The sequence below is a fragment of the Myotis daubentonii genome, chromosome 4, assembly GCF_963259705.1.
Source record: "Myotis daubentonii chromosome 4, mMyoDau2.1, whole genome shotgun sequence".
NCBI classification, from domain to species: Eukaryota; Metazoa; Chordata; class Mammalia; order Chiroptera; family Vespertilionidae; genus Myotis; species Myotis daubentonii.
Genome location: NC_081843.1, coordinates 78,708,052 through 78,996,409, shown reverse-complemented (window position 1 = coordinate 78,996,409; position 288,358 = coordinate 78,708,052). Strand labels below are relative to the sequence as shown.

The 288,358-nt window shown below is 43.0% G+C and overlaps 3 protein-coding genes across 10 annotated transcripts; 2 read left to right on the top strand and 1 right to left on the bottom strand.

Annotated features, from left to right (window-relative positions):
* The first annotated feature begins 55,804 nt into the window (after window positions 1–55,804).
* Window positions 55,805–148,859, top strand: MAP1B (microtubule associated protein 1B). Of its 4 annotated transcripts, XM_059694370.1 has the most exons (8): window positions 55,944–56,083; window positions 62,065–62,163; window positions 64,750–64,851; window positions 123,746–123,828; window positions 126,448–126,588; window positions 134,158–140,656; window positions 142,994–143,232; window positions 144,469–148,859. In XM_059694370.1, exons 5-8 carry the CDS (start codon window positions 126,457–126,459, stop codon window positions 144,622–144,624), a joined length of 7,026 nt encoding a protein of 2,341 aa, XP_059550353.1. In that variant the 5' UTR covers window positions 55,944–56,083; window positions 62,065–62,163; window positions 64,750–64,851; window positions 123,746–123,828; window positions 126,448–126,456; the 3' UTR covers window positions 144,625–148,859. The 4 variants fall into 4 exon arrangements, with proteins under 4 accessions (XP_059550352.1, XP_059550353.1, XP_059550355.1 ...); XM_059694369.1 differs by lacking the exon at window positions 62,065–62,163 and having other exon boundaries at window positions 55,805–56,083; XM_059694372.1 differs by lacking the exons at window positions 55,944–56,083; window positions 62,065–62,163; window positions 64,750–64,851 and adding an exon at window positions 66,807–66,838.
* Window positions 148,860–151,838: 2,979 nt separating this feature from the next.
* Window positions 151,839–238,879, bottom strand: MRPS27 (mitochondrial ribosomal protein S27). 2 transcript variants are annotated; one of them, XM_059694362.1, is made up of 11 exons: window positions 238,790–238,879; window positions 234,270–234,347; window positions 219,342–219,412; window positions 217,219–217,277; window positions 171,822–171,936; window positions 168,039–168,117; window positions 163,714–163,829; window positions 159,835–159,937; window positions 157,618–157,760; window positions 155,568–155,738; window positions 151,839–152,977 (listed from the first exon to the last, which is right to left on the bottom strand). In XM_059694362.1, exons 1-11 carry the CDS (start codon window positions 238,860–238,862, stop codon window positions 152,738–152,740), a joined length of 1,248 nt encoding a protein of 415 aa, XP_059550345.1. In that variant the 5' UTR covers window positions 238,863–238,879; the 3' UTR covers window positions 151,839–152,737. The 2 variants fall into 2 exon arrangements, with proteins under 2 accessions (XP_059550345.1, XP_059550347.1); XM_059694364.1 differs by lacking the exon at window positions 238,790–238,879 and adding an exon at window positions 237,923–238,044.
* Window positions 238,880–238,963: 84 nt separating this feature from the next.
* PTCD2 (pentatricopeptide repeat domain 2) lies at window positions 238,964–265,409 on the top strand. Of its 4 annotated transcripts, XM_059694368.1 has the most exons (10): window positions 238,986–239,041; window positions 240,389–240,481; window positions 244,969–245,098; window positions 249,232–249,349; window positions 252,326–252,404; window positions 252,818–252,909; window positions 255,091–255,204; window positions 256,552–256,626; window positions 262,213–262,326; window positions 264,575–265,409. In XM_059694368.1, exons 4-10 carry the CDS (start codon window positions 249,290–249,292, stop codon window positions 264,797–264,799), a joined length of 759 nt encoding a protein of 252 aa, XP_059550351.1. In that variant the 5' UTR covers window positions 238,986–239,041; window positions 240,389–240,481; window positions 244,969–245,098; window positions 249,232–249,289; the 3' UTR covers window positions 264,800–265,409. The 4 variants fall into 4 exon arrangements, with proteins under 4 accessions (XP_059550348.1, XP_059550351.1, XP_059550349.1 ...); XM_059694365.1 differs by lacking the exon at window positions 255,091–255,204 and having other exon boundaries at window positions 238,964–239,096; XM_059694366.1 differs by lacking the exons at window positions 238,986–239,041; window positions 240,389–240,481; window positions 249,232–249,349.
* Window positions 265,410–288,358: the final 22,949 nt, after the last annotated feature.

Below are 288,358 nucleotides of genomic sequence, written 5' to 3'. Positions count from 1 at the left end.
CTAAACGAAGTCAACCTGTGGGCCCAGGTAGTCTTCGTCTGTTGACGCATCCTTAGAGATAACCTCGCTGTGATCCGTGATGAGGTTTCTGCCTTGAAGCACGTGGGACACATAGACTGAATTCTTGCCGCCTGTAAGAATTCCAAACTCAGGGACATATTGGATTTCAAAAACTACATTCAGATGTTTGTAGCTTAAAATATAATGTCCCATTAGAAAAAGCTATAGTAATGACATCTCACTCTTTAATCACTTTATAGCTTTTCGATGGCGTTCAGTTGTTCGTTATAAATGGATATGTGATTTCATTTGATCCTCACAACAATTCTGGGTAGGAAGTATTATTAGTCCACATTACAAATGGTGGGGAAAGAGACACAGAGAGACTAAGTCGAATTTTCCAAGTTCATGGAGCTGAGAGCAGCAACGCCAGTCCTCTAACCCATGTCCTCCGATGCTCAGCCCAGTCTCTTTCCACATCAGCACGCTTGGCCAAGTGCCTGGTTCAACACACAAAAGGCTGTTTTACCCACAATTACTACTACTGCAATTTAGGAAAACTTTTTGCCTCCTAATTTCAGGATTTCAGGCAGACCCAAATGTGGTGTGAAATGATCTGTAACCTAACAATGTGAAATGCACTTTGCTAAGCTTGTCCCCTGAGCCCCAGGCTCTTTCCCTCTACCCCTGACCCTCTTTGCACTGGCCCAGCTCCAAATATACTAAATCAGATTGTTCAGTTGTGGCCCAAAAATTTGTATTAAAAGAAAACAAACACCTAACACAAAAGAAAACAAACAAAATGGAAAGGTAAACCAAGACTTAGCAACATAAAGATGTCATTTCCCCTAAGCTAACCTTTATGCTAATGCCCAAAGCAATCCTTCAATAAAAAAAATTGGAAGCAATTAGTTGATGCTAAAGTTTGCTTTGAAAAACTAACAAGCACAAATGGACCATGCGCAGAAGTCGGTTTTCGGCCTGGGCGAGTCTATTTTGAAGAAGTGGCGTTAGAAGAAGTGGGGCTGTCAGTCTGGCGATGGGAGACGCGGTGGAGGTGGTCCGCAGGATACACAGCGCGGGGGAGGTACATTGTTTTGAGGTACGTTCGCTGAGGTCGACCCCTTCCAACTCTCCCATCCACACTCATCTTTCTGAAACAAGTATACAAGACCAGTGTGGATGGGAGAGTTGGAAGGGATCGACCTCAGCGAACGTACCTCAATCAGATTGAGGATGTTTTTAGCAAAGGCCAGCTTAGGAGTACCCTAATTAAGTTAATAACAATGTACCTACCTATATAGTTTAAGTTTAAAAAATTTGGCTCTCAAAAGAAATTTCAGTCGTTATACTGTTGATATTTGGCTCTGTTGACTAATGAGTTTGCCGACCACTGGCCTAGACGACCTTGTGTTCCTCTCTAAGACAAGAAAGAGAGTTCCCCCACCACCCAGACTCCCCCCACATGAACTTACTGACCTTACGCTGACTCAGGGGTTTTTTGGAAAGTGGGCCTGAGTTAGCCTTGAGTCCTCAAGGGAGATGGGGTCCCTGAGTGTCCCAACAAATGCAACCCCTCTACGCTGCCACTTATCTAACTCGAACACACACGTACACACCAGTAAGAACCTAAGAAGTAAAGTGCAAATGCAGAGAGAAATGTTGTTTATTAGTGTAATTGCCTCCTCCATCTGTTTGCAATTAAAAAAGGATGAAAAGGGAGAGAGAAAGAGAGAGATTGAGAGATTGAGTTAAAGCCACGGATGACTTCAGGCCCTTCCCCAGCCCCAGGCATGTACTTAGTGAGACCGGTTCTGATAGGAAGCCTGTCCTGGAAGAGGCAGCCCCGCAGGGCGGGTGTCGGAGCCCCTGTGACGTGGCAGTTTCTATGGAGACAAGTCTCTTTCCTCAGGAAGCTAGGTAAGCAGGACACACAAAACCCTAGCAACCGGTTGAAGGCTTTTTTAAATTGAGGGTTTTCTGTACTTGATTTCAAAAGGCCTCTCCCTGGGAAAGCAGCTTGTGGCAGGCAGGGAGCGGTGGGCTTGTCTGCCCAGGGGCTGCGAGTCTGGAAATAAGATTGGAAGGCTGTTGGTGGCCTAGGATAGGAAGAGGGAGGAAGAGTGGTTGCTGCTCGCTGTGTGTGTGTGTGGGGGGGGGGGGGGGCGGGGGAGGGGGGGGGCTGGTTGCAGCCAGAATTCATTTTCCAGCCTCTGGCATGGGAGCCCACCACTACCACCAACTAATCCATGAAATGAGACGGCTAGGGACAAGAAAGCTGTGGTTGCCATGGTCTTCCCTCTCACCTGACAAATTGCAGGTGCTTTGGGCAAGGAGAGGTCAAGAGCACAGGGGTGCAAATCTGAGAGCTGCAACCCAGCAAACTGCTTACTCGGCACAAAGTCAATGCTCCATTTACATTTAGTTCCTGCCTCTTCCGGTCAAGTGAGCACAAACGTTACTTTTTCAGGAAAGTCTTCTTTCATAGTAAAAGGTTGTATTTGGCTGCATGTAAAGAGACCTAACTGAGAAGTTTAGATAAATAGGGATTATTTTTCCCCTAAGAGGAAGCGCAGAAGTGGGCAGTTCAGGGGCTCCAGCTCCAGCCATCATTCCAGGCAAAACAAAGAAGCAGCCGAAATTAAGGACAAAGGGGTGGTGCCCACATCATGAAGCAAGACCTTTCCCAGCAGATTTCTAGTTCTGTCTCATTGGCCAGAATCAGTCATGTGACTCCAACCCCAGGGGAGGCTGGGATATGGGGTTTTTAATCTGAGCAAATTGCCACCCTGAACAAAGCAGTGGCTGTGTTTTAATGGCAAAGCTAAGAATAAGTATGAACAATGGGGGACAATAGGGGCGGGGTAAGGACACATATGTAATACCTTAATCAATAAAGAAAAAAATAAACAGTAGCTACAAAAAAAAGAGTAAGTATGAACAGATAGCTAGTGCATCTGCTACACCTTTCCTGATTATCTCTCAGACCTACCACCCCCAGGTTAGCTTACCCCTCCCTGTTATATGACCTCCTGCAGTGCAGTGCTGAGAAGTATTTAACAACCAGCAGAACACAGAACTAATTAGTAGCATTTGCTGATGTCTGTGGTGTAAACACCTCCATTGTGGCCAGTGTCAAGCTGTCATCATGATGTCATTGAATACGGAATTGGGAAGAAATATACAGCAATACATCATTCTGGCTTTGTGAAACCAAGAGCAAGATGGAACCCATAGCCTCGTTTTCAGGCTGTGAGAGAATTTAATTTATCAAAATGACATCAGGCAGAGCTCATGACTTGATTTATTAAAAACATTTACTCTTGGGCTCCTTTACCACTTTCAGGGACTAGAAGGCTCTAAAAAGTACAGACTTAGTTCCAGGCCTTAATGTAGAGCAAATAAAGTTCACAACTGATTCGAAGGGGCCATTACCCAAGCCTGGGGTCCCAGCATGCATGGAATCCTCAAGGGAACTGCGTTTGGACTTCAGCTTAAAGTGCCTAAGGAAGTGCACAATGCTTGGTTTTCATAGGTTAGTAGACAACACTGTCCCTCTAGAGGCAGGAACCTGAATTGCAGGCCCAGTCACCTTGAAGGGACCAATCTAAGGAGTTGAGTCTCACACAGTCAAATATTACAAAAACTTACATTTTTATAGGACTCGCAATTTTAAAAGTTCTTTCACATATACTCTTTCTTTTGAGTCTCACAACCATCCTCTGAAAAACAGCTGGCAGTTCATTTTGCAGATGAGGATATAAGAGATAGGCAATTTATTCAAAACAATATAGTTATTAGTAGACTCAGGTCTGATGGCTTTACATTCAAGTCTCTTTCTAGTGTGGTGAAGGCCTGGAAGGAGCAGGTATGGGATGGAGAGGGTCAATTGGGGGGTGGGGGGGGATAAGTGGGGTGGAGACATCAGTAATACTTTCAACAATAAAGGTACATTTTTTAAAAATTTTGTTTCTTTCTACCACATTATATTTCTTTCCTCTTCTGGACATAAAATGAACTTGTTCTGTGTCCTGCCAGGTCTGAGAGGTACCTACAATGTGAAAATAAATATGACTGTCCCTTGTCCAGTCACTATAATGCCCCATCCTTTGTAACAGGTCAGGACTAAAACTTCCAATAGTATTGAAGAAAAAGGGGAAAGGCTTCCAACTAGAGCACACACCTTAGGAAGCAGCCTCCTATTTCTCTCCTGAGCGGGACGGGAGTTGGAAGGAAACTCAAGTTCCAAAGTCCAGAAAATGCCCCTACCCTGAAATTTCTCTCCTCTTTGTGAGCCCCTGGGTGTTAGTCCTTTATAAGGTGAAATGGCTTTTATTTTGCAATTGGAGCTAAAGCTTACAGTGCAAATGACCCTGGGAGGGTCATTGTCTTAAATTTGTAGTTGAGTTCCTGACTGCTGGCTGAGTGGGGAGGGGAGATTCAGAATGCCCTGTGGAAGCCAGGAGTGGACAAAGCCCTGCCTGAGGACTTTCTTCTGAGAAGCTGACCAGCCACTGCTGTCCCTGCCCCAGGCGCCCTCTCACCTTGACCCTCTCACCTTGGCCCTCACCTGTAGACTCAGCCTCTCCTTCCAGGCAGAGTTCCTGCCATGTAGCTTGTCTGGCCCGACCCCAGGATGAACTCTGCATCCAGCTCTCCGCCTCCCTGACAGCCTCATCTTTTTCTCGTTCATGGCTCCTTGGAGGCCATGGGGGGGGGGGGGGGCAGACCTGGGAGAGGAGGAAGCTGCTGCAAGCCCTTGGCGTCCTCTCATGCTCCCTGGGGTTTATCGGAAACTCTCCTCTTGGATCTTAAGGAAAGTAAGATATTGAAGGAGAGACACTGGAAGGCCCCACTGGCACAGAGCTGGAAGAACAGTCCCAGGCCGAAGATGAGAGACTTGGGAACCGCACACTGGCTGATGTTAAAGATAATATTCTGCTTGGGAGGAATCACTGTCTGCTGGGAGCTGCAAAAGAAGATACGCGTGTCTCTGAGGCTCCCGCTGGCCCACGGATGGCTCCTGGGGAGGCCTAGTGAGGAGGGAGGGAAGGGGAACAACCACACAGGTGGAGGCAAGAGACCTCCAGGCCTGGATGCCAACACCACATTCCCCAGCTCAGCTGATGGCTAAAGCTCCTCCCCGGAAGATAATGACCTTCTGGGTGAGAGGCCAGCTTGTGGGAGGCGCAGAGGAGAGTCTATCCCCCAATCAGCAGCCCCAATACCCTCTCTGAGGAGGGCCCAGAGCACAGAGCCCGCAGATAAGGACAAAGGCTTGGCTGGATCATGGCGATACCTCTGGGCCAGGCCAAACAGACCAGAGGGAGCCCTGAGGGTCTCCACTGAGAAAACGGGCTCCCTTTCTGGAGCCTAGTTATCCCTTTATGCCAAGACACAGTGTTTCTTTCAAGAAGAAAACCTGGGAAAATGTGTTTAATAAAGACCATAACATCAGAATGCAGCTGCGGTCCCTCGAGCCCGTCCTCCTCCTCTCACAGCAGAGGAAACGGAGGTCAGGCCCCACAGCCAGCGGCAGAGTGAGGAACAGAGCCCAGGCTTTCTGGACCCAGTCTAAGCCTCATCTGCTACCTCGGCTTCGTGCCCCTGCAGGGAGCCCAGCCAATCCACCAGGCACCATCAACTGAGGATTTATTTTTAAGAGACTTTATTCTTTAGAGAAATTTTAGGTTCACAGAAAAATTGGGCAGAAAGTGCAGAGATTTCCCTTATGCTCCCTCTCCCCACCAGAGGGGCACTTCTGGGACAATTGATGATCCTACACTGACACAGCACAGTCGCCCCAAGTCCATAGTTGGCATCCGGGCTCACTTTGTCTGCGTATATCCAGTGGGTTTGGACAAGTGGATACAGACATGCACCCACCGTTACGGTGTCACACAGAGGAGTTTCACGGCCTAAAACTTTTTCACACGGAGACTCTTCCCAACAGCTCCCATAATAAAGACCCAGTTGCTGTTGCCATTCGTCCGGGCTTCATCTCTGCTGCACAGCTGGCTGGGTGCTCACTGGCTTGAAGACACATTCTTCGTTGCTGGCACCTGGGTGCAAGTGGTCCAGACACGCTGGGCCTGGGTTAGGAGGCAGGCACCTCAGGCTGCCAGGCAGGGCCATGCAGGACCGAGCTGTGACGGCGAGTTGCCATTATAGACAAAGTTTGCCCTCGGAAGCTCTTACTTCCACCCCCACCACACACACACACACACACACACACACACCTTCTATTCTTTCCTTCCAGTGCAGTGAGCTTGTGCACCATCTTCCGTTCTATCCAAAACTGCTTCCAGGAAGGGATTCAACGTCAGTTATTTGCTGTTCAGGGTCAACTGAAGCCATCACATGTTCCCTCCCCAGGGCACTGGCACCACAGTCCTCAGCTCCCCTTGTGTAACAGAAAGTGTTCATCTTTTAGAAAGTGTAGGTCCCTAAGGCAGGTGGGAAGAAGGCCTTTCCCTGGGCCCTTGGAACCACCCCGACCTGGACCTGTTTCTTCTGCTCTGCAGAGCTTAGGTTCTGGCCTCCCCTCAGGCAGAGACCATGATGAGGAGACAACACAGGATGTACACAGACAAGGGGATTGGACCTAGAAATAGTCGTTTGGAGCAAAAACAAAAGTTTTCTTTTTCAGAACATGAAGCAGGCAGGAGTAGATGGCTGGCCCTCGGTGCCAGGTGCAGGTGTGCTGGTGTTCAAGGAAAGAGCGCTGGAAAGACCTGGGCTCCGGGCCTGGGTCTCCGTAAAGGAGCTGAGCGACTGGCAGTCACTCTACTTCTCTGGCCTTGATTCTCCTTCTCTAAAATGTGTGGGTTGGATTCAATGTTTTCTGCAATCCCTTCCTGCCCACTGCTCTACGATTCTGTAGTTCAGAGCGGGGACTAAAAGCAAACCAGATGCATCCAGACTGCCAGGCTTCCCACATCCTTTGCTTTTGACAAAGGTGATTGAAGTGGTTGGAAGAAGCTATTTTCACCAAACCTTGGCCTGCCCTGTCCCAGGAAGATGTGCTAATTAATGCCCAACAGATTGCAAATGCCACTGTGACGAAGAACCTAGCTTCTTTTTTAAAGGAAAGCATATTGATTTTTGGAATAGTCATCTCCTAGTGTATGTAACTTTGAGCCAAACCAAGGAAATTTGTGGGAGTTCAGCTTAATCTTAGAAAAAATGTTAAATCAATAAGTGCTTCCTGGAAGAATCTGGCCATTTTGGTGGCTTAAAAAGGCAGATACAAGGATAGTTATGCTGATATCAGATGAAACAGACAAAGCAGGTCTTATACCAGAGGGGAAGTCTGGGCTGTTGTGTCTGGTGGAAAGCTCACTAGGCTTGGAACTGGAGTAAGACACTTAGATAAACTTTCATCACTAAAGCAGGGACCATAGCTGTCTTGCTGACCATTGCAAACAGTGCCTGGCATATAGTAGATGCTCAAAAAATATTTTTGGAATCAATGTTTTGTATTGTCATATAATTACCGGCCCTCAGTTTTTCTTCCTTACTCACTCTTTCATTTGATCCCTTCTTCAGTCTCCCTACCACCACTTCCTAATCTGGGTCATCATCATCTTTGCTTAGATTGTTGCTGTAGGCTCCTAACATCCTCATTGCCTCTGGTCTTGCCCCCATCTAATCCATTCTCCACACTGCAGCCAGAGTAAGCTTTCTGAAATGAAAGTCTGACCATGTTAATCCATATTTAAAAATCAGTCTTCTAGCCCTAGCCAGTTTGGCTCAGTGGATAGAGCGTTGGCCTGTGGCCTGCGGGAACGATTCTGGTCAAGAGCACATGCCCAGATTGCAGGCTCGATCCCCAGTAGAGGGTGTGCAGGAGACAGCCAATCAATGATTCTCTCTCATCATTGATGTTTCTATCTCTTTCTTCCTCTCCCTTCCTCTCTGAAATCAATAAAATTATATATTTTTAAAAAAATCAGTCTTCTAAATTGTCAAACTTATTGGCATAAAGTTGTTAATAATATAATCTTATTTTCTTTTAATGTCAGTTCTGTGAACTAGTTAGAGCCTTCAGCAGCTGGGGCTGATAGGTGCTGGGAAGCGGCAGAAGGGAGTGCCACACCCAACCATGCCCACTACAAGTACATTTGCATTAATCCTCACAATGCTCCTGGGAAGTAAATGCTATTTTATAACCCACGTTCACAGATGGGGAAATGAGGCGATGTGTGGTTACGTGGTCTACCAAGGTTACTTGGCTGGTAAGTGCCGTGCCCTCCACAACTTTATTGCACTGCCTTTCAATACCTTATGGTGCATGCTTAATCAGAACTCATTAGTCAACATGGTCCTCCTGCCACTAAAACCCTGAGGCGATGGTCAGTAGATGGCCACCTCCAGGCCTCTGCGGTCCCTTCCTTCAGGTCCCGACTCCTCTTTTCACCTCACTGATGCCATCTTTTCTGCAAGCGTGGCTGTGAGTGATAGATGAATTCATCACCTCCTTGATCCCCTGTCATCTTTGGGACATTGGCTTGTGCAGTGTTTTTACTGCTATTAGTCTTTTTTAAAAAATGATAGGAGTAAACAGAGACTAAGGACAATAACAACAAGCTTGGGAAATTTACAAAGGCTCCAGAATCTAACAAACCTCCTAGTCATTGAGCTGGATCTCTTCCCAGTAAGTAGGCCTGGGACCTGTACCAGAGGGAGTGCAGAGCCTTCCTGAAGCTTGTGTCTCCCAGTCTTGGGGGTACATCCCAGGGCTCCTCCCCAGGTCACCTCCCCAAAGCATTTCTCTGATGGCTTTGTCATCTTTCAAGGTGTCCTCCTTGGAATCACAGTGGACGTCCAGTTTTCCTGGATGGGGTCACCGGTTTCCTGAGACTCTGGCGCCAACGTTCTGGGGCCAAGTCAGGCACACAACTCGGAGTCGGCCAGTGCTCTTTATGAGCCACACAGGAAGTGAGGCTGTTCAGACGAGTGTGCAGACAAAAACGGCTGCTCAATGGATCTTGTTAGAACACAGATACTGATTCAGGAGGTCTGGGTGGGGACTCCAGATTCTTCATTTCTAATAAACTCCGCGACGTTTGTGGTGCATGGTCCACACTGGGAAGGGCGGGGACATAGATGATGCTAACGCTGGCCGTAGGCCATTGTAGACAATAGATTGGGGGCTTAGAGCTAAGGAATCAGCATGTCCTCCCGGGAGCTGTATAGGTGAAAAGGTCATCCATTCTGGCCTGATTTGATGGTTAGTCGTCACAGTCTGCCAGAGATGTCTAATCCCTGAGCTCCTCAGAGTGCTGAGAGGAGGTGGGAGTGGGGCGACCATAGATTTCCTCTCCATGTGAAGGCTAACTCTAGAGCTTCTGAGGCCTGGGCATGGCCAAGCAGGGCAGGGAGGCGGCTTGCTGTGGGTGGAAGGGCAGGTGAAGACGGGCAGAGAGAAGGCACTGGGAGCTCTTCAGCTTCCCCTTCAGCCCTGAGATTCTATAAATCACAATTCAGGACAGAGAGCAGTGATGAGTCACAGGTTTCTTGCCCTCTCGCTGACCTCCCATTCAGCTAGCTTTCTCAAAGTGATGTGTGTGAGACCCGGCCTGTCATTCCAGCCCTGTGTGTTTTGCATCTGTATTACTCTCCCCAAATAAAGCATTGCCGCCTCCTCTCAAGGGTCGCATGGGTTAATGTCATCCCTATCGTCTTAGAGGAGAGAGGAGGCCAATATCGACAGGTTTGTATCGGAGCCATAATTCAGTCCATGCTCTGGTTATCTGCCAACGCATCTTTCTCTCCTTCCAACCTTCTAGCTCTTCAAGCCTTAAAAACCCTGCCTTAGCCTTTAAAGGCAGAAGCTGGTTTGGCTCTAAAGAATATTCTAACCTTAGGCCATTTACATTTGGTACCGTCTTGAAAAGATAACCCAATGCAGATGCTGTGGGTAAGCAAGCACGCTGCTGACGCCAGCCCCACGCCATCCGTCCTCTCCTCTGACAGCCCAGCGCTCCCCAGTGCGTTCTGCCTCCGCAAAGGTCAGCCATGCCAGGCAGGGAGCTCACACACACACACACACACACACACACACACACACACACACACACCACCGAAGCCGCAGGCAGCAGAGGCAGGGCGGGCACCCTGCGGAAAACAACCCGAACACCACACGTTGCAAGGAAAAGCGTGAGAGAAATGGCGTGGTTGTAGTCAGGAGCAAGCTCTGCGGCCGGTCTGTGCCTTCTGGATGCTTCGCACTATTTATAACCCATCAGTGACAGAAGAGCGTGGTAAGGAGGGACATCTTTCCTCTCTGATCCTCTCCCCGACAACGAAAATAGGGTGAGCACATTTGCATAACAGAAGAAAGGGACAGATTGCCACTCCAGAAGGACCCACAGGACACCTGTCAGAAACATTCAAGAGCAGGGTAATCTCACAAAATTGAAATGCTTCCTGTCCTGGTCTTGAGAGAGTGGACAGAAAGGCTGTAATGGAGACAAATGACAGGTGGGCCGTGCCGCATCTACAGACCCTCACCTGCGAATGACTTCAGGGTCCCGGAAAAGCCCCCCCCCCCCGTCTTTTGTGCCCCATTGACACCACCTCCAGGCAGGGAGCCCCTCTCATGCAGGACAGAGGATTATGGAGCTGCTGGGGCTCAGGCACAGTTTTCTTGGCTCCCCTCCCATCAGAGCCAGAGCGCTCCCCACACCCGCTTCCCATCCACTCCTGACCCTCACTGACCCGCCCACCCCACCGCCTGGCCATCACTCAGACCACATGATCCCATCTGCATGTTCAGAAAAGAGAACCAAAGCCATGCAGTTAGGACCATACTGCACTTCGGTCCTCCTGGGAGTTAAGAATACCTTTACAGCTGCCTGCTCATGACATTATTTCTTGAAAAATGCAATTCAGGCCAACAAACCAACTTGGGGAACGAGGCTCCGGGGTCCCTTTCACCACAGAAAGGTGGGGCTGCGTCTATGGTCTGGAGGAGAGGGAGCAGGGAGGCGCGGGGCCACGGGGAGCTGCTTGGACGCGGCCCAGGGAACACGTGCCACAGGCTTTGTGTGTTGTACTGGCCGTGGCCCATGGCCCTGGCTGCTGAGCTGCACAATGGGTTTGGCATTAAATTTCCTGTGCCCACACTCAGAGAGGGCACAGTTTGCTGTCCCCCAAAGATGTTTTCGGCTACAGAGACAAAGAATTGGAAAGATATGGGCAGAACTCGGGGAGGGTAGGATTGTAGAAGGCAACAAGGGCTTTAAAAGGGAGACTTGAAGTGAGGGCCGGTCAGGCCCTCCCCGTTCCCTGGGGGAGCTCTAGGTGGGCAGCCAGGAGGAGGAGAAGCCTGGGGAGCCCGGCTTGCCAGCTGGGAGCCGCCTGGCACTGCCTGCCTATGACTCAGGGTGGAATTTTCCTCCCAGGCAATAGAAATGGGTTGAGGTTTTTATTGTTATGGTCACTAATATCGATCTTCTATTGATGCTCTCTCTCTCTCTCTCTCTCTCTCTCTCTCTCTCTCTCTCTACACACACACACACACACACACACACACACACACACACACACTCATTTAAGGCATGTTAGACTAAGCCTAAAAGAAATAAAGTGCCAAGCACAGACTACACTCTTGATTGGAAGAAGGGAACTGCTAACCACAACCCTGGTCCCGTATCTCTGGCCGTTCTCTCACTTCAGGGAGCATAAAAATCAGCTGTGAAGCTGATAAAAACGTGGAACCCCCAGACCTGCTCCTCAGAGATTCTCACTCAATGGATCTAAAACCTTTTTACTAATCACAATATTCATCCATGATATTCAGCATTTTTCTCTCTCAAAAATAGAGAAGAGCCCTAGCTGGTTCTTCTCAGTGGATAGAGCTTCAGCCTGGGAACTGAAGGGTCCCGGGTTTGATTCTGGTCAAGGGCACATGCCTGGGTTGTGGGCTCGGTCCCCAATGGGAGGCATGCAGTAGGCAGCCAATCAATGATTCTCTCTCATCATTGATGTTTCTATCTCTCTCTTCTTCTCCCTTCCTCTCTGAAATCAATAAAATATATTTTAAAAAAGAAAAAGAAAAAAAGTATTCCCAGATATGCTAGCAAAGTGCTAGTTTGTTAAAAAAAAAAAAATAGAGAAGAGTAAATGCAAGGTCTCTTTAAGGAATAAGACCGGTGGGGAAAAGAACTCAGAAATGCACAGCCCCAGCGTGCACCCATCAAGACGCTGGGGTGCCATCCAGCCACCTGGGGATTGGACAGTTGCATTGAGTCACTAAGTCAGTGTGAAGTGATATTTCAAGTTGGAGGTCACAGTGTGGGCCTGAGGCATCCCCACTGCGGCCCCCTCGTGTATTGCTGCTGGTGGAGGGGGGGGGTCTGCCTCTGGCTGGCTGGCCCCTCAGCCCTCCAACAGTGAAGGGCTCTGTCCCACCCTCCCAAGCCATGGTCCTCATCTCCCCTCCACAGTGCCAAGGTTCTTGAAGGAACAGCCATGATCAGCGTTAAAGATCCTTCCTCGCTGAGCAAATGCTTCTTTTGGAGCAACTATCATTTACTGGTTTTCCTTTTGTTTTTGAACCCTGCACTCTCTTGCGAAGTTGATGGGGACTATGACTGTTCTCCCCCCTAAATCCACAGACACACAATTTCACATACTGACAATTTCAGGGAGTTCATAGGCTTCTGGAGCTCATCCGTTAGAGACCAGAGACCTCGCTTTAAAAATTCCGGCCCCAGATGCTCACCCACACTCCATTTTCCTACCTGTATTTGAAATAAAATATTTCTGCTGCTCCCAAAACAGAAACAATATCCAGAAAGAAATTATAGAGCTCTACAGCCAGAAGCAAATTTGAGCGGTGATATAGTTCATCTTCCCACCTCCAGACAACACTGAACTGCCTGTTCTCCTAGGAAATCTCCACTTGGCGGGGGAGGAAGTGCAATACCTTGCATCTGAAAGTTCTTCCTAACACTTCATCTAAGTCACTCCTGTTTGAAGATTAACCCACCCTCTCTCCTGGGGAAACAAGAACACAAATGCTCATTTTGAAAGTGGATTAGGGTGTCCTCCTCCATCCCATCGTGCAAAATAAATAGACTTTTGGCCCATTATCCAAACCAACATTCACTGAAAATGCCCGCCCAGGGACTCAGCAGGCCTGCAGGAAAAAGGGAGGCCCACAGGGGAGAAGGTCACATTTTTCAGGCACCTCTTCTCCTTTGCCTAAAAAGTGACACATGAGGACTGAGAAATACACAAAGCAGGGCTTCTACACACTCTTCCCAGGAGCTGCAGCCCCATCTACAAGGCCCTCCCAATCTCCGTTTGGGGACAATGAGTGTGTTTTTATCTGTCAATCAATGGTAATCTTCAAAAAGGCCTTTGGTCAGTGCAATGAGATATAAGTTAAGTCTTCATTATTTTGAATTTCAGCTAGTCATTGACTATAACCTGATAGCTTTAAAAATTTGTTGCAAAATGAATCCTCAGAGCTCCTTCTGAAGCATGATTAAGTCAGAGAACAGTAAAGCTCCCTGGTCCAGAACTGAAACTGCCTCCGAATTCTTGAAGTCAAACCAAAGCATGAAAGCCTGTTTCTTCCCAAAGCAAACTCTATTCATCGGGCAATAAAAAACAGGCTAGAATACAATATAGAGTTTATCTCAGAGCCTGGTCAGAGGGTTTGGACAGAAATTGTTCCATCAATAGTTATAGTTGCAATTGCAGTGTATTTATAAGAAATTGCCAACAAGGTCTGAGAAATTGTGAGACCTCCTAAAGGAACCAGAATTGCACAATCAATGAAACTGAAGAAAAAGACAATAAATTCCCAAAGAACTCAGAGAGTGAATGGAAAGTGGAATCAACATATTGATTGTTCATATCTGTCTTCTTTTTGCCACTGGAGACTAACTAGAAGTTATGGAAGCGTGAGGTTTCAGAAAACCTTGGACCCTGGTGGGCCCCACAATTCCCAGTGCTGTGCCCACGGAGTCTGCTTGAGGTCCATTCATTCCCTCCATTCACAATGCACTGATGGGAAATTCACTGGTTCCCAAAGAATCAATTTCACTTAAAAGGCACCGCTGGTTGGTGTCCGATTAGACTTTGTTTCCCCCCTTGGCAGTACTCACAAAAATGTCTACCCCAGAAATGTTGGAAAGGAGCAACTAAGTGTTAAGAACCAACCTCATTGCCTGGCTGGTGTGTCTTAGTGGCTGATCGCTGACCCATGAACCAGGAGGCCACGGTTCGATTCCCAGTCATGGCACATGCCCGGTTGCAGGCTCGATTCCCAGTAGGGGGCATGCAGGAGGCAGCTGATGATGATTCTCTCTCATTATTTATATTCTATCTCTCCCTCTCCCTTTCTCTCTCTGAAATCAATAAAAACATATTTAAAAAATAAATAAAAAGAACCAACTTCATCTCTTGAATGAGCTAATTAAAGAAATAAGGGCTTTGGGGACACCACACCTTTTTCATGGGAGGGACTGGGCCCTGGAGAGTTGCTGGAAAGCTCACCTTCTGGAACATCCCCACTGACTCGTGGAAACGGAAATCCGAAGTGGACAAATATGACTCGAGGGGAAACGTCCTGGCTTGGGGCCCACGCACAGGCTTTTCCTCAGCATCTGAAGGACGCCTATAAATGTGTCCAACCCCTTCCTTTCACAGCCAGAGTTGTGCTGTTACTGCTCACGAGAGTGAACAAATGGCCACCTGGTTATCTCAAGACAACCGAGACCAGGAAGAGGGCCCACCTCCCCATCACCATAAGTGGGTTTCCTCTTCCTCTCTCGTTGAGAGCCCACTGCCATGTCTCTGAGCCCAGAGGGGCATTGGTGGCATGACGGATGTTGGGGATTTTGGAGTTTCAAGGATGAACCCCTAGCAGAGACGCAGCAGAAAGACTGCCTTTTTCTAGGAGAGAAAAATAGGCAGGAGGTTGGAAAATAGCATCAATAATCACGCAGGCCTGGTATTAACGACAAGGAGGGATAATAACTCAGCTGGAGGAAGACTTTCATATCCCTCTACTGTCATTATTCCATCAAGGCGGTTGGGTTTGAATTGCTATGAATAACCTCATATTTACATAATGGCTTGCCTAGTTTGCTTTTCTATTATTCCCAACAAATTGCTTTCGAATAACATTATTATTTCCAGCAGACCCCTACCCCTAGGAACCAATCAAACATATGTACTAGTAATATTTGGGGTTTTGCTTCTTTCAAGTATAATGCTGAGCTGTGTGCTAGTGTTACAAATCTTTCGCTGTCAAGGGCTGAGACAGGGTCCCAGACAAGCTATGGTTAGAGACATCTCCTGTCTCTTCTATTCAGGCCATGGTGAGGAAGGGGGCTACACTGTGAGCAGGACTCAATTTTGTAGCTTATAAGATCTTCGTGAAATTTTCATGGTCTGATTTGGGCTAGAACAAGAGTATGCATGGTCTCCTGAATTTTCAAACAGACAGTGTCAGTATTGTCTCAAGTTAGCCCAGGATTCCTGAGAACCAGCCTACGAAAGCAGGTAGGCATAAAGAATAATTGCTGCCATGCTTGCACTCATTCATCCTATGTCGGTCCTCTGGGGCCTGGACAGAATAAAAATCCTCTTCAACACGACAGCCCATCATACAGCTGAAGACATTTATCAAACGTTTCTTCTAAAACTTTAGTCCAGGCCAAGCATGTCAAACTTGTGGCCCACAGGCCACAGGCCTCGTTTATTTGGACCATGTTAACCTTTGAGTTTGACATGCTTGGTTCAGGCTAAATATCCCCAATACATCAAGTATTCCTCATGAAACAGAAATTTTGGGGGGTGAAAAAGACAGGTTTTCAGAAATTTTAGAAATTAAGGGGACCATGGAGGAAGCACAGGGTTGCAGAGCAGCAGAAGGTATAGTTCCATAGAATAGGGAAGCTGAAAAGCTGCAACAGGTACATTTCCATAGAATGAGGGAGCTGGGAGCAGCAAAAGGTCTATATTTACAAAATAAAGAGAAGGAAGCCCTTCATCCAGTAGAAGAAGAAGAAAGCCCAAAGGGAACAGAAAAACAATAAGGAAGGGGGTGGGGAGAACCTCACATGTCTCATGTGAGGTTCACCTTTGAGCTCAGGAGATACTATAGTAACCAGTCTAAGGGAATAGTGACCAATCAGAGGGGATATCAAGGCACAAAGATCTGCAGCCTTTATAAGCCATAGGGAAAAGGAACTCAGTGGGACCCTTTCCCCATCCCTAGGTGGGAGTTCATTCTGTGGGACTCTTTCCCTCTCCCCACGTGGAAGTCTGTACTTTTTCTTCAATAAATATCTACCTTTGCTATACTACCCTCTGTCCGTGGATTCATTCTTCAACTTCGGAGGACAGAGAGTCCGGGTTCCAGTCCAGGGGAACGCCGCATGTTCTAGTCCAAAAATTCTGTTTCACTCCGTCTCAATGATGCCCCAATTAATTAATTATCTGCCTAGGTTTAGTGGGACATACACAGGTGACCAGGGGTCAGCAATAACGGCCTATCCCCTGGTACTTCAATGTCTAGACAGTTGAGCCAAACCGGAACACATGAACACACAAGACAGAATTAGTATGCAATCACACAAGGTTTATTTACTATTCCTAGTGGGTATTGGGCTCCAGCAAAGGCCACCCGGCAATGCACACCGAAAGACGGACGACGAAGACAGAGACAGACAGGCGGCGAGGTTGGTTCAGGCTCTCACAGCAGAGCAGTCAGTCAGGGGCTCGTCTCATCTCACGGAGCAACGTGGAGTCCTCCTCTAATCAGGCAGGAGATGTCGACTGAAGAAGGTCCAATGCTATATAGCCGGTAGTAAACAACTTGTGTCTTATCAGTGTGGGCCAGAGATGTGCCTTATGCTAGGGGCAGGGCGTTTAAGGGCTTAGGGCATTCACATCAAGAAAGTGGGGCGTTCACCACATTTTGGAAGTTACAGAATATTGGGGTCTCCACGCAGCAAACATTTCACACAATAATCATTTCACACATGAGAGGGGTTTCCTTATGCATAACATTATTATAACACACTCAGAAGACCTGACTTGTCATCTTGGCTGGGAGAATTTTGTTAGTGTCTCTCTTTAAGGTATGATCTGACTGGAGATGAACACGGTGTGACTGCCACCCTCCTTGTTAATGATGGTGATTGTTATTCATGGGGAATATAGGCAGTGCTGAGAAAGAAGTCTGTCTGGGCAGAGAGAGAGCCATTATCTGTGGTGTTTACCATGAGCTGGGGCTGTGAGGTACTTTATAGACATGAGCCTATGAGGCAGGATGGGGGGATGAGGGGAGGGTGGGAGGAGAAGGGGCTGCTTCTGCCCACTATTAGGGCTCAGTCTAGGAACAAAAATTTTGACCAAAATCACCATTTGGGCCCACCCATTCCAGATGTCACCCACAAGTCTCTTTTGCGTGAAAGCTAACAAAACCTAAAGGATGATTAACTGAAAATTACAACTCTCATACCATGGAAAAGGGAGTGAATGTAGTTTTGCTCAAACGTTGACTAAGCATAATTACTAGTGTGTCTAATAGCAAATAAGAAGTCATTCAGCTCAGAGGTTAACTTCCAATCCTTCTTCACTGGGGAATCCCTGCACGCCCTCCCCAGGGTGAGCAGGAAGCAGCCTGTGCCCAGGCCTGTCATCATCCTGGTCTGCACCCCCCACCCTGTGGGCCAAGCAGTTCCAGGTCTGTAGCATCCGTCTGAGCCTTCACCACGGCTTTAATTAAACAAGTGCTAGGCACTCACAAGCATCATGTCTGTGATTGCTTCACGTTTAGTCCTTAAGTACAACCTTCAGGAAGCTTACTTCTGAACATGTTTGGGTTGTGTTAATGAGCACTCCGGCACAGCGGCACCCTCGGTGACAGGCAGGCCCGCCCAGCTGCTGAGCTGTAGCCATGGGGACGGTGCAAGTGGGGAGAGCGGAGGAGCTTGCTAGGTCAGCCTTCCCCACTCAGCCTTTGGATGTCCACAGGGGGAACAATCAAAGCCCACAATAGGTTTTCTTCTGAAATGTATTTCCATACTGAATACATATGAGAAATATCAACTGTATTTACATAGTTGCTCTTATTACAATGTGAACACCAGCCTTTTGGAAGTGGTTTTCATAGCCAAGAATGTGAAGAACTCGCCAGTGCAAGAGCATGTGACCTTTCATCTCAACAGCACTGAGCAAGTAAACATTGCTTTGAGGTGTGTCATTGGGGCACCTTGTCTAAGTTTCACATACATTTGTAATGTGTAATAGGAAGACGTTTAATACCAAGAAGTACAAAGCGTGGCTAACAGTGGCTCTGGAGCCAGGCACACCTGGATTCCTATTCTGACTTAGCACTCGCTAGCCTTGGTCAACACACAGTGTCTTCCTGGCAAAATGCAGATGACAGCACTGGCCTTGTAGACTGCTGTGAGTCTTAAAGGAGCCCATGCTTATTAAACAAAAGGTACATAATAAGCCCTCAATATGACCCAACTCAGTATTTTTCTTGTTTTTGGTTCTGAGTAAAATAAAGGCATTTGGACCTAATTTTAATTATATCAAATAATTTATTTGTGAGATTTTGATTGCTGTTGTTTACATGATATTGTGCGCTCTCTCTCTCTTGGTATTCTGCCAAGAAAGTATAATTTAAAAAATATTCAGTAATGTGTTTTGATAACAACCCTCCAATTAGACTGTGACTTAAAATGTCCATGGTAGTGATCAGACCACACCTCATGGGGTTGCTGGTATTTCCTAGGTGGCACTAGGATCCCCTGCACCACGGTGTCCTTGGCTGCAGCAAATTTGAGCAATTTCTTAACCCTTCATGCCCTGTACTGTAGGCTCTGGATGCAGCAGCTTTGGGTCGTTACAGAGAAGTGCTAAGTTATGCTGGCTTTTCTTTCCCAGACCTTCCAAGTTTCTTCCAGTAAATCTTGTCTGGGCCCACATATCCTCACCTCTGTTCTTGAACAGTTCATTTTTGGACCCAAGTATAAAATAAGACTATGCTAGGAACTGGCCCACATTATGCCATTTTGACCTCAAGAACATCGTAAGATACTCTGCATACATGGCATATCTACCTAAACTAGAGGTCTGGAAAAGGCACCGAGGTTAGCTCCGAATGCTTGTTAGTGCTATTGTCTCTCTCCCCTGTTAGAGAGTAAGAGCCCATGTGATAGAAACCATGTCTGTTTTGATCACAATACTAGAGACAAAATAAATAATTTTCAGTAACTTACAGGCTGATAAACTGAACCCATCTGACTCTGAGCAATGACTAATTGTTTTTTTCTATGTGCTCCCATGCTTGTCCCTCAGTAATTATATTCTAGAAAAGTGTCCATGATCAATGTGAAAGTCACCACCATGCTGTGGAGCCCATCTCTGACTTCTGGAACCTGACTCCTCCCTGCTAATGTCGCACTTGGAGAGGATCCAGACAGTTGTAGCATCTGTGACCACAACCGGGGCTAATGCAGGACAGCATTCTTTCGGTAAGGCAATCTAAGCAAAGCTAAAACCAGATACAAAGTTACCTTGGAACTAAGAGGCTGAGCAACCCATTCATATAAGCTCTTCTAAAAAACAATGCATTGTTCCAGCTTTTTAAATCCCAGGCTCCAGCAGCTCTGATACGGTTGAGATGGGATCAAATAAACGCTGTATTTGTTCCTGGGGAGAGTGTTATTTTTTAAAAAATTCTTTACCAAACATGAGGCAGAGCGAGGAGAGGGTAAATTCTGGGAACCAATGCCACTTGACTAAATGCTGTTCTTTGGGTCATGAGATCACTCAGAGGTCTTTGTCACAGCATTGACTTTATTTTACATTATTTTTTACTTTCTAAATGTATTTTTATTGTTGATAGTATTAGAGATATCTCCCATTCCCCCCTCTTTTTCCCCTTTCTCCCAGCCCCTACCTGCCCCCCTCCTCCCAGCACTGACTTTAATTAGTGATTGGAAAAGATAAGGGTAGCCATTCATTGCAGTTGCATTTCCACCCACTCAGAATATCAGAAAGTGTGGTTAGAAACAAAGAATAAAAATGTTCTGGTTGGCTAAACTTAGTCTATAGAAGAAAGGGGAATTTGTGCTTCTTCTGAGAAGCATCAGATGTGACCCGGGCTGCTGCTCAAATGTGCAGTAGAGATCTCTTCCCAGAAACAGCAACTAGCCCAGGACAGAGCTTGAAACAGGAAATGGAAGTGTAAGCTTGGAGCAGGCAAGAGACTTCCTCAGGGTCAACAGAGTGACATATTTTGGTGGCTATGAAATGTAGCACTCAAATATCCTGCTATGGGAGATTGCCATCTCCAGCTGCTGCCCCTCTGGACCCAGTACCACACTCATGCCCAGGCCATGCTTACCCCCAGCTGTTCCAAGTGTGCTGAGGCGGGCTCATCCCGTGAGATGCAGGACTCCTCCAAGGAGCACTTTGCTTCAAGGACTCCCCATAGGTTTGAATCTTTCTTGAAACTTGACTGTAGTCTGAGACTCTTCTTACCCTCTGTCCTTCCACAGGGGCATACCACTACTGCAGTCTAAAAGCTCTCCTTGCCTTTCTTGCTCCATCCTCCAAGAAATAGCTTGCACATCTAACCCTATTTTGGTGTCTGTTCCTAGGCAAGCCCAAACCAATGTATGTGGCAATTCCTTGTCTAGTCAACTGAGCATTGTTACTCTCTAAAAACAAAACAGACCATACGTAAGGATTGATTGTCTTGATCATGGTGAGAAGAAAGACCAAATATATTTCTAATTCCCTAGAAAATCCCTTGGAGCTTCTCTTTTTTTTCTTCTCATTGGACAATCATAAAATACTTGTGTCTTTTATAACATTTTTGTAAGATAAGTCCATGGATGACATGGACTCAGTGGTTCCCAGAGCCCTCAAAGGCAGCAGTATGGAATGTAGGCAAACCAGAGAAAGGAGCAATGGACGATTCCTGATAAACTCCACTCTCTGTGAGGATTCCCATGTCCTCACAGGCTATGCAGGTGAGTTATCCCAGGACATGATGGTCCTGTCATCGTGGAGGTCAGCACTACTGGAGTGCAGGTATAAGGCAAAGAAGAACAAGAGGTCAAAGATGAGGAGAACTGTGGTCCCCTGGACAAAAGCAGAAAAATCAGCAAATACTGGTCTGGGAGGGTAGTCAATGGTTTGACTTTTAACATATGGCATTCAAGGAGTGGACAGACATGTGGGTGTAGCATCTGGGAAGAGAGATGTAAAGCTGAATGCTACCTGTTACAATAACAAAATTCCCTCCCCATAAGGTTTTCCTTCCTTTGGAGTTTTCCTGAATCACACCATGGCCACCACTGCACTAAGCCCCAGGAGAATGCTCCATCCTCCTCCCCTCCTTTACCTGTAGTAGCGTGCTGAGCTGCATGCACCAGGTGATGGGAGCTGTTAGCCTTTCCCAACTTTGCCCTCAGTGACTTCACATTGCTAGCTTGAAGTTGGCCATAGTGGGGGTATTTATATCATAGAAACCAGCAAGTGCTACAAATCAGGACCCTGCCCCCAAAGGGTTGTTAAATATTTACTAGCACTTACCAATCACTAAGTAAGAGTGCAATAAGGATAGGGCATGTGTGGGGCCTTAAATAGGATAGTCGGGGAAGACCTTGATATTAAGGTGGCATTTGGGCAAAGACTAGAAAGAGATGAGAAAACGAGCCATGCTTTTATCTGAGGGAAGAGCATTCTTATTGCAGGAAACAGCAAATGCAAAACACCTGATGCAGGACTGTGCTTGGTGCCCAAGAGATGGCAAAAAAGACCAGTGTGGCTGGAGCAGAGTGAGTGCAGGACAGAGTGGTAGGGCATGAAGTCAGAGATGGATGATGGGGGGAGAGGCAAATAATGAAATAGCTTTTAGGTGATAATAAGGAATTTGACTTTTACTTTGAGAAAAATTGCAAGCCGTTGGAGGATATAAAACAGTAAAATGACATGAGTAGAACTTAGTTTTCTAAAGAATTACTTCTGTTAAAAGGGATCCTTTGTGCAAGGGGCCAATGCAGCTGCAGTAAAACCAATTACTAGTAAGAGGCTATTGTAACAATCAAGGGGAAACATGATGGTGACTAGGACCAGAGGGCTAGTGGTGGAGGGGTCAGAAGTGGTAATATTCTGGATATAAATGAAGTAGGATTGTTATTAGCAAGCAATTTCAGCTCAATAACAGAAAGACCTTTTTAATAGAGTATTTATAATCCCCAATAAAGTATCAAGCTTTCTGTACCTGAAAATAATCAGGAAGAAGCCTGATAGGCATCCATCAGAGATACTATACAAAGGTTTTCTATGTTGGGAGGAAATTGGTTGGCTACACAAGAAAATGTTATGTGATAACTGAGTTAAGGCTAAAGAGAACAAATAGAGTTGGATATAGTTATTAAAATGGCTTAATTTCTGTTCATTCTTTTTCTTGAATATATAACATAATGTAATATAATATATTTCCAAGGAAAATTATTAATTACTAGAGGCCCGATGCACAAAATTCATGCCAGGAGCTCGGCCCTCCCAGCAGCTCCAGCTGCCTCTCGCCCCCTGCCCCCTGCCCACCTGTAATTCCAGAAGGTCGTCCTGGAAGGTTGTCCTGCCATCTGGTCTAATTAGCATGTTAGCTCTTTATTATATAGGATATAATACTTATAATTAGACATAACATATATAATAATCAGTATTATATATAACATATAATTACATCTAACAAAGTATATAATATATTAATACTTGAGGGGGCCTAATATAATTGTGTATATATAACATATATGAATGTGATTTCTGACATAGACATATCTCCTCAAAGGGTTTGATAGTAAAGTGGGGTGGGGGTGGTTTAGCATTGTGTCGCTCTCCGTGGTGCTGAAATGCCGATGGTTAAGGGATAATGTTCTCTCAACTGGGTGACTGACTCATCCTTCATGGAGGTGAGGCTAATGGGCTTGTGAAAGTACATGAGGTGGAGATGGGGCGGTTTGTGGAGGGGAGAGAAAAAATAAAGACAGGATGTTTTAGAATTGAGGATATTAAAGCTGGAAAGGATTTCATGGAGTATCTAGTCCAACCTCTCAATTTTGCAACCGAGGAAACGGAAACAGGGAGCAAACCCATTTGTCCTAAGTAGCAAAGATCCAGGACCCCCTGTAGTCTGAGGTGGAATAAAATGAGAGAGGGGTAGTAATGTGGGGTTGTTTTTAACATTTTGGACAAAGCTTCCCACCAGCTGCATTCTATCTCATCATGTGACCCCATTTATCATGCGAGTGAAAAAGCTTCCTGAGAAGTATGTTTGGGTTTCTGCATGAATTTCCCTGTGCAATGCGTTTACGGCTAGTACCCCCCAATCTGGGCTTTATATGTGTCATGGAGCTCTTGGTGTTACCCCGACTTCCCAGATCTGCAAATGACCACTACCTTTTATTAATTTTGCCAAGCTTCTAATTGGTCTGTCATAACTTCTGAAAGGTTAGGACTTGAAAGAACTTGGTATGCACTTATATGTATTTTTGTCCATGTGTGGCTGGTTTTATGCTCAGTGAGGCTGTAGATCTGCCATTTGGTAGAAAATAATAATGAGACAGCAGGATAGGGGAAGGAACAGAGGGGTAAAGCACCCAGTGAAGTAAGAGATCATGCTATAATCTGGTTAATTTTTACAAAAGAAAAGAAAGAACAAGTGCTGAGACAGATAATCACACTGATTAAGCTAGTGGGTGTTTTCCTTGTCTGGATTATCTAAATACAGACATGCCTAAGAGATAAGAATTATATATATGAGAAAGTTACATTAAATATTCATTTTAAAACTCTGTTAAATTCTAATTAAGTGTGTGTTTTTTAACTGGGCTGACAGACATTAATAACTACTGAACTAGTGAATTGCAAAATGCCACTGACTCCTGATCTGTAAATAGAACAAAGCCATCTGTGCGGTGGAGAGCATGGAAGTTCCTGCCTCGCCCTCCCAGAGGCTCATTGTAACCTTGGGTCTCAGATGGAGGCGGCTCAGCTGCCCTGAGCACCAACTTCATCTGGCCTCCGGGCCCCAGAGCCAAGAGCAGGTGTGGGCCACATGCGCAGTCTCCCCGGGGGCTAGGAAGAGCAGCCACGAGGCCCAGGCAGCAAAGGAAAGCAGGGAAAGAGGCCTCTCCTCGCTGTTTCTGCCTGAGTCAGAGGCAGAGCTCTAAGGGGACGGGAAAACCGGCTTCCTTTCTCCAAGCACCCCCTACCTGCCTGTGTCTGAGAGCACTTCAGATCCAGAAGGTGCTTTTACCAAAGTCTGCCTCCAAGCCTGAGGCTCGAGGTCCTCATCAATATGCTATCTAAGGTCTGAACAGGTGAGACCAGGATGTGCCTGGAGAACTGTCTGGATGACTCACCTTCCCCTACATTCCCCACCCCCCAAAACGGCCTCACTCAGCATCTATGGAGAGGGTCTTTCTCTAAAGAAATACACTCGCCATTATTGCTACTCTGCCTTTCTCTCATACGAGATCTCTAATTTTTCTTTTCCCAATTTTCTTTTCCACTTGAGTGAATGTATTAGCTCGTTCCTGATTGTAAGAAAATTCCCTCTTACAAACGTATTTTAGCAAATGAAGAAAATGTACTGGGAAAAGACAGGGACTTCCATCTTTCATTGTGCAATCCAAAGAGAATCTTGAGAGCTGTGGTTTGCCCTTGAGAACTGCTGTCTGGATGCGGAGGTGTAGAATGCGGCTAAGGGAGGATCCCTGCCCAGTCTTTCAGATTTCCCTGGCTCGGGGTGTTTCCGATGGCAGGGAGGTTTGGGTGGGGGAGGGGGAAGTGCAGGGGCTAAACAAATGGTTGGGGTGGAGGAGGCTCCAGAAGGGCTGTGCCTTGTTCCTGTTAAGGGCCTCAGGAGGCCACCGTTCGGGACCTGATCCTGTATTGCAGGCTGAAGCCAGCTTAATTGCTGGTAATTAAGGCAGGATCTATAGTTTCTGGGCATGCCTGGTGGGGGAGGGCTGGGTTTCTAGCCTTGAATGAGCTGCAGGAAAGCCAGTGGCTGCTCCTCTGAGCTTGCAGTGTTCACCACTCCCAGCAGGGCCTGTTGCTGGGCAGTTTTCAGCAGTGGGAGTCTTTGCAAACCTGCTCTTCAAGGATGGAGAATTGTCTTTTCAAAGGAAATCAAGGTAGAATAGAAATAGTCTTTGTTGAGAGTTTACTATAAGGTAGGCATTGTGCTAAGCACATTTAATTTCTCAAAACATCTCAATGAGTGAATTCTTAATTGATGATGGTGATAAAAGATGAGATAATTAGTCAAGGTCTCCTGTTAGTTCACAATGCAAATTTAGCTCATTGGATCCGGAGTGTGTGCTCTCAAGGCTCACACTCTTCTGCAGAGGTTGCAAGCAGGTAGCCTGTGAGGCTGGATCTGCCCTTCAATGTGCCTGGTTCCCACGCTACTTTAGATAGAATGCAGAAATGTCCAGTAAGACCAGGATTTCTGATTGTCCTGAAAAATAAATAAATAAATAAATACAAGGTAAGATCTGCCAACAGGGACCCAAATTTTGCATGGCAACAATGAATTGGGGCTGAGGAGCTGCTGCCCCTTCTAGAGAGGGAGTTGCTAGTTTCTCTGGAGGGTTTATTGTTGTTTTGTTTTATTTCCTTTCCTTTTCTTTTCATTTTATATTGCTCCCTCTTGCCTAACTCCGAGCCCATTTCGGTCACTTATGGGACTTGCCTGGCCTCTGTGGATGTTTTGAGATGGTGACACTGCCCCTGGCAATGCAAGATGGAATAAAGCATAAAATAAGAGCTAGAATAAAGGAATGAGGTAGTGAGGGCCAGTTCCAGGAGCAGCAAGTGTCCTTGCTCTCAGCCACACACTCAAAGAGTGAAAGCTCATCGCTGCAGCCAGTTTATCCCTAGTCTCATTTCCAAGCTCACAGATAAGCAGAGGAAGCTGGGAGAGGTGCACAGAAACCTCAAGAAGCATTGTCGTCTGAGACAAGCAACCTTCCTGTCTGCTTTTAGCAGACTGCTTTACATAAAGCTTTGCTGTAGCTCTGCTTTATCGTCCCTGCCCGGGCTTCCAGCTGGACAGAATCCGAGAGCTAAAAGCCTGCAACTTGCAGAGAAGTCGGGTACTTGGCTGCCCTAACGGCTGGCTGTACAGCTGCGCCAGCCTGCTTGCTTCTGGGTAATCAGGTGGGAAATTTCATCTGAGTCTAGAGTTTCCTGCTGTATCTGTCTTCTCCAGGCTCCTCCAGAGTTCAGACTCATTGTATCCACATGGGCAATCCTGCCCTTTAACAATTTATTGTGCTGGATGTTTGTTGTTGTGTTTTTTTTTTGTTTTTTTTTTTTACCAGAAGAATCAGTGTTGCAGGTCAGATTTTGAATTCCTTGGAGGAACAGAGAATGATCTCACATCAACAGCTCCAGAGAAGCACTGTGACCACCAGGCTGAGGCCCTGGGACTCCCAGGGCTTTGTCTGAGAATACTTCCATGCATAGGAGTGACAAATGAGTTTGGGTTACTGACAATGAGGGAGAGGCTTTTCCCTAATGACCTGCAGGGCAGCTGTCACGTTCGCACTTCATAGCCAAGAGACTCCGGCTCTATTTGTTTGCACTCTAGTCTCTTTCTCCCAGACTAGTTCTTCAGGATTCTTTACTAAAATATCTCAATGAAGGTTGCTCTTCCTAAATCTAAACCTCAGAGGTCCCTGTCCCAGTTCTGAGCAGAGGCAATGTAGTGGACCCATAAGAGCAGGGCGTGGGTATGTGTCCCGACTCTGCCACGTGCTAGCTGGATAGGCCTAATAGTCACATAACCTCTCTGAGCCATGTTTCCTCATTCAAGAAATGCATAATGACCTCATCTCTTGTGGTTGAAATGAAAACTTTAAAAAAAAAATGCAGCTTATAAAAGAGTTTACAACACTTGGCCGATAGGCAATGTTTAATAAATAATCTTGCTTATTCTGTCCCTTGCCTACATCTCTAATTTTGTCTCTTCCCTTCCCCCTCTCTCACACTCAGTGCTGCTTCTTTTGATGAGAACATTCTTTCCAACCTTCACCGGACACTTGCCTATCTCCCTTTTGTTCCCCCTCAGATCACTGTCTTCCCTCCCTTCCCGACTATATCGGATCCCCAGGCTGAAACCTTTTAAAACTACCTTTACTTTCTCATTGTAGCACTTGCTGCTGCTTGTGAGATAATGCTGCTATCGGTTTCTCCCATACACTTAGAGTAGAGGAAGAGCAAGGTTCAACCGTTCTGCCCACTCTTGTGTCTCAACTACCTGGCACATAGTAGACCCTTAATAAATACTTGTTGAATAATTACTAGATGACAAAATTCAGCTTGAACTTTCTTTTGATTTTATAATAAATAGACAGTTAACAGTCATGTGTTAAGAGATCATTATAACCATATACAAAGATTAACTCAAAATGGATCAAAGATCTAAATGTAAGAGCTAAAACTATAAAACTCTTAGGAGAAAACATAAAGGTAAATTTTATGACCTTGAATTTGGCAGTGGAGTTTTACAATATGACATCAAAAGCACATGGAACAAAAAAGAAAAAATAGACAAATTGAATGTCATCAAAATTAAAAACTTCTGTGCTTCAAAGGATACTATTAAAAAGGTAAAAAAGACAACTGAGAATATTTGCAAATCATATATCTGATAAGGAACTTATAAAAAATATAAAGAACTCTTACAACTCAATAATAAAAATATAAATAGAGCAAAGGATTTGAACAGACATTTCTCCAAGGGAGATATACAAATGGCCATTAAACACATGAAAAGATGCCCAATATCATTAGCCATCAGGGAACTGTAAATCAAAACCATCATGAGATGCTAGTTCATACTCACTAGAGTGACTAGAATACAAAAGTCAGATAATAACAACTGTGGCAAGGACGTGGAGAAGTCAGAACTCTCCTACACAGCTGATGGGAGCACAAAATGGCACAGCCACTTTGAAAAACAGGCTGGCAGTTCCTCAAAAAGTTAAACACAGAGCTACCATTTGACCAGCAATTCTACTCCTAGCTATGTTAGCTAGGGGAAGGGTCTCAAGGTCGGGGCCATTCCTACTAAATGCTATTCTTGCTAAAAGTTAAAATGTTGCACAGTATATTGCAGACCAGCTGTAAACAGGATGAGTCTGACAGGAACTCAACCCAATAAGTGTATCCAACTGAAATCAACATATGATTGACCAAATAGTAAATATGAGCAATGGCTAAGCGTCCCTTTGGGGAAACAGAGCTTTGTATATGGATCCTGTGTCCTTTACTTTCTGCAGGTAAATAAAACTACCTTGTGACAACCATGTCTCATTTTTTGATAGAGCACCCCAAGTGGCCAATCCCTTGAGTTGGATAACAGCTAGATACCCAAGAGAAATGAAAATATGTATCTACACAAACACTTGAATGCAAATATTCATAGCAGCATTATCCATAATAGCAAAGAAGTAAAACCAATGCAAATGCCCATTATCTGATGAATGAATAAATAAAATGTTGCATATCCAAGCAATGAAATAGTATTCAGCCATGAAAAGGAATGAAGGTTGATACATGCTACAACATGAATGAACCTTGATAACGTTATGCTACACGAAAGAAGCCAGACACAAAGAACTGCAAATTGTGTGGTTCCATTTATATGAGATGTCCAGAATAGGCAAATCCATAGAGACAGAAAGAAGATTAGTGGTTGCCTATGGCTGGAAGGATTGGAGGTTAAAATCAGTGGATAGAGCATCGGCCTGCAGACTGAAGGGTCCCATGCTCGATTCTGGTCACATGCCTGGGTTGCGGGCTTGATCCCCAGTAGGGGGCGTGCAAGAGGCAGCCGATCAATGATTCTCTCTCATCAGTGATGTTTCTATCTCTCTCTCCCTCTCCCTTCCTCTCCGAAATCAATAAAAATTATATCTTAAAAAAAAAATCTAAAGGATACAGTGTTTCTTCTGGGAGTGATGAAAATGTTCTAAAATTGATTGTGGTAATGGTTTCACAACTCTGTGAATACACTAAAAACCATTGAGTTGTTTACTTTAAGAGGGTGAATTGTATGGTTGGTATACGCATTACATTTCAAAGGAGAGAGAGGAGAGAGAGAGAGAGAGAGAGAGAGAGAGAGAGAGACATGTCCATGAATTGTTAGACGTTAGCATACCTGTGACTCTCTCTCACAAGTGGGAGACAAGCACATATGATGACAAGCACATATGAGACAATAGCAGTACAAGTGGACTGGAATAAAATGCTACCTATGTTCAAGCATTGTACAGGGAAGGCACAGGGCCTGGGGAGGTGGGAAATCTTGCAGAGGAGAAATTTTAAACTCCAAGTACGGAAATTAAATCCTGTGACACTTGGTGGTGACACTAGTCATTCCCTGGTCCTGTTGTCTGGTTTTTCACGTGGTTTAGTCAGGTCTGCCCGGCTAGATGGACTGTTTCAGCTCCGTTTTCCCCCCAACTGCAAGCACAGAGCCTGAAACCCAGCTTGGGGTGACTAGGTTCTGTGACTGGGGATGGAGCCAGAGTCAGGATTTAGAGCTTCCTGTCTGAGCTGACCTGTCTCTTTCAATCATGCCTGCATCACCAAGGACTTCCTTTTTGCAAACAGCTTTCCCATGTTTTCATTTGTTAGTCTACCTGGTGGCAGCAGGGAGGACAGAAGAGCACGCTAATGTTACTGTCTCAAAGTAACCAAAGAAGAGCAGGGAGGCTGGTCTTACTGGAAGGTCACCCAGGGGGCAAGCACATGGCTGATCGGGGATTAGCATAGATGTGACTGTCTTGCTCAGTCCACAGAGCCAGGTTGTTTATATCTGAGATAGGTTTATCGCCATTTAAGGAAAAAACAACATCTGTCTGAACCAAGCTTTACTTTAGGACTGAAATAAGTGTGTGCTGGGGGAAGGGGCAGATCATGTCCTTAGGAGGAAAAACAAAACTATGCAAATAATAAAGTTACCTAAAAGTGTTCATGATCCCCAATACCTCTGAGCCCCTTTAACATCTACATCCTGAGATGCGGAAGATTACTTAAGCCAGCCTCAATGTTCCTTTGGCGAGTTTGTTTTATTTAATATATTATTTAATGTATTTGTTCATTGAGGCCATGACTCATTGCTTCTCTGAGTTCTATTTTTAGCTGCTGCTCTCAGTTGGATTTTTCCACATATCAGATGTTCAACTATGTATCTAAGGGGACAATGTCTGCCTTGGGGATGAAAAACTGACCATATCGTTTTATGATTTGTAAGTTGTAAAAGGTTGTGGTAAAAATGTATTTCATTTCCCCTGAAACTTGTTAGGATTGAGGCACCACGCTGCAGAGAGTATATGATGAAATACAAATTGTTTTAAGTATTTCATAAGGTATAATTCTGAGACACCCAGAGGAAGATGGGCTAACTACCTATATGTTACTGTCTAATTCTAGAACATCTGACTTCTGGCTTCCTCCTTAGAAAGGAATCTGGTAGTGACACGAGCAGGGAAAGATCAATCAGATGTGCTAGCATACAGAGAAGCAGTGGCTAGGATGGAGGGTGGCCAGGAGGACAGGTCCAGAATAGGACAATCAGGCCCTAAGAAGACAGAGTAGGAACTTGAACTGAGAGAGAAAGAACCTCAGGATAGATAGTTGATAATAGAGGTTAACCAAGATAGTGAGCCACACAATTGTCAAGAAATAACCATTTGTTAATCTTCATTCCCTCCCCGCCCCCAAGTTTATAACTGATGTATGCATATATTTATAGGTAAATGCATAGAAAAGTTATGGAATGATATGCACCACTTGAAAAATTCTGGAGAGGATAAATTGAATGGGGGTTGGGGATATGTGGGATGATTGTCTTTTACTCTAAATACTTCTGTGTTGTTTTTTTAAATAACAAAAATGTATTCATATATACCTTATGTAATTAAAGAAAAAATAAATAAAGACAAAGGGGAGAGGGTACAACACTATGTGTGCCTATTGTTAGAAAAATAAAATTAGAATCATGTAACTAGGAGAAAACAAAAACCATCTGTAACTCTTCCACTCAGAGGTAACCAGGGCAGTATTTCTCACCCAAACTCAGAATGGTAAACTTGGAGTCTAGGCAGAGAAAGTCTCCACTGGTAGAGAAAAGGGTGTCACACCAATAGGACTGGGGTCAAGAGGCCAGAAGTGGGAATCATGCTAAGGTCTGAGCGGATGTAACCATCAGCTGTGTCGGAAATAAGCGAGCAGCTGGTCAGGCAGTGGGTTGAGGTCAGAGATCAGGGGTTAGAGGGCACAGCACCAGCAAGAGAGGCTTAGGGACTCAGACACTAGAGTCAGATGTCCCTCCTCAGTGCTGTTTTCATTCTGTGCCCATAAATGATAATGTCTTCAGCAAGAGGTCCAGTTATAGTTGGATCTTGCCCAAATTGGATGCTGAAATTACAGAGTTAACACTACCACACCGGGAGCTCACCTTAGGCCTCTGGTGGAAATGGAGCTGGGAGGGGCTTCTAACATGAGGGGTCAGTGGCCTTACTTAGAGGTCAGTCTTAGATAAAGGAAGAGAGGCCTTTGACTGAAAGAAGAGTGACAGGAAAAGTCTGTAAGCGTCTAGAAGCAATGGGGATGCTGTTGGCGTTGGGCAGCCCTTCACTGTGTGACTGTCCATGCACTGAGGAGGTTGGCCACCCGTGGCCTCTTTCACTAAAGGTGCCCTATTCAGAAGATGACCCAGAACACCACCACACACCCAAACACGCTATGGCCGCAGTGCACATCCTCGTTTGGAAAGCGCTGGATTCTAAGCCCAGGTAAAGGCACATCAGGAGGCTATAGCACCACCCCTCCCTTCCTCACCCCCACCCCCAATTCTCTTCTGCTGCAGGGATGCTGAACTGTGGCTTCCAGATGATGTCTGGGTTGCAGAGATAGGGTAGACTGGAAGGGTTCTAAGTGGGAGCAGAAGTAGGAAAAGACATGAAACCAAGAAGCACAGTTGGTAGGAGAAACAGCCCCACCCTAACCTCTGAGGGAGAGAGCTAGCAGTTCCTTACCCCAAGAGCAGAGGCAGGAACCACCAGCTAGGAAACAAGGCGTCCGTGTCAGTCCTTCGGACTTTAGGACGTTAGCTTTGGATTTCACACATTTTTTTAAGGAGGATGAAGACAGCCAGTTGTTGGATCTGCTGCGAACACTTAAAGAAAGGTGCTCTTCATCTACCACAGCAGTAAACACCTCTTGAGATAGAGCCTGTCACATCAATAAGATGTGAGACTCCTGAGGCTCAGCATCTCTCCAGATCCAACCACTTGGAGGGAAAGAAAAGGTTCGTATTTACAAAGGCTGCGGATAGTGATCATTCAACAAACCGTGGTTCTAGTTTTAGATGTATGTCTCTAGGCTTCCCAATAACAGGGCAATAATGCAGTGTGTGCCCTCTTAAATCAATAAGCAGGCACATTTTAAGCGGAAAATGTATTACCTTTCTGGGTTTGTATCCATTTTCACAAGCCAGTTAATTGCTTGGGAATATGTATGTATTCATTTCCCCGTTAATGCTGTCCTATACAAAACAAAGAACAAATACTCAGCTCAAAACTTTTCTTTAAATGTTTTGAGGTATGAAACAGTGAAGCCTAACATAGTAGATTGCAGGTGCTGGCCTTAGAAAGAAAGCACAGTAGATACTTCAGCCCTCGGAGGCTTCCAGTCAAATTGAAAGGGGTCCCCACATTCTCCCACCCCTTTGTAGAGAAACCGAGGCAAATCAGCAAGGGTGTCTGAGAAGCTCCTATTGCTTCCATCCCTTGGGATCCCGTTGGCTCTGGATGTAGCCCTGCATCATCCGCTCAGAGACCAAGGATCAAAGCTCAACAGCAGAGAGCGCTTGTGAATGGCAACCCTGTGCCAGGCATTAGACTAAACACTCGCAGGCGCCAATTCATTTGACCATCACAACAACTCTGTGAGCTGAGTCCTGTCCGTGCACAGATGGGGACACTGAGATGCCAGTGTGGTAGAACAGCAGCACATGGAGGTCTCCAGAATGCCCACCGTCCAAAGATTTCTGACTGAAATAACAAAGGCAAAAACACTTCCCCTGGGAAGTTCACTATATAACGATCTCTAAGTTGTTTTCCTACCTTCTCCCATGTCTCTACATTTACCTTTCCTTCCTCGGGAAACCATGGGCAGCTTTTACTTACAAAAACCAACAAATCGGAAAGCTGTTGATGCCCTACAGAACAGCCCCGTACTTAAGCATGGATACGTATACATTCTTTTCCTGCAATCCTGAATTGCCCATGTTTTACATCTAGTTATTACTAAACTTCACTCCTTACCTTCCTTTTGGTTTTCTGCATGTGCTTCACTGGAGCGTCCTTTCACCTGACAACTGAAGTTCCCCCGAACTCAGGCCCCGAGTTGGGCGCCACATGGGCTGAGCCAGCTCAGCCAAGGGTTCCTCAAGCCTGAGGGTGGGCAGTGAAGGATGAAGAAAAGACAGACAAAGAGAATAAGCTGGGTCTAGGTGGATCTTCCTGTGCCTGGCTGAGGCCACAGAGAGAGATCCAGAGGCAAGCTGAGCCTTTATTTTATAGCCAGAGGTAAACAAGGTAGTGGTCACCATAGTTACAATGTTCTTATGAGTTTCACTTGTTTTGGTAGCCCTTGCTGCACCTCCCTCAGCCCATTAGCTACCCAGATAAGATCTAGGGAGGTCATAAGGTCAAGCCTAATTATGCTAAGAGGACTGTGCCCTCTAAGCTGGGACTTGTTTGTGGCTTTGCCAACAGGTCAGTCTGAGGCTTACCCCTATAGCTGCTCCCTACAGGTCTGCAGTAAGAGGGACCAGAGGTAAATGCAGGCCTGGGTCAGGTGCTGATACTGTGGCCTTCGGTGTGATCCCCACAGTGCTATCCAGCATTCATTCTTTTTATTTTTCTTTTTTTTTAAATTCAGCATTCATTCTTCCACTGCTCTCCACAGGCAGGTTGGCTGTGTAGTTTTTGTTGCTGTTGTTGAGGGTCACCTAAGCCATCCTGAGTGAACAGGCAAAGACTGGTCCCCTTCGCCTGTTCCTTCTTTGCTTAATCAGCATCTTCCCCTGGATGCTGGGAGCAGCTGGGGTTACTGAGCTGGAACCCAAGCAGATCAATGCCATGTGCTCTTGAGGACATTGTTAGCAGAGCACTAATGCTCATTGCGGATCCATCCGGTAAGTCAATCCTGGTGTAGAGGTTAAGTAGACTTTGTCTAATGTGGGGAGATTCATTTTACTAGAACATGGGGCGTTTTTCTGCATTGCTCATGAAATACAACCTTATAGATGGTCAATTATGTTACTTAAAATTTGGAATAATGCTTTGTATGCAGTGTTTGCATAAATAATAAAAATGTCACCTATCAATATGTATATAAAACATATAAATAGCAAATACACACACACACACACACACACACACACACACACACACACACACACACACTAAAGGCCCAGTGCACAAAATTTGTGCACTGGGGAGGGGGGGTGTCCCTCAGTCCAGCCTGCACCCTCTCCAATCTGGGACCCCTCGGGGGATGTCCGACTGCCCGTTTAGGCCTGATCCCTGGCCTAAACAGGCAGTCAGACATCCCTCTCACAATCCAGGACTGCTGGCTCCCAACTGTTCACCTGCCTGCCTACCTGATTGCCCCTAACCACTTCTGCCTGTCAGCCTGATCACCCCCTAACCACTCACCTGCCAGCCTGATCGACGCCTAACTGCTCCCCTGCCAGCCTGATTGCCCCCAACTGCCCTCCCCTGCCAGCCCGGTCACCCCAACTGCCCTCCGCTGCAGGCCTGGTCTCCCGCAACTGCCCTCCCTCCCCTGCTGGCCTGGTCGCCCCTAACTGCCCTTCCCTGCCAGCCATCTTGTAGCGGCCATCTTTTGACCACATGGGAGTGGCCGTCTTGTGCAAGGGCATGACAGTCAATTTGAATATTACCTCTTTATTATATAGGATTTATTATGTAGGATATATTTTAAACTTTAGACAATATGTCCTCCAATAACATTGTGTGTGAAACATTTTATAAGAATTTTAAATGTAGTTTTGCCTGACTGGTGTGGTTCAGTGGTTGAGCATGGACCCATGCACCAAGAGATCATAGGTTCGATTCCCAGTCAGGGGACATGCCTGGGTTTCGGGCTCTATCCCCAACAGAGGCATGCAGGAGGCAGACAATTGATATTTCTTGCTCATCAATGTTTCTATCTCTCTCTCTCTCTCCCTTCCTGTCTCTCACTGAAATCAATAAAAACGTATTTTTTTTAAAAAAAGGAATTGAATGCAGTTTTCATTGTGCTAGGACAGTGGTTGGCAAACTGCGGCTCGCGAGCCACATGCAGCTCTTTGGCCCCTTGAGTGTGGCTCTTCCACAAAATACCACATGCGGGTGCGCATGTACAGTGCGATTGAAACTTCGTGGCCCATGCGCAGAAGTTGGTATTTTGTGACATGTGGCTCGCGAGCTGCAGTTTGCCTACCGCGGTGCTAGAAAAACATACTATAAGATATCCAGATGCCAAATTCTTTTGCAAAATGAAAAATACAGTGGTAACATAATGTGCACTTATATGTTTTGCAACATCAGTTTTTATGATTAGGTTTTTAATTTTTTGTTATCTTTTTCTTAAATGAAGGCACAGCACTATTGGCAAACTTGAATTCCTCTTCCGGATGTTGCTGCCAGCTCCCCATGCAGGAGAGCTGTGAGCAGAGGTGGAGGTCTATACCACTTATGCCATCTTCCCTCTAGATCAGCGGTTCTCAACCTGTGGGTCACAACCCCTTTGGGGGTCAAACGACCCTTTCACAGGGGTCGCCTAAATACATCCTGCGTATCAGATATTTACATTACGATTCATACCAGTAGCAAAATTACAGTTATGAAGTAGCAATGAAAATAATTTTATGGTTGGGGGGGTCACCACAACATGAGGAACTGTATTAAAGGGTCGAGGCATTAGGAAGGTTGAGAACCACTGCTGTAGGTGGTGCCTCCTTTTTCTAAATTGTGTTGGGAGGCATATTTTTTTGCTCGAGGTTAAAATTTTTTGTGGCCCTTTAAGAGCCATGAATAAAACAGGGACACATGCTCACTAAAAATGGAAAACTAATACTTTTTTTTTCCTGCTAGAATATTTCCAGGAATACCTCTCCTCAAAACTAGAGATATTTCACCAAATTTTGCTAGCTGAGGTCACTTAGGCAAAAATAATAGCAATATTAAACGCCTTAGATTCTGTCCCCACGTAAGGATATTACATTGTTAAGAAACCGCCTGCACGAATGCAAATGCACAAAGAGAGACATTTTGTCAGATGTCTAGTCACACAGATAAAACTGTCCTCCTTGTCATTTTTCTCACCTACATTCCTCATGGGAAAAGAGGAATCTTAAGTTCCTGTTGCCAAAGGCACCCGAGATCCTGGAGCACAAGGCCACAAAGAAATGAAAAATCCTTTCAAAGCCAAAAGATAATGATGAATCCCAACTATTTGGAAAGATAACCCTATCTGGCTACCCCAGGACTAGAGGCCTTATCCGAAGTCCCCCATTAGCCAGAAGGCTGCAGCCAGGGGATTACAGAAGATACTGGCCCTTAAAAGGAGCCCCGAGCCGAACTCCTTGCAGAGCTATTCAACAGAAAGTGCTGTGGGAAGCCAAAACCCGAAGCCGCCCTGAGCAGTGCCGGAAGAAGCGAGTAGAACTAACGCTGGTGTGAAATATTTATTTATGTAACTGTTATCTTTCTGGGGCATGGCTGATCAGAGGTGGACTACGGTCTGTTTATCTTGTTATATGGGCCTTCTGCTGCGTTAATTTAAAACAGCTTTTCAAACAAACTACAAGACCCTTGAGACACCCTTAAACTGTGGCTAAGCACATAAATATTTAGGGGCCATAACAACACAGATAATGCTATGTTTCTAAAGTCTTTCACAAACACATGTGAAAGTGCTTAGTATACAATGGAAGTCTAATAATATGTAATATGATTATATAAAGTTATATATAATATATAATAAATAGATAGATTTAAATATCTCTATAGATATATAATGCATATTATACCTTTAATAAGATATGGGATAGAATAAGAAAGAATAATAAGATATTATTCTCTATATTGCTGCTATTTACAAATGAAAGGGACTGTTACATTCAGGAGGTCATTAGGCTCAACCTTGTTAGAGAGATTGGGGTTGAAAGGAATTCTAGAACAGGTAGGCTTTTCCTAGGCAACAGAAGGGCAAAGCAAGATTAACTGGATGATACCAAGTTTGGATTGTTCTAGGTAATTCAGACAATCTAGGTATCTCACAAACCAGTTAACCCTATGTGAGCTGGCTCGCCTGTCTTCACAGCCCAGAGGAGCCAGAACTCTGCAACATTTACCTGTGCACGATGTTTCTGGGTCTGTGGACCTGGGCTTGGTGTTGTCTGCAGGATATCAATCCCATCAGCTCAAAGTACACAGTAGTTGTGGAAGAGCTGGTGATCTTAACATTACTGCCAGTTGTCTTAGAGGGCCTTTAAAAGGTCCAAACCGCCTGGCTGCCATGGCTCAGCGACCCAGGAACCAAGGACCCAAGAAGCTGCTGGTTCAGTTCCTGGTCAGGGCACAGGCCCAGGTGGCTTGCAGACTTGATCCCCAGTGGGAGGCCATGCAGGAGGAAGCCAAATGATGACTTCCTCTCTCATCGATGTCTGTATCGAGCTATCCCTCTGCCTTCCTCTCTCTCTAAAAAATCAATAAAAATATATTTAAAAATATAAAATATAAAAAATAAATAAAAAGTCCAAACAGAACCTTTTCCCTTTCTGATAGGTGCCTGTTAGCACATGAGCAAGGACAAGAGTCCCATTCTCTACCACTCACTGTGCTCAGTCTTCCCTTTTCTCAGGGGAAAGAAACTTGCAGCCCATGAACCTAATAGCAGCAGCCTCCTGCCTTGAAGTGCCTTTTAAGAAATGAATGGATTGTAATCCATCCTGTTCTCATTATAGGTGTGATACGGGTCCCTAAATATTTTCCAGGCAGAGCGCTCCCCATTGTTGTCATGGGAGACAAAAGAGGACTCCTGCCTCAGGCATGGAAGGCCAGGGTGCCTCAAGGAAGGGAAGCAAGTCACCAAATCACATGGAAGGACTGAGGCGAGGCTAGAATTTATGTGTTTTCCTATAACTGTTTTTTTTATCAAGATGATTTACTCATATTATTTTCATTGAATGGAATAGATTCCTTAGCTCATCCTCACCTTCATGTGACCTTGGGTTTTATGGTGTGATAACGGTGTCGATTACAGTTGTGTTGGATACAAATCAACTCTGGGATAACCTAGATGAGAGCGGGTCAGGGAGCTGCGGGTAAACAAGGCAGGCTCCGTTATTAAATGGGGAGGAGGGGCTCGCTCAGGAGTTACGGCTGCGAGTGGGGACCATTTTCCCGAGAACCGATGGGACCATCAGAGCAGCACAATCACCCTCTTGCCAGCTTCTCCATTTAGTTTTCAGGTGAGCCCTTGGATAAATAAAATGTGATCTCATCCCTGATCTAATTGTCTTCTCCCAAGGCAAGGCTACTAGGAACTTTACACTTTGTTTCATCCTCAATTTCTCCATATTAAGTTTTGAGCATTTTCTCTGTGTCGTAAATAACTATGCATTTTATAGGCATTGATTATCCCATTTAATCCTCACAACTGCCCTGCAAAGAGGATTATTTTTACCTCCTTTTCCCAGTGAGGACTCTGAAGTGTGAAAGTGGAACGATTTGCTCAAGAAGTGCCTGGGCTACAAATAGAAGCGTGTTGCTCATGTTATGCAGAATATTGGAGCTTTTTAAAAGATTCTTTCTTCTTCAACTTTCATATTTTCCCCACAAGGCCTTGCCTTGATCTGCAGCCTCTCAACTTCAACTGTGTAGGAATGGTGCCTACATTCTCACTGAAAGAAATGACAAGCAACGAATCACCATGAATATCAGTTTCTGCATTCATATCAACATCTGGTGATCAGATGTCTTACTCGGCAGCTGATACTGGGGTGTTGGGAAGAGGGAGCAGGGATTTTCTTTCCTTTTTCTTTTCTTTTTTTTTTGTACAGTGCTAACAAAGGCATCATGTTAGCCTCTGAGCAATCCCGAGAAGCCATGAAATAAGGGGACGTTTAGAAGAGCCTCAGGCCTGAGGGGGCTCTCGAGAGAACCAGTGCCTCCGAAGAGTTTTCACATATCAGCCACAGCATCCATTTCCTCCCACAAGCACAGGCGTTCGAGCGCACATTTTAGCTGTGGCTTCTAAGTGCCTATTTTTACCACGGTCCAGTTATTAATGAACTGAAATGTCTTTTATTTTCCATTGACACTGTCACTTCTGCTATTTATTTTAGATAGTTAGGATGTCACGGGAACAGAACTTCACCACCACATCCACGAAACAGAACGGGAGCAATTACAAAGCTCTTCGATTTATCCTCAAAGAGACCCTCCCCTTAACTAATGAAGATGTTTGCAGTCCTGATTTCCTATTTTTCATGGGACTTTTCGATATCAAAGGTCAGATTTTAAAAAAAAAGTTTGTTGTTTGCATGTGCCGTGTGGAGATTCATGTTTGCAACCATTCTCTCAGCATCAGGGCTCTGTGAGCTGCTGCAACTAAGTGCCCCCCTGCCCTGTGTCCTCAGAGGACAGTGATATCTGCCCAGAAGGGCTGAGCAGCCACCTTCACAGGTTCAGACTCCACTCCTCCTCAGCCCCTGCTGAGCCACATGGGCCAGGACCAGGGCTAACAGTTGCTTTCAAAGTGCTATAGTTAATGTGCAAAAACAGAAAACACATCTGACATCTGCTCTGTTTGCCGCTGCACTTGACTGGGATAACGCTCCTGTTGCCTAGTGGTGGGCATTTCCAATGCAGTAGAGAAGGATTCATTGCCTTCTAATCCGGATTCATTGCCTTCTAAAGATTCAAACTGAAACCCTAGTGACTCACTTTAAACAGTATCTGAACTGTAATTATAGTCTTCAAACCCATTTGCCCCCTTTTTGGAGCAACACTATGTCACTGACACGGCAGCGTCTCTTTTTGACAGACCTCAGGGCCCTGCTCCAGCAGCCGAATCATGACTCCTGGCGCCTGTGCTACTGGGGAAAAGGTCAGCGTGGCGGTGGGAAGTGGCCGCAGGTGGACACCGTCTCTTCCCGAGATGCAGTGTGGAGTTTCACTTGAAATACACGGCCAGGACGAGCTGTTAGGTTGGGTTCTAAGTGAGAACATGCTGTGTGGTGCTCCTCACACGACTCACTTTTCGGAGTCTGTGAAGTAACTGGATTGTGCACAGGCCATTGGGAGACACCAGCCAAGGGGCCACATTGCCTGTCTGCCATGATTCCTTTATGAATAAGAGCTGAGGCCAGGCACCCAGCTCCCCTGTGGGGTCGTCCCAGTGCCAGGCACACATGGGGTGTTCAATGTGTGCTTACTGAATGGAGCTATGCTCGGTGCCTCGTGTGGACATGAGAAAGTAATTAGGGATGTTTGCCATGTTTTGTCAAGGGTTTGTGTGTGTGGGGAAACCAAGGCGTAGAGAGGGACATTTACTGCAATGATAATGAAGCTTAAACTTCAGGACGGCCCCTTCCAAGGCCCTGTACACATGTTTATATTCATAATTGTGAAACATTTTATTAAAGAAGACACCCAAATTTTACAAGCTTCAGATCCACAGAATCTATATCCACTATGGCATAAAATAGCATACACACATGATTCTATTTTCAAAATGGAAAATTCTATCCGAAAATAGAATAACAAATATATATGCAACACACTCTAACACACACTCAAGTTAGGGAGAATATATATCAAGAATATTGAAACTGGTTTTCTCTGAAAGTGACTATTTACTATTTTCTATTTTATTAAAGTGAACAAGTGAATTAGTGCCATGTTAAAACTGACATTTTCCTGTGTAAGAATATTCCTTTGAATTCAATAACCTTTTCCCAACTTCTTACTTCCAATCAATCACTGCTATATTTTTCCCCATCCAGCACTGGAAAGGAAATTATCTTTTCAGTTTCATTGTAATCATAACTCTAACTTGGGTATGTAAACTAAAAATATATGAGCAACACTGGCTCCTTCTGAGTTAAAATTCTCAAATGCACGGAAGGATGCGTGCCCGCTGTTTGGTGGGTTTCTGCAGGAAGTTGATAATGGACGGAGTTGAGAACTTCTCTTTCTCACATGCCTTGGCCCCATCTCTAAGCCCCTGCTCCCTTTACCTACTCGGTCATGCTCTGTCTTCAACTTCAAGTGTCTGTAGCCATGGTGGCTCACAACTCTCACCATCACCTGGTAAAACACTTGAAACCTGAAACTCTGGGCTCATAAAGTAGACTGTTGGCCTATAGGGTTCTGTCCACAAAACCCAGGATCGCAGAGGCTGTGTCCCCTAAGTTCAAATCTCCATTAGAGTGCCTTAGAATTAGAATCGGTAATTACCTTCACCAGCCAAAGCTGGCCACAAGGCATGTGAAGCACTGCTCTTCCTCGCGCTCAGAGCCCATTCTGCAGAGCATGTCACCTGTCCCCCCACATCCTGGGCAAGGGAGGACCAGGCACGGGGAGGAGGCAGGGACATTGGTGTTGTCCTGAGGTCATTACTCTTGTCCTTCCGTATTCTCTGTGACCCTCAAAGAAGACCCAGGAGAAAAGACCACATTATGAGTGGGCAGCTGTCGTCTTGATGGGTTTGACTAGGGAAGAAAAAGAGACAGAGTTAAGGGTTAGGAGCTGACTTCCATATCTCTATGGAAATGTCTTTAATTTATCAACTCACTCACTCATTCAGCTTTTCAAGCATTCAACAGATATATCAGACCCTTACTATATGCCAGAAACCTTTTTATATGCTGTGGATACAGACAAAGGTGAACAAAACAGATGACAACATGGCATTTAGGTACCACAATGTGGTGAAATCATTTCCTGGTCGTTTTTAGTATTGTTGTAATTGTTCTAAAAATAGGCAGACACGGAAACATACACCCCAAAACACAGACTAGCAGTCTTTTAACTTTCTAATAAAATTCAATTATGATTAGGTGTTCACCTCAAAAATATTAGCATGGCTGGAAGCCCCATGCTTGCAATCTCAATTTTGGCACCAGCCCCCAATGGAAGGTACGGGAAAGCACACCACCATCTAAAACATGAGGGTTTCTCTGGAAAAGAAACCACATACAACAGTGACAGAGCTTAGTAAGCACTATACAATTGCCAGCTATCATTATCATCGTCATCTTCTTCATTATTTTAGGGAAAGGGGACAGAAAATGCAAAAGCTTGGAGCTGAGAGAGAGCCTAACACATTCCAGGGTTTAAAGAAACTTCTGAGAGGCACAAGGATGGTGAGATATTGGGCTGAAGAGATTGGTAGCAGACAACCCATGGCAAGCCTGGGCCCTAAGGAGCCCCTGATGGGTTATTAATGCCCTCTGCATAGGGTCGCATTACCATTCCTCTTGACTTCTAGTCAAATAGAATATTACTTAGCATCCTTTCTTCCCCTTTGTCTCCTCTGACATATCCTCATCATAGCTCTCTTAGCTTCCCACCATTCCTACAGCAGGGCTCCCATTAAGTCACTCTCCTACTGCAAAACCTTCAATGGCTGCTCATTATCCACAGAATTCAACCAACTGTCTCAATCCGGCATGTAAGCTTCCCTGTGTTAGGGCTGCCATTTACCTGTCCATGGTCCTCTTTCACTGTCCCCTGCATGACCTCTACATCCAGCCACGTGTGCCTACTTGCTTCCAAATGTCCCTGTGCCTTCAACACCCTCCCTAAATGCCTATCTCAGGCTTTTGAAGATGTGCACCGTTCAAAGCTCTTCTCTACACTGCCTCATCTGTGAAGCCTTTTCTGAACTGCCAATATTTGGGGCCTTCTCCCATTTCTGAACCCCCATTTTGCGTTTCCTCCAAGGTTCTTTTATCACCCTGTGCACTTGTCTGATTCTCAGCACAGGACCACAAGCTCTCTGAAGTCCTCCTTTCACGGAAAACCTTTTGGGATGCGCGTCCTGTAGAATACACTTTATGAAATGCAAAAGGAAGGAATAGAATCAGACTCCAGGGCGGGTTCTCCCATATCCCCACCACTCTGGTCTGTTTTGTTTTCTGGTGGAGGGAGCCTGGGGGTTCTCTATGGAGAGTGAAACAGAAAATGAATGGCTAGAGCAAGCAGGTGGCCATAGCCACACTCCAGTCCATCCAATCAATCACAGCCCAAGGAAATGGCCTTCCAGGATGTCTTTCCATGTAATTAAAACTAAGCCAGTCATTAAGGCTGTGGGTTGTAGACAAGATGGGGTGAAAAGAGATAACTCCATGGCTGGAAGCAAATCAAATTATTCCCCTTCCTTCCATTCCATTTCTTTCCTTCCTTCCTTCCTTCCTTCCTTCCTTCCTTCCTTCCTTCCTTCCTTCCTTCCTTCCTTCCTTCCTTCCTTCCTTCCTTCCTCCCTCCCTCCCTCCCTCCTTCCCTCCCTCCCTCCCTCCCTCCCTCCCTCTCTTTCTTCCTTCCACTGAAAAATATTTCTGCCAGGTGGTTAAAATCACTTAGCCCAATGCCTCCCAGCTTACTTAGACACTCTGATTTGTCACATTTCCCTGCTTAATTACTGTTATAAGCTTTCTAGATTTTTGTAAACTTAACATACTGAATAATGAGGTTAATAAAACTGGTGAACTCCTTTGCCATGTACACAGACTATTTCTATAAAAATGTCAAACGTATTATTAGCACAGATTTAATCATCTTTCTTGTATCTTATAAATTTTTCCTAATCAACCCATTGACTTTCCAGTGGGGGCTTTACTGACGTAGTGTTAGATTTTTAATTCCTCTGGACTTGATTAGACTCTGTATATTTATAGCTTCTAACATTTCTGCACTGAGTAATTTCTCCAGTGACTATGCATCTGCAATTCAGCAAATTGGACAAGCATGAAGCTGCCGCCAGAAGTATTAACTATCTCTGGACACTCCTGGACCCTGGGACAGCCCAATTCATCTAAAAAAGCTTCCTGTTTACTCTTAGTTCACAAGGTTGTCAGAGGAATAAGTAATGCAAAATATTCAAGTATAAAATTTTTTTAAAAAAATAGAAGGATCAGTCTTTAATCTTGCACATATCCATTCAACAAGCACATATTGAGAGACTCCTCTGAGGCAGACTGGACATAGTACCATGAATATGCACTGAATTAGCCAGACATGGCTCTCAGACCCTCCCCTCCATCTGCCCTGGCCTTCTGAAGCTTTTACACTAACAAGGCTTCTGATAAAACTAAAGCACGTGCTCAACAGGCTTGTAAATAGCTTTTTATATTGTTTTCAGGAGCCTATAAAAATCAGCAATACTAAGGTTATTTTAGACAGAATACATAGGTTCAGTAAGAAGCATTTCCTAAAAATGGAGTTCTATTTAGAGTGTAAATAAACCCTAGAGGCAAAGGATACTTTCTGCTTTTCTTTGAGATGAAAACTATTCCTGAAAAATAGCAAGTCCTTTGGGCCGAATTCCTGTACTATTTAACAGCATGGCAAGGAAGTGAAAACAGCAACACTGAAGGTCAAACACAGGGATGTAGAAAAACGGGACACAGAAAGTCACGGTTATTTCAGGGAGAAAATCAGTGATGACCACAGTGTGCTGAATTTAATGAAAGATCCAAATACAGAACCCATAAGAAATCTAAGGTGGCTTGAAACTTATCAAATAGGTCAGGCTCTACTGAACCGTGATCAACACAGAAGCTTGGAAAATATCGTTTGCTCACTCTCTCTGTGGCTGGATGGAATATGCAATCTAGAAATAGCTTCCAAGTATGGGCTGGGTGACAGGGAAACTCTAAAGCTATACTCACACAGTGGGGACTTAGTCACATCAGGGGACTGGATCCAGTCCAGTGCTAAATGAGTTTAAGGCTTGCCAGAAGGTGCTGAGTTAACAGAAGAGATGCTCTCAGTATCCCCTCTAACTATAGTTGATGTACATAGAGTGCCTACTATGTGCTTGGCACTGCGCTAAGCACTTTAGTTATTTTTCAATGTCATTCAATGCACATTTGAAATAAGTACTATTATCACCCCACTTTAAAGATAAGAAAAATAAGGCACAGAGAGGTTTAGCAACTTGCCCGTGGCCATTTCAGCTGTTGAATCCAAGAACCAGAATGAACTCAGAGCCCCTGTTTGTAACCAGTCAGCTGCAGGGGTTGGTTACTCCCTTCCAAAGACTACATTTTCCATCTCCGGATGAGAGGGACACTTCTTGCAACATTTACTTTGCTGTTCACTCTACTAATGTGAACTTTTCTGTGATTAGATTGTAAGCGTGTTTGAAAGACATTGTGAAATAAAATTAATCAATTCTCCTTCCCAAAGTGGAGGGAGTGCTGGTTAAGGGCAGGGTCAGGGGAAGTTTTATCAGAAGCCAAATAAAATAAGGATAAAAACATGGACAGAGGCAAAAGCCTTCAGAAAGGGGGTGATCCGGAACCAGCAGTGCAGTCTGAGCACCAGCATGGCCAGTTGGCTTAACTCCCAGTGCACTAGGGCCAAAGGGAAATTCGGAGGGGAGGGGACACAGGCTAACTTCAGAACCACAGGGGAATGTGAGAAAAGAAGTCATTCGGAAAATGTGCTTAGGGGTCAAGGTTGGGAAGAAAGAGATTCAAAAGGACATCAGGGACTGCGCCTGGACACAAGAGGCCACAGAAGGGGAAAGGATGGGCATGACCAGTGCCCAGGAGAAACGCACCAGCCGGGACTCAGACAGCCTCCGGATGGGACTGGCATCTCTGCTGATTCCACCCCGATTCAGGGAGAGTGGGGCCATGAGTGGCGTCCCTGGGAAGAGCGGGGATTTGGGTTAAAGGGCAGAAAATTCTGACCGCAGGAGCCAAATCTCTTCTGAAGCACGTGCTCAGCAGTTGCCAAGTGTCTCACAGTGAGGAGAGAGGGAAAAGAGCAAGAAACAGGAAACCGAAACCCTATTTCGAGAAAACTTTTATTTATTTGTTTACTCAGTCTCCATAAAAAGCCATGTTCCTTGGGAAACTCAGAGTACACGGAGTGGCATAGAGGAAGGTAGGGATACAAAATTAATAGACCAAAGGTAGTTCCTCCTGCTGTCCTTGAGCTCATTCTCCTATCTGCTGTATTTTGGCAGCGTAGCATTTTTTCTATCAAATACGTTGATTGAATATTTAATAGTTATTACTTAGGATGAGAAGTCAGATACACAAATATCGGTCCAACTTCCTCACTGTCAATCACCACTTCCTGGGAGCATCTCCCTGAGGGCAGTGAGGCCGGCAGTGGCTCTCGGTCTCAGCTCAGAGACTGTCCAGTGGCCTTCATGTTAACATGACCTGGGTGGCATCCTCTCCCCCATTTCCACACTGTGTGCCTTTGTGATTGAAGTCAGTCCCTTTCCACATCTGATCCGAACCTTCTTGTACAACTTCCCCTTGCTTTGCTTTGGTTTGTTTTTATTCCTGATGATGAGTGTATTTTGAAGTTTCAAATGTGTGCAAGGCAGTTGATTTTTATATTTATCACAGGAGAGCATATGGTTTAGAACAGGGGTCCTCAAACTACGGCCCGCAGGCCACATGCAAGTACAAATATTGTATTTGTTGCCGTTTTGTTTTTTTACTTCAAAATAAGATATGTGCATAGGAATTTGTTCATAGTTTTTTTTTAAAACTATAGTCCGGCCCTCCAACAGTCTGAGGGACAGTGAACTGGCTCCCTGTTTAAAAAGTTTGAGGACCCCTGGTTTAGAAGGTGGAGAAATGGCCATCTAGGCATGTTTCCTCAAGGTTGCAATAATGTCTGTCAGGGATGGTGGTAATAACCGTCCCCTGCTGGGTTTGTATTCTGGGAGATGGAAGCATGAGAATTCAGATGCAATGTTCCTGAAGCCTGCCACACACTGTGAGGATGGTACACACACCCGGAGACACGGGGACGGTTCTGGTCATCACTCCACGCTCCTTTAGTTCTGACACGTGCTGCCCACACTTTATTGCCAGTTCAATCTTTCTTATGTCATGTTCACCAGTGGCCGGCTTCCCACTCCCTGGTGTGGAAGGAGGAACGGTGGTTCAAGGGCATTCAAGATGGTGCCTCATCCCACTTCACAACCCTCTCAGCTGCATTTTGTCCAGTGAACCTTCCTTTATTCTCCTCTAAAGAGTGTTTTCAAATGCCATTCTCCATTTTCCTTGGTTTTCCATACCTGTACTGCTCCTCTCTGGAAAGTATGCTCGATAAGGGTAGGGACCAAGTCTGCTTTTCTCATCATTGTCGGTTCCTTGTAGGAACTACTACAGCATCTGGTACATGGTAGGTGCTCGTTAGGACGCACTGACTGACTGAATGAACGAGTGACCAAGTGAATGCATGATTATCTCTTTGTGTGCTGATACCAACTTGGAAGCCTTTATTTTCATCTGGTCATCTGCACATGATTTCCCTTTTTCCTATTACTTTTTTTTAAGGTGCTCACATGTACACACAAAAAGAATCCATCTCTGAAGTAACTAACCCATAAGCAACTATAGAATTCTAAAGAGAACCAAGCTCCTTTCAGAAATGGCAAATCTTGAAATACCATCTAAAGAGAAATCAGATACTTACTGAGCATGGGATTCAAGAGAAATTGCCCACAGTTTTCTAAAAGGCAACTTTAATGGTATAGGTACTTTAAATGCCAGGGGTTTTCGGATGTTCTTGCCCAGCCCCGGCCTATTACAGGGTGAATACCATGTACCCTGACTGTGCTCCCTGAGCACAAATATGAGAAGTGTAGAGTCAGGCAGCTCCACAAGCACTCCCAATCCTTCGTCTGTTTCTGCCCAATTCTGCCGGTAACCCAGCCCAGGATGTGGGATGGGATTGGGCACAGCCATCCAGAATGCCAGGCTACATGGCAACTTCCCAGAAAGAATTACCAAGGAGTTATGTCTTCCAAAGTGTCTTACCCACCTGTGTTAATAAATTACCACAAATTTAGTAGCTGAAAACAACATAAATTTATTATTTTACAGTTCTAGGGGTCAGAAGTCCTAGGTGTTGGCAGAGTTTCCTTCCTTGCCTTTACAAGCTTCTAGGGGCGCCCACATTCCTTGGCTGATGGCCTCTCCCTCCATCTTCAGAGCCAGCAGTGAACCTTCACATTTCAGTATCTCCCTGTCTCTCTTCTTCTCACCTCATCACAGCTCTCTTGCATCATCACATCTCCTCTAACCCAAACATTCCTATCTCCCTCTTATTAAGGACCCTATGATTATACTGCGTCTACCGAGGTAAACTCCCCATCTCAAAATCTGTGACTTAATCACATCTGCAAAGCCCCCTTTGCCAGGAAAAGTAGTGTACTCACAGATTCCAGGGAGTAGGCCATGGCTGTTTTCGGGGGCCGTTGTGTCTACCACACCGCTCCACCCACGTTCTTCCTCTCAGCCTCGTGAAGCGGCCTCCAGGTCCTCCCCTCCCCCAAAGCTGAGCACTCTCAGGGCTGCTGGAGGCTTCTTTCTCACCTCCTCCTTCCCAGTGTTCCTGGTCCCCCAGGCTGGGTGCACCTGCTTCTCCCGCCACACTCCTCCGAGCAGCACGGACCCTCTGGGGCTTTCCTTTCTGCTGTCTTACACCATATTTGTATGTGCGCATGTTACTTTCCTGACTAATCGGAGCCAGGAGCCAACTCTCAGTGCCCTCCTGGGGCCTAGAACTGTGTGGCAGATTGCCAGGGCTCAGCTGGCGCAGCTAGTGCTCAACAGAGGACCCGTGAGCCACTTCTCCCGGGCCTGGTGCCCTCCAGATGCTTTCTCCAGAGTCCTGGGACAGGACCCCCTGCCTCCAACCCAGAGCACCTCCACTATGGAGCAATGGATTCCCTTCCTGCGAGCTGGCTGGACTCCACAATGGCTTCCTGTTTAGAAAATGTTGTCGCTGGGGGCTATCCGTGGCCCGGGAAAGCAGCCTACATTCGCGTCTGCAGCTTCCCACCTTGCACAAGCCTGGCTTGTCATTGCTTTGCTGTGCGCTGGGGTAGTGGCTGCCTGTTTGCAGTGCCAGCTGAGAAGCTCCGGCTCCAGCGGCTTGGCCATTTCCACTATAATCCTCTTCCCCTCAGGATGCCATCCTCTGCATGTGTCGGTATGACTCACTTGGCATTTGTACTTCATAAGAGCCTGAGCCTAATAAAAAGGCACTGGTTGAAAACCTCCCAGGCTCATTTTCAGGCACTCCCTAGGTAGGCCTCGCCTCAGCGCAGGCAGAAAGAATCCTACCTGCCCGGCTGTCAGGAAGTGCAGAAGTAAGAAGTGTTTCTTTGCCGGACACTAGATGAAGCTTGAGGCTGACATTGAAGTGGATTTAAGGGCAGAGTGGGTGAGGGGATGAAGACATGAAATCAAAGTTTCTGCTCTGACACATTTCAAAATCTACTGGGTAGAAAGATAAGTTAGCAAGTCATTAAAAAATTCGGCAAAATCTTCTAGCAGCAAAGTGCTGTGGAACTGGAAAAACAATAAGTGGATCCATATCTCACAGCCTTCATTTGGATAAATCCGAAATATGAAACATGAAATCTTAAAAGTACTAGATAAACTCTGGGAGAATTTTTCTTACATAACCTCAGAATGACAAAGATCTTTCTAATTATAACACAAATCCATAAACCGCAAATGAAACAATAGCTAAAATTAACTACATAAAAAAATATCTCCCACAGCAAAATCTGCAATTTACAAAATGAAAAAACAAATGCCAAACTGAGAAAAAAAATATTTGTAAGTCATATTAACGAAGAAGGCTAAGTTCCCTAATGTATAAAGAATACATTCAAATCATGAAAGAAAAATACTAGCAGTCCAAGGGGAAAATGGGCAAAAAATATAAAAAGTTCACAGAAAAGAAAATATAGATGGAGTCAGACAGCCTCACTTATAATAAGAGAAATGCAACTGAAATTAAACTTGCAAAAATCAAAAAGTTTGAAAATATTTATTTTGTAAGAAATCAGAAGCCTAATCCTATATTACTGGTCAAAGTCCCTACTGTTACAACACCTACAAGGGGTAAATTTCAACCTCTACCAAAATTACAAACATGGATATCCTTTGACTCAGTAATTTTGCAAGGAATTTATCCTATGGTTTCTTTTTTTAAAAATGCTTTTTCTTTCTTTTTTAAAACAATATATATTTTATTGATTTTTTAACAGAGAGGAAGGGAGAGGGATAGAGAGAAACATTGATCAGCTGCCTCCTGCACACCCCCTACCGGGGATGTGCCTGCAACCAAGTTACATGCCCTTGACCAGAATCGAACCTGGGACCCTTCAGTCCACAGGCCGACGCTCTATCCACTGAGGCAAACCGATTAGGGCCTATGGTTATTTCCTAACCTATGGGAAATGACATATATAGAACCTTATTTACTGTACATTGTTTATATTGTCAAAAGATTGGAAGAAATCACCAATAGAGGAGTGATAAAAATAGAAGACTGACAAATTATTATATTTGCACACAATGGGATTTGGTGCATAGGTCAAAAGGAATGGGAATGCTTTTTATGACAATTATGGAAATATTTCAAAGATATCTTTTTCTGTTGTTGTTAATCCTCACCTGAGGAAATTTTTCCATTGATCTTTTAGAAAGAGTGGAAGAGAGAGTGAAACATTGATGTGAGAGAAACACATTGATTGATTGCCTCCTGTACATGCCCTGACCAGGGCCTGGGCTGGGGAGGGGCCTGCAACCAAGGTACATGTCCTTGACCACAATCGAACTCAGGACCCTTTGGTCTGCAAGCCGATGCTCTATCCACTGAGCCAAACCAGCTAGGGCTCAGAGATATCTTAAGTGACAAAAGCAGGGCACAGTGTGTTCAGTGAGCTGCATCTGTGCATTAAAGAAGGGAGGAGTTGCCGAAACCGGTTTGGCTCAGTGGATAGAGCGTCAGCCTGCGGACTCAAGGGTCCCAGGCTCGATTCCGGTCAAGGGCATGTACCTGGGTTGCAGACACATCCCCAGTAGGAGATGTGCAGGAGGCAGCAGATTGATGTTTCTCTCTCATCGATATTTCTAACTCTCTATCTCTCTCCCTTCCTCTCTGTAAAAAATCAATAAAATATATTTAAAAAAAAAAAAAAGGGAGGAGTAAGCTGTTTTCAAGAATAGATTCAGTATAGTTCGTCTGGTTGTTTTGCTTATGCCATTTTCTTGTAGATTGCTCTTTCTCTATTTCTTGCTTATTGATAAAAAAATTCTTCCAAGAAAATTTCAAATATTTCTTTCTCTATGAATGAACCTTTATTGATCGTCTGAATTAGGTACTCTCTCACTTGAACAAAACTGTAAAATTATTAGAATAGTTTTAAGGTTTTGGGTAAAAGATCATTCCTAAGCAGGACAACTCCCAATAATTTATAAATGAAGAATATTGGTTTAACCTTATAATATACTTATTTAATATTTTATATGGTCAAAGACATCATAAATGGATACAAACTTAACAGACAGAGCACCATATACTGGTAAAAAAGGCTATATAAATAGATTCTACAGCAGTTTCTCAAAAAAGTTAAACATAGAGTTATTATATGATCCATCAATTCCACTCCTGGGAATATAACCAAAAGAGATGGGAACATATGTTCACCATAAACTTGTACACAGAGTTTCTAAAAAAAGAGAGAGAGACAGAGAAGCTCCTACAAATCAACAAACATAAAACCAACAGCCCAATAAAAAAAAAGGGCATATTTTAAGGAAAAAATGCAGTTAGTTAAAAAATAAATAAAAGCAAATAAAAATGCTTGCTCTGGCCAATGTGGTTAAGTGGTTAGGGCATCGGTCCAAGCACTGAAGGATCTCAGGTTTGATACCCAAGTCAAGGGCATGTACCTGGGTTGCAGGTTCGATCCCTGCCCTGTAGGGGCGAGTGTGGGAGGCAACCAATCAATGTGTATTCTGGGCACTTGGAATTCTCAGATGAGCTGGTGAGTATATATGAGTGTGGATAGATAGATATGGTTCTGGTCTTCTAGAGCAGAGCATTCAGCAGTGAAGATAGACAAATTTTAATCTCTATATATAAAAGCCTAAGTGACTGGCCAACCTAATGGTAGCTATGATGCACACTGACCACCCAGGGGCAGACACTCAACGCAGGAGCTGCTGAGCTGCAGTGACTTGGCAGCTGCGGTTCTCGGGTGACATATTCGGAACCAGAGAGGAGGGAGCCCTATTCCAGGATGTCACCCGAGAACCACCCTCTCACAATCCAGGACCCCTCAGGGGATGTCAGAGAGCCGGTTTGGCCCAACCCCTGCAGGCCATGCACCAGGCCTCTAGTAATTACATATAAGAATATAAAATTGCAATAATGCTAAGTGCTACAAATAAGAAGTGGAGCATGGGGCTAAAAGTGCATATAAAAAGGTTAACTGATCTGGTGAGGCTTCCCTAGGGAAGGATGGCTGAGGTGTTATCTGCAGGACAAGTAGACATTAACAGGCGAAGTTAACTAGTCAGTGCTCTTGTGGGGAGGGGGGCGGGGGCGGGGGGAGAGTATGGAGAAAGGTCTTGCGTTGGTAGGATGCATGGCCTGATATAAGTTCAGTGCGGCTGAAGCTGAAAACTAAAAATGAATGGAGTGCTAGATAAAGTTGAGGAGATAAACAGGGGCCAGACTTTGTGGACTTGCAGGTTACACTCAGAGTTTAATTTTTATTGAGGTGAGGTGACATAACCAGGTCAGAAAAGATCACCTTCCATGTGGTGTGAAGCATGGATGGAATGTGGATATGCTGATTCCAGTCAGGTGACTATTGGTGCTGCACAGGAACAAAACAATAGTTATAACCACTTCTAGTTTATAATAGATATTGAACTATATATAACTCAATAATGCCAATCAATAATAGACCGATTAAGTAAATTACAGTAAATAAAGACAACGGGTTAATATGCAGCTATAAAAAGGAATGGGAAATATTAATATTAACTTCATGTAATTAAGAAATTATTTCCAGGATATTTGTTAAAGCAAAATGGAAACAGTGTGTATACTGGATGTGCTGCTGTTTACCTAAAAAATAAACATTTTAAAAATGGAAGACCAAATAAGCCAAGGAAAAAGTTATTTATAGGAAGTCAGGGAACAGGGTGGAAGAGAAAGGGATAGAGACTGAAGTTCTCTGAATACAATTGTTTTGTAGATTTGACCTTGAAAACACATATTTTACATAACAGTAAAGCAAAATTAAATACAAAAAATCAATTCAGCCCTAGCTGGTTTGGCTCAGTGGATAAAGAGTCGGCCGTGGACTGAAGGGTCCCAGGTTTGATTCTGACCAAGGGCACACATGCCTGGATTGCAGGCTTGATCCCCAGTAGGGGGCATGCAGGAGGCAGCCGATCAATGATTCTCTCTCATATTTGATGTTTCTATCTCTCTATCCCTCTCCCTTCCTCTCTAAAATCAATAAATATATATTTTTTAAAAATCAATTCATAAAAACTGAAAATGTAACAAAACAAATAAACCTAATTATGTATTAAATTAGGGGCATACTCATATATAAAAGAATTAATTCAAGTGACTTTAAAACTGCATTTCCCTGCCGGGCAGGTATAGCTCAGTGGTAGAGCGTTGACCTATGAACCAGAAGGTCGCAGTTTGATTCCGGTCAGGCACATGCTCAGGTTTCAGGCTCAGTCCCCAGTGGAGGGTGTTCAGGAGGCAGCCAATCAATGATTCTCTCTCATCATTGATGTTTCTATCTCTCTTTCCCTCTCCCTTCCTCTCTGAAATCAATAAAAATATATTAAAAACAACAAAAATAAAATTAAGTAAAAGAAATAGAGCTAAAGAAAACCAATACATAAATAAAAGTGATAGTGGTTTAGAGAAATGGAACATAAGCACTAGATGACATTGACCTCCAATGGCTGACTTGGAAAACAGTGTTCCTCACCATAACTCCTCCCCGTTATGGTCTCTGGTGCTGGCTTCACTTCTCTAACAGCAACCAAATGCCTTCTTGTGACCAAGACAGAATCTGTTACCACTTAACTTGGAAACTCTTTGTCACTGTTCACTGGTGAATGCACCTCACCAGCAAACCTGTCACAGGTCCCAGGTGCTGTGGGCCAGACAGTTATCTTAGATATTCCCCACTGACAGGCTGGCCTGTATGCAGGATGGGGCCATAGCCTTTGGCTGTCCACATGTCTCCTATGCCAGGGTTTCAGCAAAGAGCTCAGAGCAAAAAGTTTATCACCAATAAGTCATGGTTGTTAATACCTAAGGCAACAAACTATTCTGGAAATCTTAGCATATCCAGTCGATTTTTTTAAACTAACATGCATTCTAGTATTAAATCTGTATTGGCTGCTCTAATTTCCACCCACTCCTCTTTCTTAAGCCTCTAATCCCTCAGCTTTTTATGATGGTACCATGTTTGACATTTTGTTCCTTCCTTATCACCACCATCCCTTTCCTGGGACAGAAGCTATATTCAATATGTTTGTGAGAAATGGCTGTAGATAGGCTGCCTTTAGAAAACATTTTTTATGAGTTCTTCTAAACATAGACAAAGGCAATCAAAATTCCCAATGCTTCATATATTTTATAAGACATCATTGTCACATGAAATAATTTTGCTTGTGTGTTCCCTAAGGAACTGAAAAGTACATTATAGTTACTGCAATCCTGCTGGATAGAGACAGTATCTTCTCTTTATTCTCTGTTATGCCCGATACTATCTGTTCAGCACATTTTTAAGAAAAGAAATCTGTATGTAGGCTAATGCATCTGTATTCCTCTCATTTCCTATGAATACCACAAAGCCAGGGTATTTTCATCACAGGGCCTTGCAGAGTAAGGTCCAAACCCTGAACAATAGGTTTAGTTTTTGCATTTTGTGATGTATTCTTTAAGTGATGTATTCTTGAATACTGGTAAGTCCTGTATGTCTTCCTAATTCCACAAGGCCAAAGAAAAGATAGGTTCTGTCTTGCTGGGCGGGGTACCTTGAACACCATGCCCGCTATGCTATCATAGCTCCTGAGAACCTGGCTTCATCACAGGCCACCAGGCAGAGGCCTGACTTGTGCAGCTTGGACAAGATCAACATCCCCATTCTGCATACGGAAAACCATCCCGTTCTCCAGCACGAACGGGGTGGGGTGGGGGGCAGTCTGGGGGATGTAGGTTGGAGCGTTTTCACAACCGCAACCCGGGTCCTTCGGTTTCCCCAACCCTTTGACTGTCGGCCCGGCCCTGACCATTGTCCGCACACCTCGTCCCTCCAGCTTCCGGGCCGCGAGTGAGATGATTTGCTGCAGATGACATCAGCCCCGGGGCCAACGGCTGCTGGAGAGGAGGCAGCCACCGCGTGAGGATGTGCCGGGTGGTCCTTTCCTCCTGCTCTTCCTCCTCCGCTCCTAGCCTGGTCTCCATATAAAAGCGGCGCCGCCCCTCCCGCTCTCAGTCCCAACTCCGCTCCGCCTCCCGCTCCAGGAGAGGGCGGAGGCGGAGGCGGTGCACCGCGCCAGGAGGAGGGAGGACGCAGGGGGCGGAGCGGAGACGGCACCTTCCAAGATAATCCTTTCTCCTGCGGCAGAGGAGAGGAGCAGCCGGAGCGGGGCACCTCGCCGAGGCTTAGCGGGCCGGCAGGATGGCGACCGTGGTGGTGGAAGCCGCGGAGCCTGAGCTGTCCGGCAGCACCGCCAACCCGGCGGCGTCCACTTCGCCCAGCCTGTCGCATCGCTTCCTCGACAGCAAGTTCTACCTGCTGGTGGTTGTCGGCGAGATAGTGACCGAGGAACACCTGCGACGCGCCATAGGCAACATTGAGCTCGGTAAGAGGCCCCGCGCCCCCTCGGGATGCGCTCGGGGAGACGCACAAACGCGACCCCACCCAGGGCGCAGCGGCCACCCTCTTCTGCAGGCGCGCCCCGCACCCACCTCTCCCCGCCACTTCCCCGCACACGGTCCGGACTGTTTTGTGAGCTAATTTCAGAGAATCATGTGAATTTGATTTGAGACCCAGTGGGAGTCTCCTAACCTTGAGGGATCTGCCCCCAGGCTGGGTCTGCAGATCCGAGCTAGCCACCGCCTCTCCCGCTAAATGAAATGCAGGTGTCAGAGGAGCAGAGGCCACAATCCAGCCGCTGTAACAGGAAGCAAGGGGTGGGTGGGTGGGGGGCGTATGCAGCCACTCCTTTCGACCCCTCTCTCACCCCACAAAATAATGGATACCCCCATCCCCGCCCGACCCGAGGTTGAAGCACCATGTGCCAGGGCCCGCGTGGGAATCATCCTCAGCACTGCTACCTCGGCCCCTGAGAAATGCCTTTCTCTGGCTTACAACCTTCGGATCTTTTCTTTCCTTGGAATGACTAGGCTAGTCCTATAGCCACGCCCGTACACCCCCCCCCGCCCCCCCGCCTCCCCCAGGACGCAGATGGAGAGCCGCTTGCACTTCATTCCCTGACGGCGCCTGCCTAGTTACCGCCCCTGGGACCTTGGTTACAGCTTTGAGAAAGGACAATGGGACCCCAAGTTGTGGGGTGGGGCTTCTTATTTTAAAAGTCTCAACCTCCAGAGTGATGGCTTGGGGGGCAAGTGTGTGTGGGGGGGTGGCGAGCAGGGCCAGCGCCTCTCCCGGTGCGCGCTCTGCAGAGGCCGAATAGCGGTTCGCCGGGGACCCCAGGCGTGGCCGTGAGGGTCCCACGGGCGCCGCCTCGGGCACGCGGACCGCCCCGCCCCTCAGCCCCACCAGGGCTGCCGCAGTGCTTCCACCTGCCTCCGCACTGCGGCGCCCCCTTCGGGCTCAGCCCGCCTGGGCCTCGGGCTCGGGGGTGCTGCGTGCCCCCACCTCTCCCTGAGCCCAGCTTTGTTGTGCTCCAAGTCCCCGGTTGGCAGCCCTGGTCTCAGCGTTTCCCTTCATCCCCGGCGTCCCAGACGTCCCCTCGCCCCCGACGGAGGTCGCCGGGTCCCCCCGCAGCCCTAGCCCACGCTCTTTTCTCTGGGGGTTCGGCTGGCGCTTTTCTGCCAGGAGACACCGGCGGGTGGGCGTGGTGCAGTCCGCAGTGCGGTCTCTACGGCAGCCCGGGGCGGACAAAGGGCGTTCTCGCAGCCCCAGTTCCCCGCCCCCGCCCCCCCCCGCCCCCCCCCCAAAGCCAAAAGAAAAACCTTATTTTAGATGAGAAAATAAACGCTTGTCAGTCATTTGCCTCTGCATTTGGCTGTCCCCAGAACAAAAGGCTGCAGGGTGGGGACTGGAGTTGTAGACCTGGTTCTTTTGTTTAACTTTAAGGCACAGATTTTCCCTTTCAGCTAAAAAAGGAAAAAAGAAAAAGAAAAAGTGAGAGGAATTAAGACTATTTTAATCGGGGGAAAAATCAAGAATAAAAGATTTCAATAGTGATATGCCTTATTCGAACATCTCAATAACCCTTATTTTCAAACTCTAAGCTTTTAATCTGATCTGTTCTAATTTAGTGTATTTGCACATTATCTCCTTGGAAAATTTCACATGTACTGACTTTGGGTGTGGCTCTTTATGAATCAATGACTATGGCTTTTAAAAAAATGCTTTGTTTTGTGTGTGTATGTGTCAGCACCATTGCCAGGGGATAATGATACATTAAGAGGTGCTTTTCTGTCTATAAAATTTTCATAACCATCCGATGTGGTGCCAGGAGAGGGGCCATCAGCCCCATTTTAGAGATGAGGGCCCAGAAAGGCAGGAAGGATGAGGGCACCGGCTCAAGGTCACACCACTGGTGACAGAAGTGCTACCCCTGCAGCAGCACTGGTTTTCTGGCCCTGTCATTATGTTAGTGCAGGGCAGGCTGACCTCAGAGGGAGATCAAACAGCAGTGTCCAGAGCTTGCCTTTGTATAGTCATCCACTTGTGGGCTGCGCCCATGCAGGGAGGTGGTTCAGAAATCACCTTCCCACCATAATTATCTCCCTGCTTTGTTACTCAGCTGATCATCCTTTCAGTATCTCATTCCTCCCGGGTTCATTCAAGCTGCTTCCGTTTGAGGATAAAATAGACACATTTAAGGACACATGTCCTCTTTTTTACACTACTAGCACTTAGTGATAAAGTTCAGGTTTGTCTTCCTGACATTTTCTTTACATTTTTAAACATTTTTAATGACGTGGTATATAGAGAGGAAAAGGCAAGTATCATAGATGAGGAACTCGGTGAATTTTCACAGGAAACACCTGTGTTTTCCAGAGCAAGAACCCGACATTTCTGGAATCCCAGAAGACCCCTCACGTTCCCTTTCCAATCACCGTGCCTTCCTGAATTTTCATTCCCTAATTTGGTCAGGTTTTGCATGAAACTCCGAAATGGCTGTATTGATCCCATTAAGAATCAACCAAGTGAGTCGCAGAGCCATTTCCTTACGCAGTAACAGATGCCGCTTCCCTCTGGAGATTGCTCTCCTGAGCCCTGGGGTCTCGGGTGCAGCTCAGGCTTCAGGCCTTTCAGGGCTAAGTGGTCCCATAGCTTTTCCGACAGTGTGAGATGACTTAGCAACAGGACAGGCCAGCTCTGTTTCCCCAGGCCTGACACGCCGCTGCCTCGGCCTTCGGGCCCCAGCTGGGCCTCCTCCAGAGGCACTCTGATACCGCCGCTGTGGCCGCTGGTGCCTGTGGGCCCCGCCGTGTGAAGCAAGATGGAGATGCTCCAGGGGCTGTGGCTCTGATTGTGTGCTGCAGGCCGGGAAAGCAGTTCAGCATCTGTCACTCTGGCTTCCTGTTCGCCCTCCCACCTCAATGGTGCTCTGTGGGTGTGGAGACCCTGGTGACTTGGATTTTTGCCATCCGATTATTTATTTATTTAATTAAATGAATTAATTTGTTATTCCCCCCCCCCATCCGATTATTGAGGAAGCCTAGAAAATCAATCTGTAGAGAGATGGTGGTAATGCGGTAAATCAACAGGCCTGAAACATCCCGATGTGGATGCTGAGTAAATGCTTCTTGAAACCAAGGAAGAGAGATGGTCACTCAGTTGTATTCAAGAAGGAAAATGTAAGGTTTGGTCATTTCCTCTCAAGTTTGAAACAATAGTCTTTCCTCCGATGGGTCTAGATTTATTTCATTTGCCATGCGGGACTTTATGCCAAATCATTGTCGTTACCACCACCTACAGCTTCTTGGAACCTTTTTTGCACCCCTCTCTAATCGGTCCCCAACATGAACTTAACAACCACCCCGTTTTAGCAGGGCCCCCACTCCTCCAGTTTATTTTAGGACATAGACTGCCTGCATCCATGCCTTGCAAACTGAAGCCTTGTGAGAGGAATCGTCACGGCTTCATTTTATTGTTTCAAAGGAATGCTGTCAGTTTAATGCTTTCAATTACTATTAAAGAGTGTAACCTTCCTCTGGGTAGCATTGGGAATCAGCAAGATTTGTTCATAAAAAGATACGTCTGCTGTGTAATGTCTATTGCCCTGGGTTTTTATTTATTTTTTAAATTTTCTTTTGTTAATCCTCACCACTGGATATTTTCCCATTGATTTTGTGGAGAGAGTGGAAGGGAAGGGGAGAGACAGAGGGAGAGAGAAAAACATCCATGTGAGAGAGACACATTAATTGGTTGCCTCCCACATGGGCCCGACCAGGGCCAAGGATCAAGCCTACAATCAAGGTACATGCCCGGAATTGAACCCAGGGCTCTTCAGTCTGTGGGTCAACACTCTGTCCACTGAGCCAAACCGGCAAGGGCAGCCTTGAATTTTTAGATGCAACTTTAGCTAATACATTGGTTATCTTAATTGAATATTTTCAGCCTAAGATGGCTAATAGAATTAAGAACCCAGGAAAATTGGGGTTTGGTTTTCATTTTATTTCAACAGGAAAAAAAATCAACACATGGTGGGAATTAAAAGAAATGTTAGAGAGTGTTAAATTTATTATATTCGTATTTATACTTTTCAAAGTCAGAAGGCAGATGGATTTCTGCTTGCACTGCTTAATGGTATCTAAAGGTTCTATGATCCATGCTGAAATGTAAGCCATTTCCCAAATTTAAGGTCATTCAATTGATGATTCATTGTTAATCTTGTCCGAAAGCTTACTTTTTAAATAAGTTATAACTTTTAGACCAATAAAATAAATTATTATAAATCACTTCTTTTGTTTGTGATATTTACTAATATTATTTATCATCAATGTTTGAAAAAGATGAGCTCCGAATGTAAGATGTTGTTAGCATGATACATAAAATATATATTATTATATAACCCACGTTGTGGGTTAAAGAAAAGGAAGAAAGTAAATCAAAGGTTAGGTCAAGGAAAAAAATAGGACAACTTTTATCTGAGAAATAAAACATTGAATTTAGCCTTTCCTTTAATTTTGTTTCTTTAGTTTATGATACCAACCTGACTTGATCACTTTTTAGCATTGTTTTACAAGCAGAATCTTAGGGGTACAGATTAATCCCTTAGATACTTGTAGAAAATATTGAAAAGCCAGTTTCTCAGAGGGAGTAACTGAAGCTCATGGAGGAAAATCAACTTGTCAAAGGCCCAAGTAACTGTCAGATAGAACGCACGGGCCATTTCAACATGGAATGCATGGTCATGAGCTTCTGCTTTCTTCAGTCTGCTGCCTCTTTTAGGAATATAGCTTTTAGCCTTTAAATGGAAGGTGTTTTTTTAAAATTGTTGGTTTCATGAAAGAATCCTGCAGAATGCTTGCATGACTGATAAACTTGGCCGGATCTAACCAGTATAAAGTTAGGGAACCTGGCTCCTCATTGTTCACTTTGACTTCTCCTATGACGACAGTGACACCCCCCCCCCATACACACACATACATACACATACGTACAGCCTTTTCTTCTTTTTCCACCTAAAACTTCATGTGCACTCTAGCCTGCCCTTTGTGCACTACTACCCCCTGAGGTAGGAGAGCTGAGAGAGAAAGATCCTTTGTTACCCCCTGATCTCTGTGACTGGAGAACTGGTGACAGAGTGATGGCACTCCTTCCAGATCAGGTGGGAGAGTTCTCAGGATGCCTGGCCATAGTTTAAAAAGTGGAGGTTTGTCTCCTCCAAAGGATGGAGTTGCTGTTTTGCCCCAACTTGGGTAAGCCAGTAAGGAGCACAGTCTCCATGGAGTGTTGGAGTAGCAGAGCCTCAGGGAAGAGCTTGACCTGTTGTTTCCTGGCGGGGCGGGGGTGTGGAGGGGGTGTGGGGGGGATGTGGGGGGGGGAGTCATCAGAAAAGGGCCAGGAATTTATCTTGGCTTCTCTACAACCCATCAGAGACCAGGATGACCTGCTTTTGAAAGCCAGCACTCTACCATTCCCTCTCTGAATTCAGGGGAGAATGTGGGAAGGGCCAAAGAAGATACATATTTTTTTGTCCTACAAGCTTTAGAGGGCCCACTAGTGGCTTCCTCTTAGACACAAAGGGAAGATATGTAATCTACTAAATGCAGCATGAACCTTCATTGAGAAATACTATTTCTCTTTACTGATATTATTCATTAAAAGGTACAAAATAATTCCAAAGTATTTTATTTCTAAAATTGGTATAGAAAGTGGTATAACTCCAAAAATTTCCTAACTAAAATAACCAATAAATCCATTATAACCTTTATTTTATAAGTGGTAGTAGTGATTATGCATTGCTAAGAAATAATTTGGCTAGAAATTGCTCCCTTGAAAAGAGAACCTTAATTTTTTAGTTTCATTGGGTGAATTAAAATGGGAAATTTTTTTAGCAGCTGTTTACTAGTATAATTTAAAAATTGCTAAATGGTTTTTCTATTATTTCATACTTTTTCTATTGCTAAATTACAGATCATATAACCAGGAACTTTATGAAATATAACACAAGGATTTCATTGCACATGTCATGACAAGTTAATTGAGGCCAACGGAAAAATGGCAAGCAACAATGTAAGAACAAGTTTACGTCTAACCCTAGATGAAGTCATTCAAATGGTGTAGCACGTTGGACATTACTAAGAACAAAGGCAGAAAAATTGTATGAATTTAATTTCAATACATATGTCTCATTATTAACTTATTGACCCAACTTGACAAGCCAGAAGACAAAGTAGAGCTCAGACCTGAGCACAAAGAATCCAATCAACTATTACTAATTAAGCAGCTCAGACAGGACTCCTCAATTTTTCACACTAGATGAGTAAATAGTGTATGTTTAGATTGAAGTAAAATATTCTAATGAATTCAGACCCCTCAACCTGTCAAGCTCTCTGTGAAACAAAAAGAACCCATTTATCATTTCTGCACTAAAAAGATCCTCGATATCTCAACATGCCTTTCTTGTTAAAATTTAAATACTCCATTAGCACAAATGCAAACTGAGACTGATAATGTTTCCAGGGAGACTCATAAAATTCTCCCTTATAATTTAGCCTCTCTTTACGAATGTTAACTCTTTCATACCTGAATTATTCCCACGGATTACTGTGGAGAAATTTCTCCCTCCCTATAGTGGACATACATCTATTGGGAAATATTCTTCATAGTTGAAAAAGTGTTTGGTGTATAATCTGAATACATATACATATTTTTTTGGGCGCCCTTGACTGGGACTTAAACCCGAGACCCGTTAGTGTGCAGGCCAATGTTCTAACCACTTAGCAACACTGGCTAGGGCTCAAGATATTTTTGATGTATAGTCACCTGAGTGCCCAGAATATTTTGTAATGTGTGTGTATTCTTTCTGATATTTTTATATGTTTTTATATTTCCCCAAATAACTAGATGGCTCATGGTAGAGCCAGTATATAGTATCCATAATTATATCTTTTGCCTGGGTGTCCTTCCTTCCTTCCTTCCTTCCTTCCTTCCTTCCTTCCTTCCTTCCTTCCTTCCTTCCTTCCTTCTTTCCTTCCTTCCTTCCTTCTTCCTTCCTTCCTTTCCATCTATCTAATCTAATCTACCTTGATTCTTTGCAAGATAGGAAGAATGAACAAGAGATAAATGGGAATAAATGCAGATATGCATTTAGGATTTAGAGGTGTATTTAACGCACTCCTGTATGTACTTCCAAGTCTGTGCACCCGACTAATGACCAGCAAAAATGATAATTCACTAGCTGTGATATACCTACTTTCAAGCCCTGCCCTTAGTAGGTATGTAGTAAATGACTGTAGTTCCAGAGATTTGTTCCTGGCAGTTAAGTATGCCCGTGCAAAGGTACAATTATGGATACTATACACTGGCTCTCCCATGAGCCATCTAGTTATTTGGGGAAATATAAAAATATATAAAACACATACCGACTCCGGAGTTTTGTGGTTCCTCAGTTGACACTGGCTTGCTCCTCAAATTTCCCTTCTCTGATGTCCTCTGGGCTCCTCTCTGCATCTCCTTTGGGGGGGCAGGAGAGAGGAGGGCAGAGGGGCAAGAAGGAGGAGACAGGGAGGGAGGGCAGCAGCAGTCCTTGCCCGGGTATCCTCTCACCCCAGCTTCCAGCCTAGTGACAAAGGACCAGGACTGAGGCAGGTCTGCCCCGGCACAGTCTGGAATGTGTGGGTTCTTGACTTCATGCAGGAAATATTTCACAATACTAGCCCAGTGATTTTGAGGTAGGTTTATTAAAGCTGGGGACAGTGAAACAAAGGAAAGGCTTAAGACAGAAGAGGTAAGATCAGAGCAACAGGAGTGAGCCTAGGCAGAGCTGCCTTTGTCCTTTAGAAAGAGGCAGTAGTGAGCTTCTGTGGGAATAGACAGTGCATGGCCCCCAGCTCTGTAGGAAGTTTATGAAGTATAAAAAGTGGCCGCATTTCTTTGTCTCTGGATGAGAAAATGCAACACAACTAACAATTGTGAATGAAAGAGCTGCTTGCCAAGCTGAGCAGGTAAAATAAATGCCTGGGAGGACAGACAGGCTAAGTCTTGAAGATTGAGACCCAGCCTTTTCATCAAAGATCACACAAACTTTTCACTGATATCCAGGGGTTAACAAACTAAGGTCAGAAGTGGGATGGATAAAGAAAAGAAACTATACATGCACACAAAATGCATAGGCACACTGCAGGAACATTTAAAAAGCAAAGGCCTGGACTCGAATGCCAGCCCCTGTGCCGCTGGCTTTCCCACCCTCATCCTACATTTTCTTGCCACTTACAAGTAGACCACGGGGAAGCCAGATTGTCTGGTGGCCTCTTAACTGCTTCAGAACTCCCCATCTTTCTGTCCTTTCTATTCCCTCACTGGAGGAAAGCCTGTCATTTTCCTAATAACTGTTTTCTTTTACTCTTGCAGAAAAGCTGCATTTACACTTTACAAGGGACAGAAGTTCAGTCCACATTGCTAGTTATCCCTCCTTTGCGGCCTGGTGGAGAGAACTCCCTGGCCCTCCCATCTTGTGGGCATCCCATCACCAAGCTCTTCAGAAAAGGAGTTTCCACATCCTTCCTGAAAGCCTGAGACTTGTCACAGTGATGCTTTCCTAACCATTCTGAAATGACCAACTGGAAGTCTGTCAACTGTTCTCCTTTTCCTCCTTAGGAATCCGATCATGGGACACAAACCTGATTGAATGCAACTTAGACCAAGAACTGAAACTTTTTGTATCTCGACACTCTGCAAGATTCTCTCCTGAGGTCCCAGGTGAGACTTGGGTTTAGTGTTAGTCAACTTAGAATTTGAAAGGATGGGGAAATAGGCCATTGACTGGAAAACTCTGCCTGGGTTATCAAAAAAGACTTTCTCTTATTGCTGAAGGATTCTTTGTATTTGTTATTATCTACTAGAGGCCCGGTGCACGAATTCGTGCACAAGTGGGGTCCGGCCGGTCTGCTCCGATGGGGGCCCATTGGGCCAGGCCAGTGGGGGTGGGAGGCTGCAGACTGTTGGAGGCCGGCCCCGCCCCTGATCGGGGTGTTGGGGGCCGATCAGGCCCGGATCAGGCTGGTTGGCTGCCGCAATGCGCGTCAGAGTCACCAGTTGTTCTGGTCGTTCTGGTCATTCCGCCGTTCCGGTCACTGGGCTTTTATATATATACTAGAGGCCCGGTGCACAAAAATTTGTGCACTCGGGGGGGGAGGGGGGTCCCTCAGCCTGGCCTGTGCCCTCTCGCAGTCTGGGACCCCTTGGGAGATAACGACCTGCTGGCTTAGGCCTGCTCCCGGGTGGCAGAGGGCAGGCCCAATCCCTAGGTGCAGCCCCTGGTCGGGCTCAGAGCAGGGCCGATTGGGGAGTTGGGGCGCCGCCCCGTCATGCACAGAGCAGGGAGATTGGGAGGTTGCGATGCCACCCTCAGTCACGCTCAGGGTAGGGCCAATTGGGGGGTTGGGGCACCGTCCCCTGTCACACTCAAGGCAGGGTTGATGGGGAGGTTGTGGTGCCACCCCCTGTCATGCACAGAGCAGGGCCAATCAGGGGGTTGGGACTCCTTACCCTGTCACACATAGAGCAGGGCCCATCAGGGGGTTGGGGCACCGCCACTCTCACACTCAGGGCAGGGCTGATGGGGAGGTTATGGCTCTACCCCGTCACACACAGAGCAGGGCCTGTGTGTGGGGGGGTGTTGGGGAGCTCCCCCCTATCAGGCACAGAGCAGGGGTGCTCAGGGGGTTGGGGCCCCGCCCCCTGTCACACACAGAGCCGCAGGGCGATCATGGGGTTTGGGCGCTGCCCCCTGTCACGCTGATCCCGGTGCCGGGAGGCATATTACCCTTTTACTATATAGGGTAGAGGCCTGGTGCATGGGTGGGGCCGGCTGGTTTGCCCTGAAGGGTGTCCTGGATCAGGGTGGGGGTCCCCACTGGGGTGCCTGGCCAGTCTGGGTGAGGGGCTGAGGGCTGTTTTCAGGCTGGGAGTGAGTGAAGTTCCCAACCGCTCCTTTTTTTCTTTTTTTTTTTTTTATTCTGGGCCAGCTTTACCTTGAGGCTTGGCTCCAGCTCTTAGGCCTCCGGCTGAAAGTAGGTTTCTGGCCTTTGCTTACAATGTTGCGAATCTGCTGGCTTAAGTCCGGCGGTATTTGTTACAATGTTTCTTAAACTGCCCGCTCAGAGGCCTGCAGCCGCAGGCGGGGAACATTGGTTTCCTCCGTCACTGAGGCAAGCAAGCCTCATGTTAGTTTCAAGCTGCCTGGCTGCCGGCCGCCATCTTGGCTGACAGTTAATTTGCATATCTCGCTGATTAGCCAATGAAAAGGGTAGTGGTCGTACGCCAACTACCATGTTTCTCTTTTATTAGTGTAGATAGATTAGGTTAGTCAGAAGCCATATTTTAAGAAAGTCAGCTTAAGTTGTCATTGTGTGGGTTATATATTTTGTGTATTCTTACAGGTTTTTGAAGTTCTGGGGTATTTTTTAATTATTATTATTATTTTTTGCTACTTCACTGTACTCTGACCTTAAATGTTACTCAAATGAAGCTATGAATATAAATTAGATGCTTCCAGAATCTCACAACCCAACACCCTCCCAAGAAAAAGGAAACATCTGCATTTCAAAATAAAATATACATCATAATTTCATCCTTGAAATATCATACACTTTTCTTAATAGAGGTAAAAGAGTCTGAGGTTGCAATTGCTGTTAAAATAGCCTTTCTTTCAGAAATGAAAAAAGAGTGCTACAGGAAATTAAAGGTAAGGACACAAAAATTTTTCATATGTGAAGATGCTTCCAATAACCAGTCACTGAAAAGGGACCAGGACTGAGGCAGGTCTGCCCTGGCACAGTCTGGAATGTGTGGGTTCTTGACTTCATGCAGGAAATATTTCACGATGCGAGTCCCAGTGATTTTGAGGTATGTTTATTCAAGCTGGGGACAGTGAAACAAAGGAAAGGCTTAAGATAGAAGAGGCAAGATCAGAGCAACAGGAGTGAGCCTAGGCAGAGCTGCCTTGGTCCTTTAGAAAGAGGCAGCAGTGAGTCAGCTGGGTGGTGTGGACTCAGGAAACAAGTTATAGAGGCAAACAGAGGGCCCTTGCAGAAAGATTCCGGGTGTTGCTCAGGATGAGCTGCCGTTGCCTGCTGCTCCCCTGATTGTAAGTGTCCTGGGAACTTTTAGAGCTTAGAAATAAAGCAAAGATACACACCTGAGGAAAGATTGCGGTGGGGGGGTGGTGGTGCAGGAAGGCATGTGCATGCCCAAGGGCGAGCACACACTGGGTCCTTTGCCTTAAGGTTTTTATCTGTTTTCTAAAGATGGGAATTTTAGGGGAGGATCTCAATAGAATATTCATCAGCTTTCCAGGTGTGTCCTTTGACATGTCGATGCATCAAAATAAGCATATAGAGTAGTGGTTCTCAACCTTCTGGCCCTTTAAATGCAGTTCCTCATGTTGTGACCCAACAATAAAATTATTTTCATTGCTATTTCATAACTGTAATGTTGCTACTGTTATGAATCATAATGTAAATATCTGATATACAGGATGGTCTTAGGTGACCCCTGTGAAAGGGTCGTTCGACCGCCAAAGTGGTCACGACCCACAGGTTGAGAACCGCTGATATAGAGGGACCAGGGTCATTCTCTGGACAGTTTCACCTTCAAAGAATGTCACTGGAAAGGGACTGGGACTGAGGCCAGCCTATCCCAGCTTGGTCTCGAATGTGTAAATTATTTGATCCTAAGTGTCCTTGGTTAGGAAAGATGAGATCTTGGGATTTGTTAGCTTGCTCTAAATTGCTCAGCCATCTGTTTCGCTGTCTGTCTCAGTTTCCTCATGCCACTTGCCAAAGGATTTTCCTAGCTTCTTACTCTCTTGCCTCACTCTGACCTCTAGGCCTGAGAATGTAGTTGGACTCACTCATCTTATCTTCCTCTTGAGAACAGTGACCCATATTTCTCTCAGTTGGTTACATTTAGGATTATGAGCAGAATTGCTGGCCCATAAGGACTCCAAACCTGGGATGATTTTCTCCAAAGCTCTGCCATTGATCATTCATAGCTACTATATTCCATTTTATTTCTTGACTATCACTTAAATTTTATGTAAAATAGAATAGAGCATATTCTTTTCTGTCTACATGATTTTGTTGTATGATTGCTAATTTTATTGGCATTGATATAAAATCAGGAATGGGTTCAGCCTCTTTTTGACTGACCACATCATGTTCAATTAGCCTTGGCCAGACTGAGATTTGAAACCACTTACAGAATGTCAGTGCCTTTATGAATCACATTTGACTGCAGCAGTATGCCCATGAGACAGACCCAGTTCTTCTCTTTGAGTTTGATATTAGAATAAAATTCTATGTATTCTAGTTAGCAAATGAATTGTGGACCCAAAACATGGAATCGTGTAAATGTGCTAAGAAAAACATAGCAAGAATTGGCTCATTAAAAGTTAAATCTGCTGCAAAGCCACTTGCAAAATCAGCTCTTTGTATTGAGAAAAGCGAGAATGATCCTGGAATTATCAGATGGCACATGGTTTGCTGAAGTAAAGGTACAGTATGTGTTTCTCTCATTGTTACTGTGTTGTATTTTTGTGTCTTGCACATCTCCATAGCTTTTAAAATCATCTCACAAAAAGGAAAATAAGGGAAGTACCCTTTTCCAACAAGTATGTTTCAAAATGTAAATTCAAGCTTTTATTATCCTTTCTCTGTAGGTTGTTCTGGCTTTCTTACTATGACTGTTTGTAAGACTACTTCTTTTGTTTTGTTTGGGAGGGAGGGTATAAACAAAGCCTGTGATTCCCATTGTGTTCATTCATACTTGGATTGACTTTATAGAATGACAGCTGTGTATTGCAAAATGCAAGGCTGCAAGAATTACTAAAGAATTAACTGTTTTTAGACCAAAGACCTAGCATTACTCTAGTGGACTAGGAAGATCAAGTCTCCCCCAAACCACCACGTTAGCCTAATGTACCATTCTCCTTTCTTTTCCTGTCACCTACAGTAAGGGCTGGTTACCTACCTACTTGTATCAGTGCTGTGCTGGGTGCTGTGTCTAGAGATGGCTTATAAAAGACTGGTGATTGCCTCAAATGCACCTAACAGCTCATGTAGGGAAATTAATTTTAATACTCTCTTTTCCATCATTGTGTCTTCTGCCTATTAAAATAATTAAAACATTTTGAGAATCCAAATCCTCACCAGCAACATAGCCTAATGTACTAGTTTTTAAACGTGGTTTTGAAGTTCATTTTGCCTATTTCTTCAGGATTGCAGGTCTCATTCAAGACCACCCTGAAAGGTTTAGTCATCTTGAACAAATATCCTTTAAGCAGGAACCCGGACTATGATGCTTTCTCTGCATACATGGGGGTCGCATGGTATGGATGGTGAGGTTGTAGGTACCCCTCCCCCCGTTCTCTAGGATGTGTGCCCTTGGATCTGACCAGCTCTGGCATACTTTGATTCTTGGGATGGTCAGTCATCGAAGGCAAGCTTATTTTCCAAATCCTGTTGCAACATTGCCTTCCCTAAAAATTCTTCAACAAACATCTGCTGTGTGCCCAAAGTACATCAGGGCAAAGCAGGTCTCTGCTGAGTTGCCCTGTAAAACCATTCCTGGCCACATCTAGGCTGGGCTCCAGCAAGACCAGTCATTGTGAGAGGAAACGTGAGGCCTTCCTTCACCAACACTCCTCAGGCTTCCACTCCAGTGAATGTTGAATACTTGAATCTTTTCAAAACAGAGCGACAGTCTTATGTTTGCTTATATTTATGAATTCAAATACTGTCCTAAAAGTTTTATTTACACATATAGCATGTTTTTTGTATCTTAGTTATGTTGGATGAAAATCATTTTTATAAGTCTTACCATGAGAGTAGAGTTAGGTACCATGCTTCATTCTCCATTCCTATTTGATTCTTCCCCTAATTTAACCTTTATTGTCATCTACATATAACAATAGAGCAGGATGTCTCCTAGGGATTATAAGAAGTGCCCCATGATTATTGGTGTTAGACGAACATCATTTCAAAACAACAAACAAACACAAACCATTCCCAGGACAAGGGATACCAGAAGGAAAATTAATTTTAATATTCTCTTTTCCATCATTGTGTCTTCTGCCTATTAAAATAATTAAAAACATTTTGAGAATTCAAATCCTCACCAGCAACATAGTGTAGTGATTGAGAGTGCAGATTCTGGATCCTCGCTCTGACAATCATTTGCTAGAGGATCTCGGACAAGTCACTTAATCATTTTATGCCTCAGCTTATAAAGCAGGGATTTATAATACCTCAGAATTTTCATGAGGATCAAATGAATTAATGCATGTAAAGATCTTGAAACAGTGCTTGTCACATAGTAAAACAATAAATGTGAGCTAGTGTTAAAGTTGTCTCCCTTACTGAATATCTATTTGACTTGTATATTTGGTGATTATTATTATCTATGGGAAATGCTGGATTTAGATATTGGCTAACTTCCTTTTTGTAATGATATTAAAGTTTGAATTAAAGAGGTTTCTCAGAGAAACAATTGCCTTCAGCATGATCAGAAGGAACGTGGCTGCTGATTATGTGTAGGGGGCAGCAACATTCCATGACTGAGTTTAGGAAGATCCTTTGGATGTGAGAGCAAAAAGCAGGCATAACGCTAAGGTGCTGGCATAGTAAACCATAGAGCAGGGCCAAAAATCATTTCAAAATGGTCCTGTTGGTGCCCATGGGAGGGTGCTGGTGTGGGTGAGGGTGCTAGTCTGCTTTCTCACTGTGATGATCTATTCATGTGTAGGGGAGGAAAATATGTTCATCTGCCTTTATAGGTTCGGTTAGCTGTTCTGTTAGCTAAATTGACAAAGACAGATTAACAGGAGAAAAACAAATTTAACCTCACAAAGACCCAAGGAAGGGCAAGTTGGGTTGGTGAGGGTTTTATGCCCCCCCCCCTTACCCCCCAACTAATGCAATAAAGGCCTGGAGCTTCAAAGAGGAGGAGGGTAATTTATAGGACAATAAGAGCAGACGTTTGGTAATTAGATGTTTGCCCTGCCATAGAGGTAGGTCATTCAAGTAAAAGTTATCTTTGTTAATAGCTCTTTCTATGAGCCAGGCCCCCTAATTAAATTCTCCCAGGTAGTTAAGGGAAAAGTAAAAGTTTGTCTTGAATCCGTGGGATCTTGCCTTCCGCTCAAGAAATTCCACGTGCCAAAGTGGCGTATTTGGGGTCACATACTCTGTTCCCTTGCAACTTCTTCCACTCCATTCTACCACACGATTCTTTCTTCTGTTCTCTCCAATCAGCAAGTGACTGTAGACTTTGCCAGTTTTAAGAAACCAAGATTTCTGGCGGTTTATTTTTTTAGGCAACTGAATAAATAGTAAGACCTTGGCATGTTTACATTTTGTCACTGGCTTTATAAAACTCCTAGATCCCGTTCACACAAACCTTCCTACAATGTGATTGATTTTGTAATGTGTACATGGGTGGTTCTGTTTAAGAACCCAGGCCTTTTCTCTAGAAGATAAACAAACCACAGCTGAGCACAGTCAGATTTGTGCTGAGTGACTGCTAAAACTATCTTGGCCTGGCCAAGACCCTTGAATTTAAGTCATGCGAATCCTCTACTCCCTTTGACATTAATGAGGCCAGGTTTTATGCTATTTGCCAGTAGAATGATAAGGAAATGCTAAAACGCCTGTAAGCAGAGATCTAAGACTGTTTTCAGTCGTCTCCTTTCTCTGTCTAGACTTGTATGTTTAGTCTGTCGTGGTACAGAGTTATAGCCTAATAGTATGTGCCTAGAATGCATTAGCTGCTCTAATGGAGATCAGGGAGTAATGAACGTGTTTTCAGCCCAGCTCCCATCCTTTAACAATAAAGCACACAAATGCATGTTCAGTTGCATCCTAGAGGCTGACTTAACCCTCAAGGAACCTGCGATTTCAGAGGGAACTTGATCCTCATGTTTTCTCTCTCAGGTGCGCACACACGGGGACAGGCACCTGCCCACATGCCAACACCGCTCAGCTCACTGTTTCTCATGGCATCGTCATCTAAGGTTATGGAAGGAATCCCAGTATTAGAAGAAAATGACAAATCGAGAGCATTATCTGTGTTGAAGTAACCAGACCTCTGTTTCGCATCCCTTGAGGTCAATGCCGCCCGCCTGGGAAGGAGACTCCCATTTTCATGCAAATCACTGGCCTTTCTTACACTTGCCCTCTGCCCTCAGCTTCCCCAGCCTGTGGGCTGCAGTTGGGGGGGGGGGGGGGGAGCAATCAGCAGCCGCTCCTGCCCCAGTGCTCCCATTCATTCCTCTGTAAACTGCCTGGTCGCCCCCAACTGAATGCCTTTGGAAGGATGAAAGGGCTAAACTTTCCAAAGAGAAGAAGGAGAATTTATAGTGTGTGCTACACAAGGCGTAATTCCTGCGAGGTTTACATTTTGCACAACTTTGAAACGTTGGGGATTCTTTATATCCAGAGATCCTCACACACCGATGTATTTTTTTCTGATGCAGGTTTGGCCAACAAAAAGGAATAACACGGTGTTTCATTGCCACTCAGGTGCCTTCATTCCTTGGGGTTGTTGATGGCTTGTTCAGACCACCCTAGAAATACCTACTCATCTCACTTTTTTTTTTTTTTGGAGTAAAAAGGATGTTTTACCCTACCGACTGTAATGGCTCTCAAGCTGTTCCTAATGGGCACTGTGGAGCCACTCAGCATAGACACGCACAGGCAGGAAGGTGGCAGAAAATTGGCTGCCTGGGCCCAGTAACCATTTGGGGGGGATGTCAGTAATTTGCCATTAAATCCAACTAAGTGCATTACAGAACAGCTTCTAACACTGCCAACCCAGGGCAGCTTTTGTCTTCATTGCAGAAACCAAAGAGAGCCCATGGTTTTTGCTAGTACAGGGTTTTGGTTTGTTTGTGTGTGTGTGTGTGTGTGTGTGTGTGTGTGTGTGTGTGTGTGTGTTTTATAGCACTCAATACCAGCAAACCACCTAGCAAGTACAGTCCCGTTACTCTTTGCTGTCCGGTTTTGCATGCTTCTCTCTGGGGCAGTTTGTTCAGCATTTATGAAGGCATGCTAGAAATAATGGTGGGAGAAGAATATAGTGTAAACTCAGAGATTTCCTTTTTAAAATGTCAAGTACTATTTTTGAGTGCTTATTAATAAGCAAGTAATTGTAAAAGGATAGGTTAAAGAATAAGGTGTCCCACTGTTTATAATTCAGCTGGAAAAATTTCACAGCTTTAAAAAACACTGAGTGTTTTGTTTTTTTATTGCTTAAAGTATTACAAAGGGTATTACATATGTCTCTCCCTCCACTCCCCACCCCCTTGCCCTTGACAATCCCCTGACCTCCCCTGAGTGTTTTCTTAATTTACAAATTGGTGTGTGTGTGTGTGTGTGTGTGTGTGTGTGTGTGTGTGAGAGAGAGAGAGAGAGAGAGAGAGAGAGAGAGCGAGAGGAGAGAAGAGATTTATATTTACTAAAATTCCTAAAGAAAAGGATGAGTGGGAATAGAAATCATAACAAGCATTACAGTTTGATTGTTCAACCACAGATTTAGTGGTAGTGACAAAGGTTACCCAGGTACCAGCACCCCCACCCTCAGCCACAACCCAGGACTAATTAAATGCTACCCAGGCAACCATCAAGTTTCCCCAAACATCATACTCCAGGGCTTATGCCTTTGTTTTCTTTGTTGTGACCTTAGGGTAATTTCTATTGCTGGGAAGTCAGATTTCTTTGGTCATAGAAAAATGTGAGAAAGAAAGAAGTGCCCCTGGGGAAGTACACTTAGAAATGACCACGGGGACTGGAGAAACTCACATAAACACAAGACAAAAATAATGTTATTTTAATAAACTATTCCAACTTATGTTAAAGAGCTGCAATTACTCAGGACTGATGAGATAATTGATTACAGAAAACGCAACAAGAGAGTCTACACATGATTTAAAAGTAAAAGTATTTAATTAAAAATGAACAAAAAAGACCTGGGGAAGGTGGTGCTTTATTGGTTATGACCCCTGTCCGCAGTTGTATCACCCATCATTTTAGAGACTCCAACTGAGTTTGCCTCTAAACAGTGCCTTGTGGGTTTAATTGTCTGAGGGGTTAAGATAAAAATGAACATTCCGAGGACTGCCTTGGTATAGAAAGTCCTCTAACCTGCACTTTGCCAGCCCTTTCTTAATGAAACAGGTTTCACTGGAGGCTGTGTGTAAAGGAGCCCCAGTTGAGCATTTTGGACCAAGTTCACAGATTTCCTTGTTTGCATCACACAGGAATGGTCTGGGGAAGGGACAGCTGGTGCCCTGAGGGAACACACACATCCCTAGTGCACCTGCCCCAAGGACGCTGCTCCATACACAGTTTGCTTTTGTGTTCCCGAAATGTCAGTCCATGGAAATGTCACATTTGGGGAAGTTCACTTGATAGCACTAAGACTAAAGATGGAGCAAATTCTGCAACCCAAGCCAGCAGCACTCTTGGTGCATGCGGAGCTCCTGAGTCATTTGGAGTAGCTGCTCTCTGCCTTCTGAACGGTCACCTAGAGGTTCTGATGTTTGTGAAAGACCTGCAAAACAAATGGGGGGGGGGGGGGAGAGGAGAAGAGGAAGAGAAGGAGGAGGAGGAGAAAGAGAAAGAGAAAAGGAAGGCATACCTTATCTTCTAATTCATTTGGTAGGAGGTAATCTTTTCACAGTATATGGTATATCTTTTTAGAAGGTGCTCTATTATCAGCCCCAATCTGCCATTAAGTATTTATGTAGTAGTTCCTGTAGCAAGACACAGTCTAGTTCCTAGCTCGGCAGGCCATTAGATGTCTAAGTAGTCCTGGCCTGAGAGTTGTTTACAACTGAGCATGGAAATAAGATAACAGAAAAAAATTAGTGTATAGTATGTGTCAAATGAGAATTTTGTAGGAGGAGACTTCTGTAAATTCTGTTTGCTTGGGCTATTTTAAAAATGCGCATACATAAAAATAGTCACTAGCGTCATATTATCGGCACACATTAAGCACTGGGTTCTCTTCGTGACCAAGGAACTTTGGATCCAAACAGAATTAATGATCTCGTAGTTTGGAGCTACATTTTGTGGTAAGCGCTTTAATTTAATTATGAAGAGACTGGCTTGCTATTTTAAGGATTCATGCTCTCTGAAAGCATGTGAGCACAAAACTGCTGAAACGAATGTATAGGCTTGATTTCAAGATTGTCTTCATCTCTGAGTGCTGGAACAGTGTCCACTGGCAGACTCAAAAGACACGTGGGAGAGATTGTGAAAGTGAAAGGTTTTATGGAAATAAACCTGAAGTGATTGTTTCACTGCCCTGAGGCTGGAATGGACACATTGGAGAGCTCTGATTCAGCTGTTCCCACAGCTTGGGAAGCAGGGAGGGCACTTGTGTTGTGAGCTGCTTCCCAGGCTCCTCCCCTCTCCAGAGTCCTGGAGGCCTGATCTAATGCAACAGCTCTGGGCCCACCAGAGACTCTTGTTGCCCAGGTAGCCCCCTGAAAAGTTGCTAAGAGGCCTTTTCTCTTCTGCAAAATGAAGGGCTTAGACTAGATCAGGGTACCGGAAACGTTGTTCTGCTAGCCACTAGTTCTGTAAAACATTAATAGATAGTCAGTGGGAAAGAATTCCATTGTGAAATAAGTCTGGAACTGCGCACACAAGGTCATATTCTTTGAGGAGTCATAAAGTAGGTAACTGCATATAAATACACTTGTTTAATTTTATGTAACCATACATTTTCTTAACCTATTTGACTAGTCACTTCCACCGCCACTTTCTTTAGAACACAGGCTGGACTAAATCAGTGGTTCTCAACCTTCCTAATGCCGCGACCCTTTAATACAGTTCCTCATGTTGTGGTGACCCCCAATTTCATTGTTACAAATTGAACATAATTAAAGCATAGTGATTAATCACAAAAACAATATGTAATTATATATGTGTTTTTTTGTTTTTAATATATTTTATTGATTTTTTACAGAGAGGAAGGGAGAGAGGTAGAGAGTTAGAAACATCGATGAGAGAGAAACATCGATCAGCTGCCTCCTGCACATCTCCCACTGGGGATATGCCTGCAACCCAGGCACACGCCCTTGACCAGAATCGAACCCAGGACCCCTCAGTCCGCAGGCCGACACTCTATCCACTGAGCCAAACCGGTTTCGGCTATATATGTGTTTTCCGATGGTCTTAGGTGACCCTGTGAAAGGGTCGTTCGACCCCCAGGTTGAGAACCACTGGACTAAATGCTCTCTGAGTCTCCTCCAGTTTATACAGGATGGGGCAAAAGTAGGTTTACAGTTGTCTGTATGGAAAATAATACAATAATTAATAAATAATAACACAATAAACTGTCTTGCATACTCCCAACTGTAAACTTACTTAGGCTACACTCTGTGTTCTATGAGTCCATGAATTTTTACTAACTTGCCTCATCACTGACATGAGAAGGGAACTTGTCCTATTCTCTGTTTAGCTTGAAATGGGTTTTCAACTAGGTTTTACAGTACCAATGAGAGAATTTAGTTTAGAAGATCTGCCTGTTCCGTTTGATAGGATTATACATTTTGGGGGAACACGCACAGCTTTATGACCCTCAGTCTGATTTCCTGGTTTGGGAGTTCTTGGTCTTTAGCCTTTTCCTTCTGTCTCTACCTTGCAGACAAACCAAACCAGACGAAACTTAACGGTGTTTGTACAATGACAAACACTTGCATGGAAAGTATTTCAAAAGTCAAATTCATGAGTGTTTTATCTACCTAATGCCAAACAGGAAATAGCTGCATTTTCCCCATTATAATTAGAATTTCCACATGGGCATTTGGTGCTGCATGGAGCCTCAGATTAGCTACTTAGTCACAGATCCTTAGAAAGAGACTGAAAGTGAAATTTCATGGGTTCTGGGGATCGTCTACAGGCTGACTATGTTACAAGTGCCAGGTACAGCATTTGTATGGCCCATTGAGAATGGCCTACATTTTAATAAGCATGAGCAGCTGTGCATATCTTGTCATGTGAACACCCAATTACTACAATGTAGTTTAACAAGTGAGAACAGGCAGATCTGAATGCCCTTGGGGAGCAATGCTCACATCACATTATTATTGACAGTGTACAACTTGCACTGATTATCTGGAAGGAAAAGTGATTTTTATGGTAATACATCATATGATTGTTGGGATCTAATACCTTTAAGGTAACAATTTCAATTTGTCCTATCCCCAATTTGCAAAAAAATGTTTAATTCAATCACTAAAACATATATGTAACGTTATTTTTACAGCAAACTTAACAGAGTTTTCTAAAAACCAAAATGAAATAATCTATGTACAATAACATTAATGATAGTAGGTAGTATATCTATGGATGAGAAATATGGTGGCCTTGTTAATCAAATAGGGAGTTGCCAATAATTTCCTTGTGGGATTATTATTTTTTTGAAGTTTTAGAATTCAGTGACATAGTCCTTTCTTTTATACAAACACCTTGATTTTATCTAGAATTGACTTAGAATTGCTAAACCAAATTTATGTTAGCCCATGTTATATTTAAACTATTGATAGAACACATGCACTTAGAAATGTGTTATTCCTTCTTTCTCCAAAATAGAAGAATATTTTCAAAGGGAGTTTTTACAAAAGAGATATTGCACTCCTTGGGCAAATATTAGCATTTTATTGAAGCACGGGCCAAGACAGATGCACTCACACAAGAGAACACTTTACCACCTACTTGAACCCAAACTGAGAACAATCTAATTTAGTCTTCCGTGGCTGATTGAGGAGGAGAGTCCCCTGTGTCTCAGGTCCTCTTTATGAAGGCCAGTGGTAACGAGACTGTCAGAAAGGGGGCATGCTGATTAGAGATGAGTTCTTACTGCTGAAACAATATGGGCAAACCCTTAATATTGTGTTGGCCAATAGCCATCTCAATTTTATTAATGTGATTGTATTTCTATCTAGGACAATGGATGTCTCTCACTATTATATTGCTCCCGAAAATGAGTCATTCATTCTATATACTGCAAAAGAACTCAAGACTGCTAAAAAGAAAGAAGGGAAGTGTGGAGAGAATAATGATGACAATCGTCTGGATCAGGGGTCCTCAAACTACGGCCCGCGGGCCACATGCAAATACAAATATTATATTTGTTCCCATTTTGTTTTTTTACTTCAAAATAAGATATGTGCAGTGTGCATAGGAATTTGTTCATAGTTTTTTTTAAAACTATAGTCCGGCCCTCCAACGGTCTGAGGGACAGTGAACTGGCCCCCTGTTTAAAAAGTTTGAGGACTCCTGGTCTGGATAGTTAAAAAAAAAAATCTGAAGAGTTTGCAAAATATGCATTAGCCCACTTTATTCTTCTGTTGCATATACTACCAGTGCACTCTACTTCTAAGTCCCAATCATTTTTCCATTCTACTTTCTATTATCTCTTGCATGTGAAGATATATTTTAAAAAATAGATAATTGTTTTCTCCATGCATTGTCTAGCTTCCTAATGAGCTAATAAACACAGAAAACCAACCAAGTGATAAAAGAAATGAGAATTCAGGTTATCTTGAAAAGCGTATTGCCTGTACTCTAAAATTGTGCAGAATAGCTTTAGATCCTAAGAATAGGTTGTATGGCTAAAATTGTGTAGACATTTACATGCACATATATAATTATATGTGTATAAGTGACTTAGCTTTTGTATTATTTCAAATACACCTTCCTTATTAAAGAAGCATTAGAAATCCAAGTAAATGTCTGTTGGTGAAAAAGGTAATTTTATGTGAGTGTACCTCCTTTCCATTGTTTTCTTACCTGTATCACTCATACCTTTTCCCCAGCTAATGTCATCCATTTCCCTTCTGTTTCTTTTTCCTTCTTTTCCCCCCTTTTTCTAATATGTCCTCTCTATTCTCCAATCACAGCCTTCTTTTCTGCAAATAATGCTGGTTTGGGTTATTTTAAAACATCTAATGATATTGGTGTCTTCTTTTTAAAGAAGTATTATATTATGTATTAGTTATACATACTATACTCTGTCTTATTTTTGTTTTATACATAGAACAGAGACTATTCGTAGTCTCTGGAATAACATTTTAGCATATAAATATAAATTAAATAATTTGACAAGTTGACTCACTCCAAGCTTGTCCAGAAATATGATTTCATCATCAGATAGAAATTTCTGTTGCTGGAATCCTTTAGCCAACAAATGGATTTTCTATGCATGGTAGGCAGACTCATCAAAAATATTAAACTAGCCCTAACCGGTTTGGCTCAGTGGATAGAATGTCGCCTGCGGACTCAAGAGTCCCAGGTACGATTCCGGTCAAGGGCATGTACCTTGGTTGCGGGCACATCCCCAGTAGGGAGTGTGCAGGAGGCAGCTGATTGATGTTTCTCTCTCATCAATGTTTCTAACTCTCTATCCTTCTCCCTTCCTCTCTGTAAAAAAATCAATAAACGATATTAAAAAAATATTAAACTAGTTGTGGTCCCCACCCCCCAAAAAGTTCCTACTTACATCTTAAAAAGAAGGAAAAGAAAAAACAACCAACCAAACAAAAACCTACTTCAAGTGAGAAAAATGAAGACCAAAGGAAGAGCTTGAATCATAGGGCTCGATTTTTAAAATTTTCAGGATTCTAACTTTTCAAAAATGGCTTTTTCCCAATTGCAACTGCATGATAAGAACAAAATAATGCAATTATCTATTAACCATAGAACTAAGGAAGTCTTGGGCTACTGTCTCTTGGGAAAGAGTCTTAGAACAGCGCCTGGCACATGGTACTAGTACACGTATGACAATGAATGATGAGGTGTTACAGGTTTGAGAAAGTATTATTGGGTTTAAAAATAATATGCATAAGAAATCTGAAAATTTGCAGTGGTTGTATTTCAAACCATTTTTTAAATTACAAATTTCCTTTAAACTTTGAGGTGTGGTAAAATGTTTCTTTACAAACTACCAATCACTTTCAGAGACTTGGCAACCTAGAAGTTCTGTGAAGAGCCAGTGTGTTGAGAAGCAGTGCCCAGAACCCTTGGAGGGTGAGGGTCGGGTTGAAAATCTATGCTCGAATCCCGCTTCTACTGCTCAGTAGATTTGTGCTATTGTGGACAATTACTTACCATTTATGAACTTCAGTTTTATTATCTCTAAGGTTCCTTTTGTCTTTAATATTCTGTGATATACTATCAACACATAGTGAAAGAGTCATTTTAGTATTTTTAAAAAAAGGTTTTCATGCCAAGTTGATAAGCATCGCTAATGTGCAGAGCCATGATGTGGTATCTGTATGAAGATTTTTGGAATTCATAGGCTAAAATTACTTGCTTGGCTGAATAATGAATTAAAACATATACACGCAATCTATTCATTAAACAAATATGTATTGCTTGTCTTAGGGGATCTGGTACTGTGTCAAATACTGAGGTTAACAATAATGAGTAAAATCAATAATCTACAGTCCCTACATGGTCTCCCATGGAGCGCTCAGTCAAGGTAAGGGGGCAGACATTAATTAGATTGTCATACGAATACGTTTCACAATCTTTGCTAGGTACCGGGAAAGAGAATATGGAGCTAAATAAGGATATAAAAGAGGAAAGTGACCTAGTAAGGGGAAAAGTGAGAGAACTGTAGAGCTCAGATTTGTGACAAACACTTATTTTATTTTTAAGACATCGGACACTGTATGTTTCCCTTTTAATGCAATAGTAGCAATTTTGCTTAGTTTCATAGGTTCTAGGGTATACAGATATTTCTTGAATTTCACAGGGATCAATGTGGGGTTATAGTAGCATATTTCTTAGGAAATAGGAACAATGAAACAGACATGGTTTAAAAATATTTCTATGAAGATATCATCATTCTTATAAGGATTCCACTACTTTGCTCTGAGTTAAGAATGAATATACAAGGGAACTATCTGAATTTTCATTGGCCTCTTACAGGCATAGGATTAATTATAAATTTGCTGGTCTACAAAAATCCCAGCGATAGAGGAATGAAGCAACCAATTCTGGATTAGAATTCGAAGGTTTGTGCTGCAACCTAACTGGTTCCCGAGTCCCTCTGGAACATCTCCTATGTACATGGTGCTTAGAGATTCAGTTTCTTCTTCCCAGCATCTTCCTTGGGTCTGCTTCACAGATATTCTCTGGTGATTGTTAAGGCTCTGGTAGGCCAGTCATCTCTTTCTGATGCTGTCTTTTTTCAAGACAATTTATAAGCAGCTTTCTTGCATCACATCTCTGATCAATTGTCATTTGTCAATTACCTCCTGGTTTAAATGTCCACTCTCTCTCTTCCATGGCATTGATATCTCTTGGCCCAACTTGGAGATGTATCTAAAATCTCGACTTTTGCGCAGAAAAATACTTCATTTTTGGAGGATGTGACTGAAGCAGATACCCTATTATATTATTTGAAACCTGTGCTTTTTACTGGAAAAACTAAAATCTGGCTTCACTATTAATCTAACACAGGACTGACTTTCTTGTTCCATTTAGGATTTTATGTGAAGATGTTAAAAATTTAATTGCATGTAGATGAACTTTCTCAGTCATTTGCTCACTCCCAAATCTTGGCTACTCTCCTCTTATCTGAAATTAAAATATGTTGTAAAGAAATGTGGAGATTTAAATATTTCTCATTACTTTTCCCCCCTGAAATGCTCTGAACCATTTCAGTCTGCATACCTTGATCGTTTTTTCAGGTAGCAAAGTTCTTTTCTATGTATATCCTTTTCATTGTTTCTGTTCCTGTGGTACTGATTTCAATCTTAAAAATATGATTAACCAAAGAACATATATGCATTGCCCATGGACACGGACAATAGGGTGGTGAAGGCCTGACGTGGGGTGGGACCGGGTAGGGGTGGGCAATGGGGGACAAAAGGGGAGACATCTGTAATACTTTCAACAATAAATTTTAAAACATGTATAAATCTTATACTAAACTCGTTTTTATGCTCATCCTCTGTCTCATCATTTTCCCTTTGATTTTTTCCCATGTTCTGGGGGAGAGCGCCTCACATCTGGCCTGCACGTCGCTGTCAGTGTTCTGCAGTGTTGGTTCTGCTCTTTAATGCCTCGGGTGCAGATTTAAATACTGCTGTTGCATTTTGTCTTTCCTGCAATTTATTTTTTAATTTTTATTGCATTTATTGGGGTGACCTTGGTTAATAAAATTGTATAGGTTTCAGGTGTACAGCTCTATAATACATCATCTGTATATTGTATTGTGTGCTCACCACCCCAAGTTGAGTCTCTTTCCGGCACCATTTATCTTCCCTTTACCCTTTGTTACCTCCCCGCTCACCCATTCCCCTCTGGTAATCACAAGGCTGTTGTCTGTGTCTATGAGTTTTTTGGCCACTCTAGCTCTCCCCCTGCCGAACTCCTCTACCCTCCACTTTTCAGCATATGACCATCTCTTTACTCTTAATCACCATAGTCAGTTTTTCTGGTTTTGTGCATTTTTATAAATATTTCAGAAATCCATAAAGTTGGTTAAGGATATATTAGGTTCTTCTATTCTGCTACCATATTTAACCCACCAGGCTTCCTAATTCCAACTCAAAATAATAATGAAATGTCATCTTTATTTGTGAAAATCTGTGATCCTTATGGAATGTAGTGCCATTTTGGCATCGTGGATACACTTCAAAATGTCTTTAAGAGAGAATCACACATGTCATTTGAGTAACACAGATTCTCCCATAAAATCGATTGGTTCCATGGTAAATAGCATACCATTCTTATTGTAAATGTGCAGATATTTTGTACTATAAACCAATAGTTTCCTTTACCAAATATGTTATCTTTTTGAAAAAAGATTTTTAAGTAAAAGTGCTTTTTTAAAAAAATAAAAAAGAAGAAGGGAATCTTTGTTAATGATTAATGCTTTTAACCTCCTGTTCAAGGAAATGAATAAGAAACATTAGCCAAGCAGGAAAAGCTGATTCATCTTGTTGTAATCTTCAAATGACCTGCAACAGTTGCTGCTCTATAAAATCTGCGGTATTATTCAACCCTACTTTGTTCAGACTCAGGGTTTATAGCAGGGGTCCTCAAACTTTTTAAACAGGGGGCCAGTTCACTGTCCCTCAGACCGTTGGAGGGCCGGACTATAGTTTAAAAAAAACTATGAACAAATTCCTATGCACACTGCACATGTCTTATTTTGAAGTGAAAAAACAAAACGGGAACAAATATAACATTTGTATTTGCATGTGGCCCGCGGGCCATAGTTTGAGGACCCCTGGTTTATAGCATTATTGTTTTGTTTTTTTTGTACTTGAAGTTCCCTAAAGCCAAATATTTCCATTTATCTAATCAGGACTTTACAGATTTCAAAAGTTTACATAAATAAATGCCTCTTTAGGGTATTGTAGATATTCCCTTCCCCCACCTTCTAGCTTCTGCTAAAGGAAGTGCCACGTTCATTCTTATTGCCACTGGATGAAGCCTTATGAATTACAGCTTTCTTTCCAAACCTTTAGTTTCTGCATGTTTGTGAGTGAGAGTTTTATGTGTGCACATGTCTCTTGTGACACTATTTGATTGAAAAAGAAAATGCAATGTTATTTAAATGGTCACTTAGGGATATAAAGTTTGCATCAGAAAATCAAACCTGAATTCATGGCGAAGGTAGTGCTTTGATTTCTGCTTCCTTTAGGGTTGTCACAGCAAGACTCCACCACCGCTTGGTGGGTCCGATTGTATTCCCAGGGAGGGCCCATTGGGAAGCGCGGGCCTGCACCTCACAGCCACCTCCCTTTCCCTGCATATGAAGCCCGTAACTACAGTGGATGTTACATTTGTCCCCAGCTTCTGTGGAATGATGTCATTGCATGTCAAGTAGGGGATTAGCATGAAGAAAGATATCCTATTGACATTTTTATTTTCATTAAGAAGAATTTGCTTTTTACTTCATTTTGTTAGCAGGAACTGTTGTCTTCATAGGAGAAATTTTAAAAAAAAAGAAAAGAGAAAAACATGAGAAGGCAGAAGCAGACGTGTGCTGGCTGTGTGAGTGGACATGTGCTCTGCCGTGCCACTCTCTCAATGAGTGAGAGGCTGGGACACAAAGCAGGCCTGGGGAGTCTGCTCCTGTTCCTACAAAAGCAGAATATCGTTATTCTCACAGCCCACAGTGCCCGGGCCCTGCTGCAGCAAACGTCTCTGAGAAAGGAAAGCAAAGGCCGTGGCCACTGCAGGCGGCTGGTCCATCGGCCTCTGAAACCTTTCCCTTTTCATAATGGCATTGACAGAGTCTCTTACAGTCTCATCCTTGCCTCTCAGGGTAAAGCTCTTTGTTCCCTTCCCATATAAAAATAACAACAGCAATAGTACATCAGGGAGGCCTCAGCGCTGAGTCCATAGAAAAACATAATTTTTATCAATCAATTCCAACTCTTCCAATAAAAATAAATATAGGGAGAGTACCTTGATCAGAGTACCTTGGGGAAAACGAGTCCTTGTCCTCCTTTGGAGCAATATACCAGTCACTCTGCCTCAGAAAAGCTGGGTTTAAATACCAGCTCGAACGTTTAGTTAGCTTTGTGAGCGCAGTTTGAATGGCTCTGAACCTCAGTTTGTTCATCTGTACAGTGGAGTTAAAGCAATAGTGACCACATCCCATAGGGTTGTGCCTGGTCCCTATTGGTTGCTGTTTTTCATATCCAAAAACACTAGCAGAAAGCAGGCTAGTGTTCGGAGGTGACCTTATAATTACTCCAGTGAGGGAAGGTGGCAACCTCGTCTCTTTCCTTTTTCTCTCCCGTTTCTGTCATTCTTACAGACACAGATAAGGGAAGCTGCTCTTTCGGCCTAGATTCCTTCCCTGGGGAGTGGACCAGAAGCCACAAGATGGAGGGTCCCTGGGTGCCGGGGTCCAACCCCAGCAGGTCCAGGGGTCCCCAAAGGTGTGGACGGAGTCGGCGAAGAAGGAATGACACGGAGGCAGCCTTCGGGTGATCATCATAGCCAGGTTCCTCTAGCCAGGTTCAGTAGCCAGGTTCTAGTCAGGCTCTCTTGCCAACCTCTGCAGTCAGGTTCAGTCCAGGATCCCTTGCCATGTTCTCCCGCTAGGCTCTGTCTCTAGGCTCCCAGGCCAGTCCCTCTCCAGGATCCTCCGGCATGCTCTCTCCAGCGAAGTTCTTCTGTCTCTAGGCTCCGTGTAGGTTCTGTCTTCTTGATTCTGTTCTAAGTTCTGAGTTCTGAATTCTGTCTCATGATTTCTGTGTTCTGAGTTCTGAGTGTTTCTGTCTTGTTACAACTGTATTTATACCAGTTGATTTAATCCTATCAATCTCTATTACAAAGGTTAGGGCGTTTCTTATCTCCATTCCAGGGAGAAAAGATTATGTAGTTTAAGCATGATTGTTCGTAGTTAAAGGGATTAATTACCCGCCTGGCACTTAGTTGAGGGGTTTTATTCCCTCCCTAACTTCAGGGGAAAATCCCTACCTGGGGAAAACAACCTTTCTCAGAGACCTTGGTTAAAACACATAGTGCCAAGAAGGTGAGCAAACATATTAAGAACAGTATGCCATATATGCCAGGTCCCTTGAAACAGCAAGCATGGACCGGCTCCCGGCACCTGGGTTAGATGGGCTCTGGAATTTCAGTCTTCTATGATTTTGCCAGAGCATTGGACGGATTTTTTTTTTTTTTAAGTCCCCCAGATTTTTCCTGGGAGATTTTCAAACCTTTACGTTTCACAGTTCTCTATATTTGGACACCAAGCTTTTCTTGGCACCCAGTTTCTTTGGAACAGAGTTATCCTGTGAAGAAGGAGGAATCCAAACCGAATCAGGTCCTCTTGCCGGGTGATCATTTTCCATCCAGGTTGCCCTGGAGCCTTTCCATTTCATCTTTGTTTTGCCTTGAAAGGTACCTAGTGAGTTATTTCTCTTTCCTCGCCTGAATTTTCAGGTCCAAGTACCTAGCTGATAGTTGCTTATTAGAATGATATTTAGAAGTAAGATACTGAATCACACTTGGTATTGAGGTATATATAGCACATCTAAATTTGACCAAAAGGCTTCAGTTGTAATTCTTGAAGGTCAGTGTGTCCCATTGCCTGGTTGGAAGGAGACCTGGGTGTGCCGAGCTCCGTGTGAGTGTTCTAGAAAGGACTCGACCATCTGAACCGCCTGCCCTGGTGCCTTCAAGTGGAACGAGGAGGGGAGCACTAACTTGCGCTGAGCACCTACCTGCTGCGTAAAGTGCCAGGCACTGCATTAGGTGTGCCTGTGCAAACGTGCTCTCTTTGAGCTTCCCAAGTTCTCTCCCGACTTCATGAATCATTGCCATTGTTTCATCCACACCCATCTCCAGCGCTTCTCAGTTTTTCTGAATTACAGGACAGGTTTCTTACAAGTTACCTGAATGTGAATGCAATTCATAGGAAACGCATTACCAATAGGACATTGCAGTTGCTTTTGGAGCTGAAATTTCTGTCTTTAGATGGCCAGGTGCTCTTTTCCCAGGCGGCTGATGGGGCAGTTGGGTCATGGTCCCAGTGGCTCAATTGTATTCTCTCCCAGCTCTCAGCTTAGTACTACAATCCAAGGCTTGTCCTCATCTGTAGGTTTGTTTCTCTGGGATCATTTAATATCTGTTCTCCACCAACCCCACCAAGACCTCATAGACAAGACGGTAGGAAAAGGGAGACGTTCTCATTTGCTTTCATGGGGGGTGGGGGGTGGGGACATAATTGTTTTACTTGAACCCCTGTCAGATCCTGTCTCAAATCAGATCTGGCCTTATCTTTTGTTTTCTCGACTTGATTGTTGGCCAACCCCTTTTTCCCCCTGCAGTTAGAGTATTTGTTGTGTGTGTTTTTGGTACTCTCCCTGATTATAAACTACAAATTTAAACATTTTTGTCTACTGGGTCCAAGTCAGTCTATAAGGAAAATCTTGTCCAGAGGTTAAGATGAGTGAACAATATGTGAATCTTCTTTTTTGGGGCTAGGACAACATAAACATTTATTTTATTAAAAATGTGTGAGGTCAGTTTTGAGTGTTTTGTATTTGGCCATTACAAGCTGTAGAGAGATGCCAATTTCTGCATCTTCTCCACCCAGTGGACACCGTGCTTTCACTGTCACTGCAGGCTGTGTCTGTGGCACATAAATCAGCATGGTTATTGGTGTGATTGACATTTTTGTTTACATCAGAACTCTCAAGAGCTGTGTAATAATTCACAGTGCCATAAGCCAGTTCAGTTCATTCATTAGGATAGCTTTTTACAAAGCAGCTATTCCATTTATCTTCCTGGGGTTGTCGGACCAATCAGTGATAGATGCTGTAGCTCGGCTGTTGACCTCCATGAATATAAGTGAAATCAATGACCTATTGACCCTGTCGCTCTACCTAGTTGATCATCTTGACAGCCTGTTTGTGTAGAACCTTTGAGTGGATTGTATTTCCTGGATCAGTTTACTAGGGACATACAGGCAGCATACGTGTTCCACAACTGTCGCTTTATGTAAGCCACACGTTAAGCCACATTTCCCAGTTGAATTATGAACACTCTGGTCTGTAACTGGCAGCATCTTCCCTTAATTTACCTGGTCTGTATGGATTTTAAATGATCTACAACTTAGTGCATATTAGTGTCTAGGAGAGACTCTGGTTTGAAGATGTCTCTTTCTTTCTTTTTTCCTTTTTTAAAGCTTGTTGTAAAAGTAAATTCATCTGATTGTTAAGTTTGGGTTTTCAATTCTTACGATTCTTTATAACAAGGTACACACACCCGTGTACAAAATTGGCACCAGAAATGGCTCTGAGATTCAGCACTAAACTTTGCTTTATCTTAATAATGTCTAATATTAGTCAAAGATTATTTTGTCCATTTAAGTAAAGATATTTAAATGAGAACAAAATTCTTAGTCATAGGATCCATGTGTATGAAATATCATAAATAACTCCAATCAATCATTCTTCTTTATTTCCAAACCCTTAATAAAATCAGCATGGAAAAAGAACTAACTTTGCATCCTATCTTGGAAATATGAAGATTTTATCATCTGTTTTGTTTTATTTTACCAGCAGGTGGCATGAATTATTGCTATGCTGGTGACAATGTAAAAACCAATGCATCTTGTCACTTTGCATTGTTATATAATTAAAAGTGATTCCCAAAGTATTTGCCCAGTCAAAAGTTTATATCCTTATTATATAAAAAAGTCTTACAAATAAGTTAACCTTAACATTTCAGTAGAGAAATGGGTATAGATGTGAACATTCAGTTTACACATACATACATAGATACACAGTCTCACAAACACACACACACACACACACACACACACACACACACACACACACACAGCTGGGCAGGAAGCAGGTCAGGGAGAGAGTGAGAGATTAAAAAATGGTCAATAGCCCAGCCTGGCCAGTGTGTCTCAGTGGTTGAACATGCCCTGGTTGTGGGCTAGATCCCCAGTAGGGAGAGTGCAGGCAGCTAATCAATGATTCTCTCTCATCATTGATGTTTCTATCTCTCTGTCCCTCTCCCTTCCTCTCTGAAATCAATAAAAATATTTTTAAGGCCAATAAACTAAAACATATAAAAATGTTTAATCTATCATTTATGAAATGTAAATGAACACAAGATACAAGTTTTTACATATAAATAAGGCTTTAAAAATGATAGTACTCATGATTGGTAGAGGACAAGATAGGCATTCTACTATTTGGATATAAACAACCTTTCTAGAATGGAATTTTTCAATATATATCAAGAATCTTAATAATGTTTACACACTTTGACCCAGTAATTACCTACTGGGAATTTATTCTATGGAAATAAGCAGAAATATGCACAAACAACTATGTAAAAAGATGCTTACTGCTATGTTACTTATATGTGTGAAAATGGTAAAAACAAAGTTCTCAAAAATAGTGAATAGTGTAATAAATAATGATTTATCAATAGGATGTAATATTTAAACCACATTATAAAGCACATACTTAAAAATTCTTTGCTGATGTGTTCAGTGAAAAGGGCAGGGTACATGAAAGTATTTTTTCAGTTTGATCACAATTTTGTACCAAAATATTTTTTATATATTAATAGACAAAATACACCCACAGCTTAATCTGAGTTATTGCTAAGTAATAAGTAATAAGTAATAAGTCAACAGCTATTTTAATTTTTTTTCTATTTTTTTTACATTTTATACAGTGAGCACACATTTTTTACAGTCAGATAAAAGTATGAGCGTTTTCAAAATGGTAAGCATAGCATCAGAGACATGAATCACTATTGCTTTTGTATTTCTCATGGAAATGAGTTCCAAAGTAAGTTATATGTCTGGGGAAAATAGAGCTCATTTGAGTCCGAGGTTGAAAAGCTCTCATAAATACTAACCACAGAAACCTCAAACTAGCATGTAGTGGGATAATGACATGGCATGAAAAGCCACAGATGTCAGTTTGAGTTAAGGAGGTTAGAGGAGATACATAACACAGCCAGTGGAGATGAAAATTCGGTGATCTCTTATCTCCAGCTCTGGGAACCTCTAGGGTCGGTCTGTGCCTCCATGTTCAATCTGTATCAAAGTGCATGGCATTGGAGCTAGCCCTGGAAGCCTGGTTGTCATTCCGGTCGCTCTGCTAATACATTTTGTACTTCACCTTGGGCAAGTCACCAAACTTCCTGAAGTGTGAGTTTTCTTCCAGGGCTGGATGTTTATTCTTTCGTGCAGTCTGACATTCTGGTACAGTTTCAAGCCCCTCAGGGTGAGGGGTATCCAGCTAACGCTGAGGCTCCTGGGTCACACCCTTGGATCTCATGCATCTGATGTCATCCTGGTCCTGTCACTTTTGGAGTAATAAGTTACCATGACCTAAGAAAGGCAGTTTAATTCTCTTGGAGATCCCAAAATGAAAGCAGAGATATGCCATGGAATATGAACAAAGCTGGTGTATACTAGTACTTTAACAATGTATATTTTTCCTACATAAAAATTCAAGTTCATAATTATCAAGATAATTTTCCCTCCATCAGTGGTTGAGACTTTAGGGGCACTGATACATAAGAAGCACCCAGTTCAGGGGGTTTTATTGTTTAACCTCCAAGCTAACTTTTATTCCGAGATGTATTGTATAGGAATGTTTTATAAACTTACCTTAACCACAGTATAAAAAATATATGGTGGCCCATGCACACAAATAAAATTGAAACAAAGGTCTCACGAAACAACTACCTGTCCTTACTGTCTGCAATGTGCGGTCATCCTTTCGATGTTATGACATTTCCTCTTCAATGTCATTCTATTCTATTAAAAAAATACTTGTTGTGACTCACTGATTGGATTTCATGCCACACTAAAGGACCGCACACCTCATTTTGAAGAACACTGGTATAGAGTTTTTGAAGAGGTAACCAGAATGAAGAGAAAAATCATCAAATATCCTTGAGATCTATTAAATATCACTGACAAATTTCTTTGCAGAGAAACAAGAAAGAAAAATAGATCCTTTCTATATTAAGGTCCTTGTGACCGGAGCAAAGATATAAATAATAGGAAGAACATGTTAAAGAGAAGACTTACACATCTCCAATAATTTTCAAGTAAGAAGAATGCATCTGAAAAGAGGTGAAATTGTGCTTATGAAAGTGATCACATGACACTGCGCAGATGAATGAAATTGCTATCGACGTTAGACAACCTGGAAATAGAAGTCCCAGACCTAAGAGGGCCTGGGTTTGGTTCTCATGTCCATCTTGTTCTTTCCCTTTTTGTCTCAGTCCCAATCTGTGTATGGGTGTTTGTGATCGAAAGGATGACCGCACAATAAAACACTCTAGGCAGCAGCCGTGGGGGTGGGGACAGTGCACTGCCCAATTCCCGCCCGCCTGCTGGGCCACTCCATACTGGAGATGCCCACAGTCTCATAATTGAGCAAGACTGGCGCTTCTTCTGGTGTCTGTTTGTGTCTTCTGGAGCATCCCCCGGGCCAGGGGAGATTGTAGCACCCTGCACCCCAGGGCTTCATCCCCACCATGTACCTCCCACACTTGTTGCAACTTGCTCTTCTCCTGCTTCTTTCCTCTCTCTGCCTTTGATCTGCCATTGGTGCTGGTAACCATGACGTTGTTGTTGGTGACCATGACGTGCCTCAGAGCAGGACCCACAGGGCTGAACACTTGTCACCCAGTGCTCCAGGACTTGAGTGCTTGGAGGTACTTGAACAGGACTCGGTAGCCACAAGCCTTTAATTTCTAAAACAGGCTTTTGATGCCCTGTGATAAATATATGAAAAGATCTGAATTCAGAGCCTTTGTGCAGGCATTTTACGTGCAGACCAGTCCTGCCTTTGGGTTGGATGGTTCTCTTGAAATCATTAACACATGGAGCAGGGACCAGCAGCCAGAGTGACCGCTCTCACTCATGGCCAGCCTGGGCTTGGAAAGGGTAGGCCCTGCTGTGTGTGAGCTGTCCCCTCATTGCATGACTCAGAAAGCTTGGAAGTGCCCTAGAATGATTTTCTCCATCGAGCCCAAGAAACAAGGGGTGGAATCAGCCTGTCTGGAGACTCCTTATATGGAGAGGTTCTGAGGCTCTATTTTATGTTTGGTTTGTAAGAGGATTATGGTTTAAAAAAAGAGAGAGAGAGAAAAGAAAGAAAAGCCTACGGCAATCATATCATGTTACTAAGAAGCTTGGTTAAAAGAGAAAAAGAAAATGCCCCTTCCAATCGTTTCCACCTTCATTCTGGGTTACCTTGAGGGTGACAGCGGATCCATCACTTGCTCTGGTTCTGGCTGACTCCCCCCTGCGTCTTGACTGCCACAGAGGAGGAAGCCCTCTGTGATGAGACACTGTCTGCCTGTGTCTCCCAGCTGAGGCTGCGGGCCAGAAAGCCTGCCACGTGTTTCTGCAAATGGGTAGTTTTTATTACTTCTGGAACATAGCCCCAGCGCTAAATCCTAAAATGCTGACAGTGCAAAAGCCAAGGGGACCTGGGGGACCCACCAGCGACTGTTTGCTTCCCCCTCCGCCTTGGCTCCATGACCAGGAGAGTTAGTGACAGCAGTGGGGGCTGGCTTAGAGGCGGGGCCACCTTCCCTAGGCTCACGTGTCTCCCCTTCCTCCCCCCACCCCCCAGCCTATCCCTCCCACCTCCTAGGTGGGCAGTGGGAAGGGCAAATTGGACCTCTTAAAGCCAAGGTGAAGGGCAGTGATTTAAGTGCCTCTTAAATCAGGACTGGGATGGGGGGTGAGGGGGAGTGGGCGCTGCTGAGGGTGCAGATGGGATTGTGAAGGGAAGGTCTGCCTCTCTCCACAGCCGCCTCCTCTCCTTAGGCCGGGAGGAGGGGTTTAACCTGAAACCTATTGGCCAGGCTAGAGGGGAAGCTGCCTGGCCTTTCTAAACAGGGATATTGGAGCGAACTGAGAAATAACCACATGGAAACAGCTATAATATCGAACCGTAAGAAGAGCATTCTAAAAGTAGTAACATAAAGTGCACCTCTCATTTTCAAAGATGATTTGAGAAGACGTAGGGCTTTTTCATCTAAAGAGACTTGAAATAAGAAGAAAATGATTTCTCAGGGGGAAAAGCAGTGCTCCCCAAGTGGAACAAGAAAAATTTCCCAGCATAAGTTCCAATGAAAAAAACAAAAACAAACCAAACCCCAGTAAACTGATTTCAGCACATGGTGTTCAGGCAGAGAACCAAACACTAAATTAGAGTTGTTAGGGGCCATTTTAATAAGGGCTACCGCCTATATTTATACATTTTTAATTTATGATTTTTGTTTTCTTTTTCTTACTTAATAGGTGGGTGGGAGTATGGAGTGAGGCCTAGAGTTTTTAAGTGATTTGAAGACATAATATAATAATTCTAAGCCCAACTTCATAGTTCATCCTTCAGAAATAAGATGTTCTGGTTCTTGTGTTAATCCATAGTGAAAAGTTGTACTGCTTTGGTGTCAGTGTGGTGGAGTTCTAGAGCAGTGGTTCTCAACATCCCTAATGCCGCGACCCTTTAATACAGTTCCTCATGTTGTGGGGACCCCCAATTTCATTGTTACAAATTGAACATAATTAAAGCATAGTGATTAATCACAAAACAATATGTAATTATATATGTGTTTTCCGATGGTCTTAGGCGACCCCTGTGAAAGGGTCGTTCGACCCCCAAAGGGGTCGTGACCCACAGTTTGAGAACCACTGTTCTAGAGGATTCTTGTGTTCTTCAAGTGTATGTAGGGGTGTATGTGCAGTTGGTATAGAAAGAAATACTAAGTGTAGAAAAATCTTTACACAAACCAGAGATCAGCTGTGTCGTTTGACCAGGATTCCCGAAACATAAAATGTAAAATATTAGATCTGAGAATTTAGTAACAATAGAATACATGGCCATGTTGAGACGCTAAATATAAAAGAGAATGTTTAGTGCAAACCAAGGAGCAAACAATACATTTCCCTTTTAGGGCTATGGGGTGAGGCTGTGCAGTGAGGCCTTGTTTGAACACCCGAACAGAGTCCAGTCCTTTAAAAACTAATGCAAAGAGACCATTAGAAACGTCCACAGTTGGATGATGTTACTCTGCCTTTAGTGTCCTATTGGTCCCAGGTACGGTGTTTCAATTCATGTGACTTTTAGAAAACGTGTCCGTTTGGTTTCCTCTCTTGGTATGGTTCTGTAGGATGTTTATTTCTAAATTACTTAATACACGTTCATATTAATTTCCTAGAGTTGCTGCTGGAGTGAAAAGAATTACAAACCGGTGGCTTATAACAACAGAAACTATCCTTTCACGCTTCTGGAAGCTAGAAGCCTGAAATCAATATGTCAGTAGGCTGATTGCTTCTGGGGGCTCTGAGGAAGGATCTGGTCCCTGTTCTCTCCCCGCTCGCCTGGTGTTGCTGGCACTCCTTGGCATTCCTTGGCTTGTAGACGCCAATATCTGGTTTATCTTGGTTTATCACTCCAAAATCTGTCTCCGTCGTCACATGGTCTGCTCTCCCTCTGTCTCTGTTTTCTGTTCTTATAAGGACACCAGTCTTTGGAGTAGGGCCCACCCTCATCTGATATGACTTCATTGTAACTATGTCTGCAAAGACCCTATTTCCAAATAAGGTCACATTCTGAGGTTCTGTGCAGACATGAACTTGAGGGGAGCACTGTTCAAACCCCTTCTATTTCTTTTGAATTTGTAATAGATTCAAAACTCTGCAGCTAAGCCTATTAGACCTGCTATCTATTGGAGAAAAAAGAGGTCCTGTGTCATAAACTTGGAAGGATCTTCCTGAAATACGGTCCTTCAGCTTTAGCGTTTGACTTAGTGCTATCTATTTTGGGGCCTTCTCCCCCCCCCCCCCCCGCCCTTTTTTTTTTTACTGGATTCTGGGCTGAATGTCTTAGTTGAGACTGCTGGATAAAGAACTTCTGAACACATGATGTGTTATGCTTGGATCTTTCAGATAGTGTTTTTTTGGATGCTAGAGGAAAAAACGAGCCAAGTAATGTTTCTGTGCCATAGCCTAGGCCATGACTAGAAATGTGTGAGAAGAGGCTGTGTGGGAGAGGCCCTAGAATACATTCCTTCTTACAGCTGGAACACAAATCCCTCTTTTTTGTTAGCCATCTGAGCTGCTGGAGACTGTTGCCACTTGTGCGTGATTTGAGTGGCCGGTCCATCTCTGCCTATCTCTCATCTGCCTGTGAATTACTTTTTGTGTCGGTGCAGGTCACGTTTGTTACAGCTGTGGGGGGGTACTGTCTAGGACAAATTCCCTTCTCAGCTCAGTTTATTAACCTTTTTTGAGAACTACCCTTGTGCAGATTTACCCACTGGACTGTTGAAGGGGGAGGGCAAGGCCACAAAAGAAAATGATGGAAACCCCAGTTGCAAATGTTCACCAACACACTATGAAATTAAAGCAAGATCCTCCTGGGAATTTGAGATCTCTTGCATCAACCTTTTTATTTCTCTGCCGAAAGGAAATACTAAACCTCAGAGGAACACAAAGAAAGAGAATGATATTGAACATAAGATGACTTTAATTTTTGGCAGCGGCCCACATACTCTTAAAAAATCCCATTTCCATTGTGGCGCACCTGTCATTACTGTGAATGAGTGCCTTTTGTCTCCTGATGGATGGTTGGTCTGAACTGCTTGCTGCTTTTCATTAGCAGAGTGAAAGGGGGTGCTTTGTCATTCTGATGGAATATAGTGCACGGATCAGTGTAATTATCCAGTGTTTGTACAATCAGCAAGATTTTGAAGGGGAATGTTGCACAACTCAGAAGTGGCCTAATTTCACCTGACAGTATTTCATTCAGACTTCAAGCATCTCCTCCAAGAGGCAGAGGGTGTTGGTGGGTTTCCCTGAATCATAAGGCAATGCTGATGGGAGATTGAGTTGTTCTAAATCACTGGCTAATTATGATGCTGCCCAGTGGAGTACTTAGAAGGTCTTGCTCTAGATGGAAGATATATTCATCCCTATTGTTTTAGAAATGTCATTTATTTATTATGCATGAAGCATGATTCTACATTGTTCCACATGGACCCAGTAATGAACCAGCCAAATCCATTAAATTCCATTCAGCAGTAAAGTCAGACCCAGAAATATGGGCAGTTTGCCAGGAATCCTGAGAAAGGCTAAGCTGGGTAAAGACAGAGGTGAAATCAGGGACTCACTGGGAAAAGCTACATAAACTAAATGTACACTCTTCTTTCTGAAGGAGACAGTCTCTCTGACAAGAAAGGAGCTGGTTCAGTTGAGCTGTTTCCGAAACCCTTGCAATACCAGTTGCAAAGAGGAAGGTTGTATTTTGCATTAACTGATTTAAATCAATTCGTTTCAGCTCAGCATGACACCAGAGCCAAAATCTGAACAGTGCCCCAGGGCTGCATCTCACAGTCACCCCGCTCGCCTAATTTGGACTCGATTGCTTTTTTCATTAAATCGAAAAATAATTTCAGGCAGGCCCCCTTTCCAGGGATTTCTGTGATGAATCATATCCTAGGGAAGAATCTCTGCCTTTCTCAGGCAGAGCTGGTGACTCTGAGTCCAGGTTTGTTCCCCTTCCCTCCATGGAGCTTGCCTGCCTTGGTCTGCATTCTCGATGAGAGCTAACAAAAACAATAATAGCTAACACTTGCTGAGCGTTCACCGTGTGCCTGGCACTGTTCTAAGGACTTCACTAATTCAATCCTCACGGCCTCCCAAGATGGAGGTTCTGTTATCATCACCATTTAACCATGAGGAAACGGCGGCCCAGAGAGGTGAAGTAGCCTGCCGTAGGTCACACAGCCAGTGAGTGGTGGAGGTTGGGTTCAGACACCAGCAGCCAGGCTCCAGAGCCCACTACTCAGTTCTGAAGACCCGCGATCACCAGTGGAAAGCATTCTTCAGTTAAAGAGCACCTGTATCCCCGGACAGAGCTTCTGAGGACCTTGTAGGTCCGGGGCCCCCAAGCACAGGAACTCCAAGCTTTTCACGTGCAGCATCGGCCCCTTGCTTGGGCACCTAAACCTTTTTTTGAAAGCAGAGCCTAATTGGCAATGGGATGTGCTAAAGGAGACTCTCTTACTTAGCTGCTGGAAGAATATATTTTATTTTAAAAAGGAGTAAAGTAGAGCACAGAGAATATAGTTTCTATATTAACTGTGCATGGTGCCGGGTGGGTACTGGAAATATCAGGGGAACACTTTGTAAAGTATATCATTGTCGAACAACTATGTTGTACATACACCTGAAACTCATACAAAACGGTATAATGTAAATGGTAAAAAAAAAATAAAAACAAACAAAAAATGTCTTTAACAATAGAAAAAGAGTAAAGTCTAAAATCCATACTGATTGCACCTTTCCCAAGAAAGCTGTAGCCGAAAGGCATGTCCTTGTCATGGGGCCAACATCTTGAAGACAACCTGTGCCCCGTCACTTGCTCTTAGCTCTTTAGTTGCAAGCAATCGGAATTACTGGAAGAATTATTTTTAGTGATAAAAAAGGAAAAGGTGGGAGATGTCTGAGAGGCAAAGGCAGGCCCCTGACACAGCTGCTCAGTCCTCGGAAGCCAAGAGTGAGGGCCACAGAGGACACTGGCTGGGGATTAATAGGCTAGTATTCACGTGTCCTCCCCAGGGCTGCCCATCCTTTCCTCCCACTGCGGGCGGGAGATTAGTGGTGTGGTGCAGATGGCCAGCTGGGAGGGGAGGGCTCGGGAGAGGTTTCAAGGGAGAAAATTGGTGACTATGTGATGGACTGGGGTTGGTGGCTGTTGCCTGGGAAACCCTGCCGACTGCAAAGTGAACCAGAGGAGGATCCAGTTTGCTGTTTTCGCTGCAGGTTTATAGACTGAAAACAAAGCCATCTTACTGGACCCAAATGGAAAGTTAACGTGAGACTTAAAAGGAGTCTATGCAAAGTGGACGGCAGGACAGTGGTTTCAAAACTTGTCTTGGCTACAGAGGAGGGAAAATCACCTAAGTTAGGGAATTGGAAAATTTCCTTAAATTTAAGAACAATTGGTTATAAAGATGTTACCCAGTTTTTAGCAAATGATCCATGTTAATTATAATTTTTATGGTAGTCATGAGGGGTATGAAGGTTTTTAAAATACAAATTACAGTATTTCATAAAACACTTCTTTTACAATGCTGCTATGGAACCAAAGAACACATCCTGCTTAGTTAAGCCATTTCTGAAACTTTATTTCTTGGAATTTTCTATTTCATCCTGAGGCTGCACGGGGCTCCTTAAAGTTCTCCTTCCTGTCCCCTGGGGATTCAGAGGGCGCCCCAAACCCTCCAGGCACAGAGACCAGTGGAGACCTGCAGAAGAAGAGCACACAAAGGGAGGAATTTGCTAGTACCTTCTTGAAAAGACAGGATCCAGCCACCTATCCTCAATGTCACCCTGATAGTTTCTGCTCTTTCTGAACTTCAGAAAGCTACACGGTCAAGAAGCAGTAAATGACCCCTGAGGTCTTAAGCATCACTCTTCCTTCAAATTAGCTCAAAAGAAATGTCCTGTTTCTCACCAAATGGGTTATCCCTATTGGAAAAGTGTACTACGAACACATGTTGAGCTATAGGAGAGGTGGTAAGTAAAATCTAATTCCCTTATTTCAAAATCTGATGAACACTACCCTGCACAAGGAGTGTTGGTGGTTTGTTGCCCTTGTTGAAGGTTGTTAGCTTGTTAGTGAGACCATGGTCCAGCCTCCCAAGATTGGAGACCCGATTTTCCCAACAGGTAGTTGAAAGTCTCCCAGGGCACCCTCTGGACAGAGTCTGTTTGCTCAGTGGGGATGCTTCTGTCCTCTCCAGGTACTCCTCTGTACTTTTATTCAGATCCATGGAGACGAGAGGCTTGGGACTGAAAATGGGATGATCTGCATTTCTTTGCTTGGCAGGAGGCCAAGCAAAAGAAAAGTCTTCTCTCTTTTTTTTTTTATTGGGTAACATTGGTTAAATAAGATGATATAGATTTCAAGTGTAGATTTCTATAATACATGATCTGTTTTATAGTTCTAGATACACCCAATAGCCAGAAGGGATGAAATGAGGAAAATGAAATTCAAATAAGAATTTAAAAATACTAGTATTCTAAAAAGCTGGTTTTTCTGTGTGTGTTTGCCCCCCCCCCCCCGCCCCCCAGAATATTATAGCCACTTGAGTGCACCACGCGGAGGAAAATCTTAGCAGAATTAAGTTCATTTTAGGATTTGGTTGTGTGTGTGTGTGTGTGTGTGTGTGTGTGTGTGTGTATCTGAGTAAGTACATCATGTAGGATCCCATCTTCCTGAATAGAGAAGCTAGGCCTAAGCCATTCCTGCATCATTTACATCCCAGGTTTTCACCCAGTCTTAATATTGGGCTGATATTTATTCCCACTTAGTTTTTACGAAAATGAATGTGTTGACTTAGTGTGCAGCACAAGCAGGCTGGCTTGTTAAAACAGCACCATAGTTTTCTAGGTTTTGGTTTCTGCTATATTTATTTTATTGCACACCAGTGATTTTCAACTGGTGTGCCACAAGAATTTTTAAAACATACGATACCTGACTATTTAGTTGTGGGCACTGACCTCTTTCCCCTTAGATTGTCAAATACAAAAATGACAACAGCCAACATGACAATAGCCGTCCTGTGTGAATTAATCAAAATTATACCTACTTTTTTTTGTCAGATTGGCAAAAAATAATATATTTTTTTTGGCGTGCTACAGAATTTTAGTAATTAGTTTATGATGTGTGCCATTAGATGAAAAGGGTTGAAAGTGCTGTTAAAAACTAATTACTGAGTTAGAATCCATTTAAGATTTTATTCCCATATTATCCAGGGCACTTAATTTGCATTCTCTTCTCTTATGGTTGAATATTTCCTTTGGTGGTGACTGGCATTTTATTCTAAACATTATTAACTGGCCATAAGCCAAAATGGACCCAAATGTTCTGGAACAACCTCCTCTGCCTAATTTACCAGTGAGGAGGACCTTAAAGCCAGAGAGACCTGGGTACAGAACTGATTTTGTCCCCTTAGACCATCTTGTGGCATTAACCGAACATCGGTGACCTTGTTGCACCCTCCTGTCAGTGGTTGGTGTCTGGTTGGGTGAACTGCGGAACTGGTGCACTGTGGACTCAGGCCGTCATTAAACCTTGTGTTGGCAAAGTTTTGGGTTAACGTGGGGAAGTCATTTATGAGAGAACATTAAGTGAAGAAAGCAGGACCACAAAATTGTGTTTCTAGTCTGCCCTCAACTATGTGAAAAATGTATGTGTAGAAATGAAAGGGAAGATGAAAGATGAATAATAATGACTGTTTTGGAGGGAAGGTGATTATAGATGAATGCTAGCTGCTGCTTCATCGGTGTCGTCCAAACGGCCTTCAGTAGGCATGCATTTAATCTCATCATTTGTTAGAAGTTGAGAAGAACTGTCTTTGTGAGACTGACACGAGTGTGGTCTTGCTGCTCATGTGGGTGGGCTCCCAAGCTGCGGCATGTGGCTGGCTTAAACCCAGGGTCCCTTGTTTTTCAGGTAGGAAAAAGCCATTCGGTCAAGATTGAGTTGCTTTTTTAATAATAAAAAAAAAAGAAATGTAGACTTACAGAAAAAATTTAGATTTCTATGATATCTTTTATGACATTATAAATCAACTAGGTGTGTGTGTTTTTAAATAGCTTTTGTTGAAAAATATCATTTTGAGTGAGAACACTCTCCAGCTGGGCTTTTGAAAGTACGGTGGGGCCTTGACTTATGAGTGTCCCAACTAAAGAGTTTTTTGAGATACCAGCTGGCCGATTTTTTGCATTGAGTTGATAGAGTAATTTGAGTTAACGAGCTCGGACTCGGAACGAATTAAACTCGTAAGTCAAGGCCCCACTGCAGTGTGGCTGCAGTGTGGACGCTGGGCCGCCGGCCGGCCTTGCTGTAGGAGGAAGTAGCCACGTGGTTCCACGAGAGGAACCACAAGGAAACCAAGGCCGTCTGAAGTCTGAGCAGAAGGCTGCCCAGGGTCCCAAGAGTAAGTATAAGAAAACAAAATTTAGTCAGGAAATTGCACGCTGGCTAGGTCTGGCGTCTGGCTTTATGAATTCTGACCAGACGATATTCAAGTATTTGCCGAATTACTTTGTATTGGCCTCAGATACATGTTTGCTGAGTCTTTTTGCACAGATTTGCCTTTCTTTCCTTCCCATGTGCACACATGAGGCCACATGTTAGCTTTGCTCTGTTACACAGCAGCTGGCTATGCCTCTTACCGTGGCCGAGTTCTCACACCAGGGAGCCGGGAAGGGGCGTGGATGTGCCAACCCCGTGTCATCTGCCCAGCTGGAAACTATTTCTCAGACTTGCAGGATACATTTGACTTGACAAGAATCACTCCCTGAAGTTTAGTCATGTGAAGGTCTTTTAATTGGCTCAAATTTGGAAATATTTGTTAGAAGCAATAGTATTTTGCCATTTCTGTGGGTACCAATCTTCCATTATACTCTTACTCAAAAGTAAAGTGAAGACAAGCAGAATTGAGGCCTAGAGTCAGTGTGGTGGGAATTTGTAACGATAGGTTGGAATTGGATCCTGGCGGGACCACACGCAGTGGGGGTGTGTGGCTTTGGGTGGTGGTGGGGGGCAGATAAATAAGATAGGCACTTAGGAATACAAACCCGTGAAGACGTCAGATTCAATCTACTTTCCCCTTTTTATTCTCTGGGTTTCCTTCTGCAGGCCATCAAACCAGGAGAGAGACGGGTCCCTGTCCCTTTGTTTAGACACCTCAGGTCAGCTTGGCTCAGTGATGGAACCTATGGACAGCATGCTGCACAGAATCCCTCCCCAAACCTTGTGCTATTGCACTTTAAAAAAACCCTCTTTTCTTTAGGTTGACAAGATGATCTTCAAAACACAATTCTGACCAAAATTTGCAGGTTGGAACTGTAGTTAGGAAGCAGTTCTTGATTAAAATGCCATGCAATCTCTCCTGTATTGAACAGCAGCAAAACAAAACAGTGTACTGGAATTATTATTACGTTTATTGTTTTGCTTTTGCTTCCACTGGGGGATTCATTTCCTTTATTACTTGCCTCCTATTCCTAGCTCGTGCTTGTGTGTCTGTCTCAGTGGATGTGACACCATCAGGTTCTTCAGGAATCGCGTGGACATGAGACGTTCTCAGGAGCAGAGGGGACAGGATTTAGGACAAGGAATCTGGATGGCCCCATTGCGGGCCCGTGTTTTGCCACACAGACTTAGTGACTTTCCTGCAAGTGTATGTTAGGCTGACGGATTTTTGGACCAATTGAATGTTTCTGGTCCCATTCCAGTTTGCTGTTAACAACTTGATCTATTTGTAAACAGACACAGAGGTAGTGTCTATACAACAGGAAGGGAGGTTTGACAACTTGTAGCTAACTTGGCCAATACAGATGGCCAGGGGCCGGCGAGAGTCAGGGGGAAATGTTGGAGCAGTGAGGCTTATCCATTCAGCTGTGCTCAGCATCCTGCCCAGCTGAGCTCATGAACTTTGCCAACCAGGGTTTTCCTGAATAAGTAAACACCCTACCAGATGGAGAGGTGCTTATAGAACAAGGCTTCCGGGCCTAGCAAGCGTACCATTCTGTGTGACCAGATTTGGGGAATTGGAAGCTGCTTAGATCCACTTGTGATCCTGCGGGTTCCAGTAGGTACTGAGCTTTCTCACTCCTTCCCTTTGGCGTATTCCTCTTGCACGGTGAACAGGCACCCTAATCGTTCCTGTCAATCTCTGCCCATCTTGAGAGCGGCTTCTAAATTGGGAATCTTTTATCTGGGGAATTTTGCCCTGACAAATTCAGCTGCACTGCAAATTTTTGAATGCTATCAGAGTGCTCCAAAGCCTCTATTATTCTAGACTCCGGGTTGGTTAGCAGATGAGGTATTTTTCTAAAGAGAGTAGAAATGGAAGGCGGGACATTCTGTTGAATTAGAAGTGAATCCATGTCCTTACACACTGTCCCTTCACTGTCTTAGCATTTGATTATATATTAGCATATATTATTTCCTAAATATTTTATATACAAAAACCTGTCCTCACTGACTAGAATGTTAAACTGCTAGAGAGTGGTAATCCCATGTTATGTATAGTAAAGAGCCAATTTATGAAAAGGCTTAAATTGCCTCCCCATCTATGCCTTTACAGATGAGGAGACTGGGACCCAGGGAGAGCTTATGAGTCAGAGCTGAGAAGCTATGTGTATCATGGACCAGACCTGCAGCCTTCCCAGCTCCTAACCACTTGTAGGGTTACTCGAATAGAACAATGCATTGTCAGCTCCCGACATCCACCCTGATGGCCCGGGGCCCAGTGACCAGTGCTTAGTGAGTGCTTAGTAAATGTGTGTTAAATAGATGTATGAGTGAATCACTGACTTTAATTATAACCATATGCAAATCAGTACTTTTAAAAAAAATATCTGTCATGACTTAGTTTTCCTACCCAAAGATGTTATTTTTCACTCTGCATTGAGAGGGCAATATTTATACTAGTAAAAATACTGAGACAATCAGCTGAGAAGCCCTGTATGTATATACAGTATCATGAGTTGCTTTTCTGTGGTACTGTGGGTTCATCAAGGGCCTTTGTTATCCAATTTATTATTTGGTCCATTGCTTTTATTAACGTATTTGAAATGCAAATAGCAGCAAAACAGGTCAGCAGCTGCAGCTGTGGGTCACAGACAGTGGGAGCCAAGGGACAGATGGAGATGGGATTCCTGGGGACAGACAGCTTTGGGCTCCCACGTGCCCCCTAGGGACTGATTAGGGAAGACATCATTGATTATAGGGATGAAGGGAGGGTCTGGGGGCAGCAGAGCCTAAAGGGAATTATTTATCTTGGTCCCTGAAAGTGGAAAAAATGACTAGACAGCCCGTACCTGCCTGATAAAATTCATGGCCATCCCCTAATGGATTGCTGCTGGAGAAGCAAAAACCCAACCTTCCAGTAATTGCTTCTGGACTGTGGGAAGTGACAGTGGCAAAGGAAATAATATATGCAAAGCATTTTCAACAATGTCTTGCACATAGAAGGCAGCTACTAAATGCTAGCTATTAGTATTCTTTTCCCTCTGATTTCTATTATAGTATAGATGTGTTAGTAAGGGATAGTGGGAAATTCTAAACTGATGCAAAACTAAATGAACCTAAGTGTCTTAATGTCACACAACTATTTAGATAATTAAAGCAACTGGAAAAAAGAAAGAGGTTTTTAGAAAATGTGACCAAATGCCCTTACAGGCATCAGCAGTGGAGACACCAGGGAAATGTCATGTGGCTGAATGGAGGAAGTTATCAGTGGTGGGTTAGTTATGTGGTTTTGGGATGACTAATTTGGAGAGGATCACCAGTATGTTGATTGGTAAAGCAATGACAACTTAGAATTTTGGTGATTTCCTAATGAGATCCCAAACTGGTGCACATAGAAATGAAAGAGGAAGAGAACAGGTACGATTGAGGTGGGACAGAGCACCTGTGCTGGTTTTGCTCTGGGACTCTCATGGCCATGCAGTTTGCTGATGGGTGGGGACATTGAACGGAGATAATCATGGCATCTTCAAGAGGAGGAGAGGGCTTTGGTTCAGGGATGTTTTATATAAGTGTCTACACTTTGATTTTGAAAGGGTTCATTTATGCAGGAAGTTTGGGATTTGGGCACTATATCCAGTTTAATTATTATAGTAATTAAAGCTACACCCATTTATTGAGCACCCACATGCCAGGCCCTTTATGAACCAGACCTCATTTAATCTTCACTGCAGCCCTACCAGGTGTAGGTCCTGTCCAACCCATTCACTGATGAGGAACCTGAGGATCAGAGAAATTAAATAATCTGCCCAAGGTCATAGCTAGCAATTTGCAGTGTCAGGATTTGAACTCAGGTCTGTCTGTCTCCATAGCTTCCTTCACTGCCTCTAGGAGAGAAGGGGCCGTATGCAGTTAAGACTGGAAAAAATGTACTCAGCATCTGGAAGCTCCTGAAAAGGCAGCTAGGCTATGTTAACACAATAAAGAGTATTGCTAAGTGCTCACTTCCTAAGGGCTGGCAAGTAATTAACGATAGGCCATCTCCTAGCTTGGCTGTATATCCGAAATTATTTGTTTAAGTTGACATATTGTGTTATATTGTTGATAAACAGCAATATCCCAGTGATTTAGCTTATGGCCTGCAGGAAGAAGTGCCTCCCAGACTCTTAATGTTTATTAAAGTTTGACATTGATGGATCTAGTCATTGAATGATGGAGATAAAGAAAGGGACATTAGTGAAGCTTCAGTAGGGATTTCAGGGGCCCTACAGTTTCAGACCAAATTCACAAACAGTTTTCCACAGTGTGAGATCCAGGCCTTACTTGTGGTTGTTTAAACTTGAGAAGTGGGGCACATGCAACCTCTGTCCACATGAAAGAACACTTTCCCCTGGTAGAGGATGGGGCACCATCAGGATTATACCCGAGTTGCTCCTTCTCTATTGCCTTGTGTTTCTGTGGTGTCTTCTAGAGTCAACATGGGATGACTTGTAGAATTGGTGGAGAAGGGCAAACATGTTTTTGGACTAAGCAAGGGAAGGTTTTATCCATTCATTTATCTTCTTTGTATTTTGCTTTTCATTTTGAGCTATAAATGGGACTTTGGAAGCAGGAGGAAAGAAGATGTTATTGTGGATTAGGGACAGGGGAAAAGGGGGTGATCAGTTGTGTGTTCAGAACTACCCCCCCCCCAACCCACGACAAAAACTTCCTGTAGCCACTTCTCAGCTATTTTTGAAAAGACTCTGAAGAGAACATAACATCTTTAATCAAGAGCAATAGTATTAGTCTTCTACTACGTTATACTTTTCTTGGAGCCTATATTTATTTTGGTAGGCTAGAAATAGCTGAAGTTATTTTAGCAACCATGACTATTGTCTAGGAATTGAGTGTAGGCTGGGAATAGCCTGACTGATTACACTGTTTAGAAATAATCTCTCTCTCCCCCCCGCCAAATCCCCCCCAAACCCCAACCCCCGCTTTTTGTGTAATCTCTTCATGGAAGAGGGTTCATAAATGTTCGTGTGGCTGGATTGTTTTGTGGTGCCTTCTTTTATATCAATTCAGTGGCCTCACAATGCAACCATTTTATTCTAGACTGTACTCTTTTACGTTTGTTGTGAAGTGAACAGGGCTAGTTCTATTCCTGAGACAAGTCTATAGGAAACCTCAAGGTTTTTAAGAAATCTCATGATTCTCAGAAAGTGGAAAATTGGCAAACAGGAGGACTTCTGCCCTGTCCACCTCAGGGGCCAGAATCCTCTGGTGACTTGCTAGAGGTTGTTGTAGAACCTTTGTCCCTGGAGATCTTCAAGAGCAAGCCAGACTGACCACAGAATTAAGTTAGTGCTCATGGGTCCTGGGCCTTGCAGTGGTACCTGGATGGACGAGTGAGTCTAGCCTTAGGCCCAGAGAGAGTTGGGGATTTTATAGGCCAGAGAGACTGTGGAGCACATACCTGGGTGTCTTCACTCCAGAGCACACCATTTACATCCCGTGGATAGTGAATGGTGCTCCTGGGTCTTGGGGAGAATATATTGCTTCTCTCTCAGATGTTGGTATCTCCACCTTCAAGAATTTCAGTCTGGGTCTGAGGACAGAGAAGAGCCTAGCCCTGATCTGGCCAGAGTGTTTGACATGGTGGTACCAAAGCGGCTGAGGAGAGAAGATGAACTTCATTGTCAGGTGCACTTGGTTTGAATCCCAGCTTTTTCACTCAGCCATGGCTTTGGACCAATCACTTAATTTCTGTATACCCAGTTTCTCCATGTAGTTCTGAACATACAATGAAGTCAGTCATAGAGCTCTTGTTGAGGATTAGATTTAATGTAATCCACAAAATACACATAGCGAACAGTCAGTAACTGGTGGCTGTGTGGTTCCTGCTAGTACTAGTATTGGTGTTACAGTGAAGGGACCAGTGAACTAAAAATGCTTCTCTCTCTGAGACTCTTCTCAACTGATCGGGCCTCTTGCTGCCACAGCCAGGAGTCTGGCAGATGGACGGACGGACAGGGTAAGTTGCAGTTAGTGAAGAGGAATGGCGATGCTCCTGGCATCCTCTGCCCTTCTTTTCTACCCCTAGTGATTTCTGCACTCAGTTCCCACGTAGGCTCTGCTGATGGTGTGATGAAAAATAGGTGTTGGAAAAACCAGAATTGACAGCTAGGTCAGGGGCCTTGTGATGAACTAGTACTAACTTATCATCACCGGGAGTGAAAGGGCCTTCGAGTCTGGGACAGCACTGTAGGCAGTGTCACGCCATGCGATATGCCAAGGCATTGGACTGATTCTATGGAACTTGATACCTGATATTCTGTGATCAAGGATACAGTGTGTCTCTTGGCAAAACTAATATGATTGACACAATGAGTGTCTGAATTGGGGAGAAAGGGAAGAACCATAAGTAGAGGTAGAAGTATTTTTCCCCTATGAAGTCATTGTCAACATGACAATTTAAAGATCTTTTCATGTCCTCTGAGATCTTTTTGTGGTGTCTAACTTGGAAAATCTTTGATGGGAGGCCATGACATGATGGGCAGGGCATCTTCTACCCGACCCCCACACCCCTCATCTCTAACTTCTTGAGGAAAGATGAAAATAAAATGGTTCTAAAGAAAAGGAAAATGTCATTAAAAATAGAAAGTTAACAACACAAAACAAAAAACCAAAAGGCAAAAGCTCTCTGACTTCCTGAAGTTACATGTATTATATTGTGGCCATGCTTCTGAAGTATTTCTAAAGAAATACAAGGCTGTTCACAGCATTCTTGTTTCCTTCCTTAGATTCTATCACCTCAGCAGAGCCCACAGGCTTTGCTATTTATATGTATTGTGAGGGAACCAACACAGTAAGGACTTAGGAAATATTAAATCATGGTCATTAAAAAATACTTCCCACTGCACTTGGAGACCTTTTATGAGTGCACAGGGGTGGGATGTTAGCTGCAGCACAGTGAGTGCTGCTCGGGGTGATTATGCTGCCGTGGCGAAGGCTTCCAGTGCAATGTATGAGGATTTTCATTAACTCCATCCTTCAGAGTTTGCCACGAGGAGTTCCTGCAAAAGCAAAACCTAGGAGAGCTGAAAGAGAGGCAATTTCCCAGACATTCTGTGTTAGATTAGAATTCCCTGCTTCTAATCCTTTTTTTAAAAGAAGGGAGAATGTGTGACCATCTCTATGCCAACAGTTTTAGCCTAAGTGGATGGTATTCCAGATTTCTGCCATCACTGACTCAAAAAGGAAAGTTAGGAATTAAATTACACTACTTCTCTGGTAGCCCATCTTTGGCTTCTAACAAGGAATCTAAGAAATATCTAGGTGAACATTCAAAGACACCTCTTATGTCACTAGAGATGATATCACTTCATGGGTGAAGGCAGCTGGGTCATGGAGCTGTGAGGTCACAAGGGCCTCTAGGAGCCACCTCGGAATCTGCAGTCCTTTCGGGGAGGAAAAGGCTTGTGTGTCGGGCTAGCCACGCCTTATTCCTGCTTCTGCCATTATCTTGCTTTGTGACTTTGGTCAAGTCACTTAGCCTTTCTTTTCCTATTTTCTAACTTGTGAATGTCCCTTATGATGATCTCACATTTCAAATCTTAGAGATCACTATGTTGACATATTGGTAAGAGGAGTCTTGTCGGAGGAGTTGCTTATTGCAATGTCAAATGTAGTTATAAATCACTGAAATTTAGGTTTAAAAGGGGTTGCTAGAACAGAGGTTCCCAAATCTGCCTGGTGATCGGAATCGTCACTGGAGATTTTAAATCACAGGCTTCAACTCTGACTCTAGAGATTCAGATTCAGTAGGTCCAGGTCGGGCTCGGCCATATATAGTTTTAACGAACACCCAATGCTTTTGATGCTCAGCCAGGACCAGAAACCACCATTCTAGAACTGCTGACAGGTGCCACCAGCTCCTGGTTTCCTGTCCACCTCCACAGCTGGGGGGCTCACTACCTCATGAGATAACCAACCCTGCGTAGCAGTCTTTGGAAATGTGCCGTGGCTCTCAAGTGCCTTAAATTATCGGTTGATTGGATATAAAACCCATGTGTTTAGGTAAAATACAGTCATTTATTTAATGACTAGATTGAATCAGGTACCGGTGTTTATGAATAGGTAGAATCATAGCTTGTGTGGGATACACTTATGCTGCTATTTTAAAATATCTGACTATAGCTTTTAGTCTAAATCAGTTCTTATTCCTGTCTGCCGCATTTGCAAAGCCTCCTTTCAACCATTCTGCATCCATTATCCAATCAATATGACTGTGCGCTTCTCAAACCTGGAACTACAGTTTCAACTAGGGAGACTTTGTTAGCCATCTCCACTGATGAATAATAAATAAATGCCAGACATCCATCTGTAAGGAAGCAACAGCTTCCCTCTCAAAACCTGATTTCTGACATCAGAGGCCTAAGTGCTGGCCATGTGCAGCAGCTCAGTGTGGTGTTTGCGACCGTAGCAGTGAGTGCCAGCTGCTCGGGGCACGAGGCATTCTGGGAAGACTCCCCAGAGGTGATATGTCACACCAAGACCTGAAGTATCAATAGGCAGCCAAGTAAATAATGGGGACAGGTGTTCCAGGCAGAGGGAACAGCATGCGCAAATACCCAGAAAGACTGTGTAGATAGATGGAAACATCCTGGCTATGGTTTGGGTAATGTAGGGAACAGTGCGTAATTTATGAGCTATGTCCCAGCACTTTAAGTCTCGGAGAGTTTTCCTAACATCTTCTCCCAGAGTAATAGCTTCTGTGGCTTCTACAGAGCCTCCTTACCAGGAGCACTACCGTTTCATGATCCACACGAGAGTCCCGGGAGGTGAGGACAGCATGTGGACCCCTCTCCAGTGCCTGAGAGGAGACAGTCGGCCATTGGAATTGTGGTGGAGAGCATGCCAGGGTCTTGTTATATGAAGGGCACCTGGCTGTAAACATGCATGCAAGTGTGGTCTGGTTCTCTCTCTCCTGCTGGACTGAGGCCCAGCAGTTACAGAGCGGTGTTCACTCCCTAGAAATTGCTTCCGAGCACCCAGAGGTGCCTCCCCCATTGTCCCTGCAGCTCTGCGGGGACTGCCTTCAGCTCCTCCACTGTCTGCAGTCAGCAAGACCTTGTGATAACCTGAGGCCAAGCGAATCCTCCCGGGAAAAGTCCAATAGTGACAGCACTTGTCTTTACGCTGTCCTCTGATAATGTGTAAAGGGAAATGCGAGCCCCAGGCAGCAGTAGCTGGCTGGGTTCCAGAGCCAAAACTGAATTAAAAACTCATTAAATACTTCGAGCCAGTAAAGCTGGCAGGGGCTGGGAAAGCAGGAGCAGAGGAAGGGAAGGGGCGGCATCGCTAGTTGGCAATTGAAGGCTGTGAGCAGGGCGAGGCCCGCCAGGAAACAAGACAAACCAGGGCCGCCTTGCCTGTCACAAAGACTTGTTTGCGAGGACACTAGTTTGGTGCAGCTACATAATGTATGCTAATTGCTATATTCCCCCCCCCCCCTTTTTTTTTTCAAGGGGAAATGCTCGGTTGTAAAGCTCTGAAACCAAAGAGGCTGTGCAGAAATGCCAAAATGTAGACGTTACAAAAAAGAAAAGGAAAAAAAAAAGAGGAGGAACAAAGGGCAACACAGGATCTGAATTTACAAAATGGCTTAGCATGCTGCTAACTCAGCACCTCTCTTCCACGCGGGCCTAGGGGAAAGAAGTGAGCAGAGGCTGTGGTCTCCTGTGTGATCCAGCGTCTGTCCCAGAGTCTCAAATTGATTAGTTGGATTTTTTTTTTTTTTTAAACTAGAAGCAAAATTTCACCTCTAGAAAGAATAAAAAGTTAGCAAGACGAAAGCCCAGGATAGTTACTAGAGCTTCCAGTAAATATTAATAAGAAAGTGTGAACTGGTTCTTTCCCTACTTTTCTGGACAAGACACCATAAGACTCAGATGCAGCCCTGGCCAGGTGGCTCAGTTGGTTGGAGCATCATCCCATGCGGGTTCGATTCCTGGTCACTGCACATATCTAGGTTGTCGGTTCAATCCCCAGTCAGGGCTCCTACTGGAGGCAACCGATCTCTCTCTCTCTCTGTCTTTCTCTCAACATATCATTGGGTGACGATTAAAAAAAAAGAGACTCAGATGCAAACTGAGGAGGGCACAGAATTGAGCCCACTTAACATAATCATCCATTAGTAGGAAAGACTCACTCAGGCTATTTTTCTACCTGTCAAATCATATAAATCTAGTGTTCCATTTGCTACCCTTGCACAACTGTTATTCTTTAAATCAAATAAAAACAGACTAACATATTAAAATAATGGTTTTTCTAATAAAGCTTATCTAAGTGCACAGACATTTTATATTGAAAAAAAAAAAATGGGCCAAGGGAGAGAGATATATTTTCAATTTTGACATCAAAATCCCAAGGGTGGAAGTATTGCTAAGTGGATTTCTTATCTTTACCTTGATAACCCTTAATTTTGTTATAATTAAAAAAAGATGTAATTTACTCTTGAAAGCAATTTTATAGACATGAGATTCTTAGGAAATTTCATAATGGATTTGATTGGATCTGATAGGAAGGCAATGCAGATATTTTCCAGAACAATAGAAAAAACACATTAAAGCATCAGCTTATGTCATTTAAGAATTGTGAGGGAAAAAAGGACATAAATTTAAGCTTCAAACCTGACCCAGAACCCACATCACAGTGTCCTTGGTTTGGGGTCCTTTTGTCCTTGAAGGAGCTGGCAATCGGGAACAAGGTTAGATTCTTCTCTTGTTGGACCACTGGACCTCAGATACCAGGTCAAGCACTGCTCACCTCTCTTTGACTCCCATCCTTGTCCCACTCCTGCTGTTCCTCCGATGCCCTGAGCCAACCAGGGCTCAGGATGACTTCACTCTTTCCTCTCCAACCTTTAATTTTGAATCCATGCATTTTCCTGGTATCTGAGTTTAAAGCGAATTGGGACTGTCCTCTACAACCTTAATGTGCTGCCTCACCTTTCTAGCTTCTCCACTGACAGCCTCTGTCTACCCCAAAATAAATGGGAACGCGTTCAGTGTTGCTTTCTGGAGCAGAATCAAATGTTCTTTCTTTCTGTCATACTCCAGAACTTCATCAGTGGAACCTGATTTAGTCCATTCTCCAGAGCCACCTTCCTTATCTGTTAGCATTTTTACTAGGACAAAACACATTATTTTATTTGTGAGATAGCAAAGAATAAAGCATCATAAGAACTTTGCTTAACATACGTATGGATAATTGCATGTATCCCAAGTGTATAAATACATAAAGAATAACCAATAGAGAATAATGCAAGATAGGAATGTAGAACATGGTATTATGCATGCTGATTTTCTTAGGAGAAATCTATTCTCATGGAAATGAAAATCTGCAGATATTTGCAAGAGCAGATTTTCCCAGAATTTCCAGTTAGAGCCTTCCTCTCTGAACTCATTTTAAATCAAAATTTCAATCTTTCTTTGAAGAAGATAGAGGAGGGCAGAATTTACTTGCCTGCTTGCCTGAATCACTTCTGCATCATTGGTTTTGGACCTTTGTTCTCAGGAGAGTTCATCTGATGGTTCAGAACACATCTCTCAATGTCTTGAAAATGCCCCTTAGTCAGAGTTGATTGAATCTGTCAGAAACATATCTCTGCTTGTTAAGTAAACATTAACTAATTATGTGGCTCTGTACTTACCCCTTGCTTCCTACATCAAATTTTCCTAACTCTGCAGATGTAGTCATTCACCCACAGGCTCCCGGAAAGGATCAAGTATGGTACGGGCATATGCTGTGGCATGCCATTGATGGTGACCTTGTGAAGACCTTGTAGTTGAATATAAAATCAAAATGAAACCTTTCAAATAAATGCCCCTTTTTAATTCTTTGAGGAATCATAAGAGGGGCCAAATGACCAGAAGCAAAATTCAATGTACTTATGAAAACAAACAAACAATTCCTAACACTCTCGGACCTTTTTTTTTTGGTCCTAATCACATAAAAACAGCTAAACAGTGTTTCCTTTTACTTATGTATGACAGTGGACTTCCTGCTAATGATGACACAGGCATATATTTTTTCAGATCCTGAAAGTCGATTCCTGATTTACTCACTTCTATAAGCTGAATTTCAATCTACTTAAATCCTACTTAGAAACTGAGTGGGTGTTTGTGTGTAGCTACGGGGTATCCATATTTTCAGTTGTCCTATTTCGCAAAACCATCAACACCTGCAAGCCTGTAGGTGGAAGGCTGTAAGTGGAACTTCACTCTGGGTCAACAGACAGTGCACATAACTGAGAGCAAAGAACAGGGACATAAAGAGGAATTAGGCCTGCGCCCGGATGTGGGTTGGTTTGCCCTTTAGCACTATCGCAGGGGAGCCCCAGATCTGTGAGGACTGCGTGTACTTTTCTGGGCAGCCCAAGCACCCAGCCATGACCAACACGGGCACAGTGTGGAAAGTGCAAATATACTAGTACACGTGCTGATTCCGTCAGTATGTGCGAATGAGCCATCTCCACCTCCCCCTGCTGAATAAGGCAGTATGTAAATAAACAAAACTAAAATGAAAAAAAAAAAATCACAGCTCCTTTGGGTGGGGCTAAGGCTTTATGCCAAATACTTTAAAGACATGACCAGACTTATTCATACCGGCCCCAACACAGGACCCGAGTATCCATCTGCCTTCCATTACTTGTTACAGATGGTGGCAGTGAGGCCCCACTTCAGCTAAGACCAGACCTCAGGTCCCTTGAGCCTCCTTCTCCCGGGGCAGGATCTCGACCCTAGGAAGCCCCTTCCTGGCAGCTCACCCAGCTGGTTGCGGTGCCCTAGACTGACTCGGCCACTATTGGATAGCATTGCACCCTCGGGACTTTACGGGGGAAAAAACAACTCATGACATTTTTCTCTGGCCAAGGGCTAAGGGCTTCCAAGGGGCTGGTAACTAATAGATACCAGGTATGATATTGGTTATGTTAGCTGTTTGTATTTTTCTTTTCCTGTTTCCTTTTCAATAGCCAGTACCAAAGGGATTCATTTGACTTTCATTTTTAAGGGAGCTGGCTTTGAGGGCGAGTAGTGTGATGATTTGGTTCTGAACATTAACAGAGGAGGAAGAAAGGTCAGCTGTTTGTCTGGATTTGATCAATGGCTGGAGTTTGATGGCAAATTAAATGTCAGATAAAACTGTCAAATAATTAGAGAATCGATACTTACCGGGAAAAGTTGTTTGAGCCCTTAATGACCACATTGTTCCCAAGGGAAATAATTCTAGCAGTTTGTTCAGACACTAGGATAGCATCACATAAAAACAACGTGAGGATGATTTTAAATAAGGTGACTTGCCATGTTGTTATTGATCAGTAGCGTATTCATCATCTACCCCGTCTGGCTTCTCAAAGAAGGCACCAGAACCATCGATATCACTGAGAGATTGCAGACATGCAGCCTCAAGCCCCAACCCCGCCTCCTGAATCAGACAGACCTTCTGAGGGTGACCATTCCTTTATCTGCACTTTTAGTGAGTAGCTCAGGTGGTTGTGGGGCATATTATGTTCTTTTATTTTATTAAATTTACTGGGTGACATTGGTCATATATTACATTCTGAGAACTGCCAGCCTACAGTCTTTTTCTTCAACCAGGCAGATGTCTCCCAGACAGGAAATAAAGCCACGCCCACAGGCTAAGCACTGTATCAGAGCAGTGGATGTGTAGGTCAAAGTGAGTATTGGATTAGATAATGTCTTTGGAATATTCTGCCTCCACTCTCCTGTATGCGAAGGTGGGTTAAGTTTGCAAATCAGGACAGCACTGAGGTTCTAGGTCAGCTGGGGCTGGGGGGGAAGGTGAGCAAAGAAGGCGTGGCACCATTATTTCTCTCATGCTTTTCTCCATCACTTCATGGGCTTTTCCCGGCTTTTGCCCATCTTTTATTTATTTTTTAATGTTTTCAATTGATTTTTAGAGAGAGAGGAAGGGAGAGGGAGAGTGAGAAACATTGGTGTGAGAGTGAAACATTGATTGGCTGCCTCCTGTATGCCCCCTACTGGGGATCAAGCCCGATATCCAGGCATGTGACATGACTGACCTGATCAGGCATCGAACCGGAGACCCTTTGGTGCACAGAACAATGCCCAACCAACTGAGCCACACACCGGCCAGGGCTGCCCATCCTTTAAATAATGGTGTTTCCCAAGACTGTTCTCTGGAAAAGGTTCTTTCTGTGTTCTCCTAGACCTAGAGCATCACCTGAAAATACGCTGATGCCCCCCAGAGCTGTGCCTCTGGCCCAACCTCCTGCCCAGCAGCGGACCCACACTTCTGCCTGCCTACTGGGCAGAGCCACCTGAATCTTCCACAGGGACCTCAAACTCAATGTGCCCCAAACCAAACTCATTCTCATCTATCCACCATCCTCCCTTTTAAAATGGTGCATTAACCAAGAGCCTGGGCTCTGGGCACTGACCACCTGGGCTTCCATCCTAGCTGCACTACGTACTTTCTTGAGCAGTTGCCTAACTGCCTTATGCCTCGTTTTCCTCATCTGGAAGATGGGACTAGTGCCCTCCTTATGGGCTTAATGTGCAAATTAAATGCGATAACCGCACATCAAGAACATAGGCCAGGGCCTGACCCAGGGCAGGTATTCAATATATCTTAGCCATGTTTATTATTCATTCCTTTATCAAATATTGACTGAGCTCTCACTGTGTATTCAAACACTACTTCTGACTTGCATTTCCCAAATTAGACACTGTCAAAACTCTTAGGTCTCCCCATTAAACTATCTTTTCTCCAAGATAGGGAGAGCATCGCATTCATGTTTTAATCTCCAATACCGGTTTATGAAGGTAGCAGTAATTTGCCTGAATTCAAATCCAGGAAACTGTGGCCTTTGTAAATAATCCACATCATCTTAACAAACAGGAAATACAGCATCACTTAGAAAGGCAGGAGAAGACCAGTGAGATTAAAAACATTCTCTGAAGCTTCTTTTTTTCCACTCTCTTCCATGCTAACCCTTGTAGGCCTGGGTTCTCATTCCTCTGCCTTGAGGACTTTACAAAGGGGGTGTGGGGAGGAGAACATGAGAGAATAGATTAGGCAGTAGGAAAACCCTGAAGAGAGGATTTAGAAAGAGGGTGCGAAAGGACCCTGCGAAAGGAATCAGACCTATTGTCACCTGGCATCCCACCCCCGACAAGTTCTCCTAGGGTGAGCAGTTGGACCGGGAGGGGATGTGAAATGCAAAATGAGCCTCCGTGTACCACCAGGAGCAAGGCCGCCCCGCCTGTCACATGAAGGCTCAGTTTGTCTCTGCCTGTAGTGAACACATTCAAGACAAGGAGAGAACCTTGGAAGTCTGGGGTATTTACTTGTTTGCTTTTCTGGGCATCTACAAGACAGAGAAATGTAAATCAGAAGATGGCAGAGAAACCAAGGGAAGGATGGGGTGGAAGGACTAGCAGACACGTAAAAAAACTAACCAATGACAACAAAAAGGAAAACTAGTTAACTCCAGGAAATAGAGAGAAAAATAGGGGTAGGTGCAAATTCTATAGCAACTAAATTCTCTGTAACAAAAAGACATCTGAGGTTAAAAAAAAAAAAAAGTTTAATTCCCAAGCAATGATCAACTTGTTACATTCAAAAGGTGGTTTTTTTTTTTGTTTTTTTTTTGTTTTTTTTTTTTTACAAAGTCTCCTGATCTAGTTATAATGGAATTCCAGTTCTTATTCTCTTGAAAAAACAAGCACTAAACATTTGGAGAGCTATGTGACACGCAGGAACATACATCAGAGATGAAACAAATGCAGAAACAACAAAATTTATTTCCAACAGAAAAGAAACGCCATTTCCAGGAATATCAGGGGGAAAGTGGGAGAGAACTGGGCTCTGATTGTTCAGCCGAAACAAAGAGAGAATTGGCCTCGGTGCGTGTGGGAGGCCCACGTGCCCGTGGAGCGGGCAGCGATTCAGCAGCGTTGGCTGACCAGCATTGGCTGACCAGCATTGGCTGACCAGTGGCTGACCCGGCTGCATGCTTACCTCTTACAAAGGGGAATCTTGGCCTCACACCTTGAAAACCCTGATTTTGGATGAAAACCTTAATTTTAATCAGGAAAAGATGGAGAAAAGAATAGTGTCTCAGCCTTGGTCATGACTGGCCACGTTCCGCTCTCAGCCTGCGAGGCCTCGAGCAAGTCACTAGAACTTTGGTCCATGAAGAGGGGATAATAATACTTGTCCCCACCACTTCCCAGGAATGTGAGGAGGATTAAATGAGGTACGATCCAAGGATAAAATGCTCTCTATACGTGTAAGGGTTTCCTGCTATGTTCTTAACAATGGGCTGCCTGGAGTTCAGAGAATGAGGAGCCCTTAGTAAACACCGCCATACATTCACCTGGCACCTAGCTATAGGGTGTCCCAAAATTCACGCAAGAAGTAATTTTGATAGAAAACACAGGTTTATAATTAAAAATTGTAAATTTTTTATTCATGAAGTATACAGTATAGGGTTATGTATGGAATAGCACATACGCAAAGCCGTGGTCTTCATTGTCCCTGCTCCTGGGCCATAATTGGTACTTGGTAATGCTTATCAAATTGAAGGGATTGAAATCAAACGGCAACAGATATTAGAATCTGATTCAATAAACCAAGTAAAATTAGGCTTTTCTTTGTTGTTGTTGTTAATGCTCACGCAAAATTCAAATCTTGCGTGAGTTTTGGGACACCCTATATAATTTTGATCCAGGTAGGATAGTGCAGGCACATGGAAGGTGCTCCAACATGTGTGTGTGACCTAAAAACCAGCGTGTTTCTGTGGTCTTTCTACCCATGTCCCTTGCTGCCTCTGGGACAGCTTAGGAGGGGCCCTTTTTCCAGCCTCAGGCTCAGAGCTGCAAGAACAGACAGATGTGACAGGTAACAAGTTGATTTTGATGTGTGGGAGGGCCGGAGGGTGGGAAATCAAACTCCCTCCAGCCAGGAGTTTTACCTCCCTGGAGGGGGCATCTGTACAGTCTCTGGTAACAGCTGACTTTCGTTTTCTCTGCCGCCACCTGGTCTTTGGGGACCCGTGTAACCAGGAGATACCAAGTCTCCCAGCACCAGAGTTTTCTCACACATGCCAGGGGCTAAGTTGTCTAGTCCTGCCTCATGGTCATTCCTCCAGCAGGTCTGGAGTGATTTCTTGTGCCAGGGAACAAGGGGAGGCTTCTGTGAGGCCAGGCTCCTCAGCCCTCCACCTGGTCCCTCCTCTGAGCCCTCACTCTGGGCACCTGGGAAAGACCTGCTGATGGTGGTCTCCCAAAGCCATGCTCCCCTCTCGGTGTCTCTGCTTTTCTTGCTTAGAAATGATGAGGTGGGATAGAAGGAGGCAGGGAGACCATGCAGGTTCTTGGGAACAGGCCTTGGTGCTGCTCGTGAGGCTTCCTGACTTGCTCCTGCCCTCCGGGAGCCTGGGAGGCCTCGTCCCGAGACGGGGACTGGGCCAGGGCCTGCTCTGGGCCTGGCCTTGGTTGAGAGGGATGGAGGGGCATCTGTGAGGGCTCCTGAAGAAGAGAGCTTCACTACAAAACTGCTGATGCGGGTGACTCCCCTCCCTCCACACCAGCACCCGTTCTCTTCAAACTTGCCCCACCCCTTAGCACACTTGTTTGACATTATTATGTGGATTCCTGCTGAAAGGAGGCCTGGTGTTATTACAAACGAGAGACTGTTATGAAAAGCTGCTGGGAGAGTTGCTGGTAATTAATGTTTAGTTCCAGCACTGAGGACTTTTCATTTCTTGCTTTTATCCATTTATCTGAATTTAGCTTGGGGAGTGTTTATTGCATGTGGGATTGGAGGTGAGATGTTTCCTCTTTGCAAATCCACTTTGGTGAAGATGCAGAATTGAAGAACTCTCACTGCTCTCATTTTCTTTCCCTCCCTCCCTCCCTCCCTCCCTCCCTCCCTCCCTCCCTCCCTCCCTTCCTCCCAATGATGACAGACTTTAATGTTAGGACATTTTGTGCTTCTGGCCTTTTCTTGGTCTACCAACCCTTACTTTTAGCTAAATAATCCTAGTCCTTCATTACCCCACACATTTCCCTTTCTAACTCTAGAAACTTCTTTAACCCCAAGATTTCTGCTTCTTTACATTGGAAGCTTTTCTAATGCTGAGTCACAATGTCAGATGCCTTTTCCAGAAAGAATCCACTCTGGTTCCACCTGGGCAAAGGCAGTGGGTGAAGATGGGGCAGCGGCGGGAGTTGGGGGCAGAGGTTGGTGGGTGCGAGGGCCCTTCTGCTGGAGGCCCAGCCATGACTCAGTTCTGGTCACCTCCATCCACATGAATGACTCAGAATCTCCCTCATCTTCTCCCTTCCATACTGAATACATACCGAAGGCTTTCTTTCTTCTTCAATTCCTATTTCTGGATTATGTTGCAATGTATTCATTTTGCAGGCAAAGGGAGTTATAGAAATAAACTTCTGGATTGCAATCACTAATGGGAATAGAAATTAAATATTTATCCTTAAGACATACAGAGTTATCGTTCACTGGAAGACAGTTTAAAAGGTTTCATTTAGCTTTACTAGCTATTATCTTCGTCAAGGGCTTTCCCCCTTTCTCAGCGCAGCTGCAGCGTTTCGTCCAGCATTCTCTCTGTTGGGCCAGAATGCTTCATTCAGCAGCTGCCTAACTGGGCTGACAGTTTTGGGTGTTGCTCTGGCCCCGACAGAGATGTTACAGCCGCTTCAGTCACTGTGTTCCGGGCTGATGGGTGTGGGAGAGAAGCGTCAGCTGTGTAAGAGAGAAGATGCCAAGTTTACGGAGGTTTGGTTGTGGCTGTGCCTCAGACCCGGTGACTTTGAATCCAGCCGTGGTCAGCGTCTTCCTAAACCAGGAAGGAGAGAGAGGGAGAGAGGGAGACTAGATTAAATGCATATAAAACTGTGAAGAGACCCCATAAGCATCCTAAAAATTATATACCTAAAAAATGACATTTTGTTTTAAGAGATTTCAAAGTCACCTGAATATAGTAAAACATAAGCCATTAGAATAGCCCAACCTTAAAAGACAGATTCAATGTTCAAAAATAAAAAAAAAGTCCCAGCAATAACAGGCTTATTGAGTTTCAAGCATGGCCTTTTCGAGTATATCGACAAAAGTCTCATTGTCTCCAAGGACCCTGCTGCCTCAGGGGGTCCCCGACCATCCTCTGCTGTTTCTAAGGTGGAGCAGACCCCTTTTTCTGTGTCACGTAACATCCCCCCTAGCCCCTCCCCGGGATGGAGCCTTCACAATTACACTGGGTTTGTGGGGGGCCCTCAAAGCCTATCTTATCAAAGCAATGATGACAGTCATTCCATCTCAAACCCCGGCTTTTGCCTCCCTCAGACCAGTGCTGAGGGGAGTTCCCTATTCGTGGGGCTGCCTGATGGTTCCCCTGCAAGCTGTTTCTGTAGCATGCGATCTGTAATGGTGGAGAGAGCGCTGCAACCGGCTTGTCTTTCTTTCCTGGGAACTTATTCTTTGAAGCAATTGAATGAGACCTTTTCAGGCGGGGGTGGCAGGCGGCCTCTCTTCAGAATGCCTGGCCGGCTTCCCAGTGTGAAACATTCCCCAAATATGCAACTTTGTAAGCGTCCCGGCAGCCAGAGCTCAGAGCAGCCTGCTGCCAGAGGAGCTGGCATCCCGTGGGGACGCGGGGATGGGGGCACAGCGCCCCGGCCCCTCCGGCAGGCCCTGGGTTTGCCGGATGCCAGGAAGGCCCGGCCCCTGGTTACAGCGCTGGGAGAAGAATCTGGCCAACAGTTGGGCTGTGACAAGAGCTTGAAGCTTGTCTCTCTCTCTCTCTCTCTCTCTCTCTCTCTCTCTAAATCCCCTCCTTCATTCAAATTCAATCCTATAAAAAGGCTTTTGTTGAAGGAGCAGCCAGGGTATTTCGGTGCACGTCTGTGTCAGTGTTTCCAAAGTTGGACAGAAAGAACGTCCTCAGTTGAAATCCTGCGCGAGCAGGTCTGGAAATTGACTGGGAAGGAGTGGAGGTCACAGCCACTGTCACATGGCATCTGTTTTGTTTGGAAGTGATGAAGCCACAGAGGAAAGGACCTTCTTGTGGATGGTAAGACGTCCCCCGCCAGGGAGTGTCCGAGAAAGGGCACGCTGGGTGGGCCAAGGCTCGGGCTGGCTGGGCTGTTGCTTAGATGTGCATCTGGAAGGATGCAGCGAGCAGCTGGGGCGGGTGGAGATCGCTTAGGAAAGAAGGCGGCTCTGCGTCCTTTACCATCTCTGGAGCCCAGTCGCTCTGGGGGTTCTCGCAGTGTCCTACAGCCATGACTGCCCTCACACTGTGGCATTCTGCTGCCTGGAAACAGGTCCACAGTTTGATCAAGGAAACGACCTTTCATTTCTCCTGAGTCTTAAGCTTTTGCTGAATTTTGTCTCAACTTAGTGCCTTAGAAGGCCCCGAAGTCTTTGTTTCACGGAGGCCACTGATGGAAGGACTTAGAAAGGAGACAGTTTGCTGTGTTTCGCTGGTTGTCGTTTTATCATTTGCTTATTCAGTTGGATCTTCTTTTGCGTGAGCTCTAAATGCATATGGTTGTCAAAAGCAAAAGCACCCAAGCCAAAAAGCGATGTCCAGTAAATTATCGACTCTGGCATTCACACATGGGCGTTCTTTCCTGTGACTGAGTTGAATTCTTTTTCTTGAGGCTCAGTCCTTCGCCTGCCCAAACTGTGTGACATTGCTCTGTTTTGGGGTTTCTGTATTTTCAGGCATTGGGAGTAAAGGATCACACAACTTCTCTTAAATTTGCCATCTTTTATGGGGGTGTCCTGCCACTTTTTCTTTTTGCTAATATTCTTCTCCTGATGCTTCTTGCTTCTTGCAGCACATTTCTGATTTTATTCCTCTGGATTTTCCCTAGCTCTTCCTTGGCATTTAACCCCTGTGCCTTGTTCGGGTCCTGGCTCCACCACTTACTCGTTGTGTGACTTTGGGCTAGTTAATTGTAGACTTCATTGTCCTTATAGTGAAAGGGGACATGGTACCTGAATTCGTGAGCTCTCCTGGGGAGTAAATGAGCTGGTACATGTGCAGTGTTTAGGACAGTGCCTGGCATCATTATTGTTTAGTTGGGCTTCTTCCATGTCTAATTCGGGGGCCACTGGGAAGTGTTCCTGTTAGGAAAGAGAAGACAGTGGGAGGGACAGGCTTGATGATGCAGTGGTGGTATTTCATCATGCTGCCGTTTCCATAGCGTGCTAGTCCCTGATGAGATGAAGGGGAAAAGCCCTAACTAAGCTGTGTACCCTGCACTGCTTTTCTCCCTGTAACCTCTTTATTGAGATTCGCATACCATACAATTCACCCATTTAAAGTGTACTATTTCATAGGTTTTGGCATTATTACATTATTAATTTTTTAAGTTCTGGTAAAATATATAGGAAACATAAAGTTTGTCATTTTAATCATCTTTAAATGTACAATTTAGTGGCATTAATTACATTCACAATGTTGTGTAACCATCACCTCTATTTCCAAAATTTTTTCATCACCTCAAACAGAAACTCTGTGCCCATTAGGTAGTAACTCTCCAGTCCCTCTCTCCCAGCCTCTGGTAACTTCTAATTTGCTCTCTGATGCTATGAATTTGCTTATTCTAGACATGTAAGTGACATTATACAGTACTTGTCCCTCTGTGTCTAGCTTCATTTAGCATTATATTTTAAGGGTTCATCCTTGTTGTTGTATGTATCAGAACTTCATTCCTTTTCATGGCTGAATAATATTCCTTTGGTTGGGTATACCATATGTTGTTTCAACCATAGGTGGTCATTGGTTGTCTCCACCTTTTGGCTATTGTGAACAATGCTGCAATGAACATTCCCATACAAGTATCTGTTCAAATTCCCACTATAATTCACCTAGGAGTGGAATAGCTAGGTCATATAGTAGTTCTATTTTAGCTTTTAGAAGAAACACCCAATAATTTTCCTGGAAAACAGTTGCTTTTTGGTCATTCTCTCTTCCTGTATATCTCTCTCCTTTGGTATCTCTCTCCCTCAGATTCTATTCCATTTCCTCCCATTTATCCAAGTTTTCTTATACTTTAATCAGCACACATGTTCTTGTCTCCCCTCCCAACCATGTGTCTCCCTCTCACATGTCTTTCTTTGTCCCTCATCGATTGGCAGAGCATATATCACCCACTCTGGCTACACGTCGCCTGATCATTTTCATCTCATTGTCCAAGGAGGGGGAGCCTTTGTAGGTCACCCATAGGCCCCAGTGTACTTCGGCTGGAGGTGGTTTCTGCCACAGGATGCCCTAAAACCTCTAAGGTGTGGGAAGTCAGGGATGTGGAGCCACAAACGCAGCAGAATTCCAGGCCCCCTTCAACAGGCTCCCCCCTGCCCACAGCACCTTGCTGTGTTGTTCCCTGTCCAGCAGGAGAGTTGTTCTCCACTTTTCATTTGCTCCCAGTTTCTCCACTTTTCTATGAGCAAGAGAATTAATGAATGAATACCCCAGCAGACTGTAAGCCTGCCTCAGACAGCCTTTCTGCTTGCTGGGCTAATTGTGAGCCCAGGTTTCTGAATGTCATTCATTTCACAATAAGGCTCCTAATTAATCTCAGCACCGTTCTCACCAGAAGAAAGGCTGATACACAGAAACATCCCCAATTACCATGAGAAAGGAAATGTCGAGAGCCCCGTTGAGTTTTCCTGGCATCCAACCCTGTCTCAGATGAAAATTGCCATTAACCCACAGGCAGCCTGGCGATCAACCTGGGAAACGAAGGGGTGATGAGAGCCTGAGGAGCCCCAGACCACACGGACCCCGTTCCTGGAGGAACCTGCCGGGGCCTGCACACTCTTGTTTAGCAACACTGATTGTGTTTCCCAAGACGACGTGGAGAATCCTGCTGCGGGTGCCTCGTCAGAAGCAGAAATGCTTCAGCCGCCCCAGAAGCTGGTGGGGCGGTTTTAATCCGGAAAAGCTAAAGGTCTCCTCTTTTGTCTGTGTTTTTGTGCCTGCAGGACAAAAGATCCTTCATCACCGAAGTGACGTGTTAGAAACAGTGGTCCTGATCAACCCTTCAGACGAAGCCGTCAGCACTGAGGTGGGCATTCAGCTCTGCGGGCCCTGGGCAGGGCCTCACCCAGCTACAGGACCCAGCTGACCGGAGGCACTGGGGCAGGTGGCCGGAGAGGGAGAGGGGAGAGAAAAGTTCTTGGTCCAGGATGCTGGGTCCATCAGTGGCTGGTTCTCTGTGTCAGCACCACCCCAGACTGCCCTTCCCAATAAGGACAAAGTGGAAGAATGTTCTGGAACTGGAATATCTCATTGAGGCTAGTGGGTAGAACTCTTGTGTGTACATGGAGGGTGTGCTGCTGGGACGGACTCTGCTAGGGTGCAGCAGGGGGCATAGATGGCAAGCCCTCAGGCTGGGACATCAGGACCCAAATTTGAGGAAGAACGGCACCTCAGATGCGAGCCCCTTCAGATCCATCCTGCCGACCCCTTATCACTGTCGAGAGGCAGGGGACATGGCGGTAAGGAGCGTGACCCATGGTGCCGACACCTGGGTTCTTCCACTCATTCGCTGGTGGCCTCCCTGGCCACCTCTGTGAAATGGAGATTGTACAGTGCTTACATTTAATTTGCATGTTTAGTGTGCTGCTGAGAAATGTGCAGCACTTAGAACACAGCATGGCACAAAACAACTGATATATAAACTGACTATTCTGATGAATAATAGTACTGTTTCCATCATATGAAAGTTTTGCCAGAGAGAGTAACAGGTTATTTCAGAGACCACTATACGATACGAACTTGGCTGAAGCCAAGAATCTCTGGGGACCTAAGCCAGAGGACTTAGTGTATCTTCATTTACTGTTTCCTTTATTGAGTTGCTTCTTGGACACTGAAGTAGCTATAGGCCCTGGGGAGGGGGAGGGACTGCATTACCTGAAGAGTCTCTTCTGCCTATGCTTTGAGCATCTCTGTGATTACAGCCTTTTTAAAATTTAAATCGAGATATTTTACATCCATACCACTCACATGCCATGAAATTCATGCTTTGAAAGTGTGTGAGTTGGTGGGTTTTAGTATGTTCACAAAGTTGTACAACTATCCCCATTAATTTCAGAATATCACCCCCCAAAAACCCTGAACCCATTAGCAGTTACTCCCCATTCCCCCCAGCTGCAGGCAACCATTAACCTACTTTTTGCCTCTATGGGTTTACCTATTCTAAATATTTCGGGTAATGGGAATCATACAATATGTGGCCCTTTGTGCCTGGCTTATTTCATTTAGCATAATGTTGTCGAGATTCACCCACATTGTAGCATATATCAGTCTTTCATTTCTTTCTATGGCTGAGTACTCTTCCATTGTGTGGATACGCCACAGTTTGCTTGTCCGTTGATCAGTTGATGGGTTTGGGTTGCTTCCCCTTTTTGGCTATCATTATGAAGCCTGTTTTTTGTGTGTGTGTGTTTTTTTAAATATGTTTTTTTGTTTATTTTAGAGAGGAAGGGAAAGGGAGAGAGAGATATAAACATCATCGCTGAGAGAGAATCATTGATTGGCTGCCTCCTGCATGCCCCCTACTGGGGATCGAGCCCAAAATCTGGGCATGTGCCCTGAGCAGGAATCGAACCCTGACCTCCTAGTTCATAGGTGGACGTTCAAGCACTTAGCCACACCGGCTGGGCATTCTTTAGCCTGCTTGATCCCACTTCCTCCTGCTTCAGATTAGCAGGTCCTCTTGGATCTTTCTGACAATCTATTAAGGTACAAAGTTGAGACAAGTGATGGGCTATCTCTCTCTCTCTAACAGAATCAGGAAGTGAAATATAATTTGAAAAAAGCTGTATACTCAGCCAGACATCTGTGAGACATGGAAAAGGGAAAAAATAAGGAATTCTTTAAGGAATTCAGGCTTGCTTGTGGAACAGGTGGGGCTGGAATAATTACTTCAGCATAGGTGCTTTTCCTTGATTCGACTGGGGGGTGTTGGGGGCAGTGGGTCCTCGTGGCCTGTTTACCTTTGTGTCCCCCCCTGCGCGAATGGGCATAGAATGATTACCTTGGGGCTTAGAGCAGCATTTCTGCTATAGGACAGGCTGGCGACCTGCCACCTCAAGTTCACAGAGTTCTTTAGTGCAACCATTTACAGTCCTATTGAAAAAGGTTCCGTTCAGGGGCAGCCTTTTGTTGATGTTCAAGGTTAGGTACCTGGCTGATCCCACTGTAGGCTGCATTGGGAGCTGTGTGTTTGGTGTGTGGCTTGGAAGGAAGGGGATCCTGCATGGGAGGGGCTGACTTGGGACCCTAGTTGGAAACCTGTTTCCTGAGGCAGCCGTGGTGGGACCTGGACTGTCCTCGGTGACTCAGCCTGTGAGATGTTCCTAAGGCGCAGACCACGTGCTGCTAGCAGACACAGCTGTGGGACAAATCACCAGCTATGGAGGCTGCTTTGAAACTAGGGGGAGAAGGTCAGCCACCGCTACTGTCTTGGTTGTAGCCAGACTTGGAAAATCGCGGTCACGGGCGATCTGGTGACCACAGTCGTTGGCTCTGTCCAACTCCCCAGGGGGGAATGAATAACCAGGGAACGAATGGTTTTTGTTGGTAATAACCTCAGGACAGGGCTAGCATTCCCAGGGCTAGCCCTGTCCTGAGGTGGGACGTGGGAGCTGCTGTGACTCCTGTTGCCTGTGCTTTGTTTCAGGTGCGCTTGATGATCACCGACGCTGCCCGACACAAGCTGCTCGTGCTGACGGGGCAGTGCTTTGAAAATACTGGAGAGCTCATTCTCCAGTCCGGCTCTTTCTCCTTCCAGAACTTCATAGAAATTTTCACCGATCAAGAGGTGGGCTCCTGTCTGGGAGTATCTAAGCTTTGTAATTGCTTTGTTACTGTTGTAGCCTCAGGCTGCTCTTTGAAAGCACTCAGGGGAGCTAGAAGAAGGGGAGGGAATGTCACATCTCCTTTGAAATAAGCAAAACCGTGACTCATCACCAAAAGAATTTAGAGCACTCATCTATAATTAATCGGAAGCATTCTTAATGGCCGGAGATACAGATGGAGGGGTGTTGGAACAGTCAACATTTTACGGATGGCAAAAAAGATGGAAACATTTGAAATGAACCAAAAGAAAACCCGGGTTTCCTGTTTTCTGAAAGAATATTCCAAAAATCCCTTGGACTTTTGGTAGGATTTAACCGCCCTGATCTCTTTCAGTGCTTGAACTTCCTTTCCCTGATCTCATTATTTCTGATTTCTTTTACTTTTAATGTCTAGTCCCAATGTTTGAACTTGGGCTGTTTGAACAGCCCCCAAAAGAGAGGGCTCAAGGAAGGGCTACAAGTAGGAAAATTGGGCAGATTCTTGGTTCATGGTTCACATTCATGCTCCAAGAAAAAGAGGGTTGAAGAAGCTGAACTGAAGCTGGGTCTTTAATATTTCGGATGCGTGTATCTTATTCAAGACGATACTTGTGAGGTATTGAAAGCTAGATGATGATAGTGGAATTTGGGAAAACGCGAGTGAAGATTTTGATTTGGTTATGTCTGCTGGAGAATTTATCCTGGCTGGGCAACTTCTCTTTCCAAAAGAATGTGCCTCTTTCAATGTGTTTATTTGTTTATAGTCGTTACAGACACGTTCAGGGCTGTCACCGCAGCAGGTTGGGGCCTGCCCGCAGCTGATAGCAGATTTCCACTTGGAGGGTTGAGGGATGTGCTGACAGGAGGAGTTACCACGTCTATTTAAAACCATCTTCCTGAGAACTTCCTGAGATGGCGGCCTCTCGGCCTCCTGGGTGTCGTGAAGGGCCATCTGTCTTTCTGCATTTAATCTTCCTGAGGCTGCGCTTCACAGAGAGGTCTCTGTGTACTTTTCATCACTGGCAAGAGCTGTAAATAAACTGCCCAGCTTCATCTGGCTCACCTGGAGGCTTCTATAAAAAGACCGGGCAGATGACAGAACCATGTTTCACTCCCCACCCACTGGGAGAGAAGGGCTAGCAAAATGAAAAGGAACATTTTACTTATCGTTGTCATCTGGGTCTGGAGGCAGACAGTCCTGGCTCCTCACAGTGAGAGGGGGTCACAGGGCCCTGTCTTTCTCCAGAGGCTGTGATCTGTCTTCCTCTAAGGTATATCTATGGCACCCACACAGTGGAAAGGCTTTTGTTCATTGCACTGAAATTCCAGTCTAGAACTACAATTCTCACTCTACCTGCCACCTCAAAACTGTCAGAATCTTTTGCAAGATTGAGTTCTCCAGTGCATGTTGTGCCTGAGGGCGTTTTTCTGGTAAGTCAGAGGTTGCACAAATTATCAGCGCCTTGCCCCGGGGAAGGGAGAGAGCTGTAGAGGCCTGGAAATTGCCCAGTGGCCTAATAGCACGGGTGGGTGGTACACTGGCCTGAGTTCAGCCTGACCCTCAGCTCATATATATTCATGGTCACCTTCCCTGCATACCTTAGCAGTTCTGCAATTAGTTTCTGGTGGCTGGCTTCTATCCCACGTCATTGGTTTGTCTTTGCCATAAAATCGAGCAAAGGATGAATGTAAAGAAAAGGGTTTGTCATTGCCCAAATCTTAAATAAGCAGGTATCATACTTCATCCATCTGACCCCAAATAATATCCCTCTCTCTCTTTAAATAAGGCATAGTGTTATGAAATTGCTGCTTAAATCGTTTTTTTATTAGCCCACAAAGTAGAATTTTAGCACAATAGGCTCTGCACATATTAGAATTTACCCCTAATTACCAAAGAAAAAGAACCAGATTTAAATGAAGAATGTAAGTTCTGTGTAAGGGCAGATTCCCAGGGTTTGCAATCACTGGGATGGGCTCTGAAGGGCATACACCTTTTTTATACTCAGCCAGGTGTCCTTTAGGCCAGAGGCTCTGCCATAGTCTCCTCTGCTTGCCCCATAACACCACCAATTATTTTGGAGAAAGTTATGTTCAGCACAAAAGGATCTCTGGAGTTCTCCCTAACAGACTACATCAGTGGACTGGTGGGGGAAGACAAGAGAAGGGGAGAATGCTGGGTAGAATTCACTCTCCCTCTTGCCACAACCAGAGCAACTCAGCCTTTATTCCTTTGGCATTGTAGACTTTGAAGAAAGGCTGCTACAGCCAAAGTGGGTTGAAAATCACTGGACAGGACCAATGGTTACCAGCCTGTTAGAGCTAGGATTGCCTGTAGTTGCATTGGAAAAAGGGCTTGAGTATAGAATGACTCACTAACAAAGGGACCTTAAAGGTCCAGTGTTTTTCCTTTTATCCACTCCTTGATATCTACTTATCACTCCAGAGAAATCAGAAACACAGTTTTGGAAAAACAAAAATGACACATTTTTGGATGAGAATAGTTTTTTTAAAAAAGGGCTTAAAAATAGAATTATCAGTGCATTTTGAGCTTCAGGTTTTGGGAGTCTTAGTCATTGGAGGTCAACTTCCAAATCAGAATTCAGAGGTAAAACAGTCATCTGGCTAACCTACCACTTCCTGAAATCCAAGGATGGTGAAATCATCATCTCCTGGGGACATTTTTCATTCTCTGTTAGAAAGTTTTTCCTTATTTGTCTCATTGTATCTTCAAGGAAGAACTGTAATCCCTATTCCACCTGATACTGTCTTAGACACTCTTCACTGGCAATGCCAATTTTTTTTTCTTCCAGATTAATAATCATTTTCGGTTCCACCCACTGTTCTACATAAACCAAGATATTAAAGATTCCCTGTATTCCCTGGTCACTGTCCTTCAAACTTGTTTCATTGGTAGGAAGGGAAGATGGAGTGGGTATGGGGAAAATTCAGGAGTTCAGTCTTGGTCATGCTTTAGTGCCTTGGTGTTATCAGACGCCAACTTGGATATATGAGCCCAGAGCTCAGAGAACTAAGAGTTGGGCTGGATATGTTAATTTGGTAGCCATCAGCATATGAGAAAATAGATGAAGTAATTTAGAAGGAGCAGTGTATTAGAAGAGAGGTTAAGGCCAAGAAGAAGGAGCCAGTAAGGCGACCTCTTTCAATGTGTTTGCTTGTTTGTTTATGGTCTAGTTTCTCTAAAAGGCCATGACTCACCCTGGACACCATACTCCAGGGGTCATTGACCAGGTGTGTTGTGAGAGCCGATGACTATAGTTTTCAATACAGTGTTCTATTAAGTAAGTCTAAAAGTAATTTTTGACTATTACCATCCACAATTAAATATCAATGGGGAGAGGGTGCAGGCTTTGAGGAGCTCTGTAATTACATGATTTGGGAACTCCTTTTAAGAAAAAAACAAAATTGTTAATATACAATTACAAGGCTTTTGGAGGCGCCCATGCCAGTGAGGGGCCTTGAAGTTTAAGCTTCTGTAGCTTTATTTAAATCCATTTGACTGTCAAATAACATCCCCGAGTCCTTTCTGTGGATATTCTTGTTAAGCCACGTCTCCAAATCCTGCACTTTAGCCAGCTGGTTTATTGGACCCCACATTTATCCCTTTAGAACACCACCCTGTACAGTTGACTTAGCCATCATCATCCTAACGTCCAGAGCTTTTGTAACTGTCTGAACTCTGCCATCCCACGTTTTGCCATGCCTCTCATTTTCATGCCATCACAGATTTGATAAGCATGTCTTCATTTTTATCCAGGTCAATACACGACAAGACATAACTGAGCCCTGAGGCAGCCCTCCATAAACCTCTTCCCAGGTTGACACTAAGCAGCACTGTATATAGCTTCATACAAATCCACCTGATTTTGCTTATCACGCTGTTCAGAAATCCTGTTCAATGTCTTGCAGAGATACGCAGTCCGCTGTATTTCCTCATTAGCCAAGCAAGTAACCTAATCAAAAAAGGAAATGCAGTTAGGAGGCCATGGCTTAGAAATTCAAATCATATTTCATTAATACTATCTGCACTAAAGTAATTTATTTCTTCTATTTTCCTTCCTTTTCCAGTATGCCTGCATTTAATTAGAAAAAGAAATGGACAAAAAGACTATCTTTGCCCTGAGCAATATTTCTTCCAGTCATGTCTCTCTCTCATCCATTTTTATAAGAACGAGGGGAGGGTAGCAATCAGTGTGCTTGAGAAGTATGAGCAGGCTCACATCACTTCTCAAGTGTCCACTCCAGGACAGCACGTGTTGAATTGATCAAGTTCAGTGCAGTTCAAGAAACATCTGTTGAATCTGATGATATGCTGGGGAAACATAGATAACTATGATACAGAGAGATACAAGATGTGTTTCCTCCTATTCAGGAACTTTTCGCATATTGGTCCATAATAGCTACCATTTACTTTGATGATGATTTCCAATCTCTTAGAAGCCTCAGTTTCCTAGTCTAAGACCTAGTCACACGTTCCCTTGCCACTGCTCGCTTGTTGGATCCTCCTTATTGCTCTCATCTGATAATTGAGTGAATGTTGATTGAGTGCCACTATGGGCTGGACACTTGTAAGACCCAACCTTTGCCCTTGAGGTGCCTGGTCTCTAGAGTGTATGTTGGTGTAGAGGCCTGGGGGCTGCTCAGGGGGAAACAGGGAGTTCATTTCCTCTGTGTAGCTCCAAGTCTGTAGTATAAGCATGTCAAACTCATGGCCTGCAGGCCGCATGCCTCGTTTATTTGGCCTGGATTAGCCTTTGAGTTTGACACACTTGCTGCAGTAGTTGTTCCTATTTACCTATTCCATTCATCTCTCCTTCTGGAAGGGCTCTCTCTAGCTCAGTTTCTGCATTCTTGTTTTATCCTGCCACTGATTCTTCAGAGAGATGGAGTTTTCCCTCTCTGAAAAGAAACTTGTCCAGCAATGCTGACTTTTTTTTCCTATTTCTCCCATAAATCATAGTTTCCCATTCACCAGCCTCTTTGCTGTTTTTCATTGCCCTCGACTTCCTCAGAATTCTCTGCAACCTTGTTTTCTTTTGGGGTCATTTCCTTCATTTTATAGGCTGTCTGGATAGAGGTGAAAAGATAGAAGGTGGGGAGGTATTCCTCGAGTCTTTTTACCTACTCTTTGAACTTGGTGATTACAAATCTTATAAAAAGAGCTAGTGATTGAATACCTCCTACACACAGCAGGATCAAACTCTTGGGCTGCCACACCCTTTAGTAAGGGTGGAATTTCAAAAATTAAAATAGACGAAAATTTAAAATTTCACTGTTAAAGAGTCAGCAGTTGAAAAAAAAAGAGTCAGCAGTTGAGTTAGCCTAGATTTCTCCTCTAAAATGTATTATAAAACATGAAGAGTTTGCATGTTCTCTGTGTGAAAATTAGGATTGAGAGACTCCTAATTGTGCTATAGTGGTGGCGATGAAGGTTTATGCTAATTATTGGACAAGAAACCATATGTAGTGTTTATGTTTGCTTTGGCCAAAAAATAATTTGAGCAACAATTACCCACGATGGTTACCTTTGACTTTCTCAGTTTTCTTAGCTTCCAAAGTAGTTGATTCCTATCCTTTTTATAGGAGATGATCAAATCAGAGGAACAGCAAAATCAAAGATTTATTATTTTGCGACCCTTCATATGAAATGTGGGACAAATAGACATAAAAAAACAAAAATGGCTATTTTACTGCAATCTTAGGTAGAAAAAATCAGATTCTATAAATTACTCTATGCACATGCACTGGTAGCCTCAAATATTGGTATCCAGAAGGTTGTATGAGACAGAGGAAATCAATCTAAAACTAAAAGGTGAGAGTTCAGACCTGCTGGCTCAAGGATGCCTGGACCACATGGAATCTTTGCTTTGCCCTTCATAATTTGCCTTCAAGGTCAAGAGCTCTTTTTGAATCTCTGGGCTGACTTAGGAGCTTTGCTGTAGCCAAAAGAAGACCGGAGTTTATGGCATGATTCTCCCTTACTACTTAGTAAGCTAAGACCATGAAACATATAGCCATAATATGGAATGAGACAAAAATACATTTTCAATGAACCACAATCTCTGTTTTGGTCACAATTTGTTCTTCTGCACACCTGTCCTATGGGAAGTATTAAACAATGTGTTAAAAAACATTTGAGCCCCCAATTTTTTTTCTGATTTATGGTCAACTATTTCTTTTCTTAAAATAATATTTTTAAATTACTATTTGCACTCAGTATTATTCTGTATTAGTTTCAGATGTACAGCATAGTGGTTAGATAATCATATACTTTTCAAAGTGCCCCTCCCCCCAGCACCCCCCTTGCACCATACATAGTTATTACAATATTATTGACTATATTCCCTATGCTGTACTTCATTTACATCCCGGTGACTATTTTGTAACTACGAATTTGTACTTCTTAATCCTTTCACCTCTTTGAGCCACATTTGATCTTAGCCACTCATACCCAGCTTGCCCTGAAAAGAACAGGAGTTGTGAGAGAGTAGAATGTCCCACTTTGGATTAAAACATGGGTAAATGGGGATAAATTGGGATGCTTGCTGTATAATGGCCCAGTTGCTTTCATCATCACGGCTTCAATAAAAGTATTTATATTTGTAGAGAATCTGCTGGATGAACCACTGATATATTTTTTTAAATATTTTTATTGATTTTTGGAGAGTAAGGGAGAGGGGGAGAGAGATAGAAACATCAATGACGAGAGAGACTCATTGATCGGTTGCCTCCTGCATGCCCCTATTGGGGATCAAGCCTGCAAACCAGGCATGTGCCTTGATGGGAAATTGAACCCAGGACCTCTTGGTCCATGGGATGATGCTCAATCCACTGAGCCATCACAGCCAGGCAGAACCACTGATATTTTAAATAGCGTGAACTGATGCCAGGACCAATACTTTTTTGTAATAAGGAGCAATCCACAACTTCCTTGTCTCCCGAGGGGGCGGAGGGGAAGAAAGCACACCAAACCTTTTTCCTTTACACCTACAAAATTCTAAACGTAGACAACAATAAGTGAACCAAAACTAAATTCATTCAACGTATCAATCAGGCCTTTTTGCCAAGCCCAGCAGAATAAAAGAAAATATTTTATATCAGTGGTGAAATGACTCACATAGCCTTCCCCATATTTATTCTTCAGAGAGGAAGGGAGAGGCTGCCTCCTGCATGCCCCACTGTAATATCAAAGTATTTCATAACCACTGTAGCACAGGCCCTGATCTTCCAAATGGTCACTGGTCTTAGAACTGGACCAGAGTTCTGGAGTTCTCCTGCTGCACAAGAAAGATTATGTAGAGGTGTTCTGGGAGGTGGTTGAGGCATATGGGAGCAGTGTGTGGGGTGGTCAGGATGGAGGCTGTTCACCTACCATTGTGGAAATGTTTCAGAATTTAAACAACCAGCATCCCTGAAGTCAGTCCTTGGTTCATCCAATGATCCTATAATATCTAGTAATACATGGAGATGGTGGATCAATGATAACATTCACTTAAGCCTTTTCTTTCTTTGTTTATTATTTTTTTAAATCCCAGATTGGGGAATTACTGAGTACCACCCATCCTGCCAACAAAGCTAGTTTAACCCTCTTCTGTCCTGAAGAAGGGGACTGGAAGAACTCCAACCTTGACAGACACAATCTCCAAGACTTCATCAATATTAAACTCAACTCAGCTTCTATATTGCCAGAAATGGAAGGACTTTCCGAGTTCACCGAGTATCTCTCAGAATCAGTGGAAGTCCCATCTCCCTTTGATATCCTGGAACCCCCCACATCGGGTGGCTTTCTAAAGCTCTCCAAGCCCTGTTGCTACATTTTTCCAGGAGGGAGAGGTGATTCTGCCTTGTTTGCAGTGAATGGGTTCAATATGCTCATCAATGGAGGGTCAGAAAGAAAATCCTGCTTCTGGAAGCTCATCCGACACTTGGACCGAGTAGACTCCATCCTGCTCACCCACATTGGGGATGACAATTTGCCTGGAATAAACAGCATGCTGCAGCGGAAAATCGCAGAGCTTGAGGAAGAACAGTCCCAAGGCTCCACCACCAACAGTGACTGGATGAAAAACCTCATCTCCCCAGATTTAGGAGTTGTATTTCTCAATGTCCCAGAAAATCTGAAAAACCCAGAGCCAAACATCAAGATGAAGAGAAGCATAGAAGAAGCTTGCTTCACTCTCCAGTACCTAAACAAATTGTCCATGAAACCAGAACCTCTGTTCAGAAGCGTAGGCAACACCATTGATCCTGTCATTCTTTTCCAAAAAATGGGAGTTGGTAAACTTGAGATGTATGTGCTTAACCCAGTCAAGAGCAGCAAGGAAATGCAGTATTTTATGCAGCAGTGGACTGGCACCAACAAAGACAAGGCTGAATTTATGCTGCCTAATGGTCAGGAGATAGATATCCCAATTTCCTACTTAACCTCAGTCTCGTCTTTGATCGTATGGCATCCAGCAAACCCTGCAGAGAAAATCATCCGAGTCCTGTTTCCTGGAAACAGCACCCAATACAATATTCTGGAGGGACTGGAAAAGCTCAAACATTTAGACTTCCTGAAACAGCCACTGGCCACCCAGAAGGATCTAACTGGCCAGGTGGCTGCTCCTGCTGTGAAACAAGTAAAACTGAAACAGAGGGCTGATAGCCGAGAAAGTCTGAAGCCAGCTACAAAACCACTTGCCAGCAAATCTGTGCGAAAGGAGTCTAAAGAAGAAACTCCTGAGGTCACAAAAGCAAATCACGTGGAAAAGCCACCCAAGATGGAAAGCAAAGAAAAGGTAACAGTGAAAAAAGACAAGCCAGTAAAAACAGAGACCAAACCTCCAGTGACCGAAAAGGAGGTGCCTATCAAAGAAGAACAGCCTCTGGTGAAAGCCGAGGTGGCTGAAAAGCAAGCCACAGATGTCAAACCCAAAGTCACCAAGGAGAAGGTGGTGAAAAAGGAAACAAAAGTTAAGTCTGAAGAGAAGAAAGAGGAGAAGGAAAAGCCAAAGAAAGAAGTGGCTAAAAAGGAGGATAAAACACCTATCAAGAAGGAGGAAAAACCAAAAAAGGAAGAAGTGAAAAAGGATGTCAAAAAAGAAATCAAGAAAGAAGAGAAAAAAGAACCCAAGAAAGAGGTTAAGAAGGAAACACCCCTGAAGGAAGCCAAGAAGGAAGTTAAGAAGGAAGACAAGAAAGAAATGAAAAAGGAAGAAAAGGAACCCAAAAAAGAAATTAAGAAACTTCCTAAAGATGTAAAGAAATCATCTACTCCTCTATCTGAAGCAAAGAAACCAGCTGCATTAAAACCAAAAGTACCTAAGAAGGAAGAATCTGCTAAGAAAGATTCTCTTGCTGCCGGGAAGCCAAAGGAGAAGGGGAAAATTAAAGTCATTAAGAAGGAAGGCAAGACAACAGAGGCTGCAGCGGCAGCCATTGGCACTGTGGCCACCGCAGCGGCCGTGGTGGCAGCAGCTGGAATAGCAGCCACTGGCCCTGCCAAAGAACTGGAAGCTGAGAGGTCCCTTATGTCATCCCCTGAGGATCTAACCAAGGACTTTGAAGAACTAAAGGCTGAAGAGGTCAGTGTAGCAAAAGACATCAAGCCTCAGCTGGGGCTGATTGAAGATGAAGAGAAGCTGAAGGCAACGGAGCCAGTCGAAGCCTATGTCATTCAAAAAGAGACAGAAGTCAAAGGTCCTGCCGAGTCCCCCGATGAGGGAATCACCACCACCGAAGGGGAGGGGGAATGTGAGCAAACACCAGAGGAACTGGAGTCAGTTGAGAAGCAAGGGGTGGAGGACATAGAAAAATTTGAAGATGAAGGAGCAGGTTTTGAAGAATCTTCAGAGACTGGAGACTACGAAGAGAAGGCAGAAACTGAAGAGGCTGAGGAGCCAGAAGAGGATGGTGAAGAAAATGTGTGTGTGAGCACCTCCAAGCACAGCCTGATGGAGGAGGAGGAAAGTGCCAAGGCCGAGGCAGATGCACACATCAAGGAGAAGAGGGAGTCTGTGGCCAGTGGTGATGACCGAGCAGAAGAAGACATGGATGAGGCAGTGGAGAAAGGAGAGGCTGAACAATCTGAGGAGGAGGAGGAGGAGGAGGACAAAGCTGAGGATGCCAGAGAGGAAGAATATGAGCCCGAAAAAGCTGAAGCTGAAGATTATGTGATGGCTGTGGTTGACAAGGCTGCGGAGGCTAGTGGTGCTGAGGATCAGTATGGATTCCTTACCACTTCAACCAAGCAACAGGGAGCCCAGTCTCCTGCCCAGGAACCTGCATCTACAATTCAGGATGAGACTTTGCCTGGAGGCTCAGAAAGTGAGGCCACTGCTTCTGATGAGGAGAATCGAGAAGATCAGCCTGAAGAATTCACTGCCACCTCTGGCTACACTCAGTCTACCATTGAGATATCCAGTGAGCCCACTCCAATGGATGAGATGTCTACTCCTCGCGATGTGATGAGTGACGAGACCAACAATGAGGAGACAGAATCCCCATCTCAAGAATTTGTAAACATCACCAAATACGAGTCTTTGCTGTATTCTCAGGAATACACCAAACCTGCTGTCACATCACTCAATGGATTATCTGAAGGGTCAAAAACAGATGCCACTGATGGGAAAGATTACAATGCTTCAGCCTCCACCATCTCACCACCTTCATCCATGGAGGAAGACAAATTTAGCAAATCTGTTCTACGTGATGCTTACTGTGCTGAAGAGAAAGACAGGAAAGCCACGTTGGAGATCAAAGACACTGTTTCAGCAGTTTCAGATGAAAAACTTAGCCCACCCAAGAGCCCATCCCTGAGCCCGTCTCCACCATCACCCCTAGAAAAGACCCCCCTGGGTGAACGTAGTGTGAACTTTTCTCTGACACCCAATGAGATTAAAGTCTCAGCAAAGACAAAAGTAGTCCCAGTGTCTCCTGAAGTGACCCAAGAAGTAGCTGAAGAACATTGTGCTAGTCCTGAGGATAAGACCCTGGAAGTGGTGTCTCCATCTCAGTCTGTGACTGGCAGTGCTGGCCACACACCTTACTACCAATCTCCAACTGATGAGAAAACCAGTCACCTCCCCACAGAAGTCATTGAAAAATCATCAGCAGTTCCAGTGAGCTTTGAATTCAATGAAGCCAAAGATGAGAATGAAAGGGCTTCCATAAGCCCCATGGATGAACCTGTTCCTGACTCGGAGTCTCCTATTGAAAAGGTTTTGTCTCCTTTACGGAGCCCTCCCCTGATTGGATCCGAGTCCGCATATGAAGGTTTTCTGAGTGCTGATCACAAGGCTCCTAGTAGATATACTGAAAGCCCCTTTGAAGGAAAGAATGGAAAACAAGGCTTTCCAGACCAAGTAAGTCCAGTTTCTGACATGACTTCCACTGGTCTCTTTCAAGACAAACAGCAAGGGAAAAGCACAGACTTTATACCAATAAAGGAAGACTTTGGTCAACAAAAGAAAACTGACAATGTTGAAACCATGAGCTCTCAATCAGGACTGGCTTTAGATGAAAGGAAGTTAGGAGGAGATGTTTCTCCTACACAAATAGATGTCAGTCAGTTTGGATCTTTTAAAGAAGACACTAAGATGTCCATTTCTGAAGGTACTGTTTCAGACAAGTCAGCCACTCCTGTTGATGAAGGTGTAGCGGAAGACACATACTCTCATATGGAGGGTGTGGCCTCAGTCTCCACAGCTTCCGTGGCTACAAGCTCATTTCCAGAGCCAACAACAGATGACGTGTCTCCTTCTTTGCATGCTGAGGTTGGTTCCCCCCATTCCACAGAAGTAGACGACTCCCTTTCCGTGTCTGTCGTGCAAACGCCTACCACTTTTCAGGAAACAGAAATGTCTCCATCTAAAGAAGAATGCCCAAGACCAATGTCTATTTCTCCACCAGACTTTTCCCCTAAAACAGCCAAATCCAGGACACCAGTTCAAGATCATAGGTCTGAACAATCCTCGATGTCTATTGAATTTGGTCAAGAATCTCCTGAGCACTCCCTTGCAATGGACTTTAGTCGACAGTCTCCAGATCACCCTACAATGGGTGCAAGTGTGCTTCACATCACTGAAAATGGGCCAACTGAGGTGGACTACAGTCCTTCTGACATGCAGGACTCTAGTTTATCACATAAGATAGCACCAATGGAGGAGCCATCCTACACCCAAGATAATGATCTTTCAGAGCTCATCTCAGTGTCTCAGGTCGAGGCCTCCCCGTCCACCTCTTCTGCGCATACCCCTTCTCAGATAGCTTCTCCTCTCCAAGAAGATACTCTATCTGATGTTGTTCCTCCCAGAGATATATCCTTATATGCCTCACTCACCTCTGAAAGAGTGCGAAATCTGGAAGGAGAGACTTTATCACCAAAATCCGATGTTTCTCCACTCACCCCAAGAGAGTCCTCTCCTTTATATTCACCTAGTTTTTCAGATTCTACCTCTGCAGCCAAAGAGAACATAGCAGCTTACGATACTTCTGCTCCTCCATCAATGGAAGCAACATCCACAGAGCCCTATGGCTTCCGTGCCTCGATGCTATTTGATACGATGCAACGCCATCTAGCCTTGAATAGAGATTTGACCACACCTGGTGTGGAGAAGGACAATGGAGGGAAGACACCTGGTGACTTCAGCTATGCCTACCAGAAGCCTGAGAAAACAAGTAGTTCCCCAGATAAAGAAGGTTACCCCTACGAGTCTTATGAGAAACCCACCCGAACCCCAGATAAGGGTGGCTATTACTATGAGAAGACAGAGAGAACCACTAAAGCCCCAAGTGACAGTGGCTATTCCTATGAGACCATTGAGAAAACCACCAAGACTCCAGAAGATGGTGGCTTTGCCTATGAAATTACTGAAAAGACCACACGGGCCCCCGAAGAGGGTGGGTACTCATATGAGATAAGTGAGAAGACAACAAGAACCCCTGAATTGAGTGGGTATAGCTATGAAAAGACTGAGAGGTCTAGTAGACTGCTGGATGACATCAGCAATGGCTATGATGACTCTGAAGATGGTGGCAACACACCTGGAGATTCCAGCTACTCTTATGAGACCACTGAGAAAATTTCCAGTTTCCCTGAGTCTGAAAGTTACACCTATGAGACATCTACAAAAACTACACGAACCCCTGATGCTTCCACATACTGTTATGAGACTTCAGAGAAAATCACTAGAACCCCCCAGGGGAATACATATTCCTATGAGACTTCAGACCAGTGCTACACTACAGAGAAGTCCCCCTCGGAGGCCCGCCAGGATGTTGACTTATGCCTTGTGTCCTCCTGTGAATACAAACATCCCAAGACAGAGCTGTCACCCTCCTTCATTAATCCCAATCCTCTCGAGTGGTTTGCCAGTGAAGAGCCAACTGAAGAATCCGAGAGGCCCCTCACCCAATCAGGGGGGGCCCCACCGCCTCCAGGAGGAAAGCCACAGGGGCGACAATGTGATGAAACCCCTCCCACCTCAGTCAGCGAGTCGGCCCCATCTCAGACTGACTCCGATGTCCCGCCAGAGACTGAAGAGTGCCCCTCCATCACAGCTGATGCAAATATTGACTCTGAAGATGAATCAGAAACCATCCCCACAGACAAAACCGTCACATACAAACACATGGACCCACCTCCAGCCCCCATACAGGACCGCAGCCCTTCTCCACGCCACCCTGATGTGTCCATGATGGACCCAGAGGCCTTGGCCAATGAGCAGAACCTGGGGAAAGCTCTGAAGAAAGACCTGAAAGAGAAGACCAAAACCAAAAAGCCAGGTACAAAGACCAAGTCATCTTCGCCTGTCAAAAAGAGCGATGGGAAGTCCAAGCCCTCTGCAGCTTCACCCAAACCAGGGGGCTTGAAAGAATCCTCAGATAAGGTGTCCAGAGTGGCTTCTCCTAAGAAGAAGGAATCGGTGGAAAAAGCAACAAAACCTACCACCACACCTGAGGTCAAAGCTGCACGTGGGGAAGAGAAAGACAAGGAGACCAAGAATGCCGCCAATGCCTCCGCATCCAAATCAGTCAAGACTGCAACTGCAGGTAGGTGGAAGGTGCTGGCATCTATCCCACAGCCATCCCACTTTTAACTGGAGCCTTTGGCTTTCCATTTGACTTTGTACTGGGAAGACGAGAGAGCACAAGTGGGTGCTCTCCCCTTTACTATCTCTTCTGCCTGAAGGTATCAATCTCAGCCCAATGTTGTCCGAAAGCTTGGGGACAGCTCAGTATATGGCCCAGAGCAGCTCATTCTGCAACACAGCAACTGCAGCTTTGTTCTAAGTCTTCAGAACCAAGGAAGTGTTTCAGGCTCTTTTGGAAGATGGTATTGGCAATGGCTTCAGCCATGCTGGCCCCAGAATGAAGCTCAGGTGACAGAGTTCCCAAAGGCCTAGGGAGAACTAGAGTTCCAAGCCAACCCTGGAATGTCCACTATAGGCCCAAGATTTAGATTTAATATTTTTAATTAAAAATTTTTAAAATTATAACATTTTAAAATTAAAATTATAAAATTTTTAATTAAAAAAATCACCAAGCTAGAGCTACATCTCCATTAAAGACAATGCTGTTTTCTTATTGGCCAACAAATACCATAATTTCAGTCAGCCAGTGGGTATTCTGAACAAATTGAGAGAAGAGCATCAAAGGCTCTTCTTATACCCCCCTTACCCCACAGTCTTGCTAACTGAGACTCAGAATTCTATTTTGGATTAAATTGCACATGGCAGGAGCAATATGCCTGACTTCTGATCATTCATGTTTTGGTCTTAATTCTCAGATTTATCAAGTTCTCAGCAATACCTGGGTTTTTGATGGAACAGGTCTCAGATGGCTTCATTTTTGTAGCATGAAGATGCTTTTCCAACAGATCTCTAAAAAGACAAAATTGCACTATTAATTGATTTTAAAAACAAACCTGGGTAAACTTCTGTCAGTTCCCTTAGTTTGTGCTTCTGTATGAGTGACATTCATTGGGTGTTGATGGTAGCAATTTAGTGTACAAGGGGAAATTGTAGGTATTTAAAAAAATATATATATATATATTTTATTTCAAAGAGGAAGGCAGAGGGAGAGAGAGATTGAAACTTTAATGATGACAGAGAATCATTGATTGGCTGCCTCCTGCACACCCCTACTGGGGATTGAGCCTGCAACCCAGGCATGTGCCTTGACCGGAATCGAACCTGGGACCCTTCAGTGTGCAGGTCGATGCTCTACCCATTGAGCCAAACTAGCTAGGGCCAGGCATTTTTAATTATTAAAAAACCTGTACTTCACAAACTTCTGCTGTAAGTCAGAGTCTTTGGGAGGTCTACACGTGGATATTTGAGGGCTTTCAGCTCAGATGACTAAAATGAGTCAGTGTATCCAGATATCAGCTTGGCTGATTCTCACCACTCCCCCAAAACCTTAAAAATGAAACTGGACAGTTGATGGAGTTCACTGGTGGTTTTGACTCTGGGTGACCGCCTTTAAACATCCTATGGAGAAAGGAAATAGGATTAAATATGTAGAATGACTTAGCAGTGGTCTCAAACCAGCTGCACATTAGAATTACCTGGGGTGCTTTTAAAAGATGGTGGTGCCCAGGCCTCCACCCCAGCCCCATTAAGTTAGACTTTGGGGTGTGGGGCCTGGACATCAGTATGAAGAATTAAGTACTAATAAGTATTAGTTGATTCTAATTATGCAGCCAGGGTGAGGAATCATTGCCTTAGAATGCTAGTTCTATTAATGTTTCAAAACCTTTAAACCTTCTGACTAGAACAAGTCAGGAAGCCAGCTCACCTAACAAGATGCCAAGAAACTCCGGGGTTAATTTGAATCTTCACTTTGCCCAGGCTTTTTTGACTTTAGACTGGGAATTCTGGCAACCAGATACCCCTTTCACCAGTTTGGTATGTCCTGATTGGCTAGAGAAAGCCTAGTCTTTCTGAACCTCCCTCTCACTAAGTTTGGTATCCCACCTTGTCTAGGGAGAAGTGTCTCACTTTTGAGAGTATTATGCTAAGGAAAGTGACCTTTCAACAGTTTATGAATGAAGTTGAGGTGCTGAGGGCCTTGGAAATCATACAAAGTTAAGATCTAAACCAGGTTCTAGGTCAAATGTTAGGGTATAATATTCAGCTATGGGCAATATTGCTTTCAAATGAGTTCCTAACATGGATTACTAACATTGCTTAACTGTGGTTTACCAAATGCAGATCAAAATGGTTAAATGCCAGGGCTAAAATGCCCTCTACCAGAGAGAGGGAGATGCCCAGTCTCCCTTTGCACGTCCTATGGACCTTCTTGTGGATGAGTAGGGGAGGTGTCCTGGGTCTGGGGGTCTCTTCGCTTTCCTGTGACCCTGGCTTTCTCTTTGTTTATTTGCCAAAGGACCAGGGACCACCAAGACAACCAAGCCCTCAGCTGTGCCTCCAGGCCCGCCTGTGTACTTGGATCTGTGCTATATTCCCAACCACAGCAATAGTAAGAATGTTGATGTTGAATTTTTCAAGAGAGTGAGGTCGTCCTACTACGTGGTGAGTGGGAATGACCCTGCTGCCGAGGAGCCCAGCCGGGCTGTCCTGGATGCCCTGTTGGAAGGGAAGGCCCAGTGGGGCAGCAACATGCAGGTAAGAGCTCCAGGACAGTGTCTGCACAGCCGGTGGAGCTGTGCCCAGGGCAGAGGGAAGGAGTCGTGTGTAAGGAGGCATCGTTGTGATGGTGGATCCACGTGTAGTGCTCACGGTCTGTCACACGTGAAATATCCTGAGGACAGAGTGGATTTCACACACAGAAGATAGTCTAAAATATTATTCTTGGTACCAGTAACAGCCATGTCCTGGGAGGAAAGCCACTTTCCCACCCTAACTAAGGCAGGCGTAATTCATTTACCTGCCAAATGGGCCCAAGATTACTTGTCCTTCCTGCTAATAAATCAAGAGTAAGTGTGCATGAATCACAGTGGTCATATTTCTGTGTGAGAATTGCTAAGGAATTGTCTTTACTCCCTTGTGTTTCATGAATAGACCAAAGCTAGCGGTGTGGCCAAGTAGAAAAGTAGCTGTCCATGTGAAATTCTACAGGAGGGGCATTGCTAAAGATGGTCGCCAACAGGATATTCCCACCTCACCAACATGACTGGCCATGGACCACTCTATTATTTTGGCTGTGATCTTCGCTTATCTAAGTTTTACTTGTCTGCAAAGTCACCTAGTAAACTGTCTTTGCATAATAGTAAATAGATTTGTTTGTTAGTTAATCGTACAAAATCTAATCAAGAAGCACCAGTGGCCTCTTAATGAATTCTGGATGGAATTTTTACTATTCAAACCCACCCATCCACCCACCCATATCGCTCCTCTATCACTCTCCCCCCTTCCCCCACAAATTAAAGATACAAATTTTTGTTCTCAGGACAAAATGTTAGTTACACACAGTAGAAAGCTTTGAGCTGCAATAATAACCAAAGCTCCTTGCATTAAATATGCATTGTCCTTGATGCAAAATTCACCAAGCGTGTTAAAGGAAATACAGAAATTCCTCCTTAACGGAAGCACTTCTTCCTTTAACACTAAAGAATTGAGAAATTGATGATGAATATAGATGAACCGATTGACTGGTCATTAGTTGCCTTTGGTTCCAGTCTTCAACTTCCCCCCAAAATCTTGGTATTTTCTTGCAGCTTTATTCTGGTTCATAGAAAATGTAAGTTGAAGAAAAGTCCTTTGCATTTCTTGAGGAAAATATAAAATTTTCCTTTCTTTACCCTTCTTCTCTCTAATTAATTAATACCTTATTGTTGTTCTATTTTTTTTATCTGATTTCTGGCTCTGCCCTCAAGCAGTTATTTTGCTCTCTCCCTGCAGGTGACCCTGATCCCAACTCATGACTCCGAGGTGATGAGGGAATGGTACCAGGAGACCCATGAGAAACAGCAAGACCTCAACATCATGGTTCTAGCAAGCAGCAGCACCGTGGTTATGCAAGATGAATCCTTCCCCGCATGCAAGATCGAACTGTAAAGACCAAGGCCAGCCACACCACAGGATTTGAACTTTGTTTCCAGAAACTCTTCAGTTTGAAACTACTTTTTCTAAAAAGTCAATTCATAAATAAGTCACTGAACTGTTACCTGCCAAACGCTATGCTGTGTCATGGTGGTGCAAGTCACTGGTATTTCTCAGTTTTTGCTGATTGCTAAGGGAAATAACAGTATTCCCACAATAGGGTTCAAGTTACTGCAAAATGACCTACCCTAGTTCATCTCTGCTGAACATTTGGAATTCACGCACTAGCAAACTCAACCGACTTCTGCTAGGTAGAGGCATTTGTCTTAGAGAGAGAGGGAGAGAAAGCAAGAGAAAGAGAGAGGAAGAGAGAGAGAATGCAGGAGAGAGAGAGAATGAGAAAGAAAAAGAATGCAAGGGAAGGAGATATAATGGTAGAGAGGGCTGGTGAGATACCCAGAGGAGGAAAAGGGAGAACAGAGTGGGGTAAGGAAGAGAAAATAACCAATAATTTGGTCTGCATTTTCTTAGGCAGTTTATATTCTGTAGTCTATATATGCAAAGTTTTCAACTTGTGGCAGTCTGAGTCATCAAAAAGGGTCTTAATTTTCTAAAACAAGCTGGCAGGAAGAACACAAAAAGAGCAAAACTTGTTATGAGGGCATGTGAGATTTTCATGCTTTAATTAAGCTCCTTCAGTTTGAAGGCTGCACACGACATAACGTAGTGAGTGTAGATTGGACACACTTTGAACCCCATTCGGAACTTTGACTCTTCCAACACACGAGTAGATTGGTCTAAGGCATGCTCCCAGCATCTGTGTACCCACTTAATCCACTCTGAGTCAATTAACCTGCATGCGGAAACAACCAACTCCACCCCAATCAACAAGCAAATACCAAAGCAGTTGGGAGTACATACAGTAGACAATTTGCCTTAGAAAGTGACTTGAATGTACAAAGATACTTGATGCACTTATTATTTTTTAATGCGAGACAGCAAGCGTATAAAACATCCGTGTAGGATTATAGCTACTCCAGTTACAGGAGCATGTGTGTGCGGGTGTGGGGGGTACTAGAAGCCAATCTGATTGGTGCAAAGTTTGATGCTGAGTCATGTGTGTGGTTTACCACCTCAGTGCCCCCGTGGCCCCTCAGCCAAACACGTGAGCCTTTAATAGCTTCTTTACTACTGCAAGTTCAGGATTGAAGTGGCTTCTATGATCAGAACTGGGAAAACTGAATCATATGGTGGAAGAGGTTTTCAGCAAGTGTACAGTATTTACTTTCCTTTGTCTTACAGTGGCTTTTTTTTTTCCATTTTTTGTTAAGTTCAGTATAATTATGGGAACAAGTGTACAGAAGATTTTTTTTTTTTTTTTTTTGCTATGTCAGGACCTTTCATAGAAGAACTTTTAAATAAATGTTTTCATTTGCAGGAAAATACAAAGAAAATTTTCAAGTGACAGGTTTTTTTTTTAAGTGTTTCGTAAGACAAAATGAATAATGTTTTTTGAAGTTCTGGTGAGATTGAAGTCTGATATTGCAGTGATAATATTTATTAAAACACACAACTGCCAGGAAGTGATCCCTCCCACCCTGCTCCCCATAACATAAAAATCTGAGTCTGTGCTATTTGAGAGTGGGGAGAATGGCGTGGTAGGCTACTTTTCCAGGCTTCGGCATCACCCAGTGATAGCCTACATTCTTCTTTCAAGATCTTCAACCATGAGGTAAAAGAGCCAAGACAAGTTCAAAGAACCCTAGCGAAAATTTGCTTTGGGATTTCTTTTCTGGAAAAAATAAATAAAAAACAATACATTGAAAACAAATGAATTCCCAACTCCTACTGTTCATCGTGTAGAGTTCAGAGATCATTCCCATCATTGAACTATGAATCTGGGAAGCCAGATCATGATTCAAACTGACGTCAGGTTTCGAGTGACAGATCCATCACCCAGTGTTCTGGTGTGGCAAACTTCTCAGTGACGACTGTGCTGTGCTCTGTCATGTGGCGTTTCCCGCAGATTCTGAGATCTACGGAGTAGTGAACAATGACCTCATTTTATTTATTTCAAAAGTAACATTTTAGTTTATTTTTGTCTGATAAGTGTATGTTTTGCACTGCTAACTACTATGAGGGTTTAAACAATGCTTCTTCAGGGTCCATTCACTGAGGACCTATGCAGTCTACTTAATGCTGTGAATTACATTTTCAAATGTTTAATTTTTTTAAGAAAAATTAATATTCTATTTTTTTTAGGTTTCTCTAGAAATGCAGCTTTTATTTATTACTCCATTTCCCCCTCAAGTCCTTAATAACAACACATTAAGGGTACAAAAAATTACCGCATGATGGAAAACTCATTGTGACAAAAATGAATTTAATTGAGCATAAACTCATCTGCTTCAAACTTATTTAATGAGACAACCTAATATTCCCAAGACAATTATTTAATGATTGGGGGTTGAGTTAGCCCACATAATGCATGGGAACAGGAATAGATTCCCAGTCTTCTTGCCAAATCCAGACCTCTGGTTGACTTTTCTTTGATAGAAGATGGAATTATTCTCCAATTTCTCAAACTAAATTTATTTAACATGTACATTATTTTGCTTTTAAAATACACAAACATTTTAGGAGAATTATAACCAATCTTCAATTATAATGATTCTATCCCACTCCTTTTTTTTAAATTTTGTTTTGGGATTTAAGGGAAACATATACAAGCTGGTCTTTTTCCTGTGAAATACCAGTACCTTTCTCCATTCATTGTTCTCAGTGATGACCACAGAGCCCAAGTATACCAGGAAAACCAATATTTGCATTACAGGTTGCTCCTGTCCTTCCAGAAACCTTCTCTACCTGGGTGACTAACCTAATTTTGCTGATTCCATAAATACACAATTAGTTTAGCATGAGCCATCACAATGTACCATGTACATTCATGGAGAGAGCTAAAGATTGACACAGACTTCTAGGAGCTGTATTCATGCCGGTTACTTGATCCAATTGTGTAGATGGGATATTTGAGTGGAAGGAATTTATACTCTTTAAGTGATGGGATTCCATCGAGCTAGCACTCATGATCATGACCTTTTTGGTAGTATTCTTAAGCAAAATTCTACAGAGACTAAATGTTAGAGATGACCCTCCATTTTCAATTTTAACTAATTCTATCCCCTTTCTCAAAACCCAACCCTCGTGCATGCTTTCTCAGCCTTGTGGGACTGGATACAATGACTGACCCCCCTCCCCAAACACCATTTTCCATGGAGTTAAAAAAATTTTTCTTTTCTTAACCTTACATATCATAGTGAATGGTTTCCCCAGTGTATATGAATGTTTTAAGTGTCTCCAATAGCTTATGCAGTTTAGAAGCTTTTCAATAGTCATTTAATAAGGTTAAATCATTTGCTAATTGGAAATTTTACCACCTTCTATTGTTCCCGTATTACCAAATTTCAGCTCTCGGGAGCTGTTCTATGATTCTGAATTGCTTTTCTTGCTTCTCTTAGTCACCTGTCTGTCACAGGAGGTTCTTGCTCAGTGATGACATTGTGAGTTAGGTTTAATAACCTTATTTTTTTTGCGCTTCAGATGTAGAAGAAAAGATCCTGCTTCCATTTGAAAGGAACTGTAAGCTTTTATCTTCTAACCAACTGAACAACACACCAAAAGCAGCCTAAGGATGAGCATTTCTTTGAAAGCAATTAGGTTATTCACCTGGTATTAAAACGATTTGCTATTTTAAAAAATCTGTGACTTTCTTGATTTAAAAGGCAGCATCAAAAACTGCAAAGGAAGGGGGAAAATAGCTTCTCTGCACTCGGTCGGAGCTCCCAGAGCCGGACCATCGAGATGAGGCAGCCAGACCACCTGCCCCTGCGGGAACACCCTGCCCAGGGCCGGGCCGGGGCACCTGCGTGTGGAAGGCAGCCCTTCTCTTCCCGGCCCTGCAATGAGGTGGTCTTGAGCCTGGCAGAGAGGCACCTCCCCCTCCTCTCTCTTGTTCTGAATGGTGTTTGTGTCAGTCTGCAGCTGTGTATGGTATTATGTCTTATAATCCTGCATCACTTCTATCCTATCCAGTCATATCTAATGTAGAAAATTAGTTTCCAGTGGAAGTAATATGTAGTGCTTTTATGATATTTGTGTGCAATATCCCCTCTTCCATTGAGGATATTTGATGTAAAAGAAAAAAAAAACACACGGCAGTTCCACAATAAAATACAAAAGTGGCAAAAGTTCAGGTGTGTGCTGTCTTACATTCTGTGTTGCTGAGTTGGCTCATCGGGAGTTGGGATTTGCCATCTATGGTCAGGGGGGAGTAGGGGGGAGCAAACCTCAGAGAGGATCCTGATACTGTTTCGGTAACTGCTGCCTTGTTATCTTGTATAACCAGGACATTGGGATCTTAGGACAGAAACTGGGAAGTGAGGGAAAGAGACAACTAACATTGCGGGAAAAGAAAAAGTAAATATACCAGTGTAGTTGGAGGGGGGTATTGGGAGGGTTACTCCCAGCTCTGCCACACCTGGGTGCGTGGCCTCTCACTTTATCCCTGTCTGGAGTTTCTTTTCTCACCTGTGAAGGAAAGGCTTTGACAAGATGGTCACACTGGATGGCCCTCCCAAGACTGACTTTCTGGGCTCTATAAGGCCATCTTACTCAGTAATTACATCCAACGCCTTCTCTTGGTTTCCTGTGCAGTTACAGAGTAAGCTCTATGTAAGTAGCATAATACCCTGTGGATGTGACTGACACCCAGGAACTAAAGCTGTTTCAGAAAAGTGATTATGCATGAAGTACCTGAAAAAAGGAGGAATTCCTCATAGCCATTCACATCCTTGTACCTTTACTCAATACCCAGCAGTAGGTAATACTGTGAGGACTTAAAGGTGAACAAAGCTACCCTAACTGGGGTGACAGGGGTCCCTAAGTTCAAGGGCAAGCTGTGGTGACCATAGGAAAAGCACCTGTTCTCTCTAAGCTGAGAACAGGTGTGTGGGTGTGCTGGACAGAAAGTAAATTCCAGGCGGAGGTAGCAGCTCACATGGAAGCACAGTGAAGAGCAGGGTCAGTGTATCTGGGGGCCTGGACTGCTCAGAACGGCAGAGCACAGAGTGGACGGCCTGGCATCTCAGTTCCCTCCATGTGGCACCGAAACTGTGCCCGCAGAGTGCTCAACAGGACCTCTAGGACATGGCCTTTCTGTCTTCAGGGCTGGTCTTTTGGCCATAGGTCTGTCTGAATCAATGATGTTCCTTTGTCACACACACTCCTGTTGATCTTACACTGTGCCTCCAAACCATGGGGCTTCATTGGCCCGTCCCATTAGAAGTCACTATTTGCCAGAAGGGATTCTGAAATTCCTCCAGAAATGGAAGGGTTAAGCAAACATGTGAAAACTCAGGGTGGGAAATCACCAAAATATTTTAATGGCATCAGATTAACCTTAAGTAAATAAATAGTTTTCTACTCCACTGTCAGGCTATCCCGTCTCAGAAAGGCTTTCTGGCCTGAACCTAGGGGGACTGACCCTCCAGGGTTGCTGGGACTGCCCTGTGATTGAACATCCCGTGTCCCAGGAGACCCCTCAGTCCCTAGAGCCCTCAGTTTGGTCACCGTACCTGTTCCATTTCACATTCTACCTTAGGCACATTCACCTTAGAGGGTGTTTTATGGATTAAGATGTTGAGCTCTGCAGAGAGGAAGCGTCATAGCAACCAAAACCCTCCTACCACCGGGCATAACAAAGGATGTGAGGTCCCCTTTATAAAGCCTTCACAAATCGTCCTTGTGTCCTTGATCTAGCTTTTTTTAAAATATATTTTATTTATTTTTTTACAGAAAGGAAGGGATAGGGAGAGAGAGAGAGTTAGAAACATCGATCAGCTGCCTCCTGCACACCCCCCACTGGGGATGTGCCTGCAACTAAGGTACATGCCCTTGACTGGAATCAAACCTGGGACCCTTCAGTCCACAGGCCGACGCTCTATCCACTGAGCCAAACCAGCTAAGGCCGATCTAGCTTTTAAAGCCCAGAATAGAATTTATTTTCAGATGCTTTTTTGTAACAAACTGTTTATGAACATGCCCAGCTTGGATTTGGAACCCCTGCCATTCCTACACAATAAACACACAGCCCAAGTCACTGCTTTGTTTTAGACAAAGATCCCTGTGGCGACTGCCACGGTCTCAGCGGCACTGCCACCACCTTTGGCTTGGACACCCCTGTCACCATAAAGGTAATGACATCCTCAGGGCGGCATGTGGCATCACCAAAAGGTCAAATCAATGGAGGAGGAAGGTTATTTTCAAGCTAAGAAGCTGTTATTTAGAATAAAAGGCAATTTTCCTGACAAAACTGTTGAAAAGCATTCCTCTTTCCCCATTTTCTAAAAAAACAGATTTAAAACGTTTATCATTCTCAGAGTTTGAAAAGTTCAGCTCTGAAGTAGAACTCTGAAAAGCTGAGCTCTAACCATGTAATGAAAAGACAGTAACACCACATATTTTGCTCTTAGGAGTCACTAAAGCCAAAGCCCCCTGAGCCCATTTTAAACTCCGTCCCTTCCTCACCCGCACAGGCCCATCGAGGTTATGGGGACAGTGGTGTTGGATCCCGCTGCCTTGTTGGAGGTCACATTACAGCAGCTTCATTTGGGCTCAAGAACCCTGGTTCCAGGTATATATCCTCAGACAGCAAAATCACATGAACCACCATTTACCCTTTTCCATAGGGTTCATAGGTCAACATCCAACCACTGAGCCACACCAGCTGGGCAAAAAGGTGCCTTTTGATTTATCTTGGACCTTCCTCTTGCTTTAAGGGAATGGCGGAAAAAGCCCTGCCCTTGACAAACCAAACGCCAGAGCTGGCTTTGGATTACAGCCCTCTACCCGAGTTAGATTCAGCTTTGCTAGCGAGGGCCCGTGTGGGATACTAGCTGCAGGTGTATACGGAGGGCATGTGCAGGGTGAGGCCCGCAGTTTCAGGTTCCTCATTTACAACAGGTTCCTGGTACCTCCCTCATGGGGTTGCTGGGGTTGTTGGCACACAGTGAGACTTCCATAAATGCCAGTCTAATGGAGAAGAAGGGTTGAAAATATGTTGCTGAAAATCATAGTTAACTATGATGATGAGATTCCCTATATATCTCTCTCCCTTCCTCAAAAGATAAAGAACACAATAAAGGGAAAAAAAAAAGAAGAAAAAAACAGAATCCAACAAAAGAATCCAAGAACATTTATTTCCACAGGTTGTTGATAAAAGACCGCAATCCAGGATAGAAGTAACCGCACTTAAAGGCAAAATTACACAGCAAGCAAGAGCTACCCCAACCCCTTTCACAGAGAAACTTCGGGAATGTTGGCCTCCTGAGGGTTTGATAATTACCCATTCTCCCATGCAGTCCCAGATTTTCTGCAACTTCTCTGAGATGTGTTCACAAGCCGTATGTGTGCGTGCATGTGTGTGGGAGTATGTGTGCGTGCGTGTGTGTGGGAGTATGTGTGCGTGCATGTGTGTGGGAGTGTGTGTGTGTGCACAAAAGGCTCATCTGACCTACTTAATGAAGGAGCGGAGACAATGGGTTGGAAAAAGGAGAAGCTCCCAGCCAAGGAGACTAGCTTTCTCCTCAAGAGTCCGTACATTCTAAAATGCCACCGAGGTTCCTGCAATTTGAAAGCCATTGACTGACCTTCTCCCAGTTCAGGTCTGGGTGAGACACAGGGAAGGAGAATGTGGAGACGGCCCCAGAGAGGAGAAGGGACCGAAGTCCCAGGACGTGCAGTTTGCCTCGGGTGGGGGGAGAGAGACCATTCGAAAGCCTGTGCTTGAGACTGGAACCTGAACCCTGGCACCCCGTCAGGAGCGCCGAGGTGGCTGGTGGCTGCGGTCTGACTGCTTTCCTAGTTCCGCAGCCTCTGGAACTAAGAGTGGGCAGCCTGCATGGGCAGACAGAAGGCCTCTGTCTGTAGAACATCTCGGCGTTCTCGCACAGGTGGACGGCTTACAGGAGGAGAAGGCGGACGGAGGAGGCTGAGGCTGCCATCACGGTCACAGTGAACCCATGGTGGGGCTGGTGAAGTCCCTGGGGTGGGGCTGGGCCGTGGGGCCCTGTTAGGCAGCCGCCTTTGCTGCTTGCCGAGCCAGGTACTCCTGCTTCGCCTTCTCCCTGAACTCCTGTTCCCGCTGAATCAGGTACAACAAATCCCGATGCCACTGCTGCAGCTTCCGCTCGTAGGTGGCGATGTCCTCTGCTTCACAGGCGGGCAGCTGGTCTTTGATGAGCTGGGTGGTTAGCGTCAAAAGGCTCTCTGACTCAACTCTGCCCAGAGCCTGAAGCTGGGAATGTAAGGCCTGTTGGAAAGAAAGGAAACACGAGGAGAAGGGCGTGATTGGGAGAAGGGTACCAGGAGGAGGAGAGGTAAGTCCCTTGCAAAGCCTCCACACATCCAGCTCGCAGGAAGAGGAATGCTGTCGGGACCCTGGCAGAGGCCTTCCCTCCAGCACTGATAGCGTTTGCTCTGTTTCCCCGCAGCCCAGCCATTTGGCTAAGGTGTACTACATGTCATTTCTTCCCCTTCACTTACAAACAGTAAATGAAACTCCATAAGCTGTGATTCCCTCTAGTTTCTGGTTTTAAGCCACAATGACAGCACAGGCATAACAAATCAACATTTCCACCCCGCCCTGCACTGAACCAAGCAGCCAACCCCAAGAACAAAGAACTCAAAGATGCAAACGAAATGGCAGAAGTGGCTGATAAACTGGAGGAAGCCCCTCCACATCTTCTCCTTCAGAATCACCGAGACAAATGTTGGCCTGATGCGCATTCCTTTTAACAGATGGAAGCCATTCAAGGACTTCTTGCTAATGGCGCGCTAACAGCTCCCGCGGGTGCTGCGCTCCACGGGCTCCACCTGCGCGCTCACAGGTCAGCCTGTAGTGCTGTTTGCTCCGCTCCATCGGAAATGGCAGCTGGGTTTGTTCGCACTGTATTCCCAGAGAAGTAAAGTACGGAAAACACTAATCTACTTAAGTGCTTCAAGATGTAGATCACTGGAGAGAGCCACTTATGGCCCAACTATAGCTTATACCACACATCTCCATGTTCCATTCAATTGCAGTTCATTGGCACAGGCGAGGAGGTCTGCTCCCAGGGGAGGGAATGTGAGCAGGTCTACAGGCTTCAGGTAGTGGCCAGAGGCGCAGTGTGATGGGTCTGTCATATAAAATTGGGCCCAAAACAAATTACCTGACACTAATAAACATGAAGCAACAGAAAGACAAGGAAATATAAGATGAAAATCATTTCTCATGGGGTTTGAGGCCAAGGAGACAGCTTGGGACATCAGAATAAGGACTCAACTCTGAGTCAGAAAACTTTTGTTCAAGTCTAAAGCCTCTGGGCTGGTTTCTCTCAGCTGCGGTGTCCTGTAACATGGATGAGCCGCATCTGTCACCCAGGGCCACAGCGAAGACAGACGAAATGCAGTGGTGTCTGATGCACAGACAGTAGCCAGTAAGTGTTTGTCTCTTGTCTTTTTCTGATTTTTTTTTAATGTTTCTGGAAGTGTGAGGACTAAGAATTTAATTTAGGCACTGATTTCTATTCTTTGAGGTTAAGTATATAAGAAACAACAGAAAGAGGTGGTAATTTTCAGTAACGGTGTGACAGCCTTGGTCAATATGAATATGGTAAATGATAATCTATGGGGCGCAGAAGATTTTATTTGGTTTTGTTAGCCTTTCTAAATCTGCAAAATTAGGCAAAGTTAATTGGAAAAGAATTAAGCCAGCTCTACTGTTAATTCTCTGTGAACATGGATTAACCTTTCTTTCTCAGTTTTCAAATTATAAAAGGGGAAGTTGAGCAACGACCTTACAGAATACTGGAAGAAACAGTTGGTAAAAGTACAACAGAATCCCCCTTATAACACGGGGAAATAGGTATCTCACAGCTGGTTCATGATAATTACGGAAAAGATGTAGAGGTAATAATCTGGCGAAATGTCCATCTCTCATCCCAAAGTGACATAATGGGTCAGCTGGCCTGGATGGGAATGGTTTCTGCTTCATACAAAGAGTTCTCCTTTGGGTAGCACTTTTTTCTCTTTGCACAAAATAGATGAGAAAAAGCAAATAAGAGGCCAAGGGTTTAACCAGTGGTTCTCAACCATAAAATTATTTTCGTTGCTACTTCATAACTGTAATGTTCCTACTGTTATGAATCGTAATGTAAATATCTGATATGCAGGATGGTCTTAGGCGACCCCTGTGAAAGGGTCGTTCGACCGCCAAAGGGGTCGTGACCCACAGGTTGAGAACCGCTGGTTTAAACTCTGAACATGGCTCTTTTTTTCTGACGACCACAGAGGCTTTGGGGGTGTTAGCTGAGAGCTACCAAAGGCAGCTTCAGTGCTCAGGGCTGCTGAAAGGGAGAGTGGCCTTATTTCCATCTTCCACGCGGGACAAGAGAGCATTTCTAATGGCCTCATACACGACACAAAGCTGCCAAGAGGAGCAGAGGAAGATGCCTGCATCTAACCTTCATCCTGCTCAAGTGTGGCTTGGTAATTCCTACCTGCATCTCTGGGTTGTCAAGCACGCTTAGCACAACATGGAGAAAGGACCAGATCCTTTCCTCTCGGGGTTGGAGTCAGGTGATGGCTAGGAGGAGGCAAGCTATTACTGACCCACCAGGCACGTGTCAGGGATGAGGGGTAATGACATGCTGCCTTAGCAACCCATTAGCTCAAGTACAAAAAGGAGCCTAGATATTTACATTTGTTCCTTTTAAGACCACTTCCTGTGTGAAGCAATAAAAATGCAATTTTTGATGTCAGTTTTTAACGCCTTTGTGTGTGACATTAATGCATGAAAGGACTGCCTGTCTATCACTGAGGCAGAGAGCATGCTTAATGCACAGCTGAGTGCTGTGACTAACCTTAAATCGCTCCAGGTAGCGGGGAAGCTTGGACTGTTCGGTTTCTTCCACGTCCAACTGCTCCACCAGCTCTTCTGGGCCCGGGCTGTCCTCCCCTCCTTGGGGCTGTTCCTCTGAGGACTCCTGGGCCGGAGCCGTCAGAGCCTGCAGTGCTCTGTCCAGCATGTCGAGCTGTGGGGCAGAAAGGGGCAGGGACTCATCAGCTCATGGCCCTGAGAGCACACTGAGAAGAGAGGCTGGAGAAGGGAAAAGAAGGAAATCCGGGATCTAAAAAGTGGTGAGAAGAGTTCTCTTATCAAATTATAGGAAACAGAAATGGTTATATGATTTCCATTAGAAACATCCTGTCGGACGGCATGGAAAACTTCGTACAAAACGATGGTACAAATAAGCAAGCACAGAGTTATGTGAATATGAATCAGAACAAGGGCATTTGATTTTACATTTAATCAACCAGGTAGGAATCCAAGAATTATGCTCAATGGGCACAAAAGAATGCCCTTCCCACCTCCAGGTCTTTCTTCTGTAGTCAGTTTGGAATTGGGAGAAAGGCAAAGAAAAGCCAGCATAGGCCACAACCAACAAAGGCCACCGCGAATGCACGGTGAAGCTTCTGAGCCTCGGCGAGGGCCTCCTTCAGACGTTAGCTCGCAGAGCATCTGTGAACTAGGGACCCGCGCAACCCACATTGCTGCAGGCAAAGACCAGGGGCACACATGAAATGCACTCTCACGAGGTGGTCTGTGACTTAGCAAGGAGTAAATTATACAACAGAGGCTTTGTTCTGTCCCCTGCCCCTCACCACGTTCACCTGGGGCACACCTCCTTGACCCAGAGGGACTAATCATCAGAGATGGCACAGAAGCAACCTCACAGCCAGCACTAGCACCTGTTTCAACACACATTAAATCTGTCCATGCCACGTTAGAGCAAAAATCCGGAAATACTCCAAGGCCTTTTAATGGCACTAATACATTGCACTCAAACCTGACACATGCCCCGTTCTTGCTGACATCTGAATCACATTCTTAAGCCAGAACACAAAGAATGCAAATCTGGCTCAGAGTAGAAGGACTATTTCCTCGGCAAAGTACTAATGTACAATTTTGTTTTCAATCACTAGCACTGACGATAGCAGGGCTAAGTAGGAATATATATTTAGAAGTGTGTATGCTGTTATAAACCTGGCAAAGAACATAATGGTTCGCTAGACATTAGCATGCCGAGCCACTACAGGAACCAGACTTGTACATCTCCCGACTGAAATGAAAGCCAAAAGGCGAGTCCTAGTGATCAGGGTCAAGGTAAAACAAATAAACAGCTCACAGTTAACTTTCACAGCCTAGAAGGAAACCACCACTCTGACATAAAAGCTGCTTGGATAGGAGTGGACACTGTGGCTTCCACTGTGGGGTGTAGTGTCATGTGGCTCTAAGATCCCTCATCTCCTTAGCCTGAGCTAAGTCTCATTCGTAACTGGTGTCAAGAGTCCTCGGTGACTAAGAGAGATGAGCTTGGGACTGAAGGACAGCCTCCTAGTCCAGGCAGCACGAACGCCTTGACCTCTAAGGGACATCTGATCCGGGTCTCAGCACTGGGCATTCACCATGGAACTCATAAATGGAAGGGAAAGAAGGCTATGCCATCTCTAGTCCCCAGATTCATTTCTGTGGGCTCAGGAAAAGTTGCCATTTAGTTTCCCAGGGATCTAGGGTACAGAAAGGCCAACATTTTAAAGTGGAATCTTAGCCTCTCCTGAGCTGCCACAGAGATTTTATTGGGGAGTGGGCAGTATTTTATTGAACTCAGGGGAGGGGAAGAGGTTCCCTCCTAGACAGTGGGCTATAAAGTCAACAGTAATCTTATTTTCTAGTACATTTGGTCAGTAACATTGAGAATGTTTGTGGCTTTTCATTCCTTTTCATCTGAATAAGCACATGATTCTACAGAAATAAAAAAGAAGTAGGGGACAGGGGAAGACAAAAAAAAAAAATACAAACACAACTTAAGAGGTAGCTAACTCCCACTGAATTAAGATGGAGGAACATACCGCTTCTCTACATAGCTTTCCATCTTCTGGGGAGGAGGCCACCTTCTCCATCACCTGAAGGGCTCTGTCAAGGTAGCCTGGTCGCCACAGCAGAGGCATGTCGTGGTACACAGCCCGCAGCCCTCGCTGCAGTTCCACCTTCCCTGTGGCCAGAGGAGCAAGGAGAAAGCTCAGCCACGCCTTCCCACTAGGCCTGAGACCGAGGCACCCGCGCACACCCACCGGGCAGCTCTAGAAACAGAGAAGGATCATTTCATATCTGTGCCGAGAGCCCAACCCCACCCAGCCACCTGTGACATTAGATGGATGGTGCAGAATGTGGTAAGATTCACTGAATATGTCTTTTAATACACAATTTTATGAACTTGTTTCTCCTCTTTTTCACCTGGACTGGTGGGGATTATCATGAGGACGTCTGCAGCGTAGGCTGAGGGCAATTTAGAGAGGCCGATAAATCTGCCTCTAAGTGGAGCTGCCCTTATAAAATGAGTCAAACAACTGAAACACTACTTTTGTTTTAAGAACAAAATCTTCCTCAGAAAAAAAATTCTACAACTTCCCTACACTGAAAATCTTGTCAACATTGGACAACTTGCCTGGCCAGGAAATGTGGGACAGTTTTTGAAATGCTCCCGAACATCCCATTGACTGTCCTCATGAAAAAAACAACCACCCCATTTTGCTCTTTTGTCCTTTATTTGAGCGTTATCAGTGCTAAAGGCATAAAGTCCGCATCATCCTCTGGCTCTCAGGACACGAGTGTTCCTCCTGGTACCTCAAACCATCATCCCCCCTGGAACTCAGGATGCCAGACAGCAGGGTCCTCTGGTGGGGGCACTGTCTGTACTCCTGGGGCCCAGAGCCCCCTCTGCACTAATGACCAAAGTCACCTTGAGCTGTCAGGTCTCAAATCCACCTTCACTTATCTTTCCTGGGAAGGAGGATTTGGAAAAGCTCTAGCAGGACATAAATAGACAAAGCTTATCAGGTGACAGCTAACTTTAGAGCTTTAAGATGCTTGGGGCCGGACTGTGGCCACATTCTGGGAAGTGGCTGCCATCGAGGTGAGAGGGGCTGTCCAGCACAGGACCCAAGAGCAAACAGCCTCTAATGGGACGGCTGCCAGTCTCAATGCCCCAGGGCCTCTGCTCAGAAACAACAACAAAGTACATTTTCCTAGCCCTGACAACTTCCTGAATAATTCCTACAGTATAATAGACTTGAATGCACATCTGAAGGCAAAAACATGTAAATCAGAATTGAAAAAAGGTGGCAAATAAGGAGAATATGACTTCTTAAAAGTGTTCAACTCTTTCGTGAGTCTGACAGCCCGTCTGGTAAGCTCTGAAATTCCTCCCTGAGTCACTTTATATCAGGATCAACCTCCAAGGATGCCACATCACATTCTATTGAAGTGAACTTCAAAGGCAGCCAAAGTGCTATAACAAAATAAGCAGCTCAAAGTTAACTTTTACACCCTACTCATGAAATAGCCAATGTTTTCAAAACACAAAGGTCAGCAGAAGCAATGAATAATCAGGAGAAGGTGCTTCCTCAAATGCCTATCAAGTAAGGCAAAGCCTGGAAGAATAATGACATAATATGCACTCAGTAAACCTCTGCAAACAGGGCACATTTAAGGCCGAATCTTACTTGCCCCGATTGCACAGAGCCCAGGTTCTGAGGCCACACTGCAGAGCTTCGCCTCCTGACCCGGCTGGTCCAGGGCAGTCAGGGCCCTCCCCCTGCATAGCCACACTGTGCCAATGAGCCACTCCCTGCTTTCCTGAAGTGCTACCAGTGGCGCTGAGTTTCTCTTCCCTCACCTGAAAACAATACCAAGGAGAGGACTTTAACCCTAACTCTCAATGTCTTACTCCCTGGACTTCAGATCTAAAGAGAGAGAAAGATGTTGTTAATACTGGAGAAGATTCTACTGGCTGGTTCTCCCCAAAGGGGCCCAGAACTTTCCTATTGCGCTCTAGCCCTTCCTCACACTGATTACCACTACATATAATCTGTGGCCACCAGCACTAGTTCTCAGCTTGCACGTTGGCAACAGTAAGGCCATCAAAGGTTATTTCTTTGTGCCTAAAAGTGAAAGTTGTATAGAAATTTACTAGCAAATCTAAATCAAACTATAATTTTATTGTGAAGGAGAAGAGTGCATTAGTTATCCTGGTGAAACACAATATCTGTAAGGATCACTTAGCTTACCCAGAAGTGCATAGCCATACAGCTGGGAACTCAAACCCACTGAGTTCTTTTGCTTTAGGCCTGGGAGTAATAGGGATGCACCGAAGTTCCTCTCCTCTTCCCACTGCAACAGAATATACCAGGTCACTGTCCAGACAAACAATGAATACTTTATGCAAAAATGTGATTTTTAATAACATGGAGGAAAAAGAACATGTCATAGCATTAAGTTAAAAAAGCAAAATAATAAAGCTATAGATACACTATAATCACAATTTTGCAAATAAAAGGTATTTATGTTTAATGAAAAACACAGAATGTTAACAGATTTCTGGGTAGTGAAATTATGAGTAATTTTGGTTTTCTTCTTTGTACTTTTCTTTATTTTCTAAAATTTTGGCAATGAATAAGAGCTCCTTTTACAATCAGAAAAGCAAAACCAAACCAAAATAAAGAGTATACTCTGGATCAACATTGCCTGGGGCAATCAACAAAAACTGACACGCTGCCAGCCCCATGTTCACTCCCATGGCTATGACATGATGGAGCAAGCTTTTGAATTTTAAACAATTCAGCAATGACAGGATTCCCATTTGACAGTGTTAAAATAAATACAACTATTAGGCTGCTTTTAGGTAGATTTGTGCCTATCAAAAATAAATTAGGCAATCAGAAACACTTAGTGATCATTTCTTTCAGCCCAGGGTGCAAAATTACACTTCAATAAAATTGGAGCCTTTGAGACATGAGCAAATGGGGCAACGACACAGCAGTGCTAAGCTTGCAGCAGAACAGCAACAGCAGACAGGGGTTCCCTGGAAAAGCGGGCCCGGAGGAGAGCCTTGGCAATGCCCCAGACACGAGAGCTGGGGTCATTCAGTGCCACTGAGTACACACTGGCCTGAGCCCACACAGAACACAAAGCTCAGGCTGCCCAGCGCTGGTGTCTGCACACAGAGGTCAGGGGGGAAGCAGGGAATGAATGCGGTCTGCAACTCGGTGTGAGTGAGGCACTCCAGGTGCTAATGGGCACTCAAAGATTTTCCTGAGGATGGGCTTTGTGTGACAAAAGTGTAATTTCTTCAGGTCTGAAAAAAGAAAAGGCCTTGGGAGAGAAACAAAGCCTCCCCAGGCACTTCTGAGCACAGATAAGTGAAATTGCTGGTGATTAAGGACCAGGTCCTTTCAGTTTCAAAAGCAAATCACTCACTATAGGTTTGATTTCCCCACATAAACTGCAAGAAAAGGGGCCAGTGAATAATAAATGAGCCTTAAAAATTTTTTTTTTTCTTTAAGGAAACCATGGTTTAAGTGTCAGAATGCAATAGGGCGAAAAGCCAAGTGAGCGGTATCCTTGCTGTGCTGGGAGCCAAGCAACACGGTGGTAGCGACAGGAATGGCCATATTCCCAAAGGACTTTTAAAAAGGTGAAAACAAACAGAAACAAAATGAGTGTCTTAGAAGTGTTTTTTAAAAAATGGTCTGAGAATAATGCAGCCAAGGCTGAAATATTACTATAGTAGGTTATGGACTAAGTCAGGTGCTATTTCACCAATGTCCTCTAGGTTTTTTTATTTTATGCTTCTGCCTCTCCCATTAATACAAAGCAAACCCACATTCTCTCCCCTCCCCCTCACTTCAGTTAGACATCTCAGAACACCTGCTGTCTCCCTTCTGCACCTCTAACTCACTCCACAATCCACTCCAATTTGGTTTCCTGCTCCATTATTCTATGGAAACAAAGGTTATTATTTTGTGCCTTCATGCCACTGCATTTAATGAAGTTTAAAAAGGTCCTCATCTTACTCAGAAGCATGCTATACTGCAGACCACTCTCTTCCCTTGGGTTTTGTGGTCTGCACATTTCTATTTCCTTTTTGCTCTGTGGCTCACTTTCAGACATTTACACATGGATGTATAAATTTTATATCCAGATTTTTCCATTAAGCTCCTGATTTCCCTTGTGCAATCTCGACTGTCTCAAAATGCAAAATCTTCAGAGCCATACTTCAGAGCTAAATTAATGATTTTCTTCATAAAACCCAGTCTTTTTCCAGAGTTCCCTTTGCAAACACATGGCAACCCCTCTGTCCAGATACACAAGCCAGAAACTGAGATAAGATTTGACCCCAATTTTCCTGCCTCCACATCCAGTTCATCATCATGTTATCTGCCTCCCAAATATGTCCATTGGCTACGCTCTAACTCCACCACATCCTGGTCCCAAACTACCATTTATCTCTTGCTCAGACAACCATAATCATCTCCTAAGTGCTCTGACCACAGCCACCCCGGTCCCACTCTGATCTTTTATGCACATTACAGCCAGAGGCATCTTTTTAATACAAATCTGATCATGTCACACCTCTGCTAAAAACTTTTCAATGGTTTCTCACTATTTTAGGATGAAGACAAATAGCTTAGCATGATCTATATTTTCCTACCTTGTCTCATCCTACAGCTGCCTTCCATTCTCAGTTGCAGCTACACTGATTATCTTCCTATCTTCCTCCAGTCCCTTTCTGCTCATCATATTCTTTCTGCTTCTGCACATGTTTTGGATTTTCTTCCCCCTTTTCAGCCAGTTAATTCCTAGTCATCCTTCAAATATTAACCCAAGAACTATTTCCATAAGAAAGCCTTTCCTAACCTATCTAAGTTTAAAATACAAAAATTCCTATAGCCTTTCATAGACCACATCTTTGTAGTACTCATTATAGTCATAATTTTATATTTGTTTGTGTTTCATTTTTAAGTGCCTGTAATCTTCTTAGATTGTAGGCAGGAAATGTTTGCTTACCTTTGTGCACAGGTATGAAATGTTATAGGTGCTTAATACATATTTAATGAGATAATGAATATGGTGTTTGTCATCAGCTATTAACACTCATCTTAGAAAAGCAAACACACCATAACTTCTTTAGAATGTGGGCTGGACCAGATGACATTTTCAGTTCTTACCCAAATAAGAATTAAAAAAAAATTTTTTTTTATTGGTTTCAGAGAAGAAGGGACAAGGGAGAGAGAGATAGAAACATCAATGATGAGAGAGAATCATTGATCAGCAGCTGCCTCCTGCATGCCCCCTACTGGGGATTGAGCCCACAACCTGGACACGTGCTTTTGACCGGAATCAAACCCGGGACCCTTCAGTCCACAGGTCGATGTTCTAGCCACTGAGCAGAACTTGCTAGGGCCCAAATCAGAATTTTTTAATGTTACATTTAAGGTTAAGGGCAGATAATAGGATCAGACTTCCTGGCTTCATAAGGCAATTTCATGCTATTAACTGACATCCCTGTGCCCCAGCCTTCTCATCTGTATAAAGTTGTGAGAACTGACTGCATTAATAAATTTCCTGGTATAAAGTGCTATTTAAATATTAGTTATTGTGTTATCACTGTTGTTATTCTTAGGACAGCAATAAATAATGACTAAATACCTAACCTAATGGATAAAACCAAAACCTGACATTCTGGATTGACCCACTGTAACCTTAGGAAAGTACTGATAAAAATTAAATAATTGGCATTTGATACCTAGGGTTGTGGTCAAAGTCAGCAGCCTCATTTCTTCTTTGATATGCCAGGTCCAGCTCTCACTGACTATCTGTTACCCATTTCTGAAGAGCACTGGGACTAGATCGTTTCAAAACGTGCCTAAGCACTTTCACTTGCGATTCTCGTGAGTGGAGGACATCCAGTTCCACTTTGTTAGAAAGCACTAACTACAATGGAGCGCAAACACTCATTCCTCGTTGAACACAGCCACAGAGCTGCCCAGCAGACAGCCTTTCCAGATCCGAGAGCCGGGGTTTCCTCTGGCCACCTCAGCCTGCCCAGTAGCCACTACCTGCTTTTTCTAAGGTTCTGGGGAACTGCTTGAAGGTAGATCACTTACAGTGAAGTCTGTCTTCTTTGCTAGGCAGTGGTATAAAACATAGAGGGAGAGAAGCTGGGTGGAAGGTACTTCAAAGGCTTCTTGCATCATGACCTCAAAAACCACGGATAAAGCATCTGGCAGGAAGATCAAAGTGAAAACGAGAGCAAATTAGCTGCAGGTAACATCACCAAATCTGTATTTAACTATAAATACTCTTATAAAAACATGGGGCACGATGGAAAAATAAACAGAATTAAGATGTAAAAAATGTGACACTGTTCCTAGTTCTTCTCAAACCTTTAGCTTCTATTGTACATACTTGTATGCACTAAACCAGGTGCTACTGTACCACTCACCTCAAGGACATTGAATAAACCACTTAATTTCTCCCAGCATCAAGTTCCTAATGATAAAATAGCATTTGTCCCATCTACTTCAAAGGATTGTTGGACAGTCCAACAAAATAATATATATGAAAATGCCTCATACATGTCTATCAGCTGGAAGAGCTCAGGCACACAGAAAGGAGGCAAATATATTTTCCAGATCACCCTGACAAGCAGAGTGGGGCCGGGATGACTGCTCCATTCCGTGTTCTGGCACCTTCTCCTTGTTAGGGCAAAAGAAGACAAATGCTAGAGGCAATCCTCAATCCCAGGTATTACTTCAAAGACAAAAAACTGATTAATATAAAGAGGACTATTGAACTCAGTTTAAAAGACTTGAACAGGGGAAAGGAAAATGCTCATTCATAAATTATAAGCACCTGAGTGTAATATACAATGTATTTGTTTCCACATGAACACTGGTCACAGGAGATCGGACATTGAGCAATTTTTATTTTCCCTCAATATTCCACAACATAGACAGAAGCCAAGAAAATCAAGTTCAAACAATTTCCTCTTCTTAGTATTGTTAAATTAGAGAATGTTAATATTGATATAAATTGTGGAACCTGCATTTAGCAGACACAAATATTTCTAACTGACTGAGTTGTTATGTTAACCAATTTTTGTATACAGTCATAATTATAAGAGTTAGCACTGATTTGCAGCTGTTTCTAGCCAGCTGGTTTTGTACATGTTGTCATGGTTTGGAATGAGGCCACAAGCAAGAATTTCTATATTCTTTTTATAAATGGGGAAACTGAGATAGACAAGCAGACCAGGAAGTCATCTAGTCAGTAGCAAAGTGATGATCTGGAAGAGATTAAAAAAAAAAAAAGAAAGAAAGAAAAAATGAAAAAAACAACAACTGCAAATAAAACAATATTTTAAAAGCAAAATTAAAGCTAAAAGTCCAGTTTTTTTAAAAATGTAGTTTTGCCAGTATCTGTTCACAGAATCTAAAATTACACATGAAAAAGAAATCAAATTTACTTTATCTGTCATTATTTATATTCTATATTTCCATCAGCTTGAGAAGTAAAATTATATTGGCTATCTAATTAATTTTAATTTTCCTCCATAATCACTTATGTTCTTTGATATTTCTTATCCTAACAACAAAAATATATTTTTTTTCTAATTTTTGCCATAAGTGATAATAATCTTAATCACAAATTTACTTTAAACATGTTCAATATTATTTACTCTGCATTTAGAAAAAGAACTCCATTGGAGACTGTCAGGGTCCCATCTGACCACTCTGTAGAGTCTGCTGCAATCACCATCTTTCCTTGGCTCCTCTATTGCGGCTGAGGTGAAAGAGCCACTTTAATGTCACGGGATCAGAGAATTTGGGTTAAAGAGATCTCAGAGATCATCAATCCACTTATTTACAGATCTCTATATATAAAAGGCTAATATACTAAGTGTCTGACTGTCCAACCGGTCGTTATGACGTGCACTGACCAACAGGGTGGCAGACGCTCAATGCAGGAGCTGCTGTGATGCACGCTGGCCATTTACAGAGAAACGACACTGTGGACCTGGCACCCACAAAGCAACACTCGGCTTCCCCCAAGTGGGACACAGGCCACACCACCACCTGGAGTGACACCCCACCAAATCGCAGCCGATGCTGCTGAGACCCCATGGCACAAAATGTGGCCCCCAGCCCAGCCCGGAAACTGTGGCTGTGGGTGCCAGGTAATGACGTCACATAGCAACCCCAGCTTCCTCTCCCTAGTGACTAGCATCCTTGGAGTTTCTTCAGCCCAGGAACATGACTTGCTTTATAGCCAGGTGCAAACATTTCACACTTTAACCAAATGTCTGTGAAGTGTTTTCCCATGCCTCATCTCATTTGATCCTCACAAAAGTCCTGGAGTAGGTAGATAGGAGACTTGGTGGAATCCTATTTTCTTTTCATTAGCCAGAAAATGGAGATTTAGAAAGCTTAGAAGCTTGACCCGACTGAAAAGAAGTAAAAAATGGTGGACCTTGAAAATGACTTCAGGTTTTCTCACTGCGCAGAATATAGTCAAACACTGCTGCAGCTAAATATTTAACCCTTTGTTCTCCCTGTGTGATCTACAATTATAATCCTCTTTGTGTTGATTTTACTGCTGTGTTGCTGACAATTACCTGAAAGAGAAGTTGGAGTGCTTCACTGGGCTGGGAAAAGTTTAGCTACATCAGAAAGCAGGCCTAATTAAGCAAGTTTATTCTATAGCTATAAAAGGCTAAGTTGACTCAGGCATGTACAATACATATAAAGCTCTTGCTGTTGCCAATCGTACAGGTGTTTCGATATGTCATTTTTGATTGTGAATTTGGTTGACACTTCTAGTATAGAGAAAGGGTGAAGAGCGATATTAAAATATTTCTTCTAATTAATTTTCTTTCAATGTGCACAAATTTGTGCACCAGGCCATTAGTTCAGTAATTAAGTACCAGGGAGAGGAAATGGCTTTCCTTCATAGTGACTGTACTGCTCTTTCCAGGATGAGTCAACTGGTTTTATAGTTTTATATTTTAAACTAGGGGCCCGGTGCACGAAATTCGTGCACTGGGTGTGTGTGTGTGTGGGGGGGGGGGGGGAGTGTCCCTCAGCCCAGCCTGCCCCCTCTCACATACTGGGAGCCCTCAGGCATTGACCCCCATCACCCTCCAATCGCAGGATCGGCCCCTTGCCCAGGCCTGACGCCTCCGCCAGAGGTGTCAGGATTGGACAGGGGACCCCCATCTCCCCCTGATCACTGGCTCTGGCCCCCGCCCAGGCCTGAGGCCTCTGGCCCAGGAATCATGCCTGGGCAGGGGACCCCCATCTCCCTCTGATCGCTTGCTCCACCCCCCGCCCAAGCCGGACGCCTCTGACCCAGGCTTCAGGCCTGAGCAAGGGGACCATCATATCCCCCCAATCCCCGGCTCCGCCCCCCACCCAGGCCTGATGCCTCGGCCAGAGGAGTTGACCCTCATCACCCTCCGATCACCAATCACCGGATCGGCCCCTTGACCAGGCCTGAGGCCTCTGGCAGAGGTGTCAGGCCTGGGCAGGGGACCCCCAGGTCCCCGTGGTTGCAGGCTCCGCCCCTGCCCAGGCCTAACACCTCTGGCTGAGGCGTCCGGCCCGGGCAGCGGGGACCCGCAGTGGCAGCGGGGGGCGCCGCGATCGCGGGCTTCGCTTTAGGCCCAGGCAAGGGACCCCTAGCTCCCGGGACTGCCAGCTTCGACTGTGCCCAGCTCCCATCGCTGGCTCCACCCCTACTTCCTGCTATCACTGGCCAGGGTGGCAAAGGCACCTGATTCTCCGATCATGGCTGGGGGGCAGGGCAAAGGCGGCCCCAGGGCCGCCTTTGCCCTGCCCCCCAGCTCTTAGCTCCCCGCTGGGTTTCCAATCACTGTCAGTGGCAGGGGGCTTCTTCCTGCTTTCCCTTTCGCCTCCCTGCATTGTGCCTACATATGCAAATTAACCGCCATCTTGTTGGCAGTTAACTGCCAATCTTAGTTGGCAGTTAATTTGCATATAGCCCTGATTAGCCAATGAAAAGGGTATCGTCGTACGCCAATTACCATTTTTCTCTTTTATTAGATAGGATAATAAAATTGTACTTTAAATGAAACAAAGTTAGCAAATGGTGCCCAGGAAAAGGGGCAAGCTATTAACAGCATCACTATAACCTTGACTAGCCATGGAAGCTCAGGCAGGGTTTTTTGCTTAATTAAAGTCACTGTCCTTTGCCTAAAGAGACATGAAGAAGAGAAATGTAAGAAACTCAGAGGGGAAAAAACCTGGACATGATTTCCTCTCTGGGCAAGTGGCATGTCAAATCAACTACAAATCTATCTCTGACTAAAAGAGTGATGTGAAGAGATATCATTAAGAAGAAAAGGGAAAGTGACTACATCTGCTTCTTTTTGGGAGCTGAAGCCCCATTATAAATGGGCTTGGTTTCTTACCTTGGTAATTTTCTTTCTTTATGAAATAATCTATCAGTAAATTGAATGTAAAGTTATCTGGGAAAATTCCATATTGGACCTGTAATGAAAATGAAAAGAAAAATAAGAGGAAAATATCCACTTTAATTGGATTTATAATATATGCCTATTATTATTCAGGATGAAACTTGCCACCATCAGCTTTAAAATATTTGACTATCATTTTACAGCCTCTGTGACAGGGAAAGAGAAGCTGTGACTCATGAGCTTTGGTCACTGGGACTGCTACTCGGGGTGAGAAAGTGGGAGGTGTTTGATGTAAGACAATTGATACGTGAAAAATAAAACTCAATTCTAATACCTTATCATAGGTAAACAAACCAACCAAAAAACTGAAAAAAAAAACCAAAAACCAAAAAACTTAAACCAACTCCCCCCACTCCCACATACTCCACTGATTCAGAGATTCTTTTTATAAAGTATGAATATCAATAAAATGCAAAAAGAGACTCCCATAAGAAAGCACACATTTTCACCTTATGCAACATTTTCTGGCCCTTAGACTGTTTCCCCCCACCTTTATTGAAGTGTAATTGGCATATTATACTTGCTTAAGTTTAAGGTGTACAATATGATTAATACACATGATATTGAGAAATGATCACCACAATAAGATTAGTTAACACATCTTTCACCATACATTATACAATATGGCATTGTTAACCATAGTTACCATGTTGTACATCAGATCCTCAGAAGTTATCCATTTTATAGCTGGAAATGTGTACCCTTTGACCAATATCTTCCCATTTCCCACAACCCTCAGCCCCTGGCATCCACCATTCTACACTCCTTTTCTATGAGTTTGTTTTTTTAGATTGCACATATAAGTGACATTATAGGGTATTTGTCTTTCTCTGATTGACTTATTTCACTTAGCATTATGCCCTTAACTTCCATCCATGTTCTCACAAATGGCAGGATCTCTTTTTTTTATAGTTTAACTAGAGGCCCAGTGTACAAATTCGTGCATGGGTGGGGTCCAGTTAGCCCGCCCTGATCGGGGCCGATTGGACCAGGCAGGTCTGGAGGAGGGGCTGGGGGCAGTTTTGGCTGGCTGCCCCCACCCCTGATCAGGGTGGAGGGGGGCGATCAGGGTGGGGGCGGCCAGGGGGAGGGGCTGCGGGTGGTTGGCTGGCCACCCCCGCCCCCTGGTCGAACTCCCAGTCAGGGGGACAATTTGCATATTAGCCTTTTATTATATAGGATAATATTCCATTGTGTATACAGACCATACTTTAAAAAAAATATTTTATTGATTTCAGAGAGGAAGGGAGAGGGAGAGAGAGTCAATGATGAGAGAGAATCATTGACCAGCTGCCTCCTGCACATCCCCCACCAGGGACCAAACCTACAACCCGAGCATGTGCCCTTGACCGGAATCAACCAGGGACCCTTTGGTCCACAGGTAAATGCTCTATCCACTGCACTAAACCAGCTAGGGCCAGACCATACTTTTTTATCCATTCATTTGTCAATAGACATGCTGTTTCCATGTTTTGGCTATTGTGAATAATGCTGCAATGAACATGGGAGTGCATATTACCCTTTGAGACAGTGATTTCATTTCCTTTGGATATATACCTAGAAGTGGGATTGCTGGATCATATCGTGGTTTTACTTTTAATTTCTGGAGGAATCATCATACTATTTCCCATAGTGATTGCACTAATTTACATTCCCACCATCAGTGCACAAGGGTTCCCTTTTTAAAGTCCATTAAAAAAATTCAGAACGCCCATTAAAAAATTTCCAATACCTGGGCTCCAGAAAGATCCTTGCCAGTACCTGTTATCTCTTTGTTGTCTCTTTGTCTGGTTTTTAAATACCCAAGAAATATGTTAATGAAATAGTACTAATCAAGCTTCTCAGATATTCTGTTCACAAGCAGTTGAACATTTGAGAATCCAGATTTCTCCAAATATGGACTGTTCAGGAATGCTTTTAATAGTGCACATTCATAAGCCTCAGACTTACAGAATCAGAATCTCCAGGAATGGGGCACAGAACCCTGAAGTTTTGTGTTTGTTTGTTTTTTTTTTTAATATTTTTTGTTTTTATTGATTTCAGAGAGGAAGGGAGAGAGAGAGAGAGAGAGAGAGAGAGAGAGAGAGAGAGAGAGAGAGAAAGAGAGAGAAGAACATCAATGATGAGAGAGAATCATTGATCAGCTGCCTCTTGCATGTCTCCCACTGGGGATCAAGCCTGCAACCCAGGCATGCGCCCTGCCCGGGAATCAGACTGTGACCTCCTGGTTCATAGGTCAATGCTCAACCACTGAGACATGCTGGGCTGGCCAGCACCCTGAAGTTTTAGTGGATAAATTATTTGCCTGAAGTTATAGGTAACTCGTGGAATTTTTGGGGTAATAGCCTGAGTGTTCGTTCCATAAAAGAGCAGGAACAGCAGAAAACCAGATAGACTTTTCAGCCTTTGAGATCCTTCTTGCTTAGTTTGCCCAGGAATTTCCTTCTTTTAATATAATCTGTGTTACAAAACTATGAACTGAAGAGAGCAGGATTTAATCTACTCTTTCCCCTGGGACCCAATATTAGATTTACCAGTGAATCTGCTTATCTGCCTTATCTATAATAATAAAAGAGTAATATGCTAATTAGACTGGATGTCCTTCTGGACGACCTTCTGGACGAAGCAGGGGTTGCGAGAGAAGCCCAGGTCCTGGGTGCCAGAGGGAAGCCAGTGCTGGCAGTCAGGGGAAGGAAGGCCTACTCTTGCACAAATTTTGTGCATTGGGCCTCTAGTTAAATTATAAGTTTCCTGAGTCAAGGGCAGGATATTAATCATTTTTATAGACAATGCCATACCCAATGCAATGTCTCACATACAAACTCTCTGCAATGTATATTAAGTTTAATTGGGCCCAAGTCATGGAAGACAAAACTCCCAAAAACAAAATCAGTATTTCCTTTTGAGTTTTAACATACAATGTCCAATGATATTATAGAAATAATAATTTTCATAGAATTATTGTTAAAATATTTTTATAGTGTTGTAGCTTGAAACTCACATAACAACATTCTAAATTTTTGCTTATTTTGTACTTTATTCTTGAGTGACTTATTTCACTTAGCATTATGCCTTTGAGGGTAGGGGTCAGGGAACTGAGAAGACATGCTTTTTTTTGTTTGTTTGTTATTCCTCCCCAAGGATATTCCTCCTCCACCCCCCATTGATTTTTAGAAAGAGTGGAAGGGAAGGGGAGAGACAGAGAGAGACTGGGGAAGGGATCAAGGCTGCAACTGAGGTACAGTGACCTTGACCGGAATTAAACCTGCAATCCCTCAGTCTGCGGGCCGATGCTCTAACTAGCGAGCCAAACTGGCTAGGGCAGACATGCTTTGAGTAAACCTGGAATACGTCTCTTTAAAATGTGTAAGATAGTATGAATACTAGGGCCTTGACTTTCCCCCTCAACTTCACCAAAGGAAACCAGGTAAGAAATCCAAGGCTCAGGGATCAAGAATGAAAGGAGCACCAGTGCAGCATTCTCGTGAGTGGACTACCTTTGCTTCTACCTGCCCATTTCTGAGTCATTGTGCTGAGAAAGCAGCAGGTATAGGAATTTTATTTTCAATGTGTTGATTTATATCCAGCTCCCTTATAAAAAGGACATCAGAGAGGAAATAATTTTAAAAAGTTATTTCTTGTATTATTTTTGCTGGTTCAAACACCGTATCCTCTAAACTCAGAAGAACAAGTTGCAAACGCCAGGAGCGCTCTCACCTTATTTACAAGGGTATATAAGGCCTTGTCTTGTGCACCATATTTTAGGCACTGCCTAATCCAGGTGTGGATAGTCCAGTCTCTCAGGTACCAGCAATTGGGGCTGTGCCGGAATCTAAACAGAGCATAAGGAGAGAGAAAACAGGTGTTAACTCTTAAATGTCAATGCCAAAATACATCTTCCACCAGCAGGTGCTTCTCTTAGGTATTTACAGATGTGTAGTCAATAGGACCAAAGTCATAAAAGTCAACAGTCTACAAAACGTCAGGCTAAAATTCACTAACCATAAAGTCTAAAATGGAAAAGAGAAGGCAAAAAAAAAAAATTAAATTAAATAAATAACAAAAAGATTGTAAAAATTGTATTCCTTATTTAATAACCCCTAAATCAGTATCTTGTTTTAATATGAGACTTATGAAAAATGACTTGGTAGAAATACTAACCATGGTGTTATGTGAATACATAGTTCATTAGAAGAGAGATGTGGAATTGAAGCTGACCCTAATAAATTCACAATAAAACAGATGAAGCAAAAAATAAAAATAGAAGAGCGGAGCAACTCTAGAGGGAATTAGCTTTGTGTCATATTGATATTTCTTGTGGCACTTAGGAGAGATTGGCATACTCATCAATGAATCAAAAGAAAAAAAAGAAGAAAAAATAATGAAAATTAAGCAAAACTTAACATTCAGGTCCCCCAGGTCTTCGGAACCCACAGTACCGCTGCCTTCTTCACAGCTCTGCTCTAGCTCTTCAGTCTGCCTCCTCTTGCTTCCTACTGCTCCCCACTTAGCTTTAAAAGGCAATCCACGCTAAGGCATATGTAGTGACAGTGTTGCCACAAAGAAAGGCATTCCGAACACTACCCTTGCCTTGTGTTTGCACACATTGGTAACACTTTGGGTCAGAGCGCTTCTTGCTCTTGGCGGGTCCAGGCCACAAGCCTCAGAGCAGAGACAATATAAGTGGCTTTGCAGTCCTCTTTTTGTTTATCTATTTTGATTGGGATGGATCTTCAAATATCATATCATGTCAGCTAAAGTTCCACCCTTTTTCTTTAACCTGATAGAAGCAGGTCAATTTCTGGGCTCTACAAAAATCAAAGTGTTTTCTTAAAAACAAAAAGGCAAGTCAAAAACTTGGAGTTCAAGGATTTTGTGCCAGATTGAGAGTTGGGGCTACAGGCGTATCCCAGTGTTTTTCAGAGGCTGTTTATTCAATCTGCCACCTGCTCCTTCCTGCCATCTGCTACTGGGACAGTTTCATGCTAAACAAGTTCTCTGCCAAAGTAAAAGCCGAGAAAAAGGGAAAGTGAGAAGTAGTATTTAATTTAGGCTATTTATTAGTGCTCTGATTAGAGAGATTAGGCAAAAATAAGATCTGAAGATGTTTTATGGATTTAGAGTCATCGAGCCCTCTCCAGTCTTTTGAATATCTTAGATTTGCCTAGAAAATGTCTCTATCTTTCTCTATAGAATTAAGCCATTTAAAAGCATAGATAGAAACTGGTTAAATTGTGTTCAGGTTGAGAGTGATCTGGCCAAAGAAAGGCATCATATAGGTGCCAGAGATACTAGATCTAATGAGATCCTCTGCAGGTAAGTGAAACAAAATATGTCTTTTATTATTTCACTAGAGGCCCAGTGCACGACATTCATGTATTGGGTGTCCTCTCAGCCCGGCCTGTGCCCCCTTGCATTCTGGGGTCTCTAGGGGGATGTCCGACTGCTGGCTTAGGCCCGCGGCAGAGGCAAGAGAGGCTCCCGCCACCGCTACACTTGCCAGCCGTCAGCCCGGCTTCTGGCTGAGCGGCGCTCCCCCTGTGGGAGTGCACTGACCACCAGGGGGCAGCTCCTGTGTTGAGCATCTGTCCCCTGGTAATCAATGTGCATCACAGAGACCAGTCATTCCACCATTTGGCCGATTTGCTATTAGCTTTTTATTATATAGGATGACTCTCCTCACATGTAAAATCAATTGTTGAGCCACTTGAGCTCCTGTCCTGCTTCCTCTGAAAAATCTGAGATCTAAAGTATAATCGCCAATTAAAAGTTAATTTTACTTTTTAAACAAAAAAGTCATGACATAACAGGTGTATTCCCTAAATGATGGAGATGTTTCCTTGTTAGCCTGTAACCTCCCTGGGCAAGTAGGGGCAGCGACTGACTTGCTCAACCCTGGCTCCTCAGTGCCTGACACCATTCGTGGCCCATGGCAGGTTTTCACCAATAAGACAAGAGCTTTATTCAACACGTATTAACGGCTATCATGTGTTGATAATTTTGTTAACATCTGTGGTATATATGAAGAACTGTAAGCTACCTGTTTGGGGAATTTATAATCCCGTTCCAAAGCAAAGTATACAAAGCTGAACAATTACACCAGGTGGAACAGTAAGTGCTAAAAGGGCACTGCTAGTTGTCAGGAGGTGTTTTTGGTAGTAATGATGTTAGGATCAGTACATTTTTCCTTTTAAAGGCAAACGAAACAAAATAAAAAATGTCAATTACTTCCTTCACCCAAGATTATTTTAAACCTAATCCATATTTACAATCTAATCTTCCACTTTAGGATATCTCCAACAACCACTAAAGAGTTAGGACTTTTTAAAAAAATTAAATTATTTTTTTTTCCATCACCGTTTATCCCCTCTATGCCTTCTTCCACCTCCAAAGAACTTTTCTTTCTTTCTTTTTTTTTTTTTTTTGATGGACTTTAAAATAAGAGCACCACAACCATATCCAGCAAAACACCCTTTTCTCTGATCAGCTGATCATTGTTAGGCTTTGAGTGAGAATGACAAAGATGATAAGACCTGGCTATACTAGTAAAAGCTTCAAAGCTCAAATCAAAATTGGTTTTAAGCCACTTGCTAACCTTGTGAGGCTAACTTCGCACAGAGAACAGAAAAGTCTTTTCTCTTACACTTTATTTCTTAGAAGCCTAAAGGGAAAGTTACAAGACTTCCCACCTCCAATATCATCAACTGTGCACTGCAGCCCTTAGATTGATTTGTCAGCAGACTCAAAGGGGTCTTTAATAAGTTTACTCTCTCCCTCCTGGGACAGGGCTGCTCAGTACGATCTCTCCTCTCTAAACCTAATACTCCAGATACACAACCATGGCGAGAACATTCTCAACTAAATGACATCAAATAAATTCAGGAATAAGAGGAAAACACTTCCTCATATACCATGACATATGCTGCCCAAAGTGCAATTCCTGCTTTTCCCAGCCAAGCAGGAAATAAACTCCCTTCCAAGCCCCCATCAATGATAAAAAAGAAATTAGCACACAACTTATTGGAGTAGCTATCTAGAAAATACACAACTCAAAATATTGACATAGTAAGGGCCCAGGTTTGGAGTGAGTTTGGAAAGAATCGCTCTGTCAATGATTTTTGAAGCAGTTCAGACAGATAAACTTGGGCCTTTTCAGAATTGCCAGGGGTAATATGATAGGCAGGTAAGTCTCCAGAGTGGGTACTTGCCTGGAATGAGTCTGCAGGCTGCTGGACCAGCATTCTCCCTGTCAGCCAGGAGAAAGGCAAAGAGACAAGAACACAACTAACACATTGATTTTCCAATTTGCTTGCAAACAGACTGGCCTTTGTTCTCGCCTGCTCTGACCACTGGCCTGGCAGATTACAGGCAGCCACTGTAGGAGTCCCCTCCGTGTCCCACACCATCAGCTGTTTGCTCACCTCAACAGAAGCGTTATTATTGTCCAGGCCAGCAGGCTGCCAAGCTAGGCAAACTGTGAGTGTGCAAAGGATAAACAAATGCAACCCAAGTAACCCCAACAATGTCTGTGCTCATGATGGCAGAGACATTCTGAGCTTCCAATTTATAAAATATAAGTAAACTTACAACAATTTTAAAGACATGAGTATTTCTTGGAGGAAGGAGTGTTACGGAAAGGAGAGAATGAAGAAGCATGTTCTCAGGTTCTAGCTCTAGTTCTGAAAGCTGGTTACCAGGGCTGCAGGATCTCTGTCCACGGTGCTAAGTGGGGTGGCCAGGTGAAGACAGAACTTGCCTAGGAAGCCAAATCATGACTAGTGAATTAGCAGGAATTGAGAGGCTGTCTCTCCTCAAAAGTCAGGATATGTTCAGGATTCCTCAGGGCATTTGCCTGCACTGCTGCTCATTCAAGACCAATGTCACCAGGAAGGAAGGAGAGCAGAATTACAGGCTGCAAAACTGACAAGGGGGCAAAAGTCTGATGCCTCGGAGATATCTTGGAAGGGAAGAGTGGTTACACAAAAGTCAAGAGGGAAAAGAAAAGCACCAGAGACTCACTATGATTACACAGATCGTAAAAGTCACATGGGATTTCCTATTTGTGACCAATTTCATTTAAAAAAAAAAAAAAAAAAAGCAAAAACAGCGGCTCAGTTGGTTGAGTGTTATCCTGTGCATTGAAGAGTTGCTGGTTCGATTCCTGGTCAGAGCACATGTTTGAGTTGAGGTTTGATCTCCGGTTGGGGCATGTGCTGAGGGCAACCGATGGATGTTTCTCTTTCACATTGATGCTTCTCTCTCTCTGTTTCTCTTCCTCTAAGCATGTCCTTGGGTGAGGATTAAAAAAAAAGGCGAGGGGGAGAGACACAGCTTTTCTTCCATGGGATTCAAGTAAAGGCTACTGTTGAAGGTGAGTGGCAATGCCCATCAGCTCTCTCAGAGTCACAGATGACAGCGCTCCCGGCTGAGCAGGGCAGAGGCACAGATGCCAGAGCCTGGAGCTCATCTGCTCCACCATTTAGAGCGGCAGCACTGGCTCTTCCATATGACTGAGCAAGCTTTCCACAGCGTTTATCTGATCATGAGAGCCACCACCCTGAACTTGAATTCTGTATCCGGTGGCAACAGGCTTTCCAGATGGAGACCATAGTCCCTGAGCTGGGCAGACATGGAGATGGGTGACTGGGTAAAGGAAGGAAAGAAAGAATGCCAAAAAGAACACGTAGCTGGCTCCAGAGCCTGTAATGTGGACTGGGAATCTCATTAATGAAGCAAAGTGTGTATAATAATTAGTAAAAGGTTTGAGTGCATTCGTGAACTAGAACCAAGGAGGGTGTCCTATGATTATTTGACCAGAATTGGATCCAATCACTGCCACCCCTTCTCTCATTATAAAAGGATAATTAACTGTCTTTTGCATCCTGCTTGAAATTCAGCTTTCATCAATTATTAGTTGCCCCCATCTACCTAAAATAAAATCATATTTTGGTGAGATAATTTTCTAATGCCTATTCTATTTTTGTCAAGTGTTTAAAAAGGGGGTCAGAGTCTAATATAGGAACTGGTAATGAAGACATTAGTAGGTTAAAATAGTTTTCCTGCTTGAGATCCTAGATTCTTACTCTTATAGGAAAACAGTTAATTTTAACTTTTAGCAAACATGTCCTGAGTGAGCACTAAGTGAAGTGGCAGGAGCAAGAATTCCTTCCCAAACATTCCCCAGATGGTCAGCCAGTGTGGGCTTTGCATTTCCAACAAATTCATTACTACCTTATGAAGCAGATAACAATGTCTTTTTTTTTCTTTCTTCTTCTTCTTTTGGTTAATCCTCATTGGAGGATATTTTTCCCACTGATTTTAGAGAAAGTGGAAGGGAGAGGGAGGAGAATGGGGGAGAAAGGAGAGAGGAGAGAGGAAAGAGAGAAACATGGATGTGAGAGAGTCACATCATTGGTTGCTTCCCACATGCTCCCCAACCAGGGCTGGAAACCTGCAACCCAGGTATGTGCCCTTGATCAGAATTGAACCAGTGACCCTTCTGTGGAGGGCTATGACACTCTAACCATTGAGCCATGCTGGGCTGGGCCTTTAAAAAATTTTTAAGTTCTAATACATTTTTCTTTTCTTTTTTTTTTTTTAAAAGACAGGTTTACAGAGATATAAGGTAAAAACAGCAACATTTATACTTTCAAAGTACAGGTCTATGAGTGTTGACAAATGTGAAGAGTTGGCCAACCACAACAACAGTCAAGTTATAAGAACAGTTCTGTCATCCCTAACAATTCCTTACTGTCTCCTTTGTAGTCGACCCGTTCAGGACTCACTGGTCAATTTAAGCAGATTTTATTTAGATAACCTCCTGGGGTCTCTTTCTAACCCCACAGGTATTAATTTTGTAAGAGAAAAAGCAAATAAAGTAATAAAACTTCAAGTTTTATGTTAGTTTATAATTTATATTCTTCCAATTTCCAGAAAGAAATTGAAAAAATTAAAACCCAGTTTGTAGGTAGTTTTCGACATCCTATATACAGTCATTAGACCTGAATTCCCTGTTTGCCACTCTAAAAAAGGGTGATAACTAAGTGGATTTGGGGTAGAGAATAACACAGGCACAGAATTTTGCAAATGTGAAGTGCTAAATAAATGCAGCACAACAGCACAGTTTTTGAAGTGAAGATAGATAAGAGGGGCTTGTTAGATATCAAAGTGAAAGTCTAAACTGTCAGACCCAGGCTTAAAAATGAGGTCATTAGTGTCTCACCTGGAAATACTAATATGAAATATGAGAAACTACTCTAGGAGAGAGTCTCTATTTTTTTCTTTAAAAAAAATGTTTTATTGACTTTAGAAAGAGAGGAAGTGATGGGGGGTGGGGAGGGTGGGAGAGAAAGACAGAGATCCATCAGCTGCTCCTACCTGGGATGGAGCCCGAAACCCGGGCAGGAATTGAACCAGTGACCTTTCGGTGCATGGGATAACTCTAAACCAACAGAGCCACACCAGCCAGGGCATACTCTATTTTCTATGTCTTCTCATGGAACAGAAAGCAACCAATGACAAAAAGGATATTATGTCCCCCAAATTATCTCTTTCTCTTCTCTTTGATCTCGCTGTTGTTTTGTCAGACCTTTCTTCATCTAGGAGATGTATTTCTTTTTTAAAAAATATTTATTTATTAATTTGATTGGGATGACATCAGTCAACATGAACATACAGGTTTCAGGTGTGGGTTTCTATGTTATAAGATCTGTATATTGCACCATGTGCCCACCACCCAAAGTCAAATCTTCTCTTGTCACCTTGGAGACATATTTCTTATTCACAAAGTAAGTATGTGTCAGGCACCATGATCCCTATTCTATCCCTGTTGGTCTACCCAATTTCCTCTACTCCAAACAGCCTTAAAGATGACATCCCCCCTTTCTGATACAGAAAGAAAATGCCTATAGCTTGACCATTCTTGGTTGTTCTTTCACAAAACAGAAAAGTAAGGAGTCAGTCAGAATGAAGCCAACTGCTCTCTGTCTGAAGCCCAGGACGCGATTTTATCAGCTTTGATCAGGTGAACTATGTGGACAACAGGGGAGAATTACTTGTGGGGAGAATGGGGAAGAAGTGTTTACATGATTGCTGAGGTGCCCTCTTTGTGATGATGTAAAAGCAGAAATGGCTGTCTTTGTGGCAATTCACTGACCTCAGTGAAACTGCTCCCAGAAGCACCTGGTGGGGCCCCTCCCGCCACTTCAAAGCTGGACACACAGATTACATCATGCCTGAGGGACACTCTCTCCAGGGCAAGGTAAGGCTAAAGGGAGAGGGGCCGTTAGCTAGGAATAGCAGGAAGTTGAGAAAATTGGATCTTGGAACCAGTCCTATTTATAAAAGAACATAATGTTGTGGGAACTGCGTGGTTTGGGCAGAGATAAGGGAAATATTTCTGGTTTTGAGTAGGAAATCTATGTGCAGTAAGCAAACCACTTTTAACAAGACACAAACATTTCCTGATGTCTTCTAAAATGTTGGCTAGGAATTTCAGAGAACATGTCTGCAAAATCAAGAGTAACACAGTGACTAAGACGGGAAAATCACATATATTAATTAATCACTGGTAGGCTGTGCATCTGAATAGTTCCGAGGAAAAGAAAGGTCAGCAAGAAAAAAGGAGGAAAACAAAGGAATAGAAATCAAAATTTCTGGAGTATTGGAGTTGCCAGGAGTAAGTCTGCCAGAAAAGAAATGAGCAGGCAAAGACGCCTGGCTGGGTGAAGTGCAGCAGTATAGAAGCAGGGAGAATTAAGCGGTGTTGAGCAGATTTATGTGCTTGTGTGTGAGATTATGGATTTCTTTAGAGGCATTTTTTCGGGTAGAGAAAGCTAAGCACTAATCTGGATTTCTTAAGAATCAGATTTGTTTTTCTTTAATAAAGGAGAAAAGCATCTCAGTGTTTTAAACATTCTGATTCTCTAATTCATGGAAAAGCTGAGTTCCTAAGGATTCTTTGTTTACAGCAAAAGGTAAGACTGGACTTACTTCTAGTTATACAGCCCAAGTTTATAGCTGTCTTCTATTTCTGTAACTCTACTAACCCTTCTATTAAGCCTTTAAGTCTTACAAGGCAGGGGACACGTTTTCTATCTTTTTGTGTTCTACTATAGTGGGTGTCTGGTGAATGGCAACAATGACTAGGCCTGTTGAGAATGTATGAATACCAGTAATGCACAGGGGTTGGCAAAAGTAGGTTCACAGCTGTGAGTCCACGAGACACAGAATTTATTATTATACTAGTGGCCTGGTGCACAGATTCGTGAACATTTAAAGGAAATTAATTAGAAGGTGGCCAGTGGTGCAAGACTGGGTGAGACAGGCCGGACACGCCCTGGAGCCAACCTCCTGTGGTCCTTCCCCAGGGTGGCTCAAAGGGCATCTTTGGAGTGAGAAGAGTCCCTCTGGCAGGAGGGGTCCCTTGGCCTGGCCTGCGGGGATCGGGCCGAAATCAGCTCTCCAACATCCCCTGAGGGGTCCCGGAGTGCGAGAGCACTTTGTAAAGTTGCTGTCGTACAGGGTATGGAATGCAAACTCAAGTGTGCAGTAAACCAGATTCGGGCCGACAGTGCCCCAGCAACAGCATAACCCACGCCGGAAGGTGGAATCATGCACAGCCCTGCGAGGAATTGGGTTCCCTCCTCTCTGGTTCCAGGGTGCATCACCCGAGAACTGCCGCTGCCAAGTCACCACAGCATGGCAGCTCCTGCATTGAGTGTCTGCCCCCTGGTGGTCAGTGTGCATCATACCTACCAGCCGGTCAGATGGTCAGACTGTCACTTAGCCTTTTATATACATAGATTATTATTACTTTATTAATTATTGTATTATTTATTTGTATTATTTGTCTTAATATTGTTATTACTTTGTATCATTACATATGACTTATATTTTAGGTAATGATAGCTGGTAATCTAACCTACTTTTGCCTACTTCTGCATGTCAAAATTCATGAGTATTATTTATATTTGAAACAATAATCCATTTGGTTTTGAAGTATCATCCTGCCTAAATGGATGAAGCTAGTAGGAAATGCTGCCTTTGTACCAGGCAGGAGGAGGTCAGAGATGGCCGAGGATGTGACATAGTATGTGTTCATCCTGGAGGGCCACCTACTATCTCCTCCCCACTGCTATCTCCTTCCCACACGTACAAGGAGGCATGGATTCTGCAGGACAATAATAAGTTCAGGAAACAGACAAGCTGATAGGAGAGTGAAAACAAAGAGGACAGAGTACACAGGTTCAAAGAGCTCCCCTAACAAGTTCTAAATCCAAACACTTAGACTTCTCTCAAGTTGGAAGAGACCTTGAGAGCCACCTATGTCAAGTAAATTGGGGACAGAGGATAAAGAAAAGTTTACATAGAATTAGAGAATCTTTAATTTAGTGCTGGTAGGGACCCCCAATATCCACTGTTTATTGAGTGGATATTGAATAATATCCATGCAGTACCTAAGATAAACACAGCCACAGGACTTAAATTAGACCCTTTACTCTAAATACTCCACCACTGTCTCTCAAAGCTTTTATTATATTTGTAAGGTATCCTGAAAAATCATCTCTGCAGTTTGACAAAGGTCTCTAACACACTGAAAAATAAATAACATCTTTTCTAAATGAAGAAGCAGAATTCAGAGAAAAATACTTAGGCTGTAAAATAATTCTCAACTGTCTTGAACTAGTTAACTCTGGAAATCAGCTCAGTCCTCCAGGGGTTCAGTCCCTGTAACTGTAAAATGAAGAGGTAGGATTATCTGCATCATGAACTCAAATGTCTACAATGGTCAGTCAATTAATATAAATGCATGAAGAATCATGTAAGACAATAGGTGCAAAGCTGCTTGTATTATGACCAAGCAAACTGGCTGTCTACTTATACTGGTTTGAAAAACATACTATATGGGCCAAACAAAATACACTGGAACTCTAGGCTAGACCAGACCACCCAAACTCCTTCCAGCTCCCAAGTTTAATGACCCTAAAGAATACTAAGCCTCATCCACACATTAAAACATCAGTTATCTACACATTTCTATTGAAACAGAAAAAGGCAGTGATACAAATAAGTGAACAGAGACTCACAGATAAACAAGCTACCAGTCAGCCAACAGCTTACTCTCCTTTATTGCACTATCCTCCATTCCCCGACCAGGTGAGTATCATTTTACCCAGTTTGGGCAGTGAACACAGATTATTGTAGGGTGAGCAGACCCTGCCAACTGGCATCTAAAATTTCAAAATGAAATGATACAATCGTTAAAGTTAAATTCAGGCCCCTAAAGTAGATTTAAATTGGAGATCAAGTTTTGTAGGAAATAAAATTTTCAGTAATTGATTCCTTTATCCATATTTTCTACTCAAAATGAATAATACTTCATTGCATTAAACTTATATCTAAAAGTCATCCATCCAAATTAACTTTCTTATGCAACACAAATTGTTTTATATGTTGCTACTTTCTTTTACTCCTTAAAAAATTATTGTAAGCAGTCATAATCACCCAAACAGTTCACCACCATACCTTACTATTTTTGGTATAAAACCCTCTGGCAACTCCTAAAGCAGAAATGGTTGAACTCTTTAAAAAAAGAGGGAGTGAGATGGGGGTGATCATAGGGATATTAGGAAATTACTTGCCAGTTTCTGGAACCATAAAAGGACACAATCACTTTCTGTAGCTAAAAAGGAAAGAAGTTTAAAAGTTGAGATTTATATTTGTCAGTCCAATTGGTCTGCAGGAAGCTTTAATTTAGCATTTACCAAAAAAACCTTATTTATATATGAAGGTAGAAAAATTAAAGTGACCTTTCTTTCTTGTGCTGTCAAATGGCAAAAATCAGAACAACAACATTTAATTAGCAGTTCCTCTATTCAGCTCAAGCCAGTGCCCCCCATACCAAAACCAAACTTAGAAAAAACTGAACATCTAAATTGTATAAACATAATATACTAAAAAATAGTCTTAAGAATGAACAAATGCAAATTTCATGCCATTGGAAGGCTAAGGGTCAGACATCATCCCTTTTAGTACGTTAACAATCATCAGAAAGAATGATTACAAATTTTAAGCAGGAAAGAGCTGGTTCTTTAATAAAATACCAAATATAAAGGTCTGGGTTCATTTGTTCTGGCTGGCAAACCTTCCATGGAACTGCCATGCTAAAGCTAAACAAAAGCTATTAGGCTGGCCCAGAAGCACAGCACAGACAATCTGAAAAACACCTTTCCTGGCATGAGAACATTATTTTCAATGTCAGAAAGTGCCAGAAGAACTGCCTGCCTCAATGTGACTGCAGGCAGCTTTTCCAAGTCCCTCTGCTTCTCTAAGCATGAGTCATAGAGAGAGGAGAGCGCTCCCTGGCAAGGATACAGTCTTTCCTCTCTGGTTCCACACTCCCTCTCCTTTTATTTTATTATATATATATAAAGCTTGATGGATAATAGTTAAGTAGACTCCCGATAAGCTTAACTGACGGTGTTTGAACACCAGGGATGCAATCTATGATTGCAGAAGTCTATTGTTCCATTGTGAGCCACAGACGCAGGGAAGCATCTTCTGCATCCTAAAAAGGGCTGGGCCCATTGGTCATGTGTCAGACGATGGCTGCACTTTGTGGGAGAGGAGACAGAAACAAGCTATGAAAATACCTCCACTTCCCTAGCCTCCTAAACATCATTAGCTCATCTGCCGGACAATTGCAGCGAGCTGGAAGGGGCAGCAACTCGTCCTTTATGTGTGCACATTAAGTGGAATTTCAACTGCAGTAGCCATAGGCTTTCCACAGGTACATGGCTGCTACGATGCATGAAGCCTTCAGCGAGCAGGCACAATTTTCCCAGCACTAACTTTAGGCAAAAAAGCAAGGGAGCTAGTTAAAAACATTGTTTTTAAACACAGAATAACGTTAAGGAGTGTTACACGAGAGAGAAAACAGTTCCACTTCTGTGCCTACATGGAATCACTTGTTAGAACAGAATGGAGCGTTTGGTGAGGGCAAAGCTGCTCTATTCTGCATGTGAGCATTCATCCATCCACTATGAATCAAGATAATATGCCGGGCACCGAGTGATGTAGAGAAACAAACACACTCCTTGCCTTCAGTGAGGTTAGATTGGGATTATTTAAAAACAAGTGTTTTGTGAGCAGACCCTAAAACAAGCTAAAAAGGCTAATTCAGAAACATCATATGCAAACCTTCATTTATAGAATGACTAGAGGCCCAGTACACGAATTCGTGCACATGTGGGGTCTGGTGGCCCGCCCCAATGGGGGCCCATTGGGCGGGGCCAGCTGTGGGGTCTAATGCTGGAAGCTACAGCTTTCCCTCAGCTGGATCTAATCATACTTTAAGGGTGCCCAAAAGAAAACACATAACAAAAACTGTTTTGCATTTCACATGCCATGAAATGAAGATGTTTATGTGTTGTTTGCAAATGTTTATGAAGATGGATGATGGCCCTTTAATGATTTTTGCTTTCTTTCTGGGGCTCTGCCCTCAGTTTCCCAATATGATCTTTATGTCTGTTTGTTTAAAACTTTTTCTATTTTTGAATGTGACTGCCCTTCACTGTTACTCCTGGGGCCTGTGGGTCCTCTTCACCGCCCCTTTTAAAGAGAGATTGAAAGCTCACCTAATCTGCAAGGCACCACAATTTCACAAAGTCCCCACCCAGCCTCTCTACATTCCTCAGCAAAGGGCTGCCATCCTGTTAATGCTTAGGTCGCCTTTTTGGCTAACTTGGAAGGTCTCCTGGGGCTGCAGGCTGGGCCTGTGGAGGGAGAATTACACACCTTGGCTGCAGTATTAGCAGAGCCCTCCGGAGACTCTGGTTGGGGAAAGAGGGGACTAATAATTATTTTCTTGTGCTTTCACTAAATGCATATGCACCAGGGAGCCAGGCAGTGATTTAGGGGTGTTGGGGGCACTCGGGGGCAGGACCAACCAGTGTGAGGGGACGGGCCGTGGGAGGTTTGATGGCCGGCCCCGACCCTCGCTAGGGCTTTTATTATATAGGATTGTTTCATAATACCCTGGCACTACATTTTAAAAAATTGGCTCTCAATAGAAAAATGAATTCAACTTTTCTCTTCTCTTCCCAATAATCTGTCTTTTTGTTTGTTCTCTTCAGATATATTTAAAAAAATAAAATGTTGCAGATATAAATAAAACCGCACCTGCCTCCTCCCACTTTCCAGAGGAGAAAAGTTGGTGTCCCATCACTCTCATATATGGTTTTATTACCCAGAGATGTGTCCTGTGTTGAGTACTTTAAGGTACACATGCTTTTTAACTCTGCATCTGAGGGCTTGTCTGACAGAGACCTGCGCCAAACCACAGCAGTGTATGCTTCTGCAGGAGAAGAAACAAAATTAACTGCGATCTCAGGCATGAGGGTGGATCAGAGGCCACCTTTACCATGGAAATCAATCAGCACTGCCACCAGAGAAATCCCTGGTGAGGTGTTAGGCTAAGGCCTGTGGCATAATTGCCTTTGGTAGTAGAGAGTAGTTAAGATATAAGATTTGGCATCAGATAAGACGTCATTCCTACTTTATAACCCCAGGAAACCAATGGTAAAACCTCAGGATCCTATTCTGTAAAATGGGAATGAAAGTTTTATCCACTTCATCTGGCACGAGTCTGGGCTGATAGGAGGATGAGGCGATCAGACATGTGAACTGCTTGTACAATAGCTAGCACACAGCTCTTCAGACAACCTGGACAGAGCAGCCCACAGCAGCCACATGCGAAGGGTCATGGAGATCAATGTGAGCTGTTATGACTAACTAGAGGCCCGGTGCACGGATTCGTCCAGGGCGTGTCCTACCCGTCTCGCCCAGTCCCAATCACCCGGACCCCAGCAGCAAGCTAACCTACTTGTCAGAGCATCTGCCCCCTGGTGGTCAGTGTGCATTATAGCAACTGGTCAAAGGGTCGAACACTGAGCCTATTAAGCTTTTATTATATAGGATTTACCTCCACATGGGATGTGACTTGCATAGTGTTGGGCACATATATGCAACAAATACCTGACTGCCACTGGCCAACTGGGATGGGATAGAGTGGGAAGAAGAGGGTCAGTAAAGGGGTAAGAGCCCTGTGCCCCTCATTCTAGACACAATCTCAAAAGAGGAGCTGGGAGGTGAAGCAGAGGGGAGGACAAAGAGACTTTTCACAATCACAAAGGCTCAGAGCCAAACAGTACAGGGTGTGCCAGCCATTCTGATAACTTGTAGCAGGGTTTCTGATCCTATTTACGATAGAAAAAGGTCCAGACAGGAGAAGGGATTTGGGAGGTGACCTAATGAGGAGTTCATTTGCTTATTAGGGCTCTTCTGCCCTTGGACCGGTTTTTGTAAGTTTGGCAAGACGAGTTACAACACAATAGAGTTTATGCTGAGTCCTCTGTCTGTTTGGTGCCTACCAGCCTCTAGCTGGAGTCAACAATGAAGGAGAATGGACACCTACTAAAGATAAACTGAACTACTCAAAAGAGAAGCTGCAATGGTCATGCTCATTCTCAGAAAATGTCCACCAGCTCTGCACTCCGCGCCTCTACACTGACTCAGGCTGTGCTATCGGAGTGCAAGAATAAAATGAAAACATTATGAGACTCCTTAAAGAGTCTCATATATGGTCACTGAGGTGACAATGTCCTATGCCTGGGACAGAAGCTCAGAGGAAGGAAATAGGTATCTATGTAGGACATGTCACCGAAGCAAGCCCATGAAAAAAAGGAAAAGAGCAGCAAAGACAATGCATTTGCTGCTAAGCAAGCAGCTGTCCCAGCCTGCAATTTCTGTCCCCCCTGAGCAGCCAACAACCTTCTTGTTTCACCACTTACCCAACACTGGTAACCCCCAAAAATTTAAGGCTCAGACCTCCCATTCCAGCCCCCACCCAAATGGAGTCATCAGACCTTCTTTCAGACAACCTGGAGGAAGCACCTGACAGCAGCCACATGACAGCAAAGAGCAACTGAGTTAATGAAATACCTATGAAAAATACATACCAGCTTTTCTCATGTTGAAAAAAACATGTGGATACAACTAACCACTACTAACTGTGTTTTAGGATCCTGTGTTAAGATAGGGAGGGAGGGAGGGAGGGAGGGAGGGAGGGAGGAGAGAGAGAGAGAGAGAGAGAGAGAGAGAGAGAGAGAGAGAGAGAGAACTGTTGTTATAGTGACCACAGAATTTGATCATTTCTAAAATTTTCCATAATCCCATACAACCACAGGAAAGTCTAATTAATTAGCAATGCTTGTACTAACTATATTTCTATGAATAAATGAATGAATACTTATGAAAGGGCAACATACTAAAGAGCTTGCTTTTTTGAGTATTTAGAAATACTGCCAAGTGCAACAATATGAATGGCTCTTGAGAGTATCATGCTAAGTGAAGTAATAAGTTAGATCGAAAAGAACAAGAACCTTATAATTTCACTCATGTGGAATGTATAACAGAAAGCAACAACTGAGCAAACAAACTCATAGACACAGACAACGGTATGGTGGTTATCAGAGGGGATAGGGGTGGGGGAGGATGAAGGGGGTCAAACACAGGGTGAGGCAAAAATAGGCTTACAGTTATTCATATGGACAATAATATAATAATTAATAAATAATGTAAGAATAAACTCTGTTTTGCATACTTACAACTTAAAGCTACTTTTGCCACACCCTCTATGGTGATGGAAGGAGATTAGACTTTGGGTGCTGAGCACACAACACAATATACAGTTGATGTATTATAAAGGTGTACACTTGAAACTTATATAATGTCATCCAATGTTACCCCAATGAATTTGATTTAAAAAAGTAATACATTTCTTGATACATGGTCAATATATACATATACATCTGAAATAAGGATAGCAGATGTGGAAAAGGACCAAGAGTCTATATACTAAGTCAGTGCCCACTGCCCCTGATGTAAACAGTCAGTGAATAATTACGTCCACAATTCTTTTCTCTTTAGGCATTCAAGGAGACAACACATAGATGATGTATTCAATAATAAAATCAGTGCTCAACTTCTTTTCAACTTTTACATATCCCAGTCACTGTGCTAACCACTTTTTAAAAATTATTCCATTTACGTATGAGAACAAGTCTACATAAGGTATTTATTATCCTCATTTTATAGATGAGGAAACGGAACGTCAAAGGATTAAATAACTTCCCCTTGGTCACAGTTAAAACAAAGCCAAAATTTAAACCCACACAGTCCAACTTCAGAGCTCTTGACCCCTGAGCCATACTGGCTGGTGGTATAATTAGGTGATTTTAGAGGCAAAGTCTCTATTAACTTTCTATCAAAAACTGGAGCCTTGCCGAAACCGGTTTGGCTCAGCGGATAGAGCGTTGGCCTGCGGACTGAAAGGTCCCAGGTTCGATTCCGGTCAAGGGCATGTACCTTGGTTGCAGGCATATCCCCAGTAGGAGATGTGCAGGAGGCAGCTGATTGATGTTTCTGACTCTCTATCTCTCTCCCTTCCTCTCTGTAAAAAAATCAATAAAATATAAAAAAAACCCAAAAAACAAAACAAAACAAAAAACAAAAAACAAAACCTGGACCCTCTTAATGCTCCAATCAGGGTATCAACAATGGAACAAGAGGTGCTATTCCAATTAAGATTATCCTCTTAGGAGAGGGCATTTGGCTAGAAATCCTTGCATTTCAGAGGTTAGAGATAAAATCATTTGGTTTGTGTCCTCCTGTCTGAAAGCCACTGCCATTTGTCTCCTGATGCTGAAATACAATGTCATCCCCACCCCTCACCCCTCTGAAATGGTTAGCAAGCACATAGCCCTGGAGTTTCTACTATTATCCACCAATGACATCAAATGTCACCATTTGCTATGACATCGCCTCAGTAACCATATGCATCTAATGACATCACAGACATGTGTATCTGTGTTTATCGATATATTTTCAATGATAGGATTATGTGTTTTATTTCCTTACAGATTTATACATACATTTACATAGGAAAATGCTATCAAATGGATAATATGCACCTCATATTTAAGATGCAGAGCTACAACCATTCCAAAACTTAAATACCTAGAGGTATTTATAAAAGAATAAAAAAAAATTTAAGGGGAGGGGTAGGCAGGAGACAGGACGGGTGCTGACTTAGTGGCAAGGCATCTTATTATAAGAATATTGCAGAGCTGGAAAGAGGCTCTTCAAATTATCCATTCAACCCCATTCACTTTCATCATTAAAAAGAAAGTGAGCTTAAAGTGATTATGCAAACTTGGCCAAGAGCTCTTTAACAATTTCATTATGTAAATTATATTATCTAGGCCTTAATGTACTGCCTTCTTTCTTTTCTTCCAGCTACCGAAAGCACTGCTGTGGGTGTGACTGCAGAAATATATGGGAGAGGCGGAGTAGAGGCAGTTCGGAAAGAAGCCTCCCTGAGGAATGGGGATTATTCCATGTGCCCTCATTTTAGGCCTTTGCCTCAGCGGTCCTCAAATCAATAAGTCTGTTATCATGCTCATTCTCAGAAAATATCTACCAGTTCTGCACTCTGCGCCTCTACGCTGACTCAGGCTGTGCTATCAGAGTGCAAGAATAAGATGAAAACATTATGAGACTCCTTAAAGGCTAATGCAGTCTTCCATCGATCGTCAGAGGCTATTACTATTCTTACAGGATGCTATGGTGTGCTCCTGTACAGAACAATAGGACATGCCATTCTTGGCAGTCCCTAGGATCTAAGACAGTCCCTAGGATGATTTCCTAAATACAAATGTAAGAGTAAGTACAATGGATGTGCAATATGTCATTTACATACTACTATATGCAGGAAGGAAAACCACCCATAAGGTATCCCGGGTACCTGAAGGTTCAGCTTTGATTCCCCACCCCACTGCCAATTCTATTTAGAATTGTAATGATATTTGGTGGGAATTTTTATATAACTATACCCTATTACAAATAGCTATGTACCTTTGGGAAAGTCTTTTATTCCTTCTCAGATATAGTTTCCATCTCTGTAAATAAGATTATTTTGAACAGCTCAAATAGACTATGAATCTATATAATCTGGCCTTTAGAGGGCCACAAATGCCTAGACTATTTATTTCTCCCTACATTAAAATGACTGCAGACTTTTTCTTCCCTGGTTGACTAGTCGTCTTTCTCTCTTCCTACTATGGGGCTGCTAGAGAGAAACTGACTAGTATGTCTGCTACCTTCACCCACTATCCTGAATCAAGGGAATCTGGCCTGGTGGCAGCTCCATTGTTTCCGTGGTGATTCATGTGCATGGGTTTTATGGGCGGTCTGTTTCAGGAGACCAAAATTCCATATTCCAGGCCAGGCTGGGCAGAAAGAATAAGGATCAAATTTTTATGACACACCAAATGAAGTAATATTTCACTATTGCTATTATTTAGTAGGTGTGAATTGGAGTGGTGGTAGTGAAAAGATTTTAGAAATGGCTGTCTTGATTGAGATAGGATTTTGTGATTCTACGGAGTAATAGAATACAATGCTTATCTAACTAAGATTTGATCGAGACTTGGAGAGTCTCTGCTACCAGAGAAGCTGCTAGGAAAGCCCACACATCTAAGTGCCATAATGCACTGATGTTTAATGTGTGATATAAAGAAGCCCACTTTGTATTTACACCATGAACATTGGCCATCATTTAAAATCGGGATATGATTTAGTTTTTTAATTATTACTAAGACTTAAGAAAGATGGAGAAAATGTTAATAATGCAAATAATGCAAATTGAACATAAAAGTGTATCACACCTATAGCCATTACAATGTAAATAGCACTTAAAAATTTGAGAAAATATTTTTCAAATATTTGAAAACTATTATGTAATTCAACAAAGAATTGGTCACATTATTGACTAAAGAATAAAGTTCTAAAATGTGAAAAAAATAAATAAATAAAGAAGCCTACTATGTTCTCTTGAGTTTTTAGAAGCTTCTCAAGTAAAAGGAGTCAATAAATTTTGTGCTTTCCATGATCTAGGCTAAATATGAAACATTTTGTCTCCATGATTTTAATGATTAAAGACCTTGGGTGGAAATGTAGATCATAAAAAAGCTTACCTGCGGGTGACCACCTCTCCAGCCCAAATATCTCCCAACACTGCAGGCCCATATATTCAATTGCCTTCTAGACTCTTCCATTTGGACCTCACACAGGTCCACACAGGCTCATCATATTCAGAACTGAGCACATTATATCTACTCTACCTTCTACCCTCCTTCCCTCAACCATGGTTCTTAAACTTCCTGTATTCTTGATTTCCAATGGTCCAAGACCACTTAAGGTCACTAAGTTCACCCAATCCAGAAAACTCTATGCTCTGGATTCTACTACCAGACCTCTTGAACTTCTGTTAGTCTTTATTCTACCCAGTTAAAAAATCTAATTCCCCCAGTAGCTTCTTTATAAGCTTCCTTTAAAAACCTATTTCTTCTGATATAAATGTAATTTTCCTGAAAATTTAACCATTATAGAAAAGTATAAAAAAGGAAAAATCACTTGAATACTCACCACCCAGAGCTGGTTTTCCATTGTTTATTTAGCTAATCTGCTAGTGATTTAACTAATTCCCTAATGGTGGGCACATTTCACTAGTATAAACAAACTACAGTTAGTTTTCTTGACCTATGTACTTAAGATCACTAAGATCACCCAATCCAGAAAACGTGATGCTCTGAAGTCTATTAACAGACCTTCTGAACATCCTTATTTCTCCTTAGAATAAATTCTTTCAAAAAAGTACCAATTTAAGTTCCTATCAGTTTGCTAAGAATGTCTGCTGCCCTGAGAATGGATATTGATTAACTTTTAATCTTCCTAAATATGACAGGCAAAAAGTATTTCATATGGTTATTTGCCTATTCTATTTAGTGGTAAGGCTAAACATCTTTTCATATGTTTACGGTCTATTTGACTTCCTTGTTTCTAGAATTGCCCTTTTTAATTTTTTCCTATTGAATGTTTATCTTTCTATTATTGACTAGAGGCCTGGTGCATGACAATTCATGCACTAGGGGGGGTCCCCCAGCCCAGCCTGGGCCCTCTCGCAATCCAGGAGCCCTCAGGGGATGTCCAACTGATTGCTTAGACCCGCTGGGAGCGGGCCTAAGCTGCAGTCTGGCCTCCCTCTGTGGGAGGCGACCAGGTGGGCTGATCAGGGGATGGCACCAGCCTGCGAGTGGCTGCCCCCCCACCGCATTGCCCCTCTGCCGCCACTGGTTGCCACCATCTCCTCCCCATTGCTGTCCCCTCCCTCTGCCCACTGGCATACACCTTGGCTGGCCTGGCGCCGCCTGCTCGCCAGCCCTGCCTGCCACCAACCTGTCATTTCACCGTTTGGTCGATTTGCATATGACGCTTTTATTATATAGGATAGTTTAGAACTCATTTTTAAGGCCCTTTGCTAATTATCAAATTATTTGAGATAAGGTTTACTCAAAATGCAGTCATTTCACAAACTGATAACAACACAAAGCTAGGCCACATGGGACCACTGTAACCTGAATCATGCAAACTGAGTGCTACCTGTGTGCAAGTCAGGGGGTTACTGCTGGCTGGAGGGATCTGAGATGGCATCGTGGATTCTGGGCACTTAGGATTTGGCAGATTTTTTATAGGAAAGAAATAAATCCTCAGAGCCAAGAGCAGGCCCCACTTTATAGAGGAAATACAATTAATATTCAGCAAAACTGAATGAGTCAGGAAAGATAACTGCATAAATGTAAGGTTTATGTTAGTGATTGATGATATCTGGCTGGAAAATTAGGTCGGACCCAAATTATATAAGCAGTCTGGGCTATCCTTGAAATATGTGGCATGAAGAATAGGGTTGAGCCTTAGGGAATGGGGAGGTTGGATAATCATTTTATTGCTCCTCTAACTTCAAATCTAGTAAATGCTAGTGGACCTACTGATAACTGTCAGAACACATGAGTCACACAGCTTTTTCACCTCAATAAAGAAAGGTTAGTTGGACAGATGTCTCACAGAGTTATAAAACAAGTGGATGATGATATTCACATCTCTGTTTTACAACTGGGAACTGTAAATCCAATGAACCATAAATATAACATGTAAAACACAAGCAATATCTAGTGTCTTCATTGAAATAGGAGCCTGGGTATGTTATGAAAACCAAGACTATGATATGATTTCAAGTAGATCTACAACATTAAAATAAGACCAAGTACTTTAATTTAAACTAATGATTAGACTTTTGAAATAAAAGATGCTGATCTGAAATTTGTTAATAATATTTTCTCTTTTTTGAAGGTTTGCTATAAACAAAATTTGAATATGGATACAAGAAACAAAAATAGAAAACAGGTTAGAGCTTGACCTAGGAGAAGGGGAAGATAGAACAATCTGGAGGGAGAAATAATAGGCCCTGGTGAATAGATAAAAAATGAACCAAAATTACTGGGATATTAAAAGTAAATCATGAAGAAAGAGGTGACAGTTTGGAAAAGTACATATATCTACCTACCTATGCAGCAGTTCCTTTATTCTCATAGAATTGAAAGACATTGGGTCTAGAAAATCAGATATCCACACAGCCTCCTCCTACTTCTGAGACCCGCACCTTCTGTCTGATCCACTCCTAATGTGACATGGAAGTGGGTGTCTTCCCTCAATGATGGCTCCACGGAGGGCACACACCACTGCCCCAATTCAGTAAAGGAGTTCAACAGCAACCTTCCCAAGGCATGAATCTGAATGTAAGTGAAGTCCCCAAGGTGCCACTGTGTGCTTTTCATGCTCTACGCATCTGCTGTCGACTCAGTTCCTAACCACAGACAGAGAAATGACAAGAAGAATGCTACTGAACTATAGGAGAAGCAGAAATACAGAAGGACCAAATGTGCTATGTATTACCATTAGGTCCATGAACCTTTCCACAAAGTAGAACACATATTTATTTTTTGGCAACAGGGCCCTGAAGCCTCCCCCAAAGTGGGGCTCAGGGTTTGAGGGAAAGCCATCCGGAGAGCAGTACCCTCTTGTAGGTATGGGATGCTTTAACTTTCCCAGAGCATTTCCACATGTATGAGCTGAGTGATTCTTATACAACTTCTATGTTTATTTTTATTTTTTTTAAATATAGTTTATTGATCTTTCACAGAGAGGAAGGGAGAGAGATAGAGAGTTAGAAACATCGATGAGAGAGAAACATCGATCAGCTGCCTCCTGCACATCTCCCACTGGGGATGTGCCCACAACCCAGGTACATGCCCTTGACCGGAATCGAACCTGGGACCCCTCAGTCCGCAGGCCGACGCTCTATCCACTGAGCCAAACCGGTTTCGGCATATCTTAATTTTAAAGATAAAGAAAACTGAGGTCAGCAAGGCTAAGTGACCTGACCAGTGTCAAACTATAATCACTTTGGTAGAATCACATGGAATTTCCAATTCCAGTCCATGGCTTATTGCCAACCACACTTCCCTAGACTGATTTTCTGTTTTATTTGAAACTGCCTTAAAAAATAGTTTCATATAATGTATGAGCAGAGGAAGACAATGTGTATGCACTAAAGATTTTATTGGTATTAATTTGCTTATAGATTTTTTTCTATCATTCATTCAACAAAGATTTATTGAGGCTCAGCTATGTTCCGGGCATGGCTAAGTGCTGGGAATACAAATCAAATAAGATATAATCATTATCCTTGAAAAGTTCACCTTAGATTGGTGGTTCTCCAGAAATACATTTTATCCAAAGTCAAATGCCTTCAGTCAAAATCAAATTTACTGCTGCCAAATATGTAGCTATCAAAACAAGTGGAAAAGAATCTGTACTGTCATGCAGTAATAAGATCTTTAAAAAATAAAAATGTGTGCTGATATTACTTTCTAAATAGATATCCAGATGAACTATGTGAATCACTACAAGATACTTCGCCAAAAAGATCTGACAGCACAGTCCAAATGATGACTATCTGCAAAGAAAGGTAATACTTAGAAATGAAAATAGGGAGAGAGAGAAAAAAATACCTAAAGGCATTAAAAACCACTTGCACAGTGACTCCCAACCTCAATAAACGGGCACAAAAATCAGTCTCAGAAGTTTTCCTACTTGGTTTCAAATCTGTATTGTATCCAGAGTTGAAAACTAACTCTGTGTCTATGACAGGGAAAGATCACCCTAAAAAATAATCTAAAAGTCAACTCCTTAAAATATAGTAAAAATTTGGAATCATACACATGACAGATTTAATTTACCATAGGACTATATAACAATATAACCTTACTTTCAAAATCACTGTCTTTCAATCTTCTAAAAGCCCAGAGGCTTACAGACCTCTACTAACAAATCAAAACAAATATTAGGCAACTTGTGCCTTTTTCCTTAAAAAGATATGATTCTCTTTGCAGCATGAGTGTTTCTGAACAGGAAGTACAGTATTTTGGCACCACTAAGGGAAGGTGACATGAACATGCCAGAAATATGAGCATATATTTTGAGGAGGATGAAACATATCACCACAATGTCATGATGACTTAAATGTAACCTACCTAGATGTTTGTGGAGCTGACAATAATGATTTTATGAGATTGGGTGATATGGAAAATGCATCCTTTCAGGCTATGATCAAGGCCCTCTGCTACACTAGCTGTTGGCCTTGAAAAGCTTCCTCTCTGGCTTACTTTCTTTATCTACAAAAGAGGGCAAAACAGTATCAGTTCTTTCAATTTTGCAGGATGGTTAACAAAAATGAGGACAATGTACTTTTGTATAGATACAAGTAATTATCATTGTTTGACCTTTATCTTGATCACCCACAATGTCATTCCCATTGATGGGTGGCCAACTGGACTTTGAGAGCTTTATTCATTCTCATCCCCATCTGACTAAGCATTCCTGAAGGCAGGGAGTTAGTGTGAACAGCCATTTGTACTTCCACTTAAAGAAGCGCATTACGGAAAGATGTAATTAGCCAGTTCTGGTGCTCGCAGCTCCAATGGGAAGTAGGGGCAAAGGAAGGAACATGCATCTGGCTTTCCGGGTAATTCTTTCATTGATACTATTATTTGTATGGTGCACTACAATTCAAAGTCGTTACATAAGGGATGTGACCAGGGATTAAAATCAGCCCCAGCAACTGCATAATCAGGTCCAAGTCTGCATCTTTCAGAAAATGCTACCTTTTCCTTAACTTATCTGTCTAGAAAAGGCAGTTTTTCTTCTTATTTGTACATAGATGCCCTAAAGGCTGTTTGAGGTCCTATCACATATCTGAGACTTTCAACCGTCACTTAAGCTTCCCCATGAGAGAGAGTGAGGAGGGAATTCATAAATACGGTATTTGGAAAATATTTCTAATGATTAGTGAGGTAAATACAGAAGGGTGGTAATGGAGGTTGAGCAAAATGGTAGACAGAATTGTGGCCTTTTTCCTCTGCTAAAACATATTAGACAGCTAAAATAGTTAAAACAAGTGTGATGCTGCTGGATGAAAAAGCAGATCAGTGGAACAGCACAAGAAGTTTAGAGATTGCCCTAACAGGTTTGGCTCAGTGGATAGAGCGTCGGCCTGCAGACTGAAAGGTCCCGGGTTCGATTCCGGTCAAGGGCATGTACCTTGGTTGAGGGCACATCCCCAGTGGGAGGTGTGCAGGAGGCTGCTGATTGATGTTTCTCTCCTATCGATGTTTCTAATTCTCTATCTCTCTCCCTTCCTCTCTGTAAAAAATCAATAGAATATATTTAAAAAAAAAAGAAGTTTAGAGATAGACCCCAACACAAATAAGTTAGCATGTGATAAGGTAGCATGTCATATCAATAGGCAAAAGATGGATTACTCATGGCATTAGAATAATTGAGTAGCCATTAGTTTTATGCATGTGTAGGAATGTGTGTATGTATGAATCTATACCTCACATACTCAAAGCAAAATAAACTCTAGATGAATTATATATTTACATGTTAAAAACAAAAGCATATATTCACTGGAGGAAAATTTCTTGGGATGGAGAATGTTATTCTTAGTCTGATACAAAGTCATAAAAGAAGAGACTGATAAATCAGTTACACACACACACACAAAATGTTTATATAGCAAAAACTACCATAAGGCAAAGTAATCTTAAAAAAACAAATAGAAAAAATATTTATCAATTCAAGCCTATTTCCTAAAAATTAAGAAAGGTCCTACAACCAATAAGAGAAAGACCAACAATCCAGGAGAAAGATATAAGATAAGAAAGTTCACGAAAATATGACTTCTAATCTCATCAATAATAAAATATACAAAATAGCCCTGGCTAGTGTGGCTCAGTTGGTTGAAGTGTCGTTCCATACACCAAAAGGTCTTGGGCTTGATTTCCAGTCAGGGCACATACCCAGGTGGTGGGTTTGATCCCCAGTCAGGGTGTGTATGGGAGGCAACAGGTCAATGTCTGTCTCTCTGTCTCTCTCTCCCCCTTCTCCCCACCCTTCTCTCTCTAAAATCAATAAAAACATATCCTTGGGTGAAGATTTTAAAAAATTATATATAGATATAATAAAACGACATGGAGAAGCCATATACCTGTTCTAAAATACTAATTTGTAATTTTAAAATCTTAAGAAGAAAACTCCAGGCCCAGATGACTTCACTGGTAAATGCTATCAAACACTGAAGTAATAGCCCGCTGTGGCTCAGTGGTTCAGCATTCATCTATGAATCAGGAAGTCACTGTTTGATTCCTGGTTCGGGCACATGCCTGTGTTGCCGGCTCGATCCCCAGTAGGGGGTGTGCAGGAGGCAGTTGATCTATGATTCTCATCATTGATGTTTCTCTCTCTCTCCCCACTCCCTTCCCCTCTGAAATCAATACAAATATATTTTAAAAAACACTGAAGAAATAATACACCATCTTATACAAATTTCAGAAATAGAGGGAACAGTTCCCAATACATTTGGCATAATGTGATACTAATGCCAAAACCACACAAGGATGTTATAAGCAAAGAAATTTTGAGACCAGCATCACTGACAACATAGGCATAAATATCTCTAACAAATAATAACAAATTAACTTTATGAATACATTAGGATAATACATTGTTGGGACTTGATCCCAAGAATACAAGGCTGAATTAACATTTGAAAACCAATCAAAGTAATTCAATAAAATAACAGAATAAAGGAGAAAAAACCTATATGGTCATCTCTATATCTGTAGAAAAAGAATTTAACAAAATTTAGCACCCATTTATGATAAAAATTCTCAACAAACTAGAAATAAGAGGGAACTTCCTTAAACTGATAAAAATCATCTATGAAAACTATATTAAACATTTTCCCCCTAAGACTGGGAACAAAACAAGGATCCCTGCTCCCACTACTTCTATTCAACACTTTATTGGAGGTCCTAGCTAGTGCAATAAGGCAAGAAAAAGAAATTAAAAGGCCTAAAATTTGGAAAGGAAGATGTAAATGTATTTCTATCCACAGACAACATAATTAGATATGAAGAAAACACTAAGGAATCTACAAACAACTTCTAGAACTATCAAATGAGTTAATCAAAACCCTAGGATGCAGATGTAAAAATCAGTTATATTTCTAGTAGCAACTGGGAAATGAAATTTAGAAAAATGACTTGTTACATCAAAAACCATAATATACTCAGTAATAAATTTAACAGAAGACTTGCAAGATGCCTACACTATAAAATAACCAAGTTTTATAGAACACTGCTGGAAGTAAATAAGACTTAAAAAAAATTAAACTATGTTCATGGGTTGGAAGACAGAATATTTTATGACATCATATTAAGACTTAATTAAGATGTCAACTCTTCTTCAACTGACCTGTATATTTAGCAAAATTCCAATCAGAATTGGAGACAATTTCTTTAACAGAAATTGATGACCTGATTCTAAAATATATATTTAAAAGTAAAGCATCTATGATAGCCAAAACAATATTAAAAAGAACAAAGTTGAAGGACTTACAGATCTGGCTTCAAGACTTCCAGTAATTATGAGTGTAGTATTGACATTAGGATAGACAGATCAGTGGAAAAGAATAAAGAAAACATTAATATCCCATACAGAAGCCGAAACCGGTTTGGCTCAGTGGATAGAGCGTCGGCCTGCGGACTGAAAGGTCCCAGGTTCGATTCCGGTCAAGGACATGTACCTGGGTTGCGGGCACATCCCCAGTAGGAGATGTGCAGGAGGCGGCTGATCGATGTTTCTCTCCCATCGATGTTTCTAACTCTCTATCTCTCTCTCCCTTCCTCTCTGTAAAAAATCAATAAAATATATTTAAGAAAAAAAAAATATCCCTCCCATACAGAAAAAAATGAATGTCATCACTTATGCCATACACAAGAATTTTGGTTTGAAATGTAAAATCAAATTGAGACATCAAAAATAAAATGACAAAGTTTTAAAGAAAATAGAAGAATATCTATGACTAAGAGGTAGGCAATAATAACTACTTAGGACACAGAAAATAATTACCATAAAATAAAAAACAAATAAATTAGAATTCATCAAAATTTAAAACTTGTGCTCATCAAAACATGCCATTGAGAAATTAAATAGGATAGCCATATATTAGGAGAAAATATTTGCAAAATAGATATATAACAAAGAACAGTAAAAATTAGGACAAAGAATAGTAAGAATCAGGTTTCTTACCATCAGAGAAAGGAATTACAAAATAAGGAAAAGATCAAGACTAAAATGAAACCTGAAATGTTAGACTAATATAGGAGACACCTGACCAGCAAGATGCTTTAAAATATATATGTAGGTGGATGAAAGGAAGGATTGATAGATTTCTAACTCTGTCCGCTGAGGAAGCCTGGGAGCAGTGTCACCCCAATAGCAATGAGCACAGTGATATCAGATTTTGGCTTCTGAATGCCATTCTCCTCTAAAAAGAATCAAAGCTCTTTAGAAAAATGGCTGGTTCCAGGGCTAGGGCAGATAAAGTATAAGAAGAAACTAAAATATATATTTAAAAATAAGAAAACAGTTGGAAGAATGATGGGGATGTATCAAAGCAATGCAAGAGACAGGGTCCCCTACTGACCAAATCTGGAACATTTTGAACATCAAAATAGTAATAGATTATAACTTACTGAAAATCAAATCATGAGTCCTTATGGTAGAAATAAATATATAAGTAAATAAATGAAGAGAAAGGACAAGTTCTTTCTTACAGTAGAATGTTAACCAAAATATAGAAGGAACTAGAGGCCCGGACTGCACCTCTCGCAATCTGGGACCCCTCTCAGGGTCCAAACATCCCTTTTACAATCTGGGACTACTGGCTCCTAACTGCTTGCCTGCCTGCCTGCCTGATCGCCCCTAACCACTCGTCTGTCTGCCCAATCGCCCCTAACCCCTCTGCCTGCATGCCTGATCGCCCCTATCCACTCGCCTGCCTGCCCGATCGCTCCTAACTGTTCACCTGCCTGCCTGATCGCCCCTAATTGCTGGCCTGCCTGCCTGATTGGCCCTAACTGCCTCTGCCTACCTGATTGCCCCTAACTGCTCACTGCCTGCCTTCCTGATCGCCCCTAACAGCTCACCTGCCTGCCTGATCACCCCTAACCGCTCGCCTGTCTGCCTGATCGCCCTAATCACTCTGCCTGCTGCCTGATCACCCCTAACTGCCTCTGCCTTGGCCCCCGCCGTGGCGGCTTCATCTGGAAGGATGTCTGGAATGACATCCGGAAGGTCATTCAGCTGTCCAGTCTAATCAGCACATTATGCTTTTATTATTATAGATGATGCAGTAGACAATCATCAAAGGATCCCAATATTTGGGGGTAAAAGTTTGATAATAGGATATTTCATAATCTCAGAGTATCTCCCCACATTACTTACTAATTGCAAAGGTGGGAAAAGTAAATTTATAGTGGACAAATCTGATTGACACCACCTTAATAAGGCAACCAAAATTAACATAACTAATATATGCACCTTCCAATAATGATGCACTGGGAAGAACACAACATCACTGTTGTGGTACTCCTGCCCACAGAATCCCTCCTTTCCAGGAAATATCTGAGAAACCTAAATTGAGAGACATTACACAGAATAACTGGCCTATACTTTTAAAAAATGTCAATACACACACACACACACACACACACACACAGGCTGAGGAACTGTTTCCAAATTAAAGGAGGCTAAAGAGATATGATAACTAAATATAATGTGTGATCTTTGTTTGGATTCTAGACCAGGAAAAACATTAATGCATAAAGAACATTAATGCATAAGAACGACTGACAAATTTGAATATGGACTGTGTATTAGATTATTGTGTTATAGTTAAATGTTCTGACTTTAATCATTTTATAGTAGTTATATAAGAGAGATGCCTAAATGAAAAGTCAAATTATCAGTATCAATAAAGAACATTCGTGTAAGTTAGGTGTCTATCAGTTAACAAGGCCATCATTCTCACTCTGGAACTGGTGTGAAGAGGGAACACATGCCAGCCATCTGCTGGTGCCCAGCATTAGTTACAAGGCCCATGATCATTATACTTATGTTCATCCTGGGATACAAAATAGCCATCCAACTTATTGTCCCTCCTCAAGCTACAAGTTGCAAAATCAGATAGCTTAGGAGTTGAAGCTTCAGTCTTTGTTTTTTTCTTGAAACAAATCAGTAAGGATGAATGAAAAGATACACTGGGATTTTCCCCTCCAAAATGTTAAGAAGAGAAAAGTAGGTGAGGATATAGATCAAGGGTTGACAAACTAGAGGTCTGATGGGCCATATCCAGCCCAAAGCCCGTTTTTGTGCAATCTATGAGCTAAGAATACTTTTTACTGTGTAAATGGTGGCATATAGAAAGCAGTCCTATCAGGCCTGCGACTTTGAAAGGGGCAGTTATTTGGCCCAACCTTGCCCAAACACACTACCCTAGCTTTCTTGCCAAGGTGAACTTTGACTGAAGCCAGGCCAGTCCTACCTTAGGATTTTTCAAGGAGGAAGTAAGAAGGAATTAGCTTCGAGTCTGTTCAAATAAGTACGTTAACAACTGCAAAAATGGATATTTTTCTGTGTCATGGGAAAAGAGATGAAAACATTATAAAGAATTTAAACATTCAGGAAAGTACCCAACTACCTACCTTCATCAAATTCTAATGTGTCATACATACTTAAGACTTTCTTTTTAAACAAAACAAAACATTATAGATACAGTTGAAGCTTATATATATATATACACATACATATACCTATACCGTTATCCTATTCCTACTCTCACTGCTTTCCACAGGCAAATAATATACTGAATTTTTTGTTTATCATTCTTGGGCATGTTTTTACACGTTACACATGTATCCCTATAAACATAAGCTTTACATATTTCCAAACTATATAAACGGTAACATATTGTACAATGATTCTTCTCCATGCTTTTTTTTACTCATTATGTTTTTGAAATAACCATGCTGGTATGTATAGCTTTAGTTCGTTCATTCTTTCTCGTTGCTGTATGGTATTCCATTGTATGAGTCTGTCACACTGCCTACTTGCCTGTTGCACATTTTTCAGGTACTTCTAGTTTTTACTATTATGAACAATGCTACAATGAGTATAACTTAATCCTTGTACATGCCAGGGGTTTTTTAAGTATCTATCTAGGAGTAGAATACTGAGTAGAACACTAGGCCCATCCTCACTTTCACTTCATATGTCAGTCTGTTCTTTAAGGTGGCAATACAACTTTCAACTCCCACTAGTAGTATATCCAGGTTCTTGCAGCTTCTCTTCTTTGCCATAATTATAAGACTTTTTTTTTTTAATCCTCACCGAGGATATGTTTGTACTGATTTTTGAGAGGGAGAGGAAGGGAGAGAGAGAAAAATCGATTGGTTGTCTCCCATACATGCCCTGTCAGGGGATCGACCATGTAATCTCTTTTTTTTCACGGTGAACAGGATGACGATTCAACCAACTGAGCCACTGGCCAGGGCTTATAACTGTCAAAACTTTTCATTTTTGTATCTGATAAATGTGAAAACATGTAGCTTTTTGTTGTTGTTAATCCTCACTCAAGGATATTTTTCCATTGATTTTTAGAGAGAGCGAGAGGGAGAGAGACACACAGAGAGAAACATTGATGTTACAGAGACACATGGATTGGTTGCTTCCCACATGCACCCCAGGGGCTTGGGGTGCTAGGGATCAAGCCTGCAACCAACATTTGTGCCCAGAATCAAACCCGTGACCTTCAGTCTGAGGGCCGATGCTCTATCCACTGAGCCAAATTGGCTAGGGCCACGTAGCATTTTCTACTGCAACTTATCTGATCACTAGTGAGACAGATCACCTTTCCATACGTTTCTGGCCATTCTGTTTTTTATTCTGTGGGTTGTTGATTCATATCTTCTATCCATTTTTCTATTGGATTATCCTCTTACCCTACCGATCTACAGATGTACTCTAGTTATTAATAGCTCACATCTCATCTTACCTAATAATAGATAAACATGCAAACTGACCGTACCTTCGCTACACCTTAAGCCACGCCCACCAGCCAATCAGAGCAAGTATATGCAAATTAACCCAACCAAGATGGCGGCTGGCAGCCACAGAGCTGGAGCAAGCAGGAGGCTTGGTTGCCACAATGATGGAAGAAGCCAAGCTTCCCGGCCAGCTGCTGCCTCCTCTCAAGGCAACAAAGTCTCAATTATAAAAGGTAAATAAACTCAGACACCTGCTTCCAGCCGCCATGGCCACGGAGCTGGAGCAAATAAAAAAATAAAATAAAATAAAAAAAGGAAAGGCTGGGAGCTTCGGTCTTCAGGGGGCTTGGTCAATCTGAAAATAGCCATCAGCCCCTCACCCAGGCTGGCCAGGCACCCCAGCGGGACCCCCACCCTGATCCAGGACACCCTTTAGGGCAAACCAGTAGGCCCCCACCCGTGCACCAGGCCTCTATTCTATATAATAAAAGGTTAATATGCAAATTGACCCTAACAGCAGAACGACTGGGAATGACTGGTCACTATGACACACACTGACCACTAGGGGGCAGATGCTCAATGCAGGAGCTGCCCTCTGGTGGTCAGTGTGTTCCCACAGGGGGAGATCTGCTCAGCCACAAGCCAGGCTGACGGCTGCCAGCACAGTGGTGGTGGCGGGAGCCTCTCCTGCCTCCTCAGCACACTAAGGATGTCCGACTGTAGCTTAGGTCTGCTCCCTGCTGGTAAGTGGACATCCCCCGAGGGCTGCTGGGCTCGATTCCCCAGGGAGCAGGCCTAAGCCAGCAGGTGGACATCCTCCGAGGGGCCCCAGACTGCAAGAGGGCATAGGCTGGGCTGAGGGACCCCCCTGAGTGCACAAATTTTTGTGCACTGGGCCTCTAGTCTATATATATATATAAAAGCCAAGTGACTGGAATGCCGGAATGACTGGTTGCTATGAGGCACACTGTGGTGGCCAACCGGCCTGATCCAGGCCCCAATCACCCCTCCTCCCCGCCCACAACTGCCTGCGGCCCCTCCCCCGCTGGTCCCCCCAATGGGGGGGGGGGCAGCCAACCTCCCATGGCCCCTCTCTCTCCCATTGGGGCAGGCTGGCCAGACCCCACCTGTACATGAATTCGTGCACCAGGCCTCTAGTACAACTTTAAATATTCTCCTATATTTCTTTCTAAAAGTTTTAGGCTTTACTCTTTCCAAGTTTTTAATCTACTTTTAAAAATGCGCAAATGCATGTGTGTTTTGAAGTAGGAATTAATTTTTTTCCATACATATAATCAATTGCCCATGTACCATTTATTAACTAATCTATTCTTTCCTCCTTTGTAACTATGTAAAACATCTAAGTTTCCATATGTGTATAGATTCATTTCTGGGCTCTCTCTGTTCTATTCCACTAGTCTGTTTGTCTAAGCCAACATCTCATTTTATTTATTGTAGCTTTCTAAGTCTTATTATCTATCTGGTAAACCAATCACTTTATCTTAGTCTTCTTAAAATTGACTTAGTTATTCTTGGCCATTTACTCTTTCATTTGAATTTCAAGGATCCCACAAAAAGTTCTGCTGAGATTTGGGTTGGAATTGCATTGAATTTATAGATGAAATCTGAGAGGTAGTGTCAAATAGTTTAAAACAAACAAAATGGATATATGTAGTAAAAAAGTTGGCAGGAAAACACTAAAAAGTGAGCGATGTTTCCTTTATAAGTTGGGGGGGGGGAAGCATGTAGTTAACTTTTTCATAAGCAAAAATAATTTTTATTCTTTTCTAATTTTTATACATATATTTTTGTTGATTTCAGACAGGAAAGGAGAGGGAGCGAAAGAAACATCAATGATGAGAGAGATCATTGATCGGCTGCACACCCCCTCCTATGGATCCCAGGCGTGTGCCCTGACCAGGAATCAAACTGTGACCTCTTAGGTTGATGCTCAACCACTGAGTAACACTGGCTGAGCAAAAAAATAATTTTTAAAATACGGGAAAATTTGTATTATTTTTTTAACCTATCCTGCAGGGCCATAAAACAATGGGATACATAAATAGAAACTCTTACTCAATTTCTACAGTTGGGAATAAACCAATAAAATAAAATAAAATAAACAATGGGGAATGGTGACAACATTAAACATCTTTAGCCATTCTGACTGTTCTCGTGCACTTTAGATATCACAGCTAAAAACCACTAAAAGCAGTCCCTCAATTTCTATTTCAACTGTTTAAATGTTTTCCTGTCATTCTCCCACTCCTCAGAACAGATCTCTCTTTTTGTGTCTAATCTATGTTTTCATTACTGGTTCAATAACATCTTACCAGAGATCAGTTTAGGGAGGAAAAACTGTGTCTAAAGTCCATCAGTGTTAACTCCCTGTGACAGGGATGAAGGAAAATAACTTTAATAGTTCAAAAAATAATAACGCTGAAAGCTCTCTACGAAAGACTGAATGTAAAAGTAAAAAGTGTACATAGTTGTAAAAAAAAAAAGAGTTTTTAAACATATTTATTTCCTATGCACTTTTTAAAATTTACGTGATAGTTTAATTAATGAACATGTCAAGTTTTGTTTTGTGTTTTTTTTTTAAAAGAGAGATCAGTTTAGGTGTAGGTTTTCCTAACTGGGAAGCACCTTCTTTCCGTTTCTTCCTGTCTCCATAGATGGGAAGCAGATGACTTGCTGCTGCCCCCTGCTGGATTTTGGCTGCTGCAAGTTTAGGAATATGAGTATACACGAGACCTTCAATTAGTTATCTTTTAGGGCCAGACAGCTTCCTCCAAACTGTGATATCCTTTTCATCTGGGAGTTGACCTATTAGTGCTCATAAACATCTATTTTTCCCCATCTCTGAGTCCCGATAATCTTTGTACCTTGATACCCTTGGGGTGAGGGTGGTGGAGACAACTGGGGACTTTTAGTCTTAGAAACCGAAACTGGAGCTTAAAGTACATTTTCCGTAAAGAGAGAAATATGGGAAAGGGATAGTCCTTGTTCTTCAAGATGTTACATCTATTACAGCCAACATTAAAGCTAAAATTTCTTGAGCATTGACCATCTTTGACCAAAGGCTATTCTAAGGGCCTTATTAAGTATTAATTTTTTTAAGTTGCATAACTATCCTAAAGCATAGGCACGATTTTAATTTCCAATTTATAAATGAGGAAACTGAGGGACAGAGAATATAAGTAAATAAACCATATAGCTAATAGATGGCAAATCTAGGATTCAAATCTAGGTAGACTGGCTCCATTGCCCATGCTTTTATCTACTATAATATACTCCTTATCAAGTAAAAATAAAAATGCCAGCAACTTTTTAATTAGTCAAAAAACAAAACAAACTAAGCACTCCTGAATAGATTAAAGAAAATTCTATAGAAGGGGGTCAGAGAGCATATCCAAATAGTGAAAATCAGGTCAAGTTTATGGATGTGGCAGAATTTGGGACAGGCCTTACAAGACAGGTTGCACTCTATTAGAAGAAGATTAGAGGGTGGGGAGGAAAGAGCATGGGCAAAGAAAGCATGGGCACATTCAGAGAACAGCAGTCCATTCTGGCTGGAGCTGAAGGCACTGTGTAAGTGTGCCATACATGTTAACTGTTGTTACCTGCTATTAAGTCAGTAAATGGAGAACTATAATAATATATACATATGAAACCCACTAAGTTATTATTTTAACAAATAATTTCTGTGTTCTTCCTCTTAAAATTCTTCCTAGGCTTTTATCAATAAAGACTAATGAACAATTTGAATTTCACCTCTTGGTAGCATCTGTCACTAAGCTGTGTAACAGCCAGTGGGTGATAAACAAGTGCTGTAATGGCTTGGAGTTGAAAGACCTGGTTTTAAGCCTCAGTCTTGCTCATTACTAGCTATGTAACTGGCGATCCCATTTGTCTTAAAACCAGCATTACTATGAAAAAGAACAGAATAGAGCTCAAAAATATCAAATCTGTCTGGTAAAAACAAACATATCTGAAAATCTATCTTGGAAATAATAGCTGCCAGGACCACTATGGAGAATTCACATCAAATACTTCTAGCTCCTCAACGGTCCTCTTGCCTAGACACAAAGCATCTGGAAATACTCTGGAATTTATTTGCCAGTGGCCTCAAAACTGATGATGCAAACAACAGAAACTTCTGTTCCCACAAATCTCTTCTTGAAGCTTCTGTTTATCTACTTAACTCTCCCTTAAATGTTGCACAGCTCCTGAAAAGATCTCTTAATTATTGTCAAATCGAACAGCTTTACATGCAAAACCCTACTGAAGTCTCCTTCATAAATATAAAGCAATATATTCAGTCAGGCCTTTCTCTCTGTCCTACAGCTGTAATTCCTGGCACCTTTATTATGATTTCACAGGTAGAGAAACAGCCAGTAATAGGAATTTTGAATCAAAGGAGTTTATACTGTGGAAAAAACAACTTGGGATATATCTTTTTATATGAAACTGTAGGAGTTTTTTTTTTTTTTAGCTTTAATCCACAAAGGGTTCTGCAGTTATTAAAATGGGCCTATTTAAGCTCTCAAATCTTCTTAAGTCCCAAGACTGGTAACATCTATTAGTTTTTGTTTTTATATTCATAGTTAATGTGGCTGAAACTTCAATTCTACTGTTTATGTCCATAAAGTTCTTAGTGAGAAACTAAACAAAGTCCAGGAACTCATGCTTTCAAAGTTGAGGCTTCTGGTGATAAAGTCTAGCTTCTGTATCAGAGAATGAGAAACACAGTATTATAGATACTTAAGGCGCCTTGGGAGGCATCCAAGATCATTGGCTCATCTAAGGAGACTGGTGTCCAAAGAGTTTATTAACTGGTTCCAAGTTACAGATCAAAGTGGGAACTCAAATGGTCCCAAAATCCAGGTTACTCAATTCTTCTCTCCAATCCAAATTTGAGTGATTATGTATTTTAATGCTGAATCTCTGTGTATGCAAGGTTTTTTCTAGGTTTAATTAATTTTATATCACTTTGTTATGAGGTATTTCATTTTTCACTAAGTCTACATCTTCTGGTTTATTAACTAGACGGCCTTAGGGAACGGGTTGGCAGAGTGATACACTGGTCTAGATGATAAGCCTCTGAACTCGAAGCCAGGCCTTCATCCTGAGAAAACTTGGACTTGTCCCAAGGCTCTAAGAAAACTGCTTAGTCTTCTCAAGTCTCAGTTTCACAGATTCTGAAAGTCAGTAGAACTTCAGAGACCACCTAGTCTAAAATTTCCCAAACAGGGCAAGACAGCAGGAAGACTCTAATACAGCCATGTTTTGGCAGCTATTCTTTCTCCGAAGGTCTGGGGCCAGTTCCTCTCAAACAGTTCAAATGTGGTCAATAGGCATGAGATGTGATGCAGCCAACTTAGAACTAAACCTGTATGTTGATAATAGCCATTCTAACAGGTGTGAGGTGGTAGTTTGATTATTATGCTGAGCAAAATAAGTGAGTCAGAAAAATCTAAGAACCATAGGATTTCACTCATATGTGGGATATAAAACTGAAGCTCATCAGTGGTTACCAGAAGGAAGGTGGTGGGGGCATAGTAAAGGGTAAAAGGGGCCAAATATATGGCGATGAAAGATGATTTGACTTTGGGTGGTGAGCACATAATACAATATACAGATCAGGTATAGAAATGGATATGAGAAACCCATGTGATCTTATTAACCAATGTCACCCCAATAAATTTAATAAAAAAAGAAAAAATAAAAACAAAAAGAAATAACCCTGTATATGTATAATGAAAAGAAAAAGAAAGAAAAACCACCCTCTTGCTGTCTTCTAAATCTACTTCCAATTCACTACTTCTATCAATGGACTAGCCATTTTCTCATTAATTGAGGTTCAATTTTCAGTTCATTTTTTTTTCTTTTTAATATTTTATTGATTTTTTACAGAGAGGAAGGGAGAGGGATAGAGAGTTAGAAACATCGATGAGAGAGAAACATCGATCAGCTGCCTCCTGCACGCCCCCCACTGGGGATGTGCCCGCAGCCAAGGTACATGACCTTGACCGGAATCGAACCCGGGACCCTTGAGTCCGCAGGCCGACGCTCTATCCACTGAGCTAAACCAGTCAGGGCTTCAGTTCATTTTTGACCCTCCTGTTTTCTATCCTTATTTTATATTCAACCCATCATTAATCCTGTTGATGCTAGTCTGAACTGTGAAACCTAACTATGACACTTCTAAAACAAAACACAGGAGAAAAATCCTTGTGGTGCTGGATTAGGCAAAAACTTCTTTGTTGACATCACAATCCATTAAAAAAAAAAATTGACAAATTGTACTTCCATAAAAAATAAAAACTGCTTTGAAAAACACTGTTAACTGAATAAAAAGACATGACTATACGAAAAAGAATTACCAAAACTCAGTAAGAAAACAAGCACTCAACAATTAAAAAAAATGGCAAAAGATTTATACGGATACTCCATCAATGGAGGTATATGGATGGCAGACAAGCACATGAAAAAAATGCTCAACATTATTAGTCATTAGGCAAATGAAATTAAAATCACAAGGAGATACCACTAAACTCTATTAGCATGGCTAAATGTGTTGGCGAAAATGTGGAGGAATTGGAATTGTTGTTGGGACTGTTAAGTAGTACAACCACTCCAGCCATTCCACTCCTAGATATTTACCCTCCACTCCAATAAAAACATATGTCCCTACTTGTACAAAGATGTTTCTAGCAACATGGACTGCTATGGACTCCTAGAAGAAGAACCTTCAGGGACTCATTCATCACACTGGAGGAATAAAAGAGAGTAACTATCTAAGGCGTGAGGCCACTCTGGGAAAGGTAGGTGGAATGTGAGAACTAAAGCCAGAAGAAAACCCTTGAAGGTTACTCCTACTCCCCTTCATGTCTTCCACGGCCAGGCTCCAGGATGAAATGAGACCAGTGGGGAGAGAAGTACAAAGTCTAAAGGCTTAGAGGCTGAGGGTTCTCATCCTAACTCTCATCACAAAGCTCTAAGGAGTCTTTGACAAGGCGTGGACAATACCCAACATTCAGCTATTCTCTAATGCACATTAACAATAAGAACCTCTCCCAGGCCCCAGGTAAGATCAGCAACTAAGTACTAAATAAAGCACTTGGCAATATTAAACTTTCCAAAAAATGCTCTAAGAGTCATTTACCTCCCCTAGGCTCTTATGCTTTTCTTAATAATGTTCAAACATAATGAGCCCTGGCAATATGCTAATAGAAAAAAATTTCATTTCCTCTTATTGCTATAACACACAATCTCTGTCCTCAAAGGAAAATTACTACTGCTTAAACTCATGAATGTTGTTCCGTCCTAATAAATCCCTTCTTCCTATCTTTCTAGTTAGACATGAGTTCTTATAACATAGGCCTGGTGTGGTACACTTGCCTTCTAAGGAAGCATCAGAATGTTTTTGCTTATTGAAAAATGAAGCTATTTTGGTCCTTCCTTTTTAGGCTGGCTGCCAACCAGGACCTGGAGACATGCAGGCTGCCATCTGCCTCACCCCAGCTGTTCCTGACCTGCCATCCGTCCCCAACCAGGGATGCCTCATATCTGCCAGGTCAGTTAAGCAACTGATGAAAGATGCCTGAGGCCCAAGTACAGTGTAGATGAATGTACTGGCAGCACACATCCTGCAACGCAACCTTGACTTCCTCTCATTAATGGGTGGCATGCTACTCTCCATGACAACACAGAGCTGTATTCTGAGAAAAACAGACCTCATGGAGCTCAGCAACCATCTTTTCTTATTGCATGACAATGAATTCAGCTAAAAACCAAAAGGTTACTCAAAAAAAAAGTAACATTTTTAAAATAGAATGTTATATCTGTTTCTATCACTGATCCTTCAGGAATGGCCATTATATTGCAGATAAAATTATAGGTCCTGATTACTGATGCTCTGATAGTAAGAGGAACACATTTAATTTCATGCATCTCTAAACTGCCATAGTCCCAAAATGATTTGAAAGTATAAATAAGCCTTTAAAATGTAATTTGCAAGCATTCTCGGTGAAGAGAAGGATACCACAAGAAAAGAAGGAATTTTTATGGCTTGAGTTTGCATTCTCTTGGTGCAATAATCAAATACTCTTACAGCATTTGTTAAAGCTTGTTATAACCATAAACATAATGGCTTTTCTTGATGCTACATTTTACTGATGACATGCAGTTTTATCTCCTGAAAAGGGAGACACAGTGCCTGCCTTAGGGCTCACCTGCCTGCATGTGGGCAGCACACATGGACTTGGGAGGTGCTGAGCTCTGAACATTGACTTCAAGTTGACAGATCCCAAAAGGGGTTTTTTTGTGGAGAAAAAGCTAAAATCATGGTTCTTAGAAAACAAACAAGAAATGTATGGTATTTCCTCTTATCTCTTAATTTTGATTTTCTTCTGCTCTATCATACTCTATACTCTGGTCTCCATGAAATCCGTTGCCTCAGTTTCCTTACTTTTTATTATCTATCTATGCAGAAACATGCCTTGTTTATTTCCCACCCTCTTAGTCATATCTATACATATTTTATGAAGTTCCTGGATCAGGTCCTTCTTATCTTATTTTATTTATTTATTATGTTTTTATTCTCTTATTTTAATCATGTTTTCTTTATTTTGTTACGGCCCAACAGTTCTTAGCATGCCTTGTTTTATTTTGTAGCTTTTACATTTTGTTTATTTTACTTTAATTTAGACTTTTTACTGTTTTTAACCATCTTTACTCTTGGTTTATTTTCCCTTTAGATTGTGTAGAGTATTATCAGGAGTTTTTTTTTTTTAAATCGTCAACCTGTATAGTTTCTGGTATTAACTGCCTTAATAATCTTTAGTTCATATTATTCTTTTGTTTAAAGGATCATTTCCCTTTTCTTGGTGTCTGTTTCCATGCTTTATTTGTAAGTGGCAGGACAGAAGTTGATCATAGATTTGTGGGTCCCCCAGACAACAGCACAGCCAAAACAGGGATGATTAGATATTTATTCTCCCTCCTGCTGTCTAGTGAGTGGCCTTTCTAACTCTTCTTAGAAAATCCCTGGGACTCTTACATGTTGAAGCCCCTAAACTTTGAAACCTGTGTACTTCAGGAGATTCAAAGGCTGATCGTCTGTCTTGGGGTGACAGGATAACAAGCTGGCATCTGCCAGCAGTATCCTGAATTGTTGAAACTTGGAGCCGCTTACCTGTGCACCTGATATACAATGGCAGAGGCTCAATCAGCTCTCCATGGATCCCTCGAGGTTTCCAAACCTCTTTGGCTCTAATGCTCTTTACATAACCATTGTGGATATTTGATCACTGGAAGGTGAGATGATGTAGCAGTTACACTCTGCATGCAGTGCCTGTCTCTACAGGCTGAGGCAGGGAAAGAGTTGAGCTAATGATAGAGGTAGCAGACAAAAGTCCTGCTGTAGGCCTTCCCTTCAAGATGGTACTGCCTAGGGAATGAGAAATCCTTAAGGCAGATCAGCAAAAAGCTATTAGTTGTAGGATTAGGAAAGTGCTTTTATATTTCCTCACTCTAGTCCTGTGATTTTAAGTTGACTCTGAGGTGTATAAAGTCATCCTGTGTAGGGAGGGATGTTGGCATCACAACGATTCATGCTGAAAACCCAACAGGTAAAAATACTACAGGCCCTTGGTGTCTTCAGGATTAACACTCCTAATTTCAATCAATGGAGATAAACCCCAAGAGTTCATAACTGTAACTTTATCTATATTTGGATACAACTTTATAGAGTTACACTTAGTCATATATATATATATATCAGTCATCTTAACCACATTGCGTACCGCATAGAAATCTCTAAGACATACGCCAGGGACCGCACGTTTTTGGGCAAACTGCACGTTATTTAAATCATCATAATGCACTTTAGGTATTGTTTTTCAATAATTATAACATTTTTATTTATAAAAACAATTAAACAATTAAAGTTCCTGGTACTTTTTTAACGTATGGTACTGCGTAAAACATTTTCCTCTATGAAGAGGGACCAAACAAAATTTACATAAGTATCTAGACTCGCTCCTTTTTCCATGGGCATGAAAAACGAGAACACTCGTGAGCGTTCCTTAACAGACGGCGCGCGAAGCACGAGAAAACTCCTGAGCGGTACGAAATGTGTTAAGAAGTCATAAAAATGTTTCTTTCTTAAAAAAAAAATAAGCTTAAAAAGAGAGGGAATTTTCTTAGTAATGGAAGGGAAGAGAAAGAACAGAAATGAAAAAGTGATATCATAGTTAGAACATTGTTTTAATTAAGCAAAGGATAGGATGACAAACAGTGGCTCAGAATTAAGATAGACAAAAGTCTTCTGTATGACTTATATGAAAAGAGGAAATAGAGATTTTATGAAACTTTTAGTAATACTCCATACCACATAAAACTGGGCATCATGTGAAGACGTAATCATGGAAGATCTTAAAAGTAGGACAAATTTCTCAGTTAAACTTCAATGTATAAGGACAGGAACAAGGTCACATTTATTCATCACTGTATGTATGTCCAGCACTTTGGACAGAGACTGGGCACCCACTAAGACAGTGATGGCAAACCTTTTGAGCTCGGCATGTCAGCATTTTGAAAAACCCTAACTTAACTCTGGTGCCATGTCACATATAGAAATTTTTTGATATTTGCAATCATAGTAAAACAAAGACTTATATTTTTGATATTTATTTTATATATTTAAATGCCATTTAACACAGAAAAATCAACCAAAAAAATGAGTTAGCGTGTCACCTCTGACATGCGTGTCATAGGTTCGCCATTACTGCACTAAGAGTGCTCAGTAAATACTTGTTGAATGTTGAATCACTGAAATCAGTTATATGTTACAGACATACTTTGGGAGAGAAGAAAATTTGAGACATATTTCTTTTAAGACTATGGCACTGTGTCCTATGGAATGGATTTCTAATTTTTTCTATTTAGAAGTTGAGACTATTTTCTACATTTTGTCATAAGCAAAGCAAAAGGATGAGAACTGGGCAGATGCCAGCCCAAATACACCTTTCACCGCAGGCAAAAATAACTATCCAAGGAGCCCCACAGGCCAAGAGCCACTAAAGGAAGACAGAACTTGCTGTCCTCACAGCATTCATTTATGTTTATCTTTTTTCTTTTTAAATATATTTTTTATTGATTTCGGAGAGGAAGGGAGAGGGGGAGAGGGATAGAGAGAGAGAAACATCAATGATGAGAGAGAATCATTGATCGGCTGCCTCCTGCACATCCCCTACTGGGGATCAAGCCCATAACCCAGGCATGTGCCCTGACCGGGAATCAAACTGGTGACCTACTGTTTCATAGTTTGACTCTCAATCACTGAGCCACGCCAGCCAGGCTATTTATATTTATCTTAATGAAGGGTAGGAAGGCACTTGCAATTATGATTTCAGGACCTATAATTTAAACTCAGGACACAGTTAAAGGCAATCTTAGATTTAAAATAAAGGTTTTTATAGTGTAGAATCTAACCTACATGAGATTTACATTTAAACTGAAAACACCAAAAAGGTGGTAGAATTCACCCAATTCAGAAAGAAAAAAAAGAAGCCTCATTACTATTTTTAAAAGCAAGTAAAAGAAAATTGAATACATGTTCACGAAAGCTTTTAAAAATGCACCCAGATAAAAATAACTGAAACTTTCTTAATCAAAACAAAGTAAGATCAAATGGGAATTCTAATGTAATACTAACTGGAAACACTTTAAATTTCAATCTGAGGCTATTTTTGAAACCCAGGAATTGGAACAAATCATAAATCAGATTTTTGAAACCACAACAAGAAAAAAGTATAAAAAGTTAGTTGTAAGGTACCATTCTGACAGATGTTTGATAGGTGGAACATCAACTATAAGGATAAGTCATAATTTATTTGGCCAATTATTTAATGAGCTTTAGGTCACTGCGGTCTTCTGCTGCTATAGATGGTGCTGCACTGAACAAGCTTCTTTGTACATATGCGTGAGTATATCTGTATACAGTTCACAGTGCAGTTGCTTACCGCTAAGAAAAAGAATGAAGTTAACTGTGGTGATGAAGAAATTTTTTTTTAAATATGGTATTAATTAATAGTAGAGGCCAAATAGTGCATAGAGTATATTTTGCAGTGAATAAAAAAAGAGAAGAGATAAATATATAATTTTTCATCTCTCAGATTAAGAAAAAAAATCCCAAAGTGTGAAAATACTCCTATTGGCCAAGTTGTAAAACAGGCCTCTCTCATACACTGCTGGTGAGAATGTAAACTGATAAAACCTCCAAAGGAAACAATTTGGAAACAGCTATTGAAATTACAAATGTAAACACTTATGAGAAGTATGTGCAAAATTACATATGTATAAGGTTATTTTTACATTATCCTATCTAATAAAAGAGAAACACGGTAATTGGCTTACGAAAGCTACCCTTCCCATTGGCTAATCAGGGCAATATGCAAATTAACTGCCAAGATGGCGGCCGGCAGCCAGGCAGCTTGAAACTAACATGAGGCTTGCTTGCTTCAGTGACGGAGGACTCCAACGTGTCCTCCAACGTTCCCCGCCTGCCGCTGCAGGCCTCTGAGCTGCAACTCTAAGCAACTATGTAACAAATATAGAAGCTAAACAAAACCCCAGAAACCAGCTTTAGTCCGCCGGGCTTCAGCCAGCAGGATCGCAACATTGTAAGCAAAGGCCAGAAACCTACTTTCAGCAGCGGAAACCTACTTTCAGCAGCGGAGGCCTAAGAGCTGGAGCCAAGCCTCAAAGCTAAAGCTGGCCCAGAATAAAAAAAGAAAAAAAGAAAAAAAGGAGCAGTTGGGAGCTTCAGTCACCCCCAGCCTGAAAACAGCCCTCAGCCCCTCACCCAGACTGGCCAGGCACCCCAGTGGGGACCCCAACCCTGAAGGGTGTGTGACCAGCTGCAAACAGCCATCATCCCCTCACCCAGGCTGGCCAACGCCCCTGATGGGCCCTGCTCTGTGAGTGACAGCCCCCAACTCCCTGATTGGCCCTGCTCTGTGCGTGACAGGGGGTGGCGCCGCAACCTCCCCATCGACCCTGCCTTGAGTGCGACAGGGGATGGTGCCCCAACCCCCCAATCGGCCCTACCCTGAGCGTGACTGAGGGTGGCATCACAACCTCCCGATCGCCCTGCTCTGTGCATGACAGGGGGCGGCGCCCCAACTCCTCAATCGGCCCTGCTCTGAGCCCGACCAGGGGCTGCACCTAGGGATTGGGCCTGCCCTCTGCCACCCAGGAGCAGGCCTAAGCCAGCAGGTCGTTATCTCTCGAGGGGTCCCAGACTGCGAGAGGACACAGGCCGGGCTGAGGGGCCTCCCCTCCCCCCCGAGTGCACAAATTTTTGTGCACCGGGCGTCTAGTATATAATATAAAAAGAGAGAGAGTGCTCAATCTAAAGATCCATCAATAGGGAAATGGTTTAAATGATATAATCATAGTATGGAATATCATACAGATATAAAAAATGAAAAAGCTCTCTATATACTGATAGGAAAAGATCTCCAAAACAGAAATAGAAACAGCAAGGTGTTGAACAGTATATATAATACATACCACCTTTTGTGTCAAAAAGAGGCGTGAAATAGGAAAGTATATAGCCAATGAAATGGAAAACTTACTTGTAAAGGTAATATTCTGCATGATCTATCTCTTCTCGAGATGAAATGTTGTCCACAAACTAAGACAAAAATAGAAACCTTTGAATGAATACAAATTATGTCATATATTGGGCTTAATTCACACACTAACCTTAAAAAAGATAAAACATTCATTTTATTGAAACCCCTCTGTGCTAATGCAATAAAAAAATACATCATGTCTTCTCTTTTTCTTTGTATAGAACTACCTTGATCAGAAAAACTGGAAATCAAACATGAACCTTGCTCAGAACAAGAGAGCACTCCTCTTTATACTATACTATACTATACTATACTATACTATACTATACTATACTATACTATACTATACTATACTATTTTATAATTAGTCATTGATATTCCCCTTTATCTTGAAACTCTAATATTTTCTATGTTCTGAGCACCAAATACATGGGAACACATATCTGAAAGGTTAAAGACTCTAATGGCTAAAAAAATATGCTCAAGAGATGAAAATCTAAATTTAGAGAACTCAATCTTGGAACCATTTTTCTTACTCTGACTTAAGTTCTGCTATGGAATAGCCAACCAACAAAGTCTCCTTTTGAACCATAAAAATCTATGAGTATGCTCCTTAATTCTAAACTAAATAAGGAAACAGAAAGAGCTATTCCAAGGATAGATTCTACCCTAAAGTAGAGACTCAAAGACAAAAGAGATAGAGTAGAAGACATGTTGTGAATATAATTAAAACCTCAGAATGAGGGAGAGGAGAATAAGAAGGGGGAGAGTTTCTCAAAATGCCTCTGACTTATGGATTTGATTTAGGAATCTCATTAAGGGGTGGATAAACTGGTGCAAACACAGGACTGCAGTTGAGAGCTAGCTCTCCTGACTGCTTGCTGTATGGCATAAACAGATGGCACAGCCCCTCTGGAACTCAGGTGCTCCATCTGCATAAATAGAATGAAGGCACCTGCTTCCAATGGTCTGCAGATCCAATAAGAAAATGTATGTGAAAGTTTTTAAAATTCTGCAGTGCTGCCTAAACAAATACCAGGTATTATGGCAACAGAGATTTTATCCTTCATGAACCAATGACCTCTCTATTACCCTTCAATCTGAACATTATGAGTCTATAAAATTTGTTATGACCTAGTTAAACTCTTCCCCTACTAAAAGGAGAATATCAAGAGACAAAAAGAAAGAACCCAGACTAAAAATAATGATAGTTTCTTTCTTTTTCCTCTTCTAGATTTAACAGTAACCTTGAATTTTATGGTGCTATTAATTTCTACAAAGAGCTTTCACAACTAAAAGCTCATTTTGCATCACATCAGCCCTACAAGGAAAATACTATTGTCCTCAGATTGGAAGTGAGGAAAATGAGAGGGGCCCAGTTGCCCAATGTCACAAAGTTAATTCACGATAAAGACAAAATCAGTTATTATTTGAAGGAAAAGAACTTTGGTGTCACAGAGAACTGGGTTTGAAGCCCAATTTTTCCACTTATGTCCTTTGTGAACTTGAGAAATTTATCAACTTGAGCCTTGCATGTAAAATGGAGATAATAATGCTTCTTTCTTATGGCCACTGTAAGAATTAATATATAAGATAATATATGTGAAGAAACTAGTACAATAGATGGCATAGAAAGTGTTCAGTAATGGTTACTATCAATTACTATTCCTGGTTCCTAGCCTAATATTATTCTCTCCTCCACTGCTCTGCAGCAGTTTAACATGGACATTAATATACATTCTTTTACAGACTTTCTCAGCTACCAAAAATACTTCCAATACTAACAAGTAAATACTATTCCTCTGATGGGTGTATCAACTAAAAAAAAAAAATCATGATATTATACAACAGAATACCATATCCTGGAAAAATAAAATAAATCAGATACATAACAATGACCACTAACATCAGAGCCTGATACATTTATTAGCTTTTATTTCAGTCAAAGAAATTTGCTACTTCACCATAAAATACCTATTAGTAACCACAAAAACATACCATACTCTGGAAAAATATTTCCTATGAAAGATCTTCTTTATTTACACAGCCTCATCCATATAAAAAGCCTTTCTTGATTTCTTCTACTTTTTTCTTTGAAAATATATATATTTAAGTTTTCTTACCCGTGATATTGTTAAAGAACTAACAGGCAACTTTTTCTCGTATGTTTTATCCATTAAAGATGCCAGATCAGCTGTGAAGACAAAGAAGAAAAAAGAACCTGTTAAATATACATATTTCTTATGGAAAACCTAACAGATACAACTCCTGCCTCATGGCTGCCATCGTTATGAAACCAAGATTAAAACAGATGCACTTTCTTGCTATTTTTAGAAATTAAAGAGGATAACAAATATTAGAAATATTTAAAAATGATTTATGTAGACACAAAGGACACGCTCTCCCTTCCCTCTCCCCCTCCCTCCAAAATAAATAAATAAATAAATAAAAATGATTTATGTAATTGCAGTAGGGTTATTTTTAAAATGATGACATATATTTAGTTTTTAAAAAATGCATCAATAAAGTTGCTCTGAAAAGGAGGCACAAGAAAGTATTATTATTGACAAACTCTAGGGAAAGGAATTAGATGGTAAAAGGCCAAGGGAAGAAGACTCTTCACTGTTTACATTTATTCCTTTTGCATTTTGAACCAGGTAAATATATTAGCTATTAAAATTTTTTAAATTGGAATTTATCAAATAACTTTTATACATTCCCTGAACAAATCAGAGAAGGTACCCTGGCTATACTTAATGATTTTCAGCCTGAATTACTCCTATTCCAGTTTCTTTTAGTAGAGCATCCACATGGCTACTTGGTATTCCTGAGATTACACTGTTATTTCAGAGTCTAAAAATATCTGAAATCCTAGGCAACATAAATCTCCAAATTCATTATTTCATATCTTCTCATATGTATAGTATGGGTCTTATTTTTGTGAGTATAAAACAGAAGCAATCAAAAGAGAACCTCATCCTCCTACCATCAAGTCACCAGGCTATCAGCATCTGTGCCCATTTACTCTGCATCCCCGCCCCCCGCTTTTTTTTTTTTTTTACAAAGGGCAAACTTTATTAAACAACCAACCAAACAAAAAAAATCCACACATCTCCCTCATCTCTCCTTCCTGCTACTTGTTTGCTCTGCTCCTCTCAGCAGCAAGACAACCGAAGAGTCATACCTAGTACAACTGTGACTACTTCCTTAATTCTACTCTCACTTGATCTCTCTCAAATCAGATTTTGGTTTCCATCATCCCACTAACACCAATGACAACCTCCACATAGTTAAAACCAGTGGTTAATTCTTCATTCTCATCTTCTTACCTGACTGCTCATGAGCATTTAATATAGTTGACCTTCATGAAAATACTCTTTTCTCTCTCTCTTGGGTTCCTTTGCAGGTTCTCTGCCTCTTCTTCACTCCTAAATGTCTAAACAGTAGACTCTTCTCTTCACCACACACTCTCTGACAGCCCTAATCATCATCTGCAGATTACTGACTCCACACTTGTATGTTTACCTGATTCCATCTGTAACTCCAGACTTGTATTTCCAACTTCAAAGGTGACATCTCCATTTGAGTGTCTAATAGGTATCTAAACATTACATGTCCTCTTTATTCTGCAGCCTTCCACTTCAAACCTGCTTTTCCCCCAAGTCTTTCCCATCTCAGTAAATGACGACTACATTCACTGGCTTTCTCAGGCCAAAAATCCAGGTGTCATTCTTGACCTCATTGTTTTAACCAACTGTCAGCAACTCTTATAGGCTCTAGATTTTTGAAATATCCTATCTAATAAAAGAGAAACACGGTAATTGGCATACGACCGCTACCCTTCCCATTGGCTAATCAGGGCGATATGCAAATTAACTGCCAGCCAAGATGGCGGCCGGCAGCCAGGCAGCTTAAACTGAACATGAGGCTTGCTTGCTTCAGTGACGGAGGACTGCAACGATCCCCGCCTGCCTTGCCGGCCTCTGAGCTTGCAGTTTAAGAAACACTGTAACAAATATAGAAGCTAAACAAAACCCCTGAAACCAGCTTTCAGCCGGCTGGGATCTCAGAGCTGGAGTTGATACAGAGTTTAGATTATAGAACCTAAACAAACTAGATACCTTCTTTCAGCAGCTGAGGCCTCAGAGCTGGAGCCAAGCCTCAGAGCAAAAGCTGACCCAGAATAAAAAAAGAAAAAAAAAAAGAAAAAAAGAAGCAGTTGGGAGCTTCAGTCCCAGCCTGAAAACAGCCCTCAGCCCCTCACCCAGACTGGCCAGGCACCCCAGTGGGGACCCCCACCCTGAAGGGTGTGTGACCAGCTGCAAACAGCCATCATCCCCTCATCCAGGCTGGCCAGGCACCTCAGTGGGGACCCCAACCCTGATCCAGGACACCCTTCATGGCAAACCAGCCAGCCCCCACCCATGCACCAGGCCTCTATCCTATATAGTAAAAGGGTAATATGCCTCCCAGCACTGGGATCAGCGGAGCCGCGAGGCCTCCTGGCACCGGGATCAGCGTGACAGGGGGCAGTGCCCAAACCCCCTGATGGCCCTGCGGCTCTGTGTGTGACAGGGGGCAGGGCAACAACCTCCCTATCCGCCCTGCTCTGTTTGTGACATGGGAATGCGCCCCAACCTCCTGATCAGCCCTGCTCTGTGCCTGATACGGGGGAGCTCCCCAACCCCCTGATCGCCCTGCGGCTCTGTGTGTGACAGGGTGCGGCGCCCCAACCCCCTGATCGGCCCTGCTCTGTGTGTGACAGGGTGCGACGCCCCAACCCCCGCCCCCCCCACAGGCCCTGCTCTGTGTGTGACGGGGTAGAGCCATAACCTCCCCATCAGCCCTGCCCTGAGTGTGACAGTGGTGGCGCCCCAACCCCTTGATCGGCCCTGCTCTGTGGGTGATAGAAGGCGGCGCTCCAAACCCCCCCACCCCAAGGGCCCTGCTCTGTGTGTGACGGGAGGCGGTGCCCCAACTCCCCTATCGGCCCTACTCTGTGAGTGACAGGGGGGAGCGCCTCAATCCCCTGATGGGCCCTGCTCTCTGCGTGACGGGGGGGAGCTCCCCAACCCCCTGAGGGGTCCTGCTCTGTGCATGACAGGGGGGAGCTCCCCAACCCCCTGATTGGCCCTGCTCTGTGAGTGACAGGGGGCAGCGCCCCAACTCCCCTATCGGCCCTACTCTGTGAGTGACAGGGGGGAGCTCCTCAATCCCCTGATGGGCCCTGCTCTCTGCGTGACAGGGGGGGAGCTCCCCAACCCCCTGAGGGGTCCTGCTCTGTGCATGACAGGGGGGAGCTCCCCAACCCCCTGATTGGCCCTGCTCTGTGAGTGACAGGGGGCAGCGCCCCAACCCCCTGATCGACCCTGCTCTGTGCGTGACAGGGTAAGGAGCCCCAACCCCCCTGATGGGCCCTGCTCTGTGCGTGACAGGGGGTGGCGCCGCAACCTCCCCATCGACCCTGCCTTGAGTGCGACAGGGGATGGTGCCCCAACCCCCCAATCGGCCCTACCCTGAGCATGATTGAGGGTGGCATTGCAACCTCCCAATCTGCCCTGCTCTGTGCATGACAGGGGGTGGCGCCCCAACTCCCCAATCGGCCCTGCTCTGAGCCTGACCAGGGGCTGCACCTAGGGATTGGGCCTGCCCTCTGCCACCCGGGAGCAGGCCTAAGCCAGCAGGTCATTATCTCCCGAGGGGTCCCAGACTGCGAGAAGGTACAGGCCAGGCTGAGGGAACCCTCTTTTCCCCCCCAAGTGCACAAATTTTTGTGCACCGGGCCTCTAGTAAATATATATATTTCTTACCACTACCATTGTTAAGCCACCAATATCTCTCATCTCCCGACTACTCACCTTAACCCCCACACTTACAATTTAATCTCTACACAGCCTTTTAAAAGATAAATCACATCCTATCATTCTCTTCCCTCAACCAATAGCATTCTATCACACTTAGAATAAAATCCAAAATATTTCCTATGACTTGCAAATGCCTACATAGCTGGTCTGTGTTTTTATCTATTTATTTTTCCTCTTTTTTACATTTATAAGTAAAATCCATGAAGGCAAGGCTTTAACTCATGACAAATTCTCAGTCTCTAGAACATTTCCATAAAAGGTACTCAATAAATACCTAAAGAAATGGGTAAAAGGAAGGGGGTGACAGAGGGAAGGAGGGAGAAAAGAATGGTGAGGAGAGAGGAAAGGAGAAAAAATAACTGGGTTTCCAAGGGTATTTTTTATTTATTTTTTTCTCCCTAGTGGAAGAAATCAGTATCAAGTAATAAGGAGACAGAGGTAAACAACGGACAAGTATTTGTTTAAGACCTAATGCAGTGCATTTAACCAATTTTTCCTCTGTTCTTTCCTGGAGGTAACGGTCTCAGTGATTCAGTAGCTGCTGGGGAAAGGAACTTTGCAAATCCCCTAAACCTAATATGATGTAAAAGTAATTAGCTTTTCTCACAACTGTCCTGAAAGGATTGACACCAGGTGACTCAAGAATGGTATAGAGACCCCCCTACACACATAATAAGAATATCCCTAAAACCTCTTCACACTAAGGCAAACTAATATTGTTAAATCTACCTGCTCACAGAATGATATTAAACAACACCCATGATACCAAATCTTTATAATCTCTTCATAATAGAGGCCCTTGTGTTGAGATGACAGGCATTAAAACCAATTACCTCAAATTTAAACTTTAAAAAAGCAGGATCAGGGTCTACTGGCCTAATTACAATGGCCCCCATTTCCTCGTGGGTTTCACAGAGCGCACAATGTAGAACTGAACATTGGATTAGGTTGGCTTCTGTAGTGTGGTAACTCAAGATTCTATTCTAATCCTTCACATCCAGACATCTTCAGCCAAGTGAAATCAGGGCTGGGGCCTCCAAAAGGGCAACAGCTGCTGGCCCAGCATCTGATGAATAACATTTGCATACTACAAGTCAGAGAGAGGTTTGCTGCTAAATATAATGTGTGACCAATCACCTCCTATGATAGTGCTGGCGTGATGAATGAGGCAGAAAACTGCATAGAGCAGGGATGGCCAGGAAAGCTGGGCAGCTGAGGCCTGCAGAGGGCCAGCACCACAGGCTTCTGGACTATGGGCTTCAATAGCCAAAATCACACTTCACGTGTCACTGAGGGGCCAGCAGATGCTCAGATTTTGTTCAAAGGGATGTGCTAAAAAAGATGCTTTCTTGCCTGTAACTCAGGGTCTCAGGAAATACATAAGAAAGACTATATGGAAAATGGATCTGAAAAATACTTTATTTAACAAAACTGTACAGATAATGTGGAAGTATGCCCAGAAAATGACATGTAAACTTGTATTAAAATAGCCTTCTTGTTTGAAGAAAACAATACCCTTGATGATCTGAGTACATACACATTGAGGACCCTACACTACTCCAAATATAGGCATGTACTGGTTCATAAACCCGGTGGAGGACATGAATCATCTGAGGGGCTTTAAAACTTCAGATACCTAACCTCACACCTGGAGGGTAATTCTAATTCTGTAGGTTTGAGGTGACATCAGAGGAATCCAATTTTTTAAACAAAGCCCCAGGAGATTGTGATGCAGCTTCTTGGGACTAAAGTGGGTTATATTTGAAAATTACCATGGGGGGGGGGAGGGGGGAGATACAAAATAAGTCTTGATTGCTCCTCCTAAGCTTGAAGAATATATTAAACTAAATTTTGTTTCTGGAATAAGGTGGACTAAATATACCTTAAAATATTCCTCCTACTATAAAAGAAAAATATTTTGAAAAATTTTCAAACATGACTGAGCTTGGTTGTACAATACTGTACATGGTAAAGGGTTTTTCTTTATGGTATGTGAACACATCTCAATAAAGCTGTTATTAAAATATATATGACTGAGCTATCAAGAAGGTAGATGTAATTGTCAGAGGCCACAGGCAAGATGGGAGCACAAACCTTGAGTGTTTAAGGGAGCACTGATGGTAGCAGTCACCTGAGAGGATCTGCAGGTTCCCAGTGACACAGCTTTGGTTTTAATGTCTTATGGGAGACAGAGGATATAATCAAGGCCTTTATAAGAAGACAAACTGGTTCAGAGAGCCCCAGGTAAAGCCAGGACCAGCGAGGGCTACACTTGCAGTGAAAAGGTGAATTAATTAGAAAATAATACACCATTCAAAGATAAACAGCAGGGATGCTGTACCTGAGGATTCTAAACTAGTCTGCCCGCACACCTTTGAGGCCCTAATTTGCACACTTATGTTATACAAGATATACCAACCTGAGAACTTCGTTTAAAGTGGTCTAAAGAGTTGGTTTTATTGCATAAAATTCTAGAAAATGCAAACTAATCTGTAATGACAGAAAGCATATCAGCGGTTACCTGGGAATTTAGGAAGGTGGGCAGAAGAGGCAGGAAAGAAGGATTGCAAAGGTATAGAGAAAACTTGGTGGTGGTTGGTAGGGGAACACAATGCTCATTATTTAGATTGTGGTGATAAGTTCATCAACATATACAAATGTACATATGTCAAAACTTAACAAATTGTACACTTTAAGTATGTGCAGTTTATTTGTGTAAAGAATACCTCAATAAAGGTTTAAAAAAAAACCTGCAATATGATGAATAAATTAGAGCAGGTTAGACATAGGTAAGGTAAGAATTAGTGAACTGAAAGATCTAAAAGAAATTACATAGAATGTACAAAGATAGGTAAAGATGAAAAGTATAAAAGAGAAATAGGAAATAAAATGAGGCCTAAACTACATTTAATTGAATTTCTAAAAGAAGTTAAATAAAGAGAATGGGGAGAGGTAATACATGACCAGATAATAGCTAAATAAATTTTAGAAATGATAAAAGAACTGTTTTCAGATCCAAGAAACATGAAATTTCAAATCAATTAAGTAAAATTCCACCCACACCATAATACATTATAGGAAAACTGAAGAATAAGGGGATTTTAAAAGTAGCCAGAAGAAAAAGATAAGTTATTTACAAAGGAAAAACAACTACACCAATGTGTATTTTCTTAGTAGAAAGGCAGAATAATATGCTAGGTGTAAATACTCTCAACAGAGATTCACAAATCTAGTAATTTTATCTTTTAAAATTAAGAGAAAAATAAGATGTTTTTAGACAAACAAAAACTGAGATAATTCATTAGCAGCAAACACTTACAAAAGGAACTTCTTAGAAGTTGTATTTTCTTAGAAGATAGAAAATGATCCTCTAAAGAAGACTTGAGATGCTAGAATGGTAAGTAAATAAAACTGTTTCAACCTGAGGGAAAACTGACTATGCAAAATAATAATGTCTTACGTGTGTTTTAAAGGATAAAACTTTAATATTAGACAATAACGTTTGGGGTGTGTGTGTGTGTGTGTGTGTGTGTGTGCAAATGAGACTGAAAGAGGAGGATGCACACAAATCAGGCCACCTCTAGAACAGCCCAGCCAGCAGATGGTAAATACAGAACTTGGTAAATGAATAGATGTCACAGAGATGCAAATATGGAACTGACAGAGTTAAGAAAGCAGGCTTCACAAAATCTCCATCAGGCTTCAAGAGCAGGATTTGAAAAATTACTGCAATAAGCCAAAGGTCTCCACGGCTGAAATGAAATAGCAAAACTAAAGCTCAGCTAATGGAAGAAGCGTCAGTAAGAGATTACCACAGTGCTCAGTTTTGAGCTGAATGCAAATGTGTCAGTGGTATAATTCACTTCGGATTTGGAAAGGGAGTTCCTAAAATAAATTAATTCATAAAAAAAACATAAAAAAGGTGCCTTACTTTATGATTACTTATAAACTGGAAAATCAGAAATAAAACATTTAAGCTAGTAGGGCTCAGGAATCCAATTCAGTTTGCTTGACAAGAAATCCAGTGCTTCAATGCAAAGGAAGACTCGACGGTACAACTGCAGGCACTACAGCAATCACTAAGAGCGGAAAGGCAATAGAATATGTACGGCTCTAAGCAATGCAGTAATATGGCCTGTTTCTTCATCTCTGAAGGGGAATAACAGCAGCTGCCTTAGGTGGCTGAGCATTAAATGGAGGATGCCTATGAAATGCCTTGCACAGAACCCGGCACACAGCTGGCAGTGAACAGAGATTGTCTTCTGATTTTTATCTGGGGACCTGCACTGCATGATGGCCTGCTTGCCCCCTATACTGCAGGACAGATACGCTACACTAAACACAACTGGTGTGAATCCACACCCCCACGGAAATCAACAACCCTCGTACTGCGAGCTGCGCAGATCTCCACAGCTCTCCCTCCAGGCTAACAGAAAACCACGAATGGGACCGAAGACAGAGGCACCATAGTTGCATGCCTTTCCGAGGGAACCCGGAACGTCTCCAGCACAGCACTCGGCAGGAAGACGAAATCATTTAACACAGATCGCAGACGCAGACCCACACCTCATCCCTCTCCCCCCACTCCACTCCTCCCCACGTCCTCCAATGGGGACTCGCGGGGTATGCGGGCCTCCTCGCTCCCCCAATCAGCGAGCCCGCACCATATCCCCGCGCCCAATCAGAGCACTCCACATGCTGGAGGGCAGGCCTCCCACACGCGCACGGAGGCTTCCGGGGAGGCTGCGCGGCATCTCCGAAGAGCCCGCACCGCCACCTACCGCCCGATCTTCCCAGGCCGCCGCAATCATCAATCACCCGCCTGGCCTGACCACAGCGCGCCCTCACTTCTCAGGGCCAAGGACTAACCCAAACACTCAAATACGAGTTAGGGAAAGCATGTAGTAATAGCACATAGACGCGAAAGCTTGTTTTAATCACATTCTATTAAACAGTAAAGAAAAACATACTGTCTCAAATGCCTCTTTTCTTTCCAGGCCATTTGAGTTTCAGAATCTCCCACCTTTTACACCGAGGTAAAATCAAGGGGCCTAGGGACCTGTTCATTCCACATATTTCTGGAGCACCTGCTGCATGTCAGGGTCTTAGCTGGGGCAGCCATTACCATCCTCCCTAATTTACAAGTACAGGAACCGAGGTGAAGTGACAGTTTTGGAAAGCTGGAAGATCTGGGGGTCACACCTAGACGCCTGTCTCCCAAACGCAGGCTCTTCACCCCATCACACTGCATAACCAAGTGCTGTAAGAAGACAGGGTGAGGGAAATTCTCTCCTGACTGGGTAGGATTCAGGATGTACAAAGGGTATTCTAGGCTAGGTGGTATTCAGTAAATGGTAGCTGGTACTGCGTTCCCAAGTATACTATCTTAACAGACAAGGAGACAATTACCCCCATATACTTATTTGTTGCAGATTACTGTGTTCATTTTTTGGCAAAAAATGAACACAGTTTTTACTTATTCAGGAATCCATGAAAACGTTCCCCTAGATTTGTCTCAGAATAACAGACAGCTGACTATACTCCATACCTAGGTGCCAAATATAGTAGACTCATTTACTAACCTCCCTTCATACCTAAGAAAGTGTTAGTAATAGCTTTCCTGAAATTCTTCATTCTCTTCTTACTTCCATAGTCCTTTTCTTTTAATTCACATACAGTACATCAGAACAAGCTTTGCAATATAATTGAGTCCATGTCAAGTTTCATCACTAAAATAGTGGTTTCCAAAAGGAGTATTATGAGCCCTAGAGGACATTTTAGAATATATTGGGGGGGGGGGGGGTTCTGTCAGAATGACAGCCAGGCATTACTGGCACTTAATGGGCAAAATAACAGAAAATTAGGTAACCTACAATGCTGAGACTGTCCAATACATCAAAACATCATCCTTTTTGGGAGCCAGAGTTTTCAGTATGGGAAGGAGATACAAATATGGACTAGACTCGCAGTGGTTCTCAACCTTCTGGCCCTTTAAATACAGTTCCTCATGCTGTGACCCAACCATAAAATTATTTTCGTTGCTACTTCATAACTGTAATGTTGCTACTGTTATGAATAGTAATGTAAATATCTGATATGCAGGATGGTCTTAGGCGACCCCTGTGAAAGGGTCGTTCGACCGCCAAAGGGGTCGCGACCCACAGGTTGAGAACCGCTGGACTAGAGGAAGGCAAGGAAGAACCCTGTGGGAATATACTAGAATTGGAAGTATTAGTAGGAATGGAGCATGAGCCGGGCCTGTACCCTCTCGTAGTCCAGGAGTCCTTGGGGGATGTCCGACTGCCACAGAGGCAGGAGAGGCTCCAGCCACTGCCACTGCGCTCACCAGCCATGAGCCCAGCTTCTGGCTGAACGGCGCTCCCCCTGTAGGAGCACACTGACCACCAGGGGGCAGCTCCTGCACTGAGCGGGATGGGGCCAAAACCGGCTGTCCAGCAGGAAGTTGGCCAGCTGGGGAGTGACCGTGGGAGGGCTCCAGGGTGTGTCTGGCCCGTCTGGCTCAGTCCCAATCAGCCAGACCCCAGCAGCAAGCTAACCTATGATCAGAGCATCTGCCCCCTGGTGGTCAGTGCATGTCATAACGAGCAGTTGAGCGGCCTTAGCATATCATTAGCATATTATGCTTTGATTGGTTGAACAGACGACTGGACACTTAGCATATTAGCCTTTTATTATATAGGATGTATACATACTTTCCACTGAATGGGCTAAGAAGCAAAAACTCCACAATGACAAGAGGACATCTAGTATGCAGATCTTGGCTTCTAATACCATTCCCTTTAAAAGAAACCAGGACTCCTTGGAGAAAGCGTTGATTCCCGAGCTAGAGCAGGAAAGGTACAAGATGAGCTTAGAACATTGAGAGTCAGCTTGAAAGGGCTTCTACTAGCCAAATCTAAGACAGAATGGTAATGAATCATTAAAAACAAGAGAAATCCATAATCCAGAAGACCATATTGATAATGAACAGATAAATATAATTCAAAGGAAGAAATGGGAAAGTAAGAAGGGCTCATGCTCACAGTAGAATACTGAGTACTAACTAGTAAATGTGGAAGTATTATTGGAGTTGGAAAACCATCATTTTTCAATTGTTGTAAAGACTGATTCAGGCAAGATGCCCCAATAGATTCTAAATCTGGGGGAAAACTTTTGCTCAACATGATATTTGCATATTAAAATATCTCTCCACAGATTGCCTATTAGTCATAATGGAGAAAAATAGTAACTCTCCAGTGAGGAAATCAGACACACTTGACTAGGTGATCAAAATTAACATTGCCAGTGAAGGCAGATCAACAACAGGTATCTCTAGATGTGCCCTGAGAAGGACAAAATAACACTGACAATATTCTGACTGGGAAAGCATATCTTGAATCTAATCATAAGGAAACCTCAGACAAACCCAAAAAGAAGAATATCCTATTAAAAAAAGGGACTGGCTTCTTTAAAAATGTCAGGTCATATACACTAAAGCATTCAGGATAAGGAGGTGTAATAAATGCAAAAAACTCTTCAAAAAGTAAAAAAAAAAAAAAAAAAAAGTGCATACAGAGTATAAGAAAGCAAAACCAAATGGGTCAAAATGGTGAAAATATGTAAATCTGGGCTAAGGGTCAAATGCTCTTTGTATTATTCTTATGAATTTTTTGGAAATTTCAAATTATTTCCATATAAAAAGTTAAAAATATTTGGTCCACATATCATGTATGACATGGCAGACATCCACACTACTAAAAATACCTGTCTATAATTACCAAAACTCCATTTTACATATAAAAACAAAGCACTTTGGGGGGCATAATTTGAAAATAAGCTGAATTTTCCATAAATGCAACTACTAGGTAAATTGAGGAAAGATAGCACTTTGATTCATTCAGAACTTTACCAAGAATTGTTCACCATTTTGTGAATAAAGCTGTCAGCACCTATAATAATGGTATTTGACTTTGCTAGCACACCACATCTGTATCCATCTGCATTTCTGTCTGTTGTTCACAGTGATTCTACATTTCAGTGCAAACATGTAGTTACTAATCTTCAGATTCTCCACAGCTCTGTTTTGGCTGGCTCCTGCCCATACATCCAATGCCAGGTCTCACAAACCAACTCTGCTCTCCAAGGTAGACATTATAGATAGCTATAAAACAATCCTGCCTGCTCAAATTATGGGAAGAACCCATAAACACAGAGAGACTTTCTTCTTATTTAACATAAGCCAAAAAGAAAAAAAAAGCAGAGAAAGAAATCTTGGGGAAAATATTAGATCAGCCCTAGAACTGATCCAAAAATTACATCATTCACCATAAAACTATCACCAATCATCTGATGTTATCACAATGATGTTATATATAAAATATATTATGTAGCATGTACATTCCTATAAAATGATCATAGGGTCAGTGATTTTTTTAGGCTTTGTTATTTTATGAAAGAAGGGCTGCTATTAGTGTAATATAACATAGGGAACAGGAGCCTGTAATGAGGAGCCTACTGCCTGAGAAGTGTTACCCAACTATTTTCCTTAAATGGTTTATATGAGATTATAACACTGCTTTCAAATCAATCTGTCATCTGGCAATGAAATAGAGGAGAGTCAAAAAGCTATTTGAAGACCACAAGTTAAGAAATGACAATAATAAAAGATGAAAGAGTACTAGCAGGTTTGCCTCAGTGGATAGAGTGTTGGCCTGTGGACTGAAGGATCCCACGTCTGATTCTGGTCAAGGGCATATGCCAGGGTTGCAGGCTCGATCCCCAGTGTGGGGCATGCAGGAGGCAGCCAATCAATAATTCTCTCTCACTATTGATGTTTTTATCTCTCTCTCCCTCTCCCTTGCTCTCTGAAATCAATAAAAATATATTTAAAAAAAGAATATAGAACAAATTTATCTGCAGATAACATAAAACAGAGGCTGCAGAACAACTAATTAACTATACAATAAAAATGGACAAAAAAAAGAATTGTTTACATAACTTAGGAAGACCACTCATCAAGGCAAAAAAGAAATAGGATAACAAAAATGACTTTTCCATGTGTGAAACAAAAGTCTAATTCCTTTTAAGAGCTAAAATGTACTTATCTGAATTGGGTTATCATAAAAGCATCATTTCATAATACATCATCCTATCTAATAAAAGAGAAACATGGTATTTAGCGTACGACCGCTACCCTTCCCATTGGCTAATCAGGACGATATGCAAATTAACTGCCAGCCAAGATGGCGGCCAGCAGCCAGGCAGTTTGAAACTAACATGAGGCTTGCTTGCTTCAGTGACGGAGGAAACCAACGTTCCCCACCTGCCTTGCTGGCCACTGAGCCTGCAGTTTGAAACATTGTAACAAATATAGAAGCTAAACAAAACCCCAGAAACCTGCTTTCAGCGAGCCGGGATCTCAGAACTGGAGTTATACATTGTTTCGATTGGAGAACCCAAACAAACCAGATACCTGCTTTCAGCAGCAGAGGCCTCAGAGCTGGAGTCAGAGCTAAAGCTGGCCCAGAATAAAAAAAAGAAAAAGAAAAAAAGGAGCAGTTGGGAGCTTCAGACCTCAGCCCCTCACCCAGACTGGCCAGGCACCCCAGTGGGGACCCCCACCCTGAAGGGTGTGTGACCAGCTGCAAACAGCCATCATCCCCTCACCCAGGCTGGCCAGGCACCTCAGTGGGGACCCCCACCCTGATCCAGGACACCCTTCAGGGCAAACCAGCCAGCCCCCACCCACGCACCAGGCCTCTACCCTATATCGTAAAAGGGTAATACGCCTCCCAGCACCGGGATCAGCGTGACAGGGGGCAGCGCCCAAACCTCCTGATTGCCCTGCGGCTGTGTGTGTGACAGGAGGCGGGGCAACAACCTCCCTATCCGCCCTGCTCTGTTCGTGACAGGGGAAGGCGCCCCAACCTCCTGATCAGCCCTGCTCTGTGCCTGATACGGGGGAGCTCCCCAACCCCCTGATCGCCCTGCGGCTCCGTGTGTGACAGGGTGCGGCGCCCCAACCCCCTGATCGGCCCTGCTCTGTGTGTGACAGGGTGTGGCGCCCCAACCCCCCCGCCCTCCATGGGCCCTGCTCTGTGTATGACAGGGTAGAGCCATAACCTCTCCATCGGCCCTGCCCTGAGTGTGAGAGTGGCGGCGCCCCAGCCCCCTGATCAGCCCTGCTCTGCGTGTGACAGGGGGTGGTGCCCCAACTCCTCTATCGGCCCTACTCTGTGAGTGACGGGGGGAGCTCCCCAACCCCGATTGACCCTGCTCTGTGCGTGACAGGGGGTGGCGCCGCAACCTCCCTATGGACCCTGCCTTGAGTGTGACAGGGGGCGGTGCCCCAACCCCCCAATCGGCCCTACCCTGAGCATGACTGAGGGTGGCATCGCAACCTCCAAATCTGCCCAGCACTGTGCATGACAGGGGGTGGCACCCCACTTCCCCAATCGGCCCTGCTCTGAGCCCGACCAGGGGCTGCACCTAGGGATTGGGCCTGCCCTCTGCCACCTGGGAGCAGGCCTAAGCCAGCAGGTTGTTATCTCCCGAGGGGTCCCAGACTGCGAGAGGGCACAGGCCGGGCTGAGGGACCCCTCTCCCCCCCGAGTGCACAAATTTTTGTGCACCTGGCCTCTAGTCTATATATATAAAGACTAAACGACGGAATGACTGGCCGGTTGCTATGACATGCACTGACCACCAGGGGGCAGGCGCTCAATGCAGGAGTTGCCCCCTGGTAATCAGTGTACTCCCACAGTGGGAGCGCTGCTCAGCTGACTGATGGGCACCAAACTCCTGCGCTCACCACTGGCGGGCACAGTTGCAGCGGCGCGAGCCTCTCCCACAGACACTCCCCCTACATGCCCGAGCGGTGGCAGCAGCAGGCGTGCAGCGGGGGCAGGGTGAGCAGGAACCGCACAGTGCCCAGCCCGGGCTCAGGCTCCTCCCTGGCCACCTGCCACTTGACGCACTACTTTGTGCTGTGCAGGATCAAGGTGGACAGCGGGCTGGAGCCCAACGAGCTGGTAGGTAAGGCTGGGCTGCGGCGACGCCAAGGTCCACTGAACCCCACAGGCCAGACTGAGGGACCCCACGGGTGCACAAATCTGTGCACTGGGCCTCTAGTATGAATATATTATCATAAACACATGGAGTGACTGCAAATGACACACAGGTACCTACCGAGGTGACAATCTTCTTTTTCTCTTGCTTCCCATTTCTGGCTGTCCACGTATGCTGCAGAAAGCAGACACCTTTTACCTGAGGAAAAAAGACAATTATCTCAACATTCATGGTTTCACAACAGGTTTAGTTTATATGACTGTTTCATTAAACATATCTCTGTAATATGTTCAATTTACTAGACTTAAAGATTGTAACATGATGCTGTAACCAATACTGCAGTTAACAATTCAGTTCCCGACTAACGCTCAACCTCTAACAAGTATAAGATACAGAAAACAAACAAACAGAAAAAACCAAAACCAAAACAAAACAAAAAAAGATACCGAGAACTGAAAATTTATACACTAAAAATGTTATGGGTGGTAGAAATGCTGGTGATTTTGTTCCTATAACTTTAGGACCAGGAACCATTTGTTTCCATTAAATTATATGCACACACACAAACATATATACATACACGCAAATGGCTAGCAAGTACATGAAAAGATGTTTAGTATTTGCTATTAGGGAAAGGCAAAATACATTGAAATTCCACTTCACACCCACTAGAGTGAATATGATAAAAAAGACAGATAGTAACAGTTGTTGATATAAATATAGAAAAACTGGAACCTTGTACAATTCAGGTAAAAATGTAAAGTAGTGCAGCCATTTTGGAAAAGTTTGTCAGTTCCTTAAAACATAAACATGAAGTTACCATACGACCCAGCAATTCCACTCCTAGGTATATACCCAAGAAAAATGAAAGTATGCTTCCACACAAAAATTTGTATAAAATGTTCACAGCAATATTATTCATAACAGCCCAAAAGTGGAAACAATGCAAATATGATGAATAGGTGCGTAAAATGGTGGTATATTCTTATAATGGGATATTATTTGGCAATAAAAAAAGAAATGAAGTCGATACATGCCTACACCATGGATGTATCTCTACAACATAACGCTAAGTGAAAAAGAAGCCAGTCACAAAAGACCAAATTTTATATAATTACATTTATAGGAAAAGTCCATAATAGACAAATCTATAGAAACAGAAAGCAAATTAGTGATTGCCTAGATTTGGAGGGTTAGGGGTCAGGAAAACTTCAGGGAAGTTGAGGAGTAATTTACTAAGTTTGCTTTTGTTTTGTTTTGTATTTTGAGGTAGTGAAAATGTCCTAAATTGATTGTGATGATGGCTAGAAGAGGGTGTCAGGTCCTTAGAGTGATGTGTAAAGGATATAAAGAGTGACATAAGGACTTGACTTGCCATTGCTCACTTTGAAGATATTTGAGAAAGGGACCATCAGCCAAGGAATGCAGATGGTTCTTAAAAGATAGAAAAGGCATGGAAGCAGATTCTACATCACTTTCAATGCCGGAGGCCGGTCCATCCTTGCTGCTTGACACAGTCGCTTCAGGGAAGAAACATCTGCACAGCATAGGTTTCAAGGCACCTGGCATATACGGCATACTGTTCTTAATATGTTTGCTCCCCCTTTTTTAGCGCTATGTGTTATAACCGGAACCACCTCCCTGAGAAAGGTTGTTTCCCCAGGTGGGGATTTCTCCCTGCCGTTAGGGATTAACAGGACTAAGGAAGAGAATAAATCAGTGAAACCCCCTAGTGTTACAGAAATACCGTGTACTACTTATGAAGAACTTGGACTAAGACTGTTGGCAATAAATTTGGGACTTGTTGGGCCCACATCCCCAGGGGTCTGCCCACCAGGGAAAGCACCAAAGCCTATACCCCTGGAGACCCACCGACACAGGGCAGTCCCAGGGAAGGCAAGCAGGGGGGCTGGGAGGACATAACCTTTACTGGGTAGGATAATCTCCTTCAGTCACTTCCTTGTAGCTTATCAGTAGCAGTAGAATAGTGATCTTGGAATAGCCCTTATAATGGAACACAGAGATTAATTAACCTAGACAAGATTAAAATCAACAGAACTAGATAGAGACAGGATTTTTGGCAAAGGTCGGATAAGAAACTATGGAAATGAAACAAGGAACTGTAGGTTACCAAAAACATACCATGATGTGATTATAGAGGTGTGCTTATAGGATCAAATGGTATAAATACAGATGTAACAGGACAATAAAAAAAGAACCTGGCTATGCTGATCAACTGAACGTTGTCTCCGTGTCATTCCTTCTTCGCCGACTCCGTCCACACCTTTGGGAACCCCTGGACCTGCTGGGGCTGGACCCCAACATTTCAACACTTTGATTTTAGCACAGCAAGACCCCGTGTCAGACTTTTGACCTACAGAACTGTAATATAATAAATCTGCATTGTTCTAAGTCACCAAATTTGTGGTAATTTGGTAACCTGCTTATCCTTCAGCCAGTCAATTTTTAACACAACCATTCTCTAACTTAACTATCCACTATAAGAAATATTTTTCCATTTAATTCTGAAAAAAATACCTCCAAAGGACCAGAATTTCAAAGTTTAGAGAACACAGATGGGCTCTATCCCACACCTTAAGAAAGAGAGACATTCCATTTTCTGTAAGCCTTTAAAAGCAGGATGTTCATCTTTCTGAGATGCTTTATAAATGACACCATTTAAAGTTCTTTCCATCTCTGTATAATAGTTGGAAGGTCTATATATTAACACTGGAATCAAAGAATTTCTATAAAGTTGGACAGAACAATACATTTGCTGTGAGTTTGTACAAAGTAGACTATTTTTCCTCTCTTATCCTGTAATGGTTCAAGATGTTTTGATGACTTCAAGTCAGGCTCCTTATCAGCATTTTCAAATCTGGAATGGTCTATAATGCACTATCCTACTTATTTATATTACTTGCCTATAGCCTCCATTTCCTCATTTCAAGACTCCTTTCATCTATGGCAGTGGTTCTCAACCTGTGAGTCGCGACCCCTTTGGGGGTCGAATGACCCTTTCACAGGGGTCGCCTAAGACCATCGGAAAACACATATATAATTACATACTGTTTTTGCGATTAATCACTATGCTTTAATTATGTTCAATTTGTAACAATGAAAATACATCCTTCATATCAGATATTTACATTACAATTCATAACAGTAGCAAAATTACAGTTATGAAGTAGCAACGAAAATAATTTTATGGTTGGGGGTCACCACAACATGAGGAACTGTATTAAAGGGTCGTGGCATTAGGAAGATTGAGAACCACTGATCTATGGCCTAACCCAGTGCTTGTTTAATATAACTTTCTGTAATGATGGAAATGTTCAACTCTCAGCTGTCCCCATACAGTAGTCACTGGCCACAGGTGTCTAGTGAACCCCTAAACTATAGCTGGTGTGACTAAGAAACTGAATTTTAAATTTTATTTAATTTTCAATAATTTAAATAGCCATAGGCAGCTAGTAGCTACCACCATGGAATAGCACAGGTGTATAGCCTACCGCAAGTTCACCAGTTCAAATAAAGACCAAAATGCTAACTAGAAATTCTCTCCCTTATCTAATCACCATTCCCTTGTTAGAATGAATGGTTGTCCCCAGACATTCTAAGCAACCACAATACCCTCCCTAATAGACCATCTAAAGTCTTGCTGACATTGAAACATAGACAAGCATCACTAAATATGCTTGTAAATAGCTACAACCGCTTGAGATGCCAGGCACTATGCATACCACTGTACATTAAATATTAAATATTTTTACCAGCTAGGCCAACCAGTTCATCCTCAGAAAACTTCGGGCGGCCAACTTGTGACCTCACGTTGATATTTAATGGCTGCTCCCGAAGTGTGAGCAGGAGTGTATGTGCTGCCTTCCTAATAGGGGCTACAGGAGGAATGATGGAAAGAGGAGATAACAGGCACTAAAACATCGACAGGGGTTATTTTAACCACTTAATCATGTACACTTATCAGGATTTAGCTTCTGAAAATGTTAAAAAAATATTTTTCCCCATGTCTTTATCCACGAAACAGGTTTTGGGTGGGCTGCCATCCACTCATATCGAAGTGCTTTAGAAGTAACTACCAGCGTTCATTGCCTACAGGTAGAAGACCAGCTAAGGAAGGTCAACCGAAAATTGTGCCCAAGGTCATCAGGTAGAGTGAGCTGAGTACACTGAGAACTCCCACCAGCCGAACCCGGGCTCTGGCCCCTGTGCGCGGTGAAGGGGCCGCTAGGACGCCCCTCCGAGGAAACCTGCAGGGAGACCCTGTTCAGAGCCCAGCCGGGGGGGGGGGGGGGGGGGGGGCACATCGGGGCTTTTCAGGTTCAGCAGAAGGCAGTCACCCTGACACAGACCCAGCCAGTCCTACGCAAAAGCGCTCAGGCTAGACGTTCTCTGCTCGTTACCCCTGTGGATGGGCAGACACTATTATTACTTTACAAACGGAGACGGGTCGGAGACGCTGCCTCCCCGTGCTGTGCTACCGAACACCCCCCAGGACTTCTCCAGCAACGAGACCCCAGAAGCATTCCCTCTCCTCTTCCAAGCCCATCGCTGCTTTCACTCAAGGAACAGGGTTCTCAGGGATCTAACGGAGCAGCCCCACGAAGGCAGCAGCCACCAACCTGCCAGGGAGAGGTGAGGCAGAGGCACTCTCCGCGCCAGGAGGACCCCGTGCCGGACCATGGGGGCCGCCATCTTGGACTCTACCAAGGCGGCCGCCGACCGGGGGGGTGGAAGGCGGAGGAAGGGGTGGGGCCAGGCGCGCCGACGCTCCGCCCTCCCCCCGGGCTCCCGCAGTTGGTGCGGCCCGGGACGGCATGGCTGTCGCACTCCGGCCTCGGAAGCAAGCCGTGCTGCGGGCGCTGCGGGCCTTGGTGTGTGCTGGGGTGGGAGGCTCTGGCTCCGCCGGCTGCCGCTGCCCCCTCGGAGGTATCCGCGGGCTCGCGCCGTGAAGGCGGGGAGGGATGGGACCGAAGGGACCTTTACACCGCAGCGGGCATCACGTTGGAGAAGTATCAGCGCCACGGCCACTTACTGGCCTGGAGCAGACGAGCGTGGCTTCGCGCGTGTGTGCCACGATGACCCCTGGGTGTCGTGGACACCCACGTGCCTGGGAACCAAAGGACAACTGGGCCGGGGTCTTGACCTTGGCGCTGCGGCATCCCCTCGGAGGGGGCGACGTTGCTCACCCCCCTGGGGGTCGGGGCCGGCAGAGTTGGGGGGCAGAGTCCCAGCTCTGCAGCTAACGACCGATCGATCGGAAAGACCTTGAACAGGTTCCTTCCTCCCTACAATTAGTTATCCCTTCATCTCTTCGTGAAAATAAACTTGAAAATGCCGATGAGGGATACAGTATGGAACCCTTTGTATCAGGCATTATTCTAATGTATTTACAGACATTCCTTTTCTCCTTACAACACCCAGTGACCTGGTACCATTCTTTTCTCCATTGACAGGGGAGGAAACAGCTAGTATAATAGCTCATGTGCCCGAGGTTAGAGGGAACTGGTAGGGGAGGGATTGGAACACAGGCAGCCCCACAGTAGAGTTCTGCTGCCACCCTTCGTGTGGACTGGCTCTCCATACAGCGATCGTTTTTGTTACCTTTTAGTGCAGTGCCCAGAGCTTCTTTTGGTGGTTGATTCTTTGGCCACAGCCTGGCATCCTAAAGAAGTGATGTTTCCCAAACTCATCTTTTCTGCTAAGCTGTGGCGAGTGGTTTCTGATCTATCCTGAGGTTACTGAGAGTCCACATGCGAGAGGCCATACTCCTCATTTCACAAATGACAGGCCTGGGGATTCCAGTGGTCACGCTATAGCTTTTTCCACTGCACTGTATGCTTCTACCTAGATAAACCAAAACGAGATATTCCTGTTTTGCATTTAAACAATAGCCTTAAGTTTGTTTGTTTTAAAATCCCCTTGTTGTCCCTTAACCCGATGGTGAAAGTCTGTCTTTCAGATCCCAGATCCCTGCCATCCTATCCCCATACACAATTAATCATTAGCTCCTTTTGCACACATAAACATAACTTGTCTTTGCTGAGGATTTGCATTATCTGGTAGTTGGAGATGTTTTTTTCCCACCAGGGTGACTGTTATATTTGTACCTATCTAGACGAATTATTTATATTAAGTGAATCAGTTATTAGAGAGTCATGTTATTTGCCAAGTATAAAACAGTCAAAATGATATTAGTCTTTTCTTCCTCTATTTTTTAGCTAAAAGATATCTACTTACAGATAATGTTGTGAAATTGAAAGAATTTCAGCAAAAGAAGGTGGCTATTGCATACAGTCTTCCTGGTACCAGAGGTAATTGAATCTGTTTTGTTAATTCTTACATTATTCTGTCATTCAAGTTTTCTCTATTTCTGTCCCTGTTCAGTCTCTCCTTCAATGTCTCAGAAAAATTGAGATGATTTGTTCTTAGTTTCCTAGTCTACCCTGACATGCACCTTTCATCTCATTCTCTACTACTGCAGAGTCTACAGCTCTCCTTTTATTCCTTCACCCAGAATCCCAGAGAAGAACTAAAACCAGTCCTCCTGATCCATGCTACTCAAAGCTTCATGGATCAGCAGCCACTGAGAGGTTGATTGGAATGCCAAACCCCAGGCCCTAGGTGACTTGTATGCACAATGAAGTCCAAGAAGAACTGCTCCAGATGACTGGTGTTCAAACTTTTTGATGAAACCCTTAGTAAAAAAATACACTTTATGTTACATCTCCAGTCCCCACATACATAACTATATATAAATGCAATAAAATGAAACAAGACAGTGCTATATGTGATGATGCATGTTCATATTTTCTACCCTGTGCTGGAAAAGTCAGTAGGCTAAAACAAAGATTTATTTTAAACCTTAGCAAAATATTGACAATTATTGAGGCTGGGTGATGGGCACATGGGAGGTCAAACTACTTTTAGGTAGTTTGAAAACTTTTATTATAAAAAGCTAAAAATGCAACACCACCACGTAAGTCCTAGTCCTTTTCAGCATCTGAGAAATCTTGTTGCATTCTTTCCCCCGTCCTTTAAATCCCTTTGTAAACACGGCAAGACTCTCCTCTCTCCTCTTTTAGTAACTCTTTTATTTTCTTTATTCATTTGTTTAGCTCTTCTTCCTTTACTGTCAACTGTTTAAGAGCACCTATTTAACACTTCTTGCTTCTCTTCACTCACAGTCCAGCCCTCTGGAAACCAGTCTTCCTTCTCTGTTAATCATCTATATATATCAAAGCCTAATATGCAAATTGTCCCCATGGGAGTTTGATAGGGAGACCAATTGCTCGCTATGATGTGCACTGGCCACCAGAGGACAGTGTGGAATGAAGGAAGGCCCTGGCCGGCAGCCGGGGAAGGGAGGCCCTAAGCCAGCAGGTGGACACATCCCTCTCGCAGTCCAGGACCCCTCGCTCCTTACCACGTGCCTGCTCGCTGCTCCTTAGCACTGCCACTGCACTCACCAGCTGTGAACCTGGCTTCTGGTTGAGCAGTGCTCCCTCTGTGGGAACACACTGACCACCGGGGCCAGCTCCTGCATTGAGCATCTGCCCCTTGGTGTTCAGTGCACATCATAGTAACCTGTCATTCTGGCCGTTTGGCCGTAATGGTTGCTTAGGCTTTTATTATGTAGAATAGATAGTCAGCCATGTGTTACCTAATCCATCACTGTTTTCAGGTAACTTTCTATAAATATATCTTTTTTTAAAAAATATATTTTATTGATTTTTTACAGAGAGGAAAGGAGAGGGATAGAGAGTTAGAAACATCGATGAGCGAGAAACATCGATCAGCTGCCTCCTGCACACCCTCTACGGGGGATGTGCCCACAACCAAGGTACATGCCCTTGACCGGAATCGAACCCAGGGACCCTTTGGTCCGAAGGCCGACGCTCTATCCACTGAGCCAAACCAGTCAGGGCTATAAATATATCTTGTCCTCTTGACTAGACTTTGCTCTTTCAGGGTAGGAGCCATACCTATTGTGTATGAATATGTGATAAGCACTTACATCTTGATTGGTTGGTTTTAAAATACAAATTACATCTGTTGAAATTTTGGATTCTTAAGGTTTATTAAGAAGGACTAACAAGGCCCTAGCAGCCAGTTTTGCTCAGTGGATAGTGCATCAGCCCTAGGACTGAAGGGTCTTGGGTTTGATTCCAGTCAAGGGCACGTTCCTCACTTGCAGGCTTGATCCCTGGCCCTGGTCAGGAGCGCATGCAGGAGGCATCCAATCCATTGTCTCTCTCCCATGTGTTTCTCTCTCTCTCTGTCTCTCCCTAAAAGTCAATGGAAAAATATCCTCTGGTGAGGATTAACAGAAAACAAAACAAAAAAAGGATAAAGAAGTACAAGACGTAAAGTCATCCCATTGAAATCTTTTATATTGGAAATTGTTTAGAACTATTTAATAGAACAAATCCTCTTAACTCTACGAAGAAATAAAAGGAATGAAAATTAGAACAATAATGCCTGTGATTTACTGGCAGTTACTCTGCTGGCTCTGTGCTAAATGCTTCATGTGTATTGTCTCAGGATAACCCCATGAGGTAGGTGTTGAAGTATGGTAGCAATCATCTCAGGTAGAAACTGTAGTTTAACTTTAACCCTGCCGTTTGGTTTCTGTACTTATTTGCTTGCTAAAATAATAGAAAAGTTATTTTGATTTTCTGAATTATATGAATTATTCCATTCGATTGAATACCCTATTGATTGTAATGTGAATATCCCATTGGTTATGGTCATACTGATTATCGAAGCACATTCTTATGTACCTGGGAAGGACAGCACAATTATCCCAAGGTCAGAGGGCTCCAGATAATGTGTTCCTGTTGATTCAGTGGTCCCAAGACCCGAGGGCTCTACATAATGTGTTTCTGTCAACTCAGTGATCTGGAGACCCAAAACTATAATTTAGATAGCATGCTTAAGTCTGCTTCTGTAAACTGCTTTTTTGCAAACCAGGTTCCTCATTCCAAACCCTGGGATGTAATCGATACCTTTGTGATTTTTGCCTATACAAATCTGGTGTTATGGCCATCTTATCACTATGAGATTTGGGAGAGCAAAATGCCCCCTTATAGTCCCGGATTTGCTATAAATGTGACTCTTTAATTTGACTTCTTGAGGCATCCTAGTGTGATTTTTGGGGTACATTACAGCAGTGTCATGATCCTAACTTTACGTACAAGGAATCAGGTCTCACAGACAAGGGTCACCCCTTAGCCTGCAAGTGACAGAGCCTAGATTTCAGTCCAGGTCCTTCTATCGCTAAAACCTTTAACCATTATGTAGTTCTGCAAGTAAAGATGGGAGGGTCCACTACAGTATCAAACCCAGTGGGCCTTCTTTTCTTATAAATCCAGAGCAGCATCTGCCTCAGCTTCCAGATCTTGCATTTTCAATGTATATTGTGCCACTTCTTTAAGCAGCATTCCTGCAAAGCTCTGAGCCTTGGAGCAAATCCTGTGGACTTTTCTTGGCAATTGCCTCTCACCCCACATTCTAGCGAGAATACAGTTCCTTCCTAATGCCAAGAAGCTATGTTTCCTTTTGGTGTGTGATGGTCCCCACAGGTGATCAGACACAAGACAAGGGACAGAGACAGAGTATGATCACCTTGAAAAGAGTGCCTTTTTTATTTACCCCTATGCATTCTATAGTCCCGCAGTATGGTAACAACTGAGTAGAGAGAGACCAAGAGGAATGAAAGAGAGGCAAAGATGGGCCAAATGAAAGCGAAACAGACTATTTCTGAAACATGTTGTGGACATTTTCCTTTCAGTTTTCCTGCTAGGTGCCCTGCCAATTAATGGTTTAGATATCTTGGTTACATTTTCTTTCTTTTTTTCCCTCTCATAAGTCTCCTATAGATACAGTTCTTTGGGCTAAACCTCTGGGATACTTTCAAACTAGTGTGCATAAGAATTATCAGATATTAAAAGGCTAGATGCTCAGTGCACGAAATTCATACACTGGTAGGGTCCTTAGCAGCTGCCGGCTGCCGGCCAGGGCCTCCCTCCCTTCCCCTGGCCAGCCCCTCCCCCTGGTCAAACTCCCGGACAAACTCCCAGTTGAGGGGACAATTTTCATACTATGCTTTTATTATATAGAATACATATTCTTGTGCTCCTGTTCCCAGAGATTCTGTGTTGGACAGTCTTGAGTGGGGCCTGGGCTTTGCCCCTGTGACCCAGATACTTTGTGTCACACACCATCTCCGACACTGCCGGGGTCCAGCCCAGCAGTCCAGGGGTTCCCAAAGGTGTGGACGGAGTCGGGGAAGAATGAAGGACACAGAGACAGCGTTCAGATGATCAGCATAGCCAGGTTCTCTCTTTATTCTAGGTGGATCCTCCTGTGCCTGGCTGAGGCCACAGAGAGATCCAGAGGCAAGCTGAGCCCTTATTTTATAGTCAGAGGTAAACAAGGTAGTGGTTACCATAGTTACACTGTTCTTGTGAGTTTCACTTGTTTTCGCAGCACTTGCTGCACCTCCCTCAGCCTATTAGCTTCCCAGATAAGATCTAGGGAGCATCATAAGGTCAAGCCTAATTATGCTAAGAGGACTGTGCCCTCTAAGCTGGGACTTGTCTGTGACTTTGCCAACAGGTCATTCCGAGGCTTAACCCTATAGCCGCGCCCCACATGACACTACTCAAGGGGACCGGCCCATGATGGGAGCTGCGAGGCTGTGAGCCCCTCTCAGTGCCCCTTTTCGGTGTGCCAGGTTCTGGCTTCCCCTTCTCCCAGTCAACCTCAGTGATGGTCACCCTACTGTGCTTTCTTCCAGAAACCTATTTGAGCAGCTTGGAGGAGAAATTGACCCAGAACAAGCTCATCTTAAAGGAGGAGCTGAGAACCTTACTTCATTTATGTGAGTCCCGCGATGATGTGGAACTGGCTAAACATGTCATTTACAGGTGAGGCATTTCCTTAGAATTCTGCCAGTCTTTGTCTCTTCTTACTGTGTTCTGTTTCCTGAGCAGTTTCATCCACTTCCAAGGTTTAGGCATCACCGGTGACGGCCAAATCTCTTGTCCAGATGCCTGCCCTGGGCTCTAGGCATTTATATTCATTCTTCTAGCAAACACTAACTGGGTTCCTACTACATGCCAGGTGCTGGGATACAAAAACAGGTAATACATGCCCCAAGAAATCAGCAGCGTACTCACTAACTCCACTTAGACGTCCCTTAGGTCTTCACATTCAACTTACGCAAATTTCTTCCTTTTGCTGTGTTTTCTATTGCACTGAGCAGTCAGTCAGGGCAGATATCTGTGAGCCTCTTTCCCCTAATCTCGTTTGTGTCCCTCCCTGACAGGATAAGAAATCCGACTGCTTCCACATTCCTGGTGTCTCTCATCTCTGGCCTTGCTCTCTCTGTCCCTGTTCCCAGTGTCCTAGTTCAGGCCTCAGTGTCTCTCACATGGATGACCAGTGGATTCCTAACTAGTCTCCCTTTTCCAGGCGTATGCCTGTTCTGTGGTGTCTGATCCCTTGTCAGAGTTTCCCATGTCAGAAGGAGCTCACACAAAATCATAGTCTGCTGTTAAATCCAACAAAGGTTTTGCTCCCTTGGGAGAAAATATGGGCTTCATTTCAGAAATTAAGTTCATTGCTTCTTTTCACCATTCTTTAAAGATATATTTCCATACATGGGCCTGCATTTATATTATACATTTATAGGGATAAAGATAAGGTATTCATATATAGAATACTGGAAGAATATATACCGAAAGTTAACTGTGGTTCTCTGGGAATTACACATTTTACATTTTTTGTTTGTCTAAATGTGTACTTTCTGATTTCTCCAACTTGTCTATAGTGAACATTAGCAATTTTATAATGTGAAAAAATTAATGTTGTTTTTAAAAAGGACAATTAAAAACTAAGTACAGAAAAACACCAAAAAAGTAGGAAGAGCAATATATTCCAAGTTCTGTTTCAGGTGTCTCTAGCTGCATAACAAACCACTCCGTGGTTTAAACAGCCATTATTTATTATTTCCCAGAGCTCTGTGGGTCAGGAATTGAGGCCCGTCTCAGCTGGACAGTTCCTTGTTGGTGTAGTAGACTAAAGTCACTTGCTCGTCTGCAGGTCACTGGGCTGAGCTGGAAGGTCCAAGAAGGCGTCACCTGCATTCCCGATGCCTCAGTGCTCCTCCACCTGGCCCTCTCCTTGTAGTGTCTCACCATTCGTGAGTCTAGCTTGAGCTGCACTAGCCCATGGTCAAGTGGGAGCTGCAGGCCTTGTAGAGCTGCCCAGTAGTGGCACAGCTTCATTTCTGATGCATTCTCTTGGTCAAAGCAAGTGTCCGGCCAGCTCAGATTCACAGGGAGGGGAAAGGATTCCACCTCTAGATGGATGGGTGGAGCAGCTTGCTCATGCAGGGAGAGGAGGAATTAATGGTGGCCCTCTTTGGGCCTATCTACCACTTCTAAGAAACCACTGTTAATATCTTGATATACTCTTCACCCTTGAACAACAGAGGACTTGGGGCGCCGAAAATTTACATAGACTTAAGTTGTAAATTAACATCGTGGATTTACGACTGCAGATAGAAAATACATCCCTACCAATTATTTTCATACAAAGATATTATGATTTTGATAGGATCTATTTTACATAGTTGTAATTATTACTGTGAAAAAAAATATATATATTTTTGTTTTCTAGTTAGTATTATAGCATAAGTGTTTTTGCTTGTTAATCATATGCTTAGGAACCACATTTTAATGCATATACCATATTGCATCGTATGTTTGGTATTTTAATTAACTGTGCCTCTGTTGTTGAATGTCTAAATGATTTCTAACTTTTCATCAGTATGAATAGTGCCATGATTTATACTGGTGAAACTGTACGCATAAAACTTGTTCTTTATTTCCTTTTTGGGTTCAGAGGGAGTGAACCTTTTAAAGGTTGTCAGGATAAGCTGCCAGGTTATTTTCTGAAATTTATTGTGGTTTATAATCACACTATACCAGCGAACCTAATTCTGTTATTTGTAATGATTAAGTTAAAATCATTAAAAATAACAGTTGTAGGCTAAGTAAAGAAAATAATCTTATGTAGTTGAATCATTTAAGACCCTCTGGATAGCTTTACTACCCAAAGCTATCAGATGTTTAAAAGAGAAATAAAGCAGGATAAAAATTTGAACACTCTTTCCACTCTGTTTTTCTTGTGAACATTCAAAGTATGACTCATCCTTCCTTTATTGATGCTAATATTCTCTGCTCAGTTGCTGCCCTTCACTCTACTTGTGGACAGCTGGGCAAGTGGGAAGATGGGTGGGCCAGGGCCTAACCAACCCAGCTCCTCTCTTCTGAGACAGGCATCCCACGGCTGGGAAAAAGTATAGGGAGCTGAAATATAAGGCCTTTATTGGGCCAAAAGTGATGAGCAACCCAATCCCATCCTAATATTGACCATATTGGTTTACAGAGGGATTTTTAGATCCTCTAACTGGAACCAGAAGGTGATACATTATCTCTGTGACTTTCTAGGACTTTTAATTAGAATGAATGTCATTAAAATTGAGAAAACTTTTCTTTTTGTTTTGTTTTGAATCAGGCATAAGTTTCTCATGAGACTATTTACTGAGATATATTGATTTTTAAAGATGTTTTCCTCAGCGTGTCTTATATTTTATATGGAAGACTAGCTGTGTGCCAGGCATATTGCCTCATTTAATCCTCACAAAAACTCTGAGTTCTCTTCTTAGCTCCATTTTACAGATAAGGAAACTGGAGCCCACAGTGATTAATTAATCTTCTCATGGTTACAGAGCTGGGATTTGAACTGATATTTTGGAATGAGAGTTTAAAAATCCTTATTTATTACACTATATTGCCTTTTAATAACTTATTTTTCCAGTTTTATTGAAGTATGATTGACAAAAATGATATATATTTAAGATGTAACAACTTGATACTTTGATATAATTTAATTCTTAACTGTTGTAATGAAGCAATGAATATTTTTGTAGCTTCTGTAATTGGAATTTGAAATGTACCTTTAAAAGTACACATTGACATTCTATTTGGCAGTATATAATCTTAGGATGGACTATGACCTTCCTCGGTGATTTCAGCAGGTTAAAGAATATTCTGTTATTTATTTATTTTTTAAAGCTTTGTTGTTTAAAGTATTACATATGTCCCCCTTTTGTTCCCCATTGACCCCTTCTAGCCTGCCTCTGCCCCAAGCCTTCACCACCCTGTTGTCTGTGTCCATGGGTTATGCTTATATGCATACAAGTTCTTGGATTGATGAGTATTCTGTTTTTTAAAGTCAGAGCTGTCCCTGTAGTATTTGGGATTTATTCACATAATGAATGAATCTTTCTAAAATCTGATTTACATGTAGTCATGAGGTGCTTGTTCTGTTACCAGATTGTCTTCTTAGTGTCTAAAGCACAAAGAATTGGCTATTGAAAGTGAAGTGGTGCTAGCAGTTTGCAGAGCTGTGGTTCTAACTGGCAGGCTGGCCTCCGGAAGAAATCTCAAGCCACTCTCTTTGAAATTTGCCGTTTCCTAAACCTGAATTTTTAGCTCACATATGTCTTTCCCAAGGTGAGGATTATCTGCCATCCTAGATGTAGATGAAGCAGCCTTGACAGGGACAGAGCAGCACCCCACCCCTTATCTTGCTCCTCTCTAGTTGGGCCTGTACAGAGACAGTGCATTCTGATGGGCTCACAGATGCAAGACCCCTGCTCTTCTCTGACATATGCTCCCACTCAGTCAGTCCTATTGGGTTGTTGGTAACGTGAGAAGATGATTACAATGTACATTTTCCTCTCTTTTATTTCACAGAGTGAATGGGCCTCCAACACACCTTGTTTATTTATTTGTTTACTTAAGTGCCTAAGTTATTTCTGCACTCCAGGATTCCTCTGATTATCTTCAGTCTGCAAGCTTCCCCTCCAGACTGTGAGAGTACCTCATTTTTTGTGTGTCCCCAACACCTAGCCAAGTGCATGTCTCCGGCTGTCAATTCCTTTCCCTGCGTCCCACCATTTGGCTCATTGAATCATTTTTATTAACAGGTACTATGTAGAGAACAGAAATGTCACACTGGGAGAGTATAAGTTTGGACCACTTTTCATGAGGTTGTGCTACGAGTTGGATCTTGAGGAGTCTGCAGTGGAGCTCATCAAAGACCAGGTTATTGTCTTCTGCTTGCCTTCCCTGCCAAAGTGATTTCCTTGTGCTGAGGATAAGGTGTTTTTCATGTTAGGAAAGGCATCTATCTCCCATATACACATTTTTATTAGAAAAAGGCTGCTGGGCTGAATGAATGAGCTGTTCCCCGCATTTTTAAGGTTTCTTTGGAGCCAGTTCCTATGGAGAGGTAAAGGTCTCTTTATACAGATGTGGAAGAGGTGTAAGTACAGATTGCAAGGTATCTACCTACCTTGGATGTGTGTCCACCTGGGACTGACATCCTCCTTTTGAGGAGCTTTTGCTGGGGACAGTTTAACACAGGTTGCCATTTAAAGCTTGCCTTTCCTGTCCTTCACCTGTGCTTCTCTCCTCTTCTTGTACTTTACTTCTGGTTGAAAGCCACGTTGTAAAGGGCTTTTCCATTTTTAAAATGCTTTCACATATTCCAATTTTCTTTTCCTAAAAACAGTAAGAGCAATAATTATTTTTAAATTATTTATTGAATATTTACTATGTCCTCGGCTTAAGCACTTTATATGTTTCATCTGTTTCCCACAATAGCCCTGGTGAGCAAGATACTATTATTATTTATATTTTACAGAAGAAGAAACTGGGACTCTGAGACAATATAAACTTATCTATTGTCAGAAGCATTGGTTAAATTTTGGGGCTGGGGATGGCCACCTGGGACATGTTAGTATTTTTAGGGACCACCATAACTAAGTTGTCCTTGTGCCTCTTACTGTTTTTCCTATAAAGGGTTCTGTCCGTGGTGGAGCTGTTAACTCTCGGCTTGCCCCTCCTTTAAGAATACCCATGCATTAGAAAGATGACCATAGTATATTAGTAAGCAGAGAAAAGGTGGTTTCAGAACAGTATGGAGTAGTTTGAGCCCATTTTTTTCTAAAAGAAGAAATATTCATACATATTTACATTTCAGTGTATATGTATTAAAAATATGGAAGGATAGACACTGAACTGCTGCTTATCTTTAGGGGATAAAAGTGTAGGAAATTCTCATTTTTTACTTTAAACAGTTCTGTATTGATTGACTATTTTACAATAAGCAGGTCTTAATGTTGTAATTTAAAGAAAACAAAAGTTTTACTATAATAAATCATAGCCATGAGTATAGTGATAAAAACAAATAGAAAGTGAATGTAAAGTTTGTTACAGTTTTTAGTTACCTATGTGTGAAACATTCATGAATGGGTGAGCTTCCTGGAGTGGGATAAACTGGATTCCAGTCAAATGACATAAAACCTAATCCTGTTCCTCCTAACTTGTTATGTCCCCTCCCAGAATCCTGTGGTGTGGCCAGTGTGGTAGCCACTAGCCACATGCATCTCTGGAGCCCTTGGACTGTGACTATATGTATAAAAGCAGGTTTACAGTTGCTCATTTGGAAAATAATAATAAATAATGATACAGGAATAAACTGTGTTTTGCGTACTTAAACTGTAAACCTACTTTTGCCCCACCCTGTACATGATGTATTTCAGATATTTGATATAAAAAGGAGAATGAAAAGTACTTTTTAATGATTTTTTTAGTATTGATTACATGTTGAAATTATATTTTGGATTTACTGCATTAAGTAACATTATTAAAACTGATTTTATGTATTTTTTACTTTTTTAAATGCGGCTACTTGAAAATTTAGAATAGCATACATAGCTTGCCCTTGTGGCTGGCAGTATTTTTCTATGGGCAGGGGTGCTCTGATGGTTTCCCATCCCGCTTAGAATAGAACTCGGACCCCTCATCATTACCTAATGGGCCCTTATGGTGTCTCATCGCCTGCCGCGCCGCCCGCCCCCCCCCCCCCCCCCCCCCCCGCCCCCGGCTCGCTTCATTCTGGACCTTGCTCTTTCTCAGACATGCCAAGCTCCTGGCCTGAGACTGGAACGCTCTACACCTGCATCACCGAGCCTTTACTGCATGAAGGTCTCTTCTCAAAGAGCCTTCCCTGATCCCTCCCATCACCTTCTCCACCCCTCTGTCCTGTTCCATTCTTCTTCATGGCTCCTATTGAGGCTTTAAGTTAAGCTCCACAGGTGATCAGCCCACTGGTGTTCAGGGCAGGCTCTGTGTCTTGTTGTCACTTTTTGCTCTCAGCACCGAGACGGGAGCCGCACAGTGGGCTCTCAGAAAGGACAAACGGAGCAAGGCATCCAGCGGCACATTTAATAGCATGGCATTCAAGGTGCTGAGGAAAAATGTTGAGAACATTTAAAAATGTTTTAGTGAATAATTATTCACTAGATAATAATTATGATGATTAAAGTAAATTATTTTAAAAAGTGAACAATCAGCTCTGTTTTGTTTGCCAAAAGAAGGTACTTTACCAGTGTTCGACAAACTCATTAGTCAACAGAGCAAAATATCAACAGTACAATGATTGAAATTTCTTTTGAGAGCCAAATTTTTTAAACTTAAACTATATATGTAGGTACATTATTATTAACTTAATTAGGGTACTCCTAAGGCTTAGGAAGAGCCACACTCAAGGGGCCAAAGAGCCCCATGTGGCTCGCGAGCCGCAATTTGCCGACCACGGCTTTAGACATTCCTGCCTTAGTCCTCAACCATACTTCTAGCTGCCATTTCATGTTGTTATGCTGCCACCCAGGTCCCAGGACCACCCCACCAGTGTTGATTGGCTTGTTTCTTTTCTCCTAAACATGGCAGAATCACCATTCATGAATATGTCTTTCACCGTATTTCTGAAGAGATCTCTTACCAGACCTCTTGCCTCTTGTTAAGTATACCCATTGCCAAAGGCATGGCACCCAATAGAGTGGGCGGCATTTAAATTTTTTTGTAAAAGAAATCCTTGGTGTATCAGAAACTTATTAGAGAATTCAGGAGGCCCAGTGAATAAGGTGTGCACAAAAATAAGTCCTGGACAGATAAGGATATTAATTCCTTAATAGTTTTAACTTTCAAACAAACTGTATTGTTTTTCTTCATTAGCAATTACGAGGTTTCTTCTCAGACTCTACGTCATTCAATATTTTGATGGACATGTTATTTATCAAAGGAAAATATAAAAGTAAGTATTGTAATTTATGTTTGCTGAAAAATTCTGCTCTCTTTGCCTGTGTACCTGTTAGAAAAAGCAATGGACCATACAAACGTGACCTTAACATTCCTGAAGAGTACCTGAATCAGGGAGACCTCATTCTTTATGTGTGAAAACATTGTTGCATCTTATGTCATGCCTTAAACTAAACACCCCGGATTTTACTTATGCTGACATTATAGTAGGTTTTTAAATATTAGTTCTTCCTGTGTCATTAATTTTGAAATGTAGCTCATTGCTAAATGACTTTGATAAATAGCTTTTATTGTGCTAAATACACCTTTTAGTAGATGGTGCTGATTAGAACTCTGCGGATCAGCAGTAGAGGACTCTGAATTCACTTGACTGTATTTAAGAGCCGGCCCTCTCCTGACTTTCGGCAGGTGCTTTGGAAGTATTGATCGAGATGAAAAACCAAGATGTGAAGTTCAGCAAAGATACCTATGTCCTTGCTTTTGCGATTTGCTACAAACTGGTAAGACTGTCTCCTGTTAACCTTTAGAACATTGTGGATAGTGTTTGAAAAAGGATTCGGTTTTTTTTTTCTCTGCAGTAAAATTCAGTTCCTCGGAAATCAGTTTTCCATCTGGTGCAGATATTTCCATTTTAAATGTGTTCATTTTTAGAAAACTTAAGTTAGCCATGTCAGACAGTTTTATTATGGGAAAAGCAATTTCATTACTGTCACCCTTCCCTGGCAATTGTATAGATAGTGAAACAAGAAACAGTATGCTGGGCTCAAGCTCTGCTTTCGAGTGGTCTTGCTACAAGGCTCTTGCTGGACTCGGCTAGGCCAGTCTTCTCTGTGGCCCTCTCCATGGAAACCTTATATCCTTCATTGGCAAACTCAGGGGCTGCTTTGTCCTCATCTGTGAATTTATCTGTAATCACCTAAGTTGGAATCTCCTCCAACATCCCTAATGCTACGCTATTTGTCATGTATGTGACACTTGTAACACTGCCCACTGTTACACCACTAGAGTGTAAGCTCCTTGAGGCCTCTTGGTATGCCAGCACCTAACACCGTGCCTGATACACAACCAGTCTTTAATAAATGTATGTGACATTAAAATGAACTCTCTGAGGAAAGCCTGACTTATAAGTCCATATGTCATTGCTGTATCAGGATTGTTTCTTACACAGAGAAACTCTCTTGATTATTTAATGAATGAATGAATGATAACTGAAATGGTACATTGACTAAGATTCCATGCTTAACTATAGTCATTCATGCCATTTAAACTCTGGAAACTTAGCAAAACCTTCTTATGTGAGAACAAAGGAACACCAGGCAAGGTAGAAGAGCAGGGGCCACTGGACTTCCCTGAAAGGTGAAGCAGTGTCAGTTTTCCCAAACAAGAGAGGTAGTTGGGTTGCAGTGGAAAGAAAACTAACATGGAAATGGAGAAACTTGGAGTCTAGTCTCAATTTTAGCATTAACTGGCTTTAACCTGGTCACTTTCCTCATTTGTGAAATGAGGGGCTTGGATTCAGGGGTCAGCCAACTTACTCTGCGAAAGGCCAGATAATAAATATTTTAGGCCACATGCAGTCTCTGTCGCATATTTTTTGTGTTTTTATAAACTTAAAAGGGTAAAAAACATGTTAGCCATAGGCTGGACTTGGCCTGAGGGTCATGGTTTGCTGGCCCTGGGCTTTTAGATGCTCCTTTCCAAGCACATCTTTCTGAGATCCTGTGAAACAGAAGCCAGTAGAACTCACAGCACTTGAGCGTCAGCTATTCAGCACGGTGACACCCAGTTTTCTGACATACTTAGAGAGGCCTCCCTGAGTGTAAACTGAAGTGGGGAGAATTTACTTCTACCACTGACGGAGGGCCAGAGGACTTTTCTCCCCTGTGCTGTGCCCAGGAATAACTTGTTTCCCTCAGAGGAATCTGGAGGTGAAAATCGAACTGCTCAGCCATTCCAAGTTCCAGGCCAGTTCTGGGAACTGTCCTCTCTCGTCAAGTTCAGGATTTACTGTAGGATTTGAGTTGTGAGTTATGTCATGTCAGTTGTACATAGATGCAAAGCTGATGCCGCTCTCATAGCCTAGTCCACCTATAGCATGAACCAAGGAGAGGATTCAGCTTTCCCATTGCTGTCTGCTGGCTTTTGCTTCAGTCACATTCTTCGAGGGGTTTTTGTTTGTTTGTTTGTTTTTAAGTTTTCTGATTGTCTGGGATTCTTTCATGATTAATGTTTAAATTGGTGTTCATGTTTTCAGATATTTGACTTATGTGGATATTTTCAGATTGGAAATCCCCTCAGGAAAAGTTGTCCTGTGTTGCTGAGGTTTCCTCTATTATGTGATAGGCCAAATCTTTATACTTTTATGTTATGGGACTGATGTCTAAAAACCCATCCACCCAGATACAAAGAGACCTGTATGTTTGCTGGTGAAACTGCCCCAAGTCAGAAAATTGACAAAGAGCTTTAAAAATAAAGTTAGTTTAGATTTGAGCTACTAACATATAGATAACCTGATCTATTTGCAAGTAGTCTCTATATGGATCTTAATCATTTAATAGGCTTGAGGTAGGCTCTGGGATATTCTTGCAAAAGGAAATCTGAAATACTGAGCACTGTTAATCATTTTATTCAACTTAAAACTTCATGGCATTTATTGATTGAGCAATCCCATCTCCTTCTAGAATAGCCCTGAGTCTTTTAAAGTCTGCACCACATTAAGGGAAGAAGCCCTAATCAAAGGAGAAGCCCTTGCCAGGAGAGCATGCTATTTTGCTGTGGCACTAGCTCTGAATCAGGTAAGGCTTCGGGGTGCCCATACCTGAACTGGGAATGGGAAGGATGTTACCGCTTTCATTTCTTTTATTTATTTTTCCCTTCTGGCCATATCAAAGAAAATAAAGAGACCAATGCCTTTGGTGCCATGGCAACCTGCATCTATACCTATGCTTCCGAAGAGTGTTTCCATTTACAGTTAAGGGCATTGCTATTTTGAAGGGACTGGCTAAGATCTTGTGGAGAATCAATGGGGGAAGCTGGCCTCTGAGAGAAATTTCTCAAGTAATGAAAATGAAAATTTTAAGTAATCTATTTACTATATGATGTTCCTAGAGAAAGTGTAATTTGATGTTCTCCAAAGCTGAAACACCTCAGATGACTGAGGACTCCCACAATGAGCCCATTGTAGAATTGGGGTCCATCATATACTAGTAGTTCATAGTTAGACCCAAATACTCTTATTTGGAAGAGACTTGAGTGATCTTTTAGCCTCCCCCTCTCACCGGACAAATGGAAACAGCTGAGGCCCAGAGAGAAGACAGGACCTCCCTATCTTCACACCTCAGTGAAGGACAGTTAAAGCTGGAACCCTGGAACACCTCCCTTGAAGAGCCCCTCCCAAGATGTCCTACTCCAAAGCCTAAGAAAATGTGAACTACTTTACGCTACAAATATGCACAGGCTTTATTCTCCCTGGCCATTGGGAATGGGCATGGAATTGGTTTTCAATGAAAAGTCTCTTTGCTGCTGCCATAGTGACATACTGCTTCCTGCAAATATGGCTTATCTACGTAAGTCCTTGATTAGCTTCATCTTTGCCACCAAAAGGATCCAGAGAACTTGTCATTACTAGTCCTAAACTCTGTTACATCATTGTAAATGGGAATTTAGGTTTTGTACTTCAGGTTGTGCCCCTCACCTCTGAGAATTACTCTGTGGGCTCTTTCCGAGAAAGGCAGCAGTGGTCTCCTCTCACTTCTTTAGACAACCCATGCTCCATCTCCAGGATTCCCACCTCTTCTGTGGTCTGAAGTTTCTGCTATGTTCTAATTATGTCAGAGATTGTCAAAGATGGGTGTGTTGTTGTTTTTAAAGCTCATTCCAGTGGGAGAAGGGGAAATGTAAACTTTATACCTCCCTCTTACAAATTGTAACTTTGGTAGGGTATTAAAACATTTAGTAACGTGACACTGTTGGACACATTTTATAGAATGTGCATTCTTGATTACCAAAAATCTCTTTTTCTTTGTGGATCTCAAAACCCTGGTGTACCACGAATAGGAATATCCCGACGTCTTTAAATGGTCTTTATGATAGCACGGTAATGTTCATGTGACTTAGGTATGATTTGTTTTTCTTCTTTCTAGAACCAAGTGGAAAAAGCTACATCCATTTTTTCTCAAATCATGAAGCCAGAAAGCATAATCTGCGCCAATTTAAATGTAAGTGACTTCTTTATGGTTTAAAGAAAGGCTAGAAATGTACTAAAATGACATCTAGAGTTTTTCTCTGTGTATAATGGCTTGATCTCCCAAGGGCTTCATTCAATTTATTCATTTATTGAGCTCTGTGAAAGTTACAGTATGGCTCTTGTGAGAGGAGTCAACACAGCCTTTGCTTCTGGGAGTTTGTTAATAGGTGGGAAATGTAGATATGCTTAGGTATTAGACATGGCTAAATGCTACAGGCATTAACACATGACTACAGAAAGTGGTAGATGTAGAGAGAAGGGAGATAGACCCTCCAGTCTCTTTACTAAGACTTGAGAGAAACCTGTGTGCAGATTGTATCCTATCCATGTACGTAACTCATGGAGTATATCTGTACTGAATAAAATAGTGCTCACTCAATAAAGGTTGTCTGTGTTCATTCTCATGCTGCTAGCTAGCCATGGCCCATCTGCCCTGGTGAATAGAGTCACCTATCCCTTCCTTTCCCAAGACTGGGTGTCTAAGCAGACAGGTCAGAGTGGGTGGGTAAGCCTGAAAAGCTCATAGGCTCAAGCAGGTCTGGGAGGCCAAAGTGGCAAAGGTCCCAAGTCCAGAAGTCAGGCTATTTGGGCAGCCAGTAAGCCAAACAGACTTGGGGGCCTCCTCTGCCAGCAGGTGCCATATGTATTTTAACTTCTCTGCTTACTACTGGATATGGACAGCTCTGGGGATCCCAAGTATGTAACTGCTTCTGAGAGAGAGAGTGGCCTGCAGGTACCCTCATTTCATGATTGGACAGGAGTAGAATTGCTAGGATTCCAAGTGGTTCATAGCATCATAGGAAGGAAATACAGGCGAGTGTGGTGAGTGGAGTTTTATGTGGACTATTAGAGTTGATGTGAGTTTGTGGGGATCAATGATTGGTGGTGAGACGTTGAAGGGAGTGAGATTGGCAGGATTTTAATATAATTTAGCTAAGGTACCATCCTATACACTTTATATTTGTTGGTTCACATTATACAACATTGTCAGGACAATATGTATCCATATTATACCTGTGAAAACGACGATTCAAAGGGTAAGTAAATTACCCAAGTTCTCACAGTTAATTACATAGCAGAGTCAGAGTTTTAACACCAACACATCTGTTTGACTGCAAATCCCAGGGTCCCCCCGCTCCAGACCTGCAGGGATAAGGGCCGTGTCTCTTCTCCAGGACTGCTCTCTCAGCTCCTCCTGAATAATGAAAAGAACATAGGACTGGAATTCAAAAATGGAATCTGCTTTCGTGCACATATTCCGTGCCCATGCCTTTAGAGTCCTCGTCTAGTTCAGTCCTTGACTATCTCTCTCAGTTGTTATGAAAATGTAGTATTTTTTTTTCCAAATGAGAAAGTGCTTTGGTGGAAGTGAAACATGAGCCTGTTGATAGTGAAGCTGTCCATTCACAACAGGAGGAGAAATCTGAGCGAGGTGGGAAGCGCACTCAAGAGCCAGGCGCTGGACCAGCCCCTTTTCTCTGAGAGCTGGAAGGAAAGGCAGCTGGTAAATGTGGTGGAATGGGCATGCTTCAGGCAAGGACGATATGAGGAACCTTGAGCTGATCTTGACTATGAATCATCTTGATTGGGTCACAGATTTATCTGTTGTCAGGAAACTTAAAGATAGTTTTATTGTTTAAAATTTTTCACTTGGGAAATTTTTCCAAATGTCCAATCTAAATTTCTCATTTCAATATAAGCCTATTTCATCTTCCTCAGGACTGATGAAAAAAGAGATGGTTGACATTCTCAGATTTAATAATCTTTCTAATTCTAAGTATCTGTTATTAGAACAGGTTTTTTGAAAAAAATGATTTAATGGGCCTAGCTTCTCCAAGACTGAGTCATCTACTTGGAATCCTTAAGGGAAATTTGTTAATTTTTAAGAAATGGAAACCTGACGAGTTGGCTGAGTAGAGTGTCTGTTCAATCAGTAATAGCAGGAATAAATGAAGTTTTTTCCTGATCTACTTTAAAAATTATGCCTTATATTAAAATCTTTCTCTGCTGCCAATTGGAATTTGCATTTACCCAATTATTCCCCCTCAATTTCTTTTTATTGAAATTGCTCCTGCTGCCAATATGACCCAGAGGATCTAGTTTCCCATTTTCCCAGCTATATGTGTTATATATTGAACTAATTTAGCAGATAAAATCAAAGCACATCCATGTTGACTTTGCCCTTTTAGTCTAAATTTAAACCCATGCATCTCAAAAGAACTATGGCCCCCTCTTTAGCAACACTGTTCAGTATCAAAGGATTAATTTATACTTGCAAATACGTCTGAAAGTATCAGATACCAACACAGGGTAACTTTCCACTGATTCTATTTTATTTCTGATCATTTCTCTAGAAATCTGTCCCAGATGGAGACTAATTTTGGAATTGAATTACCTTGCAAGGGAATTGACAAGTGGTTAGTTTTGCTGCTTTTATCATTTATTTATTGACACAGGTGAATGCTTTAATGCCCTTTTCTACTACTGACCAAGGTCACCCTAAAGTTCTGGCTCATGCTGGGAAGTCCTTTAGGCTGCACAGGTAGGAAAGGAGACAGGACTCACTGCTCATAAAGCCTGTTGTGGCAGCACCTCACCTGTACGCATAAAGAATTGCTTTTGGGGGGGAGCAATGTAGACTCTAAAAACACAAGAGTCTGTACAAATTAGAGGTTTTCTCTTTCTCTCAGGTAGAAAGCCAGAGATGGTCAGTCTAGGTCTGGTGTGACATTCCGTGATATCCTCAGGGACCCAGCCTCTCTCTGTATTTCCACACCACCATCCTAAGCACGGGACTTCCATCCATTGTGTTGCTATTCCAGCAAGAAGTAGGAAGACTGGAGAGGACAAAGAAGTTACCACCTTTTAAGAGTGCTTTCCTAGTTGTCTCAACCAAAAATTGGTATTTATAAGTTATTGTCCAGAACTTAATTCCATGACCTCACCTAGTTGCAAAGAAACCTGAGAAGTAGAGCCTTTGAGTTCCATACGTCATAGCATCAGTTAAAATTAGGGGGTTCTGTCATCAAAAAAAGAAGGGCGAATAGATATTGTTTATAGCAGTCTCTACCATGCTAGGATATTCTACTTCAAATATAGCAAACTTTAAAAAAAAAAAAGAGAGAGAGAGAGAGAGAATAAAGAAATGCAAATTTCTGGCATGTCTAGGGCTTCTTTTTGGTCAAAGGTATCTGATGATTTGTCAGCATTTCCCAAAGCCTCAGAAAATCAGAAGTATGTGTTCTTTTAATAGTTTTTCTTACCCAAGTTTCCCTTACTCCTTGCTAATTCAATTTTCCTAGCCTTTTGTTTGACATCTGTAAGATTAAAGCAATGTGTTGTGCCCTGCTTTAGCTTTTCTTAATTGCACCCTGAGACCTCAGTTTGAAACAAGCTCCTAGCTTTAAATTTTCTCTTTGTCTTTCATCAGTAACTGCCTCATCCATATTGCCCTTCATCAGTATATTCATAAGGTATTGAACCTTACTCTTGAAATCCCTACTGAATCAGAGATAGTTGTTGGAGACAAGGAGAGAAATTAGGAAAAAATAGGAAGAAAAGTTGAAATCTTACAGGAGCACATCATTAAAAGTTTGTAGTATGGAGCTCCAGGAGGTTTATCATTGAAAATGGCTGTGCTCCCCTTCTCCTTCATTAGTTTGAGGGTCTACCAGGTGCCAGGCACTGGAGATGTTGCATTTAATAAAAGTAGATTTGTCTTTGATTTCAATAGAACAGTCCACTGCCAACCAAATTCAGTTTTTATTAACAAGGGTGTTAAGAACTATTAAGAGTGGCGATTTTACCCTCCTTCCAAATTATGAGTTATCTTGCAACAGTTTTGGGTGCTGGTAGAGTATATGAGACGTCAGAAAGTGAGGATGTTGTTTACGCACAGCAATAGGAGTAGCAAGAATATTAGCATTTTTGCATCAGTTCCCTGAGCCTCAGTTACATGGGGTGATGTGAAGAGGTCTACAGTATATGCCTCTTGTACACACTGGGTCTTACATTTTAAGAGAGGAACCCTGAATTTGGGGAACCCAAATCTGTTACAATGGGCAGTAAGCATCCCTGCCCTTTGCTCTGGGTGAGACACTGTGTCTGTCTTCCCAGACTGTTGGTTATGCAAACATCTTTGAGAAGATAGTTTGGAAAAAAGGCTATCAATGCTTCTGCTCAAATGTGAGAGACCCTGGAGGGTTGTCTCCCAACAGAGGGTATGCTCATGATTTTGCCTGTGCTTTGGGACACTGAACTTAGATCAGGGCCTTGGGATTTAGTCTACTTAGGATCATTCCATGCGGTTCTGCAGGACCAAAGGTAACCCCTTATCCTATTCAATTGCTCAGCAAACATAAAATGTTAGAAATGGACTATTGAGAGAACTTAGCTGGTTTGGTATATAAAAGGAATATCTCTTCCAAAAAAATTACCTTTCCTAAGGATCAAGAGCCTTAAAAATGTTTATAGCTTTTGACTTTGTAATTTCACTTCTGGGAATTAAGTCTGAGAAATTAAGTTTATTTTTTAAAAATGCATGCACATTTATCAATATGATAAAGCATGGTGCTAATTTGTTTGGTGCATTATTTATTTATATGATGAATTGCTATACATGCACATTCATCATTATAAAAGAGGTGTTCTTTTGTTCTAAAATGTCTTTTTAATGTTGTAAGATAATGTTCTTTGTGTGATAATTGATAAAAAGAAGAATCAAAATCTGGGGAAAATTAATATATTTGGAAGATAATGCATGAAATTACAAACAATGGTTAACATTAGTTGGTAAATTCTGAGTTATTCTCATTTTATTTAAACTTTTCTATATTTTTCCAATTGTTCTAATAAATATTGGTGATAAGGGGGAAATGTGTTGCTTTTCTCTTATGTTGTTTCTGTCTGATGGAAGGCAGTTAGTAATATCATTTTGAAAGCCAGGTGCAGTACCCAGTTTTGAAAGTTCCTAAATAGAGGTGCCTCACTAGGATTTTAACCAGCTCCCACTGTTACCTGCAACAGCCTATTCTCCTGGAATTTCTCAACCAAAAATTAATAAATGAAAAAAGGTAAAGGTATCATTTACCCGAGAGCCGAGATTGTCTGATTGTCAGAGCCTCCGAATCTAGAGGCTATAGGAAGAAAGTGATAGTAATGTCACTTGGGTAAATCTTCTGTGTGCTAGCATTTTATTTAATGTTCACAATAACTAAAAATGTGAGATGTAAAGTTTCCCCCCTCATTTTACAAATAAAGAAATTGAAAGAGAGATTAAGTACCGGCCAGTGCCACACAGCTAATAATTGCCAGTGCTGGGAATCCAGCCCCAAATCTGTGTTCTCTCCATTTCTATCCTTAGGCAAGTGTTGCATTTGTGGAATTTTGATTTGTTCCTGGAAAACAAGTTTTTGCTGGCGGACACGCATTTGAAGGATTTTTTTTGAACTTGTGCAAGCAAATGGTTAGGAAATAGCATGAAAACGGGGTAGATGCCTATAAATATAGGCTTCTGTAACTGGCTCAGTTTTGTTTTACTTGTCTTTTTTTTATTCAGCTTATGATCCATATTCAGTCAAATATGTTGAAAACCCTGATAGAGATACTAAAGGATGCCACAGAGGAAAATGTATCAAAATTTGTGAAAAAACTTAAGTTCTCAGAAGAAGTGGTGAGTATGTGGTTGCTGCAGAAATCATTAAAAGGTGAAGGGCACACTTTAAAAAGGCCCCTCCATGTCCTGGCTGGTGTGGCTCAGTTGGTTGGGTGTTGTCCTGTGCACTGAAGGGTTGCCAGTTGGATTCCCAGTCAGGGCATATACTTGGGTTGCGGGCTTGATCCCCAGTAGTGGGTGTGCAAAAGGCAGCCAGTCTATGTTTTGATCTCACATCGATGTTTCTCTCTCTCTCTCTCTCTCTCTCTCTCTCTCTCTCTCTCTCTCTCTCTCTCTCTCTCCTTCTCCCTTCCTCTCTCTCTAGAAAAATCAATTAAAAAAATCTTTAAAAAACAAAACCCAGAGAAGGCCACCTCCTTAGAGAGATGGTCACATAGGGCAACCTCTCTGTTGTTCCTATTGTCAGGCTTCTCTCTGTGGGTACAAAGATTTTTTCCTTCAAGCATAATATATCCTCTAAAATGCTAGGAAAACTTTTCCCCTTTACATTATTCTTCCCCCACACTGTTTTCATGGGTCCCAGCCCTCTTATTCCTCTCTCCTCAAGCCTCCAATACCTTCTCCCCACTCTGCACTCTCAGTTGATGAGCTTGTTTCCTGCCTCATGGAGGAAACAGGAGCAATCAGAGGAGAAGTGCTGCCCATCGACAGCCTTCTTGTGCTCTCCCTGTCTGCTCAGCCTTCCCTCCCGAAGCCGTAGCGGCCGCTCCCAGTTGTGCCCTGGAACTCATCCCCTCTGACCCACTCCAGGGCACCAGTTCTTTTTAAGAACATTAAGAAGTGTTTAAACTTGTTATCTGACAGTTCAGTGGGGAGACCTTGTTGAAAGGAAGGTGTGCAGGGTTATGATATATTTAGAAGATGACCAAAGGATACTAGTATGGTAGGGACCTTGATTACAATTAAATTTTCATCAAGAAATATTGTTAGGTTATATTGTTAATAAGTATTGAACTAAACAAAATGTTAATTTGTTCAGAAAGTAGCTTCACATTCTAATTTAGAGCTCACCCATTTTTGTAGAATTAAATATCATTCTATACTTATGACTCTAATATTTATACCTGTAGTCTAGACCTATCCTCCATGCTTCATTCTTACATATCCAACAACCTCTTGACAGTTCCACCTACATGTTTCGAGGAATTCAAGTCATGTCCAAAACAGGACTCTTGATTTTCCCTCTGCAGATCTGTCCTCCCATCTTCCCATCTCAGCTAATGACATCACCCATCACCAAGTTATAGAGCCCAAGTTGGGAAGATGTCTTTGATTCCTCCCTTTCCTTCACCCCCTCAACAATAAATCCTTAAAAGTTTAAATCTAAAATGTATCTCACATACATCTACTCCATCTCTGCTATACGTTTCCCAGTACATCATCCTCTCATCTGGGCTAATGTGAGGGCCTCCAGATCAGTCTCCACATTCTCGTACCCGTCAGTTCTCCACACAGCTTTATTATAAACTGAAATCAGATCATGTCCCAGTTTGGACCCTCTGATGGCTTTTAGAATAAATTCCAAAGAACTTACCATGGGCAACACCAAAGCCAACATTCAAGTGATGATTGCAGGAAGTGGGAGGAGGAAAACCAGGCCAGAGGGAAGAGGGTGCAAAGAAAAAGCAAGCGGCCTGTAGCGCTGCATGTACTCCGCGGTATAGAAGTCCCTCATACTTGTTTTCTACCATTAACCTTGGCCAGCAGGACACTGAGTAACAGGGACATGGCCTCACCTCTTCTTGTGAGAATCCGCACATCCAGTCTGTCTCCCAAGACTGAAGGTGTCTTCATTCTCACCTCAAACACACTCTGAAAAACACCAGAATGGAAAGTGTTCCTAACCTAACACAAAATGTGTTGTTGTTGTTTTTTTAAAGATTTTCAATCTCTGAAAAAACGCAGACACAAAAAACAAACTTACCATGCACTATAAAGCCTTATGTAATTTGGCCCTGCTTCCTGTTCTGGTCATTAAATTGGGTAAACTTGTTCCATTTGTACCATTTAACCCTCTCCCCCCACTTTTAAAAGACATTGGGCATGATTTTCAAGCACTAATTCTGAATTTTGTGTGTAGCTTGTGGAGTCCCTGAAGCTAGTCATACCTCTGTGTGTCCCAGTACCCTGGTTTTTACCTCTTTAGGTACACGCTTACATTTCTGTCCCTGCTTCTTGGAGGATAGAAAGAACAAGGGAAGAATCTTCCGTAGATGTAATGATTTGCTTTTTTGTGTTTTTCCAGCTGGCTAACGTGAGGAGAAAAGTGAAGGATGTGCCTGCCCTTCTGGCCACCTTTGACGAGCTCTATGGGAAACTGCACATAAACGGCCAGGTCACCACTCACAGTTTGGATGCTCTGCTCTGCCACACCCCCAAACAACTGAAGTCCCACATGGCACTAATAAACAAGAGGACAGTTAGCCGCCGGACCTTCCAGCCACTCAGCCAGTCCTTGTGGGCTGAGTAACCTTTAGTCCAACCCCCCGTGGGGTGGGTCTGAGGTGGAGGGGACTTGCTTGTAGTGAGTTATTGGCATCCTAAGAAATCAGGCACCGAACTCCAGTGGACTCTGTACTAGCATCTGGTCTCCTTAATGTCCGGGTTCATTGAGTGCTGGCTTGCTGACCTGGGAAGTTAATCCATTTGAGGTCTAGATACAAGGGTCAGAAAGCTGAGCTCCCTCAGAAAGAGGCTTGTTCTTGTCAACTGCTGAGGATCCTTGAAGGAATATGGTCAGAGCCTGCAGTCCAGCTCCCAGCACCCGAGCACCTGATAAGCAAAAGTGGAGGGAATTTCACTGCACACGGTCAGTTCTGACTAACTGAGGAGATGGTTACTTGCTGAATTCAGACATTCTGAACCCCAAGGCCACCATGCTGGGAAGTAGCTCAGGATTTTCTCACTGCTTCTGTCATCATTTACCCGTGACCCCAAACAAGGTACGTGGGCCCTCATTTGCCATCTGTAAAATAAGAGTGCCTGTAGGCATCGTGTATTGATTTGAATTTTTCATTCAAGTTTCAGTAGGGTCAAATTTTCTCAAAAATTAAAAAAAATAAAAACGGTTCCAAAAACTTCTTAGGATTATGTTTTGTTTTCTCAGCAGTACAAACAAAGCCAGAATTTAGCTCTCGGGACTAGTCAGTAAGCCAAAAGTCAAATGATTACTGCTTTGGTCATGGGCAAGCCATGTGCTTTTCAAAATAAGTACCAGTGAAAACCACATAATGCTCTCTGGATTGCTTAGTTTTCTATGTGGGTCATAAGTACCGTATTTGTTTCTATAGTTCATCTAGTTTGTTAATGGGTTTCTCTTTTCTCTTTATGGATTTTTATTTTTGGTAAAAAATAAATGCATCACAACAGCAGGTCAGCACTTCCTCACACTGACCCGTTACTTACTGTCTGAAATGCAGCACCTGGTGGGTTGGGCCTGGTGTTCCGAAGGCCCAGGTGATGTTCGAGCCTCAGCCGCCTTCCTCGAGGGCTGCAGACTCTTTGGTGCTGACCAGAACTTTATCAATATTCTGAGGCAAGAATTGTTCACAGAATCAGACATTTTAGAGGAGGAATCTTCTGAGTCTCCTAATATAATCCCCTCATCTTTCAGGTTGAGGAAATGACTTGCCAAATTGGGATAGTTAGTTTGCGTTGGAGCTGAAGTTCAAATCCAGATTCCTAGTCTCGTACCCTCCCCCTTGTACCACATTATGTCTCTTCAGAGAAGAAAAGGGAGAATCTTCAGAGACAGGATATTAAGGGCTCCACAGCTCACTGTGGGGCATGGGCACACCTCAGCTTCCTTACTTGTGAGACCAGAGGTAGCATAGTGCCCACCTCCCAGGCTTGCTGTGAAGATGGAATGAGATAGATAACGTTGCAGGACAGCGCCTGGTACAAAGTAAATGCTTTGTGAACAGTAACTATGTTACTGTCGGTAGCATTGCCAATATTTGTACCTAGTTGAAGAATTATATAAACAAATTAATTCTTCCTCCTGCTCAGAAATACCAAAAGAATTTCTTTGCTTATGCTCTGTGAAACATCGGTAGCCCACTGTAAAGAAAATTCTCTGCCTTCACAGAATTTTTTTTTTTAATCCTCACCTGAGGATATTTTTTCATAAATTTTTAAAGACAGTGGAAGAGACAGGGAAAGAGAGAAATATCAATGTGAGAGAAACACATTGATTGATTGCCTACTGCAGGGGCCTTGGCAGGGAGGAGTCTGCAACTGAGGTACGTGCCCTTGACCAGAATCAAACCTGGGACCCTTCGATCTGCAAGCCAGTGTTCTATTCACTGAGCCAAACCATCCAGGGCGTCGACAAACTCTTAATTGCATCTTATGTGTCTTGTGTTTGGCAAACACACACACACACACACACACACACACACACACACACCCATTTGGACTTCTCTACCTTCAAAGTCCTAGGGAATAACGGTATGCTTCCTGTCCCCCACCTTATCATTTACCTTCTCCAGCATGCACAAAGAGCATTCAAATGACCCTGGGTGGGGTGGCCCTGGTTGTTAGAGTTAACAACCATTCATTAACAAAAAACAACAAAAAAGAATTTTGTGAGTGATGAATAGCAGCAGTGAGTTGCCCAGCCCGGCTGCTCTGCGCAGCGGGCAGCTCGTGCTCTGCCCACCGTGAGAACTGGGCTATGTAACCTGCCACCAGAAGCCTTACTGAGGGGGCAGCTTAGCACAGAGGTAACCAATATGCATAACATTCACCCCAAAATAATAGATGATTCTGAAGGCTAAAAAAAGTTAAAGAAAAAGCATGTTCAGTTTATAGTGAGCATTTTATTCTTTGATTTCTTTGTAAAGTGGTGTTTCTTTGCATTCAATAACTTGCCTAAAGCACCTACTTACTCTTCAGCAATTTGCCTGAAGCATGTTCTTATTCTTTAAATGAGACTATTTCACTGGACAGGACATCTTATTCCCTAATTCTGTATGTGCCTTTGTAGAGTGTTTTCACTTATTGTAAATGTCTATTGCTCCTGAATCCAAAACTCATCCTGGTGAGTACACACAGCATGAGAAAGAGACGAAAGGATATCTCTTTAATTAGGTCATGTCAGGACAGTGTTGGTTATCTGCTGCTGTGTCAAAAGCACTCCAGAATTTAGTGGCTTAAAACAACATCAGTCATTTTATCATTTCTCATTCTCCTTGGAATTGGCTGGGCTCCACCAGGCAGTCCTTACAAAGGATCTCGTGATTGTAGTCAGATGAGGGCTGGAACTGTAGACTTCCTCACTTAATATTTCTGGCCATTGAAGGTAGGACCTCAGCCAGGGCCCCATCATCTACACACACACACACACACACACACACACACACACACACACACTCAGCCAGGGCCCCATCATCTACACACACACACACACACACACACACACACACACACGTAAACAAAGGCAAACTGCACAGGGCTTGAAAAAAATAACGCAAGATTGAAATTTATAGCATTTCAAAATCTACAGATTTGAGAAAATTAAACTCAATACATAAAATATCCATTTAAAAAATCACAATGGCAGAAGCTGTGATCAATCACATTTGCTATGCATTATGCATAAAAAAATACGTGGTGAACCAAATCATTGTGAATTGATTTTAATGGAAATATTTCAGAAAAAACGAAACAAAAAAAATTTAAAGGAAATGACGAATATATTGCATTTAAAATGGATCAAGGAATTAAGTTGGCTTTAATGGCATTAATTTAAAAATATAAATGAACAAAATTGATATTATAATTCTGATTGAAATATTTTTTATTTGCTAACATGGAATCAAAACAATGGGATTAAAAAGTGCTCTGTTCTTATGGAGCTTGCATTCTGCAAGAGGAGCAGAGATTAAACAGATAAGTGAGCCAATGACCACATGATCACAATTGGGATAAATAATAAGTCCCGGGCAATACTCATGTCACCTTGTGGCAAAGATAGCGGAGGACCTTTCCTCGCCTTTCGCAGCACCAATTGTGTATGTCACTGATTCTGACACGTAAAGTCCAATGCCTGGTGTTGTCACAGAAGTTTTCTCTCTCTCTATGGTGTCTCCTGAAGGCCACAGTAGTCTACATTTGTTTTAAATGATCCCAAAGTGCCTATGTAGCATATTGTACATATCATGGGGCCTTAGTATTTGTTGTAAGAGTGAATGAATTAACAGCAGGCTTTAGTTAAAAGGTATAGTCTGCCATGATATGCTTTTAAGTACTTCACACGTTTTTCACAAACTGGTCATTCTTTTTTTTATCTCAGTCTTACATATGACAGAGTCGAGTCCAGATAAATGGAATGCCTGAGAAGGGGGCGTGGGCCGCTAGTGCATTAACATACCGGCCCCACTCCCTCTCTGCCAGGTCTGACTCTGGCATTGGCCCCCACTATTTCCAAGCACTCAGTTAATCTGAGTCGGAAGTGACTGGGGGAGGAAGCAGTGTAGGGGCAGAGCACAAGGGATCCAGGTGAAATGTCCACGCTGTTCATGAAAGATGAAAATGGTGCTGCAGTGCGCACCCCGCCTATTTGCCAGCTTTGCTCCGAGACTCTTCTTCTGAGAGCTCTGACCTCCAAGGGCCTCAGAGGCAGCATTGCCGCAGGGATTAAAGGTGGGGTTGGGGAAGGGAGGCCCAGAGGGAAATAAAGAACCCCAAGCTTGGCTGCTAATCACGGTGGTACAGCTGGAACACTGCCAGGCTGGCTGCTCCGGGAGAGGAGGCCCCATTTAATCAGGCTCCAGAGGAGCATGCCCGGGAGCCCCTGAGTCGGCCAGAGGGCTGCAGGGCAGCTTGGTCTCTCACCTGCAGGCTGCCTGGGAAATGCATTGCAGGATCAGTGATGCTTACCTTCCTCATCTTCCCCGATTCCTTTCCTCAAAGGGACCTCTGAGCAAAAAAGGTTAAAATATACATGTACGCATATACATACGTGTATAAATGCATAAATGTGTGTATATGTTTGTTTGTTTGTTTTCAATAATTCTTGCCCGGCTTCCTGCTTTGCTGTCACTAGTATACAGCTGAAGAACTTAGAGTACCAGCAGAGGGCACCCAGAGTCACTATTTTGAAAAGGTGCAAGTTTTCAAAAGCATCTTCCATTTCTGGATTTCAGAGAGAACAGAGGTCCACGGGAAAGGCAGCTGTAGATGGACGTTAGGGAGGATATAGACCATTTCCTTCATTCGGATGAAGGATTATCCAGTTTCGAAAGGATGTTTCTGGAAGAGAGAAAGCGGTGAGGATGGTCCTCTGCAGACAGTACACCAGGGCGAGTGTGTGGGCACAGCTACCTGTTTCACGAGAAAACATCCAGTGCAGGTCCTTACGGAAGGAAAAGGAGGTCCCTGCTCTCACCTGAGGAAGTTTCCTTCTAAAGTAAGAAGAAATCCCACAGTGAATGGTTTGTCTTTATTTTCTAAAATCACGTTGGCATGTGAGAAGTGAAAAGGAATTGGGCTTCTCATTACTTCTGTTGTTTTCCCATCCTACTCAAATCCATCAAATGACCGCAGCCTGACCAGTCCTGCCATCATCAGGAAGGTCCTCAGTTTTAGAATTTTCTCCACTTAAGCGAGGGAGTCCAGTATCCTGGTGTGCATCGCAGCCCATTTCTAGGAATAGGTCAACGGTCACGTTCCCATGATCACAAATGTTTAATGTCCTTTGATGCTTCACAAGCTACTAATTATTGTAAAGGGTTTGGGTTGGGATTCTGGTGAAAGACATCTCCGGTGAGACCCAAGCCCTGGAGGAGGACGATGGCAGATGCCCTTGTTCAAGACAACTTGCTCACAGAATTCAAGAGCTACCTCGTCACAGTCACCAAAAATGCCTGCCGGAGAGTCTGTGTGGCTGGACATCCTACAACAAATGAGGGTAAAGGAAACAGACTGTTAATTACTCTAAATGTGGCCCAGTGAGTTGGTATGTCTTGGGCACAGCAGCTCAGAGCTACTAAAAAGAAAAAAAAAAAAAAGGTCTGGGAGAAAATCCTATAGTAGATGCTATTCCCCTCATATTTTCTTTGATTTATCTCACTTAAATGAAAAAAAAAAACACAAAAAAACATGGACTTCCCCAAATACCTGGCTGGTGGCCATATGGTCGAATTCTTCTAGGAGTCTGGAGTTGAGTGGCCAGAACTAAGTAAATCTCTTTCCCCAACAGGTTAGCAGGCTTTCATCCCATTAAGCTGTTAAGAGGTGGAGGGGGTCATATGGAGGTCATGTTCTACTACACTGCATGAAGGAGATGATCTCACTATAACATGATGCCTACATTGCAAGTAAGAGTTAGTAGCAGGTAGCTCACTCACACCGGATCTGTCTTGATGAAGTAGGGAAATGAGCAGTTCACCAAGGCACCAGTTGGACTGAATGGTGGCTCTGGATTCCTACACCCCTGGCCTTCCACAGCCTTTGTTACTCCACTAGAGTCAGAGTAGGGAGCTCAGTGGACCATGGGTCTGGCCCAAAGTGTAATAAATCTTTTTATTCATGTGGACTATTTGGGTCTTTTTTTTTTTTAAATCTCCTTTTCTCCTGGCAATTTCACTTTGGCAGTGTAGACATGGCATAAATTATTATTATTTTATTATTGATTTCAGAGAGGAAGGGAGAGGGAGAGATAGAAACATCAATGATGAGAGAGAATCATTGATCAGCTGCCTCTTGCATGCCCCCATGGCGATCGAGCCCACAACCTGGGCATGTGCCCTGACTGGGAATCGAACCATGACTCCTGGTTCATAGGTTGACGCTCAACCACTGAGCCGTGCCAGCCAGGCTGACATAAATTACTGATTATTTCACTCTGTTGAAATCCTTTTATGTGCAAGACACCTGGATAGATACAGAGGAGGAAACAGATAACCAGCACACCATTGCTGCTGTTAACCAGCACACCTCCTGCCTTTGTTTTGAAAATTCTGAGACAGATAGGTGATATGAGTCCCATGTCTGAGTTATAATTTTGGCAAGTTTGATGGACTAGAGTAGGTTGGGTGTAATTGCCTTCTGTTTACATTTCAATAAATTAATGTCTTATTTTTATTTCCCTCGGTGAATTCTACTTCCTCTTTCTTCTTTCTCTGTTCTTCTATTTTGTGTCTTCCCCATCATTTTGTTAATGCTTCTCCCTTGAAAAAAAAAAAATCTTTTAGGTCCCCTTTTTGGGCTCTTTGGTGACGGAGTTTGGCTTCCTGTGTTCTCACTCTCTCACTCACTGAGTAAGAGTGGAGGCTGCTTTACTGGAACTTGGGAGAATCGAGGTTTGCTTTCAGTCCTGTTTCCCCTAGCACAGTGGTCGCGAGCCACATGCGGCTCTTTGGCTCCTTGAGTGTGGCCACGAAGTTTCAATCGTACTGTACGTGCACACCCGCACGTGGTATTTTGTGGGAGAGCCACACTCAAGGGGCCGCAGTTTGCCGACCACTGCCCTAGCATAACATCTTATTTCCAAGGAGGAGGTCTGAATAAGCCAAGTGGAGAAAAGCAAGCAACAAGCCTAAAAGCCCAGTTTCTTCACCACCTGCCCTGGGGCTATATTCTGTGAGAAAGCAGCTTGGAGCTGCCCATTTACTCCCCAAATAGATCTTCAGGCCCAGCATCAGGACATGAGTTAAGTCTCTTGAGTAAGGCATGGTGAGATTAACCGTCAAAAACTCTCTTGTACTGCAACCCAAGCTATATTTCTACTTTCCCTGTTTGTTCAACAGAGAATATTTAGCAAGTACCCATTTTGCCTAGAGGACAGATGAAAAATAGCATGTGTTTGGCAGTTCAATATTTTCAGACCTGATATTCAGATATCTCCTATCAACTATGAACGTCAGATCTAGGTGTAAAGCCCAACAATGGGGTTACATCTCTCATCCTCTATGAGAGCTTGGAAGATGCTAATGATCACAAAATAATGACATTATCCCATCACTTTCATCTTTATTGTTCTAAATTGAGGCAAATTGTGTTTGTCTGTAGCAACCAGCATAGGAATATTTATGTTTAAGTTGATCTCATTTTTTCATCTTTAGAATATGCTATAGTAGATGCTATACAATCCTTAGTCAAACCTTGGAGTAAAAAGTCAAAGATTGTGTGCATGTGAGATTAGGGAAAATTGCACGCCTAATTAAGACAACAATGGGAAAAGAATGAACCACAGTTCTCATCATGACTCAGTTGACAACACTTTTAGGTAAAATCCACTCTGTTTGGAAAGCACTGCTTCATTCCTGGTGTCAAAACCTCCAAAAGTTCATAGGAAAGTAAAAGATATTGGTCCATGATGAGTTTGTCTAGAGCAGTGATTTTCAATCTTTTTTCATCTCATGACATAATATAATTACTAAAATTCTGTGGCACACCAAGAAGTATATATTTTTTGTTCATCTGACAAAAAAATAGGTATAATTTTGATTCATTCACACTGGACAGCTGTTGTTGTGTTGGCTGTTGCCATTTTCTTTATATATGACAACCTAAGGGAAAAGAGGTCAGTGCCCCTGACTAAGTAGCCAGGTACTGCATGTTTTAAAAATTCTTGCAGATCATTGGTTGAAAATCCCTGGTTTGGAATTATTTTGGAAGCCCAAGAGTCACCTATCATTGGTATTTAAAGATGACGATGAAAATGCCTTTCATTCCTTCGCCTTGTCTATTAGATTTCCTGTCCAAGTAATAAGAAAAAGGGAAGACCAACTCACAAATTGTGAGTCCACGACTGGACTTGTTCCATTCAGATCAAAAGCCCAACAGGGAAGCTCCAGGCTTTGTTCCATATTGCTCGCAGGCTGTTGTGGCTCAGATTTTTGAGAAATTTGACCTGCCTGCAAATGTGTGACAGGCTTTCCCAGCACCTGTAGTTCACAAAGACTAGGAAAAGAAAACCATCATTATCACCACAAGGTTCCTTTTACACAGTTTCCTGACTTCGAGAGGTACCTTTGCTACGTACTCCCTGCTCTGTTTCTTCATCTATACTGCCCTGCATCACCCCAAAATGAAGAAGTGCTTATCCCAGTGGTGATAGGTCTCAGGAATTGGCTGCAACTCATTTCATGGGAAAAGAAAGATCACCCTTAGGATTCGGCACCCCCTATTTGAACAGCTGAGCTGGAGCCCCCAAACCATGGCCTTATTGACAATAATTTGCATACCAACATGTCAAAGTCCTAGAAAGTCTCAAGAATGCCATTTGAATGGGAATTTCTTAAGTAACCTCAGTAGCACCAGAGACTACGATGCACAGCTCCGTGGGCTGGCTGTACACCAACCAGGGACATTTGGAAGAGGCTGAAAGCAAGGCTGCTTCCTTTTAAAGGAAGCACTTTTTCCTAATTCACCCAAACCCAACCGCTATGTGGACCAGTGGGGGCTGTGAAGTCACCCAACCCCTTCTGCTCAATGGTAGAAACTTGGAACATGTCATTCCCTCAAAACCTCCAAGGGCTTCCTGTCGCATGAAGAATGGACTCCCAAGTCCACAGAGTAATGTAATCTGACCCCGTGACCTCCAACCTCAGCTCTCACACCCTTCCCCTACTTGCACTATTCCTGCGATACCAGCCTTGTCACCATTTCCTGAAGACCCCCAGCACATTCCTGCTTCAGCCTTGGCCCTGGCTGCCCTCTGGCTTGCTCCCTCACTCATGCAGATAGCCATCAAATGCCATCCCCTCACAGAGGCCTTCCCTGACCATCTGATTTAAATTGCACCTCCCCTCCTCTCTAGCCTTTTATTTTTTAAACAAAAAGAGTACCTACTACTTGAGTTTTATATTTATGTATTACTTGTCTTCTCTAGAACAAGGATTGGCAAACTACAGCTCAAGGGAAAAATCACGCTTGCTGCCTGTTTTGTAAATAAAATTTTATTGGGGTACATATTGTCTGTGGTTGTTTTCACATAACAACTGAAGAGCTGAGTAGTTGCAATAGAGACTGTGTGGTCAACAAAGCCAAAAATATTTCTTACCTGGCTTTTTACAGAAAGAGCTTGCTGACCCAGTTCTAGAATGTAAGTCCTATGAACACAGGTGCTATGACTGTTTGCTCATTCCCATATCTTTAGCACTCAGAAATTTGCTGAGCATGTAGGGACTTGGTAAATATTTACTAAATGATTGAACACATAGATGAATGAACATCTACATGTATATAGAAAAGGTGTTTTTTTTAAAAAAAATTCAACTATAATTGAGCACCAACTTGTGCCAGGCATTGGACTCTGCTGATGACACCCTAAAGATGAGAGAGCAATAATCAAAGGACTATGAAGAATGTCTCATTACAGGTAAGTGCCAGGTGTTGTGGAAGCCATGAAGAAGAATACCTGGGCAAGGAATCGGTGGTCTCTAAGGATGAATTCTCCAAGGAAAGAGTTGAGTGAAGGGCCCTACAGGCAGAGAGTGGACCAGGCCTTGGTCAGAGGTAGATGACCAAGGGGGTTTGAATAATTTCTTCATGGGTTTGAATAATCACTTTCCTCATCTTTATGATTCTTACTCCCTTGGTTTAAAATTTGGAGGAAACTAATGATTTTTCACAAAAAGGTTGTCCCTTTTCTACTGATGTCTTTGGCTCGATTCTGGGATATGTTACATCAAGGTTTGACCTCACACTCTTGACATTTAGGTCCAGATAATTCTTTGTAGTGGGACTGTCCAGTGCACTTTAGGGTGTTCAATAGCATCCCTGGCCTCCACCCACTATCACTCCCAGTATCACTCCCCCAGTGTGGCACCAAAAATGTCTCCAGACATCACCAGATGTCTCGGGAGGGGCACTGTCATCCCCTTGTAAACCACTGTGTTAGTGCCAGTACAACACACTGAGCAACTTGAAGATAAAATATGTTAGCAACCCGCAAATGATGGGTTACAGGTGCCTCTTGGAAGCCTATGTACCTGGGCCACTGGGAATAAAAACCGCCTATTTTGTTTCATCTCTTGATCACCCAACATGATAATGACAAGTAACCACAGAATTTAAAGAGTAAACCTTAACTGCTTCTTCACTTGGTTACCCAAGTGCCATTTTTTTTTCTGGGACTCATGGTGTCTATGCTATACTCAAGAATGCAAAGTTAAATATGTACTAGGACCATAGAATCCTACTGAGCCATAAAAGAGAATAAGCTATTGATAAATGCAACAATGTGAATGAATATCAAAGGTATGAGGATCCTGAGGGAACGAAGACAATTTTAAAAAGTTACATATTATATGATTCCATTTACATGACTTTCTGAAAAAGTAAAAACTATAGTGAAAAGAGAGTAGTGGCTACAAGGGTTTAGAGTGGGGGAGAGTGTGACTACAAAGGGACAATGGGAGAGTTTTTTGGGATGATAAAACTGTTATGTATCCAGATTGTGGTGGTGGTTTCATGAATCTATATATGCATTAAAGCTCACAAAACTACACTAAAAAACTATATGTTAATTTTTAAAAAAGTTTCTCCTGAAGAGTATATGGGATTTTGATACTTACATGTCTTCTTCTAACCACAATGAAGTATTTAAAACCGTATTTTAAAGAAGACACCAGGAAATGAGGCTTTGACCACTCATGGAGATAAGAGAAAGTAGATATTCTGAAACTACCTGAAGGGTTTTAGCTTCTTTGCTTCAATTCCTCTTTCACTTTCCACAGAACAAGGTGATCTTAATTTCCCAATCCAGGGTTACCGAATTTCACCCCAGAATTGGTTGAGCCTCCTTGGAAAGAGGAGAGAAAATGTTTTCAGAACTGATATAAATCGGAGCAGATTTGCCCACATCCTTGGAGGTGTGTACCATCATTCCCTTGCATCAATATGATGTTCTTGTGTAGGTGAAAAAGGTCCATTTAGGAGAGTGTTAGGCTAGCTTTTCAAGGCTCCAGGCAAGAGAAGAAACAGAGAGCAAAATGCATGAAAGTGACTTGATTCTAAAAGAGATCAATATCATATGAATAATACTACCGGATTCATGTGTATATGGAATAATCAGTATTTCTGGGGGATTTTTTTATTCACCTGAAATACCTCATCTGTTTATCTATGATGGTGATGGGGCCCAGGTATGTATGGGAAGGTAATAAGCTTCCCATTCAGGGTATTCCACATGCCTCCCTTTTTTAGGGGAACTGCCGGCTGTGGTTTACATATACATGAAAGAGCCCTTCACAGGAAAATATTGCTCACTTGCTTGTGCAATAATAATAATAAACCACAGGATGACCACATCATGAAAGAAGCTTGGCTTCTCAAAGAATGAAATGCATGCCAACAGTGAAAATCATAGTGTCGTGTGCTTGACATTCATCCTGAAAGAGCTGCACAAAGCGCTAACTGTGTCTTAATCACACATATGATACGTCTTTGTCTTTTTTTTTATTGATTTTTGGAGACAGAGGGAGAGAGAGAGAGAGACATTGATGTGCTAGCAAAACATCAATCCTTTGCTTCTCGAACGCCTCCTACTGGAGAGTGAACCCAGAAATGTGCCCCAACCGGGAAATCAAACAGGCAACCTCTTCATGCACCCAACCAACTGAGTCAAGGCTCAGGGCTATACTTCTTTCTCTTTGTCCCCATCATCCACCTTTCTCAGGAACATAACTCCAGGTGGACAATTGGAGCATCTCTGAACTTATTCAGAGGTAGCTTTGTATACCAAACATCCTCAGGAACTGTTCATTCTTCTTCCCCTAGGCCAGTGCTTGGCAAACTGTGGCTCGCAAGCCACATGCAGCTCTTTGTCCCCTTGAGTGTGGCTCTTCCACAAAATACCATGTGTGGGCACGCATGTACAGTGTGATTGAAACTTTGTGGCCCATGCGCAGAAGTCGGTATTTTGTGGAAGAGCCACACTCAAGGGGCCAAAGAGCCGCAGTTTGCTGATCACTGCTAGGCCAAATGTAAATTGTGAAAATGAGGTGACAATTCAGCCCTCAGTGTCTGTAGAGTGGGAGAGGGAGAGTAGCAGAGGTAACATACGGGTGCAAAAGAAGGAGCGCAGATCATTTTGAAAGTAGAGCTTTGAACTTCTTATTTATTTATTTTTTTGTTTGTTTGTTTTTGAGATTTGAACTTTTTAATAGCATCTACCTTTTTGGTGTGTACACTCTCTCTCCTTTATGATGTATAGAAAGATTGCTTTTCCCCATTTAACAGAAACCAGAACCAAGGAACATGTCCATTAAAATTTTTCCTAAGGTCTCATGGGGGATGGGGTTTAAGTGAAAAAATAAGGCGTAAACCTGAGTCTCCTAATTTCAGACCCCACTCAGGAGACCATATTGTAAAGTGCCAAATGGCTTATCAAACAAAGCCCAATCTAGGGGCAATCACTCTCTGCAGCAATCAGCTGAACTCCCACTCCTATCCCCAGGCCTGAAGGTGGTGATATATTAACAACTGAGAAAGTGCCTGATCTCTTTTAACACTTACCTCAAGCATCACACCTACTAGAAGGCTTCATTGAATCATCTACCCACAATGAACTGATTGTTCCCTTGGTTGAGTTCCACCATATCTTCAAAGCAGTGCTCTCTTTGTGCCTGTAATTCCTTCACCATCTCAGGGCCTGGGTCCTGCTGTTCTTGGATTCCCAGATCCTAGCACAGTGTCTGTCTCATAGTATAGTAAGTACTCTATGCCTGTGTGCTGAGTGGCAGGAACTTCATTCCTTTAGAGGTACAAACCAAGGGCAAGCTTGGCACAGGAAAACCTTGGGAAAGTCATTTACTCTCTCAAAGTCTCCGTGTCCTCATCTTTAAAATGAGGATAAAAGAACCATAATCTTTAAGGCTTATCATATGCAAAGAGCTTGGAAGGCGCCTTTCTCATAGAAAGCTCTCAATAGATGGTAGCTCTTTATGGTAGCCAGCCTCCAAGATGGCCCCCAATGACTCTCTCCTCTTGGTATTTATACCCTTGTGTAGTCCCCTATCACACTGGATAGAGATGACTATGTGACCAAAGGATATGAGGGAAATAACAGAAAGTGACTTCTGAGACTAGGTCATAAAAATTATTGAAGTTTCTGGCTTCCTCTCTCTTGAATCAGTTGTTCTGGGGGAGCTAGACACCATGTCATGAGGACACACAAGTCGCTCTATGGAGGTGTCCATGTGGTAAGGAACAAGGCTTCCTACCAGCAGCCAACATCAGGTCATCATCCACGTGAGAATGCCATCTGGGAAACTGATCTTCCAGCCTCGGTTAAGCCCTCAGATGGCTGCAACCTCATCAGAGATCTTAAACTAGAAACAGCCAGTTAAGCCACTCTTAGATTCCTGATCTGCAGAAACTGTGTGAGAGAAATCCTTATTTTTGTTTTAAGTTGCTAAGTTTAGGTGTAATTAATTACAGAGTGATAAATCAATAATATGCTGTTATTATAAGTAATGGTATAAATATCAACAAAGAGGTACCTCCCACTCGGTCAATTCTTGTTCTTGACTGATCTCAGTTCACAGGAACTATGAGGCAGGAAGGCTGGTTTTGTCCAAATTTGGACTTGCCCTTTCTCAAAAACTGAGAAGGTAACTAAGGTAGACATTTTCAGCAACTGACTTGAGGAAAGTGAGGAGGTTCTCTTGGTGCTTTTGGTCACATCAGACAAACTTTCGGAGAATGTCAGAGTTTAATATCACTTAACTGTGGCAGACATGTAAGTCATCTCTCCGAATAGCTGGACAATTCTAACCTCAAGAGCTAATCTTGCACTCCCCTCTGTCTCTGACCCCTACCTAGCACTAGCATACCACCCAGACCAAGCCCTTGTTTGTGTTCATCATCCCAACCCTTTCACACCACAAAATGTTGATGAAAATGATGACATTTTCAAAGTTGACAACATCTGACCAAGTACTGAGAGAAACCTTTGTTTTTTCCAGCTACACAGACCTTGGCAATAGTTGAAGCTTGGATGATGGACATGGAGGTATTTGGCTTTGAGCTCCCACATGGCTATGTTATTGTAACTCTAAACCCCGAAGGCCCCTCCCTTCCTCAGTGATGCCTGGCACCTCCCTAGACTGTTTGCCACTGCTTCTGGAGTGTTCCATTTCTCAGCAAATGCTTTCACTCTTTACTGCCATGCCCAATTCTCCTGCAGTCCCTGCTTTGCTTGCTTTTTATCAAAACTAGAAGGTGATCCCCAGGCTCCATCCCAAGCAAATACCATTCTTTCCAATAACCTTGAATTGTCTAACCCGTAAGTGACCACAGACTTTTAAGGCCTCCTGAGGTGTCCTCTATATAGGACTTTACTAGTGCCCTAGGCAGGAAGATACAGCTCTTTATTGTACTCAGAAACATTCATTGACTAGGAAAAATGTGTGCCTTAAGATGGGGAATCTGAGCTTTGTCCACCCTTCCACTCACAGAGTTATCTGCCCATTGGAGGCCTTTCCTCTCCTTGCTGAGAGATTGATACAGACACGATCTCCTCTCTTTGGTCAAGAATCTCAAAGTTCCTGTTATTTTCTAAAGAGCTTAACCACCTATAGGCATTAGTCCTAGTGTGGCCAGTCTGCCCTGGGTCCCAGAATTCCAAGATATAAATGTATATAGATGAGACCACCAAGACCCACCCCTCGATTAGAACTAGATGACAATAAGTCTGTGCACAAAGCTTTCACTGACCAAGTCTGTGCACAAAGCTTTCACTGACCAATTCTGCTGGATATACACTAGTTCTCATAATTCCCACCTAAAACTTTATTAACCCACTCGTTCTAGCTGTGTTGGGATCAAGAGGAGGACACAATAATCCTAGCTGCCAGACCTTTCTAAGGCTTTGGTTTAAGAATCACCCAGAATCTGGCCTTCATCCATGCCCGACAGCAAAGCCCCATGTCCTGATAGCCAGGGCCTGCTTCCCTGAACAAATTGCCCTTTTAGGAATTGATGGGTGTTTTATTCTCCTGAACAAGTGGTCCTTTTAGGAATTCATGGGTGTCCTATTCTCTGAAACACCTAATGGCCTCTGCTTTAAGCACTGGGGAATGCAGTGAGTTGATTGTTGCACACTGCAGAGAAACTAATGAGTAAAGAGTGTGCCTGAAGAATATTAAACGAAATTTGATATTTTAACAACCGCGCAGCTCTCCTTCATTGCTGACTGTGACTGTGACAGTATGCAGATTCTCTGTCCCTAAACTTAAGGAAAAATAATTCAGTGTTCACATCTGGCACAGTAGGTTACACATTAAAGGCATCCAATTAAGGTTTTTTATGTCATTGGGTGGGTGGAAATACAAGTTTAATGTTTGTACAAAGGACTTCTTCCTCTGTTTTCTCAAGGTTGTAAGTTTGTTTTATGACTTCAGCTATATCAAAAAAGAGAGGCTCCAAGTTTAGCCTAGGGCAAAAGAAATGGCAGGTCAACCTGTCACCATTTTTATCCACTGGGTTCTTACTTATATTATTATTGAATCCCTCAAGGTTTAGGGGTAAAACTCTCCCCTCTTCAGTTTCTCACCAATAAATCTGACTAACTCACCTCCAAACTTGATATTCAATATCAAGTGACAAAAATACATGTTTCAGTGCCAACATTACTTATGTTATTGACATGCCTGAGTTATATAAATAACCTCAATAGCTAAAAAATACAGGGGAGAAAATAAAATTTACTCTTCCCATGACAAATCCACAGGTACCTTAGCCAAATTGCCTGCAACTTCTTATAAGTAATTTCATGGTGATTTTACTATGGAAGAGAAAAAGGAGAAATAGAAAGCAAAGTCCTAGGAACTTCTCCTTTATCTCAATTGTCTATCTCTTCTCACATTTGGAGTGACAGGAACAGAGACTGAGGATGGAAATGGTATGATTGATACATATACAAAATCTCACCAGTGGTTAAGACTTTCAGGGGAAATTTAGACCACAGTCTCAGCTTCCCCGTGCTCACTACCTCTTGGAGTAGTTCTGTTTTTAAAAACTAAAAAAGGCAACATTTGGAAGCCTCAAATAGTATCAATAATAATAATAATAATAATAATAATAATAAAAGCATAATATGCTAATTAGACCAGCCGACCTTCCAAATGAAGCCAGGGCTGCGAGGGAAGCTGGGTCCCGGGTGCCTGCCGGCAACCAGAGGAAGGCCTACTCTTGCACAAATTTCATGCATCGGGCCTCTAGTATATTATAAGAGGCGAATTTCTTCCCATCAAAGGTGATACTCTATAGCAGAGTTCAGCTCCTAGAGGACTGACAATCCCAAGCTTCTGATTGTCACAGAGAAGGTGAGGAGGGAGAGCACTTGAAAGGGGTCCCTGTCTGAGATGATGAGGCCAGCTGTGAAACATTCCCTAAGATTATAGGGGGTCCCCAAAGCTATGCGTGCCCAAGTCACCCAGAATCTTTTCCTATTGCCAATCCTTCTGACTCCTGTCTCCAGACTAATCCTTCTAATCTAAACAGCTGTGTTGGTCAGGCCATGCCTGTTTCTAGCGACTCCCCAAGGCCTCAAAAAATGTCAGATACACCCTAGGCTGGCTTTTATATTGTTCAAGAATCTGGCTGCCTCTGACATGTAATTGACCTCTATCTCCACCAGGAATCTGTCACTGCAGTCAACAATCTGTGCACTGCTTTCTTTTCGCCATCTCTAGACCTTCACCTGGGATGTCTCAATTCTCTTCATCCGCAATATTCTCCTCCTCCCACTTTTCTTCTCAACCACCAACTCCAATCCTGTATGATACAGAGGGTAATTTGAAATTAGGTGGATCTGGTTTAAAGTCTAGCACTATTACCTGCTTGCTTGTCATTGGGCTAACGTCTTATCTTCTCTGAACCTCAGCTTCTTCATCTATAAAATGAGAATGTTCACATCAAGTTCATGGTAGATGCTCAATAATGATGAATTTCTTTTTTCTGCATATCTGCCCAACCACAGTGCACCTTCCAAAGCGTCTAAATCAATTAATTTTCATCAAATTTGCCATAAAATAGGTCAGGAATGTAAAGATCTTAAGACCCTCTCAGAACAAAGCTCAGAGGCTAAGGTGCCTGGGTTCATTCTCGGCCAGTGACACACTGACATTTCAATTTCAAGGGAGTGGGATCCAATACGAGTACTTGGAAAAGAGCCAACCTGTTCACAGATGGGAAATTACAGTATTGCTGTGAGTCATTGATAAATAAAGAGTTCCACAGTAACATATTTTTATAATTCCCCTCAAATTTATAAAAGACGTCAATGAACAGACTCAGTCCATGATATTTGAATCTTAATTAAAAATAAAAGATGCCTTAAATGTGTTTATGATGCCTAAGCCCCTATGAAAGACATTAGCCCACCAACAGCCCCTTAATTTGGCAGGTAACCATGCCATGGAGCCCTTCTATGTGCACTCTGATTTTTTCCTGACCAATGGGCAGCTAATCAAATAGGCTGGAGAGTAGCTATGTCTCATGTCCTAGTGCAAAAAGAGGAGCTGAGCTGATGGGATACCCTGTCTTTCAAGAACTGGAACTAGGGGACACAGAAGGAATGAGACCATAGCAACAAGAGCAGAGACTGTAAGGATTCCCTAAGGGAAAGTCAGGGACATTGCAAGCAAAAGCCATGAGCAAGTCAGAGTTAAGAAAGTTCAGAAACCTCTAATAAGCAGAATCAGCCAGTTAGTAGAGAGAGGAGAACAGAAGTGAGCAGAAGCACAAGGAGAAGCAAGAAGCATTGAGAAGGAGATGGAGAGAGCTGTGGGTCCCTGGGGTTGACCAGTTCAGGCCACCTCAGTCTTTGGAGCTATCTCAGTTCCTACAATAAAACCCCCTTGTCTCCAGCTAACTTACATCAGTATTCCTAATAAACAAAGAACCTGACTTAAATAGTAGAAAAGCAGTGAAATATATCACTACTAGGAAAATATGAATACACCCACTCTGAATACACACACTGTTCCACAAGTCACAAAACCAATAGGACCATGAGGGTTATTTTTAAGTAAGACACAGGTGAAAATTAGACTACCTTAAAGGACAGACTAAGACTAATTTTCCCAGAGCATTGGCAGGAGGAGCCTCTTATTATTTCATTTCTGAGGGCAGCCACCATAGTTGGGCCTTTCAAAAATATGTCTATCTTCTTTGAGGATTCAGACTGTGCTGGTGAAGGATGCCATGGTGACCTGGCAGAGAGAGCCCTCTTTGGCAATGAAAAAACATGCCACTTGTGTCCTGTGATAGACGTAGAGCCACTAGTCCTGGGACCCCAAGCAAGTCACTTAGTCTCTCTGAGACTCAGTTTCCTCTCTTGTGATAGATGATCACTTCTGGAATTGATAATATATTAATCTTTTTAGTGAATTCCTTCTTCCCATTAGATGAGAAAGGAGGCAGCCTAGAAGGAAAAGAAAGACTCTGGACCAGGAATCAGGACACAAGCATTTCAGTGCTGCCCCTTGATGGCTGGGCAAAGTTGAGCAGCACATGTGACCTACCAGGGTCTCACCCATGAAACAAAGGAGTTTCTCACCAAAAGGGCATTTTCATTCCAAAGTTCATGATTCTAAGATCTCTAAACATTCTCAATTTATTATTCCAATGCCTCCTTACACCTGTATTTAATATTTCTTCTCCCCTTTGCCCCCCCCTCGCGCCACCCCCGCCCCCCCCCCCCCCCCGCCCGATGATCCAGAAAAACAATCTGTGCAACAATTCCTAGGAGAACTTGCTTCTTTCAGTTTGTCCACCTACTGACTAAGCATAAAGAATGCTGGGGAAAATCTGTTGTGTCTCAATCCAGTGCCAGTTACAACAGGTATGTGGACCAATTGGGTTCCCAGTGGCACAAGTTCTGCTGGTTGCTGATAGAGAAATGCGAAGTCTAAAGAAGAAGACAAACTATATCCAAAAAAAAAGTGTCTTCTTCCTAGAAAGCCATAAATCCATAAGGAAAAAATGAAGGGGTGGAGCCCAAATCATTCCTCAAGGTCATTTTAAAGTCTCCTCTTAACAAGATTTAGTTGATTGGTGAAAATTAGGAGTTTTGGGGTCCACAGAACAAGGAAGTACAGGTCAACAGAAAATGGCCAGGAACAAATATGACTAGTAATAAAGAATAATGAGTGCCCTGCAATTTCAATAAAAACTAAACGTCACCAATGACTCTAAGATACTGAGGGTCATTGACTGTCATTGTTTCACCAACACAATAAATGCTCTAGTTGTGAATGATGGCACAAAACTCTGCAGTAACATTTTTATTGGCCCAGAAAGGGGGTTGACCAAAAGTAATCAGATATAAAGGGTGTGAACTGGTAATTCACAGAATAAATACCTATAAGCAAGAAAGAGATGAAAAGGTGTTCAAAGTCAATAATAATTAAAATAGAATATAAAAATAATTTTGTTGTTGAAAACTACAGACATTTAAACTCTAGTTCTTTTAATACGTTCATTGTGTGAAAACATAAAAGAAAATAATAGTGATTATGCACACAAATGGAAGGAGGTATTGACACAGAGACTTTTGAAAGGAGGTTAAAATATTTTCTTTATTGTTTTTGAGCACACAAAAACAATTTCCTTATTGTTTTGAGTGCCAATGATCCTAGAATTCTTATTGTTTCGAATAAAATAATGAGGTCATTGTGAAAGAATTTGATTTGGGAGAGTTGAGTCACTCTTCTATATCCTATCCTATCAAACAGCTCTCTGATCTTTGCTCCATAATAAGAATTGGCTATGGGTACCCCTGAAACTGATGGGAAGTGAACCTAAGATATACTCTTGTCTCAAATCTGCCTGTTTTCTATATCCTACTTCCTTGACATTAACTTAAAAACTTTACTTAAAGATTTTAACCAGAGAAGAGTTAACAGATTTAAAGTAATATTGACAAATTGTTCAATAAAATGAACTTGATGATGTTAACAAGAACTTTAAGTAAGTTTTGCTGGTGATAACTCATACCAATGGGGTATGGTAGGAGTTTATAACCTGGGCTCTATTGAAGAAAAATATATTCTATGACACTTGTAAAGGATGGTAAGGCAGACTTTATTCAGTACCATTTCGTTAGGTACAGGGACAACTGCAATGGGATTTTGCAGTGAGGAAGAGAGACTGAGCTCAGCTCTGACAGAATATAACATGGTGGGGGTCAGTGGATGAAAAATTACTAAGAGGAAATAGCAGGGGTAAGGGAGGATTCTGGTTAAACTGACCTAAACAGGATCTTTGCTGAAGACAGGTCAGGGAGATCAAACATCCCCCAGGGGATGGTGGAGAATGAGGAACCTGATCCGATATCAAGGGTGCGAGTTTCTGGTGAAATTGATTTAGCTGGGGTCTTGCTAAAACTGGATTTTACAGGGAAGTACACAGATGCGCCCGGGAAAAGGCTCAGGAACCTGACTGAAGTCTGGTCAAGCAAAGAATCTTTGTCAGGTCCCCAAACCTCTAGGGACTTTGGTGGGTCCCTGAACTGAGCTCACAATGCAAGCTCTACTGACTGGTCCATCCCACAGTCAACAGCGGGAGGAAGACAATAAACAAGTAATGAGAGAGTATAATGAGTATCAAAGGAACACAAATAGGAAGCTGGAAAGGAGAATAAGGAGGGGCAGCTTTGGAAAGTGCATCATAGGAGGCACCTTGAGGAGACTGAGTTGCAGAAAGAGAAGTCAAGGGAAGAAGTGGAGAGTGTGGGGTCCAGGGCAGAAGCGCTGAGGCAGGACCAGCTCACTGTGGTTTCAGAAGCGTGGGAAAGCCAGCATGGCTGCAGTGCAGGGAGGACGCCCAACACCAAGGTCAAGAGGGAGCCGAGGTCCAGAGCATGCAAAGAAGTTTGGCTTTATTCCATGTAGAGTGGTGAGCCAATGAAAGGTGTTTAATTAACCCGGCTGGGATTGGACCTGGTTTGCATTTTTAAGTGATTATTCTATGGAGAGACCAGGTTGTAGTGGGGCCAGAGCAGAAGCAGGAAGACCAGCGAGGGGGCATTGCAGCAGTCCAATGAGAGGGGGGCTTCTCTAAGGCTGGTGGCAGGGGTGCCCTCAGGGAGAAAGGTGGTGTAGACCTGAAAATGTGTAAATAAAGATATCTCATAGTTAAATAAATGCTTTTAGAAATAATGAAAATTGAGTGTTGTAATGTTGATGTGGTCCCCCAGAAAGTCACTAACATTATGGAACAAATAATGTCCAAGTCCCACATAATTGCATAGGACTGACATGTGCTTTTCATTCAATCCTCACGCCTGGGCAGAAGAGAACACCTACACCAGAAGCGTGTGATGGTTGCTGATTCTCCTGCGGACAAACTCCCGTTTTCCATGATTAGCAGAGGCTGAGTCATGCAGGCAGCAGGTCTGTTTATGGACAGCCGTCTTAAAATAGGCTGGGCGGTAGAAGGAGGGAAGAAGGAGGAAATCACTCCCAAGTTGTTCTTACTAACTTCCTCGTTGGGGCACTGGATTCAGGGGGGCTATGGTATTAAAGACGCGTCAGGCTATCATTGGAAGACACAGTGAATGAAGACTGAGCACGCATTTGAATGTATCTGGCTGCTTTGCTAGTGCAGGCACCAGCCTAATTAGCTGTAAACAAGTTCATAAAATTTCCATGAGTGAGCAGACTCAGAATGAAACAGCTTCATTTGATGACATAAGCAGTAAAAACCCACCATAGTACGTTTCATGTGACCTCTAAATTGCTGGGCAGCCAATGCAACAGGTCTGAAATAAATAACTTGGTAAAATCAGTCTACAGTCTGTGAGGTAGAATTTGGGCCTAATTTCTGGGTAATAAATTGGTCGCAGAAAACAGCATTCTTTGATTTGAACCTAATTAAGGAAAGGACAGCTGACTACCTCCGTTTCTCCTTGGCCTTTACCCCGGTGTCTCTCGAAGGCCCTTGGTCTGGTTTCCTAGGATGGCTGAGATGTTTGGGTGGGGAGAAGCCAGAAGATGAAGTGGGGGCTGCTACCTGAGGGCAGAACCAAAACTGGGCTCAGCTCAGCTCTCACTTTCCCACAGGGCAGAGCAGTCAAATCATCACTTTAATTTTTTTTTTTTTTTTTTTTTTTTTTTTTTTTTAGCACAAAGGGAATTTTGTGAATGGGGACCAAAGGAAAATACTTATTTTATAATAATTTATTTTGTAAGATGTTATACCTAGCAATAAAGTTCTATTCCAGACTATACAATATGTTTTCCAAAATTTATTTAAAATTGGTGCCATTTAATTATTGAAGAAATACTGGTAAAAAAAATTGAAACAGTTCAGAAGCATAGAAATCAAAAATAAATATTCCCACTCTGGTGTTTACCTATGCCGCCATCTTGGTTTCTCCTTCCCTTCCCCATTTCTACACCTCCTCTTCTATCCAAAGCAACCACTATTATGTGGTCTTTATCCCTCCAGATCTTTTCCTAGCCACACACACCTTATGTGTGATAGATAACATAATACTAACCAAAGCACCGGGCAGATAAAGTTTTAAAACCAGGGATGGTGCTAGTACGGTATTCTGCAAGTTCTTTTCTTTACCCTCCAGACACCTGTATTTAAAAAGCCACCTCATGCTTCTTAATGAATGCAGCATTATTTTACCAGTGTCCTGTTGGTGAACATTAAAAATCTACTTTCAAATAAGAAAAAAAAATCTTTTTCAAATAAGAAAGTTTTTATAGGGGGTAGTGTTGGGCAAAAAGGTGAAGGGGATGAAGAGGTACAGAATTCCAGCTATAAAATAAGTCATGGGGAGCAGTGTACCTCACAGGGAATATCATCAGTAGTAACATAACTTTGTATGACTGAGGGTGCCAGACTAACGTGGCCATCACTTTATAAGGTATATAAATGTTGACTCACTATATTGTACACCTGAAACTAATATAATACTATACATCAACAGTACTTTAAAAAATAAAATAAAACAACTTTTCTATGTAATGGAAGGATTCTTTGTATGTAAGGGTGGAATGCACCTATGCTGTGGTAGGATTTTTATCCAAATGCTTTTAAACCAACTATGGGTATG

What these genes read in the sequence shown, in the direction of transcription:
- MAP1B (XM_059694369.1), top strand. Translation starts at nt 55,900, where the DNA reads ATGGCGACCGTGGTGGTGGAAGCCGCGGAGCCTGAGCTGTCCGGCAGC. An exon ending in ACGAAGCCGTCAGCACTGAG is followed by an intron (nt 123,829 to 126,447) that starts GTGGGCATTCAG and finishes GCTTTGTTTCAG; the next exon opens with GTGCGCTTGATGATCACCGA. An exon ending in AGTGGGGCAGCAACATGCAG is followed by an intron (nt 143,233 to 144,468) that starts GTAAGAGCTCCA and finishes CTCTCCCTGCAG; the next exon opens with GTGACCCTGATCCCAACTCA.
- MRPS27 (XM_059694362.1), bottom strand. Translation starts at nt 238,862, where the DNA reads ATGGCGGCCCCCATGGTCCGGCACGGGGTCCTCCTGGCGCGGAGAGTG. An exon ending in GCAGAATATTACCTTTACAA is followed by an intron (nt 171,937 to 217,218) that starts GTAAGTTTTCCA and finishes TGCTCTGTTTAG; the next exon opens with ATTCCGGCACAGCCCCAATT. An exon ending in GCTACCTGGAGCGATTTAAG is followed by an intron (nt 152,978 to 155,567) that starts GTTAGTCACAGC and finishes TCTTTCCAACAG; the next exon opens with GCCTTACATTCCCAGCTTCA.
- PTCD2 (XM_059694365.1), top strand. Translation starts at nt 238,985, where the DNA reads ATGGCTGTCGCACTCCGGCCTCGGAAGCAAGCCGTGCTGCGGGCGCTG. An exon ending in TGGAGCTCATCAAAGACCAG is followed by an intron (nt 249,350 to 252,325) that starts GTTATTGTCTTC and finishes TTTCTTCATTAG; the next exon opens with CAATTACGAGGTTTCTTCTC. An exon ending in TATCAAAGGAAAATATAAAA is followed by an intron (nt 252,405 to 252,817) that starts GTAAGTATTGTA and finishes GACTTTCGGCAG; the next exon opens with GTGCTTTGGAAGTATTGATC.